The 262,931-nt window shown below is 57.0% G+C and overlaps 9 protein-coding genes and 2 non-coding genes across 33 annotated transcripts; 5 read left to right on the forward strand and 6 right to left on the reverse strand.

Moving 5' to 3' along the window:
* Window positions 1–2,180: 2,180 nt before the first annotated feature.
* Window positions 2,181–4,270, reverse strand: NICOL1 (NELL2 interacting cell ontogeny regulator 1). 4 transcript variants are annotated; one of them, XM_031438861.2, is made up of 4 exons: window positions 4,175–4,270; window positions 3,569–3,727; window positions 3,276–3,364; window positions 2,181–2,294 (listed from the first exon to the last, which is right to left on the reverse strand). In XM_031438861.2, the coding sequence occupies exons 2-4, from the start codon at window positions 3,699–3,701 to the stop codon at window positions 2,229–2,231; spliced, it is 288 nt and encodes a 95-aa protein (XP_031294721.1). In that variant the 5' UTR covers window positions 3,702–3,727; window positions 4,175–4,270; the 3' UTR covers window positions 2,181–2,228. The 4 variants fall into 4 exon arrangements, with proteins under 4 accessions (XP_031294721.1, XP_031294714.1, XP_031294716.1 ...); XM_031438854.2 differs by lacking the exon at window positions 4,175–4,270 and adding an exon at window positions 4,031–4,103; XM_031438856.2 differs by lacking the exon at window positions 4,175–4,270 and adding an exon at window positions 4,014–4,103.
* A 13,822-nt stretch (window positions 4,271–18,092) lies between these two features.
* Window positions 18,093–43,318, forward strand: NELFA (negative elongation factor complex member A). Of its 3 annotated transcripts, none has more exons than XM_064488787.1 (11): window positions 18,093–18,539; window positions 36,693–36,864; window positions 38,062–38,223; window positions 39,410–39,499; window positions 40,314–40,444; window positions 40,536–40,605; window positions 40,849–40,940; window positions 41,571–41,682; window positions 42,119–42,396; window positions 42,483–42,582; window positions 42,688–43,318. In XM_064488787.1, the coding sequence occupies exons 1-11, from the start codon at window positions 18,330–18,332 to the stop codon at window positions 42,870–42,872; spliced, it is 1,602 nt and encodes a 533-aa protein (XP_064344857.1). In that variant the 5' UTR covers window positions 18,093–18,329; the 3' UTR covers window positions 42,873–43,318. The 3 variants fall into 3 exon arrangements, with proteins under 3 accessions (XP_064344857.1, XP_031294745.2, XP_064344860.1); XM_031438885.2 differs by having other exon boundaries at window positions 18,095–18,539; window positions 40,852–40,940; XM_064488790.1 differs by lacking the exon at window positions 18,093–18,539 and adding an exon at window positions 18,758–18,951.
* A 365-nt stretch (window positions 43,319–43,683) lies between these two features.
* NSD2 (nuclear receptor binding SET domain protein 2) lies at window positions 43,684–114,275 on the reverse strand. 3 transcript variants are annotated; one of them, XM_031438872.2, is made up of 22 exons: window positions 114,199–114,275; window positions 92,721–93,346; window positions 91,749–91,911; window positions 83,514–83,680; window positions 82,574–83,059; window positions 75,901–76,045; window positions 73,217–73,335; window positions 71,256–71,337; window positions 70,074–70,198; window positions 60,580–60,711; window positions 60,018–60,141; window positions 59,042–59,242; window positions 58,101–58,280; window positions 57,640–57,796; window positions 57,304–57,509; window positions 56,206–56,309; window positions 54,866–55,135; window positions 53,940–54,056; window positions 48,110–48,251; window positions 47,759–47,865; window positions 47,072–47,273; window positions 43,684–46,641 (listed from the first exon to the last, which is right to left on the reverse strand). In XM_031438872.2, exons 2-22 carry the CDS (start codon window positions 93,255–93,257, stop codon window positions 46,370–46,372), a joined length of 4,038 nt encoding a protein of 1,345 aa, XP_031294732.1. In that variant the 5' UTR covers window positions 93,258–93,346; window positions 114,199–114,275; the 3' UTR covers window positions 43,684–46,369. The 3 variants fall into 3 exon arrangements, with proteins under 3 accessions (XP_031294732.1, XP_064344846.1, XP_064344851.1); XM_064488776.1 differs by lacking the exons at window positions 92,721–93,346; window positions 114,199–114,275 and adding an exon at window positions 85,947–86,163 and having other exon boundaries at window positions 91,749–91,882; XM_064488781.1 differs by lacking the exons at window positions 43,684–46,641; window positions 47,072–47,273; window positions 47,759–47,865; ... (8 more) ...; window positions 60,018–60,141; window positions 60,580–60,711 and adding an exon at window positions 62,476–67,774.
* On the reverse strand, window positions 48,362–48,486 carry LOC116149013 (small Cajal body-specific RNA 23). The gene has a single exon (XR_004132657.1). It is a non-coding gene; the product is annotated as a small Cajal body-specific RNA 23 (non-coding RNA).
* Window positions 111,754–111,859, forward strand: LOC116148985 (U6 spliceosomal RNA). Its single transcript, XR_004132634.1, has one exon. It is a non-coding gene; the product is annotated as a U6 spliceosomal RNA (small nuclear RNA).
* LOC135322063 (basic proline-rich protein-like) lies at window positions 113,705–125,971 on the reverse strand. Its single transcript, XM_064489389.1, has 6 exons — window positions 125,329–125,971; window positions 120,424–120,489; window positions 119,486–119,566; window positions 119,193–119,259; window positions 115,196–115,210; window positions 113,705–114,629 (listed from the first exon to the last, which is right to left on the reverse strand). Exons 1-6 carry the CDS (start codon window positions 125,969–125,971, stop codon window positions 113,705–113,707), a joined length of 1,797 nt encoding a protein of 598 aa, XP_064345459.1.
* Window positions 125,847–159,832, forward strand: LETM1 (leucine zipper and EF-hand containing transmembrane protein 1). 4 transcript variants are annotated; one of them, XM_064488811.1, is made up of 14 exons: window positions 125,847–126,048; window positions 129,443–129,503; window positions 134,980–135,391; window positions 143,318–143,461; window positions 144,184–144,321; window positions 144,892–145,095; window positions 149,386–149,505; window positions 150,336–150,467; window positions 150,728–150,871; window positions 151,333–151,464; window positions 154,301–154,435; window positions 154,717–154,907; window positions 156,217–156,355; window positions 157,227–159,832. In XM_064488811.1, the coding sequence occupies exons 1-14, from the start codon at window positions 125,970–125,972 to the stop codon at window positions 157,386–157,388; spliced, it is 2,193 nt and encodes a 730-aa protein (XP_064344881.1). In that variant the 5' UTR covers window positions 125,847–125,969; the 3' UTR covers window positions 157,389–159,832. The 4 variants fall into 4 exon arrangements, with proteins under 4 accessions (XP_064344881.1, XP_031294753.2, XP_031294757.2 ...); XM_031438893.2 differs by having other exon boundaries at window positions 125,850–126,048; window positions 151,330–151,464; XM_031438897.2 differs by lacking the exon at window positions 151,333–151,464 and having other exon boundaries at window positions 125,850–126,048.
* Window positions 159,833–163,086: 3,254 nt separating this feature from the next.
* On the reverse strand, window positions 163,087–179,031 carry FGFR3 (fibroblast growth factor receptor 3). Of its 8 annotated transcripts, none has more exons than XM_031438913.2 (18): window positions 178,881–179,031; window positions 178,284–178,493; window positions 172,599–172,865; window positions 172,394–172,447; window positions 170,450–170,619; window positions 170,238–170,361; window positions 169,972–170,162; window positions 168,049–168,193; window positions 167,398–167,588; window positions 166,892–167,037; window positions 166,396–166,517; window positions 166,210–166,320; window positions 165,940–166,130; window positions 165,703–165,825; window positions 165,549–165,619; window positions 165,226–165,363; window positions 164,945–165,050; window positions 163,087–164,856 (listed from the first exon to the last, which is right to left on the reverse strand). In XM_031438913.2, exons 2-18 carry the CDS (start codon window positions 178,390–178,392, stop codon window positions 164,710–164,712), a joined length of 2,406 nt encoding a protein of 801 aa, XP_031294773.2. In that variant the 5' UTR covers window positions 178,393–178,493; window positions 178,881–179,031; the 3' UTR covers window positions 163,087–164,709. The 8 variants fall into 8 exon arrangements, with proteins under 8 accessions (XP_031294773.2, XP_031294767.2, XP_031294762.2 ...); XM_031438907.2 differs by having other exon boundaries at window positions 166,892–167,040; XM_031438902.2 differs by lacking the exon at window positions 168,049–168,193 and adding an exon at window positions 168,932–169,082.
* A 46,155-nt stretch (window positions 179,032–225,186) lies between these two features.
* On the reverse strand, window positions 225,187–236,179 carry TACC3 (transforming acidic coiled-coil containing protein 3). Of its 6 annotated transcripts, none has more exons than XM_064488831.1 (18): window positions 236,046–236,179; window positions 234,191–234,353; window positions 233,900–234,042; window positions 231,621–232,517; window positions 230,980–231,055; window positions 230,633–230,786; window positions 230,020–230,142; window positions 229,643–229,825; window positions 228,908–228,960; window positions 228,489–228,592; window positions 228,230–228,317; window positions 227,939–228,043; window positions 227,367–227,443; window positions 227,234–227,277; window positions 226,505–226,665; window positions 225,728–225,834; window positions 225,524–225,644; window positions 225,187–225,393 (listed from the first exon to the last, which is right to left on the reverse strand). In XM_064488831.1, the coding sequence occupies exons 2-18, from the start codon at window positions 234,350–234,352 to the stop codon at window positions 225,328–225,330; spliced, it is 2,664 nt and encodes an 887-aa protein (XP_064344901.1). In that variant the 5' UTR covers window position 234,353; window positions 236,046–236,179; the 3' UTR covers window positions 225,187–225,327. The 6 variants fall into 6 exon arrangements, with proteins under 6 accessions (XP_064344901.1, XP_064344898.1, XP_031294781.1 ...); XM_064488828.1 differs by having other exon boundaries at window positions 228,489–228,595; XM_031438921.2 differs by lacking the exon at window positions 230,020–230,142 and having other exon boundaries at window positions 228,489–228,595.
* A 311-nt stretch (window positions 236,180–236,490) lies between these two features.
* TMEM129 (transmembrane protein 129, E3 ubiquitin ligase) lies at window positions 236,491–241,366 on the forward strand. The gene is made up of 4 exons (XM_031438966.2): window positions 236,491–236,966; window positions 238,483–238,957; window positions 239,618–239,777; window positions 239,870–241,366. Exons 1-4 carry the CDS (start codon window positions 236,762–236,764, stop codon window positions 240,116–240,118), a joined length of 1,089 nt encoding a protein of 362 aa, XP_031294826.1. The 5' UTR covers window positions 236,491–236,761; the 3' UTR covers window positions 240,119–241,366.
* Window positions 241,367–242,655: 1,289 nt separating this feature from the next.
* On the forward strand, window positions 242,656–254,478 carry SLBP (stem-loop histone mRNA binding protein). Its single transcript, XM_064488858.1, has 8 exons — window positions 242,656–242,797; window positions 242,889–243,005; window positions 245,643–245,747; window positions 248,250–248,309; window positions 248,599–248,736; window positions 249,544–249,693; window positions 250,923–251,004; window positions 253,572–254,478. The coding sequence occupies exons 1-8, from the start codon at window positions 242,739–242,741 to the stop codon at window positions 253,686–253,688; spliced, it is 828 nt and encodes a 275-aa protein (XP_064344928.1). The 5' UTR covers window positions 242,656–242,738; the 3' UTR covers window positions 253,689–254,478.
* The last annotated feature ends 8,453 nt before the right edge of the window (window positions 254,479–262,931 follow it).

Raw genomic sequence — 262,931 nt, forward strand, 5'->3', positions numbered from 1 at the left:
TAGCCGCCCTCGATCCATTCAGCCTACAGGTGAGCCAGAAAGCCGTGTCATAGCTCTAGGACAAACCTGAATGCCACTGGCCTTGACCACACGCAGGGCCAAACCCTTCGCAAGAGCTGTCTATGCTGACTCTCCAATCCACTTCTCCAGTGAAACCCCACTTCAGGCCTTCCCCACCCTCAACTGATCCTGCTCTTGTCAAGGCTGATGATGACCAAGGCTGTCAAATCCAGTGGTCCAGCCTCGGGTCTTGCTTGACCTGGGGGCATGTGACACGCTGAGCCCTCCCTTCTGCCCAAAGCCCCCACCCATCTTGTTCTCTTCCTGCCCAACAACTGCCCCGTCTCCCGTGCCTGCCTGCCCTCCCAATGCACACAGCCCTCCTCTGTCCGCAGGGATCTCAGCCAGCACTCAGGTCCCGCCCTTTCCCAGGTGCACCTGTCCAGGAGCCTCTCGGGCCTCCCCGCTGCTTCCATCCCTCTTCCCCCCTCCCCTCCTCCCTTTCTCTCAAAACCCACCCGCAATTCCCGCGGGCTCTACTTTCAAATACACCTGGATTTCAACTCCTCTTCACCCCTGCTGCTGCCACCACCCAGTCCCAGCCCCCCACTTCCGGTTCTGTCCTTGACCCCCAGAGTCCACAAAACACTGCATGCCCAGATAAACTTAAACCCGGGATAAATGACTTTTGGTATAAACGTGTCCCAAACGTTACATGGGACATACTTACACCAAGTACTTACACTAGAAATACCTGTACTTTTCACACTAAAAAGTGCTCACTGGTGTTCTAAGTGTGTTTGTGAACCTGGCCACAAGTCAACAACACAGGTCGGCATCCTGCCTCACTTACAGCCAGGAGTGGTCACTGCCTGAGGCCAAGCAATGGGATGTGAGCCTGTCTGGCAGCGCCCTGAACAGACAGCACCTGCCTCTGTCACCCCCTGCTCCTTGAACAGGTGGATCCTGGTCCCTGCCACTGCACCCCACTCACGCCCAGGTGGGGGGGGGGGCGGCCAGCCCAGATCTGCCCTGGCTGCAGCACTCCTCAGTCTCTCTCTGACCGGCTTCAGAGTTCACAGGTGTCATCACCCCCAGACCTCTAGTCAGCCTCCCACCGTGACCAAGGAAGGACTCTGGTTTGTTCACTGTGGCCCAGACACCTGGATCAGCACCTGCATGCCAGGCGGTTCCAACAAAAGGGAACCTGTCGTGGTCAAGTTCAATGGCTGGGAGGCCAGTGGGGCCAGGGAAGGCTGGGGGCCAGGATCTGAATAGATATGTGCATCGCATCACAAAGACAGGACACGACGGGCCGGGGTGGGGACCAGGAAGGTCTGGCTTTACCCACCTGAGGCAGCAGCACAAGGGCGCCACAGCCAGAGAACTAAAACCCCAGAGAGGCCAAGTGCCCCAGCAGCCACTTCCAATTGCAGCCCTGCCATGCTACTGAGTACTTCTAACAATGTGCATGCAATCCTTTGAAAAAGGGCTCTAATTTTTACTTTAAAAAACATGTACAGAATGCACAGAGGAAGAGAAAGATGGAGGCCGCCCACCTGGTGCTGCGCACACACGTGTGTGGATTGGGGGTTGGGCCTGTCTTCAGGCCCATGTCACTATCCAGGAGTTCCTGATATGCAGGGCCCAGGCTGGGGTCTGCAGAAGGGATGCGGCAGGCAAGATAGAAGGGCGGGGAAGGGTCCCGGCCCTCCCCCGCACCCCGCCCACTCACCACCCCCTCCAGCAGCCTCAGGCTTCTTGGCTACAGCGGGCTTGGCTCTGTGGGCCCACCAGCAGGACCTCCAGGGAGCCCTGGACCGCAGCCGTCTTCTCGGCAGTGCCGGAGAGCCCTCGGAGGCTCGGCACTGGGGCAGCTGCTCCAGAGACCAGGCTGGCCTCTACACTCCCCCAGCCTCCAAACAAGGGCAGGCAGGCAAGGGAGGTGGTCCTTGGAAGGCGGGTTCCCTGAGGACCCGGTGCTTGTGGGTGCAGGTCCACAAGTGTAGCCAGACAGCCCCACTCAATTCAGGCCCTGGAGTGGGACAAGTGCCGAGAGGGCCTCCGCCCACATGGAACTGCTGGGGAAACCAAGGCCCACAGAAAGGCCCAACCAGGGCCTCCAGGGGGCAAGGAAGGGGGGAATCTGGTGGCCAGAGCAGGGAGACAGGACACAGGCATGCCAGGTCAGGTGTTTATTGATGAAGGAAAGTGCTGGCTCCAGGTCCTCAGCGCCCAGCCGGCCAGCAGGCACACAGGGCCCGGCGCTCGGCCTGCAGCAGGAGGGTCTCCGTCTGAAAAGCAACAAGGGGCCGTGAGGGCGCTGCACGGTGGCCCCCACCCACCAGTTCCCGAGGGCCCTCCAGCTCCTGGCTTCCCGAAACCTGCTGACAGTCCGGTCTTCACCAGCTCCCAAGAGTCTCAGAGCCTGAACCTGCACTGTGACACCACCCCCTCCCCCGCTGCCCTCTAGGCATCCTCTCCCCACTCCTCCCCACCTCCCCTCCGCTCTGCTGGAGCCTCTGCAGTTTCTGCCATGGGCCAGCCCTGCCTCCCTGGTCCCTACACCTGGACTACCTTCCCTGCTTCTCCTTCACCTCAACCACCCCTCCCAGGGCCCCCTCCGTCCCCTAACACCTCTCCCAATCCCTGAAGGTGGGTGGGGGCTGCTCCTCTCAGGACCAGGGCACCAGGCTCGGAGCCTCAGGCCCCGTAGCCTCCAAGGGTCGCTACAGAGAGCAGTCTGGATCCTTGGAAATTGGTCAGGAGACCAGAGTAGGGTCTCCCCTTCTTTCTATTTCTAGGAATGCTCTCTGCTTTCCAGAAAGACAACATATTTCTGTTATAAATGAAAACTCCGTTGGCTGGGGCACAGCAACTTCGGGGAGTGGGTGCTCACTGCTCATTCCAGACCTGGGGGGTGACCCCTGGCACCCTGTATGCGTACCAGTCCCTCCCCAAATGAGGCTGGGGGCTGAAGAACCTCCCAGACAGCTGTGCCCAAGCTGACCTTCCACGCCCAACACTGCCCCTGCGCTCCCTTTCAACGACCTCTTCCCGGCCTCAGTCTCCTCTCTGCCCTCACACCTGGGGAGTGCCTCATCGGGACTGCCTGTCCCCCCTCTGGGCCTGGGTAGGGGTCGCCGGGAAAAGTGCCCAGTGCAGTCCTGGAGAGGAGGACTGCCTGCACCCTCTCTCACTGGGGCTATAAACAGAGTGTGGGGCATTGGACCGGGAGATGGCGGGTCCCTCCTCCCCGGCCTCCAGAGGCTCACCCGGGCGTCCAGGCTGTAGGCCGTCTTCCGCAGGTCCTGCAAGGCGCGCTGCATGAACTCGAAAGCGTGGCAGTCCACGCACGGGCGGCCTGCGAGGGGCTCGAGTCAGGGCGGAGGGCGCGCCGCCAGCCCAGTCCCACCCGAGCGGCGGCCTCGGTCCGCTCCCCACCTCCCACCCAAGGGGGTGCGGGGACCGCAGGGGAACAAAGGGGAGCCACGCCCCTCCAGCACGCCCGGGTGGGGTCAGGGCCCGGGCCCGCGGAGACCGCTCCGCATGCGCGCGCGGCACCTACTCTGCGCGGGGACGGCGCTCCCGGCGGCGGGTTCGGCGCGGGCCTGGGCGCCCAGCAGCGCGACGCTCAATAGCAGGAGCAGTATCAGCCGCGGCGGTGACCTCGGGAGCCTGCACAGCGGCGGGGGAGCCATGGCCAAGCGGAGGGAGCCCGGGCGTCCTGCAGCAGAGGAGGCTCAGCACCCCACGCGCCCCATCTCAGGCCAGCGTACCCTCACCCGGCCCCCGGCCCCTCCCTGGCCCCCGGGCTCGCGAACCCCTAGTACCCCCGACCTCTCCGGCCCAGCAAACCACCTCCAGGGCCCCGCCCCCCCGGCCCAGCGAACCCCCACCCCGCCCACCGGGTCTCGCTAGTGCCCACCGCATCCCTTCCTCTCCATCCCCGCCACGCTCCCCGGGCCCAGCTATCCCACTTCCTTCTCCCGCCCCCCCGGGACCCGACGAACCCCCAGCCTGCCGTTACCGCGGTTCAGGAACCCCGCGACAGCAGCGCTGGCGACTCGGGAAGACGTGCTGCGTCCGGCGCGCACCGCGCATGCGCCCCGACCCCCGCCCCGGGTCCCCCCATCCGACGTCGTCGTCATGGAAACCCCGGGAATGAGCGAACCTCTGGTTTAAAGGGACCGAGGTGGCTCCTGGACTCCGTGCGCCCAGCCACGGCCGGCGTCTGCTGTGGAGTGCCGTCAGGCCTACGGTCTATGGAGGGCTGCCTAGAGGCGGCGGCGTCTGGACCGCACCTCCAGAGCCACCGCGGGTGGGAGCAAAGCCGAGGAAGCGGGAAATCTGCCGCTGGAGCTTGGCGGTCCGGGGACTTGGGGTGTCCCTGCGCCGATCCTGAGGGAGGGGCTCGATGCACGCCAGGGCCAGGGTCCAGTGAATGCAAAAGCGCGGCCTCTGCTCCTGGGCCAATGGGGTCCCGTCAGGTCGGATTGCTCGGGCGAGATCCGGGCCAGGAGCGACCTGGGCTCGTGAGCCGTGAAGGATCCACTCTCTCCGCCAGTCACTCCGGCCCGACCCTGCCCCTGCCCCTGCACCTCAGGCGAGAAGGGCAGGGGAGAAGCCGGCCTGCTGGGCTCTCCCTCTCCACCTCACGGTGCCCTGACACCTGTTGGCCACTTCCCCGCACCCCCCAGCTTTGTGACCTCTGAGCCGTCGCTTGGCCCCTTTTCTATCCGTGGACGCACAAGGTTGTTGGAAGAGCCTAGTGTGGCCCTCGCGGGCGCCGCGGTAAGCACGGGGTTCAGGTCGCTGCCAGCCCACGCGTGCGGGAGAGACTCGGTCCCTCTAAGAGGGAAGGTTTCCGTTTGGCGTCTACCTCGTCTCTACAAGGCCCGCGCCGATGCGGAGGCCGCCACCGCCGAGGAATGCGCCTAGGCCCGCGTCCCGGCCGCCGGAGTGCCGGGCGGAGCCCGCCAGCAACCTGCGCTGTGCCGGGCAGCGCCGGGCCCCCTTCCTGCTGGGCAGCGCCAAGCCTAGACGTCCTCTGCCCCGGGCCTGGGGTCGGTTGTCGCCCTGCCACGGAATGGGACGTCGGTGGCCCCGGTCGGAGGCAGGTTTGCTAACCTGGGGAGGGGGCAGTGCTCGTGACCGCCACTTCTCGCGGTCGGGCTCGGAGACAGGCTCGCGCTGCAGTCCGGGCCTGGGCGGGGGGCGTCCGGAAACGTGGGCAGGCCCCGCGTGGGGGCCGGGGGACTGCGGACCAGTTCCCGGACGTGCGCCATTTCCGTGCTCCTTATCCGGAGCCCCGCGCCCGGGTGGCGAGGTCACAGCCACCGAGTGGGACGGAGAGCGGCGGCCGGATGTGCGCAGCGGCCCTGCGGGGCCATTCGGTTGGGACGTGCGCCTGGAGGACGCCACAGGGCACAGGCTTTTTTCAGTCCCACGCTGCCTCCGGCTTGTGGCGGGCTCCTGCCACCTCTCCCCGCGCGCGTACAGCCGCGTCCTCCCGGGGAAGGAGAGCAAGCCTACGCCGGGGCATGGCTTGGGCTAGACCTTGGGCGACCGTGCGGTGGAACCGCGCCTTTCCCTGCTCAGCTGCAGACTCGTGGAACCTCCTGCACACCGGATCCATCTTCTCCCGCTTCCCCGGCACGCCGTGGTACTCTAGTTCGGGCGGGCTCTTTAATCCCAGCTGGGCCATCCCTACTCCGCACACCCTGGAGCCCGTGGCACCATGCGCCACTCCCGAGGGGACCGCGCCCCCGTCCGCAGGGCGGAACCTCGGGGCTGCCTGGATGCTGAGAGCCGGCCCGGGCTGTGAGCTTCTTCTCCGCCTTACCCCGCCGGGCGCCGGTGTCCCCTCACCCACACCTGACTCTTCCTCCCTTTTGCCTCCCCAAGGGCGCCGGATTTTCTTTTTCCATTGGATCTTTACTTCAGCAAACGGGCTGTGATTTCTTCCGCATGCAAATAAGACAAACTCCTTGAGTCCCTCACGGCTACCATCACCTCTCCTCGCTGTCCGGTTTCTCTGCCTTTCTCTGTTAAGCCCACACCTGTTCAGCCCGCGCCTGGCGCTGCACTCACCCACCTACAGAATCCAAGGACCAGTCTTCAGCCCTCCCCCAACTGCCCGAGTCCGGTCCTGTCCAAGCTCCATTTTGCCTACACCCTGGGGGCACTTCGCCCTCCCACCTCTTTATGCCCCCTCCCCAGGGCCACGTCCTTGGGCGTCTTCTCCACCTACACCCTGTACTTTGTGACCTTATCCAATCAGGGCTGTGAAAACCAGCCAAGCAGCTCTAGGTGCCCATGTCCAGCTGCTCTGGGCATCTCCGCTTGGAGAACAGACTTCCCAAGGTCAGTATGTCCAGAACTGATGTCCTGATTTCACCCTCCATCTGCTGTCCCCTTCTCCCCCAGATAAAACTCAACAACTATCCTTAGCCTTTCCCATCTCTGGTGAGGGCAGTCCGTCCCCACCCTGGCAGATGCTCAGACCAAGCGCACAACAGTCCTTTTAGAAATCCTGTGCACTCCACCCTCAGCGTCACCAGGTCCACGCTGCACCTCACCTGGACTCTCACTTCACCTCACATCTCCCTGTTGTCCTCCCACTTGTGGCCCAGTCTCCCAAAGACAGCCAGAGGGACCTTTCTTATTTCCTTTTTTAAATTGTGGTAAAACATAACACAAAATTTACCATCCTAACTGTTTTCAAGTGTGCAGCTCAGTGGCATTAAGTGCATTCGCACTGCTGTGCAGCCGTCACCACCACCCATGCACAGAGCTTCTCCATCTTCCCAAACTGAAACTCCATCCCCATTAAACACTAACGCCTCCCTCCCCCAGACCCTGGTACCCACCATCCTACTTTCTGTCTCTATGGATTTGGCTCCTCTAGGGATTTCATATATGTGGAAATGCACAGTATTTGTCCTTTTGTGACTGGCTTGTTTCACTGTGCAGAATGTCAGGGTTCATCCACGTTGTAGCAGGTGTCCGAATGTCCTTCCTTTTTAAGGCTGAGTCATATTCCATCGTGTGTATAGACCACATGTTGTTTCCATTCATTCATCCACCAGTGAACACTGGGGATGCTTCCACCTTTTAATTTTTTTTGATTTTTAATTTTGTTTGTTTGTTTTGAGAGGAGGTAATTAGGTTTGTTTATTTTAAATGGGTGCTGGGAATTGAATCCAGGACCTCATGCATGCTAAGTACACACTCTCCTACTGAGCCATACCCTTCCCCCTCAAAGGATACTATTGGAAGGTGCGTGCAGGGGTGAATCCAGGGTGTGGCTAGCTCTTGATTCAGATTTTGGAGACACAGGGTGCTTACTTTGTGGAAGTTCCACTGTACATTTGTGATTTGTGCACGTTTCTCTATGTGTTTACTAAAAATAAAGTGATTTATATTTTTAAACAAAGCATCGGACAAAATAAACACATGTTCAGACAGAGACAGAAGGTCCTTAGAAAGGAGAGTCTAGAGGATGTAGTTCTGGCTGAGATGAAGAGCTCCCGGGTGGAAGGTCTGTAACTAAGTGAGGGCCACATAAGAGGAAAAGCTGGGAGTGAATGTAAAGCAGTCACGAATCCACTAAACGACTGCCAAGAGAGTCAAGTGTGTGGCAGCCCACAAGTCCAGAAGCAGCCGATGGAGCTACAGCGCGCCGGGTGAGATACCCAAAGGATCTGTATTTCTGGTCGGAGCGTGAAGGTATTACTGAATTTGTTGTGTCATCTTTTTTTAACAATTTTTTATTGAGTTATAGTCAGTTTACAATGTTGTGTCAATTTCCAGTGTGGAGCACAATTTCTCAGTTATACATGAACATACATACATTCACTGTCACATTTTTTTCCGCTGTGAGCCACCACAAGATCTTGTATACATTTCCCTGTGCTGTACAGTATGATGTTGTTTATCTATTCTACATTTTGAAATCCCAGTCTGTCCCTTCCCACCCCCCGCCCCCTTGGCAACCACACATTTGTATTGTATGTCTATGAGTCTGTTTCTGTTTGGTTTTTTTTTTTTTTAGATTCCACATATGAGCGATCTCATATGGTATTTTTCTTTCTCTTTCTGGCTTACTTCACTTAGAATGACATTCTCCAGGAGCATCCATGTTGCTGCAAATGGTGTCATATTGTTGGGTTTTATGGCTGAATGGTATCCCATTGTATAAATATACCACATCTTCTTTATCCACACATCTGTTGATGGACATTTAGGTTGTCTCCATGTCTTGGCTATTGTAAATAGTGCTGCTGTGAACATTGGGGTGCAGGTGTCATTTTGAAATAGGGTTTCTTCTGGATATATGCTGAGGAGTGGGATTCCTGGGTCATATGGTAAGTCTATTCCTAGTCTTTTGAGGAATCTCCATACTGTTTTCCACAGTGGCTGCACCAAACTGCATTCCCACCAGCAGTGTAGGAGGTTCCCTTTTCTCCACAGCCTCTCCAGCATTTATCATTTGTGGACTTTTGAATGATGGCCATTCTGACCGGTGTGAGGTGATACCTCATTGTAGTTTTGATTTGCATTTCTCTGATAATTACTGATATTGAGCATTTTTTCATGTGCCTATTGATCATTTGTATGTCTTCCTTGGGGAATTGCTTGTTTAGGTCTTTTGCCCATTTTTGGATTGGGTTGTTTGGTTTTTTCTTAGTAAGTCATATGAGCTGCTTATATATTCTGGAGATGAAGCCTTTGTCGGTTTCATTTGCAAAAGTTTTCTCCCGTTCCGTAGGTTGTCGTTTTGTTTTACTTATGGTTTGTTGTGTCATCTTTTTACACGTTCATTCAGGTATGACTGACACGCAGTAAACAATTTGATCGATGTTGATATATTTCCACATGTGAAACTTAACAAAGGGAGACCTCACTAAAGTAGAGTCAGGAGGCCAGAAGAGGGAGCTCTCAGGCAGCACCACTCACAGTCAATGACAGAAGAATCATCAGTTACAGTCCCCAACAGATGCATCATCACAGGAAAGATCACTTACGGGTCCCAACAGGATGTACCCTGTGTCTCCAAAAGAAACCAGCTGCCCCAGCAACTCAGCCAGTGGGAAACCAAACCACCCTGAACTCTCACTTTTCTCCAGTGGACTTGTGTTCCCTCAAAACAACCCCTCCCTACTTCCTCTCTTTTCTCTATAAAATAAGGGTTTTCTCCTTTGTTGGTGGGACTTGCCTGTGACTTTTGCTATAGCTTGCTTGTCCCAAATTGTAATTTTCTGCTATTTCCAAATAAATCCACTTTTGTTGGTAAAAGTAACTGAATGTTTTTCTCTTTAAGGTCCACATACACGTGCAGTACCACCAGCACCCGAAGCTCCCCACGTGTCTTGGCAACCTCTCCCTCCGGCCCCTCGTGGGCACCTGCCCCCAAGACAAGCACCAGTCTCCTTTCTGTTGCTGGTTGATTTTCTACAGTCTTACATAAGTGGACTCATGCGATATATTGTATTTTGTCTGTCTTCTTTGAGTTAGTGAAATTCCTTTGAGATTTGTCTGTGTTGCTGGGCGCGTTCCTTTTTATTGGTAAGTAGTGTTTCATTACTTATTACAGCAGATTTTGCTTTGCCCACATATATTAAGCAAAGCAGGTATAGATCACAAGTATTCAAATTCCAAGTCACTTAAAAGCATTTTGTACGTTAATGACAAGGGTTATCATACAAGTGGTCTTTTTAAAATTTCTTGCACAGAAAAACCAGTTTGTTTACACATTCACTTGTTGGTAGACACTGGGGTCACTTCCAGTATCTGGCTCTTACAAATAAAGCTGTGCTGAATGTTCACATACAAGCCTCTGTGTGGACATGTGCTTTCGTTTGGGCTTTTCCCATCCCTACTTAACATCCCTTAGTCTTTCTCCTGGCTTCCTGAATCTTTGAGGTCATTCGGATGACCTGTAATGCCCTTGTCTACTGACTCGATCATCTGTCTCACTTCTGGTGCAGTTCTGATTGATTGATTCTCCCCACTTCATTATGAGTTGAATTTTCTTGCTCCTTTGAGTTTATGGTACTTTTTATTGGATGCCAGATACTGCAAATTCTATAATGTTGGATCATTGAGGGTTTTTTTTTTTATATGTTTTTGAGCTTTGTTCTGGAATGCAGTTAAGTTACTTGGAAATAATTTGATCCTTTTGGCTCTTCCTTTTAAGTTTTGTTAGGTGGGCTCAGGAGACTCCTTGGTCTAGATAAACTTGACCCTACTACTAAGGCCATGGCTTTCTGAGCATTCTGTTCAGTGCCGGATGGGGGTTGGGGACACAACCTATTTCTGGCCCAGTGGCAACTTCCCAGCCTTGGGGAGTTTCTGCACACGCTAAGAACTGGAGAGGAACACGCTGAAGAACCCCAGAGCTTTGCCTTTTCTCTTTACAAGTCTGTCCTAAAAGTTCTAGTCACCTTGGGCTCTGAACTCTGTCTCTTCACATCAGGGACCCTGCCTGAATGGATTTGGGTTCCTCCTCCCCATCCTGCAGCCTGGGAAAATCTCTCCGGGGATCAACCGACCGTGGAATTCCCCTTGTTTCCCTCCTTTCAAGGGTTGCTGGTCTGCACTGCCCTTGTCCAGCCTGGAAAGCATTGTTTCATGTTTGTCCAGTTTTTTTCAGGTGTTTAAAGTGGTAGGCCATGTGACCATAAGTGGAAATTAGTATTACATATTCTTTTTCATTATAAGTCACTACAAGATAATTGAATATATTTCCCTGTGCTGTACAGTATAAGCTTGTTGCTTATCTATTTTATATATAGTAGTTGGTGTCTGCAAATCTCAAATTCCCACTTTATCCTTTCCCACCACCTTTCCCCCCTGGTAACCATAAGTTTGTCTTCTATGTCTGTGAGTCTGTTTCTGTTTTGTAAGTAAGTGCATTTGTGAGTGTTTTTAAGATTCCACATAAAAGTAATATCATATGGTATTTTTCTTTCTCTTTCTGGCTTACTTCACTTAGAATGATGATCTCCAGGTCCATCCATGTTGCTGCAAATGGCATTATTTTATTCTTTTCTATGGCCAAGTAGTATTCCATTGTATAAATATACCACAGCTTCTTTATCCAGTCCTCTGTCAATGGACAGGTTGTTCCATTGTGATTTCTAGTGAAACTGCTTAAAAAATAGAAAGGGAGTGAATAACTTTTGTTGTTGTTTGGGGGGGAGGGGTAAGTAATTAGGTTTATTTCTTTATTTATTTGTTAGTGGAGGTACTGGGGATTGAACCCAGGACATCATGCATGCTAAGCACGAGCTTTACCCATCTCCCGCAGAGTAAATAACTTTTAAAATAATATGTGTGTGATGAAGTGAATGACAAGGAATAGTCAATCCAAAAGAAGACACAAAAGGAGAGAAGTAACATATCAATGATTTTCAGTCAATGATAATCAACAAACTGTTCCAGGTAACAGAGAGTTTATAAGAGGCACAACTACATGGTAAGGATTCAGAAAGGTTGAAAGTAAAGAGTGATAAAAGGTATACTATGTAAATACTCATAAAAACAAGACTGGCACTGCTGTGTTAATATTAGATGAAACAGATTCTAAGGCAAGAACAGCGGAGACAAGGAGGGATCCACTGTTACAGCTGGATGGAGACTTCACTGCCCCTCTCCGAGGAGCGGCAGGTCCAGCAGGCAGAGGATGCAGATGAATTCAGCAGCACCATCGATCGCCATGCTGTAGTGACATCCGCCAACTGCAGCATCCAACAAAGTGGAACACACATTCTTCCCAAACTCACTGCAAACGCCAAGACAGACCACATTCTGGGCCATAACACATTTTTTTTTTTAATTTTGGGGGGAGGTAACTAGGTTCTTATTTATTTGCTTATTATTTTAATGGAGGTACAGGGGATTGAACCCAGGACCTCCTGCATGCGAAGCAAGCTCTCTACCAACTGAGCTGTGCCCTCCTCCTTTAACACACTTCTTACACATGCAGAGGTACAGAGAGCACAGTGTCTGCTCGCAGACCACAGTGGAATTAACTGGGAATCAGTAACAAATGCAGCTGGACAATCTCCAAGTACCTGGAGGTGACAAAACATACTTCTAAATAACATGTGAATCAAGGGAGAAATCTCAAGAGAAGTTAAAAATAATCTGAACTAAATGAAAATGAGAGATAACTTTTCAAAATGTGGGATTCAGCAAAAGCAGTGCCCAGGGGGAAATTTACAGCATTGATTTCATGTATAAGAAAAGAAGAAAGCTCTATAACCAATAATCCAGGCTTGTGCCACAGGGAACTAGGAAACCCAGAGTAAGCCGAAGAAAAGAAAGGATGAAAATCAGAGCAGAAATGAAAGAAACTGAAAGGAGAAAATAATAGAGAAAATCAATGTGATGAAATAAAACTCGTATTTTATGAGCAAACAAGGAAGATTTAAATGTACCGTCTTCCTCTGCCCATTCGGCCTCCCCACTCTCCCTGCGTGTGTGCTGGACGTCACCAGACGTCCTTAGGCGGTGACGTCCCCCGCGCTCTCCCTCCTCGCTCTGTGCATGGTCAGACTGCATACCCTGGCAGCCTGTCGCGAGACTACAACCCTTTGTCGCAGAAGCTCGTGTAACTGTGCCTCGAACTCCAGTAAGCCCAACAGTCCTGAGAGCTTCCTGGAAGCCTGTCTCGTGGGTCGTGATCCTCCGATCAGCGTCGCTGGCACGATGCCGGAGACACCCCCCCGCCAGAGGACCCAGGAGGCCACCCCGGACCTGGGCTCAGTACCCTCTTCTCAGCGCTCCTTGGGGGTTCCGGCGAGTTCTGATAACTCGATCTCATTGCTTCTAAGTGCTGATCTTCAACGTCTTATTTGAGCTGTTTCTACTTGACTTGGAGCCTTCAGGGGCACACATGCATCTCCTAGGCAGGGACCTGGGCAGTGGGGGTGGAGGGAGCTGGGCGGGAGGCCAGGGAAACAAGTGGCCGGTTTTTGTTATGTGCGGTTTAACTGAGAAGGACAAGTTAATACAGGGTCTGAACAAACCCTTCGGTAGTGAAATGGGAGGCTGAATTCATTCAGCTCCGAAGAACAGGGGACACCTGCTCCTCCTGGTCACAAGGGGTTCTTAGGTGACAGAACCTGGTGGACATGTCTGCGGGTCACTGCTCGGGATGTGCAGCGTTCCCACAGGGGAGCCCACCACAGCACTCAGCGAATGCTGTTCTTCCTGGGACACACAGCCTAGCCTGACACCCGGTGCTCCGAGTGCTCACGGCAGCTCCTGCCGGAGGTGAGAACCCAGACGCGTGGAGAGAGTCAGCCAACCCAAAGAGCTGCCTTTGATGCAGGAAAGTAAATGGGGTGCGAGAGGCTGGCTGTGTCCCAGGTCTCAACTGAGTCCCTAGGACGCAGCTGCCGCCAAGTGAGGGTCCTTGGCTTCTGCAGGAGAGAATGAAAGAGCGAGCCGCAGCTGAGTGAAGGCAGGTTTATTTGGAGAGATGCACTCTATACACGAGTGTGGGCCGTCCCAGGAGGCCGGGGGGTGAGAGGTGGGGGGGCTGGGGGTGGTTAAAGGTAGACACGCCCCACAGAGCGTGGGTGTCTAGGAAGGCGAGGGGCGGGGAGGCTGTGAGGGGTGGTGGTGCTAGTTCGTATATGCTGACAAGTGGGAAGATCATTCCAGCTGCTGTGGGGAAGGGGCGGGGAGCCCCAGGCATCGGGCCACGGCCCTCTCTTTGACCTTCCAGGAGCAGCCTCGGAACTGTCCTGGTGCTTGTGGGTGTGTCGTTCACCAGGCAGGACATTACAGTGTGTACAGTGAAGCTGAAGGTCCACTAGGGGTTGGATCTCCTGCCATCCTGGGCCTCCAGGTCTACTGGGAGTTGACTTTCCCCCATCTTGGTGCTAATTGCTGTGTCATTCCTTTAATGGCTGGGTCCTGCCCCCGTCCCTCCTGTCCCACCTTCGGGAGCTACACTCAGAAGCAGAGTCCATCCCTTCCACCACACTGTCTCAGAAAGCTGTCCAGATCATCTCATCTCTGAATTAGGTGACCAAATTGATATTGGGAAGTTGAGCCTCAAAGTCCAAACAGCTCCTGTTCAGGCAGCCACCTATGGGGGTACCAGCTGGCTTGTGTATGCTTGCGTCCCTAGTTGGGCATTAAAGGAAACTGGGCCCTGAAATGGCCAGGATGGGGTTCTCCTGGCCCTCCAAAATGGGTTTTTGCACGCACAGGTAGAGAAAGCTGGAGGAAGGTAGGTTCTTACCCTGTCGGTCAGTCTCCTGGGCCCCTGTCTGCAGGGTCTACTGAGACAAGGGTGGTAGAGTTCTCCTCTTTTCTAGAATTAGATTAGCAGGAGGAAGTGGAGGGCCGGCTCCATGCAGCCTTTGAATTGTAAAAACTTCTAAGTTGTTAAAGAGCTCACAACTTAAACTACCTTAATTGGTATGCAGAAGCCCCCAAAGGCTTCAAAGTTCCAAAACATCTTCACTGAAGGATTTGTTGTAGAACGCGAGTGAAAGTAGTTGTATGGAAGCTCCTAAGAGGCCAACCAGCCCTTTAAGACAGCTCCTCCGTCCCCGCCTCCAGGTACTGCAGCCTGCCTGAACTGCCTTCTACCGCAAAGACTCCGCGGCTACCTCTAGAAGTGGGACTGGCCGAGGCTGTAGAGGAGCCTCTTCAGGTCAGAGGTGAGCCCAGGGCCATCGTTAAAGACTTTCTTAAGACCAGGGAGGAACCTTAAGTTTCAGTAAGTGGTTTGCCAAGACAGGAGGCCAGCCGGTCTGACCACACTGACCACAGCTGATATGCAGAGCCTGATAGCATTCTTTTTTTCCTTTTCCCCCTGAAGCTAAATGAGGGAAAGTAAAACATCCCAATGTAGGTAGATGGCTATGTCAGTCCTTAGGTCTTGATGCAGGAAAACGGATGTGGGGCGTGAGCAGGGCCAAGTCCCACGTCTCAGCTGAGCCCCTGGGACGTGCCCCGCCAAGTGTGGGTCCTGGGCTTCGCGCAGCATAGAATTCAAGCGCGAGCCACAGCTGAGTAAAGGTAGATTTGTTTAGAGAGAGACACACAGTGTAAGGCCAGAGAAAGGCCAGAAAAGAAGTGTGGGAATCGGGTGCTCAGGTTAGAGTAAAACTAGGCACACACTCCATAGACAGAGTGCGGGCCGTCTCCAAAGGGGAGGCAGAGCGCCAAGGGCCGCTCGGCGTGGTGGTGTCACTTTTTATGGGCTGAGTAGCTTCACACACCTACAGGTGGGATCAATCCAACTACCCTGGGGGAGGGGCTGGGATACCCAGGGACTGGGCCACCGCCCATTCATGGGCCTTCTGTGGTCATCCTTAGGGCCATCATGGTGCCTGCGGGCGTGTTATTCCATCCCACTGTTACAATGAGCACATAATGAAGCTCAAGTTCTACTAGAAGTCAAACCTCTTAATCCTCCAGGCCAACTGGGAGTTGAATCTTCCACCATTTTGGTGTTAAATTGGTGTCATTCCTTGAATGGCTCTGCCCTGCCCTCTTCCATCCTGTCTCAAAACTGCCAACTTAAATGAAGGGAATTCACTGAATATCCAGATCACTTCCAAGTAAGACATTGGAATGTTAATTGCTAAAAAAGCCTCAGTCTTGCTACTTTTGCTTCTTATTAGAGAAAAACTAAATACACGTGGGTTCATTGGACATGAACTGCACCCCACTGAGGAAAGCAATTAGGTTACAGTGTGTGCTCACACAGTGCGTGTGAGCTGCTTACAATGCAATGACCATAGACACAACATATTTTTAAGCTTAATCTTCATTGTTAGCATTTTCTCTACAAGTCTAGACAGTCAAGACAACAGTCGGGCCCTGGCGTATAGCACTGGCCATTGTCCATGACGTAAACGCTCCCACCTCTGCTGAGCCCAAGCTGCCAGTGTGACGCCAATGAGAGCGGAGTGGGGGTGAGAAGGGCAGGAGTACCGAGTTACAGAGCATCTCCACCATCCCATTCAGTTATAGTAGACAGAAATAAAGAAATGGGCAACACTGAAACGTGGCAGAACACCTTGTAAAAAGCGTAGAAAAATAAATACAGTAGAATGAAGTTAAACTTTTCATAATGGCAATATTTAATGACAAGCTTATAAAATTCCTGAAAATTGAACAACTGGCTCTTGCAAGCCTGGTAATTTGGCCCCAGCACACAGCCCTGGGACGGTAACTCGTGCAGTTCCCTAGAGAACCTTCTGGCAGCCCTCTGTAACTCTACCTGGGTGCCCTTTGGCCAACACCCCTCCTCTGGGGCACACACCTCCCAGACCCAGACCCCTCTAGTTCTAGACGGACTGGAATGAGGGTCCTCTTTGTAGATGTCTGTAGGGGGTGGCAACTAGGAGCATGTGAGGGTCTCCTCCCAGGGGAATGGAAAGCTACCATGTGGTGCAAGATCTCTGTCCAGTGAAGACACCCACATACTCGTAACAACACTCTACTCTGTCAAGGACGCACCCATCAGGACACATCCTCAGCACGTTATAGCAGGGGGTGGGGTGCTGGGGGAGAGAAGTGAGCCAAGGGATGGGTGGTGGAAGGAAGAAAAACTGACTCAAGTAAAATAAAACCAGAGCTGGGCCTCGCCCCAGTGAGGAGAGCAGGCCTTGATCTGAAGGGTCTGGGTGGCTGACCTCTGCAAGGACCAGGTGCACAGAGAAGGGTGAGGCAGTGGGTGCTTCCTGACCCTCTCCCCTCAGTGGTCTCAAAGAGGCAGAAAGGATGGAGCCTGTGGTCCTGATGGGCAGGGGGTGAGGTCTGAAGAGGAGCTTTAGACACAGGGACTCTTCCCGGAGATGATGAGGTCCAGGCTGTGACCGTGGCGGGGCAGAGGTAAGGGATACATGGCAGGGAGGTGAGGAACCAGGAGGCTGGGGCTGGCGGCCCCTCCTGAGCCTCTGACTTGCTCCCTGTGCAGTCACCCTTCCTCCTGCTCACTGTATGCAGCCTCTTCAAACAGCTGCAGTGTCCCCTCCCGCAGGGGCCCTGGCCATGCCGTGACGAACAAGTCCGTACTCAGGGGCACCTCTAAGCTTGCTGTCCTGGCCCAGGAGAGGCCCAGCCCTGACTCTGGGCACCAGAACAGACACTGCTAGAGGCAGGCAAGGAAGCTGGCCTGGTGGGGAAAAGGGGGTTGGTTGGCCAGGGCGGGAGGACCCCCTCTAGGCAGAGAGGCTCTCAGCTTCTGTGCCTTCCTTGGTTATGCCCGAGGCTGGCTGGAGCCTGTGGGTGGTAAGAACCCCCTAAAGCAGGGCTCACTTCCTTCCAAGGGGTGCCTGACGGCTCACCTCCGCTTTGGGCCCCGGGAAAGGTAGGTGCGGCTGTCAGGCACAGGCCGCAGGAAGGCCGTCCGCAGCGGACCCCGAGGACGCGGAGCAGCTACAGGCACAGTCAGTCCGTTGGGACAGCGGCCTGGCAAACGGCAAAAGCAGCGGCACTGGGGACCAGAGAGGCTGGCCAACTTTGCGAGGCTCGCCCGAGTGCCTCCACGCATGATGTGCACCGCGAGCCTGCGCTCCCACCTCCGTGCCCCGTCCGGCGCGAGCCGCGCCGCGAGCACCGCGCCGCCCGCCTGCCCACTCCCTCTGACCGCCGACCCCGCGAGGGCGAGGGTGGGGACCCCGCCGTGTCCCCAGCACCTGGAACAGTGCCGGGCGCCTGGACCGCTGAGGGAGAGGACGAAGGCTGGACCCCACCCGGCTCTCCGGCAAAGATTTCCCTGTCTGTCGACTCCGACCACCTCGCTCCTGGCGGCGCGGGCGGGAAGGCCTGCGCCTCTGGGACTCAGCGGAGCGCAAGCCGACCGGACCCTGCCTGCTGCTCAGCCCCGGACGCCGCGAGGAGGGCGCGCAAGAGCCCGGCCACTGCCCCCACCGGGCAGCGGTCCGGCCGCTCCCAGGCGCCCGTCCCGTGGCAGCCGGCGCTGGCGGGCTCCCATCCGCATCGAGCCTGAAGGGGAAAGCACACCCAGGAGACAGTCGACCGAGCGAGCACCGTCTCGCTCCACTGGCGACTTCAAGCGCGAACCCCAAGCCGCCGCGCCCAGCCCTCTGATGACGTCATCTTCCGTGGTCCTCGAGAGCTGGCCATGGGCGCCGCCATTTTACATTACGGCGGCCGGCGGGCCTTCCTCGGCGTCCTGCGAAGCGCCTCTCCGAGGCCCCGCCCCCTCCTGTGACGTCACCGAGGCGCGCCCGGCCGGCGCCGCCATGTTGGAGGTCCTCACCGCAGGCGCGTAGGTGTCTCCATAAGATGCCGGCTCGGCGGCGCCCGGCTTTCCCCCCCCCAAGATGGCGTCCATGCGGGAGAGCGACACGGGCCTGTGGCTGCACAACAAGTTGGGGGCCACGGACGAGCTGTGGGCGCCGCCCAGCATCGCGTCCCTGCTCACGGCCGCCGTCATCGACAACATCCGCCTCTGCTTCCACGGCCTCTCGTCGGCCGTGAAGCTCAAGCTGCTGCTCGGGACGCTGCACCTCCCGCGCCGCACGGTGGACGAGGTGAGGCGGGCGGGCGGGCGGCGGAGCGGGCGCGGGGCCGGCCTGCCACTGGGGGCCGCGCCTCCCTGCGCCCCGAGGCCCCGGCCCCGGCCCTCCCCTCCCCCGCCCCTCCCCCACGCTCGGGCCCCCCGGCCCTCGCCCTCCTCCCGCCGGCGTTCCCGAGGAGGCGCGGAGCCGCGGGCCCCGGCACCCGTGCGGCGGGCGGGCCGTGCGGGGGCGCGGAGGGCGGGCTGGCGGTCCCGGGGCTGCGCGGCCGCTGTGTCCGGCTCGGCGCGGCCTGGGATCGCGGTTTTCCGCGGACTCGTGCCCTCCGGGGTGGCGCCCTGTGTTCTAAGGCTTCTTTCCACGCGCGTTTCTGCATCTTTCTAATCCGTGGGCACGTGAGGTCCGTTTTCTGTTTTTCTCCTGATCGGTAAGTTATATCGCTTTTCACGCAAAATAAACGAAGTGTTTTTTAAATGTTGAGGCACCACGCTTGCTTAAACGGTCCCCGCCTACCATTGCAGTTTACTGTTACATTTTTTCAGTTTGTAGTTGCTTCCCGTCGGTAACGTGTACAAACGTGCACGTTTGTCGGTGTGACGAATAAAATAGCAGAGCCACCGGCGTCTGCGATTCCCTTGCAGATCAAGAAGTGGAACAAAACGCCTCCCCCTCCTCATCGCAGCCCCTCCCTCACTTTGGGAGGTGTTCGTTTCTCTGCCGTTCTGTATAACTTACCGGTTGTGTGTATGCATTTTTCAGTAGAACAGTTTGGCTTTGCGTGATTTGAATTTAATGTTGTGTATCGTGTCGTGTTTCGTGTGAGTGATGTGGGTGTGTCTGTTGTCTTCGGTTGACACCTTCCTTGACAGCGTCATCCAAGTTGCAGCCCCTGAGGTTTTAGTTTTCACTGCTGAAGTCTTCCACTCTGAGTATGCGCGTGGTTGAGCATCTTTCCTGTGTTTATTATTTGATCTTTTTTGTGAATTGTCTGTTCAAATTTTTTCCCCCATTCTCTTTTGTTCCCCCATTGCTTTGCAGAATTTTTTGTTGTTGATTAGCAGTCCCTTCTCAGTTATATATGTTGCAGATGTCTTCCAGGTGTGGCTTGACTTAAGTTTTCTGCACGGACTCTGGATGCACAGAAACTTAGCTGTAACTAGACAGGCGTACACCTCTGGTCTTCCCCTATGGGTGGGGCCGATTTTGTCTGGTTTAGGATGTGTTTCCCTGCTTGAGGGGTGGGGGGACTCCCTGTGTGTGTCACAGGGGCACAGTTTTGCCTCTTACCTGCACAGAGCTCTCTGAGAATCTGGCATGGGGTAGATGGAAGTTTGTCTCTCAAATAACCTGTTTATTAACCGTATTTGTCCCAAGTTCATGGCCAAAACTTTAAATAAGAAAAAGTGATGGAAAAAGACTGGAAAAAGGGACTGAGGCACCCGCCCAGCTGTGGGTGCTCACTTGTCCCAGCCTTGTGAAGAAATTGTTAGGGTTTTTGGTTTTTTTTAATCACATCTCCTGCTGTACCCATTTATATGAGGAAATAAAAGTAAGCTGAAATGAAAAAAAATTTTTATTACTGAGTCTTCAGTCTATGCAAAAGTGATAATTATGTGAAGCTGGGAGTCCAATTTTATTATTTTCTGTATGAATGTCTAATTAGTCCAGAACCACTTATTGAAACAGCTGTCTTTTCCCATTGATCTGCATTGTTATTTCTAGTGTGTGTCTGTTTCTCGGCTCTGCTCTGTGCCTTTCAGCTATTTGTGTATCACTGGTAACTTGCTAACTGCTGCTACTTCACAGGTAGCAAGTTGTAACAGCGAAGAGGGCAGACCCTCCAGCTTTTATTCTTCAGGAGCATCTTCTTGGCCCATTCCTGGCCGTTTGCGCCTCCATACTTTATTTTCACTTTTCAGCTATGTATGTACATAGAACTATTTGGGGCTTTAAGACTGAGTTGAGGGGGAAGGGCATAGCTCAGTGGTAGAGCGCATGCTTAGCTCACATGAGGTCCTGGGTTCAGTCCCCAGTACCTCCTCTAAAAATAAATAAATAAACTTAATTATGTTCCCCTCAAAAAAAAAAAAAAAAGGGCCTGAGTTGAACCCACATACCTATGGTCAGTTGACCTTTGACAAAGGAGGCAAGAACATACAATGGAAAAAGACAATCTCTTCAGCAAGTGGTGCTGGGAAAGCTGGACGGCCGTGTGTAAATCAGTGAAGCTAGGACACTCCCTCACTCCATACACAGAAATCAACTCAAAATGGCTTAGACTTAAACATAAGACAAGGCATCGTAAATCTCCTAGAAGAAAACACAGGCAAAACATTCTCTGACATAAATCTTAGCAGTGTTCTCCTAGGGCAGTCTACCCAGGCAATAAAAATAAAAGCAAAAATAAACAAATGGGACCTAATTAAGCTTACAAGCTTTTGCACAGCAACGGAAACTATAAACAAAACAAAAAGAACCTACAGAATGGGAGAAAATATTTGCAAATGATGTGACAGACAGGGGCTTAATTTCCGGAATATATTATACAACACAGTAACAACAACAACAACAAAACCAAATGAAAAATGGGCGGAAGACCTAAACAGACATTTCTCCAGTGAAGACATACAGGTGGCCAGTAGGCCCATGAAAAGATACTCAGTTTTGCTGACTGTCAGAGAAATGCAAATCAAAAGTACAATGAGGTATCAGCTCACACCAGTCAGAATGGCCGTCATTGAAAAGTCTGCAAACAATAAATGCTAAAGAAGCTGTGGAGAAAAGGGAACCCTCCTACACTGCTGGTGGGACTGTAGTTTGGTGCAGCCACTATGGAAACCCATATGGAAATTCCTGAAAAAACTAAAAATAGACTCTTCGTATGATCCAGCAATCGCACTCCTGGGCAGATATCTAGAGAAAACTAATTCGAAAAGACACATGCACCCCAGTGTTCAAAGCAGCAATGTGTACAATAGTCAAGACATGGAAGCACCTAAATGTCCATCAACAGATGACTGGATAAAGAAGTTGTGGTATATTCATACAGTGGAATACTACTCAGTGATTAAAAAAAAAGAATAATGCCATTTGCAGCAAAATGAATTGACCATAGATCGTCCTACTAAGTAAAGTAAGATCGTCATGCTAAGTGCAGTGAAGTAAGTCAAAGTCACATCACTTATATGTGGAATCTAAGAAGAAAAGATGCAAATGAACTTACAAAACAGAGACATGGAAAACAAACTTACAGTTATCAAAAGGGAAAAGGGATGGGGAGGGATAAATTGGAAGTTTGTGATTAGCAGATAGAAACTACTATATATAATATAGATAAACAACAAGTTCCTACTGTATAGCGCAGGGAACTATATTCAAGATCTTGTAGTAACTTGTGATGGGAAAGAATGTGAAGAGGAATTATATATGTGTATCTATAACTGAATCATCATGCTGTACACCAGAGACAACACTATAAATCAACTATTCTTCAATAACATTTTTTGAAGTTTAAAAAAATAAAAGCAAAATCACATCACCAATTAAAAAAAAGACTGAGTTGAATTTACACTTCATTCTGGGGTGAAATCATCTTAATGTTGAATCTTACAAATTGGGAATATTGGCATATCTCTCTATTTAAATCTTTAATATTTGTTGTAGGGTTTTATGATTTTCTCCATTGAGTCCTTCTGTCTTCTGTTAGATATATTCTTAGATAACTTTTATTTTTTCAATCTGTTGTAAGTGGTGTCTTTTAAAATTTTGTTTTTAGATGAGTTTGTGAATGACATCTGTACTGAAGTCTTACCAATTGCAATAATCTTCCTGTAGACTCCTTAATTTTTCTGTGTAGGTAACTATTTTGTTTTACTTTCCAATTGCTTTTCTTTGTCTTGCCTAACCTTACTCAGCAGGACCCTCCAGAGTATTGTCTGGTTTAATCGTGAATGAAGTTTTTAAACAGCTCTATTGAGGTGTAATTCACATGTCGTACAATCTGCCCATTTAAAATGAAAATTCAGTGGTTCTTACACAGTTGTACAGCCATCTTCCTAGTTGACTTTAGGACATTTTCATCAGCCCCAGAATAAACTCTGGGTTAGCATTCCTGTCCCTATCCCCCCTCCCCCCCAAGGCCTAATCTTTCTGTGTCTGTGAATTTGCCTGTTCTGGACATCTCATGTGAATGGAATCATACACTATGTGGTCTTTTCTGACTGGCTTCTTTCACTTAGCATGATATTTTTAAAGGTCATCCATGTAGTTTGTGTCAATACTTGTACCTTTTTTGTGACTGCTAATTGTTTTATTGATACACCACATTTCATTCATCAGTTATTCATCATTTGGTGGCCATTTGTGTTGATTCCACTTTTTGGCCATTGTAAGTAGCGCTGCTGTGAAGATTCACGGCAGGCTTTTATTAGCGTGCATTTTCAGTTCTCAGGTGTGTACCTAGGAGGGCTACTTGGGTCTGCAGTGGCCGTGCGGCTACCACTTCAGGGGCTCCCGAACTACTTTCCTCAGCGGCCGCAGCGTTTCTGCTCTTTACACCAGTGGCTTCTGAGTGCCCCGGTCCCTCGCGCCCTCGCCGCGGCCCCGGTCCCTCACGTCCTTGCCGACCTTTGCTGTAATGGGGCTCTTTTGGGGGTGTGTGTGTGTGTGTGTGTGTGTGTGTTTGCTTTTGTTCTTGGATATAGCCATTGTGTAAGCAGATAGGGTAGGGGGTCCCTGGAGAAAGAGAGCCAAGCATGGCTTTCTTGACATAAGGGGCACCGTTGTGGTCTAAGCCTGGCCACGGTGCTTGCCCTTGAACGGGGCTCAGTAATTAATGATCTTAAGGGAAGTGAGGGATGCAGAAAAAAAGGAAAAGCAGTGAAGCACCAATAGTTGAGCGATGAAACAGAGTTCTGGTTGCTCCTCAAGGGATACACCTAATCTGATACACGCCTTTGAGTTCTGCAAGAAATGAGCCCCCCCCCCCCCCCCGCCAACACGCACACAGGTGGAGGGTGGGATGATGATGTTGACCCTGGTTACTTTAATCTATTAAAGCTGGGACTCTGGCGACCAGTCAAGCCACTTTCTGAATATGCATGTACCCTTAGCTTAAAAGCTTCCCAGTTTTGCTGTTCCAGGGGACACTGCTTTAGGAAGGATTCCTGGTCTTCTCTTTACTTGTTGCGAGTAATAATAAATTCTTCCTCCTTCTGCTCTTTGGCTGGGTTGTGGTGTTTTTTTTAAAGGCTATACTCCATTTATGCCGACCACGCCCTGTTGGCCGTATTCCCCACGTTGTGCGTACACCCTGGCAGCTTATTTCACACCTGGTAGTTTGTGCCTCTTAGTGCTCCGCCTCCATCTTGCCCCTCCCCCTCCCTCTCCCCACTGGGGACCACTCGCTCCTTCTCTGCATCTGTGAGTCCGTTTCTCTTCTGTTATGTTCACTGGTTTGTTGTATTTTTTTAGACTCCACATGTAAGTGATATCTTACAGTGTTTGTCTTTCTCTGTCTGACTTATTTCACTAAGCATAATGCCCTCCAGGTCCATCCATGCTGTACGTCGTAAGCAAACACAACATTGTAAATCAACTGCACTTCAATTAAAAAGCAAACAAAAAACCAACCCATTTAAAATATGGACAGAAGAACTGAACAGACATTTTTCCAAAAGAAGAAATGCAGATGGCCAACGGGAACATGAAAAGTTGCTCAACATCACTTATATCAGAAATTCAAATCAAAATCACAGTGAGACGTCATCTCAAACCTGTCAGAATGGCCATCATCAAAAAGAACACAAATAACAAATGTCGGCCAGGATGTGGAGAAAAGGGAAGCCTTGTACACTGGTGGTGGGAATGAAAATTGGTGCAGCCACTATGGAAAACAATATGGAGGTTTCTCAAAAAACTAAAAATAGAACCACCATATGGCCCAGCAACTCCACTCCTGGGCATATATCCAAGAAAGACAAAAACATTAACTCGGAAAGATACATACACTCTGCTATTAACAACAGCATTATTTATAATTACCAGGATATGGAAGCATCCTAAGTGCACATCAGTAGATGATTGGGTAAAGAAGATGTAGCACATATACACAATGGAATATAACTCACCCACGAAAAAGGATATTTTGCCATCTGCGGCCTTTATTCACTTTTTTTGCACTTCAAAAACCAGAAATTTATAACTGACATAAACATTTCCATTACATCAAAAACAACAAAATACCTAGAAATAAACTTAACCAAGTAGGTTACCTATACTCTGAAAACTATAAAACACAATTGCAGGAAATTGAAGATGATACAAAGAAATGGAAAGACATCCTGTGCTCTTGGATTGGAAGAATCAGCATTAGCAAAGTGCCCGCACTGCCCAAAGCAGTGCACCCCCTGTGAAACTGCTCACGACATTCGTCCCAGAACTAGAGCAAACAGTTCCAAAAATTCCTGTGGAACCATAAACGACCCAGAACTGCCAAAGCAATCTTTTTTTTTTTTTCCCTTTTTGTTCTCTTTTCATGGTTTGATGACTGGAGAAGTTCCTTTAACATTTGTTGTAAACCTGGTTTGGTGGTGCTGAATTCTTGTAGCTTTGTTTATCTTTCAAACTTTTGATTCCTCCATCAAGTCTGAATGAGAGCCTTGCTGGATAGTGTTCTTGGTTGTAAGTTTTTCCCTTTCATCACTTCAAATATATCGTGCCACTCCCTTCTGACCTGTAGAGTTTCTGCTGAAAAATCAGCTGATAACCTTATGGGCGTTCCCTTGTATGTTTGTTTGTTAGTTTTTTTATTGAAATATAGTCAGACACAGTCTGTCAGTTTCTGGTGTTCAGCACAATGTCCCAGTCATGCATATACATACATACACTTGTTTTCATATTCTTTTTCATTAAAGGTTATTGAAAGATATTGAATATAGTTCCCTGTGTTTTACAGAAATTTTTTTTAATCTATTTTTATATATAATGGCTAACATTTGCAAATCTCAAACTCCCAAATTTATCCCTTCCCACTGCCTTTCCCCTGGTAATCATAAGATTGTTTACTATGTCCATGGGTGTGTTTCTGTTTTGTAGATGAGTTCATTAGTGTCCTCTTTTTTTCTTTTTAGATTCCACATATGAGTGATATCATAGGGTATTTTTCTTTCTCTTTCTGGCTGACTTCACTTAGAAACGATGATCTCTAGTCCATCCACGTTGCTGCAAATGGCATTTTATTTTTTATGGCTGAGTAGTAGTCCATTGTATAAATATACTACGAATTCTTTATTCAGTAATCTGTTGATGGACATATAGTTTGTTTCCATGTCTTGGCTATTGTAAATAGTGCTGCTGTGAACATTAGGGTGCATGTGTCTTTTCGAATTAGAGTTCCCTCTGGATACGTGCCCAGGAGTGGGATCCTTGTATGTTATTTGTTGCTTTTTTCTTGCTGATTTTAATATTTTCTCCTTATCCTTAATTTTTGTAAGTTGATTATTGTGTGCCTCGGTGTGTTTCTCTTTTGGCTGATCCTGTGTGGAACTCTCTGCGTTTCCTGGACTTGGGTGACTGTTTCCTTTCCCAAGTTGGGGGGATTTTCAGTGGTCATCTCCCCCCAGATTTTCTCAGGTCCTTTCTCTCTCTCTCCTCTTTATGAGACCCTTATAATGCAAATATTAGTGTGCTTCATGTTGTTCCAGAGTTCTCTTAAATTGTTTTCATTTCTTTTCATCCTTTTTTCTGTTCTGCAGTAATTTCCACCAATCTGTCTTCTAGCCCAGTGAGCCGATCTTCTGCCTTGTTTAATCTATTCTTGATTCTTTCTAGTGTGTTACTCATTTCAGTGATTTTATTCTTCAACTCTGTTTGGGTATTCTTTACATTTTCCAACTCTCTTGCTAAAGACTTCACTCTGTGCATCTATACTTCTCTTGAGTTCTCTGAACATCTTTGCCATCATTACTCTAAATTGGTTGTGTCTTTTGGCTCGACACCAACAAGAGGCAGACCCAGTTTTCTGGTGGTAATCATGGTAGATGTGAACATGAATGAATACTGTATTTTATTAAATGCTTAAAATATCTATTGACACATTGTTTACCACATTTACAGAATAGCATTCATTGTAAAGCAACCTGGCATTCCTGAAGTAAACCTAACTTGGTCACTTTATATTGTGGGATTATGTTGTCCTGATACTTCTGTGTATGAATTTTATATCTATGGTCATGGATGAGATTAACCTCTAATTTTACTTTCCCAGACTGTCTTTGTTACATATTGGTTATTGAATTTATACGACCCTTATGAAAGGTGTGGTAGTGTATCCTCTGTTTTCCTCTTTGGAAAGCTTGTTTAATAATGGAATTGGAACTTAGTAATGAAGCCGTGTGGGGGACCTGGGTTTTCTCTGTGGGTGTATTTTTGAATATTGATGTTTGGTTTTATGTTCTTAAGTGAAATTTTGGTATTACGTATTTTTTTTAGTGATTTGGCTGTTTCTACTAAAACTTCAAACTTATTAGCAGTGAGTAGATAATAACATCCTCTTACCTTTTTTGGTATTAGAAGTACATGTTATGATGTTCCCTTTTTCATTTTTTTTTTCTCTGTTTTATCTCACCAGATGATTGTCAGTCTTTCAAAGTACCAGCTTTTGAATTTGTTGATATTCTGTTACGTGTTTGTTCTCTTACTGATTTTTGTGCTTTAATTATTTTCTTCCTTCTATTTTTTTGTATTTATTTTGTTTTTGTAATCTCCTATGATGGACGTTCACCTTGTTTTGCAGCCTTTTTTTCCCTAAAATATACGTATTAAGTCCTAGGTATTCTTTTTCAGTCACAACTTTAGTTGCATCCTACACATTTTGATAGTATTATGATTACCAGGTCACAATATTTTGTAATTACTGTGATGATTTCTTCACTGATCCATTTTGTAATCTAGGAATGTTTCTTCCCATACATTGGAGGGGGAGAGGTTTAAGTTATGTTTTTCTAGTGATTTCTAGCTGGATTGAGTGTTTGTCAGAGGATATAGTCTATATTATTTAAGCCATTGGAAATTTAAGATTTGCTTAATGGCAAAATACATGGTCAGATTTTGTAAACATTGCAAGTGAGCTTGAGAAAATGTTTATTCTCTGGTTTTGTGATCCATTGCCTAGTATATGTTCATTAGGTCAAATTTGTTAAATCATGTTGTAGAGATCTACTATGTTCTTGATGATGTAAAAAACAAATTTTATCAACTAGTGAGAAGGTGTATGTTTACCTGTGTTAAGATTATGGGTTTGTCCAGGCCTTACAGTTTAGTCAACTTTGCTTTATACATTCTGAGGCGTGTGCAAGTTTAGAGTTGTTGCTGCTGACTTGGGGACTGAGCCATGGACCTTTATACGGACGGCTCTGTAGCTGGTAACATCTTGTCTGTTCTTGTCCAGCACGGACATAAGTATACCAGCTTTCTTTCATTGATTTTTTTCAAAATGTGTAGTTCTTGGATTTTACCCATATTACAAGAAATTATAATAAAGAACTTACTTAGCTAGAATGCAAAAGGACTAGGTCACTCTGGATACTGCGCTTTTCTGAAAAGAATTTTTATGTGTATTTTTGATAATTAAAAACTCCCCAGGACATCCCGATTTGCCTAGCGGGCTGCCTAGCGGTCTTCGGTATCTTTCATCAGTTGTTTACGGGTCTGGTACCTTAGGGGATATTATTCTGCAGATCAATTTTTTTTACGTAGGAGCACGGGTACAGGGGACTAGATGGCTGGGCTGTACAAGTTCCACACTGTGTGACACAGAGCTTTCCGCACAAACAACCAGTAGGACGTGTGTGTGTACCTGGTATGTACCTAAAAACGCCATGTATGTACAGAGAAAGAGATACTGGTTTCCGTTAAAAGGAATTGGCTCACGTGATGATGGAATCCAAACAGTCTGAGGATCTGCACCAGCAAGTCTGAGCCCCGGGACAGCTGAAGTGCGGTCTGTCCAGTGCGGGACCAGAGGTGGTTTAGAGCCTTGCTCTCTAAGAATGTGTCATTTGGTTATGGAAGGAAGAGTCACATCGGGAGTAACAACTACAGTGTTGTGAGATGCAGATGCTGACTTTGATGTTTCAGCTCTATTTGAAAGGGCTTTGAGAAAATAATAAATGCCGCTACTGAGTAAAACCAGTGACCCCTCTGGTCCAAGGCCTTGACACTGCTGCCAAAGGAGGTGTTAGGGGTGACTGTGAGATAGTTGTGTGGCTTGTAAAATTACCCACCTGTGAGACTGCCATGGGAGAGCTTAGGGACTCCAGTAGTCAGTGACCGGGATAGCTATGTATTTATCACCCTGAGTAACAAACAGGTAATGAGGCCAGCTGCCAAGCGAACAGGAAGGAAAGTGTTTCTCCCAAGGGCACAGCGCGATTGTGGGTCGTCATGTCATAAATGCCTTTTAATCACGTGGCTGTCTTACCCACTGAGAACTCTGTTGTCTAAAATCACAGGCTCTCAGAAACTTTGCTGTTTGAAATCACGTCAGTAGGAATGAAACCTCCCACTTTTGCTTGGAGGCTCTAAGACACTTAGACACAAACAGAGAAGTAGGCTCAATTTCCAGCCCAGGTGCAGAGGATCCAATAAGAGTGTCCACGTGACATCCGGCTCTCTCATTGTTGTTGCTTGCAAGGAAACTGTCCCAGGTCCAGGTGACAGTTCTCACACTGACCTTTTATAATAGACTGGCTGCTTCATTGAAATTTCACCTAAACACCACTGTCCCTCAGCTGTTTCCTTTCTGTGGTCAGGTGCCTGTGGTGTGCGACTGTCGTCACTGAGAGTAACCTGGTGTCACTCCAGAGGATTGCCGCTGGTGGCCCCAGGCCCACTGGCCTGCGACTGGCTTCATTCTAGTTCTGCGGTTTCCTATGACATGTTTTGGTGAAGAAAATTTTTTTTTAACTTATCCTACAAAATTCGTTGGGCTTCCTGAAATTATGATGATCTCTCATCTACTCGTTCTTAACAATTATGTCCTCACACATTGCCTTTGCCCCGGTTTTTGTTCCCTTTCTCTCCGAATCTCCGGTCAGGCGAGTGAGGCTTCCCGCTGCTTTCTGTGCAGCCTCCGGGGTGCTTTCTCGAGACTCCCTTCCTCGCCTTGTGACAGTCTGGGCAGTGTCTGACTCTTTACCTTCCTTCTCCTGTTGTTAAACTTACTCGCTGATGTCTCTGTGGGGTCTCTCTTGTCTCCTGGCCTCTTGCTCTCCTGCATCCCGCTCCGCTTTCCCCGTGGGTGGGATCGTCCCCGTCCTCCGTGTCTCTGGCGTGTCTTTGGTACGTGTCCTTCAAAGATACATATTGTTTTTAGGGGCTCTTTTTCACATTAAGTATAATTGACATAAACTACCCATATTTATTTTAAAAATGTCTTTTTTTTAATTGAAGTATAGTCAGTTTACAGTGTTGCCTTAATTTCTGGTGTACAGCATCATGTTTCAGTCTCATACTCTTTTTCGTTATAGGTTGCTGCAAGATACTGAATATAGTTCCCTGTGCTGTACAGTAGAAACTTGTTATATATTTATTTTGTGTATGGTAGTTTGTATCTGCTAATCTCAAACTCCCAATTTGTCCCTTCCCATCCCACTTTACCCCCTGGTAACAGTAGGTTTGTTGTCTATGTCTGTGAGTCTGTTTTTGTTTTGTAAGTAAGTTCATTTGTGTCTTTTAAAAAATATTCCACATATAAGTGGTATGTGGTATTTGTCTTTCTCTGTCTGACTTACTTCACTGGGATGGGGCTAGAGATTATCATACTTAATGAAGTAAGAATACTGCTGCAAATGGCATTATTTTATTCTTTTTTATGGCTGAGTAGTATTCCGTTGTATTAATATACCACATCTTCTTTATCCAGTCATCTGTCAGTGGACATTTGAGTTGTTTCCAGGTGGTGGCTGTTGTAAATAGTGCTGCTGTGAACACTGGGGTGCATGTATCTTTTCACATTAGAGTTCCCTCCAGATACATACCCAGAAGTGGGATTGGTGGATCATAGGGTAAGTCTGTTTTTAGTTTTTTGAGGAATCTCCATACTGTTTTCCATAACGGCTGCACCAAACTGCATTCCCACCAGCAGTGCAGGAGGGCTCCCTTTTCTCCACAGCCTCTCTAGCATTTATGGCTTGTGGACTTTTTAATAATGGCCATTCTGACCTGTATGAGCTGATGCCTCATTGTAGTTCTGATTTGCATTTCTGTATCAGTGATAGTGAGCATTTTTCATAAGCCTGTTGTCTCAAACTACACACATGTGAAGTGCGCAGTGTGACATGTACACGCCTGTAAAACCGTTACGATGAAGATAGCAAAGGGCTCACAGCCTAAATCTCTGCCTGCCTCTTTGTGGTCCGCCCCTCCTGGCCCTCTCCCTGCCCTAAGGTGATCACTGATGTGCTTTCTGTCACCACACATTAATTGGCATTTTCCAGAATATTAATCGAATCACAGTTTAAAAAACTGAAGAAGGTATCAGGGTTTTTTTTTTTTAGAAAAAGAGTGCTTTTTTGGTCTGGCTTTTTTCGCTCAGCATCCTCATGTTGAGGCTCACCCGTGTGTTCTGTTTATCAGTAGCTCGCAGCTTACTGCTGAGTGACGCTGCTCTGTCTGGACGTGTTCACGGAGTGGACATGTCCTTGTGCGCACCGTTGTTTCTGTTTCTCTGGAGGAGACACCTGGGAGAGGGATGGCCAGGCCCGTGCTAGGCATGTGTTTACCTGTAAGAAACTGCAGGGCTGCTTTCTGTGGGGCCGGCACCACCCTGCTTTCCCACCAGGAGCACGGAGGTCCCAGGTGTTCTTGATAACGTTTGACAATAGTCTTGTTAGTTGAAAACATTCTAGTAGGTCCCAGAGTCGGCACTCGTGGTGGTTGTGGGCGCCGGGCGCTCTAGTAGGTCCCAGAGTCCGTGCCCGTGGTGACTGTCGGCGCCACTTCTGGCCTGTCCTGTCGTCCTGAGTCTTTCTGGTTAGGGTCGCTCAGACTGGGGGGGGGGTGTATATATTATTTGGGGGGCGGGGTAATCTGGTTTGTTTATTTATTTATTTACTTGTTTTTTTAATGGCGGTGCTGGGGACTGAACCCAGGACCTCGTGCACACCAGGCACACGCTCTACTGCTGAGCTGTACCCTCCCCACCGGGGGCATATATTTTTAATTGATACAAGTTTTATCGTCTTGCACCTTGATCAGTTTTAACAAAACATGTTAACCCATGTTGCTGTTGTGGGTGCAATCTTGGGGTTGGAAAACGGAGGTCTATGACTTGTTTTTGTAAGACCTGCTGACTAAGAATGTTTTGAATGTTGGTAAACGGTTGTTGATAAAAAGCGAGACGGAGACCGAGGGGCCCACGGGCACTGTCCCCATCCCCATCACTCTCCCGTGCTGGGTGGCAGGCTGCCTCCCGCTCGGCCCCCACAGTAGCGCTGTGACACAGAGCTGCTTATGCACAAATCACTGTGAACATTTATTTGGAATCTTTGCCCGAGGTGGGATAGTTGGGTCATAGACTATGTGCTTAAGTGGTGGCCACACTCCCACACGCAGGGCCTGAGCACCTGCGCCGTCTCCCCTGCCCCAGCCAGCACTTGGCTTTGCCCACTTTGCTGTTTTTGCATATCAGGTGCTTGGAAGGTGCCAGCTTGTGTTCCTTTGGGTTTTTCTGGCTCCTCTGGGACATCGGTCACTTTGTCCTTGCCTTCTCAAATTCCCCCTATGTACGCTGCCTGTTAATAGCATCTGCTTGTCTCTTATTGGGGTGGCTGTCCTCTTGTTGATTTGTGGGGGCTCTTTGTATATTTTGGTATTAAGCACTGCTGGTTTTGAACATTATGGGTTGTATCTGCCATTTTGTTACCCGCCTGTTAAATTTTCCATTTGCCCTTCGCTGAACAAAAAAATGCATCTTAATACAGAGCAGTACATTTTTCAGTTTATAGTTTGTGCTTTTGAAGTTTTGTCTAAGTAGTCATTAGCTGTGCTTCTCTGGTTTCTCTTCACCTTGGTTCCCTGTGCGCAGGTGGGTCTCTGACACGTCAGGAGGACTCGCTGGTTAGTGCTGTTGGACTGGGAGCTTGTTTTTCTCTGAGTTCTGAGCCCAGGGCCCTCAGCCGTGCACCTGAATGCAAGCTGGCTCTTCTTTCCTCATGGGTGTGCGGTGCTGTGTGTGTGCATGCGTGTGGGGGGTGTGCGTGCATGTGGGGGGGGTGCAGTGCTGTGTGTGTGAGGCGTGGGGGGTGCGTGCGTGCGTGGGGTGTGTGTGCGGTGTCGTGTGTGAGGCATGGGGGGGTGCATGTGTAGGGTGTGTGTGTGTGAGGCGTGGGGGGTGCGTGTGTAGGGTGTGTGTGTGCGGTGCCGTGTGTGTGTGTGCGTGCGGTGTTGGCGAGCACTGGAAACCCCTTCCTTGCTCTGCAGCTGTCTCCCCCAGAGACGTGGTAGAAGCTTAGCACGGGGGCGCGGCTGAGGCACTGTCTTTAACCTGAAGGCGGCTGTCCCGGTCTATGAGCTGCCATCACAAAAACACTGGAGACCTGGTGATTAAACAGCAGACTTTCACTTTCTTGCGGTTGTGGTTGAGGGGACGTCCGGGACGCACCGTTCCTCTGGGCAGGCTGGCTGCGGTCCGGGGAGGCCCTTCCTGGCTGCAGCCTTCCGGCGGAGGGAGCCTTGGGGGCTCTTCTGTAAGGATGCTGGTCTGCGCTGGACGGCCCTGCCCTGTGACCGGTCCCCTTCCAGAGATCAGGGGTTCAGCGGATGAATTTGGCACAGACGTTCAGTTCATAACAGTGGTTTTTTCGTCTTTAACCCCCTTCCCTTCCTTTTCTTTCCCCTTAAATACTTCTGTAAAGGGTCGTCCAGTGGTGGTTGTAGTAGTTTGCTGGGGTCACTGCACTCTAGAGCCTGTGTCTTGGGATGACAGAAGCGTGCTGTCTTCCGGCTCTGGGTGGCTTCTGCTGACCTGTAGCCTGTGGGGCGTCGCCTGGGCCGCGGCCGTCTGCTCCTCGTGTCCGCACAGTGTCTTCCCCCGTATGCGGTGGTCTCTGTCCGGATTTCCCTCTTGACCAGGACATGAGTTGTGCTGGGTTGGCACACGTGGGTGCCCCGTCTGTGCAGAGGAGGGCGCGCCTGAGCCCTGGGCTAGGACGCCAGCATCCTCCGACTGGCACAGTTCAGCCTGTGGCGGCAGGTTTCTGTGAACACAGGTGAATTCTCAGTTTATTTGGTGCTCACCCGTGAGCTTTTCTGAGACCAGGCCCTGTGTCTTGTTTGTCTCTGTGTCCCCCACTCCTCACTTGGCCTGGCCCCTCATGGTGCCCGTAGGATGCATGCCTAGAGGTTGGCGTAGCTGTGAGGCCACCTCGGGATGCTCGTGCGCAGCGCACGTGTGGTCGCCGTGTCTGCCACTGCCTGGCAGGGCCTGCTTTATACCTGGGCTCCCGTTTACACTGGTGGGCATGGAGCTGTTTCCTGCCTTTTGCTTCAGAGAATTCTCTCAGGTGTGCAAGGTAACCAGAGGATAAATTCTTGGAAGTACTAATTGCTCAAGCAGACAGCACATACGTTATAAATTGAGATGAGTGTCACCAAAATAAACTGAGTGGAGGCGATGCCCGTTTTGAGTTCCAGTCGTGCGTGTAGTCGCGTGCTCCCTGGCCGTCTTCACGACTCTGTCCCGGGTGCTGCAGCCCAGGGAGACCCGGCGCCACCGCCATGAACGCACGCCCGTGGCTGGCATTGCGAGCGGTTACTCTGCACTTCTCTTAAGGCAGACGAGGCTGAGTAGCCTTTCTGTTTTAAGAGTTTTAAGACATTTTTTTGTAACGGTAAACGTTTAAACCTGCCCTGTAGGACCAGCCTCTAGGTCTGTATTTGCGTGTCGCGCTAGCCGCCCGTGATAGGGGTTGCAGGTGTGTTTCCCCTCATTTACTGTGTGTGGTTTTCCAGGCAAGAAGTGCCTGAGTAGCAGAAGTCAGATTCTGCTCTCTTATGGCTCCTTGGTTGGAGTCACAACTACAGAGGCCTCCTTAGTCCACGAAGGAAGGCTGTCTGTGGTTTCTCCTAGAGCCGCACGGCCTCACGCCTCAGGTTGACGTCTGGTCCACTTGAAGTCTACCTGGCGATAAAGTGACGGGAGGAACATACTTGATCATGCAGCGTTTATCATTTTAACGTCTGGTAAAACCTATCTTCCTCTTACCTTTTACATTTTTCTTATTATTTTTGTTTATTGATTTTCTCATAGAAAGTGCAGAATCAGGTCCAGTTCTGTGAAGGAAACATTTCTCCGCTTTGAGTGGGGTCACCCCAGACTTGCAGGTGAACTGAGGGCAGTGACCTCTGGATGGTGTGGAAAGCACCACAGCTCGTCGTCCACTCACACCCTGTAACGTGTTCTCAGAGGTTTCGTGACGTCTCAGGTCTGTTTCTAGGTTTGGGCTCTTGTGTCGCTTGGGCCACCTCCTGTTGTCCTGCTGTATCTTGAACTCATCGCTCCCCCTTGCTTTGGAGAGTTTTAAAACCTCACGGCGCTGTGCCTGGTCAGAGGGGTCCTGTGCCCAGCGGAGGCATCTGTCTGCTCGTCCTGTGTGGCCCTTGGGCTGCTCCTCCGCCGGTCCCTCTGGGACCATGGCTCCCCTGGGCTGAGGAGATGCTTCGTGTCAAGGAGGCCAGAGCTGTTCCAGGTGACAGGGACTGCCCCTCGGACAGAGGCCTGTCCTTGTCCTGCCCAGTTCCTGTCTCTGCTGCCAGGCTGCCTCTGGAGACGGCTGGGCTGTGCTTCCTGGGCATCCAGCTTCTGGCACCTGGGGACGTGGCACCCAGCCCGGGCAGGGGCACTCCCGCCTCCAGGATGGGTTCTTTTGGTTCCAGGCGGAGCGTAGGCTGATGCCAACTGTGGAGACATCTGTGGGCTTTGGCTCAGGTGCTCCGGGGACCCCACATTTTTTGGCTTCATAACAATTTTTCAGATTGAAATATTCACAGAGGATTCATTCTTTTAAAGTGTACAGTTCTGTGTTTTTAGTATGTTTACAATACTGTGCGATCATTGCCACCATCTGATACCGGGACATTTTCGCCAGTCACTCCCTGCTCCCCCTGCCTCCAGCTCCGAGACCACCGTCCATCCCCCTTTGTACGTCTGTGGATTTCTCTGTGGTGGACATTGCATGTGTACGGGGACCTCCCCCCACCGGCCGTGCTCTGTGGTGTTCGGCTTCTTTCCGAACTTTGTGCTGGCAGCTCCTCCGCATTGTCACGGGTGCCAGTGCTGCCGCCTGTCCCAGGCGCTGCTCCGCAGGGTAGTGAGCAGCGCTCTGTCTGTCCATCCAGCAGACGATGGAGCTGGCTGCCTCTGCTCTTCGGCTCTGCTGAATGCAGCCCTTCACCCACGAGGCCTGGGGGGCGTGTGTCTCTGTCCCCCAGGTCAGCACCTCGGCCTGGGCTGCTGGGCTGTGTGGTGATCGATCGGTGCTTGTCTCTCTGAGGAGCCGCCAGGCAGTTTTCCTGTTTTCCGCACCCCCTCCCCAGTTTTCCTGGCCTCGGCCACACGGGGCGTCGCCTTCATCTTAAATTCTGGCCGTGGCGTGAGAGATGGTCCCTGCCCTGCACGCCTGCAGCCTCTGCTCTGCTGAGTATGCTGGGGCCACCTGCCTCCTCGGGGCCCCCCATACGACCGGGCCCACCTCTCCACACCCCATTGGCCCCCTCAGCAGGCTTCCTAAGGGGCACTGGTGGCTCTCGGAGGGGCCAGAGCGAGACCAGTTTCCTCCAGTGTCCGCCCACCGGAGGCTGTGTGCTGCTGGGAGCCGGGTGGGGGCAGTGGGGAGAGACAACCGCTCCAGGGGAGGGCGAGCCATGGGCCCAGGTCGGGGCACTGGATGTAGATGGCGCTGCAACCCGGAAGAGACTGTGGCAGCCTGGGGATGTGGGGTGGCCCTGGGGTAGGTTCCTCCGGGGGTGGGGCCGGGTATGGGGGCAGTTGAAAAGCAAAGGTGCTCAGAGGCCCTGCTCAGCCCCGGGCTGGTGCCGCCCAGAGTGCACGTGGGGCTCCGGGTGGCGGTGGGGGCTAGGCGCCCAGGACTGTCACCTCCCTCTCGGCAGATGAAGGGCGCCCTCACGGAGATCATCCAGCTTGCCACCCTGGATTCGGACCCCTGGGTTCTCATGGTAGCTGACATTCTGAAGTCCTTTCCTGACACCGGATCGCTGAACCTTGATCTTGAAGAGCAGAATCCCAACGTTCAGGATATTTTAGGAGAACTTAGAGAAAAGGGTAGGTTGCATGTGCTTGGTTTATGCTGGGACGGGGGAGACACGCCTTCCTTTAGAGCACCTTTTCTCTAACGGATGTGACTTTGAGGGGCTATGTGTGTACTGTGTGGTGCGCTGTGGTTCCTGAAACGCTGACTGTGTGCACACGTCTCCCCTGCCCCCGCTGCTGCCGTCTGGGTTGTTGCCGATCTGCAAAAAGCAGCTGCCCCCAGCTGCCCCCTCACTGCACTTCCTTTGTCTCATGGATCACTGACTTCGTTTCATGTTCACACGCCCCCTCTCCGCACGCAGCCCCACGAGGACACGGGCGCTGGGACACGCCCTGGCGCAGAGTAGACGTGTGTTGGAAGTAGCAGTAGGCCCCTTGTTTAGGACGTGAACTGGAAGCCCACTTAGCAGACGCCTGCAGGTGGTCTGAGAGGACAGAGTTGAGAAGGACTGCTCTTCTCCTGGTTTGGAGACTGGAATTGGCAGCCCTTAAAGATGGAAGCTGCCCTGCGGGGCCACCCCCACCCCCCTGTCGCTTCTGAAGCTTCTTCTCAACCACAAGAACTCACTCTACTCTGTGGATTTTCACTTGCTTTGTAACTGCCCACGAACTACATAGATTCTTCCAGAGCAAACCCAAGATGTCTCTGTGCTGATGATTACCTTGACGAGGGTCCAGACAGGTCCACGCCCACCTGGGTGTCATCTCTTAGGTGGGAGGTTGGTCCTCTTGGGGCAGGAAGGGCAGGGTTGGGGCTGATCTGTGCTTCCCCTCCCCTCCGGGTCAGCCCATTAACCAACCTGGGCAGCAGGGACGACTGCGGGGGAGAAACCGTGCTGGCCGCAGACCTTCCCTTCCTGCCGCTTGCTCTTGGGGTGCCTGAAACGCCCTCCAGAAATAGCTGTACTGATGGGAACCTGTGGCCCCAGCCTTCCCGCCCAGCAAGTCTGGGGTGGGGCCCAGGCACCTCTGCCTTTAAAAGCTCCCTGGGGATTCCGATGGGCCCCTTCCATCCTTGCCCAGGTCAGTGGCCTTGATGGCTGAGTGATGGCAGACAGTTTGTGGACCCCTGTTTTCTGCGTTGCAATCAAAGCAGCAGCTCCAAGACTGTACACAGGAAGCTGCATTTTGGGTCCTCTTAGCATCAGCGGTGAGAGCCGAGGCCCAGGCAGGGACACCCCCCTAACATGTTGGTTCTTGAACGAGCAGTGAGCGAGTGTGAGGCGTCGGCCATGCTCCCGCTGGAGTGCCAGTACCTGAACAAGAACGCCCTGACGACCCTCGCGGGGCCCCTCACCCCCCCAGTGAAGCACTTCCAGCTGAAGAGGAAGCCGAAGAGCGCCACGCTGAGGGCGGAGCTCCTGCAGAAGTGTGAGTGCCTGTCCTGCCGGGCCGCTCCGCCAGGGGCCCGCGGACTGGGGAGCGCTGACTGCCCAGCAAACTGTGCTTTTGTCTTATGTCTGCAGTTGTTTAATTTCCTCTAGGTTTTTGGTACCTAAACTGTCTTTTAAAGACAGAATCCTACGTAGTTGCTGTTTCTTTTATTTGAAATTTATTGACGCCGGGCTGAACTGTGTGTTTAAAAATCTGCTTTAGAAACTTCCCAATTTCCAGGTTACGGTATTTATAATCTTTGATACGAAAGTGACCTCTGTACCGGTTGTGTCACACTGGCGATGAGACTGGCAGCCTGGGAGGGACTTCCCACAGGCTGGGCCTCACTCCGGAGCTCCTCACCCCTTCAGTTGTACACGGTCTCAGTTTGACCCTAAAGATGCTGGGTCATTTCACGTGATGTTTTCTCGGACGGTGCCCTGTAATGTGTCTGTGCAGGGATACTTGCTGGGAAGAAGGCAAGGAAGTTGATTCCTCTGGCCGGTGGCAGCAAAACTTCTTTTGTAAATAGTTATGATACTGATCTTAATGCCCGGTTTTCAAAGAATCCAGATGAAACACAGCAGGCATCATGACCCTTGGCTGCAGATGGACAGTGTCCGGGTCAGCACTGCTGTGTGGCTTTGTGGAGCTGGCAGCATGCAGCCTGGGCCTCAGACCCTTCCACGCACCCTCTGGCAGCAGAACCTGGTGCCGGGCGCGGGGCTCTGGTCCTCCCTGAGCTGTGTCAGGAAAACCCCTTGTCTTTATGCTTCTGTGAAGGGAAATGCTCAGTTAGCGAGGACCACCAGTGAGGACACTTCACCAGGAACCTTCGCCCGCCTCGGGCCCTCGCCCAGGTCCCCACAAGGCCTCCCTGCAGCTGCCTGGGGAGAGGGGAGGCCCCTCCCAGACCCCGGCCTGGCTGTGCCTCCTCCTGTGCCCAGCTCGCCCGCCATCCCCTGGGAGGTGCGGCCTTAGCGGCTGTACTTACAGAAGGTGGAGAACGTAGTTGTACGTACCCTGTTGGGTTTCTCAGCCGACAGATGACGCTTCGTGAGGGGGCAGACCCGTGTTTATGCTCGAACACTCGCACCTCGGCCTTCCTTGTAATCAGACTGAGGCGGGCTCGCTCCGTGGTGCCATGCAGCTGAGCGCTGACCCGCCACCCTTGTCCTTGCAGCCACCGAGACTGCCCAGCAGCTGAAGAGGAGCGCGGGGGTACCCTTCCACGCCAAGGGCCGGGGGCTGCTCCGGAAGATGGACACCACGAGTAAGGCCGCGCCCCCGCCACCCCTGCCTGCCAGCCCCGGCTGCCTCGTGTGTCTGCCCTAAAGACACTCTTCCCTCGTCAGCAGAGTCCTCTAGGGTTGGGATCTGGTGGCGACAGGCCTGAGGGTGCTTTCGGGCCTGTGAGTGTGGAACGAGGGGCGAGCTCGGGGTTAGTTTCAGAAGCTTTTCCATGTAGGATCTGGAAGGTTGCATGTGAACCCACGAGACAAGGAAGGACAGCAGAGGGAGACGCCTGTTTTGGTTTCTCACACGTCTTCAGCAGCCGGCGGGCGCGGGCTGCCATGCAGCTCGGGTCACTGGCCGGGTGCGGTCTCTGCGTCCTCTGTGGGAGATGGGGATCAGGCGTGGGGACGGAGGGTGGGTGGTTCTGGCTGTCCAGCCTGTAACAGGTCCATTCACCAAGAGGCACAGGAAAGGAGTAGCACCCACAGTTGTCAGAGCTGATGGAGTCCATGTATTGGGTTGATGGCTGCAGAGGTGGCCTTTGTTCAGTGTCTTTGAAAATACCACGTTTTGGCTGTGGCATCATTGATTTCCAAGCCTTGCCCTTCTGGGCAGGCCAGCTTGGTGTCCAAGTTCATGGGAGGGGGACAGGACAGGCCCTTGGTCACAGGCGTCCCGGGGTTGCCACCTGCCCCTGCCCTGAGATGCAGTCTGTCCATGGGAGCCCTGGGCGGGGGCTGTGGAGTTGGCAGATGAGCGGTCCCTGTGGTCCTCCCCTAGGGCAGCTCGCCCTGGGCCATCTCTGCTGGTCACAGTGTCTGAAGCCCTGACAGCCACCGTCCTCTTTGCAGCCCCGCTCAAAGGCATCCCGAAGCAGGCGCCCTTCCGGAGCCCCACCGCGCCCAGTGTCTTCAGCCCCACCGGGAACCGGACTCCCATCCCGCCTTCCAGGACGCCCCTGCGGAAGGAGAGGGGCGTGAAGGTGAGCATGCCCCTCTGGCTTCTGTGGCCCCCAGGACCGGTCCAGCACGCCGTCGCTGTGGCTGAGGGTGGCCTTCTGTCTGTGTTGGCAGCTTCTTGACATTTCTGAGCTGGATATGGTTGGTGCCGGCCGGGAGGCGAAGAGGAGGAGGAAGACGCTGGGTGCGTGTGCGGGGCCTCCGGGCAAGGTCTGCGGAGGGGGCGCTGGCTGCCCAGGGGCCCCGCTTCCTCTGCTCGTGGAGGCCTGTGTCTCCCTCATCTCTGGCTGGAGAGAGTCAGCCCCGCGCACGGCCCTTCCCTGGGGGCTCGTTGCCGGCTTCGCCTGGAGACTGCGTGCCCCCGGGTGACCTGCTCTGAGCTGGGGCCAGGATGGTGGCCGGGCCACTGAGGGCTCCGATTTCTCAGCAGACGCAGACGTGGCAGAAAAGCCGGCCAAGGAGGAGACGGTCATCGAGAACGCCACCCCCGACTATGCAGCCGGCCTGGTATCCACTCAGGTAGGACTTCAGCGCCTCCAGCAGCCGGAGCGGGGTCCCTCCTGTTCGCGTTGTGGCTGCTGGAGGGTGCGTGTGCACACGTGTTTGCGCAGATCTTGTGCGGGGGTCTCCTTGGCGGTGTCCCCGCTCAGAGGCCTCTGCTGGTGGGGAGGCCGGGCCGCCGGGCACGGCGAATGTGCGCCTTGTGGAGGCGTGGCTGCAGGTGGCCTGGGAAGGCCCGTCTCTGGGCAGCAGGTGACTCTTCCTCTTGCAGAGCTGTTTTCTCGCATCCTGTATCGTGTGCTTTCCTGGAAGGGAAGACACGGTCGAGCTTTCTCCTTTCCTCAGACAGCTGTTCGAGAGGCTCCTTCACCAAATGGGAACCGTCTGGCCCCTGCCCCTCTGCTGCAGCAGCTCCAGGCCGGGGGCCAGGGTTGGACACTTGGGGTCCCACACTGCCCAGTGTGGGGCCCAGAGAGGTCCCCTCCCCAACCCTGGGGACAGCAGTGTCCTTGTCCTGCTCCAGGGCTGGGGCCCCTCCAGTGGGGTGAGGCACTGAGGCCATGGAAGAGCCACCCGCCCAGTGTCTGGGGGAAGCACGTGCTGAGCCCCCGGCCTCTTCTGGGAGGAACCACAGACTCTTTCTTCCAGAAACTCGGGTCTTTGAACAATGAGCCTGCGCTGCCCTCCACGAGCTACCTACCCGCCACGCCCAGTGTCGTCCCGGCCTCGTCCTATGCCCCCAGCTCCGAGGCCCCGCCAGGTGAGGGGCGCCACACGCGGGCGGTGTTCCGTGGTCTGGGTGACCCCTGCTTGCCAGGAAGGAGCAACATCTCCCCAGGACTTGCCCACGTGGTGCTTCCTTGGGGGTCAGGACATCTCTGTCCCTCGTCCCTCTCCTTCAGTGGAGCCGGCCGGAGACCCAAGACCCTCCTGGCCGGCGTGAACTTGAAGAAACGAACCCAAAGTTCTCCCCTGCTTTTCCCTTCCTGGGGCCAGGGCCCACCCCTACAATCTCCCTACCCTCCGGGAAGTGCAGGGTCACAGAAGCCAGGCAGCATTTGGGTTCTGGGGTGGCACGGGGTCAGCGGGCAGCGGAGCAGACCCCGTCCACATCTCTAGGAGCCGCAGGCTGGGCGCAGAGCCCAGGGCGGGGTCCCTGCCCCCCGGCCCCTCACCAGGCCTCACTCCGCTTGCAGCCCCATCTTCCCGGGAAGCCAGCCTGCAGGCCAGCCGGCCGCCTGAGGAGCCCAGCGCTGCGAGCCCGGCGCTGCCCGCGCAGTTCAAGCAGAGGGCGCCCTTGTACAACAGCGGCCCGAGCCCTGCTGCACCCACACCCACTGCGCCCACCTCGCCCCTGACACCCACCACGCCCCCAGCTGTCACCCCCGCCGCCCAGACACCTCCGGTGGCCATGGTGGCCCCCCAGGCCCAGCCCCCCGCCCAGCAGCAGCCCAAGAAGAACCTGTCACTCACGGTAGGTGTAGGCGGCGGGGGGGCACATGGCCTGGCCCCCCAGCACTGCAGCGGGGCCCGGGCACCCACACCCTCTTCCCACTGCAGAGAGAGCAGATGTTTGCCGCGCAGGAGATGTTCAAGACAGCCAATAAGGTCACGCGGCCCGAGAAGGCCCTCATCTTGGGCTTCATGGCCGGCTCCCGAGGTGGGTCTGGTGGCCAGCCTGGTGGGCTTGGGGCTGCGGGTCCTCCGGGGAGGGGTCGGGGGTTGGCCCCCAACCCCTTCCGCCCAGCAGCCTCTTCCCCTGCAGAGAATCCCTGCCAGGAGCAGGGCGACGTGATCCAGATCAAGCTGAGCGAGCACACAGAGGACCTGCCCAAGTCGGACGGCCAGGGCAGCACCACCATGCTGGTGGACACCGTCTTCGAGATGAACTACGCCACGGGCCAGTGGACGCGCTTCAAGAAGTACAAGCCCATGGCCAACGTGTCCTGAGGCCGCGGCCGCCCGCGCTGCAGGCCCTGTCTCGGGGTTCGGACTTGTTTTCTAAGTTTTAGTATGGGCTCCCTTTTGTGTGATTTAAGACACTTTTTTGGATTCAATATTACATTTTTGAATGTCAAACTTAGCCCAGAAAGCTGTAATTTCCTAATCTTAGGGACAGCTCTGACAGTTCGACTTCTTTTTTTAATTTTCTTCTTAAATTCCACTGGCCTTGAGGGAGGGCTCTTCCTTGCTCGTGCAGCCCCTGCCTCATGAGGCGCCGTGGGTGGCGCCCAGCGTGGCTGAGGACAGGTGGGGGCGGCGCCAGGGACGCCAGGCTGCGCTCCCCGCCCGCAGTCTCGTGCCTCTCGTACAGACGTGCGCATTTAAGACCAGGCCTTGGGTACTTGTTTCCACTGTAAAAACTGAGTAATTAAAGTTCAGCTTTTCTAAAGAAAGCACCAGAGCTGTGTTTCTGGCCAGCTCACCCTCCGCTCTGCTTGGGGGGGTCGGCGCTGGGGGAGGGGCCAGCCCACTGCAGGGTGAGGGGCGTCCGCGATTCCTCTCCTGGCCGCTTCACTCTTACGGGGAGTCTGGGAGCCAAGTTATTTATGATAGGGAAAAAAGCTTTTTTCCAAAATCAGAACAACACTGTTTCTGGTGTTTGTTGCACGTCCAAGGCCATGTCGGCCTCGCCCCGAAAGTCAAAAGCAGGATAACTTCCAAGGACGTCCGAGGACTGTGCCCCCCCGGAATGACAGCCGCCGACCAGGGAAGTGGAAGGAAGCCCCAGACTGAAGAACGCACTCCCACACAAAACAAGTTTAAGAAAAAAGCCTTTAAAATCTTTTAATACAAAAATACTCACACACAGTTTTCCAGATACAACTTCCCATTTTAAATGCTTTCACTGCTATTTTGGCAATTCTCAAATCTACATTTTAGTATATTCTCCCCAGAAGTGAACTTCAAGTTTTTCGGTCGTCTGTCAGAACTGGCGGTAGCACCTGGCACCCTGAGAGGAGGCGCCCGACCTGCTGCCCGGAGCGCAGACCCCGGCGGGCAGTGTTGCGTGTGGTTTCACATCTCGGCAGGGTCCGGGGATGTGACGCCCGTGGACTCGGCGTTCTGCTCAAACCTTCATCAAACGCTACACATCTCATAGGGTCAAGAATTTGGCAACTGACAGTCGTTTGCATGGACTTTCATTAAAACAGGCTTATCTTCAGTTCCTGAAAATAAGGTAGTTCTAGAAGGGCACCGTGCGCTGCGGTCTGGCTGTCGTGGTAAGTAAGTGTGTGGAGGGCGCTGGGAGTGCAGACCTGAGGGTGAGGCAGGGCGTCCGCTCGCGTCTGGGTGGGGGGCCCAGAGGCACCCGGGAGGTGTTCCTCGCTTCCACTGCACATTGGTGACACGGGCCTGACACTGGCCCCCCAGCGCAAGCTGCCCTCACGCAAGCCAAGGCCCCAGTGCAGCCCCGTCGGGAAGGCCCCTCCGGCCCGTAAACTGGTTTTCTAGAGATTCTCAAAGTTAGTGTTATTTGCTCATTAGTTTAGCAGTTTTTGGAAAGCAGGCAGCCATGTCAAAAATAGATTTTCCAGTATTTCCTTGAGAAAGATCATAGAAGAATTTGGAAATAATGTCAGAGTGACTCAAAAGCCACAAAGTTTTATGACTGTCAACACAAAAATAAGTTAATCTGCTCCCCAAAGTGCACTGTAAAACCAGTCCGGTGTTGTGACTTGGGCTGAAGGCGGTCCCTGGAGGGAGGACGGGTGACAGCAGTGCAGGCCGGGGGGGGGGGGGGTGGGTCCTCGACCTGTGAGTCAGTCCAGTACCTCCCCCGACCACCGGGGAGAAGCCGCAGTTCTCAACTGAGATGCTCTGCGGTCCCTGCGTCCCACCGGCGGCATGTGTTCAGACAAAGCTAAGCCTCACGTGCAGAAGCCCCAGCGGAGGACCAAGCCCGTCTCCTGTGACCCTGCGGCCTTGGCCTGGCAGAGCCCACCCCACCCCCAAAAACTCACGTCACAAAACCACGGAGAGGTCGTGAACTTAAGTCCAAGTACGTCCTGCAGTCAGTTCTACGAGGCACAAACAGTGAGAGACAAACCGGAGGCCTCAGGAGTTTCCGAGAACAGTTGTGTGGACTTCTGCAGGACAGACGTTCTCCTTAGGTTATTTTAAGAAGAGGCCAGAGAGAAGCACCTGCCGCCACCATCCCGTCCCTCCCTCGCGACTGTGGGGACGCTCCCAACTTCCTGGGTCAGAAGGAGAGGAGCCTGGTCTCCACCTTGAACGCAGTGCTCGCGGGGTGGCTCGCTTCGTGCGGCAGGGCCTCTCAACAAGGAAGAGCTGGTGGAAACCTCGGGGGTCAGCGGCGGCCCGCGGTCAGGAGACCAGCGCCCGTGCCCAGCGCAGCTCACGTTTCCCAGGAGCAGACCCACGAGTGCGGAAAGTCACTTCAGGTGGCAGTGGTTCTGACCTCTGGGTCCCTCCTCAGCCTGAAAGGAGTACTTTCTGGAACTGCATGTGTCCCACGGGCTCTGGTCCCGGACAGACCGTTTCCCTACATTGTCGCTGCACACGGGAGTCAGCAGGGGGGCCGTGCCCCGCAAACCTCACTCCTTCTGCAGTGAGAACTCAGGACGCATCAGTAAACACGCATATCAGTCGGTGGTGATTTGTGAAACAAGTTTAGCAAAAATATATTGAGAATAAAAGCCAGAAACTGGTAAAAAGCCAACTGAAAAAACATACAAACTCTTCCCCCAAGCACTGGTGAGAACCCCGGGGGGAGGCTGCTCCGCGGGCCTGTGCAGTGAAGGCCAGCACGGTGGCAGCGTCTGGGTCAAATCCGTGGGGAGCAGCCTCCGAGGAGGCCGGACACTAGCGCTGTCACCCATCCTGGGGCCGGCTTCTCAACAGGACGGGAGGAAGCATTTCGAGGAAAAATTTCACATTAGTACAAAAAAAAAATCATACGGCTGTTTCATAAGAGCAAAATAATGATCAAAATCATGGTTTCCAAGGCGTTCAGGGTCTGAGTCCTTGCCCAGGCCCCGCCCTGGTCTCCCCTGAGTGCGGACGACAGGCAGGCAGGCCGAGGGCCGTCGTTAAGATCAGGGAGGAGAGTGATCCTTAGAAAAGACACTAATCTATATATTCCAGGTAAGATAACATTTCATATGCCAATTAACTTCCAATCATAACTTCAACCTAAAAAAACAGAGCGGGAGGGAGGCCTGGCGCTCAGATTCAAGTGTGGCTGGAATGCGGGTCGCTGGCTGGTCTGTCCTCAGACGGCGTCAGTGCGGGCGCAGCGGGCGCTGCAGCGATGGCTCAGTGTAGGGAAGCGCTCCCTCCCTGGGAGGCCTGTCTGTCTGTCTGTCCTGGCGGCTGCGGGCTGCGTCCTCTGGGCCAGGCCCACGCCCGGCCCCCTGCCCACCAGGCGGGCCAGCCGCCCGAGGCCGCCCCTGATCTGACCAAGACCAAGCCCCACGCGGGCGCTATTTGCCTTCTGTGACCCTCCGCCAACACCGCCTCCGCTTCCTCCTCCCCTTCGTCTTGGCGGGCTCCGCGCAGGGCGACTCAGTCTTTGCACCTCTCGCGGGCTCTGCCCTCCAGTCATGCTCGCAGCAGTAGGGCTGCCCATCCTGAGTCGAGCTGAAGGCTGTCCCGTCCTGGTGTTCCTTGCAAAACGAATTGGGGCAAAAGTGGCAAAATGAAGTAGAAGGTTTGCCGCACACGTCACAGTGATGCCACGGACATTCCCACTTCCCTGCAACGAAAGAAAGGATCACCAGACAGAAGTGATGGAACCACAACAACTTTTAACATCTTCGTGCTTGGAAACCAATTTTAAAACTTAGTTTAGTCAGATGACTACAGACCAACCGCAGGCAGCTGCCAAAGCCAGGAGGAGCAGAGGCAGGCGCTCAGGCACCGGCGCCGCCCTTGTCCTGGGGCAGCTGCTCTTCCTGGCTGCCTGTGTCCGGTCTGATCACACTCACGCAAGAGTTTCTACCTTTGTCTGTTAACCCAGTTTTGTCATCTTTTGCCATAAAAAGCATTTTTGTTTCACAGTCAAACGTGTTTGGCCTTTCTTTTTACAGCTCTTGGGTCCCCTGCTTGGTAAGGGCCTCCACTCTCCTGCCGAGATGACAGTTGGCACCGATGCCCGGGGCCCGCCCGCACCCGCCCGCACGCACCGAAGGGCCGCTTGCCCAGGCCCAGGCAGGCCAGGTGGTAGGCCTTGGTGCAGGACTTGCGGTCACACAGCACCAGCTGGCCGCCGTCGCCGCAGCGAAAGCACTCGTCCTCCGACTTCTTCCCTTCGCCTCTCGTGCGCCGCCGCCTGGTTTTCTTCTTGGTCTTTTTGCCCTTTTCCTCTGAAGAAAGGGCTGCTGAGGCCTGCAGTGAAGAGGCAAACGCGTGCACTCAGCCGCACGGACGAAGCAGATGGGAGGGGACGAGGCCAGGGTACGGTCGGGGCTGCAGGAGCCCCGGGGAAAGGCACGAGCTGAGCACAGGACAACCCAACGACACCTCCTCCCGTCCGAGACCGGCTCTGGGCTTGGGTGCCTGTCCAGAGACTTCAGGCCCAAGTCCAGGCAGCACAGAGAGGGAGGGAGTGTCCCCCCATCCAGATCCTTCCAGGAACCTCTGAACGTGGGGACAGGGCTGTTGCAGGCATGACAGTTGGGATCGGGGCGTGCTAGACGGGAGTGAGGCAGCGACATGCCGGAGACCACGCCCCCAGGGGCCGTCAGGGGATGTGTGGCACTGACAGAATTCTGGTCCCCAGGCTGTGGGAGACTCAGGTCCACCTGCCAAGTCCCCAGTCTGGGGCGACCCGCCGAGGCAGCCTCACCCCGGCCCCCCAGGCGAAGACTCGCCTTTGGTCGGTCCCCGAGGAACCCACTGCAGTTGGAGGCTCCGCACCGACAGACCGTCTTCTCATTCCCCAAACAGTCGAGGTTGTAGTTGAAGGTCAGCTCCGTCCCTGGTGAAGGGAGACAAACGCACTGGAAACACTGACCCCCCCCGAGCCTGCCAGGGGAGCCTGTGTGAGCTCACGGAACGTCCTGTCCCCACCGTCCTCACCCCCCTACCCCGGCCACCCCACTGTCCAGTGTGCATTCTGGACAACACGGAACTTCCAGGCCACCTGCCGCCTCCCCCCCCCGGAGCCCCACGGCCAAGGGCTGCGTTGACCACGGCCCTCGCCTGCCCAAGCGGCACCGTACCTGCGGGAATGTCACACACAGCAAACAGGCCCACACGCGTGTCCCCGTTCACTGTCCACTTGAGGGTCTCACAGTTGGGCTGGCAGCTGTGATTCATAAACCGCGAGTAGTTCCCCTTGGGGCCGGCGTCAATTATGCGGTCCTGCAAGGCACAGCTCGGCGGTCAAGGGGCAGCGAGGCTCGGCCACCCCGCGGCCGGCACCTGCTCACTTAAAGGGGCTTTTCACCAGCCGAGACACGCAGGATAGCTAGTGTTGTCCTGGAAACTGTGGTCTCCCACGTTCACTCGAATGGGACACCCCCAAACCAGTGCTGTTTCTCTGGCTCACAGAGAGCAGGTCAGGACCATGTGGAGAAGACCGAGCGCTGGTGAGCGGGGCTGGGGGCAGGGACCCCTGCTCCCACCCAACCCCACCCAGCAGATGGCCAGCGACCAAGGGGGCCGGGGAAAGATGCCGTGGTCAACGCTAACAGCCCACAGAAAACGCCACCCAGAACAAGACGCCTCGGTTATGACACAAACACACGAGCAAGTCCAGGCGGACCAGGCTGGCAGACCGATGGGAGGGGTCAGGGAGGGCCACAGGCAGCCCACAGTGGGGCCTCACCCGGCGGGATGCTCGGCTACTGGGCCAGACCCCGGACGGGCCCCGCCAGGACAGGCTGACCTCACCCTGGAAGCCTCTCCATCCACAGCACGAGCGGGAGGGAACCCCACAGGGAGCACTCCTGGAGGCCAGCTGGTGTCTGTGCGTGGGGACCCCCCCCAGGGCACCCAGGCGCCCCTGCCTGGACAGGCCGCCCCAGTGTCTCCTCCACAGTCCAGTCCGCACCCAGCCACCAGACTGGCGACGCTCTGCTGGAACCTCCCGCTGCTCCCGACTTCACGGTGACGGTGCCGCGCCCGCACCCGCGCCCGCACCCAACGGAACGTGCTGCCTCAGGGCCACTGGCCGCTCTGGTGCCCGGGCGCTGCGCTGCTCCAGCTGGCCCGGCCCACTCGGGTCTTCACCCCGTGTTGTCACCCGGTCTCTCTCTGGTGAGATGTTCTCGCCACTCACTCTGAATACCAGGCCCATGATAACTGCGTGCCCACAACCTTCTTACGGGGTAACACTTAAATTTCAACTTCACGGAAGCTTTTCTCACTCCAAACTTTCAGTTTTATCACTTGCTTTCTGCATTCAGGGTTCGAGCCCAGCACAGCCTTCCCTTCCCTAAGCTGTAAACGGTGTCCCCGTCTTCCCAGCTCGTTAATCCTTCTGGAATGCAGTTCTGTCAGTGGAGCGAGCTTGCTAAGAACGACGGCCACCAAGCCTGCCCGCAGCCCCGTCACCTGCTGCCGCCGTCACGGGACTGCCACGGGGGTGCCCCGGCCCCCACCCCATCTGGGACAGCACAGGCCGGTCTCGCAGACGCATCACTGTGCCCGGGCCTCGGGATGCTGTCCTGGCTGATTTTTACGGCGTTGGTACCTACACTGCGATCACAGTGAATCTACGTCTCGGAACACTCGTCTTCACGGCGTTTTGTCTCGACCAGGAACCCGCTGCTCCCATGCGCCCGCCCAGCCCCCCAGGGCCGGGAGCAGCGGCCCGAGTCTACCCCGGGTTCTGAATCGAGCTGGAGCGCTCACTCCACCCGAAGCGGGAGGTCTGCAGGTTTTGACAGCCTTTATCAAGCTGAGGACGTTTCTGTCTATTCGTAACTCCCGGGGGGTTTTAATCAGGAACAGACTTAAATATTCTTCAACGAGTTTTCCACATTCATTACAATCGTGGATTTGTTTTCCTCCTTCAGGAAACTACTGGGGTGCTCAGCCACCCCTGCACTCCTGGAGCGAGCCCAGCTGGGCTTCCTGTGAGGTGCCCGCCGCCCAGTGCCCCCACGCCCCACCGGCTCGGACGTCCCTGGAACACATGAGAGTCCAGGGAACACAGGCGCCCCCTTGTATGTTTGTAAAAAGTGATTTACCCACGACTTGGACGGTTTCTGCTTTCTAACTTCTAGCTTCTGCTTTGTCTTTAATTCCTCCTTGTTAATTCGTTCTTCTTTTTCAGGCGCTGAACTCGGGCTGTCTGCCCAGGGTCTCCAGCTCCGGCGGGGGAAGGCCCGGCAGACCCCCACATCGCTCCGGGGGCAGCTGCGGGTTCTGTGGGACACCTGGCAGAGTGCACCTCAGTCCCTGGTGGCATCTTCAGCTTTAAAAGGCCTTCCCCTGTGTTACTGATCGCCCTGGTGCCTGAATGCTACCTTGTCTGAACACAGGTTTAAGAAAACCCGACTCCGTCTGGCACTTTGCACACGATTTTGTTTTCAGCCTCTCAGGATCGGTCTTCTTCTCCTATACATCAGAGAATTAGGCTTTGCTTTATGAACCAACCTGGAAATTTTTTCTTTTAATGAGTTAATCCAATTCCTTTCCACAGATGTGGCTGACATGTTGGGCACAATTCTAACACATTAGTCTATTCTGTTTGCTTACGTGGGTCTTAAGCCTTTCACTATGAAGCAGCGGGTTTTTTTAAGCTTTAATTTTCCTGTTAACGTTGGGAACTTCGTTTCAGTTTCCCCACCGGCTGCCCGTTAGAGAAGGGCACGGGCGCCTGCAGGTGAAGTGACACCCCCGACCTCCTCTTGGGCTGGTCACCGCTGGCCCCATCCAGGGCCAGTAATAAACAGCTGGGCTCCGCCGCCACCCAGCCTCCAGCCCTGTCTTCATCAGGAGCATCTCTGTAACACTGCCCTTTATCCTCGGAGATGCGGGCACTGCTGTCCTGGGGCTGACCAGCTCCGACGCCTGGGTGTCTGGGGCGGACGCCTCCACTCCCTGCCCTCCTCCCGTATCCGCAGTGCTAGGAAGGACCCCCTCGTCCTCACCCCTGCACTGCTCTGAACCGTCACCGGGCTGCAGCCGGCCCCTGGGCTCTCTGGGTCCACGATATGCGGCCTCCTCTCACGTCCATCCCGCATCTACACCTGAGGAACTGCGGGCTGAGTACAAAGTCCTCAGTCCACTCTCTTCCTGAAAATCCTGTCCTTGGGCACTGGGTCCCGCTGGGAGAAGCCTCCAGACAGCCTCACTCCCCTCCTGGAACAAGTCTTTCGGCTCTCTGGCCCAGCTGGCCAGAGGACTCTGTATGAGACACTTGACGTCGGCCATCCAGGTGGATCTCCCCTGGAGCCCAAGGTGCTCCTTCAACACCCACACTCCGGCCTCCTCCAACGTCCCTCCAGCTTCAGACCCTTGGCCAGGCGTACCCGGGCCCCCGCCCCCGCGCAGCTCCCGGGCTCGGGGCCGCTCTGCTCGGCCCTGCCACCCCAGCCCCGTCGCAGGAACGTGCTGCCTGCTGGGTGGACGCGCCTCTGCTCTGGGGCCTGCTTCCCACCCGCGGGGACCCTGCTGTTCTTCATCGGGCTTTTCTCTCCTGTAACCTTTCACTATCACTCTCGAGACGCGCTGGAGTTGCCGGAGCTTTACTGGCCAGATCCGGGGCGGCCAAGGGGCCGGAGGTCAGCCTGTGGCCCTTCTGCTTCCCTGTGGCAAACTGCCTTACACGGGGAAGACCGCCATCTCCAGGACCCATCTCCGCCGCTCCCGCCGCTCCCCAGGGCCCTCCTTCCCCTCCTGGGAGCCGGCACGGGAAGGGGCCCCGCCTGCTCTGCTCATGGAGGTCCCGGGGTTCCACCGAAGCTGTACTTTTTCCTTGTTGCTTTGGAATCCAGCACCACCATCTTCTACCAAAATCCTATGTACAGATTTTTACTTTTCGTAGACTAAAGTTTCTGCACTTTTTAAGATCTTTCCGAGCTGCTGGACACACATCCACGAGCTCACGCCCATGTGCCACCGCCACCGGGCAGGCAGCCGGGCTGTGGGGGCCGTGCTTCCTTCAGTCTTCCTTATCTGATGTTAACAGAGCCAACAGCACCCTTGTTTGGAGTAGGATTTGCTAAGTTTTTATTTCTTAAGTAATCTTTCGTAACAGCCTTTCTGGTTCATTTTAATTACGTAAGTCACAGCTTCAGGTTAAATTCCTAAACTTCAGCCAACCTAAACCTTATCTCACAAACTCAGCCACTTACACTGACTGTGGCCACAGACACACCTGCTCTGTCACCTTGTGCTTCTGAACGCCGCCTCTTCCCCCTCCCCCCTCCTCCCCCTCCCTCTCTAGAGACTGACTTTTCCGTACGCCTGCTCCCCTCTTTGATGATGTGGAAGTTACACCTTCCATTTCCACCCACTTACTGATTTCCCAGGCGGACTGAACACACGCTTGACGAAGTATAAAGTGAGCAAAATCTCTCCCCGTCCACACGCGGCACCAGCCGTCCACTCTGGCCAGTCCCTTGGCGACCCCCGAGGCGCTCACGCGGGGCCTCTCAGGTCCCTGAAGAGCCTCCTTCATCAGCCCCTGCAGCAGCGCTACGCAGACGGTCAGCCAGCTCGGGCTTCGGGCTCCGGGCTCCGCTGCACGTGGAGGCGTCTGCCATCCGTCACTCCCGAGAGTGTGCGCCACCTTCCCTGCTTTTAATCTTTGTAGCGTTTTGGATCTTACAGGTGTTTCTAATGCATCTTATCTAGGTATAGACTTATTTTTACGTTATCCTACCCAAAACGTAGTCAGTTTCACCAGTCAATGACCCGTGTCACACAGACGCCAGAAGTCTCTGTCCGCATGGTGTCCCCCCGGGTCTCCGTCTTTCCTCCTGGGACACCCACTGCACGTTTGTCTCCACAGCTTCACTGCTTCACCTTCTGAGCCGCAGTGCAGGTGGCTTCGAGGCACGTCTGCCACCTCGGGAACCTGCTCTGCAGCTGTCTGACTCTTCTCAGCCTGGCCCCTGGGCCAGGTGCAAGGACTGTATGTAAACTCCCAGTTTTAACTGTTTGTTCAAGTCTGCCTGATTTACCCCTCGATGCCTTGTTCTTTTCTTGTGTCTCTGAATTTCCTTTTATGGCTTTAACCATTTCTCACCCGCTCACTCGAGGTTTTCAGATTTGTTCTTATCAAGAACTGAGCTCAGCTTTGGAGGCCTGCTCACGGGGACCCCGTCCCGCTGTGTTTGGACACTTCTGGGTGGGTGGGGCTTCTCGTTTCATTTCGGTTCTGCTCTGACAGGAAGTGGGCGGGGTGTGGCGTGCTCAGTGTCCCACGTGGCACGGACTGTTTTGCTTTGGTGAATCATCATTTCAGGGGTCAATTTCAGTGTTGTGATCAACCCAGCATTTTCCACAACACACGAGCAGTTCAAATCTAGGCTCAAAACACAGTAGGGCACAGGCCGAGAGTTTCCATTTCCAGCAAAACCACCTCCCTTACCAACACCCCCAAAAAGGAGGGGCGGCGGCAGAGGGGAGCATAAATTTGCCACCTCCTGGCGTGGCTGTCACCAAAGGCACCGCCCGAGAGGGCCTGTCAGTTGGCGCCCAGTGTCCCTTCTTTCACCCACCCAACTCGTGACACGTGGTCTCACCCACCTTCTGAGAACGCGGAACCCCCGGCAGACAAATGTTCCAAACTGTGGACAAACCTGGGCTGCAGAGAAGCACCAACCAACCAGAAAAACTGCACTATGTACCTGAAAGGAAGCGTGACTCCCCCAACCGGCGCTTCTCTCCTTGGTAAGGCTGGTCAGTGCGCCCCCAGGACAGCCGTCCTGGCCTCAGGCAATGGCCAGAAGGCACATGCACTCCAGGAGAAGAGTGCAGGTGTTGGAAACAAAGCGACCAGGCAGACGCAGCGCCGGCACGGCCGCGGCCGCGCTGCCCTGTCTGGTGAGCGGCCGCGGCCGCGCTGCCCTGTCTGGTGAGCGGCCGCACTACCTTGTCTATGGTGAGCATGTAGAAGTGCGTGATGTCGTTCTCATGGGCACGCCTGATCCTAGCCATGCACTCCTCCTCGTCAATCAGCTCGCCCACGTACTCGATCACAAACTCGCCCTGCGGACAGAAGAGCGCGGGATGCGAGGCCGGCTCCGGGCACGCCGGGCGGACTGCAACACCTTCGGGGTGGGGGTGGGGGGTGCTGCAAAGCTCTACAGGTTCGTCAAGTCCGTGCCTTGATGTGCGCTTTACAAAGGCCGTCGGTGAAGACTCGACCCGAAAATTCCTGAAGTGACCGCACCCCAAGCCTTCTTCCCGCAGCTCTGTGTCTTAGGACCCTGTGGTGATCGCTGGCTTCTGCATAAGCCACCATCACCAGCCATTTCCCCAGCAGAGCAAGGGGTGGAAAGAATGACACACTCCCTTGCAAGAGCCTGGATGAACCAGGGGTCAAAGTGCACAGGGCAGTGGGGCTGCTGGGGTTTTGCGTGCTTCAAAGCAGCCTTCTCAACGCCACTGGGAGCACAGCCCGGGTCTGAGGCCGCCTGCGACAAGAGGGCAGTTCCACGCTCAGTCTGGGTGCGTTCCCCTCCAGACAATGGGGTCCCACATTGTCCCAGGACAGCAGCCCTCCCAGCTGCCCGGCCAAGCAAACTGGCTCCTTCACAAATCTTTCACTTCTAACAGCAGCCATCAGGGTCTGAGGGGAGGCAGGTTTCGAGGAATTCACGAGTCCTAGTCTGAGAGCAATCTTTCCTTCAACGGTTTGTACTCCAGCGCCAACAACTCAGAGACTGTTTCTGAAATTCTGGACTCACAGGAGGTCGGGTGCACCACCAGCAAAGCCCCCCCAGGGGGCGGCGAGGGGGCTGGGGGCGGGGCCGGGGTGGACGGGCCCACTCACGTGCACAGGCATACACACGCACCTTTCTAATGTCCCTCTTGGCCACCAGGCCCCAGCCCTTGCCGTCTGTCCTGACGATCTTGGTCTCAGGGTACTGGCGCTTGGTGAAGCACTGGTTCTGGCAGGCCTCGCCGGCGGGGCACACCTGCGGGTGGCACTCGAACATGAGCATCCTGTTGAGGCACTGTGAGTCGGAGCCGCAGGGGTTCTCGTCGCTGGGCCGGCAGTTGCACTTGGGGATCTCAGAGATGTCGGCCGTGTGCACCTGCACTTTCCCATACGGCTTATTCACCTGCAGGGAGCACCAGCCACCTCAGCCCCGAGCTGCCCGCCAGCTTCCCGAGTCCCACTCCGCCTCCGGGGACCCTGCCCGGGGCTTCACAAGGGGGCTGCAGTGTGGCCACACACACCCCACCCCTGCCCCATTATCTTCCGGAAGCCGGGCCGCGGTCACACAGAGAACCATGTGGACCGTTCAGCGTGACGCCCACGAGACCCAACCCCAGCTGGCGGGGCTGCCTGACGTGTGGGCACAGGGCAGCCTCTGCCCTCACACACTCAGTTCCTTGTTAAGGAACCAGGCCACGTGGACAAGAAGGCAGCAGAGAGGATGGAAAAGGAACGAGTGAGTCCAGGGAAGACGTGGGAGACGCCGTGCAGCAAGTTGGAAGTTGACCTGGAGCAGGCTCGGGAAGCCCAGGGTCACTCTGACCCAGTAATTCCAGCTCTGGGTTCACCCCAGAGAAGAGACTACAAGTCAGCACAGAGACTGCACCCTTCACACTTGGATCGCAGCAGCCAGGACAAGCCCTCGACCAGCCACCCGGCGCCAGCACAAGCCAGGGTCCCCCCATCGACCCTCCGGGACACAGGCTCCGGCCCGGCCAGGAACACGCCACCCACCCTCTTTGCTCACACACCCTGTGAGGCTGAAGGTGTCTGTGTGTCACGGGCTCCGGCCAACCTCGGGCTGGGCTGACCTCCTCTCATTTGAGCTGATCTCCAGCATCTGGCGACACTGGGAGGCCCAGGTCAGCTGGCCCCTTGGTCTGGCCAGGACTGCAGTCCGGCCCCTGCTGACCATCAGGCTGAGCCTCACACTCCAAGGCAAAGCCGAAACTCTGTGCAGAATTGCTGGCCCGCAGCCATCCCCTTCCTGTCACAGGACACAGGCTGGGTGGTGACAGCGCTGCTACCCACCCAGCATGTCCCTGCTGCTGTCCACCTGGGAGACGCTCGCTCGGGACAAGCCTCCCACCCCCCGCAGCCCCAGCCCCAGAGGAAGGGCCCTTGGACTCGGCCTCACGCAACCCCCTGGCCCAGCACGACCCCTGGCTGCACGTGCCCCCGGCCCTGCGTCACCTTGATGTGCTTGTACGGCGGGGGCTTGCGCGCACTCTCCTGCGTTTCTCGGGCCTCCCTTTGAAGTTTGATTTCACGAAAACGAGCTTCAGCTTCTTGCAGTGCTAAGAAGTCAACAAAGTGTGAGTGAGAGACTCTTGGAAAGCTCTGTGTTTTAATGGTTTACTCTAATTTGTCATCGCTCTGCTAAGCAACGTTTCTGGTTTCTGTAAAACTAGAGGCACACATGGTGGTAGCAGTGTCCTGAACAGAAGGGGCTGGGATGCTCTGGGAAGTGCTGGGCGCAGGCCCTGGGCCTGCCCGACACAGTCAGGTCTCCTGCTGGGTCTCGCACTCAGGACCCCACTCACCGTCCCCAACTCACCCCTCGCCAGCTGACCCTAACCTGAATGCAGTCCACGACCTCTTGCTTGCATCCTCTCTTTCGTAATAATCTTTGAAAATCTTCTGACGGCCCACTCCCACTCAGATCTGAGTGCCCCGCTGCTAAGAACCCCAACGGGAGAAGGCCAGGCAGCGCAGCGCTGCCTGCCTGAACTGCCCTTAGGGAAGAACCACTCCCGGGGCTGCCCTGTGCGTGGGCACCACCTTCCCCGTCCTCCCCCATCCCCAGCTGTCACCTGAACACAACACACACCAGCCTCTGTCCCCCAACTGGGCTGTAGGACCAGGGCGGGGCATCCTAGCTCCCTGCCCACGCCTGCAGCTGGGCCACCTGGCACCCAGCGTCTGCTGACGGGTGGAGGGATCCTGCCAGCCAGAGCACAAGGCCCGACAGCAGCAAGCCTCCTCCACATCTCCAACTGCGCACACGCAACCACAAGAGATGTCTCTCAGTCAGCACTAGAGTAACCTCCTGAAAGCTCTAAAGTGTGTTAGTGAAAGCCGTCACAAACCAGCGTTAGAAAAGTTACTAAACATCATGTCTTGTCTTATGCCTCGATACATTAGTCTGTAAACCTGCTGTTTTCTTACTTAAAATACAGCCAGGATGCAGAATCCAGTGTTTTTCACAGAAATCAAACTTTCGAAAGCACGAATCAGGTTAAGCAAGGGCACCCGAGTTCCCTGCCTCCATCCGCCCGGGAACCTCCGTACCGTTTTTGAAGACTCTTCCGATCCCTCTGACCCCCTGGTGGCGGCTGCCCCGGTCCCCCTCCACGTACGGGAACACTCGCGCCTGATGCGTCCAGTAATAATCTTTAGACCCAAAGAAAAACACAGGGAATTCTCCAATCTCGTGCTTCATTTTCTGAATATTTGGGGGAACATTTTTGGGATGGCAAACTTCTGCCGGCCACCATCTATTATAAATATTAAAAACAGGGTTCACAGAGTCTTCAGAGAGAGTGACAATCATTTCAACACTGTAAGTACTGCAAAGTAAGAACACATTTGACAGGCAGCCCGAGCACAGGCGTCCACGCCCCGCACCTGTAGTTCCCCAGCTTCACCCAGATGATGTCCTGGAAGTGCAGCTTCTTCCCAGCCCTGCAGTCATTGCAGAACCAGCTGCCATCTGGCATCTCGATGTTCAGGCAGTCGGGGTGGAAGGCCGCGGGGCAGGACTCGCAGCACAACAGGCTCCCCCCTGCAAAGGAGGGCAGTGCTCAGCCGGCCGCCACAGCCCTGCCACCCGCAGCTCTCACAGTCTAACCTGGCCTGTACACACAAGAGCGGATCTTACTGCCACCGCTAACGATATCCCCTAAGTCCGGGAAGTGATCACAGGTAACTTAGAGACAACAGGGGACGCGGGCATGACAGGAGGACGGAGACACAAGGCCCCCGAAGCAGGCCCACGAGGGCTTCGTGCGTGGGGAGCCCGGGAGCAGCGCACTCCACCCTCGCTGACGGATCCCACAGATCGGGGCGTGGAGGCGGCAGGCCCTCACCTTTGGAGCACACGAAGCACCAGCTCACGTTGACGTGGGCGTGGTGCCTCTTCCCCTTCCGGGCGGTGAAGTGGCCCGTGCAGACGATGCTGTGGGAAGCGACCACCAAGCAGCCGGCTGCCAGACAAGCGTCCCCGCCGTGGTAGGCGACCGGGCACCGGACGCAGCGCATCATTTTACCTGGAGGCAGAGACACACCTGAAGACCCCACACAGCAAACAGGAGCCAGAAACCACCAAGCCTCCAGAGGCTCCTAACACTGGTGCTGAAATAAAGCTGACATTTGGTGAGAAGGTCAAGAGAAGGGAGCGTGAGAACACAGCCGACGACACGGAGACACATTTCCTCAAGGCAAAGGTGGCTCAAGACGCCGTCAAGAAAACGACCGAGCGCTAAAATGCTGTACTCTGAAACACTGCACACCCGGGTTTCGCCGCCCGGGCGCTGCGGGCCCGTGGGCGGCTGTCCCGGGCACGGGGCCATGCTTAGCGGCCTCCCCCGGGGTGCCAGCAGATGCCTCCAAGTAGCTCCAGACACGGCCAAACATCCCAGGAGGACCAAACCACCCTGGCTGAGAACCGCGGGTGTCAGGATGTAGGGACACCCACCCCGGCTGGTCCCGCAGACCTAACGCGGCCCAGAGCAGATACCGTCTGATTTCAGAACGCTTCCTCCTACACGGCGGACCATGAACGACTCAAAGCCTCCCCTCCTAAAATCAGGACCCTTTAAGATGGCGATTAGGGCAGGAAGAAGGGAGAATGTCAGGGAAAGCTCTGACCCCCACCCCGCCCCCGCACTGAGCCAGCGGCAAGAACACTGTGACTCCAACCACAGAGGGGAGAAAACCCCGGGTGAGGAGCCCGCGTCCCGGCCCGCAGCCCGCGCGCCCCGCCCCCGCCCCTCACCGCGCGCCCCGCCATCCCCCCACGCGCCCGCACCTTTGGACGGCCTCGGGTTGGAGGGGTTGGAGGCATGGCAGCTCAGACAGCTGTGCAGCGGGCAGCGGAAGCCGCGGCTCTCGAACACCGTCAGCGGGTACCTGCGCACGCAGGCCTCGTGGTAGAACTTCCCACACTGCGACACCACGCAGCGCTTGACGTCCGCGTCGCCCTCCTTGCACACGAAGCACGAGTGGATCCCTGACGGCGGGCGGGGGGAGAGGGCACGCACGAGACCTCAGCGGCAGCCCGGAGGCCGCGGGACTGAGCAGCCCCCGCGGCCGAGCACCTGTCCAACCTCGCGACAGGGGCAGCAGCCAGGCCCCGAGCCCCAGCATCATGGGAGGACAAGCCAGGGCAGTCTGGCCGGGCAGCCCGGGCGAGGCCATCCCCACGAATGAGCGAGAAGCTCGAGGGAAGGGGCTCCTGCAAAGAAAGGCCTCTACTCTCGCCCGGGCAGTCGGCCGGCTGCGGGAAAGAACAGCAATGACGGCGGAGGACAGGCGCCCGGGGGAGGTGCTGTGTGGGGTGGCCTGGACCTGGGTGGCTCCCCGGAAGTCTCCAGGTGTCCTCTGCACCTGGGACATGTCTTCACGAGTCAGGAGACCCTTGGCCTGGCCAGCGGACAGGAGGTGGAGTGTGACCACAGCCGTGCCGTGCCACCAAGCGTCCACCTCCCCAGACCATGCTGGGGAGACTCGGAAACAACCTTGAAGCAGCGACAACTCGCCAACAAGCTGGGAGACATTCTGATTCGCGCCGGCCCAGCCGCTCCCCATCACCCCGCCCTCACCTGATCCCGAACTAGCTTCGGAGGGACGAGGGACACTCTTTCTACCCGTGATGGGAGGCACCGAGGGGACACGTCTGGGGGCAGGGCTGCTGGCTCCCGAAGGAGGCCGGCAGGAAGGGACAGGTGGACGCAGAGCCCGGGGGGAGGATCCCACGCTGGAGGGGAAGGGCCGCGCGGACGTACCTGAAGCACACTCGGTGCAGGTGAACCTCCCCTCCGGCCTCCGGGAGAGGCCCAGGCAGGCGAGGTGGAAGGCACCGCAGCACGGCCCTTCGCAGAGCAGGAGACTGCCAGTCTTCTCGCACAGCTGCGGGCGGAAGGGGCATGTGAGGCCCTCACAGCCCGCCACAGGGGGCCCCGCACCCCCCAGAGAGACAGAGTCTGCTCGGAGGGGCCGGCGAGGGAGCCGCAGCACAGCCGGCGTCAGGTTCAAATGGAAAGGGGCGCCCCAGGAACCGCAAAGGAAACAAACGGATCGAAACCCTGGAGGACACGCTCGGGAGGTGCGACGTCACACGTGACAAACAAGGAAGCTCACGCACACTCGCTGACCACGTATCTCAGCTCTAATGGAGGGAGGGCCGCCCCCGTCACACGTGCACACACACCGAAGCACACACACGCAAGCAAGGCACGCTGCACGTGAGCCACAAGAGACACATCCTCGCGGGTCCTGGACCCCAGAACTCTGCTGGCGGCTGGAGGGCCGGGAGGGGGTGCCCGAGGCTAGCCCGCTGCCCCTCACCTGACATACGTGCTCCTTTTTGGCGGTCACTCCTCGTTCAGACTTTTTAGACGAGACGGACACTTCAGTCTGTGTTTCGTCCGCACTTTCGTACGGGGACTCCAAGGGCTCATCTCCCGGGCCGTCCGAGACCTGGGGAAGAAGGGGGCGGACGACAGTCCACGAGTGGCAGCGAGCTGCCCCGCGGCCCCAGTCCTGCTTGGCCTCTCGGCGCCCCACCCACACCAGCTGCTTCCCGGTACACACACCTGTCCGTGAGCTGCGCAGAAACTCAGAAATGGACTTTGATTGACTTAGCTTTAGTTCCTGTGTGTGTGTGTGTGTGTGTGTGTGTGTGTGTGTGTGTGTGTGTGTGTGTAGAGGATGCGAGAACATCCTCTCAATAATCCTTAAGAATGAAGTGACTTATAAAAACCAGTCTGCTCAGACAAGTGACCTAAGGTGGGCTTGGAACCAAGAATCTGGACTTTTCTTACCCAGTCTGCTAGGTTCAACTATCTCAAGGCAAGGGAAACCCACTGACACCAAGTGAGCTTTTACTAGACCCAAGCGCTGTATCAAATGCAGGCCTCCGTGCCGCAGCGGCAGGGCCTCTGCGCTCCGGGCGCAGGCTCACAGCAGGGGCCAGGCTCCGCACACCATCCCGACCCACCCACCGCGGTGACTCCGCGCCTCCCTCGGCCTGTCTCCCCACCGGGGCGGGGGCAGCGGGAGAGGCAGGGAATTGCCCACTCGTCAATCTGAGTGAGAGGCTGGGAGAAAGGCTGAATCTTGGAGCAAACAAGGTGACTCACAGCTCACGTTCGCCTCTCGCCCTGGTTCGTCGGCGGTCAGTAAGACAGCTAACCCCTCCCTTACCACTGGGTTTAGCACTTCCCCTCCCTGACCAGCAGTAATAAATCTTTAAATAGAAGTCTATAAATCTGTAATCAGAAAATTTTCTTATATATCAATTCAGACCTTTTTAAAACCCTAAAAACACATTTGTATTCATCTGCTGTCAGGCAAACAAATGTTGAAAACTGAGTTTTTAAGTAGAGCAAAAGCATGAGCTACGTTTCCTGTGCGCCCCGATAATCACAGCAACGAGGAAAGATGATACAGGCTTGTCGTTTGCCAATGAGCACAAAGCTAGAAATTGAATCGGGCCATATTTAAAACAAAAACCGACAAAACAAAACAACTCCCGCAGGCCATCCAACCCATTCCGCAGCCTTCTGAGTGAGCTTTCCCCAGATTCTGCTCGCTGAAACTACAGGAAGCAGCAGAAAGGAGAAAGCCTGGTAAACAGAGGGATTTTGCTGACTTAGACTGGTCTCAGAGCCGGCTGACTCCTTACAAGGGAGCTGTGGGCCATGCTGGTGTCTGTGGCGGGTGACAGCTGTGTGGGCCACCTTTCCGACCTCAACACTCTTAAGAGGTAGCTGTTTAGACTTGACTCCCTCACCCTCCCCAGGAAGCCGTGGGAACGGGACTGAGTTACAGGTCTGGTCCTCAGGCTCGGCAGCCTGCCCGGATAGAGACCTCTCCACCTGCTCACCTCCCGCTCCTCCACAGGGACCACCCAGAAAGAAGGTGAAGCCCCAGACCTGTGGGTCAGATACGGGGTCACAGGTGGGACTGCGTGTCTCAGCGAGTCGGTGGCCAGCGCCGGGAGAGCTGGGCATGGGGAGAGAGCGACCCCGCCAGCCCGGCCCCACTGGAAGAGGAGCCACTCGGAAGCCCAAAGAAAGAGCTTTGGAAGTGGGCTCCAGGGGAGGGAGCCCGTGCCCGACCCGCCAACCCATGATCTTCCCTCAGCATGGCTGGGACAAAGTTAAAAGCTGGAGGAAAAAAAAAAAAAGGAAAGAAAAAAATGCATGGAGAGAAAGACAGAAAACACAGACCAGTCCTGGGTCAAAGGAAGGAACAGCACCTTTTATTTAAGATTTACAGAAAAAGTTAGCACGTTTCCACTTGGAGATATTTCCTAAATTAACAAAGTCTTTTTTGAGGAAATAAACACTGAATACATATTTTGAATGAAATATAAATGTTAAGGACACACAGGAGGCTCGTTTCCTGGTTGGGGTTGGAGGTACACATACAGAATACAGGACTTAACAACAGTACAGTCCATGACACGGTGCGGGGGGCCCGACTCCCAGCCCACCGCGCCCCTCCCCGCGCCCAGCGCGCAGCCAGCACACAGGCGGGGTCCAGCGCCGCTCGCTCGGAAGCCCCCATGGCCGCCCGCCTGGGGCAGAGCGGGGCCTCGCTCCGGCTGCAGGCTCCACCTCCGCGGGCACCAGCGGCACTGACTGCGAGATGCGGCCGTGAAAGCGACACGCTCACCCGCATGGTCCCAGCACCATCCCAGTCCCAGTCTGGGACATCTACGGTCTACTCCTCGTCCAGCGGGGTGCATTGGAAAGAGAAAGCGGAGCCCGAGGGGCACGGACCGTCAAGCGCTTCCCGTCGCCCCAGCTCCACCAGAGCCACGCCGTGGCCGGCGGCCCCGCAGCTTAGTCCCCGCTTCCAGTTCTCTCCAGTCTGAAAACACTCTCCTCTCTACTCAGTCTGGGACAGCACTGAGTCTCCTGCTTGCCTTAGAGACTCATTCCTCTACGGGCAGAGAATGCAGTCTCCGTGATATTACAGGGGGTTTTCCAGGTGACAGTAAGGAACACAGTGCAACAACTTCTAGAAGCGACTATGTGACTCCCCAGCAGGTCCTCCCTGCTGTGACCGGAAAGCAGTCTCCTACCTCAGCCGGTGTCACACAGTGGATGTCAGGCCTTTTAACAAACATCCCTTCACAAGTTGAATTCTACATCATTTGTGAAATACAATTACAGACCTTGCACAACAAATATTTCTATAAATCAACATTACTTTCATGTTTAAGTTACGCAAAGCAGAGGAGGAAACAGAGAACCAGAAGTACCTTCACACAGAACTGTGGATTGACAGGTGGTAAGAAGCCTGTGTTTAGGAGGTTTAATGAGCTTAAAATCCACAGACTAATCTCAGACAGGTCTTCCAAGTTAATATCACAGTGAAACATTAGGGTGGAATTCAAATAACTTTGAAATTAGTCATTCATCACCTGAAACACTGCATTCATAGCAACTTTTATTAAACCAGCCCTTCCAGATGACGCAAGCTGCCCCTAAATTCTAGAACACTCCCTGTCCTCAAACCCACCTCTAACCTCAGTCGCTCCTGTGTGATCCAACAGCCCTGGAAGCTGCCAGTGAGAACCAAGTGATGGCCAGTCGGGCCGTGTGGCTCTGCTGTTCCAGATTCAAGGCCAGTCCTCGTCACAGGTAAAATGAGTCTAAAATTTCCTATCAACCCAGCTGTGTCCCAGCTGTGGCCGTCTGTGGAGCACAGGCTGGGGAGGGACCCGGCTGGCGGCCGCAGGGACAGCCGTGTCTGCCCGGAGCACTCGAGGCTCAGCGACCCAGGCCCACCCACCCGCTGGGCAGGGCCACCCTCCCAAACCGCGGTCATTTCCGGAAGGTGCAACACGCCCTGAGTGGGTAGCACACGCTTCAGAACAGATGCCAAATAATTATATGCAAAAACCCAACACCTACATGCCGGCCAGAAAAGACAACCACAGAGCTGCAGAGGCACCAGACAAGAGGAGGCCTGTCCGGTTCCTGAACACCCAAGCACCACTGGGGGCCTCCCTCGGGATGCCCGCGCCGGTGGAGGTGCCCGGACCTGGTGGTACAAGCAGTGAGGGAGGTACCAGGTATGTGTTTTCTAGCTGCTAAGCACAGTCAACTTTCTGTCACTGGCATGTAAGTCAGTAGTAATTTCTAATATTCTACGTAAAACAACAAAAACAATACACAAAGGGGTGAAAATCAATTTCACTGACCAAAAATCCTAAAGTATACAGGAGTCAGCATATTTCTTTTAAATAAAAAGTCAATAAGAAGCCAGTAACAGATCTGGGAACATTCTGGGAAATCTTTTAAATAAAAAAAGTGATGTTTCGATTCTTCCAGCAAAGACCCTAGTTCAGACCCACGATCTGAGAGATAAATGGGTCCTCAGTGACGACTCCTTCTGTCTGTAGACTTTGAAGGGCCGAGGTGCTGGCTTACCTCACCACTGATGTGAAAGCACAAAGTCCACAGTTTCACACGATGTAAGGGCAGCTCTCATCCAGCCCACGTAGACGTCCACCCGACCAGAACTACCTTAAAAGTGAATTAATTTACTAAAAGTGCTAGATTTGCTTCAGAAGCGTGTTAAGTTAGAAATCAAATGGAAAAGAAGTCAAGTAAACTTGCCAAAGTGACAGTGGCAGTATTTTCTGTCATCCTTTTCAGATAGGAGCCACTCCTCGCCCACCTGTCTGCGGCCTCACCCAAGTCATCCGAGGATCACCCACCAAGTGCTGCTCTCGCTCCTGGAATGATCCTTTACGTAAAGACGACTACGCTGCACCCAGAACGAGCAAACCCACAGCCCTCGCCTGCCACTCACAGCAGGCCTCAGGGCGAAACCCCTAACTTCACACCCACATGCGAGCACGTTTTTGTTTTTAGAAGTAGACGCTAACTCACAGTCTGACTCTTCTTCCTTAGAACGTTTCTAAGACTCTCAGTAGATGTGAGAGTTGCCCCATCAGGCAGGCACTGGCCCTGCTGTGGCCAGGCTCACACCTCTCTGGTCCGAAGTTGGAGAACAGGCCGGGGCCAGGAGACCGAGGGAGTGACACACCCCGCACCTCTCCATCCTTTCCTCGGGTGTACTCAGCACTGATGTCACGACTACGGGAACCTCTGGAAAGGGTCTCTCCCTGCCCCGCGCCTCTGTCCCTGAGCGCTCCATCTGGAACATTCCTGTGCCTCAGTGTGAATGTCCCACGAAAACCACGGAGTCGGGCACATCTAAAGCTGGGGAGGGGCCCTCAGAGATGCCCCCGAAGCAGTGCACCCCTCCCTGAAGGGCGGGCAGGCAGGCGGCCCCTCGCGCACTGGGAAAGCCACCTTTGCCTTATGCTTCTGAAACTTTGCTTTCTTGTAGTAAAACTTTGGGTTTCTTGTTGGTTTTTAGGAGCATCCTCTTTAATGTACTAGGGTTATTTTCAGTGGGGAGACACAGATCGAACAGATCGCACAGAGTCCTGAGATGCAACCTGACCTGAAGTCATCCGCACTGGACACTGGGGAGCGGCTCACAAGAGGACAAGGGTCTCCAGGCGGCGGGTGGCGGCAGCTCCACGGCCCGCACGTGCCCTCTCATCTGCACAACAGTTGCAAATTCGGGCGAGCTCTCACCTCTGGCCTCATGTTTGGGTCTCGAGTCCCCTCTCACAGCCGCCTCCCTGCCGGGCACAGGCATGGTGGGAAGGAGGGGTCAATCCACGTACGCCGGAAGCAAAATGTGCCTCAACCAAAGGCCACCCAGAGGCCGCAGGATGAGAACGAGCAGCAGTGCCCAGACGCTGGACGGCGGGCATGTGCGTGGCAGGGGGGCGGGATGCAGCCCAGTGAGCTCAGGCGGACGGACGACCGAGCTCATCCAACAGGGGCCCGTGTCCACTCACCTCCTCCAGGAAGCCCCGGGGCCTCAGGAACTCTGCTCCCACACGCTGTTCCTCAGCAAGACCTCTACTGGCGCACCGGGCACGGGACAACCCGCCCCTGCTGGACACCACTGCAGGATGCCAAGACAGCTGCCCACGCCAGCTGGGAGACCCTGCACAGGCCCCTCCCTGCCGCTCCCGCACGAACCCTGCTGCTCCTCCAGCCGCGGTCTCACCCTTGGTGGAGAGGAAAGCGCCTGCTTCCTGGCTGACTTCTAGTGCATCCGCTCAAGATCCACATGCTATGACTGCAGATGCAGTCTTGTAATTCTCGTCAAAGGCCTTTCAGGCTAGAGTCTTTACTTTGGGTGCTGGTTTCCTGAACTAGGGTCAGTTTTACAAGAACTTTTTTTTTTCACATTTTAACATTTAGTGACTAGTGTCTTGAGACTCCTACTTCTCTGCCAAGCTCTTCCTGTTCCCCTGCACTGGAGCAGAGCCACCCGCCAGCCCTCAGCCACAGTCCAGAGCCCCGAAGCGTCTGCCACTAGGGTTACCTCGCCCCGCGTGCACAGTGCCACCCGGGGACCACTTCTCATGCCAGAGCACGATGTATACTCACGGATAAAGTGGAATGATGATGACTTTATTACTTTATTGTTATAACCAATATTGTCACAGTAATGAACCACTAAGTCCTTGCAAGGGGCCAGGCACCTGGCACTTCACGTGCGCCACACTGCTTTCCGGCTTAGGACACAGTGTTCATGAGAAACTCATCAAAAGTAACACACGTCTGAGGGGTCAGCTGGGAGAGCCCCCGCCCCGTGAGCAGAGGGACAGAGGCCCTTCCTGCCTGCAAGCGCCCCGGGTGGTCACCCAGGGCCAACACCTACTACAAGGGCTGGCGCTACAGACGCAGTTCGTGAAGTGGCCAGTGAACAACCTGGTCACTGTGTCCCCCAGAGACCGGCTGCTGAATCAGAGGACTGCAGTTCAGTGTTCACAATGAGACTGGAAGTGACATTTTTTCCTACAAATTTACTGCAGCTAGTGTCATAGTAAAACTGTTTAGTAAAAAAAAGAATCAAAAGTCTTCCTGCCTTTCATGTTGGAAATTCGTTTCTACCTACAGGACTGAATACGTCCCATCAGCAACGAACAGGTGAGGGGACTCCTTTCAACGTGTGCGGTTTGCTCTTTGTTTTTGAAGGTACAGATGCTGACACTGTTTCAATAAAAATCCAGTGAACTATGAACTAGAGGAGGAAAATGACTTCTGACAGGATAAACCCTTCTGTTCGGAGTCCTGATCACGGGCCCGAGACGCCCTGGTGGAAGAGCCTTCCTTCGAGGTGACATCTGCCTTGCTGACCGGAATGTGAATGTGTCTCTGCTATGAGATGAATGTGGTCGGTTCAATGGCCTTGATCAGGAGTCTTACCTTGGTCTTACAATTTGTTATCTGTTTTCTTCATTGTGTGTGTGTCAAGACCAGAAAAAACAGATCACACACATCTTCCATGAGAGAAAGTGCTAGGAATGCCACTGAGTGTGCCCACGGGCGCCGCCGGCAGCAGACATCCTGGAATATTGCACCACTTAAGTGCAGCACAGAGCAGCTGAGTTCAAGTCCAGCTTGGCTGATGTGGGCTCCCATAAAAGCTGTTACCAGTGAAGGCGAAAAAAGTAAGAATTCGCTCTACTAAGGGAATAAGAAATGAAGTTACAGAACACTTAAACCACATTAGCTCCTTCCCAGGCCTGTCATGCAGGTGTGGGGCTGTGACCTGTCCTCCTCAGCGTGACGCAGCTCCTTCTACGTAATAACTGTTTTGATGTAAGTTTTATTTATCACACACACCTTGTTTAAGGGGACTTTAGACATGACTGAAACATCTTGAAAAACCAACCCTATGAAAATTCCTTTTTTTTTTTTTAAATTCCTTAGTCAATGGTGATGAAAAGAGAAAACGTGACCCAAATGAGGGGCCAGGGTGGGCCCCCCACACATCAGCTCCACAGTCGCCCCGTGCCCACCAGACAGGGCCCAAGGCGTCTAGGGCGTTTCTCCCTAACACTGCACTGCCTCTCGGCAGAAAGGAACTAGCGTGGGGGGCGCTGCGCTGTGTTAACACAGACACACTTGTCCTGCTCAGCCACGGTGCTTTCAGCGGGCAGTACAACCCTGCGTAAAGGAACCTAACGTGAGCGGCGTATGCACCGCACAGAAGCGGCCTGATGGAAAAGCCTAGTGCACACTGCGGGATCTAAGTGTCACCGCCACAACGCAGAAGAGCGCGTGACTGTAATGTACTTAATAAACTATACACTGCTGAGGTTCTAAAGAATTAAACATCCATCAAGTCTAATGACTGAGGAACGCTTCACCTAAGTCTTCCCAAGCTCAGAACAAACGTCTGCGCCAGAAACACAAGACGTACCCCGCACCCTGGTTACAATCAACGTCACACCGCCAGGCACACCTGACAGAGCAGGCCGCCGCCTCCCTGCCACCCCCGCCCGGGCGCTGCTCTGTCCCAGCCTCCAGCCCAGGCAGCCAGCTGGGGACAGCAGGCCCGACCTCAGCCCTCAGCGCTTTTCTCCTCGTTGTGTCTGACAACAGGACAAGTGAAGCTCTGCCGGGAAGTGGGCCAAAATAGGATGCAAGAAGAACCCATCAAAAAATCTAAACAAAAAAGTCAACTTAAGCGAAGGAACTGCAACTTTGTTTTCAGTATTCACCACCTTTCAGTTAACTTGCTAGGACACTAATCTGCACTCAGACAAGAAAAAAAAGGAAAAGGACAACTACATTGCACAGAATTAGAACCGGCCTCTCCGTGTGTCAGTAAGCTCCCAGAAGTGTGAAGAATTATCTCTGCGTCTTCTCACGTGTGCCCACACGTGAGACACATCTGGTCGCCTGCACGCACTACAGCTCTCGGGGAGCCGCAGCCCCGCACGCACCACTGCCGGGCGGCCCAGCCCCTGGAGCAGCCCCGTGCAGAGCAGCTCTCTGTGTGCGTGCCTCGTCGGCTGCCTGGGACCCTGGCCTCAGTGCTCAGACACCCCACCGCCTGGAAGCCCCCCTCCAACAGGCGGGGACACCAGAGACGGGGAGAAAGCAGAGCAGCACAGGGCCCCCCAGGGACCACGGTGGACACCATGTCAGAAGTGCCACCTTCTGACCCCACAGGGTGAGGGCTCTCCCACTCTGTCTCACTCCTAAAAAACCCAAGCTCAGCCTCTCCCACAGAAAGCTCTAAACAAGGACTCGTGTCTGCGGTGAGAAGAAGGGCCACAGCGAACAGCACAGCAAGAAACTGAAACTTGAAAGTAAGTTCCTCAGATAGTCTCTAAAGCCAGAATCCCAAACTCCCTCTGGACAAGGTGTCAGACCCACATCCCGAGGCTGCTGTTCGCTGCGTTTTTAGGAATGGCAAAGAGCACGCTGCAAGTTCAGAAAATAGGAGTCACATCACCCAGGGAGCTCTGCCTCTAAGGACCTAAGAACATGGCAGAATTTACAGGCCCAAAGCCGGGTCCCACAGCCCTGGGATGCACAGGGAAGGCCGTCCGTGCACCTGGCCCAGGAGGTCTCGAGCACGTTCACGGCGTGTGGGCCTCTCCGTCCCGCCGGGGTACAGATGGCCCACGGCAGCCCGGCTGTCGCAGAGTTGGGGGGACCGTGTGAGAAATCACAGAACCAAGGTTTTAAAGACAATTTCAAGCATGATCAAATGCACCGCTACTGAAGTACAGCCACGCACGTTTGCAAAGACGCCGTGTGCATCTGTGACTGGAAAAGGCTATGGGAGTGACTCGCTCCCAGGTGGTGACGTCGCCCAGCTTGGAGCACCTCACCCTCCCTAGGCCTGTGGAGAACACCATGTGGTGCTTCACCCCGGGTAACTAAGTGGCCCTCACATGAGTGCCCTGGTCACTATTATTATTATTTTACCTCATTCTCAGTGAAGGAGGCAGAAGGAGACGAACTCTTGCTAAACGCGAGAGACACGGGTGCCGCTGGGGGGGCCCGGTTCCGCTTCTTCAGGGGCTTGCACGCGTCAGACAGATGCTTCGTGGCTGTGAAATAATTTGGTTTGTAAAGTAAAGTTTGAAATCGTGGCTCAATCTCTCTCCTGCTCTAAAAGTACCCATCTAAAAAATGAACTCCTAAAGATGAATTTTCTGGGCTGTCATGCCAAAGGGTTAACTTTTTGTTGTGGAAAAATCAAGGTGAGGAACTGGACGGTGAACTGCAGCGGCCCCCGCCTGACCCAGACCTCAAGCTGGGCCAACACCAGCTCCCCCACACCGGGCTCCACATCCCTTACCGGTTCCTCTGCAGCAAACCCCAGACACAGAATCCCACCCACGAGGGGTTTAGAACGTCTGAACTTCTAAAACGTAAGGTTTCAAATACAACCACATGCCTCTATCACCTTAAAGTAACGACACTTTGTATTGTTAAATGTCCACTCAGTGCTCAAACTCTCACAAATGTCTTTTGTTTTAATAGTCGGTTCAACTGATTTTTAAAAACCAGTATAGCACTTCATGCAAAATAAGGAAAACAGAGCCATTTCCATTCTTCACTTATTTTCTCCCCCGAATTTTATTTTCCTTTCTAATTAAGATGTGGAGATGGTAAGCTTGCTTTAATGACCAACCAGATAGATACGTCAAAAAGACCATGAATGGAAAGGCCGCCTGAGTCCCCCTTTCATTGTTTTGACAGTTCTTTTTCACAAGCACTTTAAAAAGCTAGTTCTTCACCACGTGAAGTAACAATAAACAGTCACTACTTTGACTTTTAGCTGATACACATGGAGGACTGGGTACTAAGGGGGGGGGGGTGGATTTACAGCAACAACTGGTACCGTCAATCAGAAACCTGGACATTTCTGGTTTAAATCACTTCTCCAATATAAACTTAAACTGAAAACAATAAAGCCGAGAAGTCCGCAGAAGGGCGGCGTCAGTGAAGCCAGCCGAGGCACGGCGCGACTTCTACCTGAGTTGTTAGTTAAAGCGGTCTGTTTCCAACCGCCAGAGCCCCTCCCGCCCCCGCCCCGGCCCCGCCCCCGCCCGAGGGCGTCTCCCCAGCGCAGGGCCCGGGCAGGAGTGCTGTCCACATTACCTGCTTGGCTCTTCAGAGAGGAGGCGGCCTCCGTGGCCTTGCAAGAGCTTGCTCGGGCGGTCTTGTCAGCGACAGTCTCTCTCTGTTATTAAAAAAGGGATGGAGAGGAGGGAGGAACAGAGAAAAAGAGAAAGGGAGGAAAGGGAAAGAAATCTCCGAACGTGAACTGACACAGGCGACTGAAGAGCGTGTGTTCTGCACGCGAGCCGTCAGCGCCGCCGGCGCGGACTCTCTGCCTGAGCGGAGCTGACCCCGCTTCCCGCGGACGTCGGCGGGGGGCAGGCGCGGCCACGCAGATGCTGAGCACGCGTGGACGTGGGCCAGAGGCAGCCCCCTTCTCCCCTGGGTGCCCAGTCAACTACACGGGGAGCCACCACAGACAATTCCCAATTCTGAGACAAGCTCCAGGTAAACCTCACAAAGTCATCAAAAAGCACATTTCAAAAGAGAAAAATAGCAGGAAAAAAAAAAGAGGGATCATGAGCATTTATCTAGTGCTCAGAAGGCGAGTAATGTGGTTGAAATAAACCTCCCGGGGGCAGCACTGCCACCTCGGTCAACCTGCAGCCCGGAGGCCGAGTTCCTATGTCTGCACCCCACCCTGACCTGCCGGACCCCAGTGGGGTGGGCACCGCACTTGGGATGCTCCCGGCCCAGCCACGTACTCAGCGCAGGTGGGGAATTGCACGCGACAGGGCTCACCCAGCTTTGTACGAAGCAACAAGACACCTTGATTCTTTTTAAAATCACGTGCTATTTCCTGAGCTGTTTATAAAGTATTTCTATTCAGCTACTTTGTGTGAATTCTGGAGTTTCAAAACTACGCTTTTTTGGTAAACCCTCTACATAGAGACTCCAAAGCGACCAGCCAGTGTGACCGTCGATGAGGCCAGTCCAACAGCAGGCGCCAGAGGAGCAAGCGAGCATGTGTTTCCAGGGAATGAGCACGAGGGTAACTCAAGGTGAACCTCAGCTAACAGGCTGCTGTCTGACACCTGGTCACTGACAGCCCCACCTGCAGGTCCTCAGGGAAAGGGGGCGGCCTGCCTGCTCTCCTGAACTGCAGGCATGGCTTCAAAGAAATCAGACCAACCATGTGGTGGCCAGGTCTTGAGCAATACGTGAGATTTATTTTCCATCCTTCAAAATCAAACAATGAAAGAACTTCTTAATTTAGATCAGTAAAAGACAGATGGAGGTTGTACTCAAAACCATAAATCAGAGTACAACTCCTTTGTCAGAACTATTATCAAATAAACATAAACTCAAAGGCTGGGTACAGAGTCAGTTCAGACGGAGTTATTTAGGTGGGTGTCTGAGAAGGTTTAAACAGACGGAGCCGCGTCACACAGGCACAGGGCAGGCCCCGCGCCCTCCACGGGCACCAGCCCCACACCAGCTCCTCCAACGTGGGAACCTCGGTCAGTCTCTCTCTCCTCCAGGTACCGGGCAGCCTCTGACCCTTGACCCCGTGGGCACTGCCAGAACTGCAGGGCCCTGGGCTGCCTTTATAGAGAACTGGGCCTTTACACCTACGCTTTGTTCAACGCACCAAACAGGCCTACACAGCTTGATCAGCGTTCCCGGAAGTGAACAGTAACGTGAATTACTAATAAACCGAGTGAGTTCATAAAATCTGTGCTCAGTGCCTTTAGTGGCTTTTCCTCAGCTTCTTACTGAAAAGTCAGCTACTCAGTGGGTTCTGGTGTGCTCCTGTCAGCTCGTCATTTGCACCCTGAATGGCACGCCCCCAGGCGGGACTCACTTCACGTGCACCGTTGTTGAATCTAAACTTCAAGCATTATTCAGGGTGTCTGGAGGCACTAAGGCCCCCGCAGAGGAGAACGTGCTCTCCCCCGCGGCCTTCTCCAAGGGTCCCTGAGGGAGGCTGACCAGTGCCGGCTGAGCACCCCTGGGAGGGACCCGGGGCCTCCAGCCATGCCAGTCTGGGACGTGATTACCTTCCGAAGACTGTGCCTGTCAGTCCTGAGTCTTTTCCTGGGTGCGTCCTCCACTTCGACGTTTTCTGTAGGGTCCTGTCTCCTCTTTGTGTGGTTTCTTTTTTTCCCATTTAAGTGACCTTGAAATGGGACGGGGGAAACTGATGTGAGAAACACCCCACAAGCCGCCCCGCAAAGCACGGGCACGACCCTGGGCGGCCAGCGCAGGCCTGGCCCTGCCAGGCCTCCTGAAGCACCTGCCGCTCCAGGGCCTAAGTGTCACCGATCGAATGTCTCCACGTCTTCCCAGTTGCAGGGGCTGCTTCCTGCGACATCGAACAGTAGGAAATCTTTATCTGATCTAGAGATTATCATACTGGTATCTGTTACATTTAATGTCCAATAAATTAGCATTAAATTTAAATATAACCCAGTATTCCTGACAAAATCCTTTACTTAGTAACATAAGTGGAATTTAATATACAAAAATAGATGTTTAAAAATAAGTTTCTTCTGTAGAGCACAGGGAACTATATTCAATATCTTGTAATAACCTTTCATGAAAAAGAATACGAAAACAAGTATGTGTGCGTACGAGCATGACTGGGACACTGGGCTGCGCACCAGAGACTGACACACTGTAACTGACTGCACTTCAATTTTAAAAAAAAAGGAAAGGAGCAAAGGCTAGTGGAATTTATGTTCAACTTCAAAAATTTAAACAACTTGCTACTTTTTTTGCATTTCCTTAAAGAAGCATCTGAAGGAGTAACACCCCATTTACATCTGCAAACTAAGGGCTTTCCACATGTTTGATTAACTGTGCCATGCACCAGGAATATCACTTAATCCCAACAGTAATACCCTCGAACAGCAAGACCTAAGGTAAGACTGCAGATTCCAGAGATACGGTGAATCTGCACACACCGATGTTAATCTAACACCAATCCAGGACCCCCCCGGCAAGACTGCTTTGCAGAGACTCCTGGCTCCCTCCTGGATGCTCACCACACCCCTTGCGGGAGGGCACCACAGGCTGGGGCGCAGCACACCAGCCAGGGCCACTGAGCTCCTTGGCATCCAGCAGCCCAAGGCAGAGGCAAGCACAGGCCCCGTCTCAGGTCCAGGCCTGGTGTCTTGGAGAAGAGTCATAGCTGGGGTGCCGGCCTCACCAGCTACCAGTCCCAGTCTGGCATAAGCAGCCCAAGGGCAGCCCTCAACAAGCTCTGCCCCTGGCCACTGCACCAGGCTGGCCTCGAGGGAGCACCAGGAAGAGGCCTGCAGAGAGGCGGCCAGTGGGACCTGGTGAGCCTGCCCCACAGCACACGTGCACGACAGACAGACACCCCCCAGCGGAGGCGAAGTTGTGGTCCTTATGTAAGGACCTCCTCCTGCACCAGGATAAGGCAGTGCTTGCTTCTCACAGGAAGAAGCAAAATGGGCATCTGTCTGAATCCCCAACACAAGGCCAGCCTGCCGTCCCGTCCTAAGCACCATGCTCCCACGACCGGCACACACCTGACACACACAGGGCAGGGACCACTGTGCCCAGTCTACTGAGCACTCAGGACGGCCCAGAGGACACAACGGGACACGGTCAAGTCACAGTGACTCTTCAGGGGCAAACTGAATCTGGCTTCAAGAAAACCTGACTACTCTGAAGTCAACAGTCACTGACAAGGGACACTTGGCACACTGATGAAGAGTCTGGTGAACTTCCGCCTTTTAAAGAAATCACAAACCCTAGACGCACCCCCATTCTGAATTGTAGTATTTGAAACAAATACTGAACCAGTTAGATGAAACTCTATGTTAATATAATTAGACAGTCAATGTGGAAATCTAGAAAGCCCTGAAGTCAAAATGGAAACATCCGTGAACACGACTGGCAGGCTCTTGGGTGCGCGGCCACAAGAGCCAGGACACACGGCGCTGATTCAGAAGCACGGCCTCATGCACACAAAGCAAACGCAGTTACTTCCGGGCCTCGGCCTCCTGTTAGGTGAGTCTGGAAACACTTTACTTTTGGCCTCTCCAGAACTCTTCAACCTTGAGAGACGCAGAATTTTTCTGTATTTTAAGCTGATACCCAAACATGTCACACTTGTTTTTACATGAAGGGTCCATTTTCCGGAGCACAGTGTCCGAGCATGCACAGATGACGCCCTGACTGTGGGGACGTGTCTCCCTGAAGCTCACAGTGTGGAGCCCCTCCTCTGGCCATGGCCCAAAGCAAAGGAGCAGCAGAGGACAGCCACACTGAAGGTCAGCCCACGGTGCCCTCCTCCGTGCGAGCTCTTGAGCCTACAGGACAGCCCCGGATTCAAGGCCGCTGCCCACGGGGGCGAGGCCCCCGTGAGTGAGGGCAGCCTGGCCACGAGACACTGGCCTGGTCTGGCCCTGGCCCAGCATGTGAGCCCGCAGCCCCGGAGGCCCCCTGGGGTCCCACCTTCCTCCTGCTCCCTCACACCCCCACTGGCTGCAGAGGCTGGAGTGCCCGCCCAGTAGGCACAAGCGAGGGTCCACAGGACACGGGAGGATCGCCCGGAATGGCTCTGGGGAACCACGAATAAGGAAAGGCCGGCAGAAGGGCTTTCCTGTGACCCCCAACTCTGGCGGCTGGTCGGGGCTAGGAAGGGCGGGGCGCCAAGCAGCCACCGCCCACGCCACACCCAGGCAGGGACACGGTGCAGCGCTGCGCTTACCAGACTCTTCTTCCGCCTGGGAAGGGGCCGGCAGGGCGAACTTGGTGTGGTAGCGCGCCTTCTGCTTCTCGGTGAGCAGGTCCCACTGGGACCCCAGCAGCTCCTCGATCTCCTCGGCGGGTGCGTCCGGGTGCTCGGCCACAACCTGCGGGAAGACACAGGAGGGCCTCTAGGGGATGAACACCTCAACTCACAGGACCCAGTGCCCAGCCCTGAGAACTCAGCCCGTGGCATTTTCTCTCCTACCTGTCAAACTACGCCCCATAAAAGCTTCAAAGAAAATAGTGTAAACTGATGTGAAAACTCCTTGAAAACTCACGGTTGGAAGCAGTGCTGGTGAAAACAATCCAACTGCACTTGTGTAAATGCAGGAAACGACAAGTGTAAGAGGAAACACACTTCCCGCCCGACCACTAAGTCCCTTCACTGACACTTCCTAGGCGCCCTGAGAGACCCGCGCGGGGCCGGGCCCTGAGAGCGCCACCTCTAGACCCAGAGGCGAAGCCTCGGCTGGCCTCCTTGTCGGCCTCGCAACAACCCCACCTTCCGGCACTTGCTCCAGAAAGACAGCAAGGCGCTGTGCCAGCGAGCACGCCCTGACTGCTGGCCCGGCCTGGCCCGGCCCGGCCCGGAGACAGCCGCCCTGCGCGGCCGCGACACAGGGAGCCCTGGCCCTGCAGCACAGCAGGGCTGCCAGCACCAGGCCCGGAGCGCTAGAAACGCAGCAAGCCGCTCCCCCGAGGAGCCCGCCGACAACCAGGAGCCACGCCCTCACAAGGGCCCCAAGGGACGTGCGTGTGCGCAGGGCTGAGGGCTGGGCCTCCACTGCCCACCGCAGTGACCTGGGGTCGCGACCACTCCAGCCCAGCGGGCCCGGCAGCACTGCTCTGAAGGCTCCCCAGGGGCTTCCAATGCGCCCCACGATTGAGAACCACCGGTAGCGGGGCTGTGGGTCGACAAGGCACGGCAGCAAAACAGACCTGAGCCGCCTCCCGCATTCGCACAACCCGATGAACTAAGAACTGATCTCCTGTTTTTAAATGCTGAAAAAATCAGAGGAAAACTATTTCACAGCCCATAAAAATCAAAGGGAATTCCAGCACTGGTGTCCACAGTAGAGGTCTCTTGGAACTCGGCCACAGGCGTTCACTCACGCTGCCACAGCAGGGGCCCCAGTGCCCCAGGCCCTTCCAGAAGAGGCCTGCCCACCGGGCAGCGCGCTGGCTGCCGGCATGGGGGCCAGACCCAGGTTTGAATGTGGCTCGTCCACCTGGCAGCTTTGAGAACTCGGGGCAGTGGGGGGGCGTCCACTCCCTCTGTGATGGCGACAGTCAACACTTGCCTGGCGGTGGGAAGGAGTCAGTGGTCACCACGACCACCGAGACCTGCCTCCTGCCTGCGACACAGGTAGCCTCTGCCTCAGCTCACATCTCAGTCACCTGGACAGCTTCGTGCAGCCTCCGGTGCCCCACCTCCACCACGTCCTCCTTGGCCCTGCTGGACGCCAGCATCCCACCAACTCTGCAGTGCGCGGTCCGGCTCCACATCCGACCCTCCACGGGGCATCCTCACCCATGTCCCTTGAGAGTTGCCACGTGAAAACGTGCTCTTTCCCACCCGTGCCCGCCTGGGTGTTTCCAGCCCTGCGCACACCTGCTTTCTCCCCTCAACCCAGGGCTCCCTCCACGCTCAGCCCCGCAGGCTATCCTGCCGCCCTGCCCTGGCCCCTACACTTCCAGCATGGAGGGTCTGAAACCCTGGCAGCAAAGGCTTCTGTGCAAAGCTTCAGACACACAGAGCACGTGCCTCCCGGAACTCCCACCGGAGGCCCCCAAGCACAGCACGTTTGTGGGCCTGCTGCCCTCAGGCAGCCAGCCTGCACGATGACGTTGTGGATCAGAACAAAGTGTAACCATGTCCATGGCTGCTTCCTCGAGCAGGACTGCCAAACGCCCCTGGAGGCACCCTTCCCCTTGCATCTGAGCCCGTGCCAGGCTGGCCAGTTCCACTCCTGCTCATCTGTGTTCACCCACTCTCCCGGCTCTCCAGTCTGTCCACCTGCTGACGTTCCCACACCAAAAGGTATCCCTCGTGTGACCAGGGAACCATGGCCCATCCCCGCCTGGGGTGAGATCCCCCGCTGCTCCCCTTTAGCCGGCACAGACTCTCTCCCCACTCGCATCACCCTGGGCACCTCTGCACTCGAGCCACACACCGGACAGTTCCCCGCAGGCTGCAGACACGGCGGGCTCCACCTCCCGACACCTGCACAGGCTGCACGCTCCCTGAGACACTCTCCTCCGCCAGGCTGACTTCCGGGCACCTGTTAGGTTCCAGCTACAACGCTGCTTGCGTGCCCTTGTTCAAGGAGGGCTCTGCCGTGGGACAGGAGATAGATCTGTAACAGCAGCTGATTTCGCCCCTCACCCACACCGTGCCCCCCACGTGGGGCAGAGGAAGTGGCTTCATCACCATCCCAGGTTAATAAAGCAACGACCATTTGCTCAAGTCTGCAGGTCTCATAACGCCGCCACGCAGCGTGAGGGCGCTGGCCAAGGGGCAGGGCCCAGCACTACCTCCTGCCTGTGCCGCCTCTGTGGCTGTCAGCCTCAAGCTCGGTGCAGCCAGCTGGGAGACAGGGATACGCCAGCCTCAAAAGGCTACTGTGAGAACTGAACGCGATTTTCCACGATAACATACTGGCAACGTCTCTCACGTGTGGTAAGCACTCAACAGTGGCTACCTCTCTATTTTCATCAACCACTTCAGACAAAAATATGGAGAATCAAATACCCACAAGCCCACACAGCTGGCTAAAACGTCACCAGCACAATCTAAGACTCCGTGTGCTCCTCAGAGATCGCTTGGCACCCCCCACAGCGAGCTTTCGGGAAGAGCGCCCTCAGGCGGCCCCCACGGAGCCCGGCCGCCTGGTCCTCGCGCCTCCCTCCTGAACAGCGCTGGCTGGTGCAGCCTCTGGACAGTCCAGGTCTTCCAAGTCGAGGGTGTAAAAGGCCTCGCCCTGCCCTCTCGCAGACCACTTGCTTCGGGGGACGCGGGCCTCCATGCCGTGAGGACGGCCGGGCAGCCCGTGGAGAGGCCCCCTGGAGGAAGACCCTCCAGTCAAGCTTCAGACGTTGCAGCCCCAGGGGACACCTTAACTGCGACCTCGTGAGGCCCTGAGGCAGAACCACCCAATGAAGCTGCTCCAGCGTTCCTGACCCACAGGCACTGAGGCGGTCAATGCAGCTGTTGCTTTAAGCCACTAAGCTGTGCAGTGACTTGTCAGGCAACAGCAGACACCTAGTGCAAACGCGAGTCGTGAAACACTGGTTCAACTCTCATGGAGCCGCAAACGTCAGGATCACAGAAGGTGGGAAAGATTCTTTAAAATTTGGAAACTGAAGCGAGAAACATCCAATAAAACTGCTACGAACACTGGTGCTTTCAGTAAACTCTCCGAGTGGACCACCCCCAGCTGCTCTCACTTCCTCGCACACAAACCAGGACTGCCACCATCCCCACCCCCGGCAGACTCCGGCTCCCAGTGTGCCCCCCACCCCTCTCGTGGTTTTCCAGGAGCATCACAAAATACAGCTGTGAGCTGCCTGTCTAAGGTAAGTCTGCTGGACAAAGACCAACAAGCAAAGAACATTAGTGAAAAACTCAACCATTTCACGAAGCACAATACTCTTCTTCACTTGCAAGACAAAACCTGGAAACTGACCTCAAAAAAAAGTCAGCAAGTGGAAACCAAATGCCCTTGAGAGTCCCGGTCTTCTATCCATGGAGTGTCCCCAAAAAAGGAGGCTCCGTCCACTCCGTCCCTCAAGGGCTGGCCACTGATTCACCAGTTAACACCCAAACAAAAACCATTCCTGCGTGCACCAGCCCAAAAGGAAACCATCTAGAAAGAACGAGCTCATCCTTCAGGGAGGAACTGGGAGCGGGAGCCCACTGGCCGTGACGGTCAGAAGGCGTCCTGGTGCCAACACTCTCGGACAACACATAACTACCAAACGCAACCAGCACCAAACCAGATGAGAGCGAGGGGCTCGAGGGCCTCACCCAACAGAGACTGGGGCGGGCAGGGGCGCTGGTCTCTAACGTGGAACTGGGCTCATCGTGGCCTTCCAGCCAGTTTGCATTCAGCCTAACGCCCACAGCAGAACTGTGCAGGACGGGATCTGGCAGGGACTCGGAGCCAGAGAGAGGCCATGCTGCGAGCTGGGGGCTCTGGGTGCACGGCCCCCACCAGGGCGCCCTTGGCCCACAGTGTTGGCGACCTTGGGGGCGATACGCTTCTGTCTGCTCTGGGCACATTTCTTAGTGCTAGAAGGACTGATGGGGAGCAATTTGGGTCCCCAAAAGCAAAAAGGATGGCCCTGGAAAAAGGTGTGACTTCTCAGGTACCCACTCTCCTTCATAGTTTCAAACAAGTGGAAGGCCACGGAGACAGACGAGGAGGAGGCTGAGTGCGGCTGGCTGTGGTTCTCTGCTGTCACAGCCTTGCCCCACTTCCGAAGTCTGAGCGCAGGTGCTCCTCCCCACACGTGACCGCCATCCTGCTCAGACACACGTAGTGCACGCGCCGAGCTGACCCCTCGTGCCCTTGTGCACAGCAGGCCCAACAGGGTGGCCGCGCCCTGCTCGGTACCCCGGACAGTTCAGTTCCTGGGCGGAGGTACATACCTGGAGCTACACAGGGACCCTTTCTGGATGGACAGGTAGACAGGTAGGTAAAGCCAATAGTAGGTATGTTGCACTTTTCAAACTTTAAGCAATAGGACCTGCACGTCCTTCAGCAACTTGCTCTCCTCCTGAACATGCAGTGAGTCCACCCTGACTGCCGTCTAATCACTCCGTGGGAACATACAAGCCTGTCACTCCTCTAACTTCTTAGTGTTGAACACTGTGTTGTCTTTTTGGGTGCAGGGCTGAAATTTCTCTAGGGTGAACACCTAGGAGTGAAGTTATAACAACGTGCGCCTTCAGTCTCACTGGATATTGCATTTTTCTCTTGAAGCAAAGTGTACGGGATGACCCCCCGCCTGCCCAGGCAGGACGCCCACTGTCGCTCACCCCCGACCCCAAAGGCACTGGGGCTGGCTGCTCGCCTCGCTGGGACGGCGACTCCTGGGCTCTCCTGGGCTGGCTCAGCAGCCTCTCTCTGTGGACTCACTGGCCACCAGGCTCCTCTGGGCCGTCATGTTCACAGACTTCCCCCGCTTCCCTTCAGCTCTGTCTGAGCTGAGCACACAGCTCGTCCTTTTGTGTTAACACAGTCCCCACATGTTCTGTGACCAGCTTAGCTCAAGGAACCCTCCCCTCCCCCAAAGTGACAACACTCTTCTCCCTCAGCGGCTGAGTTCTGAAGTCACCACTGGGGCCCAGGGCCAAAACTCCTGGTGGAGTTTTACTAGGATTTTATTAAGATGATACTGGATTCGCAGTTTAATGCAGGGGGACCTCAGACCACCGGGCCTTCCTATCACATGAACGCACCCGTCTGCACGGGGCGACAGCCAGAGCAGCCATTCTTCTCTGCGGCTGCACCTGTTCCTCAGCGCCTCGTGCTTCGCTGCTGTGACAGGCAGGGCCTTGGTAACACCGCCCGCCCTCCACGTCACTGCTGCTCTCCACCAGTGCTGCGGACTCCTCCTAACTGGGGGGATCTCGTGTGGACCCTCCAGTTCCCACGTGGGCCTCCTGCCCTGCTGCAGCCAGGCCTCTGCGGTTCCCTCCTCGCACGGCGCTGCAGGCGCTTCCCTACCACACGTGTGCGTGGTGACACAGGGCAACCCGCCTTGCTCACAAGTCTAGAAAGGAAGCCTCTACGCTGCATGAGTAAGTGTGATGCTGCTTCAAGTTTCCAACAGACATACTTCGGCAGACTTAAGGAAGCTCCCTTCTAATCCTAGCTTGCTCACTTTGTACCAAAACGCAATGACTTTTATCAAATGCCTTCTCCCTGCCTACTGAGATGATCACTTAACCTGCGACAGCGAATCGCAGTGTCAGATCTTCTGACGTCACACGTCTTGCACTCCTGAGAAAAGTCCCCCAGCCCACTCGCTCCAAGTGACAGCGAACAAGACCGAAAACGGGGCCCTGACCCCTTCAGCTCTTACACCGGAATCAAGCCTTTATGAGTCTGAAGAGATCATTTATTCTATGAAAACGATTAAGAATATTATTCAAATGCTTTAGTCATTTGAGTAATTTTCTTATTATTGTCCTTCAAACATCTTAGAAATAAATGCTCAACATACTCAGTGCTGGTGGCCACGTTAGGTTTGTAAATGAGGGTACCGTCTACGGGCCGCTTCAGAACCGCCCCCTGGAGAAGGCGCTACGCGGGCCCGGTGTTCAGGACCAGGCCGAGCCTCAAGCAAAGAGCGGCCCGCCGACGCCCACCCCGCCGACCTGCACCCCACCCTCTTCCCGGCGCTGGGAGGAACACTTCGGTCACCCAGAGGGTACAGGCAAGCAGCTTTGCCCCCAAGGGTTTAAGGGGCTGCTCCCCAACGCTGATCACACCTCCAGTCTACGAGGCTCCCCACTGTGAGCTGTGCGGGCACCGCCGGGAAACAGGAGGCCCTGCACTGACACTCCTCAAGCACAGAAGCCCCACCCGTGAAAACACCACCCCTCAAGCCCTCGCAACACCAACCTCGTCCCTGTGCTTCTGGCAGAAGACCAGGAACTGCGAGGCTGCGTCGCCCTTCCGGCCCCTGGGCGTGGAGGCCGCTGCCTTCTTCCTCCCCGGTGGCGAGCCCAGCCCTCTCCTGGGGCCGGCCTCCGCCGCCTTCTGCGGGCTGCTCCTCACGGCCCCAGGGTCGCTAGCCCGGCCCTCGGCAGGGCCACACAGTCGGGGCCCCCGCCTCCGCTTGACGGGAACACCCTGGTCCCCTGTGGACGCGGGGACAGCAGTGTCGTTGTCGTCCACGACTCCCGAGGCCTCCAGCGCTGGCCCCACACACTCCGTGGCAAGGCCCGCCTCCCTCGCCACGTGGGGGTTGAGGCGCAGCTGGCCCCCCGCGTAGAGGAAGGTGAACTTGGCCTTGCGCTCCTCGGCAGGCATGCCCGCGGCCGCTCCCGCCTGCGCAAGGCCCCTCTCCCACTGGGCCCTCAGCTTCCCTGGGATGGGCTTCAGCAGCTGGAAAGAGACATAAGACATTCTAAGTTTCATGACAAACATAAACGTTAACCCATGTTAAAGAAGGATCCTTTCAGAATTTCAGATACATTCAGAAATCAAAAACTATAAAAAAGAGTTAACTTGAAGGCTTTAGATGAAGTCCAGCCCAATATAACCCTCCTGTTTCTTTAAAAATCAATTCCAATCACATTTAACTAAGACACATATACATTACACACATTTGTATATGTACAAGGGAAAACAAAATTATAAAACAAATTATCTCTGCAAGTTATCAAAGGATAAAAAGGATAAGCTGCGTCTCCACAGAAGCCCGTCCTGCTGCGCGGCAGGCGCCCTCGGCAGAGAGGCAGCGGCAGGCGGGAGACGCGTCACAGCGCTTCAGACAAGACCCGTGATGAGCAACAGCAAAAGCGCGCCTCTGAAATCGTGCGTAAGGAACATCTATCACCTTGATTTTCTCAGCTTTCGTGGGTGCCTGCTTGGCACTTTCCTGGCGTAATTTTTCGAACTGTCCTTCCCCTTCAAAAGCGACAAGGCTCTTCTCAAACACCCACGCCCTTTCCGGGGCGTCCCCGAAGAACTGGACGTGATATTGGCGCGCACTCTTTCTCTGACCTAGTTTTCAAAATAAAACATTAGAACTTGAAAGTCAGAACCTAGGGCGAGATTAGGCAACTCTACTCATCATCACAGCACAAAGTGGGGAGCGCTCTCAGGCTGTTTTACTTGGTGCGGCAGAATCTGTTAGCCTCGGAACACAGCCTGCACTTTCTCCCCACCACGCTCCACGCCAGAAAGGGACACACGCTCATAAGACTTAGATAAGGTTCAAAACTGACCGGGAGAGGAAGCTGGCCAGATGCAGCCCTCGTCTCCCCCCTTCCAAGGTCCACTGGAGAAGGCGCCCAACAAGTAAGACAAGAGGGCGTCGGCAGGAGGTCCACTGGACAGAGGGGCCCAGCAGTGAGGGGCAGGCTGCTGTCGCCAGTCTGGCTTCAAATCCCAGCCCCCCACCACCAGCTGGGCAGCCTGAGCCAGCCACTCACTCATAGTGCCCAGAAGAGGGGGAAGAGCACCAATGGCCTCCAAGGGCAGCCATGAGGCCACAGAGTAACCCCCAGATGTCCACTGCTGTCACTCTGCCGCATCCGACAAGGGTTGGGGGGGGAATCTGAGTGAGGAAAGTGTCTACTTGGTCCCAAAACCCACAGAAGGGGGAGCCAGACTCGGCCGGTATGGAGTGAGGTTAAAGACAGCTGGTCACAGGCCAGAGCTAGGGGAGAGAAGGGGAGCCCCAGTGGGGAACTGCCAGTCCCTGCTCCCTCACCCAGAGCACCGGCCATGAGGAGTCAAGACACTTCCTAGAGAAGCAAGGCGCCCGGAGGAGAGACCTGTCCACTGAGTCTTGAGGAGACACTCCCAGGTAAGCAGCCAACGGCCAACCAGACCCTCTGAAAGAAGCTAACAGCCCCCCAACACGGGCTGCAGGCAGCTCTGAGGACCCAGCGCCCAGGACCCGCAAGGCCCAGAAAGGCGTCTACGCAGCAATTCCAAAATACAGAGTCGCGTCTCTGCAGGGCCACAGACACGATGCCGGAAGGAATGGCACCCCACAGACGGCGCTCTAGTCTGCTAGGAAGAGAGAACAAAGAAAAAGCAGTGCTGTCAGAAAGTTTAAAATACACCATGAAAATAAAACTCAGTAAGAAAGCAAGGATGAAAAGTTAAGAAATCTTCCAGAAAGAAGAAAAAGATTACAAGGAACAACATCCACTTCCACAAGGGCCACAGGGTCCGTCCAGAATGTACAATTCCCAGGTAAGTAGCCTCCTCGAGGGAGAAGCAGAGACGCTCATCAGAGAATTCACACGAGGACACGCCTCAGAACTGAGCCCCCCAGCGCCTCATCCCACTCCCCCATCAGGGCACACTGGTGATATTCCAGCTGCTGGCGGAGGGGAAGGGGACAGCTTCCACGTCGATGAAACGAGAAACAGGATGCAGGGTGCTCCAGGAGTAACTCTGGCTGCTGGAAGGAAATGGATTCATATCTTCAAAATTCTGAGAAGGGTGATTTTCAACATAAAATTTGATACCCAGCCAAACCATTTATCAAATGTGAGCACAGAGAAGCAGCGTCCTCCAAATCCAGGGACTCAAGTCTGTCTCCCACACGCCTTCTTAGGGTGACAAAAATGCACTCTAGCAAAAAAGGAAGTCTGATGCAGGAAGAGAGCACTGCGCACCCACAGAAAACGTCACATAACTCGGAGAGCACCTTAAAGAAAGGCTGCGGCCGCTGCCACGCAGAAGGTCGAGCGCGCCGGCAGCACAGATTAGGACAAGTAGGAGGAGCGGGGAGGGCCTCCTATGCCGAGAGAAGGTCTAGGCAGCCAGGAAGAAGGGGTGGACAGGGAGACCCAAGAAGCAGAGAAGGGAAACGGGAATCAAGCACAGGTTTTCCTTTTCTTGCCCAACAGGAGAAACAAACTATATAATAGGATGAGTTCAAAGGACAGAGAAATAAAGTCTTGAAAAAACTTCAAGCTGTATGAATAGCAAGGTACACAGTTTCAGAAGAAAGGCAATAATTAACTTGAGGTGAAATGAAAGGGTGAACAGGAAAGAAAACACAGGCACAGAGCACAGCTTAGCTCTCACGGAGCGACGTCCACAGTCAGAACTACGTGAACACGCGTCTGATGCAGCAAAGGCAATGAGTTAGTCACACGGGTCAGACGGGAGGGAAGGAAACAGGAACTGATCGGAGAGCTCAGTCTTCATTTTCTATAACAGAAAGTCAACAGAAAGCATCTAAAGCATAAATCAGAAAATACTAGTGAAAGCTGGAGAAAACGTTGAAAGAGTCAAAAATAATTACCTCCAGGGGGAGGAGGGGCCTCTTCCTTACTGGTAACCTCTCATGCAACTCGATTTGTTTGTGAGTGTGTTCACTTCTTTGATTCGAAAACAGCTAAGATTCAAAACCACGTCCAGAGATTTGTGCCTTCTTTCACTACTTTCACACCCTGAGAGAACTTCCCGTCTTCGTAAAAGTGAATGCAGATATGTCATAACGTTTGGGTAACGAAGAGAATCTGTCACAGTACGTATGATAAAGTAATACAAACTCACATCACTTTTTAAAATAAACAGGTAATAACACAGAAAAATGCTCCTCACATGTCAGCTGGAAAACAGCAGAAGAGAATATGACAGTCTGAACCCAACTTTATAAAATTAATTTAACATTTTTGAAGTTCTTTCCTGCCCAGAAATTTGGTAACAATATAACCCCATTTTCAAAACAAAAAATATACATATAAAACCCAATTTTCTCACATTTTTAAGGCTTTTTCTAATCCATATGAATTTTATCTTGGCCCAAGTTGAGAGGTGAATTACTCATTTTATTTCCCCACCATAAGTAACCAACTGTCCCAGCACCATTTATTAGTAATTCTTCCTTCCTGTGCTGATTTCTGATGTCCATCAATCATGGTTGGCAGGAAACCCTTATCACTGGTGCCCCACCACGCTCCTTTCTAGGAGAACCTGGCCTCCACCAGCAGCCCGGGGCCCTAACTTTGTGCTATGTTCCCTTCCCCCCCATCGTGGCCCACTGGACTCAAGGTGGCTCTGACCCTCTGGGCCAGACTGGGCCAGAGTCTCTCTCCAGATTCTGTGGGGCTTTTCAGTTGACAACAGCCATTCACACATGCAGAATGGGACCCACAGAGAGACAAGGCTACCTCAGAGCTGAAGCTCCAGGAAGGAATAGAAGCCGCGAGGACCTGGCCGAGGCCAGGGGTCTACAGAAGCAAGACTAGATAGAGTAGAGCACAGGGACGAAACCACAAGAAGGTAAGTCCCAGAGCTCCCCAGAACAGAGAACAAGCACCGCCACGCCCGAGTCTCCTGGTTCAGTCCCGGGGGGGGTCAGCAGAGCCCCCAGGCAGGCAAAGCAGAAACTGACAGAACGTCAAGCAGAGGGAAAGGCGCGTCCATGATCACAGGGGAGATGCTAACACATCTCTCTTCGTAGCTGATGTAACAAGCAGAGAAGAAGAACAATCAGATTACATGATCAAACAACCCAGAACATGAGAAAGCCAGATCACCTCTAATATTTTTAGAAAATTCTGGAATTTAAAAATAAAGCAATAAAGGTTCCCTTCCACAACACAGAAAAGGTGAAAACAGAAATCTCCACAACACAAAATGATCTGCTTCCAGACGCCAGTATCTACGGAGAAGACTGGGAGGACCCAGGGCGCCAGGGAGACAGGGACGTTCCCAGCTGTGAGAGAACCCAGTTTTCTTCACAGCCTAACATCCGAAACACACACTGACCTTCTGTTCCCAGCTACAGGGTCAGGCCTCCAAGCCGCTGGCGCACCCACCTCAACGCCTGGTGGACAGCAGCCGGGGCGAGTTCTGCCGCCACTGGTCGCAAAAAACGCCACTAGGAGAGCTGCCCTCTCCAAAGGGCCCTGCCTGAGCCGCAGCGGCTGGGCTGTGCTCCCTTCTGCATGTAGATTATACTTCAATTTTTAAATTTAAGTGCGCTTTTACTGATCCAGATTCAAGCTTGTCTACAATCCCAAGTATGAAAAATAATAAGTAGCCATACACCGCAAGAGAGAGAGAGGAAGGAAAGAAGGGAGGGAGGGAGGAAGTGAGGAAGTGAGGAAGGAAGGAAGGAAGGAAGGAAGGAAGGAAGGAAGGAAGGAAGGAAGGAAGGAAGGAAGGAAGAGGGAGAAAATCTGGGTTGGGGTGAGGAGGAAAAAAGTCCCCGCTTTAAGGGAGCCCACAACGAGCCAGCTCCATGCCAGGGGCACACTGTCCTCAGGTCCCCATTCTTCCCCAGCACGGCCAGCCTCACTCCCACTCCCCAGAGGCGCGGCACACCACGGGCTGGGCAATCAGACCTGGGCTGAGAGCACCCCGGGAGCCGGGCTCAGCGCTGCCGGAGACCTGCCTCACACACCCCTGTGACTGCTCCGTCTCCCGTGGCCGTGGACGCAACCAGAGCCCAGACCTGGGCTTCTACATGCCATTCTCCACTCAGAGGATCCAGGTGTCCTCTGAGAAATGGCCAATTCCAGGACTGAGACAAAGAAAGTGCCACAGAAGCCCAGAACGTCTTCAGCTGGGTCCCACGTAAGGAACTGCTCAAAGAGGGATGGAGATGCACAGAAAGGACACAGGTGAAAGGGGTTTCATGGGCTGCCCCGGCCAAACCTGGGACAATCTGAGCATTAAAAGGAGTGAGAACTGTGATGCATGAGCTACTTTCTAGGGGGAGCTCACCTTCCAAGAGAAATGCTCCTTCAACACAGAACATGATAAAGCAAACAATGGCCACCTGATAAGCCAGCAGGTCGTCACGAAGAGCCACAACCGCAGCAGGGCAGTCAGGGAGCCTGTCTCCCAGCGCGGCCACAGATGGCTCATGGAGGACGAAAGGGGCCGGAGAGCCCTGCTGCCCCCACCTCCTGGGGTGGGGCGGCCCACATGTCCTCTGCCACCGCCCTGTTCTCATAGGCTCCTCGGACCCCTTTTCTTTTCAAAGGTCATCTGAACCTCCTTCGCCTGGAAGGTGCTTACCCTGGCTCTCTTCCTTTCGAATTGCTTTTCAGATGCACATTATCAGTCTTCTGCAGTTGATCTTACTGTGATCACACGGGCGCCCTAGCTGGTGCCCTGACACCATTCCTAGCGAAGCACGCTGTAGAGCCGCACCCCTTCTTCCTGCAAGGGCTTCCATGAGGGGCCAAGTCTGAGCCCTTCCCACAAGGCACCTGCCAGGCCGGGTGGCCTCAAGTCTGCTCAGAAGGCCAGTGTGGCCACAAAGAGCGGGGCTGGGGTGGGAGCGCCGCTCTGGGCCGCAGAGGCTGGAAAAGGCGTGACAGCCAAACGCGATGCAGCCCCGACTCGGTCCTGCAGGGAGGAGCGAGCAGGCCTGAGGACACACTGAAGACTCCTGGGACGCCTAAGCCAGGACCCCACAAGGGACCAAGCTGCCGACGCGACGCTTCCCACGTGTGGTCGGGCTGCTGCCCCTGTTCTTAGCGGACTCTCGCTGACGTGTAGAGGTAAAGCGCTGTGACGTCTGCAGCCTGCGTTCAGACGGGCTGGCAGAGTGGGGGGTGTTCATGTGCGGAAAGACAGCGATGGGGCAGGTCAAGGGTTTAAGGCTGGCAACCCAGCTGAGGCTAGACAGGTGTCCACGCACTGTCCACTTTGAACAGTGGGCTTGAAAAGTTCTTAAGTGAAAAAACAAGCAAACAATAAATAAAATATTTTTTAAAAAGACAGACCCCAGGTGTAACCACTTGGCATTATGAAAACTGGGAGAGCACCCGGTAACTTTACGTTAGCACTAAAAATAGATCCAAAATTATTAAAATTAAATCACCAAAGACCAGGCTCCTGCAGGGGAAACACCTGCTCAAACAGCAGTGTTCACAGGAAAAAGCCTTACAGGTGACCAGGGCAGAGGGGTGGACACAATAAAAATTCAGGCTTTAAAAGTTAAAAAAAAAAAAAAAAAGGACGATAATGACAATGGTTGACTCTCACTGGTCACCGCGCTAAGGTCGTTTCAAAAAAGTAATGTTAGTATCTTCATTCTTCGGACAAAGGGAAACTGAGGTTTAAAAACATTAAGCAGTTCACGACCAGAGCAGCCGGCTGAGCTGGCCCCAAACAAGCTGGCCCAGAGCCCGCGCCTCCACTCAGAGGCCACTGCTGCAAGGCCGTAAGCCGAAGTGTGAAGGCACTTAGCCAGAGTGAGGGCTGGCGGGGAGAAACGGGAAGTGAGAGCTGGGTAAGAGTGGTGGTCGTGTGGACATCACTCGGAGCAGCTGGCGTAGACCACAGGACTCATCTGACCCCAAAGCAGGGGGACACACACAATGCAATCAGCTAGGTAACTAATCTCAGTAGCTGGAGCAAAGAGATGTCAGGGCCTCCTTCAGTCACAGGGGTCTGAGATGCTCAGAGGTCCACATGCACAGAGCAGAAATCCCAGACACTAGAAGAGTCACAAGAGGTTGCTTGCGATGTGCTACGTGAACAAGTGGTGAGAAGCCCGAAACCCACTTAGCTTCCACCTGTGTTGGCTGAGTGCGGCCCACGCCCGGTTCCAAGGGCCCCCCTCGCACAGCCCTGCTGCGCAGGCAGAGGCCCACGCCAACCACACCAGAGCAGCCCCGCTTCAGTCCCAGCGGGTATTTCTGATGCTCCAACCAAGTCTAGACCTTGGGGTGCATCCCGGGGTCCCTGAGGCCCTGGGACAGAACTCCCATGATTCTGGGGTCCTCCATGGAGTGAGAGCTGAAGCCGGCCCACAGGCACATGCCTGGGTCTGCGGGCAGAACCCAACGCCCCCAGGGGCAGGAGGCCAGGCCAGGACTCAGGGAGGGGCCCCTAGGACCCAGGCAAGGTCCTCTTCCTCCTGAATCCATGCCCATCAGGTCTGTTTACAGGAGAGGCACCGCCGTACCTCACTCCCAGCAGCACTGCCCCTGTAAGAGCTCAGGCCTCTAGCCCGAGACCACTCACGGGGACACGCACTCACGGCGAGAGCCAAGCGAGGCTGACCGGCTGGCAGCACTGGGCCGACCAACAGCTCTGCTCACCACGGCTCTGGGGGCACGGGTCCCCTGGGCAGTGACGGGTCGGCTCCAACTGGGTCAGCCCATCTCACCTTCCTCAAACCAAATGCAAACTTTCCTCTAGAAGAACTTTCCACAAGAATCTCACACCACCTCTTGTTTTTCTCCTGCAAACACACGTGAGCTTTTATGTGCTTCATGACCTGTCTAATTACCATTTAAATTGGTGTCTGCTCTAATCTGTGTCAATAACGTATCACATTCTCAATATACTATTCAGCTGTGTCCTGTACTGGTTTACATTCCCAAGTTTCCTTGACACCAAAGATGACTATTTCAAGTTTTTTTCCTTCATCCCACAGACCTAATAAAATAAACTGGGACATCTTTATAACTCAAACTTAGTATAAAATACTATTTCTGAAAGTCATGCTGACATAAGCAATCACAGGCTATCTAAATAATAGTAAACTTGTCATAAAACCTGAGGAGCAACACAAGGCAAAGACTGCTACCCCATCAGTACTCAGTCAGATAAGGTACATACCTGACTTGGACATAAAAAGAAAGGGCAACGTGTCACATCTGAATCACCAACCTTAGGCAAAGTTGCGAGATGAACCACAATAAACTTAACAACAAAAGCCCCAAACAACCTGGTTACCATGATGTATGAATGGCCAGTAAACACATGAAAAGACGTCCAACATCACCAGTCTTAAGGGAAAGGCAGCGGGTGCAAAGCAGAGCAGCTGCCAGGGCTGGGTGGGGGGACTGAGGGCTCCCCACTTCACAGGGCAGGATTTCAGAGTCCCAGGACGAAAAGAAACCTGGTGATGGATGGCGGGAATGGCTGCACAGCAATGGGAACGCATTTCACACCACTCAACTGTGCACTCAAAATGGTTAAGATGGTAAATTTTATGTTTGTGTATTTTAACACCAAAAAAAAAGGAAAGAAAGAACCAAAGCAGGGCTATTTAAGGAAGGGTAGGAGAGAAGTCTAGAGACGCAGACAACTGAGGCCGAGCAGAGCGCTGGAAGGGCAGCCCACGCAGTACCTTTCAGCTTGGTGTAGCTGTGCAGGAGGGGGTCCGCCGAGACCATGCACGGCCACCATGGGTACCCGGACACCTTGGACCACACCAGATCGCCCACGGTGTATTTCAGCTGGTGGTCTTTGTCTCTGCCCGTGTTTGCACAGGATTCTTTCTTAGCTGGAACCTGACAATGAACAACAAAAGACACATCCAGGGGGAAGGGTACAGCTCAGTGGTAGAGTGTGTGCTTAGCGCGCATGAGGTCCTGGGTTCAAGCCCTAGTACCTGTTAAAAAGTAAATAAATAAATAAACCTAATTACCGGCTCCCTTGCCCACCCCTCCCAAAAAACAAACAAACAAAAATAACCTTAAAAAAAGACACATCCAGTGCCCGCCCCTACACCAGCCCTCCGTCCACAGAAGACAGAGGCTCACTCAGGCTGGGGTCCGACACGCACACGCACACACCTCTGACAAAGGGTGCTTTTCCTCACTGGCTCTTAGGTGGCAGCCTCGATACCACTGCATCGAAACTGTCTCCTGCCCTCAGCTATAAGGCATAGGGCAGGTGCCCAACACTACAAAGATCTCTACATAAACCTATTTCCTTTGGCCTGGTGGGTGTCTTCATCCACCGGCCAAAGAATCCGTACTCTGACCCTCTCACCCCTTCTGAGCCCCAGTCTGCTGAAGCTCCTCTGGAGAGAGGACCCGGGTGGCGAGGACGTGGCGGGACCTGGCAGCGAGTCTCGGCTCCACCATCCGAGTCTCGAGGCTCTAGGAGCCTCAGCCTCCACTGACAGCCCAGGCCAACCAGGAGGCTGGAGGCCTGACGAGGGGCCCTCTGCACACCAGGCCCCATTCCTATCCAGGGGCACAAGCACGGTCAGCGTGACCTCGGGCCTCCCGCCAGGAGTGCTCCATACCCAGAGTGTCCCCTCGTGGCCCCCCAGGCTCACCACCCCGCCCCAGGCAGACCTCGTCTCAAATACCTTTTTATCCGAGGGACTCGAAATCCGGGACACCAGGGCTGCCTCCACAAGGCCCTGCTCCAGCAAGGAGTCGTACTTCATGCTTCTCTTCCTGCTCCTCCGCGCCTTACTTTCTGGACCGTGTCTGTTCTCTTCTGATGGGGGCCCAGCAGCAGCACCGTCGCCACAGATGGAAGATTCAAAGAGAGGTTTCCCATTCATGTACGTCTTAGTGATTTTCAGCTTGATTTCCGGAGAGCCATTTTTGACAGGGGTAGTGTTAGGCGGTGTCCCAAGTCCCTTCATTTCCGGGGACTCAAAACGCAACCTGGCATCGTGAGCACCGGGCTCTCCGTTAAAGACGCGGGAAGTGAGATCTTTCAGCTTCTCAGTCGGGATGAAGGGCAGCGCCTCGTGGCCGTTGAACTTGGGCACCACCCCCTCCTGCAGGCCTGCGGAGAGCGGGCCTTTGCCGAGGAACACGGAACACTCACGGCTCACTTCACAGCTCTGCGTCTTCCCATTTGTGCCGCCAACGACCTCCGGGGCCTGCTTCATCTTCACGCCCTTGACCGCCTTCCCAGCAGAAAGACAACTGTTTCTGAGGCTAAATGCCACTCAGCCCAGATGCTCCCGTTCTTAGAACACTGCGGTATCAGAAACACAAAAAGAAAAAGAAACATACTACATTTAAATCCCGAAATGAGTATGCCAACAAAGCTCTCCACCACTTTGTGGGGTTTATTGAGGCAATTTATGGTGCTTTGTATAATGAGTTCGGTCACAGGAGGCAACTCAAATATCACAAAAATGACAAGAATCACAAAACGGTGCAGTGAAAGGAAAGGGACGGACACCAGGCCAGGGGACGGAAGTCAGGCTGCCATCCTGACCAGCAGTGGGCCATGGATGCCCACCCATCTGCTCCCTCACCTGGGAGACCAGATCACCTGTGGCAGGTCACCTGCCACAGGGACAGTGCCTGAGGCAGTGACCACAAAGCCAGGCCCGTGAGAAGGATTAAGGGGAGGCACTGAAGACCAAACACAGTTCCTCATGTCACAGCTGAGGGGGACCAGGATACACCTGAGATAACCAGTCGGCAAAGCTCAAAAACCCATCTCCCACACCTGGCGGGGACGGTGAGACGGCTCAGTCTGGCCAATCCCTCCCAGACCCCCACCACACCAGGCCCAAAGTCAGTGCCCTGACAAGGAGCACCACGTCAACAGTGAAGTCCAGTTACCGTTCCTGTGACGACGAATTGGTCCGGGGCGGCACCACAGGGCCTTACTTTGCACAACTCACCAAGTGATGAGGGAGGCCCGGGGGCATGGGATCTTCCCGGCACAGCTACAGCCCTAGCTGGGGACACCCGGTGGGCAGCCTGGAACAGTAACAGGCAGGCACCGTTCCAGCTGGGATGACACCCACCAAGTGCACGACAGCCACCAACGAAACTCCTCCAAGAAGGCGGCACGCGGGCGCATCAGACCCGGGGAGCAGCCGGGCCGCACGTGGGGACAGCTCTGCCCCCAGAGACGTGTGGCGTTGCCTCGGGGCTGCCAGTGACACCTACTGGGGAGGGTCAAGGGTGCAGCTAAGCATCCTCAGCACACATGGCGGCCTCCCAGCAAAGAGCTATCCGGCAGAGAAGGCGCTGGCGTGCGATGTGCAGCAGTGAGGAGCTGTCCGGGCTGTGACCCCCGGCGCCCACGGAAACAGCCAGGGTGGCAGCCGCGCAGCTGAGGGGGGCCCGGGGAGAGGAGCCCACTTAGCACCCTAAGTCCAGCTTAGCCGCACACACACGAGAGCTCTGACTCCGCAGAACTGTTTCTGCAGGTAAATCGGTGCAGCTTCCTATTCTGGCTCACATCAGCCTAACTGGACAAAAGTAGGAGACGAGCACCTAAAGGCACTAGGGAGAGAGCGAGCCGGGGGAGCTGCTGGGCCGGCCCCTGAGCGGGCGGGAGGCAAGCGCAGTGGGTGTGCCGGGGAAGGGGAGCCCCGCCCAAATAAATCCAGGTCTCCACACGCACAGGGCAGAGTCCAAACAGCCTAGCTTAGGGAATACCAGAAGCAAGACTCAGCTGCTAGACAAAAACAAACCAAAGCAACACTCTCACCCGAGGACGGCCACCGTCAGACAGACAGAAAGCAGGTGCCTGTGACGCTGTGGAGAAACTTGAACCCCTGTGCACTGCTGATAGGATGTAAAATGGCGCGGCTGCTGTGGAAAACACTACGGAAGTTCCTCAAAAAATTAATATGACCCAGCAATTCCACTTCTGGATACCTACCCAGGAGAACTGAAAGCAGGATTTCAAAGATATCTGAACCCCGTGTACAGAACAGCACCGTCCACAACAGGCAAAGGCGGAAGCAGCCCAAGTGTCCATGCACACAAAGGACACGCCTCAGCCCTAAACAGGAAGGACACTCTGGACGCCTGCTACAACCTGGATGAGTTCTGAGGACATTCCGAGTGAAATAAGACAGTCACAACAGGACAAATACTGTGTGACTGCACCTGTGTGAGTGATCAAGTCCATAAAGACAGATGGCAGAACGGCGGCTCCAGGAGCCAGGGGAGGGGAGAATGGGGAGCTGTGGCTTTCGTGGGGACAGCCTTTCAGATTTGCAAGATGTAAAGAGTTCTGGGACGGGTGGTGGTGACGGCTGCACAGTGTGAGTGTACTTAATGCCACTGAGCAGAACAAAGAACGTCTGCAGCGGGTCATCCCGGCACCAGGGTGAGACCCCGGCGGAGAGTCCCCGCACAAGTCACGTCACACCCACTGCCACTCCTGCCCCTCACAGCAGTGGCTCGACGGCCCTGTCCTCGCATCCCCCTCGTCAACACACGGGGCAGCTCGGTCTCTCCAGCTGCTGTGTACCATCCAGCACGCAAACGTACCATTCCTACTGTTTAAGTCTTTCCAGAACACAGACAACGATGGAGTTTCCCAAAATGATGCATGAGGCTGGCACAGCTTTCACACCAAAACCAGGAAAATGAACGCAGAAAAGAGCCACAGACCAGGAGCAGCGTGACTGCCAGCACCAGGCGCTACGTGGTAAGACACTAAGACTAAAGAGGGTTTACCCAGAAATGACGACTCAACGTCAGGAACTCCATTAACGTTCTGTCACCTGTTAACACATCGCAGGAGATTTCTGGTGAAGGCGGCCAAATTATTTTTTTAAACAAAAAAGAGGTTAGCTATATCACCTAATTCAAAACAAGAAAGGGGAAATCTTCAGGTCCAGAAACGAAGAAGGAACAGCACTGAGCCTCACAGGGCACGGGCTGCCCAGGACAGGACCACAGGATTCAAGGCTGTGCTCGGCGGCCAGTGCGGAGCTGAGGGCCCCCGCGCGGCGGCGGCCGGTCGGCAGGGCGGAGCACGGCTGCCGCGGTTCGGAGCACAGCATGAAGGCCACAGCCCGCGCTGGAATCTGGCCCCGCCGCCACTCACGGTGGCATAGGACTGCACCCTCTCACCTGCACTCCGGTTCCTGGGGACCGAGGGCCAGCCCACAGGCACCGCCCAGAGAAGACCAGAGTGTCGGCTGTCACAGCACTGTCACCAGAGCCTCACCACTGGCCAGCCCACGGCTGGCTGGGCCACAGCAACATCCACCCGACGCCCCTGGGGAGACAGAATCACCCTAGAGAACTCTTGCCTCACAAGGCCGTGGTGCCCCAAATCCTGAGCCAAGAAACCCAGATAAAAACGGGCCTAAAATGAGTGGCGCTGGCAGGCCCTGCATGGCAGCTGGGAAGCTGCTCAGGGGGTGTTCTACAGCCCAGAGCCTGGGTGCGCTCCCTGCCGAGGTGAGCCAGGAGACAGAGGTGACATTGCACACAGCCGCCACCACCCGGGAGGGCTGCCCACAGAGCTAGGCATAGAGCGATACGCAAGGTCTTCCACAGAATAACATAGGAAGTTTTTCATTACTCGCAGATTTGAAAAAGAAAACTAGTTACTGAAATAAAAAAAATTCAACAGCTGAGTTGAATATAGCAGACTAAATACAACTAAATGTATAATTAATAGATTAAAAGATAAATCTGAACAAATCACCAAGGCCTATGACTGGTAAAGAGAGGAAAAGTATTTGAGTGATTAAGAGACATAACATTCATACTTCATTCTTTCAAAAATTTATAATGCACCTAAAAAGTGCCAGACACTAAATTTTAGGTGTTAGAGTTACAGCATTGGTCAAAATGAGATAAAACATACTCTGCCATCCTAGCTAATACAATAAGACAAGAAAAGGGAATAAAAGGTATATAAATTGGAAAGGGAGAGCTAAAACTGTCTTTTGTTCACAGATGACATCAGCATCTGTGTGCAAAATCTGAAAGAACAGAACAACTCCTGGAACCTACAAGCAACCGTAGCAAGGCTTCGGGAGACAAGGCTAATGACACACAAGAGGCAACCACTTCCCCACACGACAGTGGTGAACGGGTACAATCTGCACTCAAAAAAGTGGAACACTTGAGAATAAACCCAGCAAAACACGTACAAGACCCCAGTGCGGAAAACTACAAACCCCTGGTGAGGGGGAGCAAAGAAAAGCTAAACAAACGGAAAGACGTTCCACATTCACAGACAGGATGGCTCAGTACCATCATGATGTCCGTTCGTCCTAACTTGATCTGCAGGTCAAGCGCAACCCCGTTCAGAATCCCAACAAGCTGTCCTGTAGATACCAAAACTGCCCCTGAAGTTCAGGTGGGGAAGCAGAAGACCAAGAACAGCCGATGTAGCACTGGAGAAGGACAAGCTGGAGCACTGGCACGCTGGGCCTCCAGGCACCGTGAAGGTGACGGAGCCGGTGTCATGTCGGCAAGATGACAGGCAGAAAAAAAGATCAGCAAAGCAGGCCAGAGAAACCAGAAGCAGACCCTCAAATAGAGGCAACTCATCTTTGACAAAGGAGCAAAGACGACACACTGGAGCAAAGATAAGTCTTTTTTAAAGACAAAATAAATAAACACACCAAACATGTAGATACAGAGAAGAGTAGTGGTTATCAGAGAAAAGGTGAGGTGGGGAGGGTGACACGGGTAAAGGGGCCAGCTGTATGGTGACAGATGGAAACTGACTTTCTGGTGGTGAGCACACTGTGGCAGACAGAAGTAGGATTATAATGATTCACACACGAAACGTACTATAAGCCAACGTTCCCTCAAGAAAAAGACAGTCTTTTCTACAAATGGTGCTGTAACAATGGGACATCTACATGCAAGAAGAAATGAATCTACACAGACTTTACACCCTTCACAAAAATTAACTCAAAATGGATCATAAATCTAAATGTAAAATGCAAAAGCACAAAGCCTCCAGAGAAAACCTGAACCTTGGGTCTAGCAGCAACCTTTTAGACCTTCTAGATAAAACACCAAAGCAAAAATCCATGAAAGAGATCATTAATATGCTGGACTTCAGTAAAAAACGAACAAAAAAAAACACCTTCTGCTTTATGAAAGACAATGTCAAAAGGATGAGGAGACAAGTCACAGATGGGGAGAGAATATCTGCAAAAGGCATTATGTGACAAAGGACTGTTATCCAAAATATACAAAGAACTCTTAAAACACAGTATGAAAATAAACCACCCAAACAAAACCGGCCAAAAATCTTAACAGACACCAAAGAAGATACACAAACAGCAAATGAGCATATAAAAAGACGCTCCACATCATGTCATCAGGAAAATGCAAATTAAAGTGAGACACCACTCCACACCCATCAGAATGGCCAAAATCCAGAAGACCGACAACACCAAGTGCTGGCGAGGATGTGGAGCAACCGAACCCTCACCACTGTGCACAGGAACGCAGACTGGTGCAGGCACTTTGGACGACAGTGTGGCGGCTTCTTACAGAAGTAAACACACTTCCACCGTATGACTCGGCGATCCCACTCCTTGGTGTTTACCCAAATTGAAAACTGCCATCCATACAGAGACCTGCACACAGATGTTTACAGCAGCTTCATTCTAGAGGAAAGAGAAAGATGGGGTGGAGGATGGGAAGTTGGTGGGAAGAATGTCCCTCCTGGCCCGGCTGAGCAAGCGCCAAAGCCCTCCTCCCCAGGCTCCGACCGCAGGCACATGCTGCCCACTGCCCCGCTCTCCAGGCTGCCGAGATGTCCAGCCGCAGGCTGCGGGGCCCGCCCTGTAAACCAAACTGAGGAGAGTCCCTGTGGAGAAGTCTCAATGCCGGGACACTGAAGTAATGACTTCAGGATATCGCCCAGAGCCACACCAGGAGGGAACCAAGCTCCAAGTCGTCCTTCCAGCAGCAGAAGAGAGGCTTACAATGGAAAAGTCAAGTCTGCAAATATGGTTTAAACACACATTCTCTACTGTCCCCTTGCTTTCTAATGTGTCACACTCGTCCACCTCGAATATATTTTGGTCCTGCCTTCCTGGATGATGACTGAATCAAGGAAGTCTGTGAACAACAGTGACAGAGGACAGAGCGTGCTAAGAACAGGGGCTGAGGGCGCTGAGGGCCCCCTTCCTCCACAAGAATTCCCTGAGAAGCTTCATTTTCTAGAATCTGGAATTTACTCACGAAGTTTTGCTTCTCCTGCAGAAATGCACCTGTGACAGTAAGGACTTAATAACTGACCTATCTCTTGTTTCGTTTTCCCTGCAAAGAAGCTTAGAGCCACAGGCACACTCCAGGCCAGCCCCCCACAGCCCCAGCCTTAACCTTACGATGACACAGGAGCTGGTATCGTCCCTGGCCCCATGACCCGTCGCTCCCTGTCTTCTTAGTGTAATGTGTCGAATCTTCCGACGCGTCTCACACGGTGGGGATGGGGGTCTAAAATGATGCAGATGCAGCGGGAAACCACCTAGCAGCTCCTCAGAAAGCCACACGCACACATGCTGCCACACAACCCAGCAGCTCCACTCCTAAGGATCTTCCCAGCACAGATTTGAAAACATTAAGTTCACACAAAAACTTGTACCAGAATTTTCACAGAATTATTCAAAAAAGCAAAACAAACTCAACATCCAACAACTGCTAACTGGACAAAAGAAATGGGATCCATCCATACAGCAGGGCATTCAGCTGCAAAAAGGAACACACTGCAACGTGGGTGGGCCAGGAAAACAGGCCACGAGTGACAGCAGCCAGTCTCAAGGGCTGCGTCCTATGTGACGCTGTTTACACGAAGGGTCCGGGACAGGCGAACCGGAGGCAGAACATAGAACAGGGGCGCCAGGGGCTGAGGGGAGCAGGGGGACTTCTCCCTGGGAGGACGAACACACTCAGGAATTGGGTGGTGGCAATGGCTGCACGAACACCGGGCACGTACCAAAAAGCCACTGAACTACGCACTGTTAAATGGTTTAACTTGCGAATTTGATACTAATTTTATCTCAATTTTAAAAATACCAAATCTTTTGTTGAATGAAAAGGTATTAAACATATTAAATCATATCTTTCCTGTATCTATAGAGTGTTTTCCTATTTTCCCTCTAAGACATGCACAAAAGCACGATAAGTCACCGCATACAGCAAACACTGGGGACGTGAAGCCTACGAGCCGGGACTGCAGTCCACTAACGTGCAGTCCCAGGCCTGGCCCTCCGCACGGCCTGGTGGCCAGCCCGCCCCAGCAACAGCAAGACGGGTCCAGTTCAAGGACAGGGTACACTCCAGGCAGGGCCACTCAAGGCAGTGAACTGCCAGACACGCCGGCCAGAGGACCTCCACCCAGATTCGGGGAAACACCTGCTGACACTGATGGTGGTCCCGAGCCCTGGGCCCTCAGTGGAGACCCCCCCAGACACAGCCATCAGCTCCCAGACCCAAGCTTAACAATGAGGCTGCACTTGAGGGCCATCAGGCATCCAAGGAAAACTTACTGTAAGAGGCAAAAATTTTAAAGCAAAAGAGAACTAGGAGCTTAGAGGAACACACAGCACAGGGAGTGAGAGAAGCTTCCAGGCGTATGCCCACCAGCAGGGAAGCTCCACACGCGCTCCGCACAGGGCTCGGGCTGCCCCTGCCTCACCGCCGCCTCCAGGAGGGGAACCGGCGGCCGGGGCTGAGGTAAGTAGAGAGCTTTTGACACCAAAGGTTTTAATTCTGAAGCATGTGAATATAGTATCTAATTAAAGTTCTTCAAATTTTCAAAGGAATATTGTGAAACTGTAAAAATATTTCCAAAATAATTAAAAATCCCTGCACTCTCTGTAACTCCATTCCACAGCTGCCAAGGGGACAAAAAGAAAACCAGATACCATACGTTACTACAGTCCTGCCAAAAGGAGAAAAGAAAGGAGGGGCAGGGCAGGAAGGAGGGGGGAGACACGGGAGACGGGAAGAGAAGTGAGGAAGGGGAAAGGAAAGGAGAAACACAGGAGAGAAAAAGGAAGAAAATCTGAAAATCATGCCAACAAAATACCCACATAATAGGAGTTCCAGAAACGGAAGATTTAAAAAATTATGGAAAAGACCTGACCATTTTTCCACCGAAGACATGCAGACGGCCGACAGGCACACGCAGAGATGCTCATTGCTGCCTCAAACAGCACAAGTGGAAACCAAGGTGAGCCACCACCTCACACCCGCCAGAAGGACTGTCGTCAAGAAGACGAGAAACAGCAAGCACTGGTGAGGACGCGGCGAAAAGGAGCCCTCCTGCCCTGCCGGGGGGACACAACGGTGCAGTCACTGTGGGAGGCGGTGTGCAGGTTCCTCAAAACATTAAAAACAACGACAGGTGATGCAGTAACCCCACCCATGGGGACACATCAGTGGAAAAGAAACAGGGTATTGAAGAGGTATCTGCACACTTGTGTTCGCCGCAGCACGACTCCCAAGAACCAACACACTGAAACAACCTAGGTGTCCGTCAGTGCACGAACAGATGAAAATGATGTCGTTTATACACACAAAGGACATGATTCAGTCATCAAAAAGGAAGTCCTGGCATCTGAGGCATGGACGAACCCAGAGAACATTATGTTACATGACATTAGCTAGACAGAGAGAGGAATATAAAATAGAAAGTCCACCCCACAGAAGCAGAGGGTACAGCAGGTAGTTGCCAGAGGCTGGGGGGAGGGGAAACGGGGAGATGTTGGCCAAAGGATACAGACTTTCATCTCTAAGACAAAGTAAGTTCTAAAAATACACTGTAGAGTCACTGCAATTAATAACACACTTGAAACAAACCAAGAGGGTGACTCCTGCGCGTGCTCACACTCCCACTGGAAGGCAGCTGGGCAAGAGGACTGACGTGTTAATCAACCCGCCTGTGGAGACTGTTTCACAACACGTCCAATCGTTACACTGCGCACTCCATTCTTCCAGTTTTCCTAATGCCTTTTCCCCTAGTTTTACTGAGACACGACCGACACAGAGCACTGCAGGCTTAAGGTGCACACACCATGATCTGACTTACTTCATGCAGTGATTGTCACAGGAAGTCTAATGAACACCTATCACCTCACACAGACGCAACATTAAAGAAATAGAAACAATATTTTTTCCTCGTGAGGAGAATTCTTAGGATGTACTCTCTTAACTTTCATATGTAACGTACAGCAGTGCTAATTATATTTATCATGTTGTGCATTAGGTCTCTAGACATGGTACACTTTAAATATGTACAATCTTATTTGTCAATTACACCTCAATAAAACTGGGGAGAAATGTAAACAACTGGAGTCAAGATTTTTTAAATTGTGAAAGAAATTACTCAAGACATCCCAGAATCAAAAGGTGGAAGAGACTCAAAGAGTGCTCTGCAGGATGAATGCAAGAGACCCACATGGTTTCTAGTGGGGGTGGAAGTTACTGGAGAAGGTGTGGGAGGCAGCGCTTTTCTGCAAACTTGCACGCCAAAATGGTCTGCTCTGTACCTGCACTGGATTGATAGCTTGGCTGGGTATAATTTAGATTGGAAATGATTTTTCTCAAAAATCTGAAGGCATTGCTTCATTACTTTGGGGTTTTCTGTGTACATTTTGTCTGTTTAAGAGAGCTGATGCTGTCAGGGTTTCTGATTCTTTGCAAGTGACCTGTTATCCACCCTCATTCGAAACCATGTGGTCTCTTGCATTCATCCTGCAGAGCACTCAGTGTTTGGTTTAGCTGAATAATAGAACAATTAATATTCATTTAAACCAAAAATTCTTTTAAAACTGTGGTAGACTAAAGGCAGCCAAAAACACTCTGCCACTCCCCCACCAAGAGATAAAGTCTATGTCTCCACCCTGAGGCTGGCCTGGGCCCGTGACCACGCTCACCAGCAGATACGGCAAACGCAATGACTGGCCGCAGCCAGTCTTGCCCTAAAGAGCGCTGGCATCTTCTCCTCCTCCCTCGGGAAGCCACCACCATGCTGGGAGGGGGCCCAGGCAGCCTCACAGGAGGCCCTGGGCAGGGAACTGGTGGGCTGTGGCCAATACCAGCGGGCAGCACAAATGAAACCACCTGGCTCTCGGCAGCAGAGAGCAGCAACAAGCTAACGCAGGCACACCGTGTCCAAACTTCAAGCTGTAAACAAATGTCAGGTTTTCAACCACTAAGTTCTGGAATAGCTTATTAGGTAGGAAGAGACAACCCAGACGCCACAGTACCTGGAAGTGGGGAGGGGGAAGTGGGAGGCCAGGGGATGAGAAAGCTAAATCCGTATCTCCCGCCAACAGAACTTGACACATAGTATATAAACCTCAAAGTCCTCAACTCAGCAAACTAAGCAAGTTATTTAAAAACACAGACAGACGCCACGAGCAACAGCTGCGAGAGCAGAGCCTGGCCGGCCACCTTCTGCCGCGGCCGTGCAGAGGGGCTGTCTTCAGGGCGCATGGCCCAGTCTGATGACGGAAAGCGTCAACCGGAAATAGACCTAACTGTTAGATTGGCAAGATCAGAGTCGTCAGTTGCCTTCTACTTTTCTGATTCAGACAAATTTTTCACAAAATGTATTTTCTGATTATAAAATTATTAATAATAATCAAGCTTTCTATTTTGCCTTAATGATGTGTCAAAAAAACTACACACCCTTGAAAATAAGATTTCTAACCCCCCCAAACTTTAGACAATACTACATAGCTACAGTAATCAAAACAGCATGGTATTGATACAGAAACAGACATATAGGTCAATGGAACAGCAGAGAGCCCAGAAATAAATCCACAAACATTTGGTTAATTAATTTCTGACAAACGAGGCAAAAACATACAATGGAGTAAAGACAGCCTCTTCAGCAAGTGGTGTTGGGAAAACTAGACAGGTGCATGTAAATCAATGAAGTTAGAACACTCCCTCACACCATACACAAAAATAAACTCAAAATGGCTTAGACTTAAACGTAAGACAAGACACTATAAATCTCTTACAAGGAAACATAGGCAAAACATTATCTGACATACATCTCAGCAATGTTCTCCTAGGGCAGTCTACCCAAGCAATAAAAATAAAAGCAAAAGAAACAAATAGGACCTAATTACACTTATAAGGTTTTGCACAACAAAGGAAACCATAAGCAAAACAAAAAGACAACCTATGGAATGGGAGAAAATATTTGCAAAAGGTGAGACTGACAAGGGCTTAATTTCCAGAACATATAAACAGCTCATACAGCTTAATAAGAAAAAAATAAACCCATCCAAAAATGGGCAGAAGACCTAAACAAGCAATTCTCCAATGAAGACATAAGAATGGCCAATAGGCACATGAAAAAATGCTCAATATCACTAATTATCAGAGAAATGCAAATCAAAACTACATTGAAGTATCACCTCACACCTGTTGGAATGGCCATCATTCAAAACTCCACAAACAATAAATGCTGGAGAGGGTGTGGAGAAAAGGGAACCTTCCTACACTGCTGGTGGGAATGCAGTTTGGTGCAGCCACTATGGAAAACAGTTTGGAGATTCCTCAAAAAACTAAAAATAGACTTACCATATGATCCAGCAATCCCACTTCTGGGCATATATCCAGAGAGAACCTTAATTCAAAAAGACACCTGCACACCAATGTTCATAACAGCACTATTTACAATAGCTAAGACATGGAAACAACCTAAATGTCCATCAATAGATGAATGGATAAAGAAGCTGTGGTATATTTATACGATGGAATACTAGTCAGCCATAAAAATAATAAAATAATACCATTTGCAGCAACATAGATGGACCTGGAGATCATCACTGTCTAAGTGAAGTAAGCCAGAAAGAGAAAGAAAAATACCGTATGATATTACTTTTCTGTGAAATCTTAAAAACACACACAAATGCACTTATTTACAAAACAGAAACAGACCCACAGACAAACTCATGGTTACCAGGGGAGAAGGGGGTGGGAAGGGATAAACTGGGAGTTCGAGATTTGCAGATACTAACTAATATATATAAAACAGACAAACAAGTTTATATTGTATAGCAGAGGGAACTACATTCAAAATCTTATAATAACTTATGGTGAAAAAGTATGAAAATGAATATATGTTCCTATATGACTGTAGTATCGTGCTGTACACCAGAAATTAACACAACATTGTATACTGATTATACTTCAATAAAGTATATACACATATAAAAGTAAGATTTCTACAGCCTCTAGGCTGAAGCTCAGAACTTAGTTTCTGCTACATCATCCTCGTGCTGGGAACTCACAAAGGGAGGGCAGTGGGGATGGTGCCAGAATCCGGTCAGGACAGAGAACCAGCTCTGAAACCGACAGCAAGAACGAGAGGAGCAGTCGGCACCGACCAGGGGAGGCAGCAGTGGCTTCTGGAAGACAGGGACAGACCAGACAGAGTGCAGAGCCTCCCCACAAGCACCCAGGGTGTCCTTCACACACCAGTGCTATGCCCGGCCCCAAGGAGTCACCTTGGAGTCTTCAAGAGACGGAAAAGTGAAGCCAGGGCAAGATCTTGCTGAAACATTTCATTTCTAGTGGGCCAGCAAGACCTAGGTTTCCTCTGTCTCAGAAGTTTATCAGCCTGCAAAAATGAACAGGGCCCTCTGCAAAGGAAGTGGAGACGGTAATCACCTGTGACTTGTCCTGACCCTTGACTGGTGTCACCTGCTCGCTCACAGAGAGCCCTAACACGGTGTCCAAGGAACCGCACAAGCTTGGCCTCCAGAGGTAGGCACCGGACTGACAAGAACTGCTAGTGTTTTCTCTAAGAAGTTGTACGCAGTTGAATTTTAAAGAAATAAATACTTGATACGGATTTCAGAACTCAACAGAAAAGAATCCAATAAACTGTTAATATGACACTTAATCTCAACTCCTCTTCCACAAATAAAGTACACAATCTCAGACACAGAACAACAGGAGAGAACCCTAACAGCAGCGTTCTTGCAGCTCTCATTCCGGGAAGAGCTGCTCCCCCCCAAAACACGCCTTTTCTCTCCAGGAGGAAGAGGAAGCTGTGTGAAGTCAGACAGCTCCTCCACCTCTCCGGCCAGCTCCGGCCTGCACCGCGGAGGACTTCAAACCTGGAGAAGCAGGGTCCTCAGCACCCAGGCCACACCGACGGGCACAGGCCCTGCCCGCCACCCCAGGTCCCAAGCACACCACCAGCTCACCCTCAGAGGCACACCTGCGGCAGGGGCCGGGACAAGGCAAGGGTGCTGCCTGCGTCATGCTTCCACTCACGTGGGAGGGCAGGTGGGGACAGCAAGTGAGGGTCAGAAGCGCAGGGAGGGCACCATCACAAATGGGGGCTCCGCCGAGACCTGATCCTTGAGTGGAGGAGTTAGTGGGAGTTTTAAATCTCCTTGCTCGGCTTTTCCTGGTTTCTGAAACTTGAAAGGGAAGTAAATGCAAACGCTCACAAAAATCTACAGTCTGGACAGCAAACTGTGCTTCCGCCATCTGGTTTCGTCCAACAAAACTCAGGGCCTCGCTGACACCTCCCTCCTATCCCAACAACAGGCTTTATCAGCTTCGTCCAGAATCTCTTCCCGCTGATATGCGGACCACCTCTCCCCTCGGGCCCACCCCCCACAAGGACTGACGCCACAGGCTCCTAACTGGCTGATCAGGGAGCAGCACCACACGGGCTTGTGAGAACACAGGCCGCTGCACCCCACTCCAGAGCCTGACTCAGCAGCTCAAGGGGGGGCCCGGGAGCGGGCATTTCTAAGGAGCTCCTGGTGACCAGTGCTGCCACTCTGGGGACCGGACCTCGAGAACCCCTAGGCAAGCTTGTGCAGCAGTAACGGCTCAACCCAGAGCTTGCTTTCTCGCTCACAGCACGTGTCTGTGTGCTCCCGCAATCAGATGCAAAAGAGGACGTGATAAAGCACACGTCTCTCTCGGAGCTTTCGTCAGAAGCGACATGTCACCTCATTGTCCAAAGCAAGTCACATGGCCACACCAGATTTCAAGGGGGCAGGGCTGGTCAGCCTCCCAGGCACCCAAAGCAGGGACAACCGGGAAGACCCTAACCCAAAGAGACAGCAAGCATAGATTGGCCTCCTGTGCCCACCACTCACTCCCCTAATCCTCCCATCGCCAGTTTACAGAGAAGCGCACTTCCCAGAGCAGAGATTCACCGCACACACACACACCCCACACCCCTGTTTAAAACCCTTCAAGGGCCTCACACTGCTCTTAGGATGACAATTCTCAATACAGCTAAAAGAACTCAACCCGCCCCTGCCCCGCAACCCTGTTTTACACCCATTGCTCCAGCCACTCAGCCTTAGGTCCGCTCCGTCTCAGGCCTCGTCCGGAATCCTCACACGCGCCCTCTGCCAGGCCTCTTCTGCGCCCCGCCCGAGGCGATCCCATCAGGAAGCCTTTCCCGACACCAGACCCCAGTTAGGTCTGACCTCCCTACAGATGCTGCTGGCTGTGCCCAGCCTTGCCTTCACGACTTTCTTTTCGCTTCTTGTCATGAGAATTCTGAATACACGTAAAGGTAGAGCCCGGCGTCCACCTAGGCCAGTCCTGATCCAGTCACACCCTCGCTGCCCCTTCTTCATAGAACTGTGGAGCAAATCCCAGCTGCTGTATCATCTCATTGGCAAATTCTTTTACTTTCATTCTTTTTCTTGGTGGGGGTAATTAGGTTTTAGTTAGCTAGTTAGAATGCCAGCACTGGGGATTGAACCCCGGACCTTGTGCGCTCTGTGTACCACTGAACTTACACCCTCCCCGCTCACTGACAAATTCTGTACGCAGCTCTACACAGTATAAATGCTTTTCTTAAAACCACTATAGCAGTTAAAAAGCATAATAAAGAATTCCTTAATAACAAATCCGGCCAGTGTTCCAATTTCTAACTGTCTCATAGTGGAAGTGATGTTTACTTACATCTCTACCTAGCTGGCCTGCCTTGGATGCAAATAAGCCCTACATAGTGTGGTCAGTCCATGTGCCTCCAACCTCCCATCATCCAGAGACTCCTTGTTTTACTTGCTGAAGAGACCTGGTTACTGCCCAAATCCTAAGTTCTGCCAACGGCCATCCTGCAGGGTAGGTTCATGTGTTCCTTTCCCCCTGCGTTTCCTGTAAACTGGTTATGGGGCATAAAGGCTTGATCAGTTTCAGGTCAACCCTTTGGCAAGACTACTCACGGGCTTTTCAGAGATGCAGTCTTTCATCTGCTGTCTCTCCTGTTTCACCCACTCAGGTCTGTAAAGTCCCTGGGACCAAGGACACAGGTTATGGCCCATCGCTGGCACACAGCTAATTCCCAAGGAACAAAGAAATGTCACCAGAAGCCATACTGATGAACAAAAATATAACGGCACACCATCCTATTCACATGTGGACAGTGTATGTTCAAACGCCCCCCAAGAGGACAAGCAGTCAGTCCCCAGAGCACAGAAGCAGAGGTCAGGCCCTGCAGGAGCCCCAGGGCTTACAGCCTTGTGAGTTGGGTCAGCACTTCGCATCTCAGGGATCAGTTCCCTGCTGTGAGGACTCCATGAGGCGAGGGAAGGAGGATTCTTCCTGAAAGCCACAGAGGGAGCAGCTCTGCACAGACGGCACCCACTCCAAATCTTCTGGGGGAAGCAACACAGAAGGCTCTTATTTCTAAGATATATTTTAACTTTGAAAATCTAGGAATTCAATTTTTACAAACCGAAATTCTTTAGGAATACTGAGGACTCCAAAGTATCTCTTCCATGTGTTAACTCTCAGTGAATACCAGGCACTGCCCAAAGCCCAGAGGCTGCTGCCTTGAAACACCCACAGTCCACAGAGGGGCAGGAGCCTGAGCCCCATGCCCGAGGCAGGGCCTAGCGCCCAGAGACACAACGGCTGGGGAGAGAAAACCAACACGTTGAGCGCCACAGTGCAGGGGCGGTAACGCTGGCAGAGACAGAGACGAAGGCTGGGCTCAAGGGGAGCAGAGCAGGGCCGAGCAGGGCAGCTTGGGAAGAAGCCACGGCTCAGGGAAGACCCGTGGGGCCAGTGCAGCTCCTCACCAGAGCGGCAGCGGCATGACAATGAGATCACAGAGCAGCCGCAAGGGGCTGGCCAGTGAAGATGCTGGAAAAACACAAGGGACCACACGCCATGCTCAGGACCTAGGGCTTCCTCTTCTGGGTGAAGAGGAATGCACCACAGACACATTTTCAGCTGGCAGGTGAGATCAGAGTTTCTTTCTGGAAGGAAGAGAGGTAGACCAGAAACAAGGCCTACCTTCCCTTCCACTGGTTCACAGTGAGATAAAATGGTCCCCTCTCCACCCAGTCTCCTCACATACTATTCACACCCTGTGAACAGCAGGGGCACCTGGGCCACCCTCCCCTCTTATTCTGGGCCCCACGTGGGCCCCAGCCCACCGAAGAGACTTCGGTCCCCACCTCCTGCATCTGTCCACTCTTCCTACCCCATCTCCTGGGCCTTGGGAAGGACACTGTTCTCTAGCACCGGCCCACAGCTCTCCTCGCTGACCTGTCACTGCCCATGGCCCTCCACCTTTCCAACCTCACTCCAGGGAAGCACCCTCATGCCACTCCCTTCATCCACACCACCGCTGAGACACCCTGTGCCATGCCAGACATCACACTAGAGGGCTGAGAGTCTGTTCACTCAAACAGTCTCTGACTGACAGTCACTCGGCTACTGTTCCAGGCACGAGGCATACGACAGTAATCAAAGCCACAGAAGAGCAATCCCTGCTTTACAGACACCTCGATGAAGCCAGGCAGAGAGACAAAAGGAAAATGCCTGGAATGTCAGAGGACAAGTGCTGCGGAATAGAAGCGAAGGCAGATGGGCAGGGCCAGACGCAGCAGGGTGTCTTAAATCAGTGTCAGGGAAGGGGCCGAGAAGGGGAAGTTTGAGTAAAGCCTCACAGGCAGCAAAGAGCAAGCCAGGCAGGTGTCCCGGCAGAAGGCACAGCAGGTGCAGTTGCCTGGGGCCTGGAATGGCCTCGGTGCTCCAGGAGGCCAGAGGCCAGGGTGGCCGGAGCAGAGTGAGAATGGAGCAGGCGAAACACAATGTGCTCAAGACATACCTATGAGGGCTCTCCAGACAGGCAGGGAGTCTGGGGTTGCTTTCTAGCAGGGAGGTCCAAGCCGAGAGCTGAATGAGAAGGAATTAACAGGAAAAGCCAGCTGAGCCCACACATGCACTGGAGGGGAGGAGTGGGAAGCAGGGACAAAATCTGACTACGCAGAGGCCCAGGGGAAGAGCTCAGCAGCAAGACGGGCTGAAGAGGTCAGGGGAGGTCAAAACAAGAAGCCCAATGACAGACTGGTCTTGAACCCCAAAGGACAGCAGAGATCCCTGAAGAGTGGGGCCTCACATGATCACAGCTACATTCTAGAAAGACCAGGCAGGGTGTGGAGTACTGACTGAGGTTAGTAAAGCCGGAGACAGAAACACACTTTCCGACCTGCCAGCCTCCATAACACAACAGCAAACACACGTGAAAAATTAATCAAAATGTGAAAACACTGCTGATATAATACACCCTTAACAGCACAACAAACAATTCATATCATCAACTCTTTCAATGACAACCAGTCAAGTTAAAAGTTGAGCTCCCAACTCCTTCCAGTAAGACCAAACATTGTCTCTCTACAAACCCACTAGGGAAGTCTCACTACTAGGGTTTTTGAGCTGTAGGCCAGCACTCAGCTCAGCCAGCATTTAGCAGTTTCTATCATCATATACCTTGTTGAAACCAATAAGTATTAAAAAAAAATTAAGATGCTTTGAAAATTGAGCTTTGGCCGTTTGCTTTTTGGAAGGCAGACTCAAGAACAAAACTAATTTGAGGTCTGTCTTGAATTATTTAACTAGCAACCAAATCTCATCAAATCAATCAGCTCCTTTGTATACTGAAACCAAGAGACAAATGCAAAATGCTGACAAGTCCCCGGGGTAACCAATTTAAGTCTTTTTCTCCCCAAAGTGCTTACCGTAATAACAGTTCCTGAAAAGGAAATTAACAGATCACATAAAAACACTTTGTAAAATATAAACATAATCCTTTACAACTTCCATGTTGCCTGCTCTTGTATTTTGTATATTTTACACTCTTTTTACTTTGCCCAGTGACGCAGAGAGGTTCAGCAGAAACATCTCAGTGGTAGGTACAGGTCTGTTCAATTATTTGTTGTACTCATATGCTTGCAATTTTTCATCATTAATTTTTATTTAACCTTTGAGTTGACTATGATGGAAAAAGGAAAAGGAAGGAAATAGCCCTGCCTGGCCAACAGGGTCTTGGCTCCCCCAGGTAAAGTGGCCACAGCCAGCCCCTGACTTTTCACACTCAGCTTCTTCCAGGGGGTCCCTTTCCCCTCAAACATGACTTAAGGAAAAGAAACACAAACAGGCCAGATGCTGGTATTAGAATGTGTTGTTTATCCTAAATCATACGCCCATTTATTCAGCATTCACTGGAGGCCTGCCCTGAGGAGGCACCAGTGCAGGCCAGGCTGCCCAAGGTTTTGCGAATCCTACCTCCAAAAGCTCATACAACAGGAGAGAAAGGTCACTTACAGCCATCAAAGGCTGGGTCCTCTGCGCTCAAAAAGGGAGACAGCTGGTCCACACCCAACAAGAGTCCACACAGTGCTCGCTCCGGCAGCACAAATACCAAAACTGGACCGCCACAGAGAAGAGCAGCACGGCCCCTGTACAAGGTGACACGCAAATTTGCAAAGCGGTCCGTACATTTTATTACTTTAGTTAAAAGCAGTGAATTCTTTTTTGAAAGCTTTGAGAGTCAAATCTCCAGGAATAAAACTTTTAGAACTGTTAAAAAAAAAAAAAGTCCACGCAGAGGCTCGGGCCAGGACAGGGCACCACATATTCAGGGACAAGGGCACGTTTATTCAGTCTGGCGGAGAAGAGTGAAGCTCAGAGCACTAAGACGCTTATCCCAAACTGCATACACTCTGCAGCCAGGAAGTTCATCAAAACAAAGCAAACCTGCGTACCAGAATACGTGAGTAGAAAGCCTTGCATCTTCAGTTCCCGCTGATTAATTATAGTACTTACTGAGAAAGGTTATTTGCCAGATTTAAAGACCAGGGCAAAATAAATGTGGATTATGAACTTCAGCATCATCTTCGCACACCCTTTGACGCATGCTCAGTGACAATCCCATGTCTCCTATAGCACACGTTCTATTGGTGTCTTCTACCCTCTCACCAGCACTTCTCAGTGAGTCTAATCCCACCTACTTTTACATGATTTACACTGAAGCAGCAAACCATAAAAAAGGGAGTAACTAATTAGTTTACATTCTGCCATGTGAGTTAACTTTTTTTTGAGTAAACTTTTTAACACTGGACTACTTGTAGGAGAGGTCCCACACAGGTGGAAGGCTCCATTCACTCCTCCGAAACTAAGCCACGGGTCTCTAATTTCTCATTTCTAATTCCTGCAATTCTGACATAATCTTCATCTGATTCCTCACATTTAAGTAAATGCTATTTTAACAGCCCAGTGTAAATCAGCTAAATAAAAACCATGAGCCTTAGTAGCCACATGTGGCAGCCTGTTTACCTTACTGTTTTGTTCTATGTTTCTCCACATAACTTCAAATTATGTTAATTTACAAACCACATTGCATTTATCATACATGTGCACACACAAGAATAATACGCTCATGATTTTCTGAAATTCATAAAGTTATTTATCTGATTTTCCTAAATTGGAATGTTTACCACTGGAATCAGAGGCCAGCCTCAACGGTAGTCATGCAGTCTCGGGGGGAGGACTTTTGTACCACAAAAGTCCTCACTTTACCAACCATCGGCCCAAGACTGAAGGCTGCTGGGCGTCTGAGAAAATGGAAGAAAAGAAAAGGAAATGACTCAAAGTAATCGTGCTTAGGGCATGAGTCCTCTGCACTTCCAGTCGGCAGTTTAGATTTGAACTAAGGGCGGTTGTGGGGTGCAGAAGCGCACAGCAAGCACACCGCCAAGAGCCTGTGCTCTCAGGACTTGTTTCCTTCACGTTGCATATCAGAGCTGTGCTTTTTCATTGTTGCTCTCATATTTAAATATGTAACAGGACCTTTAAAACAGCTGAGAAAATAAAAAAGTTAAAGTCCTGGTTACATAAATGAGATGGGATGGTGTCTAACTTATTTTCCATCTTAATAATCTTATTTTAAAGTACATAAAAGAAGAGTCAGTATACTCAACGCGTGGTACCCACGTGAGGTTTTTAAGTTGTTTAGTGATTAGGGAACACACATCTTGGCGCTTAAGTCATTCAAAAGTCAAGGCCTTGAACGTCTGAGAGCGGTTGTCAGGACTGAAGAACTTCCCTACCCTAGCTCTGCACTCACCCTCACCGACTTGGTCTTCCTTTCACAGGTTCTGTGACACACACGCACACACACGCGCTCTAACCACCAGCCCAGGAGTGATTAACGCCGTGGTGATACTAAGTTTCCACTCGCATGTCAAATCTACTCGCGTCTTGGCACACAAGGAGAAAACACTAACGCTGCACCGGGTCCTGTTCCTTCGGCCGAAACTCGGACTAGCTTTTTTTAAAAGCCGAGATTTTAAACCGCCCTTCTCACGAGTCGGGCAGAGCCGGCCGCTCGGCCCGGGGACGCACCGCTGCGCGCCCGGGGGCCTCGGGCCGCTGTCTGCGCCCAGCGCGGGCGCCGAGGGCCCGCAGCCCCGGGCGGGGTCCCCGCGCCTCCACCTGCCAAGGCCAGGCGGCTCGGGCGCCCGCGCTGACCAACGGCCGGCGTCCGGGTGTCAGCGCGGACCCTCCGCAGACAAAAAGCGCCCCCGGCCCCGGCCGCCCCTCCCACCGCCACCCGGCCCGGCCCGGCCCGGCCCGGCCCCGGCCCCGGCCCCGGCCCGCTCGGCGCCGCCGCGAACAAAGGCCGCCGGCCCGGAGGCCGGCACAGGTGCAGCCGCCGGCCCCGGGCCCAACATGGCCGCGCCCGCCCGCCGCCCGGCCCCGTTAGCCCGCCCGGCCCGGCCCCGGCCCCTCCGCCCCTCCGCCCCTCCAACCCGCGGCGGTTGGGCCGGCGGCGCCAGTGACCTGTTGTGCGGCGCATCCTCTGGCGACGGCGGCGGCGGCGGCGGCTCTCCGGCGCGGCGGCTCCGGCGGCGGCGGCCGGGGAGGGGGCCGGGGCCGGGGCCGCGGGGGAGGGAGGGAGGGAGGGCCGAGGGAGGGGAGGGGGCGGCGGCGGCGGCGGCGGCGGCGGCGGCGGCGGCGGGCGCAGCGCGGCCAGGCCGAGGCTCTCCGCGCGCGGCGCCGACCCCGCCCCCGCGCCTCCCGCCCGCCGCCGCCGCCGCCGGGCCGCCGCCGCCTCGCAGAAGCCGCGGGAAAGTGAGCGCCGCTGATTGGCTGCCGCGCTCGCGGGGCTGCGGCCGGGCTTTTCAAATCCGCGCGGGGCGGGGCGGCTGCGAGCGGGGGCCGGGGACGCGGGCGGGGACCGCTGGCCTGGGGTCGGGGGCGCTGGCCGGGGCCTAGGGTCGAGGGCGCGGGCCGGGGCGGGGAGCGCGGGACCCCGCGAGCCGCCTCAGACCGGCTCCGGGCGCGCGCCCCGCTCCCGCTACTCGGCCAGGCGCGCGACAGGAGGCGGCTCAACCGAAAGCCCGGAGCCAGAGTCCGGAGCGCGCGCGCGCGGGGTGGTGACGTCACTGTCGCGCGCCCAATCGTCGCCAGCGAGGCCGCCCGCGCGATCGCGGCCCCAGCTCGGGGCGCGCGGCCGTGGAGCCGGGATAGGGGGCCAGCGGCGCCGCTCCCGCCCTGGCTCCCCGCGTGGCCTACGCCCGCAAGGCCGCGCGCGGGCTAGGCCTGTGCTAGCCGCAGGCCGACACCCAAGTGGTCACCCACGTGGTCACCCACACGCCCCTGCCTCGGTGCGTGAAGAGGGCTCCCAGGTCAGGAGGCTCTCTGGCGCGGGTCCCCAGTCCGGGAAGGCGGAGGTCAGGTTCCAACCGCCCCTGGACGCGAAACAGCTGGAACTCGCAGGAAAGCAATATTGGGGGAGCTCCCAGGACTGCCGAAAAGGGTGCAGCGGCCCCCATACCTGCCCTCCCGGAACCTGCATCACAAACACCAAGTGGGAGAGGGGAAAGCAGGCCGGAGAGAGGCTGGCCGTCGCGATGGTAGTGAGGTCTTCCTGCAGAATATCTGCAGGGCGTGGATTCAGCCTTCCCCGCACCTCGCAAGCTCGGATCTGGCCTGGGTCTCGGTGCAGTGGGGAGTCCGTGGTCAGAGGCAGAACTTCCAGCCCCTGAAACTGCTAGGGTTCATGCCATTCTTGTGAGGCTGGGGTGGGGAAGAGGCCCAGGGCAGGCCTAGGAGTGTCAACCAGTGGTCAGGGTCTAGCTTTGAGAAGATCACCCTGGCTTATGGTGAGGACAGTGGACTATTACGGTGGACACAGAGATGTGCCCCTCAAGTGCCCATTCAAGGAAGGTCTTCCTGCCCAGCTTCCAGCTGCCAGCTCCTACAGGGTCTACGCCAGCTGCAGAGAGCCACCTCCCTGCTGGTCTCTCTTTCCTGGGGCAGCCACATCTGGTAACTGAAGGGATGGAATACAAAGGCCTGGTCAGCTCTGCCAGTGCAGGACTCTGGTAGGCCACACTCACTTAAGAGAAGTTGGCACTTCAGACTCCCTACCTCCAGCAGGGCAAGCTTCTGCTTCCCCAGAGCATGAGAGGCCCTCCGCAGTGTCCCAGGGGAAAAGGATTACAGACTTGCTCACCCTCCCATCCAAGGCTATATGGTGAGATCCTACTGTGTGTGCTGCACCCTTGCAGGGTACTGGAGCCTGAGCGACCAGAAGAGAAGCCCTTCCCCTATCAGTCACTGCCAGGACTCACCTCCGGCCACCAGGTGCCACTGGAAGGTGTCTAGCTGGGTGGTGGTCCATTCACATTTGCATTTTGCCACATCTCTTGGCTGTAGGGAGAGTAGGTACTCTCTCTGGGCCCTGGATCCCTCTGCAGCACAAGCCTGAAAACTGCCCATCTCCCCAGTATCTTTAAATCCCTGCAGTACAAGACAAGTACCACCAGATCTCATTTGATTTCACAGATTTAGAATTAGGCTCCTCTTCAAAAAAAAAAAAAAAAAAACTCTAGAATAGTGCAATCAACATGTAAATTTATTCAAAACATGCAAGTGTGTGTTTAAATTTTCTTGAAGAAAGTTATTTGGTGCTGGCTGATATTTTCCCGCTGAGTGCAGGCCTCCCTGGGCCCTAAGCCCTTTTCATCCAGTCTGGCCATTTGGGCAGCCTCAGCCCTGCACACACCAGGGTCCTCACCCTGTGGAGACCATATTTCTGATGATCAGGTCTCCCTCCATCAGTGCAAGGAACAGGAGCCCCTCACAGGACTGAAGGAAGCCGTGGACAGGTAGATTCCTGGGTGAGGAGACTCTCATCTGCCCCTTTGCCCCCTTGCAGATGGGGGAGGGCCATGATGGTGGAAGACCCAAGCCTGGTGGGCACAGAGAGGTGCAGGGCACTCAAGGATATCAGCAGCTGGGGCCGAACCTTGTTTGGGTCTCTTTGAGAGTCTTAACATTTCTCAGAATGAAAACTATACTTAGAGAGGAGATTGCAGGAAACCGAGGGACTGGGAATCTACTGATATCAAGTAGCAACCACAGAGGAGAGGCATTCCAGGGGCAATGGCTGCCCTGCTCTGGCCTATTGGGGTTCAGTTGCTCTCCATCTCAGCTCCCCCCTGCTGCCCCGCCCCCATCAGCCTCTCAGGCTGAGGCCGAACTAGGTAAGGCATTTAGAATCAGAGAACCCCAGGCCTGCCTGCTAGCTCTAAGGCCAGCCATGCAGCCACAGAACAAGGGGTCAAGTGGAGCTGGGAGTCCCCTGGTCTCAAAGTCTGCAGCCACTAACCGCTCACTCAGGGCATACAGTTCTAGGGGGCACAGTCCACTCCATGTTCTCTGTGTGGTCCTAGCCAAAGCCCACTCTGCCTCCCTGCTCCTCCTCCACACAGGCCCTGCAGCTCATGGCTGAGACCTCCCTGCAAGAGCTGCTGCCAAAGGCAAAGCCCAGGCCCCTTAACCAAAGGAGCCCCCGAGCCCCGGTTTGGCCTCCCCATCCCCCACCAGGGCCAGGGTCCCCCAGGGGCCAGGCTCATTGCTGTTTCCATGGGGATGCATGCACTCTGACCCCAGCCTTTCTCCATCCCTGGCCAAATAAAGAGAGCTTCCAAGTGGAAACCAGTGGTCTCAAGCCGCCCCTCCTCCCATGCCCCAGGTGGCCCCTGCCTCCAAGGAGGGGAGTGGGGGAGGCCCAGAGCCCAAGCCAAGCAGTGGCCAAGGCCTCACACCCCCAGACCTTCTTGGCAGCCCCTTCCCAGCCCTGACCGCTCTGCTCCCCAGGCTGGAAGTTTGCCTTTCTAAAGGCTCAATTCTTCCTCAGTTCTTGCCTAGCCCAAGGACCACTTCCGTTCACTGGGCCAGCCCACAGGAGTTAGCGGCAGTACTGTGAGGCCTCTCAGGGTCACATGGGCCAACCCTCCATTGAGCAAGGGTCCCTGTCAGGGAGATGACGTGGAGACTGAAGCTTTGCTGAAAAACCACGCACCCCCACCCAAATCCCAGGTGAGAGGCCTGAACAGGAGGCCTCCCCACCTTCTCTGCCCGCCCCTCTCTCCATCAGCCTCAAGATTGACCTACAGGAGCCCCGGAGGCCTGAGGTGCCTGTCATCAGAATCTCAGTGGTCACCTGCAGGAACAAACCACAGCCCCGGACCATAGTCCCCTCCTAAGGGCAACCTCAGAGCCATCTTCCCCACCTCCCCACCCCGCCATGGGCTGCGTCCTGGAGATTCCACCCCAGCCAGCCTGGGGCTTACCCCTCCCCAGGATTCCACTTCCTAAAACCTCCTCTAAGCCAGCCTCTGCTCTCCTGCCACCCTGCCCCGCTCCTACCAGGGTCTTAGTTCGGCTTCCTATCTGGAATTGGGCAGCAGTTTTCTCCTCACTGGTTCCCCACCACTTTCTCCCCCTTTAGTTCATTCTCTGCACCCAGCCAAGGGAAGTTTCCTAAACCACAAAACTGATCATGTCACCCACCTGCTAGAAATCCTGCTATGGCTCCCCAGTGCCCCCTCACAAAGCCCACTTCTTGGCGAGCCTTGCATCAGACTTGCAGGAATGAGGAGGCCATCACACTCTGCCTCTTCCACCAGCCCTCTCCCCAGTGCTCCCGGTCAATAAAGCTCACTCCTCACTGGACTACACCCCTTGGACAGACACGTGCACCTACCCCTGGGCAGGGTACCAGACTGGACTTCTTCCCTTCCTCTCCCCATGCCAGGTCTTAGCTGGGATGTGACTTTCTCCAGAAGCCTTCCTCTACCCCCTCTCAGGCTGGCTGAGTCCCCCTGGGGGCACACGCAGCCCACGTTTATCTCCAGGTGCCCGTGCGACCTCATGATGGACTGAGTGCCAGGCTTCCAGGCTTGGTTTCCCCTTGTTCTAGCAGCTTCAGGCTGCTGATAGAGTACCACAGGACAATGCAAAGTCTTTCACAGTTCCGGAGGCCAGAAGCCTGAAACCAAAATGCATGTAGGGGCTTGTTCCCTCCAAAGGCTCTCCCTAGCTTCTGGTGGTGGCTGGCAGTCCATGGTGGTCTTTGGTTTCTATCAGCATCTCTTCACTCCCAGGCTCTGTCTTCACAGGGCCCTCTCCCTGCGTCTCCACCTGTCTGTTTTCTCTTCCTATAAGGTCACTAGTCATTGGATTAGGGCCCACCTAATGACCCCGTCTTAAGTTAATGACATCTGCAAAGACCCTGTTTCCAGTTAAGGTCGCATTCCCATGCACCGGAGTTGGTACTTAAACACATCTCTTTTTTGGCGGGAGGCGTCACAATTCAACCCACAACACCTCTCTTCCTAGTTGCATGACCTTGGGCAGGTTGTGAGGCCTCTGTATGTGAAAGGGTGACAAGAATAGCTCATTACTTGCTTTGGGAGCGGCTGCGAGGCAGGAATGGCTGTGTCAAGTCAGAGCCCGCCTCCGCTGAGGTAGCGAGCTCGCACCTGTGGGGCCGCCCGCCCTCCAGAAAGCGCAGGGTGGGGACGGTGCGAGCCAGGCGCGGCGGAGCGACTGGGACAGGGAGGCTCACACGATGAGGAGTCCTGGCCTGGCCTGGCCGGGCGGCGGGGCTCCCAAGGTTAGGGACCCGCGGGGAGAGCCGGCCGCAGGTCTCCCTCCGCCCTGACCCCGCCTCCGAGCCCAGCCCCACACAGTCCCGCCGCTCATTGGTCACGCTCCTCAAAGCCCCGCCCCCTAGCGGCCCCGCCCTGTGCCCGCGCTCTGCTCTCGCTCGCACCGGTCATGTCGGCTCTCCGCCCCGCGTCAAGGCTGTTTGGTTTTTGCCGCTCTGGCTCTCTTGGAGGGAGGCAAGCGATGCCTGAGAACGGACAGCAGTGGTGAGAAGACGGGCGACGTCCACCATGCCGCCCGCACCCCTCCTGCAGCCCCTGCACCCCCCACCTCTTCACCGAGACTGCCCAGATCCAGGACCAGCCTGGGCAGGGCCCGCGGCCAGCGCTGCCCACTCACTCAGGCTTCGGCTAAAGAAACATTGTTTTGTGCTACAGTAGCGCTTCTTTTTCTAATTGTGAAAATTTCAGGAAATTAAAACCCAGGACAGCAGAAAGAAGAAAATAAAAGTTCTTCCTAAGCCCTGGGCCTGCAGCGAGATGTAAGCGCTGTTAAGAGCTTGGGGAGTGCTGTGGACCACTGCTGTTCTGGATAGGTGACCAGCTTCACTGACCTAAGTTGGGGACTGACCAGGGACAGGAGGAATGGCCACTAGGAGCCACTTCCTGCTCCCAGCCAGACAGATCCTTTTTATTACTTTTTTCACTGGAATAAACTTAAATTTACAGGGGAAAAAAAGGCAAATATAGCAGAGTTGCCCCCAACTGTTTCCCCTAATGTCAACTGACCTTACATTTCCATAGTAGCTTTGTCAAAACTAAGAAACCAATGTGACTAAACCCCAGACTTGATTCAGAGCTTGCCAGTTTTCCCACAAATGTAGAAGAATCTCTTTTAAAAGGAAACTCTAACCAAGGCTGCTGCTGTGGGCTGTAACAGAGAAGTTGGGACAAGACCAGCCTCCCACCGTAAGCACCATTACATGCACAAAACAGCTGAGATGATGGTTCTCAGGTGGTGAGGAAAGGCAAGCGCAGGACTGCGATCCCGAGGGAAGGGGCCTCCCAGAGGCACTCCTGGACACCGTGCAGCCCGGCTCTCTACCTGTGGGCAGCCTCCTCCCATGGCACAGGGAGATGGAGTCCAACAGGGCAGTGATGCGGCTGGAAGCTGTGGGGAGGGCCCTGGAGAAGAGGCCAGGTGTAGAGGGGAGTCCCACTGTCCTTGGCTGAGGACGTGCTTAGGGTGAGGATCCTGGACTGACCAGAAAACAACTTCTGTGGGACTCTGGCCTGGCCAGAGTGGAGGCCTCATGGAGTCCCATGAACGTCCCTGGACATGCAGCTGAGACCCTAAGGTGCACGCCCTGGGAACTGATGCTGCACCCTGGAGCAGAACACTCTCCGGACATATCGTCTCAGCCACCTATTGCTGAGGTCATAGAGCCCTGAAGCTTAGTGATTCAGAACAGCTGTCAACACTGCTTATCACATGCAATTTCTTTGTCAGGAATTCGGAAGTGGGGGAGCTGGATAGTTCTGGCTCAAGGCTCAAGGTCTCCCATGAGCTTGCAGACAAGATGACACCCAGGGCTGCTGGCATCTAAAGGCTTGCCTGGGGCTGTGGATGGACCGCCAAGGTGGTTTACTCAGGTGGTGCTGCTCATTGGCAGAAGGCCTCAGTTCTTCCCCATTTGGGCCTCTCCAGGGGCTGCTCAAGTGTTCCCCTAACATGGGGGCTGCCTTCCCTCAGAGCAGGAATCCAAAAAGGAGGAAGGCAGAAATAGCAGTCTTTTGTGATCTGGCCTTCAAAAGCACACGTGGTCATTTTCAGAGGATGATAACAGAATCTAGAGGTTGTAACATATCATCTAGAACAACCAATATACAAAAAAAAAAAAAGTCATGAGGCACGCAGAGAAAAGGCAACTGATAAAAAATATTTGCCAAAATGATGGCCAAAATTTGTCCACAGTTGACAAAAACATTAACCTACACATCTAAGAAGCTCAGCAAACCCAAGAAGGCTGAATCCTGCTTGGATGCAAACCACACGTAAGCACCCCATATCATCAAACCAGAGGGGCAGGCAGTAAGGACAGAGACAGTGGTCATAAACAATGGCAATCCAAATATCACTCTTTTACAAACTTACCCTCAAAAGAAAACAGTCCTGTGAATACACTAACTTGCCCAGGTCTCATGCAGGGGTCTCCTTAGCTTCAAAGCAACTATGCCTCTGATTGGGACCCACCATGAGGGGGGTCATGGAACAGGGAACAGCTGACCAATGAAAGAAGAGGATGGATGAAACTTTGACATGTGACAGAGGGACATGGCAGATTGGGGGAAAAGAGAGACAATTCAATAAGGAGGCCTGGGATGCTGGGTTATCCATAAGGTAAAAAACAAAAACAAAGTAAACACAAAAAATGAATCTGGGCTTGTACCTCACACTACATGCAAAAATTCCTGGAACCTCTAGATGGATCGAAGTCTTAAACAGTGAAAGAAAATATTTAACTCCTTTGGTATAAGACATAAATGAATACCTTCCTGACCTTATGTTAGGGAAGACCTTGCTAAAAAGGCCAGGGGAAACCTGTTAGCTGTCAAAGGGAAGATCTGTTTGCACTAAAATGTAAACCTTCTGTTCGTCGAAAGACACTAAGAGCACCCAGAACGAGCCTGAAGGAGAGCAAGCTGCAGGCCTGACGGTGCCGCGTTCCAAGTGCAATTACAAGCTGCAGTCATTAAAACCGCTCACTACTGGCTCAAGTATAAACAAAAAGAACAAGCAACAGAAGAGAGTCCCATGCACACCTGGCCCCCTGACTTCCAACAAAAGCACTGCTGCAGTTAATGGGATATGTTATTTGCTTCTGCAACAAATTCTTGTAAACTCAGTGGCTTAAAACCTCCCAAATTTATCATCTTAAAGTTTTGTAGGTCGGAAATCTGACACAGGTCTCGCTGGTCTAAAATCAAGGTGTTGCCAGGGATGCATTCCCGTCCGGAGGCTCTGGGAGAGAATTAATTTCCTTGTCTTTTCCAGCCTCTAGAGGCTGCTTGCATCCCTTGGCACAAGGCCCCTTCCTCAGTCTTCGAAGACAGCCACAGCTGCCTGAGCCCCTCTCACACGGAATCACTCTGACCACCTCCTCTGTAGTCACATCTCCCTCTGCCTCTCTCTTCTGCCTCCCTCTTCCTCCTCTGTAAGCCTTTTGCTTTGGTTGGAGTGGGGGCTGCATAGGTGTGTGCATAATGGAAAAATGTTTCACACTGTATACTTGGGACTTGGCCACTTCACCTCACATACACTGAAGTAAAAGTGAAAGTTAATTTTAAAATTAAAACTTTTAATTTGAAAGGTTTACAAAAAGGTTTTCCAGCAAACCCAGGGTTCTGTTATGAAGAAGCAATGAGAGAGGTGGGTTGCAACAGGAAGCCAGGAGGCACAACCTCAGTCCCATAGACCCCATCCTTGGGGTCTCAAGAATCAAACGCATGTCCCTCCCATATCACAGCCCACAGCCACCATCTTGGTTGTGCAGGTTGTTCCATGCCTGTGCATACATAAGGCTGCTGGAGGAAGACATACCTTTCCCCATGGTGCTCAAAGGCACCTGGCGCCTCTCCCCAAGGACCTTACCCTCCAGCCCTGCCTCAGGCCCCTCTCCTGGGCTCACACCCTTGCCCTTGCCATGGCCCAGAGCACAAGCCATGCCCACCACCCCCGTTGTAAGCATCCCTCTGTTGCCAGCTTACTTGCTCTGGTACCCAATTCCAAACTCCCTTTAGTCCTAGCAGGCCCCACAGGTCAGTGATCTTGCCACCTTCCACTATCCCAAGCCCCCCCCCCACCTCTTCCCCAGTTCAAACTTCCCAGTCAAGACTTATGTAAAGCCGCTCCCTTGTGCACACCCTGACTCCATGGTCCCTCTCTTCCTTCTTCACACTTCTAACCTGGTAAAACTCTAACCTGGTCCTATCCATTCCTGCCTGTCCTGCACCTGAGCGTGGCCGGAGTATAGCACACAGTTCTGCCCAGTCTTCCTCTGGTACCCTTACCCCTAACCCAACCTCTAACCTGACGCCTTAGCTGATTCCCTAAGCCAATCTCTAATCTGACCCCCCTAATCAGACCCTAATTTCTGATTGACTGATTCTTTAGCATGATCTCTAACCTGACTCCTTAACCTGATTCCTAAGCTGATTCTCTAACCTCCCTAACTGGGGCGTTTCCGCTGCCTGGACATCCCACCCTGTTACTCTAGACTCTGTCATCTGTGTAAATGCACAGTGACTGTGGAAGGTTATGTACAGTATGTGGAAGCACAGGGAAGAGGAAAAGGGAGCCTTGCCAAAGGAGAGAAAAAAGAAAGAGGCAGAAGGAGTCCACGACTTTAAAACAACCTGCTGCACCACGATTGTGTGTTCTCAGACTGCTTCATGAAGAGACAGATGTGCGGGAGGAAGGCGGCCACACATCTGGTATTAGCCTTTCTGAGTTTGTTACTTATTTGCAAAATTGGGGTAGAAATAAAACTTGCCCTGTAAGTTGCCTTGTACCAGATGTCCACTTGTTTCTTTACTTATTTTTATAAACTTGAAATGGCTACAATTAGCACATGTTCTTCAGATAATCAGAAAACCCAATAAAGTTACTGATGGTTGAAAATGAGTTTCTCTAAAACTTGACCCTGCCCAGGCTGCAGAGAGCATCAGAGGTGGTGTCCAGAATCTCCTGACGCAGCATCCCTGTTCCTCTATGAAGACCCTAATTTGGCTTCTCCCTTCCACCGACCTGGCTGGCCCAGGGGTGAGGCATCCCAAGTGCAGGTGAGCAGTGTTGCTACCCAACCCCTGCAGTGTCCTTCAAAGTCCTGTTACAAACAGACATTCATGCCCATTGGTTGGTCACTGCCTCCTGCTCGGCCCTGTCTCTGGCCAGCTGGGACCCTGAAGCATCATCAGGGACCAACTTTGATTCTTTCCCATCTCTAGGGTCTCCCTCTCTGCCCCTCAACAGCTTTGGGACAGGGCCCTGAGGCGCTCAGGGCCAATGTCAGCTACTAGTACTTAGACAAGTGTACTCCTACACTTTGGGTATTAAAAGGCCAGTCCTGTCCAACCCTGAGCACCTGTGGACCCTGCCTCAGGCCTGGCCCAGGGCCAGGGGACAAGGACTATCCTTCCTTGTCCCTCCCCCATTGCCTCCTGGGGGATGGGCAGGGAAGGAACATGGCTTTACAGTTTGTGGGCAGTGGAATCTCGGTTTCAGGCATATGAGAGCTTCAATGAACCCTGCACTTGATGTCTATGGCACTGACTGCCCAGTGCCAATATAAGCGCTTCACATCATCTACAAAGTGCCCTGCACTAACGAATGCCACCCTCCCCACCTGTGATGGGGACTCCAGCCCCATCCCAGTCCAGCACCTGGTGGTTCTGGCTCAGGGAGGTTCAGGAAAACCACCACAGGCAGGCTACTTCTTCCAGATGGAGAAGGCTGCGTGCTGGGGGAGCCTCCTAGGGAGAAGTGCTATTCAACCAGCCCTGAAGACGGGAGCCTGCTGTAATCAGGATTTCCACGCTCCTGCACGTCAGAGGACAGGCACGCACTGAGTGTGCACTGCAGGAAACTGCTGGGGTTACAGCAGTGAACAAGACAGACAAGCAGATGGGCGGGAAGGACTGCAAAGACCGTCCAGGCAGAGGACCTGAGAGGAGCACAGGCTGGCGAGTGGGAAGCAGGGTGGGGAGTCCGGGGACGGGCTGAGGCACAGGCCGGTGGGAGCGAGCTGCTGGGGAAGGCCGTGTTCCCTGGGCCCCAGAGCCGCGGATCCCCAACTCCCCCGGCCTGCTTTCCGGGCACCACCTCAACGATCTCCCCACGACCACCGCCAACACAACCGCGTCTTAGGGAAGGGAAGGTGGAGCTCGAAGGCCACGACTGCCCGGTCTCTCCCTCCCGAGGGCAAGCGCTTGAGGGGTCAGCGGGGCGGACCTGCGCGCTCGGCCCAGCCCCAGCGGGCGCCGCCCTGGACCGGGGGCCCTCGGGGCTGCGGGCGGCGGCCCCGGGCCAGACGAACCCGGCCGCTGGCGTCCCTCAGGCCCCCGCAGGACTCTGCTGCAAAGGTCCCGGAGGCCTCTGCTGCGCGTCGGTGCGGCAGCCTAGATCCCACAGCCGCGGCGCGGGCGCGGGAAGGCCCAGCACGCATGCCCCGCCGGCTCCCAGCCCGCGAGGCCCGCACGCGCGGCGCGGCGCGGCGCGACCCCGGAAGCAGCGCGCCGCAGGGCGGCCGCGCGGAGCACGCCGGGACGGGCGACGGGCCGCGGGGCAGGCCGGGACCGGCAGTCCGCTGCGGCGCGGGCCCGCCCCTCACCTGGCCGGCGCCGGGAGCCCGAGGGGCCCAATGGGAGCGGCGGCCCGGCCGCCCCGCCCCGCGCCGCCGGACGTCGGCGCTGGGACATGGCTGCCGCCGACGCCGGGTCCTTGAGCTGAGCGCCCGCCGCCCGCAGCCAACCGCCGCCCTCAACCGTCCGCGGGCGGGCCGAGCCGCCGCCGGCCGGCGAGAAGCCGCGGCCGCCGCGGCGGAGAAGGAGGAGGCAGCAGCAGGAGGCCGGGCAGCCTCCGCGGCCGGGCACATGGCGTCCATCTTACTGAGGAGCTGCCGCGGCCGGGGGCCCGCCCGCCTCCCGCCGCCCCGCGCCGCCGCCCCGAGGGGTAAGCGGCCAGCGCTCGGTCGACGGCGCGGGGCCGGGGCGGCGGGAGGACCGGGGCTGGGGCCCAGACGGGCGGTCCAGAGAGGGCCTCGGGGCCGGCTGCGCCCCGCCCGCTGGCGCCCCCAGGTCGGGCGGCTCCCGGGTGGGTGGGTCGCGGCCCGGACCTTGCCCCGCCGTGCCCCTCGGCGCCGCCCTGGCCGGCGTGTCTCTGGGTGTGGTGAGCGCCCGGGCCGTGGTGCCGACGCGCGGGGCAGCCTGTGACTCACTCGCGCTGTGACCTTAGTCGCCCGGCCGCTGGCCGCTGCGTCGTGAGCGGGATTAGGAAAGTTTAGAAGGGGGCGCACTGACAGCCAGCCCTAAGACGGTTAAGTCCCGTGGAACTGGGCGCCTACTCACCAGGACAGTGGTGCCTCGGGCCACGTTCAGGGCTCCTGAGATGGGGAGGCATGGCGGGGCCGGCAGACCCCGGCGAACAGAACCTGCGGGCTTGTAGGGACGTCCCTGGGACCGACATCTTTCTGGTGTTATTGGGCATCTGTGGACGGTCTCCAGGCCTTGCTGTGCATGGCCTCAGGAGCCTTAGAGCTCCTTGTACTTGGAGCCTTGGTGACCCTGGCTGTGACGGGGGAACACACCTCACTCCGGGCACTTAGGGGCCCACGTGTAGGGGGCCTGCACTGACCCTCACCATCTCTTTGTACATTGACCTTTCTGAGTTACTTATTCATAAAATCGGGGTAGAAATAAAAATTGCTCTGTAAGAGTGAGATTCTTAAGTAAAATTATATATTTCAAGGGGCTTTACAGTTTATAAAGGCACCCCAAAAAACATGGTTCTTGTCATTTGTAACAGTAATGGCTCATGAGCTGCTAAGACCTTTGGAGCCCAGAGAAGGGCGTGGAGCAGCAGGAACTCACTGTATGAACAGTATAGTACCCATTCCAGCTTTTAGTGCTTGTCTTCCCTCTACTGTTGGAGCTCTTTGTCTCCCTTGCCTCTTAAGGATAGTGATAAAAATACTTCGGCCGCAGACCTTTCTGTAGCACGCTTACAAGGTAGCGGAATTTGTTCTGTGCTTGTGATGTTCCAGAGACACGTATGTTTCACTGTTGCTCTTTGCTCAGACACTGCTCAGCCAGCCGGTTTGCCACGGAGCCTGCAGGCCCCAGGGCTGGGTAGTGGTGAGCCAGTCCCTGAGCCCTCAGACGTGATGTTCTCACCTGGGGGTGGCAGCCCTCTGCTGGAGACGTTCCCCCACTGTTAACGTTCTCCGTCAGTATGGGTCTTTGTCACGACTAGTAAACCAACACTAATGCGTTATTAATTGAGGTCCACGATGTATTCAGGCTTCCCTTATTCTGCACATACTTTGTTCTGATGTCCTTTTTTTTTGGTCCCACGACCCTATCCAGGACACCACGTTACATTTAGTCACCACTTATTTTCAGTGTTCTCTTGGTTGGGACAGTTTCTTAGACTTTCCCTGACGGTTTTGGGGAGGGCTGGTCAGATATATTGTAGGACGCCCATCTTTTGCGATTTGTCTGGTGTTTTGCTCATGGCTAGTCTGGGGCTAAGGGTTTGGGGGAGTAAGGCCGCCGGGCTGTAGTAGTGTCCTCAGCACAGCCTGCCAGAGGTGCCTGCAGCAGTGGGACTTACCCTGGTCCTTGCTGACTGTGGTCATCAGCCTGAGGAGGTGTCCGTCAGTCTCCTCTGGTCTAGGGTTACTCACCCCCTTTGCACACTGTGCTCTCTGGGAGGAAATTGCTCTGTATGGCATGTATTTGGGAGTGGGCTAGGACTTGTAGAGGTGGGAGACCAGATTTATCAGGGACTGGTTATGAGAGGCTAGGGGCCGACCTCCAGCCATTATTGAAACCAGGGAGCGCTGGGCAGGAGTAGGCCTGGGGAAGCCCAGAGTTTTTGTATACACAGGAAGTCAGGTTCCAAGTGCCTGGAGAGGCTCCTGCCAGCGAGGCCGAGTCGGGAGAATCCAGAGTGCAGTTTCCTGGAAGCCAGGTGAAGGAAGGTGTGGGATGGGAAGAGTGAGAAGCCTCTGTCTCCCCATCCTGAGTTCCTGGCAGAGCTAGCGCCCTGGGAGTTTCTAGAGTGATGAGAATATCTCTTGTTTTTCATAGTGAGTCCTTCTCACACACCAGAGTTTATGCTAAGGAGGGACCTGTGATGGCAGGGGAGGGGCTCTGGAGACTGAGTTCGGTTGCCAGTGGCCAAGGATGTGATCATCAGTCCTGCCCAGGCGAGGGTGAAGGGAGCTCTTGGGCTGGCGGCTCATGCCAGTCCCACGGGGCGGAAGGCCCTGTGCGAGGGCTCTTCTGGCCGTTGCCCTGCGCGCCTCTCCCCCAGCTGTTCTGTGTCCTGTATAAAACCCGCAGCAGTAGACAGAGCCCTCTCCCGAGCTCTGTGAGCCACTCCAGCAAGTTATCAAAGCTGAAGAGGCTGTGGAAACCTCCTATTTTGCGGTTGGCAGAAGTGTGGGTAGCCTGGGACCCCACCTGGAACTGGCGTTTGAAGTGAGGGCAGGAGACTTGTGGGACCAAGCCCTTCATCTGTGGATCCGCACTAACTGGGTGGTTAGAGCCCAAACTGAATGGTAAGACCCAGCAGGGGTCAGAGTTGGAGAGAGCCATGGCTGGAAAAGAGACCACAAGAGGGCCTCCGGAAGGAGGGAGTGGCTGTGGCCCACCCCACTGTGTGCAGTGGGTGCAGAGCCTGGGGGCCTTCAGAGTGCGGGGAGTGTGGGAAGGGGCTGGTAGGGTGCGTTGTGGGTGGGCGGGCTCGGGCTCTGGGAGTTGTGGCAGCTGGTCTGGTTGCTGGGGGGGCCATTTCTGAGTTAAGTTCTCCAACTGGGGGAGGCTTCTGTTTGGGGGAGAAGGAAGGCGGACCCACCTCAGCTGGAGTGAGGGGTTGGGAACTAAAGTTAAAGTGTCAGAAGTACATCAAAATCCAACAAATGTGCTGTGCACTCATCAGTATTGTTTCTTCAGGAAGCAGCTTGCTCTTGGTGTTGGCTCTGCTGGTAGTTCTCACAGTCCTCATGTGGGACTCCGTGGGCAGGGAGGGTGTTGGCTCATTTGGACAGGGCCCTCACTTGCTCTGCGGGGCTGTCTGCATTGGGGATCGCGTGCGCCTGGCCTCTGTCCACTAGAGGCAGCTGGAGTGAGGGGCGGGGGCCCCACCTGCGGAGACTGAAGGCCGTGGCTCCCTGGAGAGCCGGGTGCCTCCAAGACGTTGCGTTCCAGCGGGGGCAGGGCCTTCACTCAGCAGCGCTCAGAATAGCTTCCGGAAACTCACTCTGTACAACTGTGAAGGACGGTACCAGTGTGAAGTGCCCCGTGTGAGACTGACTCTCCTGTTCTCCCTTGTTTTGTGGCAGGCAGTCTGGGCGACCGTGCTTGTCTCAGCTGTGCCAGCGCCATGAGGTGGGGAAGCTGCGTGTAAGTACATGAACGTTGTGTTCTGCCTGTTTGAAGGTGGGGGCTTGAAAATGCTCCGGTGATGGGGGAGAGGGTATGTCCCACTTTCCTGTTCGTTGTTCTTGTTCTCTTAAACCTTGATCTTTTCTTCTTGAAATACATAACCAAGTACATTAGTGAATATTTGGAAAATAAGCAAACATCCATAATCCTGGTACCTGACACATTATTAGCGTTTTGGTGTGTGTTTTTCTGGTCTTTTCCTCTTATGTATCTGTTTTTAAGACACACAGTGGTAACTGCAGTCTACATACAATGCTGTCTTTTCCACGCTCACACAGCTGCCATTTTCAGTGGCTTTTCATGTATTGTGCACAAAGATGTTGGACGTGTCCGGTGGCATTGTGGGTGTTGGGCTCCATCAGCAAGCATGCAGACACCCCTCCTCACACTGTACTCGTCCTGCACAGAGTACCACTCGAATCGCTTGCTGGCCACGGGACTGGCCCTGCTTGGTTCTAGGGATGTATCTAGAGTGGGTGGGAGGTCTGTGGTACTGCTGAGAGGCTGGAGGCCTTCCTGGAGGGAGCGCCATCCACATTCCCTGTCCACTGTCACACGAGGACTTGAGCTTCCCTTGGGGCTGCTGCGCTCTCCCTGCGTCCCCCTCCCCTGTGGGGGGGGGCACCCGGACCTCTCTCTTGGCAGCAGGTCCGTGTTCACCTGTCCCGGGTGCCTAGAATGGAGCTCCTCTCTCCCAACGTCCTTCACTCTTCTTGGGTGAGAGGGTGGGACCTCCTTCCCCAGTGCTGTATGTCTGGCCGTCACAACCCCTAGTCCGTGGAGCTCTGGACTCTTTCGGGCTTTCTTACTCATTCAAGATGGTTGACTTGCCACCTCGTCTTGGCCATAAAACTTTTCTGGAGGATGCTTCCTGGGTCAGATGTAATTCTCTAAAACAAATGCTGTATGAGCCATACATGAAAATGTGGTGGTTCTTAAAGCAAAATCGTGTGTGAGTGTATTTTCAGTTTTATGGCTCTTATAAAGCGCTAAAATGAGTAGCTAGGCGCAGGCTTTTCGCCCGTGAGCAGGTGTCTTCATGGAGGGGAACTGGCATGTGTGCAGCGTTTGGCAGGGACAAAGTCTTTTCTTAAGTTCCTCCCAGGAGCAGCCCCTGCAGGCCCCCTCCTGCTGCCAGGTGCTTGCTCCCAGCCCCCTCTGGGCTCTGCCTTTAAGCAGGCTTCTGATCGTCACCAGACTGCTGCCATGAAGCCTCTCTTTCTCTGATGTGGAGGCATTCGCGTGTGAGCGTAGAACAGCACTCCTGCTGAGGTGTGCTTGTCTAGATTTCAGAGTTCTGAGTGAACTCTAATCTGTGCTGGCATTTCAGGGGTCTGAGGCCCGGTGGGTATCTGGAAGCGGGTGGCCGGTGACCTGGGGTTGCAGTCATGGTTGTTGTGAAGGATGTGGTCCCACAGGGTCAGCTCTCAGGGTGATTCAAGAGGGGCTGGAAGTCTGGGTTTTGGTGTGAAGTGTCTGGGTTTGGAGTACTGACTGCTGAGGCAGCTTCTAGGACTGTTGTGTGGACTGGACTTACCTGCATGGACCACCCAGGGCCGCCGTGGGGTGTCTGTCGTGCTGTGCCTCTTCCCCTGTTGTTTACAGGGACCAGGCCTCACGTGCCTCCTTTCTGGACAGCCCTTCTAGAAGAACTTCTGGACTGTTTCAACTCGAAAACGGTCTTTGGGGATTGTAACTGGAATAATGTCATTTGGGAATATTAGCTTTTAAATCTCGTGCAGTCTTTCCACGTGCAGGTTGTTTTCTTATAACAAGGCACGTCGTTTCCTTATGCAGACTGTGTGCGCAGCCTTTGAGACAGTTCCTGGGTGTGTTCTATTTGGTGGTGTGTTCTTCATTGTCTTTTCTACACAGAGATTGAGGGTCCTGGTCTGCGTGTGTTTCCTTGTGCCTGGCCACGTGGCGTGGCTTGGTGGTGGTTTTCTCGCCCGTGTTGTAACACGGCTTTAGTTAGTGGCTCTGCCTTCCCAGTGCGTTTGCTGCTGTTGCCGTCTCAGCTTCTGTCTCAGTGGCCGGACTTGCCATCAGAGCAGCTGTGGTCCCCCCTGCGTTATCAGAGACTCCAGCATTTTATGAGATGATGATTTTTAGGGGGTTAAACACTTCATTTAGGAAGTTAAGGCCATGAGACCTGCAGAGCTGCCATGCTGGTGTTGTGCACTTCATGCTAGGGATCGCGGGGGAGAGCTGAAGTCCGAATCAGTCTCAGCACCCGAGAAGTTTTATTTTTTATTTTGATTGTGCAGTATAAGAAATGTTGAGTCACACAGGTAAGTAGTTGTAAGTGGTAATCATCTGTATCAGTTTTTTTAACAACAGTTATTTTGCAATCTCAGTCTTAGCTGAAATGGCCCAGACCCCTGAAGGGTGAGCAGGCAGAGAGTTTCTGACCTGGACAACATCATGGGCGCTGTCTGGCCACCCTTGACCTCCTTTGTCGCAGAAGTAAAGGCAGAGAGGAAGCACACAACTGTGCATGAGCAGCCAAACCGGGAAACGGCAGCTCTGAAACCCCGCAAGCGTGGAGCCCTGTTCGGTGGGAGAGCCTGAGCTGCCAGGCTGGTTCTGTTTTGTGTCTCCCTCAGTGGCACTGCTCCTGAGGTCTGCTGCCCATATTGATGCATGGTCACGGGTGCTGCCCTCACACGGCTGTCGGGTGGCCTGGAGGCTGCAGGAGGCGTTGAGGTGTGCGGGCGGTGGTCTTCAGCCCCGCCTGCTGAGGGGCACTTTGTCCTGTGGATGATCTGGTTTCCCCTTGTCTCTGGGCAGGAGGCATCCTGCGATTCCAGACACCCGTGGGTCATGGTGCCTGGTGCTCCATCGTCTGTCCTGCCTTCCCTTCCTGTTTCCCCTGCTGGTATCCTGTCCCCAAGGGACTGAGGGTGGTATGCTGAGGGGTGGCGTCCACTCAGGCCACTGTCTTGGCATGCTGTCCCCTGGGAAGGGGGCCTTATCACGAGTTAGAGGGTGTTGTTCACAGAGTGTGGAGAGCTGGTCGGGTTCCTGCACCCACAGTCCGTGGTTGTGCAGCTGACATGGGGCATGGGGAACGCTCTTAACCCGGGAACACTGTTCCTTTGCCAGGCATTGCCTAGGTTTTCTCTTCGTGAAGGTGACGGTGAGATGTCGGGTTAAGGTGGGCATTGGGGTCAGTGGCATGGGCGACTTTGACAGAAGCCCCAAGCTGCTTAATGTGAACCAGCCATGCCATCCCCATGACCACGTGTTTCCTGCGGAGCTGTGCTTTCGCCCTGCGTGTTACACCCCCACCCACTTTGAAGGTGGTTTTTGATAATAAATATGCAGTTTTGTGCTTTTTGAGAACAGCTAAATCTCTGTGGCTAGATCACTGATAACAGTCATCTCTGACTTGCCTGAGGACAGCCAGGTTCCCGGGCCTCGGAGGCCCTTGTGGGATGCGCCCTGCGCAGCTCGGCTCAGTCCGCTTTCTGGGTCTCTGCCCGCCGCTGCCCTGGTAGCTGCTGACATCCCAGCTGCTTGTGGAGGCTGCGTGTTTCCTTGGTGACTGGGGTGGGAAATGGGGTGATTGAGCTTGAGGATGACAGGAGGTGAGGCCCCCTCTGGAGGGCTCTTTCGTCACCTGCTCTGAGCACGAGGCTGAGGCATGGAAGGCATGGCTTGTGGCCAGAGTCTCGCAGCTACAAGTGGCACGTGGCGGTCTGAGCCTGTGGCTCTGCTATGCTCTGGCCGTGGGGACTCAGGACGGGGTGGGTTTGAAGGACCCTCCTTTCCTGACTTGGGTGTTGTCTGCCTTGCTTCGAAGGCAGAAGCAAGGGCTGGGACAGAAGAGAGGTCGGCGGGGTGGTGGTGCCCTCTGCCTGCTGTCCCCACCCATACAGGCCGAGAGCCAGGGTGGGCCATCCTTGCTTGTCCTTCCAGTGCCCCTGTCTGAAAGGAGTGGCTAAATGAGAGAGCCCTGGCTTTCCGCCAGCCAGACCAGCTCTTGTCAACTGCTCTAACAGGGCAGTGCTGTAGTGGGCATTGCTGTGCACCAGGCGTTGTTCTGGGAGCTTCATGTACATTAGCCTGCACGTCCACGAAGGAGGCTCCCCCAGCACAGAGAGGTTGCTTGTCCAAGGTCACACAGCAGTCAGCAGTGAAGTTTGCACTGGGACACTCTGCTCCAGTCAGGTCCTCGCTGTTGGCAGTGGGCCACGTGCAGGGAGGTGGCTGGACAGGTGGGGAGAAGCTGGGGTGTGTTGTTAGAAACAATGCCTGTGAAGGAAGGTGGAGCCTCCGGCCGCCCCGGGGAAGACGTGGGCATGAGCAGGGGGAGACTTCTCAAGCGACAGGTGAGGTGATTAGAAGATTGTGAAATGGAAGGAGAGTGGTGGAGATGGGTTGTTTCAGTGTGGGATTGTACGTGGCCTTCCATCCCTGTGCCACTGCTGGAAGAGAACCCCTTCGTCGCCCAAAGCCTAGGCTGTGCCAGGTGGTTGGGCCCCGAGACCTGGGGAGGTCCAAGCTCTGGAAACGTGGGCTGCAGCAAACGGTGCTCCTCGGGCGGCCGTTCTGGGCACAGACTCAGCTGCTTGAGGCCCGGAGGAGCAGGCTGGCCTTGTCTGGCTGCCGGGGGTTCATGCAGCCCTGTCGGCCTGAGAGCGGTGGACAGAGAGGGCTCTGAGCTTCCTGCTGGTTTGGGGCATGGCCCGCCATTCCCTGCTGAGCCCCCTGGAGCCCGTGGTCCAGGGGGAGGGTTTGAGAGTGGCTTGCGCTGGGTGCCCTTGCAGGTCAGCGGCCCGAGTGAGCCCAGGGCGGAGCCAGCACTGGCAGGGTGTCCAGGCTGCAGGGGCACCGGGCGGGGAGCCTGCAAGGTGCGTGGGCGAGGAGGCCAGTGTGGGAGTGGAGTGGAGGTGGTGGGGATGACTTTAACTTGCTGGGTTTTCATCGTTGCACCTACGCTTTTGGTCAGCTGATGGGTGGGTCTGGATCGGTGTTGATTTGAATACCCTCCTTGATCATCACGACTCGTTCAGGAACCGCAGTCCTTTGTAGAAAGATGCCTGTTACAGGAGAGGACTGCCGCGCTCCGCAACCCACCCCTCAGGTTGCACCCGTTTGTGGGAGCCGGCCTGGGAGACCCGCCCTGGGGTTGGGTCTGTGTTGTCTGCGGGTCAGGCTTTTGCCGGTTGTGGTTGTGTCTGACCTGCTCCTTAGAGGCTGTAGGGACTGGCCAGCTCAGCTGCTTTCAGACGTGGGACCACTTCATCACCTCTGGCTATGGAGACGCCCCCCAGGATGTGTCTCTCCAGCATCAGGGAGGGGCGGGAGTCTGTCTTATGCTGGGGAAGTCGAATGAGTGACTGTGATATGGCTGAGGTCTGTGTTGCTGCTGGGAGGTCATTGCAGGTGGCCAACCCCTCATCACTGTCCTCTTTTGTCCCTTTTCAAGGAATCTTCCATTTGGCAGCTGCATTCCGGCCCATCCCATGCACCTTTCCCTCAGAGGCGACCCCCCTGGCTGCTGGACTCTGAGGCCCAAGCACCTGTGTGCGGTGGTCACGGGCCCGAGGCTCCTTCCCCTGCGCTGCTGGCACTCGTCACCCCCGCTGGGTGATGACTCCATGGTGGAGAAGTCCCTCAGGTCCTTGAAGGACAAGAACAAGAAGCTGGAGGAAGGAGGCCCGGTGTACAGCCCCCCAGTGGAGACGGCCGTGCGCAAGCCCCTGGGGCAGAGGGTCCTGGACGAGCTCAAGCACTACTACCACGGCTTCCGCCTGCTCTGGATCGACACCAAGATCGCTGCGCGCATGCTCTGGCGCGTCCTGCACGGGCACAGCCTGACCCGCCGCGAGCGCAGGCAGGTAATGGGCATGCGCTCCTGGCCGGGTCGCCTGCGTGTCGCTTTAGGTTACTCTCAGGGCTTTTCCTTGCTGCTTGGTGAAAAAAGAAACAAAGTCAGACAAAGCTGTGCAGAAGTGAAGTCCCTTGGAACTCCACCCTGGGAGAATGGGCGCCTGCTGCCGGGGTGTGTCCCAGGCCCCGGTGCCGCTCCCCGGCCTCCGTGGCACCTCTCACGCGGAGGGTCTGTATCTGCTCCGTTTGTTTGTCCCTTTTGCGGGAGTGCTGCTCTTCTGCCTCGCTGCCTCCCAGGCCTCTGCGCTTAGGGCTCTGCTTCTGCTTTGATCTGTTGTTTGGGATCTGCGGTCTCACTACTGTCATCAGCCCAGAAACTGCCTACTCACCACTCCTGGGCTTGGAGCTTCTGGTTCGAAATTTGGTGCCAGTGTGTTCTGTCATCCACAGCTTGTAAAAAAGATTCCCTGTTTCTCCAGGAACTCAGACCTTCTGGGTGTCTTGTCATGAAATGACTGACGGTTACTTGTAGGCCTGTCTGTCCTCTTCCCTTCTTCTTCTGATTATTCTTGGCGAGTCCCCAGGGGTCAGAGGGCAGCTTCAAGTTCTCAGTGCCCTAGGACCCCCACCCCACCCCCAACAAAGGAATGACACAGCAATGTCCCTTCCCTCAGAGTGCATTACCAGAGGACCCCTTATAAAATGGGGACTTTATTTTAACACATCTTGGGAATTAGCTGTTACTTGTGAGTGTAGCTGGCTCCGAGAAGTTGGGTATAAAATACTGTTCTCAAGAACCTCGTGGAGGAATAGGTCATTTTTGTTTAATTGGCTGAAGTTTTCCAAGGGATGCTCTTTGAGAAGGGAGTAGAGTGATAATTTGAAGAAGGAAGTGTTGTAGTAGACTTCCAGAATCATCCTGTGAGGGTTCGTTGCACACTGATCACACGCTGTGGTTTAGATAATTATAAGTTCGTGATTCCCTTCTGCTCCTGCCCCACTCCCCCCCCCCCCCGTCCTGCTGTGAAGTTACGTGTTTTTACTGCTTCATTGAAGATGACGAGACTTTAAGGAAAAACTGTAGGAGCAGATGAGTAAGCCCCGGGCAGGGTCCCCGTGTGGGTGCAGGGTTGGCTGTGCGGCCAGTCCTTGTTGTCAGTGTGAAGAGGGGTGTTCTGGAGCTTGCTGTTTTTCCCTTGGTTTAAGGCCTTGTAGGTAATTTGAATTTGAACAAAATGTTGGCAGTCCTGGTAATCATAGAAACATGACTTTGCAAATGATAGTTGCACAAAGGCAAAGAAGAATCTCATAAGAAATTATAAAATAAGCAAGTAAGATTAACGTAAGTACTGTTTAAGTCGAAGATCCATTTGAAACGTGGAGTTAAGTTTCTCCTGGCGGCTGCCAGGACATCTGGATTGCTGTGGAACAGCAGCGTTGGGGGGTAGTTTTCTGTTTGGACTTGGGACCCCTTGGACCTGCAGGGCTCAGTGGGGACTGTTTCTGTCCCCCTGACGCTCACCCTGGACACAGGAGAGACCCAGCTTACCCACAGGAATGCTTTAAAGAGACAGAGTGCCTGAAGTCCCCAGGAGAGATTGTCCCGTAGTGGCTTTAGATCTTGCCTGAGTTAGCTGAGCTTCATTCAGACCCGCAGGGCTCCTGGTTTTCTGGCTGGGACAATATGTGGCTGACACTGTGACGTGTGGCCATGTTGGTGGGCCCCTGGTGGCCTGGGGGTGTCGAGGTCTGGGGAGCTTGTTCTCTGCGTGAGGTGTGCTTGTGGCTCCTGCTGCGGAGCTGTAGCTGCTGTGTGAAGTGGAGCCCGTTGGAGGGCTGCCACCCTCCCCACGTCAGTGACTCTTAGGATGTGTGAATTGCTAGTCCACCCTCTTACGCTGAGTGCACTGCTGCAAGTGACCCCGTGGTTCCTTTGATTGTCATAGATGGAGCTGCTGTGTTGTGACTTAGTTTGAACCTTCTGCTCCCTTTCAGTTCAGGGACCGGGCCTCGCAGCAGTGACACCCCAGGAGCGATGAGCACCCCTGGCCCCCAGGCCTTGGCTTCTGACCGCCCCCATGAAGAGGAACCAGGGCTCTTAGACATAGCTGATCAAGGGTTGGGACTGCAGTGTCACTAGAATAACCTGTGTCAGAAAATAAACAAGGGGGCACTCCGGGGGAGGGGCAGCGGGGAGGAAAAGGGGGCTTTTCCATTTCTCTCCACAGCAGTGTGTGGTTTCATAGTTTTCACGTTGTTAGCTGTGGTAAAATGCACGATCTAAAATTTGCTCTTTTTAACTCTTCTGAAGTATACAGCTCCGTGGTGTTACGTACACTCACACCACGGTACAGTGAGCACCACCATCCGTCTCCAGAACTCTTCATCTCCTTTCATCTTGCTGAGCTGAAAGTGCACCCCATTGAATAACAACTCCCCGTCCCTTTCCCCAGCCCCTGCACCCACTCTTCTGCTTTCTGTCTCTTCATCTGAAGACTCCAGGGACCGTGTATGAGTGGAATCACAGGGCATTTGACCTTTTGTGACGGGCTTATTTCACTGAGCACCATGTCCTCAAGGTTCATCCATGTAGTAGGTATCAGAATTCCCTTCCTCTTTAGGGCTGAATAATATTCCATTATGTGGATGGACCACGTTTTGTTTATCCATTCATCCGCCAGTGCATACTTGGGTTGCTTCCACCTTTTGTCTGTTGTAGGTAAATGGAATTTTTAAAAATCTCAGTTTCTACTTGTTCATTGCTAGTATACAGAACTACCGTTGATTTTTATATATTGATCATATATTTTGAGACTCACCAAACTCAGTTATTAGTTGTAGTATCTTTTTTTTTTAAATAAATTCATCAGACTTTTTTTTTTATCAGGAACAGGTTTTGGATTTTTTCATATGCTTTTTCTGCATCTATTTATTTTATTTTTTAAAATAGACTTTATTTTTTTAGAACAGTTTCAGGTTTACAGAATTGAGCAGAAAATACAGAGTTCCCACATAGCACTCCCCATCCACACATATGTACCCCCCTACCCTCAACACCCCTTATCAGTGTGGCATATTTGGTACAATTCATGAACCAACATGGGCACATTATTATCAGCCAAAGTCCACAGTTTACATGAGGGTTCACTCTTGATGTTGTACATTCTGTGGGTTTTGACAAATGCATGATGACATGTAGCCACCACTGTAGTATCATACAGAATAACTTCATTGCCCTAAAAATCCCCTGTGCCCTATCTGCTCATCCCTCCCTCCCTCCCCGCCCCAAACCCTTGGAAACCACGATCTTTTTATGGTTTCTGTAGCTGTGCGTTTTCCAGAATGTCCTTTGGTTGGAATTGTACAGTTTGTAGCCTTTTCAGACTGGCTTCTTTCATTTAGTAATGTCTTTTAAGTTTCTTCCATGTCGTTCATGGCTTGATAGATCATTTTTTTAATGCACATATAGTTTTTAATTTACTTGTATGTACTGCTCATTGTTTCTAAGAATGTTTACAGCTTTAGCTTTTAAACTTACATAGTTATCAAAGGAATAAAGCCAACCACAAAATAAGAATTAATTCAAAAAGATACATACACCCTGCTATTAACAGCAACATTATTTATGATTGCCAAGATACGGAAGCGCCCCAAGTGCACATCAATAGTGGAATAGATAATGAAGGTGCAGCATATATACACGTAATGGAACACAACTCACCCATAAGAAGGGAGGGTATTTTGCCATTTGTGGCCCTTCACTTTTTTTTTTCACCTCAAAAACCAGAATTTTGTAACCAGCACAAACATGTCCATTACATCAAAAACAACAAAATATCTAGAAATAAACTTAGCCAAGGAGGTTACCTACACTCTGAAAACCGAAATGACACAAAGAAACGGAAAGATTTCTTGTGCTCTTGGACTGGAGGAATCAACGCTATTAAAATGGCCACACTACCCAAAGCAACCCAAGATCCATTGCAACCCCCGTCAAAATACTCGTGACATTCCTCACAGAACTACAGCAGACAATTCCAAAGTTTATAAGGAACCACAAAAGACCCCGAACAGCTAAAGCAATCTTTTGTGGGTCTTTTTTTTTTTTTTCCCACTTTCTTCTTTTTGTTCTCTTTTCTTATGGTTTGATGACTAGAGAAGGTCCTCTAACATTTGTTGCAAAGCTGGCTTGGTGGTGCTGAAATCTTCTAGCTTTCGTTTATCTGTGAAGCTTTTGATTTCTCCGTCAAGTCTGAACAAGAGCCTTGCTGGATAGAGTGTTCTTGATTGTAGATTTTCCCCTTTCATCACTTTAAATAAATTTTGCCACTCCCTTCTGGCCTCTAGAGTTTCTGCTGAAAAATCAGCTGATAACCTTATGGGAGTTCCCTTGTATGTTATTTGTTGCTTTTGTCTTGCTAATTTTAATATTTTCTCCTTATCCTTAACTTTTGTCCATTTGATGACTGTGTGCCTTCATGTGTTCCTCTTTGGGCTGATCCTGTGTGGAACTCTGTGCTTCCAGGGCTTGGATGACTGTTTCCTTTCCCAAATTGGGAGTTTTCGGTTATTACCTCTTCAAAAATTTCCTCAGGTCCTTTCTCCCTCCTTCTCTTCCTGGGACCCTGTAATGCGAATATTAGTGCACTTCATGTTGTCCCAGAGTGCTCTTAAACGATCCTCATTCCTTTCATTCTTCTTTCTTTTTTCTGTTCTGCAGTAGTGATTCCCACTAATCTGTCTTCTAGCTCACTGATCCCTTCTTCTGCCCCATTTAGTCTGTTCTTGGTTCCTTCTGGTGTATTGTTTATTTCAGCGATTTTATTCTTCAACTCTGTTTGGGTATTCTTTATATTTTCCAACTCTGCTAAAAACTTCACTCTGTGCTTCTGTACTCCTCTTGAGTTCTCTGAACATCTTCACCATCATTACTTTAAACTCTTTCTCAGATAAATTGCCTGTCTCCCCATCACTTATTTCTTCTTCTGGGATTTTATCTTGTGCCTTGGCCTGGGAGATACTCCTTGGCTGCCTCCTATTGTCTGTCTTTCTGTGTGTTTGTGGATTCCTTCCACAGGCTTTGGGCTTGTTGTTTTCTTATTTCTAGTATCTGCTCCCTGGTGGATGAGGCTGGACTAGGGCCTAATGCAGGTTTCCTGGCAGGAGGAGCCGGGGCCTGCCCACTGCTGGGTGGAGCTTGGTCCTGGACCTCTGGTGGGTAGGGCCGTGTCTAGAGGCTCAGGGGGTCTGCTGCTGGGTGGGGCTGTGCTCCCACCCAGTGTGCTGTTTGGTCTGAGGCTTCCCCACAGGCTGTTGGGTGGCGCTTGGTCTTGGTGCTAATGATCCAGTCGAAATGTCAGCCTCCAGGAAAGCTCATGCAGATGAACATCCCTGAATGTCTGCCACCAGCTTCTATGTCCCCTGAGTGAGCTGCAGCCGTCCATCCCTACAACCCCAGGAGACCCTCCAAAACCAGCAAGCAGGCCTGTCCCAGGTTCCTGTGAAATCGCTGCCTCTGCCCTTGGACCTGGCGCACGTGAGGTTCTGTGTATGCTTCCCAAGAGAATGAAGTCACTGTTTCCCCAGTCCCGTGGGGCTCTCGGAGCCAAGCCCCGCTGGCCTTCATAACCACATGTCCTGGGGGCTCCTCCTCCCAGTGCTGTAACCCGGGCTAAGGAGCCTGAGATGGGGCTCAGAGCTCTCACTCCTGTGGGGAGGCCTCTGCGACTTAACTCTTCTTCAGCTATGGGTCGCCCACCCGGGGGTATGGGCCTGATTATATCACGAGCACGCCCCTCCTGCCGTCCTGCTGTGGTCCCCTCTTTGTGTTTCCAGTTGAAGACGATCTTCTTTACTAGGTTCCAGTCTTTTCTCGATGGTTGTCTAGCAGTCAGTTGTGGTTTTGTTGTAGTCACGAGGCAGGGTGAGCTTGTGGTCCTACCACTCTGCCATCTTGACCGGAACTGTATCTGCATCTATTTATTTTAAAAATGCTTTTAATGGAGCATAGTTGATTTACAGTGTTGTGTTAGTGCCAGGTGTACAGCACAGTGATTCAGTTATTTTTTCTCAGATGATTTCCATTATAGGTTAGGTTACGACAAGATGCTGGATAGAGTCTCTGTGCTTTACAGTAAATCCTTGATGCTTATCTTCTCAGAGTCTGTTTAGGTGATCATATGGTTTTCCTTTTTTTTAGTTTTATCAACTAAATGGTTTAATTGTCAAATCAAATGAAAAGCAAGACTCCACTGTATGCATTCTACAGGAGACACACTTAAACGTAAAGACACGTAGATGAAAAGCAGAAGAATGGAGAAAGATGAGTGGTGCCAACGCTGGTCACGGCTGGTGTGGCCACGCTGGTATCAGACAGAGTGAACCTCAGAGCAGAGGTGACTGGGTGAGGAAGGTCGCTGCATGATGACGGAGGGTCAGGTTGTCGAGAGGGCACAACAGCCCTAAAGTCATGCACCGGATGACAGACGCCAGACACCACGGACGTGCTGTGTGGCTCCTTGGGTGGGAAATGTCCAGAAAAAGCAAATCTATGGAAACAAATCAAATTACTCTTGGCCTTGGGCTAAGAGTGGAAATGGAGGCTCACAACAGATGGACACAGTGGGACTTTGTGTCATGACGAAAATGTTCTAAAACTGGATTTTGGGGATGGTTTCACAATCTATAAATTTACCAGAATTATTGAATTACACACTTACAGTGAGTGGATGTTATGGTCTGTAAATTAAACCTTGATAGAACTGCTAAAAAAATTTAATGGAGGAATATCAAAAAACACAGGCACTAAATTGAAGGGCCTTTTCGTGGCCACCTCTGGGACCATTTGAGCATAAAAATATAAAGAGTAATGAATTATAAACAAATGAAAAACATGGGAATCCTTGAGTCCATTTTGATAATAAATAGAAAAATGAATGTGCAAGAAAGTAAGGTTGGTAAATGGGGAGGCGGGCTTGAGTTAGGAAAGCACTGTTTTGTGACCTTTGGAGTAGGGGTGGGTGGGGAGGCAGAGGGACCGCCCTGATGAGCCATCCAGGGAGAGAGTGGGTGTTTCTTTGCATGGCCTCAGGCATCCCCTCGCGACTGCTTCTTTGTGACAAGTGGAGAAACAAGCTGCACTGGAGAGGACACCTGAACAGGTGATCGCAGGGAGCATCGTCGAGGGGCAGGTGACTCCTGACCCCCGGGAGGGCAGCTGTCCTGTTAAGTGGTGCTCCAGCCCTAAGGGGCCCTTAGTGGAGATAATGTCACTCCTCCCAGGAGGGCTGCTGTCCACTGGGCAGCTCTGCATGGAAGGAGTGGTGCGCTGAGCAGGCACCAGTGGAGGACGGGCACCTGTCTGGGGACCCAGCCCTGACCGTCCACTGCTCTCAGGGATTTCGGATGGTTTCAAGTTGCACGTTTCTTTAATGGCATCAGCAGTAGTTTGTTTATATCAAGGAAGCACTTGGACCTTTTCCTGATCATTGCTGTGGAGCATAGTCTTAAGCTAACCGACTGTCTCAGGAACACGAGAATCCCCCGCCAGCACTCAACCCTCCTTTCCACAGAGCAGTTGGAGTGGGTGGCATGGCCTCGGCCTTCCCTGGTGGCCTTTGCTGCCGCCAGCAACAGCCAGTCCTCAACCAGTGTCCTCAGTCAACGCCAGAGGCAGCCAGCTGTTCCCATGAGCGGGACCCCCAGGGGGCATCTGGTCAGTGCCTCATGGGGCGGGGCGCTGGCCTTGTCCAGCCACAGGTGCAGTTCCACACACGAGTTAGTGACCACCCAGCTTTTCTGAAGGCCGTGGGCCTGTGGTCTGAATGCTCAGAAAAGGAAGGGCCGTCGGGGTTACCCACTGAGCTGTGTGTCTCTGCCGAGTGTCGTGTGCAGACGCCCTCCAGTCACCCTCTGGTCCCTTCTGCCCCTTCCAGTTCCTGCGGATCTGTGCCGACCTCTTCCGCCTGGTGCCCTTCCTGGTCTTCGTGGTGGTGCCCTTCATGGAGTTCCTGCTGCCTGTCGCCGTGAAGCTCTTCCCCAACATGTTACCGTCCACCTTCGAGACCCAGTCGAGTAAGGTGAGTGGTGCGGTGTTGTGATTGACACCTTAGATGTTAGATGTTTTTGAATTTTATGTTTGCTTCATAGTTCAGTCTGCTGTGCTATGCTTATTTAATAGGTGCTGGTTTCAGATTTCTCTTTAGTTATTTTTAGGTTTTTTTTCTTTTGAGAGGGAGGTAGTTAGGTTTATTTATTTAATGGAGGTTCTGGAGATTGAACCCAGGACCTCATGCGTGCTAGGCACACACTCTACCACTGAGCTATACCCTCCCCCCGTTTCTCTTTAAATTTATTTAAATGAAGTTTTTTTAGATCAGTGTTCTTCGGGCCACCGGTTCAGACCCACTCGTGGGGGAGGAGATGGGTCGAGGGCTGGGGTGGCCCTGCCCATTTTGGTCAGTGAGGTCTTTGGGGATGTGCGTGCCCAGTCATGCATCTATTGCTGGTGGCCTTTGCATTTCACACCAGATGCCCACGGGGCCTAAAAGCTTTACTGGCTGGCTCTTTATGGAGTTCGCTGGCCCCTCTCTAGGGGGTTGTACAATTTCCATAAATCATGAAATAGTTGAGAGTTTCAGAACACACAGCACGTGGGTGGAGTAAGGGCGTTCAGGAGAGGTCTGTGTGGGTAGCGCTGGGCGGAGACGTAAAATGCACTCCGTCCTGGAGTTCCATCCCAGCGGGGATGCAGCGGGGTGCCGGGCGCTAGGGGAATGCAGCGCCCTCTCTGACCCTGCAGGAGGAGCGGCTGAAGAAGGAGCTGCGGGTCAAGCTGGAGCTGGCCAAGTTTCTTCAGGACACCATCGAGGAGATGGCCTTGAAGAACAAGGCAGCCAAGGGGAGTGCCACCAAAGACTTCTCTGCATTTTTCCAGAAGGTGCTGTGATGCTTCGTCCCTGGGGTGCCAGCCCACTGGCCCCAAGTGCTGGTTGGAACCTCGGGGTGGGCCACTCTGCCTTGTCTGGGGAACGCCCCGGCTTCCCTCTTTTTTACTGTACATGACCACGAGGGTGGCGCTCCTGGCAGGTGTTGGCTGGTGCTGCAGGGCTGTCACCTGGCCCTGCCTCCACCCTGTGCAGAGGAGGTCAAGCCTACTGTCCTGAGAACATGAACCTCGTTGACATTCACAACTACTTGCCTGTGTCTCCAGACTTTGCAGCCCTGTGGGGGGCGTAGAGTTTGGCAAGAACCTAAGACCCCACAGTGGTGACAAGTCAGGGGGTTGGGTTGAGGGGAGGGGACAGACTGCTTGGGGTGGGGGGCAGAGGGCGCCCAGCTGGTTGGCGCTCTGGGGTTTGGGTCCCTGAGGGCCTCCCCCTGTAGGAGCTCGTGAGGGCAGAGCTGAGGGAGGCAAGCGCTGTCCCGGGCCGTGGGGGCTGCCAGGCCCTCCTCCTCACTCGAGGTGTGTGGCCCGAGGCTGTGGGTGACCCTGACGACGCTCCCACAGATCCGAGAGACAGGGGAGAGACCCAGCAACGAGGAGATCATGCGTTTTTCCAAACTGTTTGAGGACGAGCTGACCCTGGACAACCTCACACGGCCGCAGCTGGTGGCGCTGTGCAAGCTGCTGGAGCTGCAGTCCATCGGCACCAACAACTTCCTGCGCTTCCAGCTCACCATGCGGCTGCGCTCCATCAAGGCCGACGACAAGGTGAGCCGGCGGCGGGGCTCAGGCCAGCCCCCCGCGCTGCACCAGCATGTGCGCGTCTCCCCGGAGCAAGCACTGGGGCCACACGGTTTTAGCCGGCTTGACGGTGGGAAACATTCTGTGAAAAGTGGATTTTAATGACGGTCTGACTTTTCCTCATGTGGACGCGTCATAATTTATCAACCGTTACTTTAGCTCATCGTTGAGCTTCCCTGAACAACACTCTGATAATCCTTTAAACGTGGGTTTTTGCCCCGGATCTTTGATGAGTCCTATAAAAATGGTGACCTAGACTTGGGGTCCTGAGTCTAGGACAAGCCCTGGCCCGGAGCCAGGCTGCTCCGGAGCCGCACTGACTGCACGCCCGCCTGCCACGCGCCCGGCTGTGCTTGGCCCACGGGGCGCTCGGGCGACGGCGTTCGTTCTCTCTGTCTGTGGTGTCTGGTAGGACCCCGGTGGCTGGCCCGCTCTCTCCTGGGCCCCTCTCCGTCCCTCTTCTCACTCCCAGGCTCCCTGAGGCCTTGCACTTGCCGCGCGTGTTGCTGTCGGAACCCGCTCTGGCGGCCCTGCCCCTGAGCTGGAGGATTTAGTCCACGCGCTTTCCTGTTTGTCTCACCGAATCTCCTTTCTTCCCTTGTTTTGGATTAATCAAGTGTTCATTATTCCATTTGCCCTCCGCTAACTTGTTATTTATCTACTTTTTTAGCACTTTCTCTGGAGTTTACAACCAGAGTCTAACGTGAGGGTGAGGGAGCCGGTGCTGGCGCCTCGGGGCGTCTCAGCCGCTCTCGGCCTCTGCCCCTCTGCGCTGTCGTGCGTTTTTGCCCGCGTCACCACACATTCCGACCCCGCTCCTCCTGCCTGCGTTTCCCCAGCCACTTCCTCTCTGTGAGAAGTCCCCCGGGCCCCATTTGTGTGGCCGTCTCTCTGCCTTCCCTCTGCAGGCACTGCTAGGGGCGCAGCTCCAGGCCTGCAGGTCTTGTCTTCCTGCCCGTGAAAGATGCCGTTGAGTGGACATCGCTGGTGGGCCTGTTCTCATTCCTTCGGCGATGTCCACCTTTTCTTGTTGGGATTTCAGCGTTTTTACAATAACGTGTCTGCGCATTATGTTTACTGGTTGTGGGGCTCCCGCCGCCTCATTGAAGGCTGCTCCCCGCCGCCCACGCAGTCGGCGTCCCCCTCCCTGCTCACGGCCCCGCCACAGGGGCCCTGTCTGTGCTTTGCACCCTTCCTTTTGCTTTTCTAACCCTCTCTTCTCTTGATCTGATTCCCTTAGACTCATCTTCTGAGGCCTTAGTTTCAGTCCTAGGAATTCTGATTTGGGGTCTCTCTTTTTAAGATTTCCATTTGCAGGTAGAACTGCCCATCTTGTCCTCCAGAAGCCAGTCATTGCTGCGTTCTGTAAGGACGGAGAAGCGCTGTGTCCCTCCAGCGGAGTGGAGGCTGGGGGGCTGACACAACGTGGGCAGCGCTTGCCGGGCGTCTCTCTCAGGAGAGGCAGCCTGAGGGCAGGGCAGGCTGCCTGGGCTGAGTCCCAGCCGCTCACTCACTTTGTGACCTTTAACAGGTCATCTGACCACTCAGTGCTACAGATTCCCGTGAGGTAGGGTGGCAGCCAGACCTCTGCTGTTGAGACGGTGGAGGGGGCGTACTTCCCCTTGGACGTTAGGTAGAAACTATACATAAGAGAACTCCAAAAAGTGAAGAGAAGACCCCAGGAATGACACTGGAGGCCTTCATGCCTCACAGATCCATCCCTGGGGCCTGCATGTCAGAATTGCCGACGAGGGCAGACTTGAAAAGCCCACCGTGTGGCCAGAGGACTGGAAAGGCACTGCCTAGCAGGACAGAAGACCAGGCAGTAACTGCCCTGCTCCAGCCAGACACCACAGGGAGCACAATCTCCCCAACCCCAGCACACACACACGCACACAGATACGTAGACACACACAGTGGTGGGTGGGGGCCGAGACCTCCACTCTTGTCAGGATATGACCACGGAGATGGTATCAGGGAGGGCCGAGGGGCGCTGGGTCATTCACCCCAGCACCCCCTGCCTCTGGGGTGTTCAGTAGAGACCAGCAGGGAGCCTGGACCGCCACCCCCACCTGCCAGTCGCAGCACTCTCTGCATTTCCTGCTGGAGTGGTGCCAGGAGGGGCCAGTGGCAAGTTTTCCCGGTTCTCCCAGCCAGGGAGGCATGCAGAGCCTAGCGAGGGGCCCAAACTCCACCCACCCCTCCCACCAGAGACGCAAGTACCCTCCCCGTCCCGGCCCCCGGGCTGGGGCTCAGTGGAGGCTGCATGGGAAACCTGGCAGAACAGGGCAGAGTCCCACCTGTTCCCAAACCGCCTGGGGTGTAATTTATGGGTGTAACTGAGTGATGTGACCCAGAGCTCAGTGCCATCAGAAGGAACTGAGCTCACAGCACCCCTAAGAACGAGGCATGGCATCCATGCAGGGCCCTCCAAGACCTCAGCACCCTTGGGGACCAGGAAGTGGGAGGGAGGGAGGAAGTAGGACTCAGCGTTATCACCGGTGTTCAGTGCTGAGTGCACCTGCGGAGCGGACTGGAGTGGGCGGGGGGAGCTGACTCAGATAGGAGGTGGAAGCGAGATCCAGGCTCCCGTGATGGGACACCCAGACGGCCAGTTTCCTGTTGAATACCCTCCTCACACTAAGAACGAGCAGGGCCCCAGAGTCGGTCAGCGGGGCCAGCGCCGAGACCGCAGAGAAGGTGTGTCATTTCAACCCTTGGCTGCCTCCCAAATTCAGTAAAAGATGTAAATCCACAGATTCAAGACCCTGAGTGAACCTTGGGCAGGACACACCCAGAGAGATCCACACCAAGACAGACTGACAGACTCCAAGGACAGGAGCCATTTGAAAGCAGTGGGCGAGAACAGCGTCTCACCTGCAGGAGAGGCAGTTCAGTGATGGTGCGTTTTCTCATCAGAAACCTTGGAGGCCGAAATGAAGTGGAAAGTACTTTTCACGTGCTGAGGAAAAGAGAGCTGTCGGCTTAATCCTGTATCCAGCAAAAATAGAACAGTTTTTAAAAATTTAAAAACAGGAATAGGGGGACGTCAAGGTGTCCTGAGATGAAGGGAAGCTGAGACAATGTGTCGCATGAGGGCCTCTGCACAAAAGGAGGAAGGTGACCCGCAGCAGACCTTCCATCCCCTCGCTGGTCTCCTGAGCAAGTGTAACGGTGGCCCTGAACCACATAGCTTGGGCGGGGAGGGGGCGTTCAGATGGGACGCCAGTTGGGGGCGGGGGCTCCTCCGCTTCTCTCCGAGACGCTGTACGAGTGCCTGGGGCGCCTGGAGCAGCCACGGAAGTGCGTGTTGGGAGACGCGCTCAGGAGAGCGCGAGACGAGTCCCAGCGGGGCCCCCCACGCCACCGGGAGTGGGGAGGAGAAGATGGGCAAGAAGCGGCTTTTCCATTGCAGCCTGAACTGCCCAGGTGTCCTGCAGTGGGCAGGCGGTTATGCCCCACACAGTGCGCTCCTGCTGAAAAGGGATGGCTGCTTGATACACACAGCTCGCGTGCATCTTCAAGGAGCCCCTGAAGTTGTGTGCTCTGCGGTCCCATCCATGTAACACTCTTCAGAGCTAGACGTGAAGAGTAGATGGTGGTCCCCAGGGCTCAGAAGGGGTGACTGCGAGGGTGTCTGAGGTCCTCGTAGGGGTGGAGGTGTCACGTCCTGGTTGTGGTTTGACTGCGTAGCATGTGAGATGTCACTGCTGTGCGGCTGCATGTCTGTCAGAACTGGAAGATGGCTGAGGGGGTCCCAGCGGCCGGAGGAGGGGGCACCATTGCTCTCTGCTCCTCTCTCCTCGTCAGTCCCTCACGGCCTCCCTGCAGCGCTGAGCTCCATGTCCTCTGTCTCTGGGACTCCTGTTTGCCTTCCCACTTGGGTCCCCGTGACCTCAGGCTGAGGAGGAGGGGAGGGTTGAGAGACGTCCTCGGAGTGACGGGACCACCCTGGTCCCCGTCCTCCTTGCCTGTCCTGCGAACATGGAGGATGAAGGGCCCTTCCCTGTCTGTGGCATAGAGAGTGGTGCCTGGGCAGGGATGGTCCTGGCCATTGACCCCAGGGTCCCCACCCTCTGCAGAGGGGTCTGGTCACCACTGCACCGGACCTGGGGCCGTGGTGTCGTGGTTGATCTTGTGCTTGCGAAGCATGTTGGGAAAGTGGCACAGTTAGACACTTAGCTCCCAAGTGTGTTAACGTAAGGGCGCAGACCTACAATGACCCTTCAGGCGGTGATCAGCAACTTTCTTTGACAGCTGATCGCTGAGGAGGGAGTGGACAGCCTCAACGTCAAGGAGCTGCAGGCAGCATGTCGGGCACGAGGCATGCGGGCCCTGGGTGTCACGGAGGACCGTCTGCAGGAGCAGCTGAAGCAGGTGCGTTGGAGGAGGGGCTTCGGCTGCCCCCTGGGGGTGAGGCCTGTGCACACTTGCCCCGGGTTCTCATTGCCTCACCTGCTCTTGGCGGTGTCCCTTCACCTTGCCGTCCCCTCCTCCCGATCTTCTGTGGACAGATGAAGACTGGGTCACCCTCCTTTGAGATATCTGACGCTCTCAGAGCGTTTGGGGAACCGGGACCCAGGCCAGCCTGACCGCCTAAGCTCCTGCCGTCGGCAGCTCAGGTGGGAGCCGCAGGCCCTTCTCTGGTTACATTACCCTCTTAAGAGTTCCTTCTCATCTTTTGTCCTGCATCACAGTCTCCAAACATTGTCATGGTCTTTGTCAGTTTGAACAGAGTCTCCATGTCACTGAAATATCCTAAAACAGTGCCTGGCCCCTGGTAGTTGTGCATCTGAGTGAATTCACAAGTTCCTCCTTTGACGTCTCTGTGCCATTTTTAAGTGATGAACTTTGGGAACAGAACCTGGTCGTCTTGCTCAGTGTTTTCTGAGCCCTTGGCCTCACTGCTGGGGCATCTCCTGCCGGCTCAAGGGAGGGGGGCAGCAGGTCATTAAGTGCAGCCGTAAATAGGCCTTTCAGAGGCAGGGTGCCTTTTTCTTGGGAGAACTCGCTCCGATGACTCAGTAGATCTGTCTTCTCGGGTGCTGATGTGGTTGTTGCTGCCAGTCTCCTCCTCCCCGCCCCCACACAAGGCAGAGCAGAGAGGAGAGTTCTGGGCCAACCCCACACTTCCACCCTGGGTCCTGGGAGGTGTGGGCGAGCCAAGGCCGGCGGGTGAGTCTGGGGCCTGAACTCCCCAATTCCAGTGGCTGGAGCTGCACCTGCACCAGGAGATTCCGACATCCCTGCTCATCCTGTCCCGGGCCATGTACCTTCCCGACACCCTCTCACCTGCCGACCAACTCAAGTCCACGCTGCAGACCCTCCCAGAGATTGTGGTGCGTATCGCCAGAGGCCCCTTCTGCTGCCGACTCTGAGGGGCCTCCCGCCTCCTCGGCCCAGGGGGCCTGGGACCCACCGCTCACTCTCCTGCCCCTTCTCGCCAGTCCTTCCTCTGCACGTCAGGGGCTCCCGGGCCCTTGGGTTCTAGCAGGGCCCTCTCCTGTGGAGCAAACCCGGGGCAGACGTGGGTAGGGGCGGGGGCCGAGGGGCTGCTCTGGCGGGGTCGTGCTCGCTCACAGGTGCCCCCTCCCCTCAGGCAAAGGAAGCCCAGGTGAAAGTGGCCGCGGTGGAGGGCGAGCAGGTGGACAACAAGGCAAAGCTGGAGGCCACGCTGCGGGAGGAGGAGGCCCTCCGGCAGGAGCACCAGGAGAGGGAGCTGCAGAGGCTCTCCCAGGCCGCGGTGAGCAGGGCGCGGGGCTCGGGAGGCTGGGGGCGGCGGGTTCCCTGGCGGCCAGGCTGTGAGTCCCATGCTGGCTATCGGTTCTGGCGCCAGTCAGGGCCGGCGGCCAGCCCAGCCCATGGGCAGAGGGTGTCTGCAGTGCCCACACCCACGCAGCAGTGACTCCACCAGCCTGGCAGCCAGGGACATTCCTCCAGGAGCGGCCTGAAGCCGACATGAGATGCTCGGGCACTTCACAACGGGGCTGCCTGCAGGAGCGCAGGTGGAGGGTCTGGCGGTGGAACCTGGTGGAGGCAGGCGCCCGCCACCCACTGGTGGGGTGCCGCAGACCTGGACCCTCGAGTAGCGGGCAGGTGGCCCAAGCGTGCCCTCCGGCAGCGGCTCGTCTGTGCGGGCATGGAGGCCCCGGAAGGTGGCTGGCCCCGAGGTGCTGAGCCGGCAGCAGCCTTGCGTTTCAGAAGGAAGCGGAGCCCGAAGTGATGGCAGAAGCTGCCTCGGGGAGGCCCGGGGCTGAGCTGCAGCCAGAAGTGCCTGATGTGATCTTGCCATCAGAGGCCCTGAAGGACACCGCCCCCATCCTGGAAGGCCTGAAGGTAACGGTGCACACACGCCAGAGGGAGCAGTGTTGGAGCCTTGCTGGAGGACCAGAAGGGCCCGGCTTGGAGGGCGGGGGCTCCTGAGGAAAAGGGTCCAGAAGGCCACAGCCTGGCTGCCCAGGGCGACAGTGGACAGCCTTGGGGCCAGGGGAGTCCGCAGGTCGGAGCCATTCCTGGGAGGCCGGATGTGAGAAGGGTGAGCTGGCCGTGGGCCCAAGGGCCTGAAGGTGAGGGGCCTGCTCCGGCCCCAGACCCTCTGGACTCCGCATGGCTGGGCACCCAGGGAGGAGAGGCTGGTGCGGTCCCTCCCAGAGGCCCGCTTTGCCGTCACCTCCCTGACACCCTGCACTTGGGAGCCTGATGTGCTGTGTGCCCAGGGTTGCTGGCCCAGGGTGTGCGATGGGTGGAGGAGGTCTTTACCGGACAGATGGCTTCGTCAGTTTGGCGGCTGGAGTAGGAGGGAGGAACCAGCATGGCAGATTCATGTATGGGGCGTCTCAGTGAGGTCGCGAGGGGCGGGGCCTCCGCATTCAGAGGTCAGAGGAGTCGAGGCCTTGAAACGGCAGCCTATGAGGTGGAGTCGTGGGCTCTGTCAGGTGTGCAGAGGGCCGGGCGGTGCGGCCTGAGGACAAGCCTGCTGGGCAGTGTGGGGTCGTCAGCAGTGCAGGGGAGGTAGAGGGAAGAGTCCCATGTGGAGTCCCAGGGAGGAGCCAGGAGGGAGGGCCCTGGGAGAGGGTGGTGGGGAGGGCTAGGCCTCGGGGAGGAGCCAGACCGTTCCTGTGAGGAGAAGGCACGAAGTGTCAGCACCAGGGCCCTTGCAGAAGCAGGCTGTGGACTGCAGGGGCAGCATCCGGGGTCGGGCACCACTTGGGATAAGCCCGTGTGCCTCTGCTTCCCCTGATGAGGGCCCCGGGGAGGGTCATTTTGAAGGCGGTGCAGGGCTCGGGCTGGGAAGCCGTTCAGAGGTACAGCCTGGTGGAGCCCATGGAGTGTGGCTCTGGGAGAAGGGACCATCTGGAGGCCATGGGGCTGGGATGGCTGGCTGTCTTCGTGGAAATGAATACATCCCATTTCCAGTGGATTAAAGACTTAGATGTGAATGGACGTTTAAACTCTCTTATGAACTAAGGATTGCCGAGGATCTCTTAGCAAGAAGCACAAACTTTTAAAAACTTACAACGAAGAACCTTGGTTCGTTGGAAAGGTGCTGCAGAGAGTGGGGCACCACCGTGTCCTGCCAGCAGTGCAGGCTTGGGTCGTGTCGGTATTTACCATCTGCTTGGACAGAGACCCTGAATAGCTCTAGGAAACTGAGCTTGTAGCAGGAAACCTCTGCACGGGGACGCCCCAGATCCATATGGCTTCACTGGTGAAGCTACTGGGGAGTCCAGACACGTGAGGAATAAATCCTCCCTGTGCTGCTCAGACTCCTGGCAGAAAGCTGAGGGAGAGCCCATTCTGAAATGAGCATCACCTGAGGCCAAAACCAGGTAGAGACGAGAAGCCGCAGACCAGTGTCTTTCAGAAACACAGATGTAAAAATCCTTATCAGACTGCTCCTAAGTGAAATGCAGCTCTCTTGTGGAAAGGACAATACGTCATGGCCTCGTGGGGTTTGTCCACGGAATACAAAAAGATCAGTCAGTGTAACGACCACAGTACGGACTGAAGAGAAGGCGCGTGTGAGCACCTGAGTAGACGCACAGAGCATGATGGAGCCCTGTGTCTGTCTCGCCAAGGGGGCTTCCCAGCGGGTCGGTGGGAGGGACAGCAAGCCTCTGGAGGAGCGCCTGCGGACGACGACCCCTGGCGGAGCAGCGCGGGCAGGGCAGCGCTCTCACCGCCTCTGCTCAGCACGGGGCGGGGTTCTGGCCACAGCGACTGGATGAGGAGGAAGTAAGATGGCGCAGGTCAGAAGGGAAGGAGGAGACCTAATCGGCCCTCCCCCGACCACGGAGGACAAGGAGAGAGGAGGGAGTGCAGCTGTCTGTTCACAGGTGACCTGAGCGTCTGCAAGTTAGTTGTGCTCCTCTGTGCTCGGGGAACAATCAGAAATTGGAGATTTTAAGAGTACATCATACAGAAGCACCCCCAAAATGAACTGCTTCGGGGTAAACTTGAATGTAGACACGCAAGGCTGCGTGCACTGAAGTGCCACGAGGGGCGCTGAGATGAAGAAGCAGACCCGCGGAGAGGTTCCCTGCGCTCACGGATGCGAAGACTCGGCGTCGGTGAGGCGTGCGTTCTCTCCTGCGGGTCTCTGGGCTGAGATCCTCCGCATCCCAGCAGGCTTTGTTGCTGAAACTGACAAACTTACTCTAAAATTCAGATGGAAATTTGAAGGACCCAGAAGAGCTGAGACAGTGGACAAGCAGGTCTGGTAGATGCCCTGGGTGCAGCCGTACTTGGCAGTGGGAGGGACACGCTGTCACGTGGGTGAACCTGAGGGAGGGAGGGTGGGGTAGGGCCCCTACCCTGTGACGCCTTTTGTCAAAAGTTCTAGCAGACTGACAGACCTGTCGTGACGGGAGACAAGTCAGCGGCGGGGGTGGGGTTTGGGGCCTGAGGAAACGTTTGGGGTGACCGATGTTCTCTGTCGGGTGGTGATGGCTTAGGGGAGTACACATCTGTCAGACACACCACGCTGGGGCAGTCTGGTGCCAGAGGGCACCTCAAAGAGTGGAGACGGCGCCCGCTGGCCTCGCCGGGGCCTGAGCCTCTGTCGTGTGCGACGTGAACCTGCAGGACGCATAGGAAGGTGCCAGCCCTCAGGGCCCAGCCTGTTACTTCCGTTCATCTGGATTTTTGGGTTGCTTGTTTGTTTTCTTTCCAGGAAGAGGAAATAACTCAGGAGGAAATTGACATACTCAGTGACGCCTGCTCAAAACTGAAGGAGCAGAAGAAATCCCTGACAAAGGAGAAGGAAGAGCTGGAGCTGCTGAAGGAGGACGTCCAGGACTACAGTGAGGTGGGCGGGAGCGGTGGCGGGACGGGGCTGGGGCTGCAGCAGAGTAAAACCAGGCTTCGTCAGGCCCCGATAATTCAGTAATACCACCATCCAGTGTTGGATAAACTGGCCAGACAGCCTCTGGGGAGAAAACTGAATTTAAGTGAATCTTATTTAATAGGTTTTCCACTCATTCCAGGGAGTCACTGTTCTCCTGGAATGCTGGCCATTAGCCATTGTAGATGACAAGCATTTCTTTGTTGCTTTAAGGCAGTCTTTTTACAACTGAATAATTTCATTAGGACTTGCAGGAGATCAAGAAGGAACTTTCAAAGACTGGCAAAGAGATATACGTGGAAGAGTCTAAGGCCAGCAAGAGGCTGACAAGGAGGGTGCAGCAGATGATCGGCCAGATCGACAGCCTGCTCTTGCGGCTGGAGGCCGACCAGAGGGCTGGCAAGCTGAGCCCAGCCTCCGAGGGCGCAGCTGCGGGGTGAGCGTGGGCCTGGGGCCTGGGAGGCCAGGGCCTTTCTAACCCCCGAGCACACTTTTCAGCCTTGCTGACCACCGCCCCTCACCTCCGACCCGTCAGTTCCAGCCAGAAGCCCAGCAGGCCTCGTCAGCCCCCACGGCCCCACAGAGGTTTCACCAAAGTGGCCCCGAGGCCCGTGTCCGGGCTCTCGCACGCCGAGCGCCGTCAGCTCTCATCTGCAGGACCACACTTACGGCCTGCCTGGTCTCTGTGTGCACCCTAGCCCACACCTCTGTCCAGGCTGCTGGCAGGCTGGTCCCCCCCAGAATGTACTAGGATCTTGGCTCCCCATGGCCTCTCCCTGCCCCTTCTTCCCATGGCCCTCCCCTTTCCTCCAGCCTCAGCCACACTGGGTTCCTGTTTCCTCATCATCAGGGCCTCTCCTGCCTCCTCCCTCTTGCTGAACCCCCATATACGCAGGCACTCAATGATGACCCCCGTGCGGGGGCTGGCTCTGCATTGGGTGTCCCATGGCCGGCAAGGGCCAGCACCGCGTGAGTGGCCGCCGGGTGAGTGAGATGTCCCCCAGGGGCAGCAGCGAAGCCCAGCACTCCTGTGGCCCCTGTCTGCTGCGGGGTAGGCGGGCAGGCTGCAGCCCCCCCCCCCCCAGCTGAGGTCCCTCCCAAGGGACTGCATTTCTCATGCTGGATTTCAAAAAACAAAAAGTCAAAACAAACAAAAAAACTAAAGGGTGCTCTTTTATTAGATTTGTGGCAGGTTGAGTAATAAGGAATTAAGTCGTCATTTCGTTAAAATTGAGAGATGATGTAATGCATATGTAAGAGCTTTCTGAAGGGTTTTTTGGGCTTTTAAACAGCTTGTTTTTTTCAGTTTTTTATTTTATTTGTTTAGTTATTAACTTTATTTTATTTTATTTTGGAAAGGTATGATTGTATTATGTGCTCAGTGTCTGCTCTTGGGTTGACCTGCTGTGCTGTGTGGGCCTCCTCCTCCGCTGGCCAGAGGGCAGCATGGTCAGACCCGGCCCCTCCCACCCTGACCGCTGCACAGACAGGTCTGGAACCCACCCAGTAGTGGTGGGCTCCGTCCTCGTCACTGCCAGAGAGGCAGGGCCCGCTCAGGGGCCACGCCCACACACACAGGAGACCCTGGACAGAGTGATGGCTTCTCTTTTTGTGTTCAAGTTGGCTGGGTGCCCCCAAGGGAAGAGGCGAGGTGGCTCTGGAGGGAGGGGCTGCCGGGGTCCGGGCTGACCCGGGGAGGCTCTGGGTGTCGCCCGCTGTGCCATGTGCCGGCCCTGTCCCCCTAGGGAGACGGTCATCAGCATCGCTGAGCTCATTAGTGCCATGAAGCAGATCAAGCACATTCCAGAAGGCAAGCTCATGAGCTTGGCCTCAGCGCTGGATGAGAACAAGGATGGCAAGGTCAACATCGACGACCTGGTCAAGGTGCGCAGGGCTCTCTGGGGGCATCTTCCCCACCGGGCCACCCCCGGGGCCTGGTCTGTGCAGGGACTGCAGTGGGAGGGCCCTGGCTGGGTCTGGGAGGCACGGGGGGCGGGGGGGGACGCCCCCGGAAAGGAGACGGGCTTCAGGACCCCTGGTGGTGAGTGGTCGGCGTGGGGGCCACCTGAGGCCTCAGAGGGTCCCTGGTCGAGAGCTTGGGCAGCCCTGGAGACCTGGAAAGGGGGGTTCCACCCTTGTAAGGAAGGCTGTGGGTTCCGGCGTTTCTGAGACGAGAGCACCTTCTCAGGCTCCTGAACACCTGGCTAGTTGGTGACTTTTCATACATTTAAAGGAGCACCAGCCAACTTTGGCTCCGTTGAAAGCAAAAGCGTCACCAGCCCATGTGCCATCATCACCTTCCCAGCAGCAGACGCTGAGAGGGCCAAGCACGCATCCCTGACCCTGCTCTGGGCCCCTCCCTGACCCTGCTCTGGGCCCCTCCCTGGTGTTCACAGCACTCTGCCCTGAGCAGGGGCCTGAGCTGGCAGCCTCGCTGTGCTGAATAGCCCACCTTCCCCTATCCTGCAGCCCCGGGCCCCGTGGGAGACATACCTGGTGCCCTCACCTAGGGGGGGCCGACCGCAGGCCACCTGTTCTCCAAGCACCTCCCCTAGTGGTTTGATCTGGTCTGGGGCTCTGGAGTCTGTGGGCTCCCTGGGAGTGGGTGGGGGTCTGGTACTCTGATGACTAGGGCAGATGGAGGACCTCAGGGACCCCTAGGTGGGACAGTGCCACATGCTAGTGTCAGAGGCCATCCCAGCCTGGTGGCTGTTGCCCGCCTCCCCTGAGTCCCTTGTCCCTTCTGTGTATGTAGGTGATTGAGCTGGTGGATAAAGAGGACATTCACATCTCCACCAGCCAGGTGGCCGAGATTGTGGCCATGCTGGAGAAGGAGGAGAAGGTAGAGGAGAAGGAGAAGGCCAAGGAGAAGGCTGAGAAGGAGGCCGAGAAGGAGGCCGCAGAGGTGAAGAATTAGGGCCAGCCCTGCTCTGGCTCCGTAGTGGCCCCTCGCATGTCTGGCTCCATCTGCACTGGCCACTGCAGCCCTCTCGTGATAGTGATTGCTTTGAAGTGATTCTTAGTGACAAATCTAATATTTTGTCTGGAATAAATCAGAAACTTCCATATCAAGTAATTTTAAATTTTCATCATTCCACGAAGATTCAGTCAGTCTGGAATCCCTGAACCACTCCAGGGAGACTCCTCTGGATTCATGCCATAGCAGGGGCTGCAGCGGTCCGGGCTGCAGCAGCCCAGTGTGCAGCCTGCCAGCAGTGGGGGGCTGTGGCCCTGCAGAGGCTCACTTGGCCTCCCCACGCACCCCCTGGCGGCGTCTGTCCCAGGAGGAGAGAGGACAGACACCTGGACCGCGTGCCTGTGGAGCCAGAGGCATGCGACTGGGAGTCAGATGCGGGCACAGCCTCCTCAGCCTGGAGAAGATGCTTCGTGAGTCCGTGGACTTGGGTTCCTGAATATCTGTGTAAAATAGGACTGACTTGTGCACACTTCCCAAGTCACATCTGTAACGACTGAGAAAGTATGTCCATCCGTCTCTCTGTGGCTGCTGGAGAATCTCAGTTCTGACGGGAGTGTCGGGGTCTCCTGCAAGTTTCCTCTTATGTGTGTATTTGAGCTCTTTCCTGATGTGCTTTTGATTTTCACCTAAAACCTTTAATTAATTAATGAGTACAGAATTTCCTCGCGTGACAGTCTGCCTGGGTAAATCAAGTGGGAGCTCTGCCGTGAGACACCAGTGAAGCCCTTGAAAAGTCAGCATCTCATGGTTGAATGACTTATGGAGCTCTTGTAGCTTTTAGGAAGTTTTCTGACTTGGGGTGTTAGCGCCTCATTGGCCTCATGGGAGTTAGGAGCAGGTTTTGCTGTGCATCCAGGGACAGGCCGGCCCTGGGCTGCTCTGCGTCACAAGGGCCTCCGCGGGCCAGCAGCGCGGCTCCTCCCAGACGGCTGGGCAGGAGGCCTTGGGAGCCTCTCCGGGGGGCCCGTGCGGCCCGCAGGCCTCCAAGAGCCGTAGGGCCAGCCCATGCACCTCTGGGCGGAGCGTGGCAGCCTCCTGGCCTGGTGGCCAGTGTCCACACCTGGCAGCTTGGGAGCACGGTGCTCTGTGGGGCAGGTGGGGCCGGGTGGCCGGTGGCCTCAGCTGTGACTCCTTGTACTCGGGGTGAGTTCCCACAAGACCGTTCTTTGTGGGGAATCATAGGAATTGGAGACACAGGAATAGAGTGGCCAGGTTAGCCGAGAGAGGATGATGACGAAATGATAGCTTCTGAATTACTTGAAACTTTCTACTCAGCCATTAAGGAAGAAACGTGACAAAACGGGTGAGATTATATATTCTCAAATGTAAAACTTGATAAAGGGACAGTTGGGTCTAAGGGTTTTTATTTCAGTTATTTAAGAAGTGCGCTCCAGACACTTAGTTGGGATCTATGAGCTACCTGGCAGTCCTCCGGCAGCCTGGGTCTTGGCCTCAGCACGCCGCCCCCGCGCTCTGCAGCTGCTCCCCCCGGAGCAGAGTGCCTGCATCTCCCAGGTGGAGCCACGCCCCTGGGGGCGGCGGGACCCTCCTTCAGTTTTTGTGACGTTGGTGATGGCTGGCTGCAGGCGTCCCCACCCCGATTGTTTTTACTGTCCTGAACTGGGTCCGGCCCAGCTGCAGGTGTGATGAACGGTGGCTTTGGAAATGCGGAGTGCGGGGTGCGGGGTGCCGTGTGCCGAGGTGCCCGTGCCTGCGCCTGCGGAAGCTGTGCCAGCCACGCCTGCCTGAAGACCAGGCAGGGGTTCTTAGCCTGCGTTTCCTCTTCCACTCCACCTGAACACCCACTTTTTCATTAGGGATTCTGGAAATTGGCACTTGGGTTCCAGTCATTTTGGAATGTCAAAATCCAGACTTTTTAAGAATGAAGGGCACTGTGTAGTTTGTGAAGAGTCATCTCCAGGCAGTGTTTCTCCACACAGGGTGAGGGGCCAGCAGCTGGCTCCGTCTCCACGTCCTCCAGGGGCCCGGGGCCAGCTTCGCCTGAGGGCCTCCTTGGGCTGTGTGCAAACACTTTTTTCAGAAATAGTGTTTTTATTAAAATAAGAAATTCATGTTCCTGTAACGGCTCAAAGTAAGATTTCTGAACCATGACACATCAGAGGTCAAGGTGGAAAATGTCTCCATGTCCACCTGTGTCTGGCTCTGGCTTCCCAGCAGGAGAAGTGGCAAGTGGGCTTTTGGGTCTGGGCCTGCTGTCCTGAGGCCAGATTCCAGAATGAGCCTTGCCTGACAGGGCTCAAGCCCTGGCCTCAGGTGTCCACTGGTTCTGTGACAGCGTGCCTTGCCAATGCTGTCAGACTGCCAGTGACCAGACTACTTGATTTAATGTAAGGAGAAGGTTTAATAAAGTGCTTTCTTGCTGACCTGTCTGCCATGTGATGGTTTGTCCAGCTCGGTGAGGCAGCCACTGCCTGACCAGGCTCTCCACTCCCCACAACCTTCAGTGGGCACCTTGGGCCTGAGAAGGGTCCTGGCTGAGGAACAGCCCAGGAGGGGGAAGTTCTGAAAGACTCAGGGCCCTTGGGAGCAGGCATCGACGGCTCTGCCCGGTGCATGGAGGGTCTCCCTCCCAACACTGGGGCGGGGCCAGCCTGCAGCCCCCACTTTACCCACAACCACCACAGGGCTGCTCTGCCCTGCCCAGCTCGCGCCGCCGGCTCCAGTGGGGGTGCCCTGCTCCAGGTGGAGAGCTGAGGCCTGGCCAGGAGGGTGGCAGGGAAGCCCCGGAGGGTTTCTAGGTCCTATCTCAACACCACGCACAGGCACAAGCTCCCATCCTCCCAGGCACTGGGGGCTTCTTCCACCCTAGGGACCTACATACATCCCCTCTCCCTGAGCCTGGCTTTAGCCGCTGTCTCTGCCTGCCCCGCAGTTCTGAGCACTTGCATGTTATTCCTGACCCGTGTCGGGGAGAGGTGTTTTCTGTGCGTGCAGGTGTGGGCGATGGGTGCTGGTCTCAGCCTTTGCTCTCCCCCTACCCGTGCCCCCAAACAGTGGCTCCTGTTCTGTTTCCTCCCAGAAAGCTCTTGAGGGAGAATTACAGCTGATGGACTGGACCGGAGAAATGCTGGAATCCACCTGTCCTGCACTGCAGCCGCCCTGGTGAATGGCTACCCTGGGGTCACGGGGGCATGGAACTGGAGTGACAGGCAGGGAGCTTGGTGTGAGGGCTGCTGGCCGTGTGCCCCAGACAGTGCCCCAGATGCCCAGTCGGGAAAGACATGACCCCACGGGAGCCACCAGCACATCCACGGCTGTCCCCGTCCAAAAACTACACACGGGGAGGGCGGGCAGGGCTGTTCCAGACTAGTTACTGAGAAGGGACACCGGGATCCTGACTTTAAATCTCCATCAGCCGTAGTGGGGGCGATTGGGGATGGTCCATTCCAAGTGGGGGCACATGTTTTTACACGTGATGCGACCCCCTGAAGACCACGGGCGAAACCAAGACGTGAGCAGCTGCGACTGAGTATGTTCATGCACCGCCCTGGGGAACAGGACCGCGGGGGGTCGGTGTCCAGCCTGGCGGGGCCAGCGGGCGGCCTCCACAGGTTGGGCACGAAGGCCGACCTGGCTAGGGGGCCAGGGAGGAGGTGGAGACGCACAGACCGGTGAGGAGCCCCAGGCCACCGAGCGGAAGGCCGAAGACGAGGGCGTGCCTGGGGGTCCAAGAACAGGGGCTTGGGACCCTCCGAGGGCGGGCGGGGTGTCAGCGCCTTGCTCTAAGCCACACGGCCGCCCGTCCCCGTCCTGGCTCCGGAGCTCAGAGAAGCCGGTCCGCGGAGGCCACGTGAGGAGGCGGAGCCGGGCGGGTGAGGTGGGGCTGTGGGTGGGGGGCGGGTCCGGGCAGACGAGGGGCGGCGGGGGGACCCTGGGCAGGAGAAGAGGGGGCGGGGCCGCGTGAGGAGGCGGGGCGGGGCGTGGCGAGGCGGGTGAGGGCGGGGAGGTTCCCGGGGCGAGGAGGCTGAGTCTCACCTGGCCGGCGCCCCAGCCTGCCCTCCCGGGTCCGGGCCTCTCCGGTCAGCGCCCCTCCCCGCTCCCCGTCCGGCATCCTGGAAGGCAGCCCCTCCGCCCGCGGCCAGGCCCCTCGAGGTCCAGATCGCGCACCGGGAGCCCCTCCGGGTCCAAGTTCAGAGAAGGGGCGAGCGGGGACTCAGCCCGGCCGGCGCTAGAGGGCGCCCCCGCCCCGCGCTGCTCCCGGCCAGGCCTGGACCCGCCGCCCTGCCTCCCGCGCCCCTCCCTGGCACCTCGCCGGCGCCCTCCAGGCCCAGGCCCTCGCTGGCCTCCTTCCCGTCCCCGCCACCGTCGCCGCGTGGCCCCCGAGCGCTGGACACAAACACTCCGGCAGCCCTGGAGGGGTTTGGGGGCAGAGAGCGCTTCCCTGAGCGGGGCCAGGTATTGGGCTGCACTGGTATCCAGGACCAAGCCCCTAGCAGCCTCCTCGGCTCTACAGAAAGTAGCCCCAGAAACCCCCTCACCTGTAAGGTGAGTTGAGCGCAGCAAGAAGGGGGGCGAGGTCCTTAGAAGCCAGAGTAAAAGTTAACACTGCCCAGAGGCTGATTAGTCTCTCAGGACAGACACGAGGAGGGACAAAGGAGGGAGGGGCACCAGGTCGCAAAGCAGGGGCAAGTCTCAGAGGAAAAGTCAGCCCTAGGCAACGCTGGGTTCCAGGGAGGACATGTGAAAGTCTGCATGATGGCCTGTCCCTGAATCCACCCTAGTCCCCCCGCATGGCCTGGTCCCTGCTGCCTCCTCCAGGAAGCTTTCCCAGACTCACTCCCCACCACTGCTGCATGGGTACCCTGCTCTGTCTTCCTTCTCCCTCAGGCGGTGAACTCTGGAGCAGATGGGGCCAGACCCTGTCCCTGTGTCCTCGGTGCCCTAGCTAGCCTGGAACTGGCATGCAGAACCTGCCCAAAGTTGCAGGAGAGTCAGAATGCAGGTGGCACTGGTTGGGCCCACAGTGGTCAGGGGGTCAGGCCTGGGATGGGGAGGAGAGCCAACCAGGAGCCAGACAGCTGAATCAGGGGGCCAGCTGAGGGCTTTGCTTACACAGGGGCTTCATGGGGGGGGCCCCACTTAGAACCCTCCCCCTCCCCAGCTGACTGGGTAGGCAGATGCCACAGGGTGGGGTGATGGGAGATACCTGGACATGAGCCTCAGGGCCCTCAACTTCCATAAGGTGGGGGGGGGGCGGGGGCAAACAGGAGGTTGGAGGCCCAGAGCCTTTCTTCCTTGCACCACCCACCCCCAGTGTCTCACTGCCCCTTCCACAGACACGTCACATGCATTCCCTGCCTTTGGGGACCCCAGACCAAGGCAATGAATACCACCAGGGACCCCGAGGTTCTGCCCTGCCAGCGTGGGGCCCTGTGCAGCTGGACACAGAGGACCACTCTCACCCTGGCTCTGCCCAGGACTTGTCCTATCTGAGCCAGACCTGGGCTGGAAACCCTTGGAGAGAGTGAGACCCAGGCAGCCAGTTCACTCTGGAGACCCTGCCCCAAACAACTAGTGACCCCTCCCTCCTCCGGGGACAGACGATGGAACCCGCCCCAGGTGGGCAGTGAGGACACGGGAGCTGCCTGGGATCCCAAGACAAGAGACAAAGCACACATCTGAACCAGATGTCTTTATTTTTTGGAAAGCACTTCTGCCGGTTTGGGCTGACACCTTTGGCCCCCACAAGGCTGGGGGCCCTGAGAACACAGACCCTGGCCCGAGCCCGCTGACAAGCAGAGAACAGCGCCCAAACGCAGGGCCATTAATGGCACCCAGAGTAACAAGACTGAATCTGTGGCTTTCTCTCCCAAGCTTTGAAAAGTAGCAGTCTGGGCTATAAAAGTCTAGAAGCATTGCGTAAGAAGTGTTAAATCTACAGCAAATACATCTTGTAAAAACTCAATAAATTATATATATAGATATATATAAACTTGTAACATCTAATAACTTCTGAACCTGCGTGCAGGGCTGGCCCCCACTGGAAACTGCCTCCCCGCCTGGAACACGTGGCAATTAGAGGAACTTGTATGAAAATACCAGCTTGCTTTGAAGTCCCCCCAAAAAAATCTAAAGAAAAATCCTATAGAAATCTAACTCTCCTGCAAAAGAAGGCCAAAGGAAACAAAGCATCCTCGGAACCATCCCAAGCTCTTCGCGGCCCCTGGGGGAGTGCGGGGCTGGCTCGCACCTTGGGGCGTGGGCTGCACGCACCCTCAGCAAACCCTCAACGAGGCATCAACCTTCCCTCTGTTAGTAAGGTAAACCTGAAACCTCTGCCACGTGGCTGGCTACACACCAGGAGTGATGGGAGGGACAGGGACACGGGCTCTGGGGTCGATAAAGAGCTTTACAAACATACAGATCCAGGTACAATTTTTAAAACAAAACTGCGATGCCAGAAAAGCCCCTCCAGCCTTTGCCGGTTTTTGCATTTGTCGGAACAGCGAGTTCCCCAGAGCCTCCCCCAGCTAGGGACCCCCGCCCCCTGCACCCTCAGGTCTTGTGCGCACCTCAGGTGTCCCAGCCTTCCTTCTTCCACATAGAGATATATATATATATATATATATATATATATATATATATATATATATATATATATATGTAGGTGTAGATCATATACACAGCATCTATTTATAGAAATGTACACTTGTGTCTGGAATAACCCTTTCAGATAGAAGTTAAAGGCTCCCGCCTTCAGGTACCCGTAATTTCAGTTTCTGAGGAGCAGGGTGGGAAGTGGGGAGGCCTGGAAGTGGGGGGCTGCTAACACCCCAGGCGCAAGGTGCCCCTTAGGTGGGAGGCGTGCCACGTGGGGGCTTCCCTACAGGCTCAGCTTGGGCACTTGGAGGGGCCACAGCCCACTCTGGACACAGGAGCCTGGCCCGCCCCAAAGCTCCCTGTGGGGTGGCAGTGGGGGGAGGGGCGGGCCGGGAGCCTGGGGAGGGGCCCAGCTCCCCACCCTGAAGGGCTCCACAGGCAGGGCCCCTTACATTCCAAATTCGGTCCCTTGGTGCTGCCAGCACAGGTGGCCAGGTCACTGTACAGCAGAGAAGGAACCCTGGGGACCCCTGCACACACACGCGCACACACACGAAGCTGTCTGTCCCATCTGTCCACCTAGACCAGGTCTCAGGCCTGGGCCAGTGGGACCCAGCGGTCTCAGCACACGAGCAGCAGCACGGTGGGCTGGGGTCCATTCTCACATTGATGGAGGCTCGGCCCGCAGGCCGACAGCCCTTCACGTCCGCGAGGCCCCGCTGCCGGGTGGGGCCGGGGGCAGCAGGTCGTGGGCAAACACGGAGTCATCCCCCGAGGAGCTGGAGCTGGGCGTGTCCTGGCCACCCGGCGAGTACTGCTCAAAGGGCACCGACAGGTCCAGGTACTCCTATGGGTGGGTGGCGGGCTGTGGTCAGTGCTGCAGCCCCTGACCCAAGCCGTCCGTCCCTGGTAGGTGGAGCGGGGCTAGCACTCACGTCAGTGGACGTCACTGTGAGGACGCGGTCCAGGTCCTCCACCAGCTGCTTGAAGGTGGGCCTCTGGGAGGGCGCGGCGTGCCAGCACTCTCTCATGATCATGTACCTGGGGGGGCGCTCAGGTAGGATCTGCCAGGGGCCCGCCCCACCACCCCACCTCTCCTCAGAAATGGCCTTCCGGCCTTGGCCTCTGCCGTACCTAGGGCTGGGCTCCATGGGGGCCCAGGGATGCCGGCGGGAACCCCGAGGACAGGCGCCGAGGGGTGGGGTGGGGCACTCACAGGTCATGTGTGCAGTTGGCTGGCTTGTCCATGCGGTGGCCTTCTTTCAGCAGCTTGAAGAGCTCCTCCACGGGGATGCCAGGGTAGGGCGAGCCCCCCAGTGTGAAGATCTCCCAGAGCAGGACCCCAAAGGACCAGCTGTGAGGGGTGGGGGTGTGGCACCGTCAGCCTGCCCTACCCTGGAACAGGCCCCGCTGGAAGGCAGGGGCGGGCTGCGGGGGCTCCCAGTGGGGCCCGGGCTCTGCTCCCGCAGCTTTCCTGACTCCTGCCTGCCCTGAAGTGGCCTGAGCCCTACCCCCGCCCAGGGCCTGGGGGCCACATACACGTCACTCTGGTGGGTGTAGACTCGGTCAAACAAGGCCTCAGGCGCCATCCACTTCACGGGGAGCCGGCCCTTGGGGGGAGGAAGGGGGCATGTTGGCTGCCAGGTTCCCTCCGGGCTGGGGCCCTGACCCTCCCTCCGCCAGCCGCGCTCACATTGGTGGTTTTTTTGTAGTAGTCGAGGTTGTGCACGTCGCGGGCCAGGCCAAAGTCCGCGATCTTCATCACGTTGTCCTCGGTCACCAGCACATTGCGGGCCGCCAGGTCCCTGTGGATACACTGGGGGCGGGGTAGGGCAGGGGTGGGGCTGAGGCCATCGGCCAGCCGCTCCCTCTGCCCCCCGCTGGGCCCTCCTGGGCCCCTGCTCTGCACCCGCCTGCCCAGCCTGTTCACCTTCTGCGAGGCCAGGTACTCCATGCCGCGTGCCACCTGGTAGGCGCAGGACACCAGGTCCTTGAAGGTGAGCTGCTCCGCGGGCAGCCTGCAGGTGTCGAAGGGGTAGTCCGTGCCCGGGGGCCGCCGCGCCCGCAGGTACTCCCTCAGGTTGCCCTTGGCCGCGTACTCCACCAGCACGTACAGGGGCCCTGAGAGCACAGGCACCTCAGAGGAGCCCCGCCCCGGGACCGCCCTGGCCCCCGCCCCCACCCCGGGGTCCACACCTACCGCCCTGGGTGCAGGCGCCCAGCAGGTTGATGATGTTCTTGTGTCTGCCAATCATCTTCATCATCTCCATCTCGGACACCAGGTCCGACAGGTCCTTATCTGTGGCGTCATCTGTGAGAGGAAGGTAGGCACATGAGACAGCGCTGCCCCACGGGTCCAGGCCCCCTCGCCCCCTCCCTCCCTCACCTTTCAGCATCTTCACCGCCACGGTGACGGGTTTCGCAGCTCGGTCTTTGTCAATGCCAATGGCCTCCGCCATGACTACCTGGCCGAAGCAGCCCTCCCCGAGAGGCTTGCCCAGGGTCAGCCTGGCGGCAGAAGCAGAGCTATAATGAGCACTCCCACGCACTCAAGGCCCTGTCCCAGGCCACCACCTCCAGGAAGCCCTCCACACTTGCCCCTGTGACCTAGCTCATGACAACAAAGGACACTGCCCCTGGCCTCTTGGCCTGTGAGAGCACTTTCTCAGGGGTGGGTCCTCCCCAACTACTGGCGCCCAGCCTCCTCAACCAGAACCCAGCCCCGCATCCAAGAGTGGCCACAATGGCCTTCATTCCCACGTGACTCCAGATCTGCATCCAGTCAGGTCTCAGCGGTGGCCCCGCCCCCACCCTGGGACCCCCCCGTGCTGTGCTCCCAGCCCCCACCTGGTGAGAACCCAGGGCCCTCACACGCCACTGACCGGGCCCGGGACAGCTCCCACTTGGGGTCGGCAGGCAGCTCGAGCTCAGAGACGTTGGCCAGCGCGGGGCCCTCCCCGGAGGACAGCCGGGCGATCCGCACCAGCGGCGTGTTGGAGCTCATGGAAGAGCTGGACTCCAGGGACACCTGCTTGGGTCAGCAAGGGCAAGTTGGTGTCTCGGGGCCGTACAGCCAGGGTGAGGGTGAGGGTGCAGCCCCAGGGATGGCAGGAGGAGGCTGGGCCTGGGAGGGGTGTCTGACATCCACGTGGCACTAAGAGAAAAACTTTTTAATACATTTTTGTGCTCAGAGCAACCCAGCTCCGTGTGGTGACCACAAAGACAAGGAAGGGTCTGGCCTACCCACAGCACAGATGCTGTCCCTGGGCCAGCCGCAGGCCCCAGACACTACAGGGGCCCTAAGCGCAGGAGCCCGGGAGAGTGGGCTGTGAGGGCTCCGCGAGGCTGGGGGCAGGAGGCTCGGAACGTGGTATCTACTTTCTGTTACCTGTCGCTTGAGCGGGAAGCGAGAGACCTTGTGCACGGCGGGCGAGCCCAGGCCCTTCTTGGGGGGGCTGCGCAGGCGGCAGAGCGTCACGGTGGCCACTACCAGGATGAAGAGGAGGAAGCCCACCCCGTAGCTGAGGATGCCTGCGTACACACTGCCAGCCTCACCAGCCTCCACCAGCTCCTCCTCCGCTGCAAAGACACGGGCGTTGGGGGCCTGGCCCAGCCTCTCAGGAGCCCCCATGGGCTGCCCCGGGCCAGAGCCCAGTGGGGGCAGGGGAGGGGGCTCAGACTGCTGCTGGGGGTGCCAAGGCCTCAAGGCCCTACTCATAGAGGCTCTGCAGCCACAAATACCTAGGTCACCAGGGGCAGACCCAAGAAAGAAGGAGCCCAGCAAGCTAGCAGCACCCACACCCGCCACCCAGGAGATGCCACAGCCACCGCACCAGTGGCGGGGGACCCAGCTAGGACAGGGCTCTGGAGGGCAGCCCCTCTGGGCCAATACAGGATCGCATGGACTTGTCCCCATGCCAGGCACAGGGCCTGGCTTGAGGGCTCCATGGTCCCCAGGCTGTCCCCGGTGGCTTTGGCATGTCCTGAGCTGCAGACCCAAGAGGACAGGTGCAGAGCGAGCAGCAGCAGGAGCCGGTACCTGGCAGCACCACCAGCCACGCAGAGTGATGGGAAAACCCGATAGAATTGCCCGCCAGACACGTGTACTCCCCCGCGTCCTCAAAGGTGACATTGTGCAAGGACAGAACCTCTAGCTCCTTGTCGGTGGTGTTAGCGCCCGCCGTCTACAAAGAGAGAACAGAACGCGATAGGAGAGCGCCAGCACCTCCCACGGGCACCACAGCCAGCGTCCACACGACGACGATCCAGCCAGGCTGCAAGGAAAACGCCGCCACCGCCACCACGGCCACGGCCACGGCCACGGCGGCCGAGGGTCCTCTGCCTCGTGCGTCCACACTGAGCCCGAAGCCAGTCCCTCCACCGGCGAGTCCTCTGTCCCAAGTGAGCGCCAGGCGTGCAGCCAGCAGCAGAGCATGCAGGGTTAGTGTGAACACCAGCAAGGGGGCAGAAGGGCGGGTGGGCCGACAGACAGACAGACAGTCAGGAAGTGAGCAAGCATCAGGAGCAGGGCCAGAGAGAAAGAGAGAAAGGGAGAGACAGGAGGGAGAGAAAGACAGAGACGAGGGGAGGGAGGGAGGGAGAGAGAGAGAGAGAGAGAGAGAGAGAGAGAGAGAGAGAGAGAGGGAGAGAAGGAGTGAGAGGCAAAAGGCAGGTGCCCAGACAGGCACAGCCCAGGGGGGAGGACTGCAGGGGAGCTGGCAGGGGTGCAGGAGGGTCAGCACAGGCCACAGGGGCTTGGAGCAGCGGCCACAGTGGAGGCCAGAGGTGCAGAGGTGACCTCATCGGGAGCAGAGTGTGAGCTGGGGGACAGGGAGCGAGCGGCGAACGTGCAGGTGGGCGCATGGCCAGGGCGTCGGAGCTGGAGCTCGGCGTGCCAGGCAGGCATGGGACAGAGTTGTTACCTGCTTGGGGCCCGTGAACACGCAGCCAAAAGGCCTTCTCAGCCACGCCTACGAAATTGGAGGCTCGACAGAGGTACTCGCCCCCATCGCGCGCGGACACATTGGCCAGGCGGAGGCGTGCGTCAGCCTCCGCACTCTCACTGATCCACGACTGCGGGGACAAGAGACCCAGCTCAGGCCGCGGGAGCCCTGCCAGGCACGGGAGTGGCTGCGCAGGAGTGGGGCCCAGTCTAGACCCCGAGGCTCTGAGGCAAGAAGTGGGAGACCCCCAAGTAGCAGATGAGCGGGCTAGGCTGTGCCAACCAGGAGGGCTGCCTGGAGGAGGCGAGGAGGCACCTCACAGCAGAGGTTGTGGTTTCACTGGATGTGCCTTCTCCTCATCCACCCAACAGCCCAGAGTGTACCCCTGGCAGGTGGCCTTCAGACAGGCCCTCCCCAGAGCACTTGACCTGCCCACTGCTGGGGTCCCAGCATTGATGCCCCTGGCCTGAGACCACAGCGCACCCCTGACGGCTGGTCTGGACTCCCGCTCCCGCCCTTCAGGACCATCCTGTCTTTAAACAGATGTTTCTTTTTGGGCTGCAAGTGTCGTAACCACCCCAGCTCAGGTGGCCCCCACCCCTGGGGCCGTGGGAGCACAGCTGAGGCTGTCCTGCCCCAAGGGCCGAGGGAGGCAGGGGTGGAGGGAGGTGGGTGGGGGTGAGAGCCCCGCTCTGCACACCCTGACAATGCCCATCAGGCCAGTTCGAGGGGCAGCTGCCCGGCCTGAGGCCCAGAGGGAGCCACCTGCCTGCCCTGGGCCCTTGGGCTTCACCTCCCCCAGGGCCATCTGCAGGCCCACCTCCAAGGCTGAGACCAGCCCTGGAGCAGATAGGAGACAGAACTCACTGCAGGGCCTGTTGTGCTGGGACCCCAGTGTGCACAGGGCCCTACCCGACCCCCACTTCTTCTCCCCACAGATCCAAGGCCCATGCCCCAACTGCTATCCCTGAAACCCTGAAACAGGCCCCCCCGCCCGTGCCCAGTCCGTGGGCGCCCACCTTAAGCACAGTGACGTAGGGCGTGCCATCTGGCCCCACTTTGCTGCCGTTCACCTCCACGTGCTTCAGCCACTGGATGTGGGGCTGCGCATCGCTGTACACCTTGCAGTGGAACTCGACATCACTGCCCAGCACCGCTGTCTGGTTGGCGGGCAGCCCCGCCTGCAGGATGGGCCGGTGTGGAGAGCGCTCTGTGGGGTGAGGGCGCTCAGAGGCTGCCCGGCCCGTGCCGGCCCGCTGCCCACCCCCACCAGCCCGGGCCTCACCCAGCACGTCCAGTGTGTACGTCTGCCGGATGCTGCCGAACTTGTTCTCCACCACACACGTGTAGTTGCCGCGGTCCGAGGGCACCACGCTCTCCATGACCAGGCTCCACTGCTGGTGCCGCAGCTGGAGGGGGCCGCGAGGGTGAGTGGCCGGCGGGCTAAGCCCCGCTGGCCGTGCCCAGAGGCCCCCGCCAGCCCACTGCCAGGCCCACCTTGATGCCCCCAATGCGGTGCTCGCCTCGGAACTCCTTGCCGTTCTTCAGCCAGGAGATGGACGGAGTGGGGTTGCCGGCGGCTGGGCAGCGGAATCGAACAGTGTTGGCAGCCGGCACGGCCAGCAGCTTCTTGTCCATCCGCTCAGGCCGTGTCCAGTAAGGGGCCCCTGCTGGCAGAGGGGCACGTGAAGGCCACAACTGGGGTGGGGAGGAGAGGCCCGCCTGACCCTCCACTCCTGTGTAGGGAATGTTGGCCTTCAAGGACCCCTGTCTGGGCTGGACGAGGTACCGGCAGCCTCAGCACCATCTCCCAGCATTCCGAGAGCCAGGCCACACGTCCCCTCACCTCTCTGTCCACTTCCCTCAAGCACAGCCTCCAGCCAAGAGTCCAGGGTGCCTCGGGTACACAAAGGTGTCTCGCAAGGACACACCCACTCACCCAGGGCAGCACCTTCATGGCAGGCCCACCAAAGGGCAGACCCAGACCAGGCCACACTGGGTTAGGAAGCCCAGCCAGATGGATGAGCAGAGCCAGGCCTTGGGAGCTGATCAGAAGGCAAGGCCCTGCCACCCACAGAAGCCAGAGCCTTGAAACTGGCCAGGAGCCCACTGGAATCTGCAAGACCCCGGACAACCCCCTGCAGTGCTCCAGAGTTTGACGAGCAGCAGGTGGGGACACTGTGACATGAAGTCCAGGAGGCCTGCCCCGCCATCCTGCTCTCCAGGACTGTCCCTACTCCCAGCCTCACAGCCCAAGTGGCTTTCCTCCTCCATTGGGGCTCAGCTGGGAAGCTGGGCAGGGGAAGCAGCCCCTCCCTGTGGCCTTCCTGCCATCCATGCATCCGTCGCAAAGAGGGTGCAGGGGCCCAGGTGGCAAGCAGTGTGGACAGGTGCAGGGAAGAGACGCCGGCAGAGCTCCAGGCTGCGTGTGTGTCCGAGACCCCAGCAGGCTGGGCATGGGAGACCGCAGGACTCAATGCAGTGGGGAAGTGCCTTCTGGAAGGCACCCCTGCCAGCAACCCTTGATGTCCCTGAGCCCACAGGGGAAGAGGAAGAAACACCGAATGCCCGCCTGAGACGGCCAGGGTGAGCAGGCAAACAGGAGCTGAGGGAGGAGGGTGGTGGGGGCAACCGGGACGGGAGTTTGACTCTGAATTTCCTGGCAGCCAAGGGGAGAAGGAAAAGAGGGGACACTCAGCAGCTCCTGGGGCCGGAGCTGCTCCTGCCCGTCCTAGAGCCCACCCCACCTCCAGGACAGAGCCCAAGTTCCCTCTTCTCCCGGGGAACCCCCCCTCTGGTTTCCACTGGCTGGTTCTTCCTTACCTCCTAGTCTGCTAGACCTGAGCTCCATCCATGCGGGCCCCCCATTCCCCATCTCCTGCCATGTCAGACTCAGCTCCTCCAAAACCAAAACCAAATGCCCCACCTTCCCTAACCGGCCCCTTCACTGCTGGGCAAAGCCCACCTGCTGCCCGCTGTTCCAGGTGGAAGCACCTTCACGGTAAATACGCCCAAACCTTGTGTCCCCAGTGCCCAGGGCCACGCTCCTGTCCTCCTGGGACTGCCTCAGTCGCCTCCCACTGCCCCTAACACCCCTCAGTCTGCTGGCCCCACAGCAGCCACCTGGGCTCCCTGCCCTGGTGTACACCCACGTAGGATGGGCCACCTCACCTGCAGCCCCCTCACTGCTCCTGGAGCGCGGTCTCCTCACCCACTTCTTGGTGTCCCCGTCCCACTCCCCACCTGCTGCCCAGAGCCGAGGGCTAGGCATCCATCCCCACCCCATATTAAGGGGACCTCACACTCGGAAGTTTCCAGACCTTGGTCTCTCGCCTGCCTGATAAGTAGGGGCCCCACACCTGGGGAGGGGAGGGCTGGGCCCCAGGAGGAGAGGTAGGTCCCCAACCCCAGTAGTTCCGTGTGCCCGCAACCTGGTCTCACCTGTGTCTTCAGCCTCGTCCTCCCCATCTTCATCATCTCCCGAGGATGGAGCATCTGCAATGCAGGCAAGAGGGAGCACGTGGGAGCTGGCCCCGCACTCTCAGGTGGTCCGCACTCAGAGGGCGCCTCTCAGGGGTGCCCCCTCTACCCTTGGGGCCCAGGAGCAGCTGGGGGAGCTCAGTGGGTGGGGCCTGCGGGCGCTCACCTGTCACACGCACGCTGAAGCGGCACAGCACGTGCTGGCTGAGTGGCCGCCGGCAGCTGTAGGCCCCAGCGTCCTCGTGGGAGGCGTTTAGCACCTGCAGCCGCTGAGGCCCCACCAGGACGCGGTCCGAAGGCACCAACCCTGCCCCATCCTTCACCCAGACGGTGGGCTCGGTGGGCCCCACTGCGGGCAGGTGACAGCTCAGCTCCACAGTATCCCCACTGCCAAAGACCAGCTCCCGTTGGCTGGGCTCAGGGCCTGGGACCTCTGTGGGCAAGACATTGGTTGTGAGGCAGGTGCCCCCAAACCAGGAGCACTGGGGTCTCAACACCCCAGGAAGCACCAGGGCTCCCCTACCATGGCAGCAGCAGGAGGGCGGCTGGGGCCCGGAGGGCTGGGCAGGGGCTAAGGTGGCCCTGAGAGGAGGAGGAGCCTGTGGTCCCGCAGACGGTCCCCGGGGCAGGGAGGGAGCGCGATGGACACTGTCAGTCGTGCCAGCAGGTCCCAAAGGCGACCCTACCCTCGTGGCGCTCACGCAGAAAACACGCAATGAACGGGTGGGGCCACGATCAGATAAGACACTGTGCATGGACACTGAAAACTCAGATTTCTAAGTGTCACGAAGTATTAGCCTTCCTTTGATTTCTTCAACCATTTAGAAATGCAGGCTCCACTCTGGCCTCACACCCAGTCCCAGAGCTGGAGGTGTGTTCAGCCAGCCGCAGCTGAAACAGGTGGGGACGACATGGGGTAGGGGACAAGGCAGTTTATCCCGGGGGGGTCCCTCTGGTGCCCCCAGCTTTGATTCAAAAGCAATTCGGGACCTGAGAACAGACGCTACCCAACAGTGGAAGGGAGCACTGCCATCAGCAGCACAGCCGAACCTCCCAGAGCAGCACGCAGGCACAGCCAGCCCAGGGTCGGGGCTCTCCGGGGTAAGGGACAGACTGCACCCCGACTTAGGAAGCACCTCGTACATAAACCACACATCAGCAGTAAATCAGAGAAAACATACACTAAGACAAAACCCAAAAATACAAGAAGATAGGGTACCAGGTCTGGCCAGTGGGGTCTCAATACACCCGTGGGTGAGGGGTCCAGGACCCCCATTTTACAGATGAGGACACAGGCTGGGGGAGGATGTCCAGACTCAGCCAGCGAGTGAGGTGGAGGAGAACCCTCAGAGCCATGCCCAGGAGCCCTGGCCCATCTCGCCCTGCAGGTGCTGAGAAGCTGGGGTGGAGGGTCCTGGCCAAAAGCAGATGTCCACCATGCCCAGACCCCAAGGGGCCGACGAGGCCTGAGACCCAGGGGCACAGCGCTGGTGGGGCTGGCCATCACCCGCAGGTCTCCCTGCCAGGGCCGGACAATGCTCAGCGCAGCAGGCAGCCTGGGCCTTGGGCCCGGAACGGGGGTGGGTGGTCCCACTGTGCAGACCCAGCTGGGTCGGTTGCGCTGTTACTTGTCATTCTGCTGACGAGTGGCCTAGATTCGAGGGCCCGGCTGCCCATTCTGGCCATACCAGCCCCTGGCTCCTCAGACAGGTCCAGTTCTGCCCGTTCACCTCAGGAGGCCCCACAAGCCCAGTACCCACCAGAAGGGTCCCCGAAGTGTCCATGGAGTCTGCATCCCTGGGGCCCCATCAGGGGGTTCCTGGCCTGACTTCCAGCCCCCTAGTTCTGGCCAGTGTTCTGTGGGGACCACCCAGTGCCAGGAGCCAGCTGAGGCCCCCCAGAAGGCCGAGAACAGGCTGCTTGTGGCAGCCTCAGCCCCAGGCCCCGGACCAAGGGCAACAGTGGTTTGTTCTGGTTTGGTCTGGGTGGTGATGGCAGGTCAAGCCATCCGCACAAAGTATTTGCTTCAGCCTGGTCCAGCAGGAGACTGGGAGGACCCAGAACAGCCCCCAGGTCAGCCATGCCTGGCAGTCATCTGCTGTTGGTGGTGGTGGGTGGCGACCCCTGACCTGCAGACTACCCTGCCCACTAGGTGGCCATAGAGGCCAGATGCCTCCAAACCAGGGCAGACAAGCCTAGCATTTCCACTTCCAACAGATCCAATCCAACAGGCCACCCTGAGCCACAGGCAACCCAGGGGGAGACCAGACAACGGTCAAGGGGGGTGGCATCAGGCAGAGGCACTGTGAGTGACAGATGGGGCCAAAAGGGATGGACATGGGGGGTGCTCTACCTAGGGAACGGGGTATATGCTGTACAAGCCCCAGAACAGCCTCCGGAAGGAGACTTTCTCCAACAAAAGGGGGCCCGCCCACACCCACAGGCACTGTGGCCACACACGTCAGGAAAAGGCCTGTGTGCCACGGTGGGTGCTCGCGTGCCACGTCGGGGTGGGCACAGTCAGAATGTCTGGCCCTGTGGTTCCCACAGCAGCAGCTCCCACCTGCACTTCCCCTCCGGGGTCTGAGCTCAGTGTGGGGTGTCCTGAGGGGTACTGCATCCTACAGGGGCCAAGCTGAGCCTGAGGGCGTATCTCCCAGGCACAGAGTCCTCCTGACTCTGCCACTAGCTTGCCGCAGGACTCAGTTGACCCCACCGGCGGGCCAGGGAGGCCACCACAGCCTGGAAGGCACTGGGTATGTACGTGAGGTAGGGGGCCGAGAGCCTCCCTGCCTGGTCTACGCCTCAGGACTGATGTCCACCAGGCCTCAGCCAGAACCTGTCTTCTCCGGAGGGTCGCGACCCTTGCTGGGGGAAACTTGCTCCAGGTTTGGGGTCACTACAGTTGAGGCAGTCTCAAAGCATGGGGGGTGCACAGGGGCTGGGCATGGCCCATTAGGGCAGCCTTGGGAGAGACCTCAGAGAACAAGCATCAAATTCAGACAAACTCAAAGAAACCTCTGGAGCCGCCAGGAGGAGCACAGTCCTCTAGGCTGGGAAGTGCAGGGAGCTCTTCGCTGCAGGTGTTGTGCTCTAAGTAGCCGAGAGGGCGTCCCAAAAGGACCCTGAAATCCTGGCCTTTCCGCTTCCCCACCAGGAAACAATCTGAAAGTTTCTTGACAAAGTTAGGAAAAGAAAGGGGCGGGACCAGGAGGCGGGGTGCGCTGGTGAGGGTTTACAGGATTATCTGGCCTAATCCTCCCAACCTTTCCATTACCAACCCTCCCGAGCAGGAAAGGGAACTGAGGCTGGAGGAAAGCGCCCAGAGCCAGAGTGGGCAGCTGCAGCCTGGAGCCCCAGCAGGGCTTGGGTCGGAGGGCCGCCTGGCCTCCCAGCTGTTCATTCACTTGTAAATCACTCAGGCCTGGCTACCCCCTCCCCCAAACCCATGTCTGGGCAGACTCTGGTCCCACCTCAAGGAGACCCCTCGCTCTGCTCTAGGTTCACTTGTAAAATGAGGCACACCAGGCCCCAGACAGGCCCCCAAGTGGGACCTGAGGCCCTGAGGGCGGGGACACCCCTTGGTTCAGTGCAGAGGCTCAAAGGCCAGAAGTCCAGCCTCAGGATCAACCTGGGTTAATGAACCACCTAGAGGCCCATGGGGCTCAAAGTCCAGCCCTGACAAGGAGCAGGTGGGGGAGGCTGCAGGCAGCGCCTTCCGAGGAAGCGCCCTGCACCCTCCAGGGACCCCTCCTGGCTGGCTGGCTGGATCCCCATCAGCCTTCCTGCGTGGTAGGGGCCCTTGCTCAGGCCTTCACCAAGAGCCCACTGCACAGGAAGATGGAGGCTGCCCTGGTTGGGCCTGGGGTGGCCAGGGCAGTCCAGCAGTGGACACCTTCCCCACTGTCCTTGGCCCCTGCCAGCTCCAGCTTCCTAATTTATGTTCCCCAGGGAAGCGCCAGGCTGGGATCTTTGTAAATTTCTCGAAGCCTCTGTATTTTTACTGCTGGCTCTGTGGCCCGGATCCTTCAGGAACCGGATTACGTTTATTGACCTATCAACTCACTACCTGTTCACTAGCTTTATTGCCGGGGCAGGGGCAGCGGCTCTGTGGCCGAGGGAGAAGGCTCTGACCCCCTAAACTAGTGCCTAGAGGTCCTCCCGCGGGTCCTCCTCTGGACCGCAACTGGTGGTGGCGCTGCCAGTTCCCGGACCCGGGATGGAGGGGGCCACTTACCCCCCCTACACCCCGTCCCCCAGCGTGCCGCAGGGGGTCCAGGAGGTCTGAAGCCCCGCCCACGGCCCCCTCCCCCGGGGCTAGTTGACATTCCCCGGCCGTAGGGAGTAATATCTTTATCTGAATGCGAATGCTAATTTGGGGCTCCCCCCGCGGCCGCCTATTTGGCGCCCCTGGAAGCGGGGGCCGCCCTAGCAGGCGCTAAAAGCGCGCGCTGACCTCTCGGCGGCCTCTGTCACGCCGCTGAATGACACGCACATTCAAGCGCCGGGCCCACTTTCATTCATAAAAAAATGACATTGTTCCCGGAGGCCGCCGCCGCCGCCAGAGGAAGGGGCGCGGGGAGCGCAGGGAGGGGCGGACCGCCATCTGCCTCCGTCCAGCCCGCGGCCACCGCCTCCCTGGCACGGCGCGCCCGCAGCCGCTCGACTCACACCTCCCCGCGAGGCCCGGCCGCCATCAATGCGCGGTCTGTGGCCGCGCTGAGGTACAAAGAAGCGGCTGTTCGGGTCTCGCCCGGGTGGGGCGTGAGCTCACCGGGCGAAGGCCTCCCTCTGCGCGGCCGCCGGGCTGGGGACAGGGGTGCGCATAGCTCCCTCGCCCGCACCGGTCCTCGCCAGCGCCCCGAAGTTGGCTGTCTCCAGGGGGCAGGCTCCTTACGGCCGCCCACCAGGCCTCTCCTCTCCGCCCGGCCGTCCGGAGCCTGGCAGCGCGAGTCCTGGGCGGCGGCGCCCGGAGCGCTCCGCCGGGCTTGCCGGGGGGCAACGCGCTCTGCATCTCGAGGGCAGGGCCGGGCGCACGTGAGGGGCGGGGCCTGGTGCCAAGACACGCTTTCGCTCCTCCCCTGTCCTCGCCCCCAAGGGCCCTCCTCGCGGGCCCTCCTCGCAGACCCTCGACGTCCCGCCGGACCTTGACCACCAGCTGGGGTCCCTGGCTCCACATCCCTCGGACATCGCCCTCTCACCTCCGGGCACCCTCCTGGCGTTGGGCGCGCACCCCTGGGGGGTAGACAACTTCACTCACAGGACACAAGAGCTGGGTAGGGGTAACGAAAGCACTAGAAAGTGTCACTTGGTCATGCCGGCCTCTGAGGGCTGCGGGCTGACGTACTCTCACACCCTCCCTCCAACGTTCAGCCTCCCGCTTTGGCCGGAACCGGCCATGAACTGGGGCCCGAAAGGGGCCTGGGAGAGCCACACCGACAACAGGAACTTTCCATCGGTGCAGAACAATGGGAACTGTGGAAACGCAGCACCCGGCAGTCCTCCCACTAGTGCATGGGGGCAGGCTGCGCCCCACTGGGGAACGGCGGGGGACGAGGAGTGCGGACGCCACCATGATGCCCAGGTCCCCGCCTCAGCCTCCCACTTGGGTGGCAGCCCTGCGGCCCCAGGCGCCCCACAAACTACCGCGCCAGCTCTGGCCTCGATCCCCGGCGAGGGAGGGTGGCAGAAACCCGAACGCTGGCCCCGAGGTGCCAGTCCAGAGAGCGCCCTAGGGCCCACTCAGATCGCCCGCGCCCCGCACCCACCTAGGCGCCGGTACCCGGGCCCCGACGCCTCTGCCTGCCGGGGCCCCATGCCGCTCCCCTGTACCCGTCGGGTCCTTCTGTACCTGCCGCCCTCCGCACGACGTGTCGCTCCATGCCTGGGGACCCGGAGGCAGCGCTGGTCACAACTGCCACGGCCACACAGAACGCGAGGGCGCAAGCCGGGGCGCCCATCACGGGGGCGGGTGTTACGGCGTCTTCAGGCGGCGCGCGCCGGCATGCTGTCCCCCATGGCCCGGCTCTGGCACCGGCGGGAGGAGGCGCCGCTAGAGAGTCTGCTGGAGGAGGCGGGCAACTTGTTACTCCAGTGGGCCGGGGAGTGCAGGAGCGGAGACGACAGTGGCCCGGCTCCTGCGCCCGGGCTCCTCGGATCCCCGGCCGGCCCGCCCGCCGCCGCCGCCGCCGCCGCCCAGGGCTCCCGGGCCGCCTGGCGCCGGCCACCGCCTCCCCGCCGCGGTCCCTCCCTCCCCCTTCTCTCCCTGGCTGCTGCAGAGCCCTCCCAGGGCGGCGGCGGCGGCGGCGGCAAACTTTCCAGAGCGGGAAGCACGCGCCCCGGCCGGCCCTGCCGCAGAGACCGCTCGGGACCCGAGCTCGCCGCGCGCTCTGGACCCGCCGCGCGCCTGCCTCGAACCCTCGCGCCCGCCGGGTCCCGTCGCACCGACCTGGCGGCCGCCTGCGCCAGACTCACTGAGCGCAGCTCTTGCTCGCGCTCGCTGCCCGCCAGTCCAGAGCCTGCGCCCGGTCCCTCCAGCCGTCGGCTCTGCGGTGCGTCCGTGCGCCTGGCCGAGCAGGACCGCTCGGCACCAGCTGCCCGCGCCGCCGCCGCCGCCGCCGCCGCCGCCGCCGCCGCCGCCGCCGCCGCCGCCGCCGCCGCCGCCGCCGCCGCCGCCGCCGCCGCCGCCGCGCACTGAGCCCCGGCGGCCCAGCCCGCCGCAGCCAGTGGGGGCCGGCCTGCGCCCGCCCCGCCCCGGCCACGCCCGCCTCGGCTTGCTCGGGCGCGGGGACACGCCCCTCCCCTGGGGCGGTCCGGAGGCGGGGCGGCGGCCCGCCTGGCCCTTGCCCCCGGAGGGGATTAGAGGGGGCGGGGGTGCCCGGCGGTCTCGGAGGGCGTGGGATCGCACCCCTGGACCTGGCGCGGAGGGCGGCTCCGCGTGGGGCGGGCGCACAGAGGGGCCGAGCGTTAGTCTCTATTTACACAGCGCACGGTCCCTGTTACCACCCGGCTGCCAACCGGGGGCTCAGGCCGGGGAAGGCGGGGGCATACAGAGGGGCGGTCTCAGTGAGCGAAGCCTGTCACAGGGGCTTCGCCGAGAAGGAGCTGCGCAGGCTGAGCTCTGAGGTGTGAGCAGCACAAAAAGCCTGAGGGCGAAGGACAGCCCGGCCGGCTCGCCTGGGGTTGAAAACAAGGGGACTGCACCGCAGAATCTATGGGCTCACCGCTGCATTTATTAAGCGCCTGTGGCACACGTGTAGCTAAGCGACCTGTGTTCCCTGCCAGAGGGGCTCACTTACCCCCACTGCCCTAGGACGAAATAAGTTTGGAGACTGGGTGCTTGCCAGACATGGGAATGGAGAGAAGGGGCTAGGGGGTCCTGGTAGGGGGTGCCAGCCCTAGGGCTCTAAGGAAGGCCCATGGGGAGCTGGCCAGAGGGTGCCGGGTCCTGGGCCACCGCAGGGTGGGGAGACCCAATGTGACTATGGTTTCTGTGTCCACCTTCACATGGAGGACAGCGCCTCTCTCACTTTCAGGCAAGCCCGGGGGGGCTGGCGGCCTGCAGGAGCTGGACAGGGGAGAAGCTGACCCTGGCTCTGGGCTGGCCCAGCCAAGTGCCTCTGGCCCACCTGGCTTGAGGCTTCTGGGACTCAGTTTACTCATCAGTGAAGTCGACAATGAAAGCCCCTCCCTGACCCGCTGCTTATTCCCTCCCCAAGCTTCAGGTGCAGCCTGGAGACACCCCAGCCTCTGAGGCTAGACCTCAGGACCTTGGCAGTGCCCACTCCTCTGTGTGCACTTGATGGGTCAGCACCTCTGCTGTATGCTGCCCTCGTTGCCTACTCTGGTCAAGCCGAGGTCCCCCAGACTGACCAGGGGTCCACTGAACCCTAAGAGGGCTGACCACATCCCCCCCCAGTGCACAGCCTCAGGCCACCCCCAGTAGGTCCTCTCAAGGGGTACCATCCCAGGGCCACAACGGCTCACTGCTCTTAAGAAGTTTCTTAACAGTTAACTAATCAGTGACTTGATAGGCCACGATGGGTGTGGGCTGCTGGCCCCCTTGGCCCCCTTCCTCAGGGCAGCTGGGGGGGGGTCAGGGACTGGATGGGCTCTGACCTCCAGATTCCTTTGTGGAAGGAGCTGGCAGGCAGGGCAGGAATCATCCTGGGGTGGGCAGGGAGGAGAGACTGGCTTCTGGCACCTGAAGGATGGCCTCTCCCAGGACACTTTTGAGGCCCAGGAAGGGCTCTGCATGTCCCTCTGGTCCTCTCCCGGGACAGTGCCCACAGCCCCTCCCTGGACCCCTGAGAAGGGTGTTCTGCTTCCTCCATCAGTCTTCGTGCGGGTTTGCTTTGTGTCCCATTGGGACTATCTCCTGGGCAGAAGTGCCCATGGTGGGGTCACGGGCTGCTGCCGGATTTTGTCTGTGTCGTTCCTACCCCTGTCTCTTCTCTCATCCATCCCCACGAGTCCCACCCCCACCTGGCATCGCAGCTTCTGTGTGGGTCTGGCTGGAGGGCAGGCGCCCTGCTCCCCCCCCCACAGGGTGGGCGCCGAGCCCCCCTTCCCCCAGCAACAGGCCTGGGCTGCCCCCTGGGCACTTTGCGCACTCTGTGCCTTCCCAGGGCTGCTGTCGCACATTTCCACAAACTGGCCTGCAGAAACGTGGTCTCTCCCCTCCCCAGAGGCCTGAAGCCAAGGCATCATCAGGGCCATGCCTCCCCACCCCTCTCCCCCTGCCAGGCTCTAGAGGGGGCTTCTTCTGGCCTCTTCCTGCTTCTGGTGCGTCCGGGACCCCCCCAGCTAGTGCCTGCATCGCCCCAGTTTCTGCCTCCACAGTCCTGTGGCCTTCTTTCTGTCTCTTCCTGGGACACTCGTCACTGGATGTAGGGTCAACCCAAGATGGTCTCCCTACCTCAAGAGTTCAACTGAAGGACACCTGCAAAGCCTCTTTGCCCCAGTAAGGTCACATCTCCAGGTTGCTATCCCCAGACAAGACTTGGACCTATCTTTGGAGACCCCCATGCTGCCCCCATACACCCTTGGTGGCTGGTTTCTTTGGTGCCACCCAGAGTTTGTCATGGCCCCTTTAGTGCGGCCGGTGGTACTGTCTGGTGGCATTTAGGTCAAAGATCTGGAGCATTTTCATGGCTCCTGGTGGCTGATTCTGCTAAATTGTTTCCAGAGAGTCCGAGCACTGCCCACTTGCAGTGCTGGAGGAGTTGGGCCTGCTCTCAACACCAGGGGAGGGGGTTGCTTGAAGGCGGTTTATTATTCTTGACAAAATAATTTTATCGTCCTCAATTATTGTTTCCAATCAGTGTGTTTGGCCGGAGCAAGCGGATTCCCGGGGCCGTCCCCAGACAGCAGCAAGCCTGCTGTTACCAGCGCCGTCCATGTCGTGCTTCCCAGGGCTGGGCTGTGCAGCCTGTAAATGGGCCCTATCGCGTCCTTGCCCTCTGGACAAAGCATTTCCCCCAAGACCCTCTGCAGAATTGCCTGCCTCAGTCCCCCTGGTGCCCTGGTGAGATTCAGGCACTCCTCAGGCCCATCGGACAGGTGGCCAAGGTGTGGGGGGCCAGGGGGACTGTGTGGATAGGCTGCTGAGAGGGTCAGGGTGCTGGTGCTGGGGTCCCGGGGCAGCCAGCCTGCCTGCAGGGGCCTCCATGTTGCTAGACACCCCTCCGATGTTGACACCACCCTGCCCACTCCCCCCGAATGCCCACCCATCTCCACAGGACCACATCGCAGGCCTGAGTGCAGGTGGGTGTGGGCGGCTGAGGGTGAGGCAGAGTAGGGGGGCGCTGACAGCAGCTGGCCCCGCCCAGCTTTGTCGGTGACTCAGGGTTGGGCGGCCCGGCTTGCCGGGGCTTGTGCGGCGAGCAGGCTGTAGAGTGCCCTGGGTGCAGGAATGGCAGCAGGCTGTCAGCAGCAGGCCCTGTGTCCACCCCTCCTACCTCCCTGCCAGCCCTGGGCTGATGCTGGGGCACCGCACTGAGGTGCACTCAGGAGTGGGGATGCTCCTGGTGTGGACTGGAATCCACGCCCGGCCTGCCATTCTCAGCACTCCCGGCAGGCCTCAGCCACATGGTCCCCAGTAGGTGCCCACCAAGGCCAGAGCCAGGCCTGGAGCCCAGGGCAGGTGGTGCCCCAGCCAGAGCCCCCGAATCAGCCCCCTCCTCCTCTGGGAGCGCCTGGCCTGGAGAGGGGCTGCTGGTGGGAGCACCCCTCTGCCCTGACACAAGGCAAAGTGCAGGGATGTGGGAGACCAAGGCCCCAGGTCTCTGGTGCCCAGGCCATCTCCTCCAGGAGGCTCTTGGGACTCCCAGTGGGGGCTGTTTGGTCTCCTCCTGGGACCTCCCCATCTGCCAGCACACATTCCAGCTTCTCTGGAAACCATTGCTGCCCCCTCCCGCTGTCAGGGCACAGGGTTTGGTCCCAGAGACCAGAGAAGGTCACCAAAGGGTGAAGGAGGAGGGGATCCTCAATAGCCCCTCTGGGCTGGGCTAAGCTAGGGACCCCCTCCCCCCAAAAGAAGACCCAGCAGATTTGAGAGAGGCCATGGCTGTTGTGGATTGTGGGTAATTTCTGCCTTTTAAATTCATTCTCAGAAAACCTGAGGATAAAAAATAAAAAACATAATTGATTTGCTCATTATAACAGAAATGGAATTTTAAAGAACATACAGAAGAGAAAATAGTCCAACTTTCGGTGGCCAACAATAACTGCTGTACAAGAGCCTTAATTTTAGCTTTGAGCTTCCTGGCAGGCTGAGCAAAAAGGGCAACACCATGAATCATATGCTGTTGGGAGGCTGTCTTCTCAGATGTGCTGTGACAGCCCTAGTCCAAAGATTCTGGCCTTTTCGCCCCTTGGTTCACTTAGACCGCTAAACCTCAGATCCTGACTTTAGGTTTGGAAAATGTGGTTGCTCCCAGATGAGCAAAAAAAGGAGACCAGTGCTGTCTGTAGACAGGAGAGTGGGGTAGAGGGCGGGGGGATGAAAGCTCAGGCTTCTCCTGGGCTCCATCCCAGGTTGGGGGGAGGGGCCCCAGCTCCCTGCCTGGAGCCTGGCACAGAGGGCTGCCCCGAAGTGCAGAAAAGCACGAGGTGCTGGTGTGGGGGGAAGTCTGGCTGGGGAGGGCCAGCCAGGGTGTGGGGAAGGCCCCCAAGGGCCCAAGGGGGTGGGCCTGGGAATGAGGGCCCTGGAGAGGCAGCCAGCTCTGGCCAGGGAGGGGTGAAGGCCCCTGTAGCTCCCGGGGCTGACGGGGGCCAGGCCAGTGGCCACTGAGCAGCTCTGAAATCTGTTTTCCTAAGCACTTGGCATTTGACTGAAACCTCAAGTGTATTTTCCCTAAGTTTTATTTTTTCTTTGACCCCAAACTCTGGTAAATTTAAGGGAAATTTAATTATGGTGTTTTGGGTCCATTTACACTTAAACCTTCTCAGCATTTTTTCCAGGACTCTTTTGGAGTTCAGCACGTCTTGGGAGCCTTCTAAATGAGCGTTTTTATTATTATTATTTTTTGAAAAGGCTTTACTCCCCCCACCCCCACCCCCAGCACCAGCCTTCCTGCCAAGAATAAACAAGCCCAACTCGGCAGGCTCCGGATGAATTAGGAACCTGGGCCTAGGCCGCTGGGCCAGCCCCACGCCACGCCCTCCTCCCTCCCGCCAGGCAGCCCTCACCCGCCTTGGAATGCCCTTTCTTCTGGGTCCTGCTGGCCCTTCTGGGTGGGTGTCACCTGCTCCAGGAATCCCTGCGAGCTCTGCCCTGAGCCTCAGCCAAAGGCCCTCCCCCGGGCCTTGATCCCCTGCCCTTTGCCCCCACTGGTCCCTGTACAGGTCACCCATGGACACACCTCAGCCATGCTTCTGGCCAGAGCCTGCACGTCCAGTGTGGCCAGCTGGGCCCAGCGGGCAGAGGGGCCCTCATCTGCTGGCTGGAGGCTGTAAACACTGTCCGACCTGGGCTGGGGCCAGGGCGTCCCCCGCAGACTCAGACTGGGGCAACCCACAGCCTGTGGGACTGGGAACGGAAGGACCGAATTTGTGGGTGACAGTGGCTCTGACAGAGAACCTCCAGGGGCCAGATGCTCACACCAGCCCCATCATCAGCCCTGCTTGATAGATGGGGACACCGAGGCACAGAGCCTCAAGGGGCATGGCCTGCCCAGGTATGTGGTGACCAGGTGCAGCTGCCTGGCCCCAGGGAGGTTTCCGCTGAGTTTGGAATGGGTGAGGTGTTCTCTGCAGTATTTAGGGAGCCCAGAGTGCAGACTAGACCCTCTGGCCTCAGGCAGGCGCCCAGGAGCCGGAGGGAGGGCCAGCCCCGCCCCCACCAGGGCCCAGCCGCCAGATGCTGGCTCAGGTTGCACAGAGCTGCATGGAGGAGGCAGCTATTTGCCGAGTAAATTTACAGACACTGGGCAGAGATCGCGGATTCACCAAGCAACCCCTATCAGGAGCCCCCTTCTTTGTGTGCACCCCCAGCCAGGTCCATCAAGAGGCACATTCCACTCCCACCGCGGGCCAGGCCTGCTGCTGCCCAGGGGAATGCAGCCTGGGGGACATTCCAGGCAGCCCTGAGGGCTGGCTCAACCCTGGGGCCCAGCTGACACCACTGGCAGTGGGCTAGCAGCACTTGGCCTGGGGGTGGGCTTGGGGTGGAAGGCTAAGGCCCGCTCTCTGAGGTAGAAGCCAGGATAAAGCCCAGGACCACTGCGACCCAGTTCCGGGATCTCGGGCAGCTGGCCGTTCCCAGGGCCTTGGCCTCCTGTGTGTACAGGGACTCCACCAGCACTTGCTCAGAGGGTGGCTGGAGGAAGGAGGCCTGTTGGGAAAGTGCTCAGAGTGGGCACTGGGTGGGAGGTGAGCCCATGGAGGTCCTAGCTTCCCAGGAAGGGGGACTGGGCTCTGGGGATTCCAGGAGAGAAAGCCTTGGCTGGGCTCTGCTGATCCAAAAGCCCCATGGCACCTCCTCTCCTGCCCCCTCCACCCCACAGGAAGGAGAGATGGGGAGTGGTCAGCTGTTGGGCCTTTAAGGAGAGGGACTGTGTTTCCTGTGGGGTCTTGCCAGCCCCTGACTCAGGGAGGGTGGGCAGAGTGATCGCTCGAGACCTTGCTCCTGCTGGAAGCCTGCTCCAGCCCCAGCCAGCCTGCGCACACGCGGGCACCGGGACAGGCGGGTCTGTTTCAGCCATGGAGCTGCCCAGAGCGCTCTGCGTGGCACCACTTCACAGATGGGGAGACAAAGGCTCAGCGGTGTGAAGCACCTCAAGGGCTCTAGCCCTCAGGGCCTGGGGCCGGGTGGTCCCTCAGGACACTCCCACCCAGAGGGAGATGGGGGCTGCGGGTGCCTTTGAAGGTCTTTCAGGACCCTGGGAGCAGGCGACCTGACACCTAGTCACCACCCAGCTCCCAGCCTCAGTTTGCTCCTCTGCCTAATGGGCCTGCCCTCCTGGGGGCTGAGTCCAGGGGCCGGTGGGAGGCCCTGGTGGACAGTGAGTCCCCACCAGCCGTGAGCCTGAGGGCCTCCCCTGCCCCTGCTGGCCCCTTCTGCCAGCTCTCGGAGACCTTGCGCTCAGGCCAGATCTGCAGCCCCCTAATAGAGATGTCTCTGAGGGGCTTCCTGAAGCCACCTTCCCATGCCATGCCTGCCTGCCTTCCCCAGGGCCCAAGGCCTCTGACAGCTCTATTGTCTGGCTGGCCTGCCCTGCAGGGGCTGAGGGCGTGGTTGGGGCAGCCTCCCCCAGATGGGAAGCTGACCGCCACCCATGCAGAGAGTGGCTCTCCTGGTGTCCACACTTGTGCCCACACTGGTCTCTAGCCCTGTCAGACAGGGCCACCCAACAGGCCACAGCCAGGGAGGGGCCTCACAGGGACCCCCAGGCTCAGGGTGAAGATGAGTGGGAGCTGGGCAGGGAGGCGGGGCCAGAGAGGGCTGGGTGCAGCAAGGCTGGGGCTGGGGGTGGCCTGGTGGGCCTGGGGAGGACCAGGAATCTCGGGGTTGGGGGACACACCAGGCTCCCCTTCTGGCTGCCAAGCCCACTCCGTGTGGTCCCTGCTGGGTCTTGTCTTAAGCCAACCCTGCCCCAGCTTCCAGCCAAGCCTGCCCTGAGGAACTACTGGGCCAGGGTCTGCCCAGGGCTGGATGGGTGGGGGTGGGGTGTGTTCCCAGGCCCAGGTTGTCTCAGGATGAGTCCGCATTACCTCAGTGTGGATCAAAGGGGCTTTTCAGGCCAGGGCTCCCCTCCTGAACCACCCTTCTGTCCTCCCCCCCCCCCCGCCCTCCTGCCACCTTCCCGCCCATCTGGACCCTCCCTACCCCGCCCCTCCTCTGGGACATCTTCTGCCTTCCAAGCCCCTGTGGCTCTGTGGCTTATCCCCAGACCCACGACCCCCAGGACCCTGATCTCCAGGAGGTGGTGGCCGGGTCAGCAGTGCAGGGCCACAGGGCTTGGTCTTCGGGCCACGTGCTGTTGGTTCATCCCCAGGTAGAAAGCCAGGTGGGCAGCACAGCTCGTGACCACAGTGGAAGGTAGAGGCCCAAGGGCAGGGTACTGGGGTACCCTCCCTGTGCCTGGAGCCCTAGGGCCTTGAGCACATGCTCACGGACTTTCACACAAGCCTGCTCGTGTGCGTGCGTGTGTGTGCTGGCCTCACGGTTCCCCCAGGAGCAGCCTGTGCCCAAGCCCCCAGCATGTCGAGCCAACAGGTGCCCCCCACAACCTGCCATGGGTCCAGGGCTCCCACGCCGCAGACCAGCTCTGCAAGCTCCCGCTGCCATTGCCGCCTGCCCGCCCGAGCAGAGGGCCAGGCCAGGCCTGGGAAACTGGGTCAGAGCAAGGCTGGGCAGGCTCCCCGCGCCCGCCCGAGCACGCACCCAGCGAGGGCAGGGGCTTCAGATCCCAGCACACCCTGGGCCCAGGCCCAGCCTGGTACACGTGTGTCCACACGCATGTGTGTGAACTGGTCGGAGGCTTCATCTGACTGCTCAGTGCTCTGGGCGGCCCCGGACCCACCGGCCCCTGACCTGGCTGAGGGCAACCTTTGGCCAATGCAGGCTCCAGGCTAGCCCACCAAAGCTGGCCGACTCTGGGCGACTCAGAAAAGGCCTCCCTCCCCTGGCCCCTTGGCTTTTCGAGGCTGAGGAGATGAATGGTCTCAGGTAGACAGACAAGGAATGTGCTCAGCTTCAGAGAGGGCAGTGGCCTACCCTGGGGCACACAACAAATCCAGAAGGGCTGTCCTCCCATGCTTGTGGCTATGACCTCCTGGTGCCTGGAGTGCCTCCGTTAGCTGCCCTCCCAGGCCCCCACCCTGACTTGCACCAGCCAAGACCCCTCTTCTGACAATTGCCCTTGGCAACGTTCCCAGGGGTTCAGCGAGGCCTGCACTCCATGGCCTTGGGGCTCAAAGCTCATCCTTCTGGGGGAGGGGGTGCTGCAGGGGCAGAACACAGGGCCCAGCCTCAGGTGGGTGAAGGGTCCTGGGTCTCAGCCCACAGAGGGAGAAGCTGTAGCTGCCCCTTGCTGGGTGATGCCTCTGCTCCCTGACTCCTCTGCAGGCCACTTTTTGCCCCTACAGGTCGAGTAGCCAAGTGTGGCTGGTGAACAGACTTCACCGTGACTCCTAGGAGAGTGGCTCATAACCCACGGGGTTGGGCCCAGCCCTGTACCTGGTCTGGCCCTCCCATTTCATTCCCCCTTGCTACATCTCCCCGCTGAGAGTGGAGAATGCATCACACCTTCAAAACCAGGAGCTGGTACAGCCTGGAGGATCCCCTCATTCCCACGCCCCTATCCCTGCACCAACCCTGTCCAGCCCTGGGCATCCATGCTCACTGCCAGCAGGGCTCACAGGTGGGTGGCAGGTCCACCACCCAGCCCAGCTCACAGGCTGACCTGTCCAGGCTCCCTGTGACTCTGCAGGACCCCACACTCTCAGGAGGCCCCTGATCCTAGCATCGAAGGACGGGAAGGGCTCAGTGTGGCACCCCACTCCTTCCCCTCAGATGTGCTCACACGCGTACACACATGGGCATAGGTGCTCACACACACGCACCTGGCCCAGACACTGTGTGCTCCTTGTAAATTGCTTAAAGGATTCCAGGCTGCTTGCTGTTGTGAGCTCACAGAACTGGTAGTGCCAGAAATCCAGCTTGCTGGGCAGGTGGAGACTCGACGGGGCCAGCCCGCTCCCCAGGGCCTCCCTGCTCAGTGCTGCCCCCCCCCCGGAAGATGACCCTCAGGTGCGAGGAGTAGACACAGGACCACCTGACCCCCTGCAGACCTCTGAGTGTTGTGGTGCCCTGGCCCTACCCTGGCCCTCAGCATCGCCACCCCTGATCACTCACAGCCCACACACAGCCCTGCCCTCCCCATCTCAGAGCTAATCCCAGCAATGCTGGCACTTGGTGAGTGGTCTCAGGCATGTTTATGAAGTGGGGACAGCAAAGGTGCCACCGTGGAGCCAGGTGACTCGACCTGCAGGGGACGGGCTGGTGTCAGACCCTTTCTGCACCTCCTGTAGTTCAGCCTTGGGAGATGGCCCCCATTAGGTCCAGCCCCACACACTTCTGCTGGAGGCGGGCTCACCCAGAATGGAGTGTGCCTCCGCCAGCCGCTAGCTGACACAGAGGCCCGGCCGACAAGAATCAGGGAAGGCGCCTTGGGATGGAGACTGTGGTCTCAGGGGTGTGCTTTTGTGACCCTAGGGGTGGCAGTTATATGCCACACGTGCCACCATGTGCCAGCCTGTGCCCTGGCAGACATTATCAGTCGACTGCAGCACCATCTGTCCCGCTGTGGCTGGGGTCCTGGCCTCTATCCTTCTCCACACAGCAGCCCCCACCCTTGGACTGGAACCTGGAGGCCGGGTCTGGATCCGTGTCTCAGCCCTGAAGAGGGTCTGTTCTGTGACAGGGATCTCATCCAGTCCCTCCTCTGCCTGCCCCACCCTACTTCTTTAGTCTTTAGTGCTGCTCCCAGGCATGCTGTCCTCAATCCCAAACTACTGGGACCCCGTTACCCAAGGAGGGCCCCAAGGTGCCGGGGGCCGGAGGCTGGCTGTGTGTCCTGAGCCCCTGCTCAGCCCGGCATTCGTGGAGGTGCTCAGGGGCTGTCGAAAGGGGTTTCAAGTCAAGATAGAGGACTCAGGCCCCTATAGTCAGGACCTGCACCCCCAGGAAGGGGCAAGGACTGCTCTGGCTGTGAGCAGCTGCGAGGCTGTAGTCAGCCGCCTGCCGCAGCAGTGAGCGTGGCCTTGATGACAGCTGGTCGGGTGGGGGGGGGGAGCAGGGTGCAAGGCTCACTCTCTGCTTGGGTGGGGCTCCCAGAGCCCCCAGGATGCACATGAGTCCCTGGCCGTGTGTGGCTGCCAGCTGCTGCCGGCAGGAGCTAGGGTCTGCCAGCAAGGACACATCTGTCCCGCCAGGTGGGCAGGATTAGCAGAGCACAACGGCTCATTGACCGTGGCCTGAGCAAGGCGGTATTCTCTGGGATGCTGCCAGGCCCAGGGCCCACCGAGCACCCAGCCAGCTCCCTCAAAGCCAGGGCCAGCCCTCGGGGAGCACCCAGGCAGGGAGGACCTCAGCTAGTCCCGGGGGACGCCAGGCTTTGGGACCTCGTTCTTGCCACCCTCTTGGGATGCAACACTTCACCAAGCCCAGCACTTGTCATGGACCCTGGTGGCCTTGGCTTGACCCCTCAACCCTGCTCAGGATGCCCCCTCCACCTGGGAGGCAGCTGAGGGCTTAGGTGAGTCCCCAGGTCCGGGATGAGGGAGGCCACCTGTTCAGGCCCCCAGCCTAGCTTGATGGCCAGTCCTGACGAAGACGGGACTGCAAGTCCAGGTGGGGGCTCTGCCGGGGCTGGGGGAGGTTGGGTGCCAGGCATGTCTGGGCCTTGGGGCTGAGAGAGAAGGAAAGTACATCCCGGGGACACAGGCACCAGGCATGGTCTGCTATGCAGGTTTGAGCTTTAAGCTGCTGAGAAAATGTACCTTTTTCACACTGAATTTAATTAGGCCAAGAAAAGAAAAATACTCCTGAACCTGTGGAGGGAGAGTTACTGCCTTGGAGCCCTTGGCTTTGATCCTGAGCTCCCTGGCAGCCAGAGCAAAGGGAGAAAGAAGATGCAGCTGTGGGTTTCCATGCCCACGAAAGAGCAGTCCCGGGGAGTCTGGCTGGCAAGATGGAGGGCCCTCGGCATTCTGTAGCCATGTTTCCCCTCCCAGGCCTGAGACCACGTTCCCACCTGCAGGCAGCCCTGCAGGGGACAGCAGTGACCCGACATCAGAAGGGCAGAGCCACTGTATGGTCACAACCGGCCCAGGCCTGGACCCCAATGCAGGTGAGGGGGAGCTGAGGGACACTGAGCCGGGTCATCTGGGGCTCAGGGAGCTGCCTCAGGGCTGGGCATGAGGTCGGGCTGGACCTCCCGGATGGGTCCAGCCCTGCTGGCTACTGTCTCTTCCCAGAGCCACCTGCCTTGGACATCTGTACGCCTCCTCACCCCTCACCTCGGGTGCTGCCCCCTCAGTCTCTCCTTCCCAGCCGGCCAGGGCTCTGCTGAGTGGCTCCTGGGCTCCAGGCTGAACCGCAGCTCAGCTTGGGGCTCACAGACAACCTCTCCAACCATCCTCTGCTGGCTGCTCCTCAGACACTCTGAGTCCACCTCTGCCCCAGCCGGGACATTCCTTCCCCTGAAGCCTGTACCCCCGCCTCCCCGCCTCCCCGCCCCCCAACTCAGGGCTCTTTCAGAGCCACCCACTCAACAAAACCCTTCCTGCTCACCCTCCACCCCGGGCAAGGGCCCCTGACATCTGGCACAGCCTGGACACAGGACCTGAGGGGTGGTCCAGCCTTGCGGGTGTGGCAGGAGGGGAGAGGCTGGCAGTGAGGACCCTGACGCAGCCGAGCTGAGGACGGGCCTCGGGCTCCCAGGACCTCCAGGGGAGGGCTGGCAGCCTGTCCCCCACCCCTGCTGCCGCCTGCCCACTGAAGTGTAAAGACGGGGGTCCGCAGGGGCTTGTTGGGCTCCACAGCCCAGTCTGCTGCCCTGGCTGGCCCTGGGATTCCCCTCAACAATGAAGCAGGTGAGGGGTCCCCACCCCTGTGAAGCCCGACGGACATCTGGGCTGCCGGGGCAGGAGGAGGGCAGAGGCACCTGCTGCAGGCCTCGGTGCTCTCTGGGCCAGGGAGGGCGCCGGGGACGGGCCAGGCCACCCGGTCCCTTCCACTCCCTGGCACGTCTTGCTCGGAGCCTCAGCTCGGGATTTGGGAATGAGGAGTCACTCATTCATTCTGCACTGTCCCCCAGCACCTGCTGTGTGCCTGGCACTGCTTGTGGCACTGGGGGCCTGCCCTCCAGGGCTGGACAACCACACAGTGGTCAATTGGAGGGCCAGCCCCTCAGTCGTGCGGGCAGGGTGGGGCTCCGGCTGCATCACGTGAGGAAGGTGGCCACATGGGGCTGATGGCTGACGCCCTGAGCTGAGGGAGGGGAGCGCCAGGCAGAGGGACTGACGCAGGGCCAGGGACCCCGGGACCAAGAGGCCCAGCGGTGTAAGGGAGGGGCAGGGCAGGCCTGGGCAGCCAGGGAACTGGCTTTTTCCCAGCAAGGTGGCAGCCACGGGAGGGTCTGGAGCACAGGAAGGGCCGATCTGACCGATGGGCTCAGGGCAGGCCAGAGGCTGGAGGCCAAAGGGGCTTCCTGGGGCGTGGGCTTCACTCTGGATGCACTGTGCAGGGGCGAGGCCTCAGCGGCAAGGCTCCTTTCCTGTCTTCAGCTGTGCGGCCCTGGATCAGCCACTGAGGGTGAGAATGGCTGGACAGGCTGCTCTGGGGAGCCCCGAGGTGGCAGTCTCTGTGGTCAGTGCGGCCAGGGCCTGAGGGGGTGCCTGCCTGAAGCCCTCCCTGCCACCCTCCCTGAGGGCTCCCTGGAGGAAAAGCCCAGCCCCAGAGCCGACGCATCTTACTTGCCTGGGGTTCCTGGACAGCTGTCTGGGGGAGGTGGGCCCCTGTGCCCCCCGGGGATACATGCCCTATCTGGCAGGCTGCCCTTCCTGACCAAGGATGCCCCACTCTCTCTGGCCCCTCCAGCAGCCCCCCCATGCCCGGGAGACAGGCTGCTGAGCTCATCTTCCCAAGCAGGGCGGAAGGAGGTGTCTGCACAGGGATGCTGTGCTGCCCTGGGCACCACGCCAGACTCTCCAGTCCCTGGGCTCTCTTCAGGCAGGGCCCCCGGCAGCCAGAGCTTTGGGCCTCCTGGTCACCCTCGTTTCCTGGGCTCAGGCTCACCGGCGTCCTGCCTGACATCCTCCCACCCTGGCCGGAGACAAGGTCCTTGGCACGGCCTGGAGGGAGGAGGGGCTGTGCCCAGCCGCGAGGCCCGTCTGGTGACCCTGTCTGGGTGGAGATGAATGCTGGTGGGCACTGCTTAGCCAGCACCTAGCCTTTGGTGGCTCCAGGAGCAGAGGCCAACTCCAAGGAGGGGACAGGATGAAGCCCCTGGGGGCCTTGGATTGCTGCATGGGATGGGCCTCAGCTCCCAGGGCCCCAGTGAGGCCAGGACGTGGGCTGCCCGCACGCCCCCTTCACTCTCCCCTCTGGCAGGGCTGTTGTGAGGGCATTGTGCCCCGTCCAGGGTCCTGGGGATATGGTCAACAGCTCATTTGCGCTGACACCTCGATTCCTCAGACATGTGTAGACACCGAGTGCCAGGCTCAGGATGGCTGCTGGACGCAGAGCACGGGTGGGGTCCCACCTCTGTGGGGTGATAGCATTGGGGGTGATGGACAGGGCAGGAGGCTGGGCAGGAGGAGAGCAGGTGGCGGGGCGGGTGGCCAGGGAAGGCCTGCCGGGTGCCACAGGGCAGGGTGACAGGGTGGAGACAAGGGCGGGCCAGAGGAGGCAGCAGTCAGCTGGCCTGGGGAGGGAGGAGCCGGCCTTCAGTCCCTGAGGCATGGGGCAGCCCTGAGGCTCGAGGCAGGGCCCTGACATGATCTGATTAAGACACAGCCTCTCTGGCTGTGGTGGGGAGGGGCTGAGAAGAAGGCCTCATGGTCAGTGGGTCAGTCGAGGAGACCCAGGCCCGTGTCTTCTCTGGGCCCAGGAGGGTGTGAGCAGGGTCCCCTCCAGCAGCTGACGTTGGTAACGCTGGGAGGGGGCCGGGACAGAGGAGGGGGATCCCAAGTGGAGGGCGCTGACGGCTCAATCCCGGCCCGTCACCGCTCAATGGCCCCTTGTCCCTGGCCATTGAGCGCTGCGTTCCGGCCCCCTGGCGACTCCCGGCCATGGCCATCTCCGGGGAGGCAGGAATGTGGCGGGTGGGGCTCAGGCTGGGGGGTTGGGGCTCCTGTTCTCACGCCCGAGGCCACTCAGGCGATTCAATTGGAATTTAAATGCTGGCCATTGTTGTCCGCAGAATGGCCAGGAGTCAGCAAGGCCCTGGGGCCTGGAGCGGGCCTGGACTGGAGCAGCAGCCAATTGAGCAGGCCCGTCCCTTCTCTCCTGTAGGCCTGTCTTTTACTCTCTCCTCCAGGCAGCCCTCCTGGACCCCTCTAGCTCTGTCTATCAGCCACGCAGCTCTAGTTCTGTCTGCCAGGGCTGGGAACTGACTGTGCCGTCAACTTTCTTTGAGGAGCCTCGCCCACAGCCTGCTTTCCCTCAGACAGGCTGAGTCAAGCCCCTCTGTGGGATGCAGGCCTTACCCTTCCTGGGCCCCACTCCAGCGGCATTGTGGGGCCAGGCAGGAGGACCGAGGTGCTCAGGGCCACCCTCTCAGAGTTTGGTGCAGCTTTCTGTGCATAAATCTACTGGCCAGCCCAGCCCCATGTCCCCTGAGTTCTGGATTTATGGGGGTGGGGGGACCCAGGATCAGGGATACAGCTCCGGCCTCCCACCCTGGAAGGCAGCTTGTGGGGGCCTCCAAATCATGAAGCTCAGACCTGCCAAGAAAAGAACAGTCATTCCTCTGGGCTAAGGGTCATCTCCAGGTCCAAGCTGGGACCCCAGGAAGGTACAGTCAAGGGTGGTACCTGGCTTGCAGGGACACATGGGGGACCATATGCAGGCCTGCCACTCACATCACCCAGAACTGGGGCCTCCATTCCTGTCCTCCCCACAGGACATACCATATCCAGACCGAGACAGCCCCCAGCCTTTGTGGGAGCCCTCTGTGTGAGACACCCCCGTTCCTGGCCCTCATACCCCTAAAGCTTCCCAAATGCTGCTCAAGCCCCCAGCCCATCCTCTGTCCCCAGCCTGGGCTCCCTCGGAGGGCGGGGCAGCTGATGGGGGATGCTGGCTGCCCCCCAGCCCCTTCCCACCACCTCTTCCTCCGCTGAGACTTCATTCATTTATTTATTTGCTGAACCTCTGACGTCCCTGAAAGGGGCCTTTGTCTGTGCAGACAATCAATGGCACAAATGGAAATGAAGTTGTGTTTGAGGAAAGTCTAGTGTGTGTTTGCGGGAGGAGTGGTCCACGCCAGGGATGTGGGGGGGTGGGGCTCACGGCCAGAGCCGAGCCTGCTTGGGGGACGACTGTTCGCACCCCAGGCCTGGCCATGAGCCCTCAGGGAGCAGCAGACGCCCAAGAGCAGGGGACACAGACCCAGGGGAGAACAATGGATACCCAAATCCCAGCGCCCATGGCCGCCGAGCTCACTGCAGCCAGCTGGCCTCACTGCAGCTGAGCTGAGAGTGGGGAAAGGGGACACTGAGGAAACGGCCTAAGGCCTGGCCTCGACCGACCGCTAGGTGCACAACCCTGGTGTGCAGAGAAGCCGCAAGGACCCTGAGGCTGGGCCGCTGGCCCATCAGGAACAGGGAGGGGATGGAGGCCAGCTTGTGGGTTACTAGAAAGACTTTTACTGGGGGGAGACAGGAGAACTGGCAGGCTGGCTAAGGTGGGATACAACCTGATTAAGGTTTCTGAGCTGTTGTATTGGGAGGAGGGGGCTTCAGAGCCGGTGAGGAGGTGAATGCAGGGTCCCAGCAGGAGGGGAAGGAGGCCTGGATCAGGTGGTAGGTCCGGAGGGTGAGACGTGCTCCATTCTGGTGCTTCTTGAAGGCAGAGCCATGTGGACTTGCTGAGAGCATAACTGTGGGTGTGAGAGAGACGGAGCACATTTGGGAGAAAGTGAGGGGTTGGGTCAATCCCCCCATGGGGTGGAGTCTCTCAAGGTCAAGACCCACGCCCCACACTGTGCCTGCTCACATTCGGGCTGATGTTGGGTGAGGACCTTGGAGGCCACTGGACAAAGCTGGGGCACTGAGGCCATGTTCTTCTTGGAGGACTTCCTGGTGGAGGCATCTGTGGCTGGATGGAGAAACACAATGGCCAGGCCAGGGTGGGCAGTGTGTTCCCTCCTGGGCATGGCCTGGGTCCTTGGCCTGGGGCAGGGGTGTGAAAGGGGTGGGAGGGGCTCCCTGCCTGCCTGCCTCGGGGTGGCCAGCAACGCTGACCCAGCACTGGCCACCTCGCCCCAGGCGCTGCTCCCTCCTGCTCCTGCCCCAGACACAAACACAGTCCATTTGCGGGCAGAGGCTGGGAGTCAGGAGGCATCAGCGTCAGCCGGCTGGCCTGGGCTGTCTGTCCAGTGTCCACCTGTCAATCTTGTCCACGTCAGCTTGGCTGTGCCCAGCTGGTTCAGGATGGCTGGATTCCAGCGGCGACCTCACCCACTGTGACTGTGTCCTCTAGACCCGGGATGGACAGGCTGGCCAAGAAGCCATGGGAAGAGGAGGGTTAAGGGTAGGGAAAGAGCCCGGTCGCCCAGGGCCAGGCGCAGGGCACAGGGGATCCCGGGTCCTCAGCTAGACCTGCCCTGTAGAGGGGCCATCTCACAAGGGGTCTGACTGCCCAGGGCATGGGAGCTGCTGGAGGCCAGAGGCCTCAGTTAAGTCCCGAAGGTCAGCTCCCTCGGCGGACAGCCCCCAGTGCTGAGGCTGATGGACTTACCCAAGGACCTGAGGGAGTGAGACAGTGCCCTGGGACCAGGGTGTCCGGCAGTCTGTTCCCTCTCGGAGGCATTTGCTCTCATCTGATACTGCGATGTGCAGTAGCTGTCCCCACCCCGATCATCAGCCCTGCGTTGGCCCCAGAGCGTGGCTGCTGGCTGTGGCACAGCCAAGCAGCCCCCGCCTCAGACCCCAGGCTGCGTGGGCCAGGGGGAAAGATGGGCACTGTCCCTTGGGTGACCTGCGTAGGGTCCCAGGCAGCCCCATCCCGCCAAGACCTCTACCCTCCGCAGCCCCCAAGGTCCCACCCCTGGTTGCAGTCTCAGCCCAGCCACTGGCTTGGACCCAGAGATGCCTTCATAAAACCAAAGCCAGGTGGTTTTGATACACTTAGGCTGGTATCTGGGGACAGAGCCCAAGTAGGATGGGGTTCCCCAGGATGCTGGAGCTGAACCGTGGGCCAACGGGTGGGCCCCGCACTGCCCTTCTTCTGGCCTCGGTCTGGGCCTAGAAATGGCTGGCAGCAGCCAGTGGACCCGCAGCTCAAACTCAGTGGCCGTGTTGTGGCTGCCCTGGGCCCAAGGGGGAAGGTCTGGGAAAACCAGCTGAGCCCAGGGGAGACCTCTGGTCACCTGGGGGGGCAGCAACCCCAAAGTCCCACTGGCTGTGTGGCCCCAGTTGGGGAGATGTTTGGGGGTGGAAAGGAGGCAGGGGAGAGGCTCCACAAGCAGAAGACGCAGCTAGGGTGAGACCAGCAGTGAGAGGCCCAGCCTGACCCCAGCGAGGGCTTTCCCCTCAGCAGCTGGGGGTGCAGGGAAGCTGGGAAGACTCTGACGCACTGCTCAGGTAGCTGGCAAGGTGGCTGGACCCAGCAGCGAGCAGCAGGGCTGTGGATCTGGGCTGAGCTGAGAGCCACTCTAGAGGAAGGGCAGGGGCCTGGGGCTGCCCGCCCAGGGAGGCTGCACCCGGGGCTGGAGAACGGGCCCAACCCAGGCAGGTCACAAGGCTCCGGGAAAGTGAGCCCCCAGGCCTGGTCCCTCCTCATGCCTGCCTCACTCTGTCCCTGGGCCACCGCCCCATCTCCCTCACTCAGTCACGGAGGGTCAGAACAGACACATTCCCCACACACAGGACTCTGAGGTGGGGCTGCCTTCCCTGGGAGCCCCCATCATGGGCAGTGAGGGCCTGGAGGGGTAGGGTCTGGAGTTGGGGGGCTCTATAGGGGCTTCCCAGGGCAGCCACAGCTGGGCTGGGGTCTGAGAGAAGAGAACGTGTGTGGCCAGTGAAGGGGCAGTGCCTGGCTGGGCGGCAAGGTCATACAAACGAAGCCTGGGGTGGAGGCCACACCTGGGCAGAGGCCCAGCAGGCAGTGTGAAAGCTGGCCCATCATGGTCACCCCCTGGGGACAGTCTGGGCCTGGGGTGTCCGAGAGAGGCGGGTGTGAAAGCTGTAAGCCCACACCAGCATGCCCCACTGTCCCAGGCCCCAAGCCTGACCCAGATCTTGCGGCCATCTGAGCAGGAAAGGAGCTGGGATCTGAGATCGCCCCCTCCAACTCAGTACTGAGAGTGTGGGCCCCTCCATGCAAATGGGAGACCAAGACCTGAGAGCCTCCTCCCCTCCCGCTGCCTCCCACCTCATCCCCCTACTTCCGGTGGGGGGGGGGGTTCAGGCCCCCTGGACCCAGTCCCTGCCTATATCTGGGACCGATCGACTTGAGAGGGGCCGGGACAAGGGTCCTGCTAGTCTAGTCTCGGGGGACAGCCTGCCAGGTTTGCAGCGGGTGGGGGGTGGGGGTGGGGTTGGGTTTCCAATTGGCCCCTTCCCAGGCGCCGACACCTGCCCTGGGTGCCACGGCCTCATTCTGCTGCTGTCACAGATAGCACCTCCGGCGCTCCCCGGCTGTGCAGGGGACAAGGGCTGGCACCGGACTCCAGTCGGGCACGGTGGGCCACGGCCCCAGGGGAGAAGCGGCTGGAAACGGGAAGCCCGCTCCCTTCCCATCAGGACCTCTCAGGGGCTCGTCCGCTTCTGGCTCATGAGTGCCCGCCTCCCCCAGCACCGAAACCCAGTGCCCTGTGGGGACCATAGGGAGGGGGCTTCCCAGAGGAGCATGGGGTGGGGGTGGAGCAGACTTGGGGGTCCAAAGACATTTCCTCCTCTCCAGAACACAAACCTCCCCTGCACCAGACTGGCCCCAGACCCCAGGTCAAATGAAGTGGTCAGAGAGACAAGGAGATGGTAGGCGAACCGGCTACAGCCTGCCCGGCTCCCCACTCTGGGTCTTATGACTCCTGGGCTGGCCCTGCAAGCAGGAGACCATGGGAACCCTTTAGTGACTGTGGCACCCTCCCACAGCCTCAGTTTCCCACCCTGGGAGATGGGCTGCCTGTCCCCAGGTGACCCAGCATTGCTGGGCCTTCGGGCACATGTGTCTGGGTGTCCAGGCCTCTGTGTGGCCTCGAACTGGCTCTGACAACCGGCTGGCGCCCTTGCCCAGCATACTGGGTCATCCCATGGCCTCCTGTGCACACACTGTCAGCTGCTGCACCCCACAAGTACTCACTAGCCCTGAGCCTGCGGTAGGCCATTCCCAGGACCCCTCCCAGGGCCTGGGGCCTATGCCTGCCCAGAGGCCACGTGCTCACGCATGCGCCCCATGCCCCATGCACATGCACACCCCCCTGTGCCTGCATCCTTGTTCACACAGAGGGACCAGGCCAGAGCCCTCAGCAGGACTTGCTGGTCAGGCTCTGGGCGCCAGGCCACACTTAGAGGTTGGGTCAGCAGAGTGGGGAAGGGCAAGGGAAGCCAAGGACTATGCTTCCAACAACCCCCACACTGCCTGTCCCTCCTTGCCGGGCCTCTGCAGGCTGAGATGGGGCCTCCACCTGCCAAGGCCCCAGTTCCCCACTTCAAAGCCGCAGTGGTCCATAACTGGTCGGGGTGGGAGTGGGATTAGGGGCTGCACCCGGAGCCAGACCTGGAGGCCCCAGCAAAATCGAGAGGCCCCAGCACCGAGTTCCCTATCTGGCGGGCTGGGACTGGGGAGAAGAGCTTCTGGCCTGCAGTCCCAGCCCCTCCAGGTTCCTACACACCCAGCCGGGCCTCTGGACAGAGGCAGCCCCTCTAAGGTCGCTCAGCAGGCCAGGGTGGGGGCAAACAGAGTGGTGACATCCCACCCCCCACCCCTACCCAGCCATCCTTCACAGCCCACTGGCACTCAGTCTGGCCGTGGACCCTCCCACCCCCCAACCACGTGCTGTACCAGGCCCCCCCATCACCATGGGGAGGGCCTCAACTCTGAGCCGCAGCTCCCCAGGGTCCTGGAGCTCTGGGTTGGAGAGGTTTACAAAACCCACAGAGCTTCCCCCAGGGACCTCCCAGGGCCATCCCGCCCAGACTGGGCTGGGCACCCCAGCCTGTATTGCTGAATCCCCTCGGCCCTGCTATCCTGCCCCCTCCAGCTGCAGAGCCTGCAGTGCCAGGGCCTTGGACCCTTGGTTCCTCGCCCCCAGACCCCATGCCGCTCCTCTGAGTGAAATGCTGGGGGATGGCTAAGCCCCACAAGGTGTTAGACCCCAGCCAGATGCCAAGACCTGCACCTCCCATCACCTCTGTCCCAGGCCGCTGTCCAGGTGAGAGGTGGCACAGGCAGGGAGACATGACCTGGCCAGGCCACCAGCCCCACCACTAACCAGCATGGGCCCCTGCCACTGGCCCTCTGGACCCCAGCCCTCCCCAGCTCCTGCCCTGTACTTGGGCATCCCCACTCCTGAGTGCTCTCCTGCAGGCTGTCGGCTTTGAGCTGGGAGGGGGTCTTCCTGCGGTGAGGTGTTTCTCCTTCGTTGGGGGGTGTGGTCACTGAGCTCCACTCTCGGCAGGTGGGCACAGAGAGGGAGTCCCTCAGGCCTCCCCTCAGAAATGGTCCCAAGTCACCCCACCCAAGCCAGCTCCACCCCCCACCCCGCCCCTGTGCCCCCCTGGCGTGAAGCCCAGCGGCTGCAGAGCAGCTCATTAGCACAGAGGCCGCCCCGCCGAGCTCGCTTTAATTGGGGCCGGCAGGACGTGAGAACCTGGGGACCCCGTGCCCGGGCTGCGGGGGAGGGGGCACCCGCCTGAGCCGCCCGCAGCGGCGGCCCGGATTAGCGCGGCTCAGTGGGCCCAGCCAGTGGTAATTAAAGCTGCCTGCCCGGCCGCAGCGGTGAGGGAGGCCCTGGTGCCCGCCCAGGCAGGGCTGCCCTGCACGCCCCGTGCCCGTGGTCCCCGGAGTTGCTGTACGCTGGGGCCTGCCTCCGTTTCCCCTTCTGAAAGTTGGGCTGACACGGTCTGTCACAGTGAGGCTCATAAGCGGATCCGGCTTCTGAGTGGGGTGTGAGCTGACCAGCCCGCTTGCTCCAGCCAGGACCCTCCGGGGACCCCTGCAGGCATCTGCTTCCTTGGAGCCTCCCAGGAGCTGCCCAAAGGCCTGGCTAGGTGGCCGGACAGCAGAGCCTAAGAGAGGGGGTCTCCCCGGGCTGAGCTCACATGCGGGCGTGCAGGTCTCTGTGCCTGTGCGCCAGGAGGGGCGGCAGGGGTGCGTCCCAGTGGGGCTGGCGGCTGCCAGACACCGCGACCATTGATTTCTCTTGATCTCACCTGAGCTCCCTGCTGTCCCAGGCCCTCACTCGAAGCCCTGGGGCCTGGAGGCAGCTCAGGCTGGAACAGAGGGGCCACATTGGTCCAAGGAGAGGTGCAGGTGACAACGCAGGGGCTCAGCTTCCCCTTTCCGCCTGACAACCCCCTGGGGGTTGACTCCAGAAGAGCAGTCCCAGAAGCTCTAGAAGGTTCCTGGAGGGACCCTGGTATGGGCTAGCCAAGCGGGGTTGGCGGCCAGGCTGAGTGAGCGGCTGAGGGGCACAGGAAGGCAAAGGCAAAGGGGGTGCTGGCGCAGGAGGCCTTGGGGCCTGGCTTCTGGCATCTGCTGTCCTTGGGAGGAGGAGGGCATGGGGCCCTTCCTGCTGATAGGCCCAGGGTGGGATGGCTCCCTCAGACGGTCACCCCCACACCAACCCTGTCATTACTTGATCGGGTTTCCCGCTGCAAACCCCAGGCTCCATGTGGTTTCTCCAGAGTCATAGGATCTGGCCAGGCCTGTCCTTGTCCTGGTCGGGGGGATGGGGGACCCTGGGTAGGGGGGTGGGCCTGCCTCTCTCCTGCCTTCCCAGAGGCAAAAGGGTCAGAGTCAGTCAAAACCTCTTGCAGCCAGCAAAGGAAGGACTCCTGGACTCCGCATCACCTCAGTGGCCTCCCACAGCCGCGGGTGCCCCCTCGAGCCCCACTGGCCCCACGTCCGCTTGAAGCGGGTCCTGAGCCATCTGGGGCCCAGGGAACAGGGTGAGGGCCCGAGGATACACGGCAGCAGAGCTGTGGGCTCATGGCGGGACGGCTGCGCTTTCTCTCAGGCACCATCCCAGGGGCAGCCCCCGGGCCCTGCAGGCCGTGAGAGTCAGCCCTCAGGGAGGGGGCTGGGAAGGGACTCACAGTGGCCCACCTGCATGGGCACGTTGGACACCAGCACTTGCTGGGCCACGTCAGTGCCCACCTACCCGGTCCCACAGGCCTGCCCAGCTCCGTGCTCCCCCACAACACCCGCCCAGTGGGGGCGGGGGGGTGCTGTCAATGTTTTACAACCAAACTTGAGAGGCCATCCTGACTCTGGGGTGGGAGCAAGAGTGGGGCCCACAGGCAGCCTGGGTCTGGTTTGGCCACATTTTTTCTCTTGGGAGACAGGCCTGTTGCTTCCTCTGATGAAGATGTTTACTATTCCCAGGGCAGGAGTGCTTGCCCTGGTGTGTGTGCATGTGTGTGCTCACGTGTGCATGCACCTGTGTGCAAGTCCCTGTGCTTGGGTCCCAGGAAGCAGGTCAAGTTTGAGCTGGTCCCCAGCAATGAGCAGGAACAGAGGCTCAGAGAGGGGAGGCCCAGTCCAGGCCACACCCTACATGGTCCAGGCTGAGGCCCCCACTCCAGGCCCGTCAATGCTGTATAGATGTTGAATCCTCTGGGCCAACAGTTGCCCCAAACAGGCAGGTGGGTGGGTAAGAGTGAGGAGGAGACCCTGGGTGTGCAAGTTGAGGGTCAGGTGTCTGCTCCGCACCAGCTGGCAGTGTGACCTGGAGCTGCTTCCTGGCCCTGCACCTCCGTTTCCTCATCTGTAAAGTGAGGGTAACAGTTAACACCTCCTTGTCATCTAAGCTGAGCCAAGTGTCTGAGATCGGGTCCGGCAGGCAGACAGCACTCAGCTATTAAATTCTTAATTAAATCCTTAAGTGTCCTCCCTGAGTTTCGTCTGTGGACAGTGTCCTCCCCATTCTGCAGCCTTCCTTCTGGCCCCCTCTGAAGTCACTGACCCCAGGGCCTAAAAATTATTTTCAGAGAAAAGGCTGAGACCCCAGCTGGGTGTTGGGGGACGGATGCTAACCCACCCATGTGATCTTGGAGCCAGGGTTCCAGTAGAAGATGATTTCAGGGACCCAGGGGTCCGGAGCTCAGCTTGGGAAAATCCTGGCAGGCTGCTGGGAGAAGGCAGTACAGGGGTTGACGGCAGAAGGTGGGAAGCAAGGGCCTGGAGGTGGGCGTGGGCCCGGCTGCAGTAGTTCTACGGAGCTGCGTGGGGACTGAGGGACTTTCTGCCATTCAGACTTCGCCTTGGACCGGAAGGTGGCAGGGGGTCTCCCCACGTCAACCCCTGGAAGCTGTGGAGGATAAGGGGGCCTCTCGCTCAGCGACGCCTGCCCCAGCTCTGAGCAGGAGAAGCGGCTCCGCGGGGCGGGCACCCAAGTCCACCGAGCTGCGGGCCGCTGGCCTCCTGCCCCGGCCGCCCCTGGGAGCGCGGAATTCCGGCCGCAGCCGGGCGAGCGGGACGCCAGCGGTCTCCGGCGGGGCCGCCCCGCCCCCGGCGGGGCCGCCCCGCCCCCGCCCCCCGCCCCGTGCCCCGCCCCCGTTTCTGCCCCTCCCCCGCCCTCCCCGCTCGGCCCGCGGTCCGGCCTGCGCGGGGGCGGGGCCGGCGGAAGGGGCGCCGCGGGCGCCGCTCAAAGGGCCGCTAATGTTCGCTAATCCCGGCCTTTCAAGCGGCCGCGGCCCCGGCTGTTGGCCCAACAACAGGCGTCTGAAAGCGGGGCGCGGGGGCCGCTGCCCCGGCCGCCCCGCCCCCGACCCCGGCGGCCGCGGGACCCCGAGCGTGCAGGACGGGGCGCAGGTGCGTCCGCGCCCCCGGAACCCTCGCCGCCCCGCCGGGAGAAGCGCTGTCCCCGTCCCACCGCGTCCCCGCTGGGGAGACCCGGGCCCAGGGCGGGCGGTGGGGAAGGGGCTGGCCGGGTGGGGTGAGGGCCGGACGGTCCGCCCCCTCCGGCGGCGCTGCGGTTCCCAGGCCCAGGAGGGGCGCGGGGGCCTCACGTCGCAGACGGGCCGGGCCCCTCCGGAGCGTGACCCCGGCTTTCAGCGACGCCCCTGGCCCGGCCCCAGCGCCTCGTTAGGGATTTAATTAAGGAGCCGCCGGGGATTTGCATAATCTCTGAGCGGGGCTGGGAAGCCTGGGGCGGGAGAGCTGGGCGCGGGGAGGAGCCAGCTGAGCAACTATTTGGGTTGGGGTCTCCCAGTCCACGGGACAGAAGGGTCCTGAAGGATGTGAGGGCCCAAGCCCGAGGCAAGAGGATTCTTTTGTATCAGAGCGGGTCCTGGAATTCCCCATTTGAGCCAGAGGGTCCCTCCTCCTCCCCGTCTGGCCAGAGCTGTAGACTCAGCTGGACCTGGGCCCCAAGGCGAGGGGAGGGGCGCCCCTGGAGGCGAGGTGGACACCCCCTCAAGCAAACAGTGAGTGCAAACATTCCAGCCCCAGCCCAGCCCTGGGGAGCAACAGGCCCCGCCTCTGCCCACAGGTCCTTGGAGTTTGCCCCCCCTCCCCTGGCCGCAGCAGCCAGGTCAGGCCGTCAAGGGGTCAGAGCAGAGTGATGGTGGAGGCTGCACACCCTCCCAGGGCAGGACATCCCCTCCCCATCAGTGCCTGCCCCGAAGTTCTAACTAGAGCTTCTGTGCTGACCACTGAGTGGTGATGGTGGCCCCAAGACACGTCCTTGGACCCTGGACACGAGAGCGGAGGTTAGAGAGGCCTCCGGACCTGCCTCTCCTGGGTCCTAGGGGTCAGTGAGGCTGACACTGCAGGGGTGTGTGGGGAGTCGTCTTGCTCCTCTCATATTTCCAGAATCTGTCTCTACCTTCAGTCCAGATGGGGAGACTGAGGCACTGATAGGGCTTGCTCTTTGCCGCTGGGTCAAGGAGGGTGGTATGCCCTGACCTCCACTGCCCACCAGCATCTCAGACAGGACAAGGGCATGATAGCGTGGCCTCTGGAGGGTGGCCAGGGCTCAGCCAGGAGGCCTTTTGGGTCACAGCCACAGGACCAGCAGACCCCCTCTCCCAGTGCCTGGCACCTGACTGCCCTGCGGGCACTCCCACAGCCTTCAAAGGGCACTGTGGGGCCTGCATGGGCAGGGCCTTTCATCTCCTGGGTGGCAGGCTGGGGGCTGGAGGATCCCTGAGGGTAAGGCCACCTCCCAGGCCCTTTCCCTGGCACCCCGGTAGGACTTGGCACCCCACCCCACCCTGCCCTCTGTATCTGCAGTGACTCCTGGGGCTTCTGAGTCAAACCCAAGTCCCCACAGTGCCCTTGAGGCCGGAGTACCTAGTGCCTTATGCCTTGTGGCTTCAGTTCCTGCCTCCCCCAGCTCCCTCTGCATCTCAGACCACTCAGGCCTCCACCCAGGAGTGCCCCCCTGGGGTGCCCTTACTGACCGCTCACTGGCCTCCTCCTCTGCACTCAATGAAACCTGGGATGGGGTCTTTTTCACACGCTGTGGTCTGTCTCCATTGGGAGGCCAGCCCCATCCCCAGCCAGTCTCATTCACAGGGCCCCACCCTGCGTTGGAGGGCAGATGTGAGTCACTGGTGCCCCATGGGGTGGGCACCTGCAAAGGGCTGCGTGACCCCTGGGGAGCACCCCCTCGCCAGTTTTCAGATCGCCGCAGAGACTAGGTGGAGGATGAGTGAGCTTGGCACACAGGTGTTCGTCTGCACCCGGGCCTGCCCCCGGTCAGCCTCGGTCCGGACACAGTTGGGTGGGCTGCCGCATGGGGACCACACCCAGGCCCACCGTGGGGTTTGCCTGTTAGGCATCTCCCCTCTGCCATCTCCCAGAAGCACGAGGGCAAGGCCCAGAGTGGTGTCATGGTCAGCTTGAGCCTCCGGGCCCCATTTTGGCCTGGTCAGCTCAGCGGGCTTCCTCTGGGCTGGGTGAGAGAGGAGGAGGAGGCAGTGTGAACTGAGCCCAGCAGGTGGGCTCGGGGACCCTGAGTTGTAGCTGTACCTGTGCCTGGCCTGGGGCCTGGGCAATGTTTTGGTCTTTCCTGCCCCTCTGTCTTTGTCCAGCTGTTTGTGCCCCTGAGAATCTCCACTCACCTGAGAGCTGGGGTGAGGTGACAGGAGGGCATGGCTGCAAGGACTAGAGGGGGCAGGGAAGCTGAGGAGACCAGGAGTCGGGTGGCCGTAGGCTAGGCCTCAGCCCGAGGGTGGGCATCTGGCTAAAGCATGAGGGCATCCCCGCAGCCTAGCGGGAACTCTGGAGAGAGGTGGGCTTCAGCTCACCAAGCCCGCCAAGCCCTGTTTTCAGCCGGGGTGCCTGGAAAGCCCAGAGAACACCTGTCAAAGCCAGAGGAGCCTTCACCAGAGAAGCCCCTGGACCTCCCCCCAGACCAGCCAGGCACCGTCTGTGTGCTGGACTCGGGTGCAGGAGACGCAGCTCAGTCCTGCTGTCCAGCAGCGGTGCAGGAGGTGCAGGGAGGAGGGTGTGCCTCTGGCTACAGTTCCCACTGTGGCTTGTGGGGCCAGGGGTGCTCTAAAGAGGGGCTCTGGAGGAGCCTGGAGCACAAGGGGTGGTGGGCAGAGGGCTCCACTCAGGGGGAGCCCCTGCAGGGGCAAGTACCTTGGGTGCCAGGGCCATAGGCCACCAGAGGCCTCCATTAAGGGGTGACTTATGGTAGCAGAAGCCCAGCTCAGAGCCCCCTGGCTCACCCGCCATGCTGGGGTCTGCAGGACCCAGGGCCCTCCCAGCCAGGCAAGGAACAGAGATGAGCCCCTACTTCCCATTCATTTCCACTTAAATTGTCTAACTATTATCCCAGCCACCTCCCATAGCCCCCTGGCCCCTCCCACCCTGGAGCTGGAGCAGCCAGGAGTGGGTGGAGGCCTCGGCGGGGGTGGGGGGCACACCTGAGGGCTGGCCTGTGGTTGTGGCCCCCACAGCCGAGCGCCTCTCTGCTGAGCGGGGTATGACCCCACTGTGGGCCGAGCACCGGGCGGGGATCTCCCCTCCACTCCTTGCTCAGCCCGGACTCTAAAGGAAGAAGTGCTCTCTGGGGTAGAGGTGACCAGGGGTCCAGGACCCCTGCTCTGGGTGCAGATCCCTCGGGGGAAACTCAGGAGCCCCGGGACAATGTCTTGGAGTCTGGGGGTTGAGGGGGAGGCTGCCGGGCAGGGTGTAGGAGTGAGCCCCCGGCCCACCCCCCCACCGGAGCCAGTGCCTCCTGAAGGGGCCTTTCTCCAAGGCCCCGGGGTGTGGCAGAGCGCCCCCCCTCCTCGCCCAGTGCCCAGCCCTGCTGTCGGCGCCTCCCGGCCGGGCGGCCACAACCCTGATGTTGCTTTAATAAAACAAAGTTTTTCTTTCGTGCACGGCCTCCAGTGGTGAAAGGGCCGATTTAGTGAGTGCCGCGCCCCCTCCCGCCCCGCCCGCGCTGCGGTGGCGCTGGCCAGGCCGGGTAATTTATAGCTTCAACTTAGCGCACCCGCGCTGGGCCAGCCCGCGGCATGACTGGGGCCATTTATCCCGGCCCCCCCGCCGCCCAGGGGCCGGCCTTCCTCGGCGTGCACAGGCGCCACTCGCGCCCGGCCGCCGCGCGCCCGCCCAGGCCACGTTCCCTATTAAGCCATTTGGAAACCCTGCGGAACCCCGCGGGTGAAAACAAGCTGGCTGGCTGTGCCTTGGCAGGCCCCCGGTCCCCGCCGCCACAGCGAGACCCCCTCGGCCGGCCGGTTCCACGGGGGCGCAAGCCTGAGCCGCCACCGTGAGGGCCCTGTGGCTTCTCTTCTGTGCAGCCTGATTCAAGCTTCCTCCCGGGAATTCAGACTGCCCGGAGAGGGATTCAATCACGTCCCAAGAACACCGTCCTGTTTGGAAGCTCCCAGGTTCAGGGCCCTCTTGGCTGAGGCCAAGAAATAGCTTCATTCATGAGGTGTTCACTGAATGGCCAGTGTGTGCGTGGAGCCCACCACCCAGCCCAGGACCCCCGCCCCAAGGAGGGAAGGGTGCAGGTTCCTGTACAGGGCTAGACTTCCTCCCAGAGGGACTGGGAGGCCCTCGAGACAGGCTGAACCTCAGGACCCCAAGGATGCAGCATGCTGTAGTGGGCAGAACTCAGGGGGCTCCCTTGGAGGACTGGAACCGTGACCAGTTCTCTTGGAGGGGCTGCTGCCCATGACCCGTGGACACATCCAACAGGCAAACCCACCCTGGTGGCATTTGGGGGCCTAGGCCCTGCTCTAGGTCAGAGCACACGGCACAAGCACAGAGGGACACACAGACACACACATAGGTCACAGAGTGACCCCTACTCATTGTCTACACCTGAACACAGCTAATGGGCATCTTGATTGGGCACCCTGAACTTGACAGGGTCACACCCAGCTCCTGACCCCAGCACCTACTGGCAGCTCTGAAACCGACCCAGATCTCAGGCCCAACCTTGGGGTCCTCTTTGAATTGGCTCACCCTCTAACCACTAGGGTACCCTGCCAGACTTTGGCATCCCCTCCGGCTGGCCTCGTCCACACTTCCCTGGGCCATCATGGGTGCCCTTCACCAGTCTCCCTGTGTCTACCTGGCCCCCAGTGTCTGTTCAGTGGAGGAGTCAGTCCTAGGGAGATGTAGGTGGGCCATACTCCTCTGCTGAGTGCCTGGCTGTCCACCGGGCTGGGAATTCAACAGCAGAGGTGGCCCTGCAGAGAAGCCTGACTTCTACCTGCTGCCCAGGCTGCTCTGGCTGGGCCACCAACCCTGACCCCACCTCGAGGAGTCAGGCCAACAGCAGGAGCTGGAATCACATCAACCCCACTTTCTGGAGTCCGATTTCAGGACCCCAGCCCAGCCCAGTGCAGGATGTGGAGGGCCACAGCGGGGGTGGTCTCAGGCTGAGGACACAGGTCCTCCTCCGCAGGGACCTAGCACCTGGGGGTAGCGACGTGCCCTGTCTGGGCTGCATCTCCTTGTCTGGTCCCCCTGCAGCAGGCTGCTGGGAGCAGTGCTGGGGGGCTCAGTGCTCCCAAGGGTGCCCCCTCCCACTGTTCCTCTGCCCTAGGAAGGGTCCTGACCTGCCCACCTCCTGGGGAAGCTGCTTGCTCCCAGCTCCCACCGTTGGTGCTCTCTGGACTATCCTGTGCGGCTCAGATTAGAAACTTCTATTTGCTGCCCCATTACTGCCCTAGACTCCGGCTGTCCAGAAAAATAAGGCTCAGGGCATCCAGGGGCTTGTCAAGGTCACACGGTAAGTCCAAGGTCACAGCAGGTGATAGGCCCAGGCCCAATTATGCACCTCGAGGCAGGAGGTGAGAAGCAGGGAGTGGGGGCAACAGGATGGATGGGGGAAAGGGTGGTACCTCTGAGAACCTGGGGGGCCTGGGAGGGAAACAGGACTTAGCAGGAGTTGGGTTATCAAGGTGCCTCCAGGACCCTTTCCACTCCGGACGTCCCACCTCCTCGCCCACCAAGGAGCCTCGGAGATAGCCACTTACACTGGCCTCCTCCTCGCCCATGCACGCATCTTAGAGGTGGCGAGACTGAGGCAGGAGGGGCAGCGAGGCCTTTGAATGGTGTGGAATGAGCAGGGAGCTGGCATCTCGACACGCCACAGCTCTGGCCCCCAAGGGGCCCGTGTGAGGAGGAGCTTTGTGAGGGCGTTGTGGAGGGATGGCAGGGGCCCGGCCAGCTGGCACGGTGGGGGCTTCCTGCGGGGAGGATGGTAGCTCCTACGCTGCAGGTGACACCCCTGTGGGAGGTCAGGCAGCAGGAAAGCTGAAAGCACGGGATGAGCGGGTGTTGCCAGCTTGTGTCCGATGATGTCCGGAGGGCCTCCATCTCACCCAGGGCCTCTGGCAGGAGCCTGGGGCACAGGCTGCCTAGGGCAGGGGGCATCAGGGACCTGGGTCTCTTGGAGACTTTCATTTGTTCCCAGTCTCACAGGGTCGGTGATGGGGGCCTGGCTGGCGTGGGCAGTCCCAGGCCAGGGCCCGACAGGGTTAAGGAGAGGCCTCCACTCCCACTGTTGTAGTTGGGTCATTAAAACCCCATCTCCTGCCTGTGTCCCAGCCCTCCTGGGGCCTCCCAGGCCTTTGTCTCACTTTCTAAGGCTCTGACAGGATCGGCCGGGTGGGGGCCCAGGAAGAGAGGGGGCCACGGTACACAAAGCCCCCGGCCCTGGTGCCTCCTCTGCCAAGATGCCAGGCTGGAGCCACTCCCAGGATGCCCTCCTTGGGAGGCTGGCACGGGCCAGGCTGGGCAGACGTCCTCCCAAGCCTGGCCTGGGACGGATCCACCCGGCCGCACCCCGGCCACCCCTGAGCTGTTCCCAGGCCCATGGCAGAGCCCCCAGCCCTCACATTTGCCCACGCTCCGCTGCAGGTTGCTAGGAGCTGGGTGGGGGTGGGGGTTGGGGTTGGGGCGTGCGGCCGGTGGAGGATCTGGGCGTGGGACAGGCGCCCCGGGACAAAGCCAGCCTGTGATTAAGTCATCTACCCGTTGGCTCCACGCATGCCCCCCGTCAACTGACGGCCACCCCAACCACACCCTGTGGCCACTGCAACCTGACCAGCCCCCTGCCTCCTGATCAGGCTCGAAGCACCCTACCCAACCCTGCTGCATGGCCTCTACTGCCCAGGTGCTCGTGACATCTTCCCAGCTCTGCTGCTGACCTGCCGGTGACCACAGTCAAGGCCCCTTGGCCTCAGTGTCCCCATTTGTTCCATGGGCTCCTGAAGGCCCCAGCTCCAGGGCTGTGCTGTCCCCACGTATCCTGGGACCCAACTATCTCCCAGGCCCACACCCTGATGCCCCCCAGATTTTTTCCACCCTGAGCTCTGATCTGGGCTGGGGGTGCTATGCTGGCCAGGGTGGGTGGTAGGGTCACCTTGCTCAAGGGAAGGAAGTGGAGAGGTCCCCATGGCCCCCAACCACCTTTCCTGCTGTTCCCATTGACTCTCTCAACCCTCACTCCCCAGGGGCCTCCCCTTCCTCCTGGGGGCCTCCTGGGTGGGCTGGTCTCTGCCTCCCCCACCCACCAGGAGCTGGGGGCTCTCCAGTGTCTCCCTACAGGGCCACATGGGACCTCCCTGCATAATCCCCCTCCCACTGAGAAGGAAGAGTCCAGCCGGGTGGGGACTCTGGGTGGGTACAAGTGCTGAGAAGGAAGTGTCTGGGGACACAAGAAACCACCCACTCCTCACCAGGGGACCCTGCTAGTGCCACTGGGCATTTGTGGGGGGCCCTGGACCAGCCATAGCAGGGCCTGGAACTCCTCTTTGGTCTGCAAAGAGCAAGTGCCCCTGAGGGGCTTTCACTTGTTTTAGAGCAAAGCCTGAGCGGGGAGGCCCATGGAGGCAGGGTCAGCTCCTGGGCCCCTCACTTATCTCTCCCCTGAAGTGGACATGACACCCCCTGGGCAGGGAGGGCTGGGGCCTCTGGGAGGGGCAGCTGGGACATGCCAGTGATGGTGGCCTCCCGGGCCAGGCCTGCCCGGATGGGTGGGACCACTGCCCAGGCTGAGCCAGGCTTCAGATGGGGTTTCAGGATGGGGCGGGAACTTCCTGGGATTTGCCCTTAATCAGGGCCTTGGGCGGGGGAGGTTTACCTGTGCCTCAGTCAAGTCACACGTTATCTCTGTCTGGGGAAGGGGGCGGAGTGGCTTCCCATCTGGGTAGGGCCCCGGGGCCAAACCCAGCTGAGGCGTCGATGTAGGGGCGCACCGGGAGCCCCCGTACTGGCCTGGATGGGCCCTTCTTTCTCAGGCCTCAGCACTGCAGCCGCCTCCCACTGCCCACGGACCCCCAGCGGGGGAGGGCCCGGGCTGGCCCAGACGCTGATTGCGCCCAGTGGGCGGCAGACTGTCCTGGCCAGCGTGGCCTCTCCTAGCCCTTGGAGCCTCCCTTAGCTGGTCCCACTACCCTGTGCCAGAGCCTGGGAGGCCCCAGACCGCAGGGGCTGACACTCAAGGGGAGGGAACTTTCCTGAACCAGTGCCCTTGAAATCCACTTTGGGGGGATGCCTTCAAACTGAATTTCTCCCTCACTGCCCGGCATGAATGGGCTCTGGCTCCGGGCTGAAGGGGACCTGCCTCCAGCCAGGCAGTGATGGCCGAGCAGGAGGAAGGCCTGAGGCCAGCAGGTCAGGGGCAGGGGGAGAGGGGGTGGGGGGAGGGTGTGGAGATGTCAGTCCTCCCCCCTTGGTTGGGGCGGGTGGGTGGAGCGGGATGGGAGGGGCTCGGAGGCTCTGGGGCGGTTAGCCCGGCCTGCCTCCATCTCTCCTGCTCAGGCCTGTCCCGGCTGGGCCTTCCCGGAACCCAGCTGCCGTGCTGGGTGGGGCGGGGGTCTGTGCCATCCACCCCCGTTCCAGCGGGGGCCCTCTTCGCAGTCCCTCAGCCCATGGGCTGGAGGCAGGCCCAGGCTGCAGGGGTCCTCTCAGAGCTGCCTCAGCGCCCCTCAACAGAGGGGGACACTGTCCCCTTCTCTCAGCCCAGGCCCAGATGTCCCAAGGTGAGCCCTTGGAGTCTTCCTCTGGGTCTTGGACTCTCCCAGTATACAGCAGGACTCACCAGGTCTGTCCTGGGCTGTCTCTCACCGCTTCCCCCTCATGCCTTCTGACCTAGGCTCCCTGCCACTGGCCCCCACTCTCACCTGGCACCTGCCTTCGTCCTGCAGAAGCCCCTGCCCTCCTCCCCGCCAGGGCAGCCTGGCCCCAGCCAAGCCTGGTCCCACATGCACAGTCAGCCAGGGTTTATCAAGGGGACAGAGGGAACAGGGAATCCTTGAGTGACCGGTCCAGTGGAGGGGTGGGAGGGTGCAGAGTGATGGAGTGGTGACCAGAGGAGTGGACATAGGTGCTCAGTGAGTCGCGAGGTCTCTGGGTGGCCAAGTTGGGTAGAGATGGCTGGGCGCACGCTGCGGGGTGAGTAAGTGGGTGTAGTGGGTGGGCTCGCAGGGAGGGGTGGTGGGCGGGCGGAGGGTGGAGGCGTGAGTCTGTGGAGGACAGGAATGGAAACGGAAGCCTGTCCCCCAGATCCTGGAGTCGCACCTGGCGGTTTTCTGAGCTGTCAGGGAGGTGGTGAGAGTCCCAAGAGAGGGCAGGCTTGGCCTGTTTGGAGAGTGTGGCCTGCGGCACCTGCCTGGGCCAGGCGGGCCTTGGCTGGGAGACGGCTGTTGGCACAAGCAGTGTGGGGGCCCCGGGGGAATTGGCAGGAGGCCAGAGTCCACCAGGGTCGGCTGGAGGGTCTGGCCCAGGTTAGTCCTGGCCCCAGTGGGGCATCCCTCTGCCTCCCCAGCCTGGAGGAGAGCTGGGCCATCGGCGGGTGGGAGGGGTGAGCCATCAGCCTGGGGGGCCCAGCGGGGACGAGAGCCCACGCTTGCCTCAGTGGGCCCCCATCACTCCCGCTCACAGCAGGCGTGAGGCCGAAGGATGATGTCACGTCTGCTGCGGGTGCCCCAGCGCCTGGCGGCAGGCTCACAGCCCAGGGGCATTGCCAGCCGGGGTGCCTTGCCCAGGGCTGGGCCAGGTCCCCACCTCAACCCTGCCAGCCTCAGGCCACCCCTGGGTCGCCGAGCAGGCGGGCCACCATCGCCTTGGGCAGCCTCACCTGACCTTCCTGTGTCCCCGGCCTCGTCCCTGGGCTGTGGCAGCCTGGCCGGGGCCAAGTGTGTGTTCCGCTCCTTTGAGGGGGCTGGTGCGGAGTCAGGCCAGGCCGGGTCACCTCTAGGGGCACTGGCTGCAGCAGAAGGTAGGGGTAATGGTGGAGCCTCCCCCAGGGGCAGGGCCAGGAGAGGCACGGGCACCTGCCCAGGACAGAGCAAGACCTCCACGTCCGCCTGGACGCCCAGGGGTGGGCCCTCTGCCCTGTGCCTGTTTTACAGGCCGGTCATTGAGGCGTGGTGGTGGCAGGGCCAGGGGTTGCCTGAGGCACTGACTCCACTGATTGGATGAGCTGGTTGCCCTCTAGCCCAGGCCAGCATCAGCAGGGCCAGGTGAGGGCCAGCCTGGCCTGGGTCCTGTCTACCCTCTCCCACTGCTGCCGACCCATCTGCCCACCCTCCTCACTGCCATCACTCCCCCAGAGTCCACCCGCCTGCTCCGCTGGATGCAGGGGAGGGTGAGGGTCTCCAGGCTGACAAAGAGGCAGAAATGAAATCTTGGCCTCTCAAGGCCCCTCACCACTCACCCATCCCCTGGCTGTCTTGCCCACGCAGGCAGTGCTGAACTGGGTGGTGGTGCAGCCAGACAGGAGAAGAGGAGGGGTCTCAGGCGGACAAGGGCTGCCATCTCCACGGAAGAGCCAGGAAGGCTGAGCGGGCAAATCTTATTAGGTGGCAGACTTCCGAAGCCCAGCTGCTGACCGCCCAGCGACCTTCCTCATCCGCCGCTCACCCAGTGTGTGCACTGCCCTCAGGGGCTGGATCTTCCTGAGCAGGTAGAACCAGGGCCCCCAGCTGCCTCCTGCTGCCATCACTGTCTTTGGCCTGGTGCGGCCATCCCGGGCCCCACGCAGCCCCTGGTCCTCACTCCTGGCTGAGAAGTCTGCTGGGCGCTTCCTTGCCTGGCAGGAGCTGAAGGTGTGTGGCCTGTTCAGCACTGGGACCGAGGAGATGGACTTTCCCAGACAGCATGGTCCAGGCCATCTCCTAACCCAGGGCCCAAGTGAGTGACCCGAATCCCTGGCACACTGGGCTCCTGCTGGCCCCTGCTCTGGAGTCTGGGCCAGCCCAGCCCCACAGCTCCCAGCTTGGAAGGGCCCCCAGGTCAGGGTACCGACCCCTCAGGGTCAGACTGTGTGGCCCAGCAGGTCCAAGCCTCAGTTTCCCCACCTGTAAAATGGAAATCATGACCAATAACAGCCACTCCCATCCTGGCGGTGAACTGGGCAGTGAACCCTGTGCCACAGGGGCCACTGTCACCCTAGAGGGGGCCTGGCCTGTCCTCTCTTCCTCCTGCCAGCCTGGGGCCCAGCACGGAGCGGCTGTCAATGGGGTCCCCATCTGGAAACGATTGTGCTCGTGGCCCTCAAAGATATAATTAAAACATATTGGGTTTTTATGCTCCTTCCTTGGCTGGGGAGGAATCCAGGCTGGTTATGAAACCGGATCGCTCTGACGCTGGGCCCGGGAGTGTCACTGTCCCATGTGGGCTGCCTCCACGGGCTGCCTCAAAGCACCCGTTGAGCCACTGAGGCCGCGGGCCACGGCTTCTCTGCCCCCAACCCTGCCTCCTGCCCTGGTCCTGAGCAGTCCTGTCCACGTTGGGGCAGCTTCTGTGCTGGTTGTTCCCAGGCCACAGGCAATGATCCAGCTGCCAGTGGGAGCCTCGCTCCTCCCCTCAGGGTCTCCTGCTGAGTGGTGGGCAGTGAGACCCCAGCTTGGTCCTGCCTCTCCTCCCCCGGGAGCACCTTCTCCGTCCTCCTTCCTCATCCTCCAGACCTCGCCTCCGCCGGGAAGCTTCCCTGGCTGGTGACCCATTGCAGGACGGGGGTCCCCCTCTCCCGAACAGCCCCTTGGTGAAATTAAAGGGTCATTCTGGCCCCCAAGGAGGGTGTGGCCCAGGGAGATTTGGGGTGAGAGGCACCTCAGAGGCTCGCTTGCCCACCAAGGCCAGCCCCTCCCCCCGCCGTGGGACCTCTGTCAAACCACGGGCTCAAGGGTCCAGGAGCTGATAAGAGCTGTCCAATGAAGCCCCAGGAACAGGTGGCTCCTGCTGGTGGAGCCCAAGGGAGCAAGTGTCGGGTGGGTGCTGGCTGGGCTCCTCCTCCTCCGGGGAGCCCTCCTTACCTCCCCCTCAGACTGCAGAAAGCTCAGCTTCCCCTGAGGGGCTCAAGGTAACCACAGGCCCTGGTTCTGCCTTCCTCCTCTCCCCGGCCTGAGCTGACACTGGATAGGGGTGACCCTGAGAATGTCAGGAGAGTCCTGCTCACAGCAGCTGCTGCTCCTGTCACCGCAGGGCTCAAAGCAGCACAGCCTCCCAGGGAGGGGAATGGAGCGGCAAGGATCTGGGCCCCCCAGAAACCTGGGCCAGGGATCACGGTGCGGGCCCCAGGTTGGGTAGCTCAGCCCCTCTCCAGCTGCCCGTTCAGCTTGGAATAGGTGACAAGCTCAGCCTGGCTGTGCCCCCTGCCCGCCCCTGGCAGCAGGACCTGAGGCTCTAACTGTCGGGAGGGGCCCTGGGGCAAGCGGCGTGTTGCTCATTGCCAGGGAGAGCAGGCTGGACGCGGCTGGGACCAGTGGCCTCTCCAGGCTTGGGCTGGGGTGGCACAGCAGCCCTGGTGTGGGCTTAGCACCAGCCCTTTGTCTGAACGTATGGAGGCGCAGAGACCCTCAGCCAACTGCATCAGTCTTGCTCCCACCATGCCTCGCGCAGCCCGACACCAGAGCCCACGGCCTTGACCCCGGTGTCCCCACCGCCCTCCCAGCACCTCCCACGGGCTGGGCCCAGAGGTCACTATCCCTGCCATTGCCCCTCTGAGAACTTCCTCACCCCACACTGGGCCTCCCTGAGGCTGGCTGCATCTCTGGACTGGGATCCCCAGGCTGGGTGCCTGCCCTGGGGCCAGCCCGCAGGTGACCTCCCCTTCCTGCCCTCTTTTCCACGTCCCCTGTTGTGGGAGCTTCCCTGAGCCTCGCTCTCTCAGAATCTCAGAGTGGAAAGTGGGGAAGGTGACTTCTCAGGCTGCGGGGCAGGGGGCACCGGGGGGACAGGGGGGCAGTGTGAACTTTTCTGGGAGGGGCTCCTCTGAGAACCCCAGTTCCCAGCAGGTGGGGCTCTGACCAGGCTTGGAGCAGGGCTCAGCGAAGGGGCAGGCACAGATTCTGGGTGGGTGGACTGGAGGCAGGAGCAGGGGACACAGCTGGCCTGGGGCCTTTTTCCTTTAACCATTGCTGGTCTAGAGAGACCTTATGACCACCTGTGGGAGGTCAGAGGCCTGGGGACTTTGATGTGAGGATGGGGCCCAGAGCCTGGCCACCAGAGTGGGGACAGACAGAGAGACAAGCCTTGGCTTGCCACGTCCCTGGCTCCTGTCACCTCTGCCTCCTGCTCTGTTCAGGCTAAGCTCCTGCCTGGGTCCTGGCTCACCAGCCTCCCCCTGGCCTGGCATCTGGCGAGGCCCAAGGCACCTCTTCTAGGAAGCCAGCCTCAGCTGTCCCTGGCCGGGAAAGGGGCGTGTCACACTGGGCCCGATGGGGCACTCGGGGCCAGACAAGCCTGGGCTCGGGGCAAGGACACATTCCTGCTTTCTGAGCCCGTGGGGAGGGGGTTCCCAGAAGTGCTGAGGAGGCCTGGCCGGCAGCCCGGGGGAAGAGCCCCTGGCGCTTCCTGCTTGGTGAGAGAGAAACACGGCAACAACACGGCCTCTACTGCCAGCCCTCGCCGGCCTCCCTCTGCCCAGGCCGGGGGCTGGCCTCGGATCCGACCAGACAAGGCCCAGCCCCTGGCCGACCCTGCCCCTGGGGCGGCTGGCATCCCGTCACTGTGTCCTCTGGTGCCACTGAGCCCGTGCTGTGCCCCCGCCCACTGTGCCCACCAGCTGCCCTGCTGTCCTCAGCATCTCCGTCAGGGCCGTGCTCTGGTTGTCACCATCCGCAGGAGGACACAGGTTCAGGACCCTCTCCAGGAAGCAGAGGAGGGTGGATGATCAGGGCAGGGTGGGGAGAGGGCTGTGGGACCTCGGGCGGGCAAGTCTTGTTGCCTGTAGGGTGGGGTCCCGCCGTGGCCTGCCCTGCTGAGGGGGTGAGGTGAGATCATGCTCCAGGCGGGTGAGCCAGCACCTGGTGTGGGGAGCGCGCCCGGAGGAAGCAGCACAGTGGGCACGTTGGGGCGGGCGCGGAGCTGGCACACCCACCTGGCCCTGAGCCTGGGTGCGGCCTCCCCAGGGGACACAGCGACCTCGGTGGCCGAGAGGCGGGACTTCAGACACCAACCACGTCTGAAGTCTCCTTTAGAAGAGAGGCCCCTGCCTGGCAATGCCCACTCCTCCAGAAAGCCCCTGGCTGCCAGGCTGGCCCACATGGGGCCCCCTACGGGGATGAGGGGTGAGCCTGATCCCAAGGCCTGGGCCTTTTGGCGTGGGGTGGCCACAGCCTGGCACTGAGCCCACTGCTCTATAGGCAGCTGACCTGTTTCTCTCCCTTTGCTTCTCAGGGGCTTGGCGGCCTCCGTGGTGAACAGAACCCCGCAGCGTGCCTTTGGGGGCGTGCAGTAAAGTTGGTGACTGCCGCTGCTCCGGAGGAGCTGGACTCATGGTGGCTGAGGGGATGGGGCGGTCTTTGTCTCTTTTTTTGAAACCTGGAGATCCAGGTTCTCCAGATGCCAGGCTCTGGGGGCGGGAGGGGCGCCTTGTGGGTGAGTAGCCCTGACACCCAGCTCTGAGGGCCCAGTGACTGGGCAATGAGGCGTGAGCCTCCAGGTGGATGTAGAGAGCGAGCAGGGCTGTGTGACTGAGGGACTGAGAGCAAACAGCGGGCCCCTGGTGCGACAGGAAGGCTCAGAGGAGCCCTGCCATCTAGGTCCCCCCCCGGCTCAGCTCCGTGTGTGAGCCGCCCGAGGGCTGGACGCAGGGCATGGGGACATGATGCTGGGCCGGCCTGGCCATGTGTTTCTGATTCCCTGCTGCCTCCCCAGCATGGTGCTTGTGCAAGATGTGCCCCTTCCCTTGGTGCGAGAGGACTCACCCTGCAGCCTCAGCCCATGGGGGTGGGGGGCAGCTGGACCCTGGTGGGAGGCTGCCTTCCAGGCCCAAAGGAGCCTGAGGGTCGCTGGCTCCTGACAGCTGGGCGGCAGAGAGGGTGAGGGTCCTGCGTGTGTTTCCAGAGCACAGACAGAGCCGGGCCAGTCCAACCGCCGGCCTCCCAGGGCTGACCCTCCCCACCACCTGCCCACTGGGGAGCGGCTGGGTCAGCTGGGGCTAGGGGGGCCTGCACCCTGTTTTCAGGCCTTGCTGGGGCTTGGGGCCAGCTGCCTCCCTGGGTCAGTGTCCCCCGACCCTGTCCCCTCCCCTATGCTGCCTGCTGCTCTGGCCTCCAATGCGCCAGGGACCCTGGAGCTCTTGCCCAGCCAGCTCCCGTGGTGTGAGTGCCCCGCCTAAGAAGTGTGACAGCCGCGGGCGCGCCTCCATGGCCTGCAGGGCCTGGGGCAGGGGGCACAGTGGAGAAGCACTGTACCTTCCTGGTTGGAGCCCCACAGGAGGCACCGCACCCTTTCCTCCCTGCTCTCCGCCCCTCCCCTGTGGCACCGTCACCTCTCGAGATGCTCTGTGTTGGCTTGTTTATCCCTTCACTCTCCGCTTCCCCCCACCCCACCCTAGCCAGAAAGTTGGCTCCAGCAGGGCAGGGACTGGACGGGTCTGTCCCCGGCTGACCCCAGGGCCTAGAACAAAGCTTGGAACAGAGGGGGTGCTCAGCATACGTCTGTCGTGTGAATGAATGAATGACCCAGCGTGTGGCGCTGTCTTCGAGTCTCAGGGTCCCGCTCCTCAGGACTGACGGGATGCCGGGCTCGGTGCTGGTGGGGGTCTGCTGCCTCCTGGAGCTGTCTCCTGGCGTGGGCCCTGGGAGATGAGAGCAGACAGCTCTGGGCAGGGCAGAGGGCAGGGCAGGACTGAGGTCACCCCGATGGAAGCCCTGGGGCCCCTTCACTGCTGTGTCCCCACAGGCCGTGCGACTAGACAGTGTGGTTCCGCCGAGGCACTGCCTGTGGCTCGTGGCCCTGCTGCCTGGTTGGTGGGGGGTCACCCACCAGGCTGGGCACACCTGGGAAAGGGTGCCCCCTGGTGGGACCCTTCCAGCTCGCTTTAACCCCAGCACTGCCCTAGCCCTCTGGCTCTCTGACACTCTGCAGGACCCCCACCTTCCCTCCCAAGACCCCTCCCAGATTTTGCCCACTGAGTGGCGCCTGCCAGAACAGGCTCTCAGGCAGGTCCGGTCCGGCCCCTACGAGTGGACAGACGAAGACCCAGTGGGCAGACAGCAGCCGAGGCCAGTGTCGCGCCCGCCCGTCCACCTGCCAGCACCCAAGGCAGCCACCCTGCCCCACTCAGGAGCCCTTTCTTTTCATAAGTGGGGAGGTAGTTAGGTTTATTTATTTATTTTCTTCTGTGTTTATTTTTAGAGGAGGCCCCAGGGACTGAACCGGGGCCTCATGCATGCTGAGCACGCGCTCCGCCGCAGAGCTGCATCCTTCCCCCAGAGCACCTTCTGTCCAGACTCAGAGGCCAATACTCAGTGTCTCACGTTCTCTGTTGTCCACCCCTGTCTCAGCTCCACAGCCAGGCCTGGTCAGCACCTGCTTGACTCAGGAGTGGGCACCGAGGGGTGGATGGACAGGCAGCCAGTGTACGAGGAAGGGGGACAGGAGAGGGACAGTCCTCTAGCAGGGTGGGGCCTTAGAGGACACCATCTGTGGGGACCTGGCCATTGCCCCACCGGGCACAGCCCCGCTCCCTCCCTCCCTCCCTCATTCACGCACTCATTCACTCATTCACTCACTCGCTCGCTCACTGCCTTTCATCCCACCCACTGTCTGCAAGGGGCGTGACTCCTCACCTTACTTCCTACCCTAAAGCCAGGGGGTCTGAGGGAGGTCTTTGGTGCCCGCAATCCCATTCATCCATTCACTCTACGAACACCTGTGTACTGTCCAGATTGCTTGGTGCCCAGCACCAGGTTTGGAACAAGGGATGTTTCTCCGAGGAGTCCGGCCACTCTGGAAGCCTTATGGAAGTGAGGGCCACTGTGTGCCTCGGCGGCCTAGCTGGTGGTTCAGAGGCCAGAGTGCAGTGTCCGCCTCACCACAGGGCAGCCCAGAAAATCACTGGGCTGGACAAAGCCTGGACTGGGGAGGGAGGGCCTGGGCTCTGCTGTAGACCCATCTCGCAGCCCCACGCAGGCTTGTTCAGACCCTCAGTGGTGATGGTGCCAGCCCCCTACACTCCCTGGGCCCGGGCTCTGCCATTCACAAGCTGGAGAGGGCCTGGGCCATGCACAAGGGTTTAAAGGATGGAGGGACACTGTGAAAGGGGAAGATCAGCACCCCCCAAGAGTTGGCAGGGCACAAAAGGGGGTGGGCCCTCCACTCCCACAGTGGTGTGGAGGGGAGGGGCCGGTCTGGATCGCTCTGAGGACACGGTCACTGCTCAGCCAGCCTCAGACTGGCTCAACAATGCCCCCTGCGGGCCGCTGGACTCAATGGCTTCTGCGCAGCCCCAGCAGTCTGGGTCAGGGCGCGTGGGGGTCCGAGTACCTGGGTGGGGTCAGGAGAGCTGGGGCTGGGCCAGGGCTGGGGGTAGTACAGGCCGCCTGGGGTCTGGGGTCTGGGGAGTGGAGGCTGCTCGGGGCCAGGGCCGGGATGTGCATGCCTGTCCCCACACACACAGACCCTGCAGGCGCAGGCGTGCGCCCCCTCACGGACACACACCACACAGCCCCGGAGGATGGCTTCAGCTGAGTGAGGACGCTCCTCCTCTGGCCCGGTCCTGCCCAGAGGGGCCAGCTGTTCCCCAGTGTGCCCCCACTTCCTGAGTGTGTGGTGGTCTGCTGGGCCCCCTGTCTAGGACCCCTGGGAGGACACAGGAACATGAACCGAGGCACTGGGGCAGCCCAAGGGGTCAGTGAGGGAGCGCAGAGTCTGGGCCTGCATGCTGGGTCACCGAGGCACGCACAGCACAGATGCCCCCGGGGAAGGACCCACGGATGGGATGGCAGTGCCAGAAAAGACTTCCAGGCACCTGCTTGGCCTGGCAGCAACTCCCGTTGGCTTGGACCATGAGGGACTGAGGTGGGTCTGGGGCCCAGCCTGGGCTGGGGCAGTTGTGAGGGGAGGCAGCTCTGGGTTCCAGGGAAGCTGGGGGTGACCTGCAGGTGGGAGGGCAGGTATCAGATGGGGGCCTGGAGAGTGGGCTCGGCAAGGGGTCCCATTTTGGCCAGTCTCCCTGCATTCCCGTCCCTGTCAGGGGCTTGGCCACGTGGCTGGCAGCGGCTGGCCACAGAGAGCCATAACCGAGACATGAGGCAGCTACTGGCACCCCTCAGCCCACTGAGAGGGCCAAAAGCAGCCCAGGGTGGCCCGAGATGGACCCTCTGAGAAGGGTGGTGGGCAGTGAGGCCCCATTGGCCCTGCCTTCTCCGGGTGGGATGCCAGCTCAGGGTGGGGGTGGTCACAGCTGCAGGGGGACAGTGGGCAGTGGGTGGCCTTGGGCCAGGCAGCCCCAGTCATGTTGACGCAGGCTGCTGTGACAAAGTACCACAGCCTGGGCCTTAAACAACAGACATTTATTTTCTCACAGTCCTGGAGGAAGTCTGAGCTCAGAGTGGAGGCCAGCTTGCTTCAGGGTGAGGGCCCGCTCCTGGCCTGCAGACGGCCGCCTTCTTGCTGGCCCCTCACAGTGGAGGCAGAGGAGGTCTGTTCTCTTCCTTTTCCTGTAAGGACATTAACTCCATCATGGGGACCCCACACTCACGACCCCATCCAACCCTAATCACCTCCCAAAGGCCCCACCTCCTGATACCATCACCCTGGGGCTAGGGTTTCAGCACATGAATTTTGGGGGGACATACATCTGTTCTGTAACAGTAAGAAGCCAGGTTCCCGCCATGCCATGGGGAGGGTTCAGTGTCTGGGAGGCTCGGTCCACGAGGCCTCTGCTGCCGCCATTCCCATAATTCTCCCTGCTCAGCTAAGAGAACGAGGAGGTGGCCCCAGGACAGCTCTGTTTCCCCACGTCCCCATCCTGGTAGGAGGTCCCCTGGCTTGGTGGTGACGATGTGCAGGGAGCCCAGGGGTGCGGAAGACCAGGCCTGCGGCTGCATGCCCAGCTCAGGTCGTGTTTACCCTTGGAAGGCCAGTGCCAGGGCCCCCACCCGGCCTCGTGGCCCCAAGTTAACTCGGGCTCCAGGATAAACACCCATTCAGCCGCACAAGGCCCCTTTGTCCAGAGAGAGGCTCCCGGCCCAGGATGCTGCCCGGCGGCCTGTGTCCTTAGTATGGCCAGCCGCCCCTCGTGGCCTCTGGGCAGACTCTTGGCCTGGCTCAGAGAGGCCCCGGCTGGGGACAGGGCCCCAGGCAGCTCTTGGAGTGGCCAGAGAGGCCAGGCTGAGCCAGGTGAGGAGGATGCCCCTCCAAGCCCCTCCAGAGCAGCCCGGAGCCTGCAAGGAGAAGCGGGGGCACACCTGCAGGGAGCTGAGGACACCACTGCTCCTAGCCGCAGAGCAGCTAGTCAGCTTGGAGGCGGCAGCCCTCCCCCGTCTGCCCAGGCAGGAGAGGGGTGCCCACACCCTGTACCCTGCAGGGCCTCCCCAGCCATTAGTTACTGGTCCCTGTGGCCTAGTTTCCTCACCTGTGAAATGGGCCTCAGCAGGATTTTGAGGTCCCTCAGCTTCTGAGCTCCTCCTGGGTGGGAGTGAGGTGTGGGGTACCCATCCAGGGGCTGAAAGGGGGTTGGTCACTGTGCAGGGGAGGGGGGTGAGAGAGATTCTTGTCCAGGGACAGGGGTGGGGCTGACATTGGGGTGGGAGCCGGGAACGGGGCACCAGGTTTGGGGCAGGCTTGGGGTCTGCACAGTGAGGGCAGGAGCCTGCATCACTCCAGGTAGGGGGTCCAGCGTGATGAGGAATCCCAGACCCCTGGCCAGTGGCCAGCCTGCCTGCCAGGAGGAGGCTGAGGGTGGCCTCTGCGTAGGCCTTGAGGGCCACCAGCCTCTTTTCTAAAGAGGGCCCATGGCCTGGGGCTGGCCTGGTGGGAGGGTCTGGCCCAGCCCAGGGGCTTGGCCCTTACACTGGGAGCTGGTAGCCATGGCAGGTTCTTGAGCACAGGAGGGACATGCTTGATTTTGGTTGTTGTAAAATGACTGTGGCGGCTGTACCGATGGGGGCTGGAGCCTGGGCAGAGTGGCCCCCTGGGCCCCCTCCTGGCCTTTAGTCCCTCTGAACGCACTGAGGACAAACGCGCTGTGTGCCCGTCGGGGCCCATGGTGTGGGGGTTGCTCCCCAGTGAGGCTGCCACCAGGTTCCAGTCCATGCTGTGGCCCGTGGCCAGCAGCGACCCCTGGTGGCGGCCGGCCTGTGGCTGCGGCCCACCTGGGAGTCCATCCTGGGGAGAAGATGGGTCCTGGGGAGGTCTGGGCTGGGGCCTTTGCCTGAGGCATGCTCAGAGGTCTTCTAACCAGGCAGGCCTCGGCCTGGGTCCCTGTGTGGGGACCCCCCCCGTGGTTGATGAGAGAGTGTCCTTTGCTGGTGGTTCCTCGGTAGGTCTGGTGCTTTCTCGCCCGTGTCCTTTGTCCGCTTGACGACAGTGAGGTCTGGGCCGGCAGCACCAGCACCATCGGGAATGGGCTGGGAACGCAGAACCTCAGGCTGCCCTCCTCCTGGTTCTGGGGGCCACGGTGTGAGGACATGGCTCTAGGTCTCAGTTTCAGAGACGAGTGTCCGACCAGCTCTCTGCCGGCCCGTGCCCAGGGTCCCCTGATGCCCTGCGGGCCAGGACCCTGCCCAGTTCAGAAGGACTTCTGGGGGCTGCCATACACTCCGCGTGCCTGTCCCTGGAGTTCACCTCAAAGTGCCTCCCCAGCCCCGTCCCCTGTATCACAGGGTCAGTGAGCAAGGGACCAAGACAAGGGCAGCGCTCTGGCCCGTGTCCAAGGGTCCAGCAAGTGTGACGCGCCCCTCCTCTGGAGTGGGCCCTGGGGGACCAGAGATGCAGCCACTGGGGCCGGGGGTGTGGACTTGGAAACCCTACTCAGGCCTTATTTCTTACTTGAGTTTTTAGAGGCAGAGCATTTTTCAGGAGCTACAAAAGTCTGTCCTAGACCGAGAAGCAGCCCGTAGGTTGCTTGACGCCACCTTCTCAGATTCCCTCACAGAACTGGCTCAGGAGACTGTGGGTCTGCAGCCTGGAAACCCAGCAGGAGCTGCTGGTCAGGAGATGGAGTCCCTTCTTCCTTGGGAACGGTCTCTGGGGACAGGAGGAGGCCCTCCCTGCTGTCAAGACAGCTTGGAACTATCGACCATAGGTATGATCTCGGCACGGCTACGAGACGCACCAGCGACACCTCAGTGACTGTTCGATTAATGGGGCCGAGGCCTAGCCAGGTGACACAAAGCCAACCCTCTCCGTGGCTGGTTTAGGTTTGCTTCCTCACATTAAAACTTTGGTCTGTTTGGATTTTGATCTGTGGTCATGAGGCAGAGACACCACGCCCCAGGACAGACTTGGGCCCACTTCGTCGTCCCTAGGGCGGGCTGCCCGCCCACATGCCCGCCCGCGCCCACCGAGCGGCTCCGGAGGAGGTACGGGGCAGGGGCAGGCTGACGGTGCAGAGTGGACGGCAGCCTGGGTGGCTCAGCCTCGGTCGGGCCAGAGCCAGAAACTTTCACTTCAGTCAAGACCAGGACAACCTCAGTGCTTAGACTTAAGGAAAACTTTATTTGGTCTTCTTCCTAAAGCAACCTAGTTTAAAAACGAGTTAAGGTTAATAGAGAAGAAAAAAGAGTCAGACAGACACACACACACACAGGAGAGCCGGGCACAGGTCAGGACCTCCCCATCAGATTTTCTCCATCTTGGAAATGAGGTCGTCACAGATCCTGGTCAGTTCATCGTTTTCCTTAGTCTGGAGGAGGGAAGTCGAATCCTGAGAATTCTCACAGTGCTCCGAGGAGTCGGGAGCAGCTCCAGGGCTTCTAGAACCAGGGGTCTGCTCCTCCCCGGCTCTGCCCGGACCCCTGGGACCCCACACCCACCTTCTGCTCCACGACCTTCTCCAGGGAGTGGACCCGCATCTGCTCCTTCCTCAGGACTGCCTGCAGCGCCAGAGCCTCCGCCTGGGCCTTGCTGCGGACCTGCGCGATCTCCTCGTTGGCCCTGGAGCAGTGGAGGGCAGGGCTGAGCCCCGACTTGGGGCCTCTTCCCATCCCCGCTCCCCAGCCCCAGGCTGCAACACTCACAGCTGGAGCTTCTCCTCTGCGTGGGCCTTCAGCGCCTGGTACCTCTGGCCCTCCTTCTCGATCCTCCCTATGTAGCCCTCCACACATTGCTTCAGGGACTCTTCGTTCTTTAAGGAAGAGTGATGTGAACTCTGACTGATGGCATGTTGCTGTCTGACCGCATTCAGGAGCGGTCTGGGGGACCCCCAGGTCAGGCGGGGGCGGTTCCCCAGCGCCGGCTCTCTGGTCGTTCGTGAAATAGCAGTGGACGAGGCCACGTGGGAGCAGCACTCCCCATTTCCTTCTAAGGACGGCCTACCACACACACAGCCCTAGGCCTCCCCATCCTGGGGTTCAGGAGGGTCCTCGGACACTGGGCCTCACCCTCTGACACCCACGGGCCTCCTGCCCGTCCCTCAGCCTGCCTGGCACACAGAGCCCACCTGTACGGCCCCTACTCTCCTGCCTCCCCTCCCAGCCCCGGGCTTTGGGGGCCGGGTCTCCAAACTGGCCCAGGATGGGTGAAGACAGCAGTGGGGACTGGACATGGCGATCTCTGCAAGGGGACAACCTTGCAGGCATGCACGTGAGGTTGTAGATGACAAAACCGACAGCCAGGGCTGGAACCTGGGGCCCCCACACCCCAGGGGCCCACATCAACCTGCTTCCCAGATGCAACCCGAAGGCTCAGCTCCCCCCCGCAGCCTCCAGGCCCCGCCAGCACTTGTCACCTTGCCTCACTGGAGACAAGGCCAATGCCTGCTGGCCCCACAGCCTTGCGCTGGCCCTGGTACCTACCGCACGGTAGCCTTCGATCACCTCTTTCTGTTTCTCAAACCGCTTGAAAAGATCAGAAAAAGACTTCTCCATGGAGTGCAAGTCTGCAGTAAGCTGGTCCTTTTCCTTCAGAACCTTCTGGATCTCAACTCTGGCAAGTTCCTTCTGTTTCTGAGCCTCCTCTTCAGGAAAGAAAACCAGCACTTGGGATTGGGGGACACCCATGGCAAGAGACCAGGGCGGGCGGCCGGAGGACCCACTGGGGCGAGGTGACGGTCGCTCTCCTGTGATCTTCCCAGGCAGGACCTAGGGGCCACAAGTGCCCAAGAAACAGCCATTTCCTCCCCCCAGCTCCACCCAGACCCAGAGGCAGTGGATAGTGAACCCAGGGCCCAACTGCAGAGGTCCTGGGAAGAGGTGGGGCCAAGACGCTCAGAGCCCACAGCCACACCCACCCCAGCCTGGACGTGCCCAGTGCCCGGCACCCAGTGGCTGAAGCTGGACAAGCAGCCACCTGGGGGAGGGGGAGACCGCAGTGCAGCACCTACGGGAGGGACCCTATCTTTCCTGGCCTTGGCCCCAGATGCCAGCTCAGGGGCTGGCCAATTTTGGGGTTGATAAGTGCCAGTGGCCCAGAGCCACCTAGCCTCCCTGACCGCCAGCTGCTCCACTGCAGGGAGTGTGGGCATGTGGGCTTAGCTCGCAGGAGGGAGCTGCTGGGAAGAAAGGCTGCGGGCGCCCGGCACTCACCCATCGCTTGATACACGGTCCCCTCAAACCCATCCATGATCTTCCTGTGGGAGGAGAGCAAATGTGCCATGAGCGCTGTGGCAGGCGGGTGGGCAGGTGGGCACCCAGGTCCCAGTGGCCACTCAGGCCTCACCCCATCTCCAGGATCCTGGTGTGGAGCTCGGCGCACTGGCTCCTCAGTGCCTCGTTCTCCTTCTGTGTTGCTTCCACCTGTGCGGACCATAGCTCTGAATTGGTGCTGGGCACCCTCCCATGCCAGTACCTCCTGTCCTACTCAGCGATCACCGGGCTAGGGGGCCTGCATGCGCTGGGTATGTGGTAGGAACACCATGTGGTACAGACGTGGTGGGAGAGCAGCCTGCAGAGGGCAGGCCCAGTGGCGGGGAGGATCCAGCTGCCGGCTGGGGCCTGGCATGCAGGCCTCCCTGAGAGGGGACCACCCAGGGCATCACCTAGGCAGCAAGGAGACTTGGGGGCTGAGGCCCAGCCCTGCCAGCTGTCCTGCTTTGCCACCCCTAGGGCAGCTCAGAGTGGTGTCCAATGAGGACATCCAGACCCTCAGCTAACTGGGTGAATGGTAGGGGTACGTAAGTGGACACCAGGATTCCATGAGTAGCAGCACGAGGAAGACCAGAGCTCAGAGCCATCCACGGGGCCCTCCTACGGGGCCGTGCCTGGGAGCCCGTCCTCCCGACTCATCCTCACCGCTGTGTCCAGGTCCCTCTGGCTGTACTGCAGCACGTCCACAATGGGCCCCACGGGCAACAGCGGGCCCCCGGGCCCGAGGTCACATGGAATCGGGCCAAGTGCCTGCGGGGTGACGGAGACAGGCTGGGCAGGTTCCACTGGTGCTCGTCTCCGCCGGTTTCCCAGACGGCACAGCTCGGCGCCCAGGCCCAGCCGACCTCCTGACGCCTTCCCCCAGGTCCCAGAACATAGATCCCACGCCCTTAGAACACGTGTCTCTTCACACCGCGGGGGGAACCAAGCACTTACGGGAACACCCGGGGTGCCGAGGAAGTCCAGTTCCACCAGCTTCGCCTCGGGGGGGCTTCCCGAGGAAGGCGTGTCCACACCCCGTGCGCTGAGATCAAAACAGAACACACGTGTCGTTTACCTGCGGGGCGGGGTCAGCCCAGGTTCTCCCCGAAGGGCTGAGTGAGCGCCTCGGGATTTGTGGGCTGCTCGGCCGGTGTCCAATTCAGGTTCGCACCTGCCAGCCCACCTTTCGCCCGCGGACAGAGGGGAGGCGCACCTGCTGGTCTCAGGGGCTGCGGGCACCGGTCTCCGAGGGCTGTCCTGCAGGAGCGGGTCGAACTTGAGGTACAAGGACTGCTTCCTCAGGGCTGACTCCTTAAACTGCTGCGGTAGGGGGAGCAGGTTCAGCGGCATCCCCGACACGACAGCCCGCAGAGCCTGGGACAGGCCCAGGCAGATCATGGCCTGCGTGGCGCAGGAGGGGGACACGACTCTGCTGGGAGCAGCTGCAGGACAGGGGCCTGGAGACACCATCCCCACCGGCCAGCCCTGTGCCCTGGGCAGACACAGACACTGCCCGAATTGAGAAAGCCTGGTGACTGCCAAGCAGGGCAGGGACTCAGGGCTGTTCCAGAAACAGCCCCTTTTTGAGACTCACACTTGAGGAAAGGCTGCCACGAGGTGCAGGATACTCACCGAGGAAGCCCCAAACTGCTCCAGGTAGTCGACTTCAGCCCCCGTGCCTAGAACTGAGAGTAGCGGGTGGGTGCGTCACGGCCCGCGGGACTCGGGCTAGAGCTCTCCGGCACAGGACGCTGGCTTGGCAGCTCCCAAGCACCCCCCCGCCCCCTTCCACGGCCCGGTCTGCCCTGGACAGACGGCCCTTTGCTATAAGGCGGGGCTGCCGTCCTGCTCATGACGCTGGGGGCTGGGTCGTTTTGTTGGGCCACACACAAGGGCTGACAGACCCCCCAGGAGTAACGGCCAAGGGCATCCCTGGCTGAGCAGCAGTGTGCAGCCAGCCTGGAAGAGCCCTTTGTGTTCTGGTGCGACCTTTGTTTACAGATTCTAAAGGTGACTCGTGCCATAGACAGAAACTGACCCAAAATGGATCAAAGCCCCAAGTGTATGAGTTAAAACCACAGAATTCTTAGAAGAAAACACAAGGGCACACCCTCGTGACACCGGGTGTGACAGTGACTCATCAGGACTGACGCCAGACACACAAGCAGCAAGGTGACAGCTTGGGCCTCCAAGGACACAGAGTGCAAAGGCAAGTTTTGCAGATCAGGTGCCTGACGAGGGGTTCCTACCCAGATTACACTAGAAATCTCTGCAACTTGGTCATATGGCAAATAACTCAGCGAAGAAATGGGAAAGGATCTGAGCAGACGCTCCTCCAAAGGGGAGACTCAAAAGGTCAACACGCACGTGGACAAATGTGGCTCGTTGGTGGGGGACCGTGACATGCAGCCAGCACCGTGTGCAGGCGGGACGCTGTGCAGCTGGCCCTTGGGTGCTGCCCATGGAGGGGTAAGAGGTGTGGGCCTGCGGAGAACGGCTGGGCGGCTCCTCCCACAGTCAGCACAATGTGACCAGGTCCTCTAGGTACACCTGCCCCAGAGAAGTGGGTCACGCACGGCCACACGTAAACGTGTACGCGAGTGTTCCCAGCAGTCTTAGTCATAACAGCGCAAAAGTGGAAACCATCCCAAAGTCCATCAATTAGTAAAAGAAGAAACGAGATGTAATTTCCACATGGTGGAATGTTGCTTAGCCATAAAAGGAGGTCCTGACCTGAAACGGACCTTGTTGTTCAGTGAAAGACACCAGACACAAAACCGCACATTGTGTGCCTCCAGGTCGCTGGCCTAGTGGAGCGCGTCCATGGCTTCTGGTCCCACCTATGTGCGGAGGGCCCCACGGCTGTCCTGCCAGAGAAGCCCTACGTCCACATCCTGTCTCCACTGCACCTGTGGGCTCTTACGTAACGCAAACCAAGAGTGTCTCCAGTTGCCTTCTGTCTTGCGAAGCAGCTCAGTCACAAGCCCTCACTGAGCTCGGCTTAGACCCAGGGCTCTTCCAGCCCTCCTGTCCAGGGACCTGCCTTTCATCTCTGTGGGGTCCTGTTTCAAACAGCACGTCCCCCAGAACAGCGAGGCCCCGGCTGCCTCCGGACTGCACTCGAGCTGTCTAAGCCAGGGCTTCTGCCCAGTTTTCTGAGCCTAAGATTTTTTTATGTCACAGGCATCAGCCCTGTTCTCCTGAAAATGCCTATCTTTTGATAAACCAGAAGTTTCTGCCTGAATCACTGAAGTCAGGGAACAGAGCTGCCCGCAGGACAATGGCAGCAGGTGCCACTGAACACGTGCTCGTGGAATGTTCCGAGCAACCTGGCTGTGAGGACAGACAGAGACGTACCCTCAGTGGGGTCTCGGAAGTGCTCCCCAGTCAGGTCCAAGGCGGGCTCCAGGCCCTGAGGGGCAGGGGGCGCGGGGTCGGCAGGCGCGGTCACTGACTCAGTGCTCGGGCTGCTAGTGGGAGCTGGTGCACCCGAAGAGCCTGAGGATCCCTCCTGGAAGGGAGGTCGGGGTCACCTTGGGGGCTTGGTTTGGGCACCTCATGTAGTCTCGTCAGGACGAGGGACATGGGGGTGGGGGTAGGGGCAGCAGCCTGTGCCCCCAGGCCCCCTCTGCCCTGTTACGATACCCAGACATGGTGACAGTGCAAGGATGTGTCACACTGGGGTGCCCACCCACACTCCGTACCTCACTTGCAGCTCCTGTGGTCCCTGCCGGGCTCTGTACCCCAGGTGTGTCATCTGCTGAGGCTGAAAGCACCTGCCTAAAGAGACGGGGTCTGCAGGGCCTGTGTCCCCACTGCCGCTTCGGCACCCACCTGCCGCCTGCCCTGCAAACCCCGCCCAGCAAGCCAGGCATGGGGCCAGCCGAGCAGCCCGGCAAAGCTGGCCCCCAACCTCACCTGCACGAGAACCACTCCTCAGAAGGAGCTCTGAGGTCACTCAACTCAAGGAAAAGCAAACCACGAGGATCCACGTATCCCCCCACCAGGAAACTGCGGCAGGAGCTAGGCGGGCTCCTCTGTGACCACACGCCCGCGGCAGCCACGAAGCCGCGTCCTGGGAGCTCGCGCCAGGAAACTCGGGCTCCCCTGGAGCCGCGCTGCCTCGGGAACCCTAGGGACTCTCTGCTAGGAGCTTTCTCGACCTCCCGGGTGGGTCACAGCACAGGACGCCCCCTGTGAGGGGCCGACGTCGCTCCTCTGCTTCTTATTCCCAAGAGCTGCGCCTGCCCTGGGCCTCTCAGGGTGCAGGTGGCACATCTGGTCTGGGGCCCATGGGTGCCCACACCCTGGAGCTGCTGCCCTGCCACCACCCCCCAACACTCACTGGCTTGGTGATGAGTCCTCTGCGGCTGCAGGCCCGGCTGGCCTGCTCTGGGGGTGCTCCGGGGGCCAGGCCTCTCTGTCACCTCCACATGGGTTAAAGTCTGGGTCATCCAGCTTGTCCCCATCCAGGCTGCCAGACCCTCGTGGAGGGGGATCAGGACCCTCACCCGCAGCCATAGTGGCCTTTTCCTGCCTCATCTCTGGTCTCCTTGAGGGCGGTTTGAGACCTGGGGCCGTCCCTCGTTTCCTCAGTGGAGGTGGCTTTTTGCTGGTGGCATCATCAGGGAAGTCAAATTCTAGCCTCACAGGCCCGCTTCTCAAAGAGCTGGCCTCCTGGCCCCTGCCCTCCTCACTCTGAGCACTGGGGGCTGGGGCCCCTCCAGCCTCCACAGGGCCGGCAGGGGCAGTGGCCTCGGGGCCCACGGGGCCCTCGCCAGGCAGGTCTGTGTGGGGCTCCCCTGCGTGGGCTCCTCCGGGGGGAGTACCGGGAGCTGGAGCAGCCCCCACGCGGGAAGCAGGAACCGCGTCCGGGTTTTCTCCTGGGAGGCTACACGGGTCCTCTGCTCTGTCTGTGTCTTGGGACGCCATCCCGGGAGGGTGTTCTAGAATCTTGGGGGTGGATGCAACACTTTCCTCTGAGGAATGAGAATGGACGTGCTCCTCCCAAGCTTGTTCAGGGCTGCTCGACACTTGTCCTGAAGATGCCACTTGGTTTTCAACACTTTCTGGCATTTGAGGGAAGCTTGAGGGACCCAGACCGGCACAGGCAGGCCCACTGGGAAGCCTGTCTTCAGATGCTGGTCTCACGAACCCTGGAGGAAGGTTGGCCCCCTCCACTGCTGGCTTCTGCAGAATTCCATTAGTTGTTCTGGTCTCTGTTTCCTGGGTAAACTGTTGGCTTTTAGAAACAGACAGTTAACACAAATGAACCAGTTAGGTTTTCATTTAGATTTTAGTCCGCGTGAAAACATTAGCTAAAGAAAGAAAAAAAAAACATACAATCATACAATCAACCTTCCCAGGTTAACTTTTTCCAAGCGCAGTCTGCTGGCGGCCACCTGGAGACCCAGGGTCCCAAGGCAGACAGCGTGGAAACGCCACTGGCAAAGGATCAAAGGCCAGGCTCCCCTGTCAGCTGGGGCCCAGCAGCTACGTGGTCAAGGACAGTCTGGGCACAGGAGGGTCAGGCTCCTCACTGGAGAGCAAGAAAGATGAGGTCCAGGACACTGCCTTCAGGCCTGCCCACCCTGGGTCCTCCACGGCCTCCCGCGCCTCCCCTCTGTGGCCCTGGAGCAGCCCAGAGGCAGAGTCCCAACAGCTGGGTTTCCCTTCCCTTGTGGGGCTGTTACAGAAGAATGGTATTTGATCACTCTAATCTCATTAGATGATTTTCAAAATGAAAAGTAAAAAATCTAAAGTTGGAAAGTAGCAAGTTAAGGGGAGGGGGGATTCAGGAGGAGTCTCCACCCTTGGGAGGATGGGAACGTGGCCCGAGCACATTTCACTCGAGTTAGGTGATGGGTACATTAGCGATGTTTTGCTTTTACACCTTTCTCTGAAACCTGTTTAAAAGAAAAAGCAAGGTCTTAAACAGTTTAAGTCAGCAAAAGTCAGAACAAAATGTGCCAGTGAGGGCCCTTCTCACCCGGACGCAGAGGGTCCCTGGGGCCCTGCCCACTTGTTCCATCCTAATCTGGGGGTGACGAGCTCATCTCCAGACTGAGGCTGGAGAAGCCTTGGCTTTGCCTAGTCGACCAGCACATCCAGTAAAACGCCTAGGCCGGGGCAGGCTGCGAAGAAGCTTCTCTCGATTAAAGTCAAGTGCTTAAAACCTGGTCCGTCAGACACCACTGGCACTCTGACTAGATTAACAGTTTCTCTGCCTTCAAAGGTAAGATCTGTCTGTGAGCTTTCTCCAGGGCTGGATGTGGAGAACATGAGGCTGACTTGTGAGGAGGGAGATCCCAGTGGAATGCTATAAAAGCAGCAAAACCACAGAGCAGCCCCGGGAGAGGAGGCCAGGACATTTCATGAAGCCAGGGAAGCAGAAACTACGGCCAGTTTGTTGGCAAGGATGCAGCAAAGGTGCGGAATGCGCATTTAAACTCACGCTGCTTCGGGACTCACTCTTCAGGAACAAACGACTTCTGAGTACTTTGGCCATGCATGACACAAACCCAGAGCAGAGACCAGCTGGATATGACAAACAAGACAGACTCTTCCTGCCACATCCGTCAGAGAGGTCACAACTGCAATACATCAGACGGCACCGACACTTACTTCTCCTTCTGGGTCCAGACTTGGTGGGAGTTTTCTAATCCAGGGGTGTCGCCCAGAGCTAAAAAAACTTCAAGTTTGCTGCTCATGCTGGGACTTAAAATCCTGTGTGTCTGTGGATCCCGCAGAGGTGTCTGAAAAGTCACCTGTTGGGGAGGGAGGGGGGCTCCTAGTCAGTAACTCACGTCTCCAAGCACCATGCCCTGGCAGCGCAGTAAGTCCCCGGGAAAGCAGGCCCCAGGATGACTGCACCTGTGACACTTGGTAGATCTACACAGGGGGAGACATGCTCACCTTCACTGCTTTGGCTGTGCTCTTGGGTGGCACATTTTCTTTCTGTGACAGACGGAGTACAGGCAACCTTCCGGTAACTTCCAGTGGTGAAAACAGGAAGTCACAGTTCTCTGTGCTTTTGTCATCAGTGACATTCTCGTCACTAAAGATGTGCAGACTCATTCTGGAAAAGCAAACAGTTTTCTGTCAGCAGCAGGGCATGTTGTCTGGACGCACGTATGTGGAAAAGGACAGGGCTGACCTCATGGTGCTGAGTGAGGACATCCCCCTGCCTGCACAGGTGGGTCACACCTTAGGCAGCATGTCCTCTGCCAGGCAGTCCCCTCCCTGCTTTGGGGGGAGCTGCCACCTCCCAGGAGCAAGAGCTAAAGGGGTCCCCAGCCCTCAGGGCAAGGAAGGAAAACCATGTCCACGAAATAACTTGAACTTTGTGGGTAAAGGCTGGGAGACAGGTAAGGGCTGATCTGTGATGACACTGGATGAGGCATAGGAAGCCTCGTCTCCCTGCAGGCCTCGGTGTCAGAGTTGGAGCAGGCTACCAAACTGGTGGAGGATGGGAGAGCAGACAGCACGGCAGCCTGTACTCTGCCTACGGGGCTAGGAAATGGGGACCAGACAAGGGTGTTGGGAGGGTGGGGGCCTAGAGGAGGAGCCACAGAAGGTAACAAGCAGCAGGGTGCAGAATCATTTGTGGGGAGTCAAGTGGCTTCTACATCAGAGTCTGCAGAGTAGAAACACACCAGGGGCCTCCAGCTGGGCCCAGAAGTTTCTAGAGCAGTCCCACTTCTTCCCAAAGTCTTTGTCATGGTGACTGACACGGCCTTCCGAGTCCAGGAGTCACCAGAGAACTGGGCGTCGACCTGCCCAAGGGGCCACCACAGGTACTTGCTAGTAGTGGGGGCCCTGGGGACTGCGGTTTAAAGAGGCTGGGTGGCTGGGGCAGAGGGAGTAGGTAGGGGTGGCCTTGGAAGAGGTGAGGTTGGGGTGGGAGGTCAGGGTGACCAGCCCCCTTGAAGGGTGAGGCCAGGGGTCGGGGGTGCTGGTGTGGAGGACCGGGAGGGGCAGGAAGGAAGTGGGGAGTCAGAGGCTCTTGCATCTGGCCAGGGGTTGGGTGGTCAGCCGTGCTTTGCCAACAGGCCCACACACTGTGTGTGGGGGCAAGAAAGAGAAGTGTAAGTCAAGAGTAACTACTACTTTTGGCCTAACAACTGGGTAAAACGAGGGGGACATAAGAGGGAGACAGGCTTGGAGGCAAACTCCCTCTGCCGGAGAAGGTGGGAGAACAATGATGGCAGCCTCTATGGGTCTGGCTTCTACTGAGGAGGGGGCCACGAAGGCGGCTCCAGAGCAAGGAGGGGCCGGGTCAGGAGGGCAGGAAGACTGGCGGCCCCGGAGAGCGGGTCTTGCGGGATCAGCGGTGCGGGAGCGCCAGAGCCCAGGTTTCTGCGGCAGGTGCGGCAGGAATCGGCGATGGCTCACAGGTGGGGCTACGCCCAGAGGGGCCGGGCAGCAAGCTGGCGGGTATGCGGGGGCGGAGACGTGTCTTTGCAGGTCACAGCCACCGGTGGTTTGCGGCTGGACGAGGTCACCGGGGTGAGGGGGAGGGCGGCGCAGCGGGCCCGGGCTGTTCTGTCTTTGACGGCGGCAGAGGGACCACCAGGCGTCTCGGAGACAAGGGCGGGAGGCCGCCGGCTCCGCTCGCGACTGTGGGAAGAGGCGTCGCGGGGGGAGTGCATCCCGGGGGGAGGGGACCCACGACCACGGTGGTCGCCACCACGGCAGACAGGCAGACAGAGGCCCGGGGCCAGAGGAGGCGAGGCCGGAACCCCGAGCCCGGACCCCGCTGCCGCCTTACCTGTCGGCCGCCGCGCGGAAGCAGGAAAGCGGGAGGCGCCGAGTCCGGGAGCCCCTCTCCCCGCCGCCGATTCAAATACCGACGGTTGGCGTGCGCGGCCAATCGGCGTGCGGCTGGGGCGAGACGCACGGAATCGGCGGCCAATGGGAGGCCATGGCTGAGGCCGCGCCCACAAGGGGTTCCGCTTCCGGGGCTAGCGGTACGCTGGGCGTGGCGGACGCTGGAATTCTCGGTAACTGCGGCTCCCGCAGCAGGCGATGGGGAAAGGTTGCTCGTGGGCGGACTGTGCGCGGACCGCCGTCGCCCAGGAATCTCGAGCTCAGCTGCGGGCGCCCCTAGGCTGCGCGGAAAGGCCAGGGCCTGAGAACCATTCGCCCGTGTCTCAGTTTCCCCAGCTGTGAAATGGGACCAGGTGCAGTGCCGCCCCCAAGGCAGGTCGTGAGAACCCAAACCCTCGCGAGGACTATCGCGGCGCTCACGACTTCTGCCGGGTGTGGGGCACGGGAACTCCATTTCCCAAAGTGCCCCGCGGGACCCTAGCTCCCAGAGCGCCGCGCGAGTGGTCTGAGAGTGGGGACTCCACTTCCCAGAGTGCCCCGCGCTGCCCGGCGCTTACCGGACCCGGACGCTGGGGCCTGCTCCGGGCGTCCGGGCAGCGGGTTTCGCCCGGAAGGCGGGCTTCTCCCGGACGGCTTCCCGGTGGGGACGGCGGCGCGATGGACAGCCCTGAGGTTACGTTCACGCTGGCCTACCTGGTATTTGCCGTGTGCTTCGTGTTCACTCCCACCGAGTTCCACTCGGCCGGGCTCACGGTGCAGAACCTGCTGTCGGGCTGGCTGGGCAGCGAGGACGCTGCCTTCGTGCCCTACCACCTGCGCCGCACGGCCGCCACGCTGCTGTGCCACTCGCTGCTGCCGCTTGGTGAGCTCGGTGGGCGGGGCGGCGCTCGAGGCCCAGCTCCGGGACCTCAGAGCGAGAAGAGACCGGGGAGGGCGCCCGGGTCAGAGCCTAGGCTGTGGGCTCGTGTGCTCCCAGGAGTGCGCTGGAGGGAAGTGGCGGCAGCTGGCCTCTTGCAGGCGGCAGAAAGGCAGGCTCAGAACCCTGCGGGAGGGGATGCTTCACTCACTGGGGCAAGTTGTGAGCTATCGCATGGGGGGCAGCTCCCTGTAGAAGAACGTGAGTTAACTGATGCCAGCATTGGTGGCCTGCCCCAGTCCTTGGAAGGTGGATGCAGGAAGGACAGGCAAAGAGCATGATGGCAGTAGGAAGTGTCACGGGTGCAGAGACCCGGAAAGGTGTGTATGTGGCCAGGATGCTCAGATGTTGCCAGGGGCTGTGCTGGGTAGTGACTCAGGTGTAGCTGGTCTCTGAGAGGCTGGCTTGAGGCCAGGTTGTGCCTGGGGGCTGCCTGCCTCATAGGGATGGAGGGCAGAGGAGAGCCCATGCCAGGACAGAGACTGCCTGCGTGGTGAGGTCGCTCCACCTAGCTCCCCTGTGAGGCAGGGAAACTCCGCAGGAGGAAAGTGTGGTTCAGAGTTTGGGTTCTCCTGAGGGTTGTGGATTGAGTTTCTGCTCTGGGAACTAAGGATTTCCGAAGTTTCTGGAACCTCTTAACTGCATGCCTCCCACCAGCCTGAGGGGGGCTGGGCCACCACCGTCCCACAGAAGGACAGGGAAACTGGGAAGTGAGCCAAGTGACTTCCCTGGGCCACACGAGGACGAAATGGTGGAGCCTGGCCTTAGAGTCAGACAAGGAGTTTTTCTTTTTTTAATTTGTTTTGCAATAGCTTTGAAACTTTATAGACCTGTTATCTATTGCTATGGGGTGAGAGAAAGTGTATTGGCTTAATCAATAGCGCTTGCTTTTGTTTTTGCAACTTCAAGCCTGTGCTGTGGGTCATTGTCTACCTCGTTATTGACATGCAAATTGGCCCCCATCTGGCCAGCAGGGTCCTGGAGCTGGCTCCCCTGATGTCCTTGTGACATGCCTGTGTCATACCTTGCTCACTGGCACACGATGTTCCAGTTCTGGGATGGCCATGCCCTTTTCTGCCTCCTCAGAGTGGGTGGGATCCAGAGGCCTGGATCTGGCCCCAGGAGGGCCAGTGGGCAGCTCTGCACTGGGTGACACGAGAGCCTTGTATTTTTGCTTTTGTAGGTTTTCCCCCTACTCATGTGTTATTTGTATGGAACTGAAGTAGTAAGATAAAAATGTTTTCTGCTGACAGGGTAAGGGCTGAGTTGGACCAGTTGTGGAGGCGGGTGAGGCTCACCTGCCCTAGGGTACCACGGCCTTGCCCTGGCCCAAGGATGGGGACTAAAGGAAGCCCCCCTGCCCCCAACAGGGATAGCCCTGTGGACCTCAGTGGGAACCTCCTGGAGAGGATGACAGCCTAGCAGCCCCCACCCCTGCTGAGGCTTGCTCTGTCCCTTGTAGGCTACTACGTGGGCATGTGCTTCGCAGCCTCAGAAAAGCGGCTCTACTTTCCCAGCCAGGCCCCGGAGACCTGGCGGGTCTTCCTCCTGCTGGCGGTGCTGCTGCCCACCATTGCCTGCACCCTTATCTACTACTGGTCCCGGGACCAGTGGGCCCACCACCCCCTGGCCCGCACCCTGGCCCTCTATGCCCTGCCGCAGTCAGGCTGGCGAGCTGTCGCTTCCTCCGTGAACACTGAGTTCCGGAGGATTGACAAATTTGCTACGGGGGCGCCGGGTGCCCGGGTGATTGTGACGGACACATGGGTGATGAAGGTGACCACGTACTGTGTGCACGTGGCCCAGCAGCAGGATGTGCACCTGACTGTGACGGAATCCCAGCAGCATGACCTCTCGCCAGACTCGAATCTACCTGTGCAGCTGCTTACCATCCGCGTAGCCAGCACCAGCCCTGCTGTGCAGGCCTTCGACATCCGGTAGGCTTGCCCACGCCTGGCCAGCACCCAAGATCTGGTGTTTGTCTTACTCAAAGGTGATGGTGGGTGGGAGCTGGTCCCTCCAGTGTGCCCCTCCCTCAGGGCGGCACTGCCCACCCTAGGCCGCCTTGCTGGCCCCGTCTTCTCAGGTACTCTCAGCTTCCTCCTTCTTCACTTCTCATCTGAGCTGCCTTCTGCAGCTTCTCAGGGGGAGCCCCACAGGGATGTTTGGGGGTCACTGTACCGGACACAGGCTTGGGCTGGAGCCGAGGTCCTCCTGTCTAGTTCAGGCTGTGGCCGGCCTGCTGTGCTCCTCCTGGGACATGCCTTGGGCCTGAATCTACTGAGGGCCAGGCACTCGGTGTCTTAGCTACCATCCTTCAACCTCGCTGTGTCCTGGGAGGGCGGTGGTCAGCTGGGCAGCGCTGGGTCTGTGGGCTCGGCGCTCTGGCCATTTTTGCTAGCTGGTCTTCATCTGGCAGCCAGGCTGTGCCTGAGTCCCCATGTTCCGTGTGGTCATGGGTGCCTCGCTCACTGCGGCACAGACTCGGCCTCCCTGCCACTGCCCCAGGGTCCTTGCCAGCCTGCCTGGGAAGGATGGCCCTGCCCTGCAGAGGCCTCAGTCCAGTGGTCCAGCCCAGCAGCAACCACCTCATGCAGGCTGAACTCCACGGAGTACGGTGAGCTGTGTGAGAAACTCCGGGCACCCATCCGCAGCGCGGCCAACGTTGTCATCCACCAGAGCCTGGGCGACCTGTTCCTGGAGACATTTGCCTCCCTGGTGGAGGTCAACCCGGCCTACTCAGTCCCCAGCAGCCAGGTGGGGGCCTGGGTGGGTGATGGATTCCCACATCTCCTGGGGTGGGGGGCTCTATAGGCCGGGGCCCCTGTGACCACCTTGGCCTGCTGCAGGACCTGGAGGCGTGCATCGGCTGCATGCAGACACGTGCCAGCGTGAAGCTGGTGAAGACCTGCCAGGAGGCGGCGGAGGGCGAATGCCAGCAGTGCTACTGCCGCCCCATGTGGTGTCTCACCTGCATGGGCAAGTGGTTCGCCAGCCGCCAGGATCCGCAGCGCCCGGACACCTGGCTGGCCAGCCGAGTGCCCTGCCCCACCTGCCGTGCGCGCTTCTGCATCTTGGATGTGTGCGCTGTGCGCTAAGCCTGTCGGCCCTTCTGGGGATACCACAGGCTCTCTTTTCCCAGCGTAGCATCTCACCTGTTCCCCGAAGCTGCAGAGGGACCAGGGCTTTTGTTTTAAAAAGAAGTTTCCTGCTGAAGTTCTGTCTGCGGCGGTGGGACTGGTCTTCACTGCCTCTGCCTCCTCTCCGTTCCTCTGGGTAGGGGAAGGTGCTGGACACAGGACGTGCTATCGGCTCCATCTCCAGAGCCTTCTGGGGCCCCTAGCTGGGTTTTGGGAGACCCTGTGGTCTGCCCCAGATGGCCCTAACCTGAGCCACTTGCCTTAAACTTATGGGGCACATAAATTTTAACTGCTCTTTGGTGACATGACAGACCCAAATTTTTCCAGCAGATTTTACTTTAGTCTATTCTGCTCCTGTCCCCAAGCTGGCTGTGGCCCTGTTGTTTTGGCACCCTCTACTCCCCATGGAGGACCTGGCACAGAGCCTGCTGATGGAGGGGGAAACCTGGGGTTCTGTTCCAGGGTCTCCTGGTGGTTGCAACCAGCCAAGGGCCTGCTCCTAGGTGGGTGGCCCCTACCTGCTCCCTTTCCAGGGATACCCTGGGCTTCCTATCAGGGGCCGGGTGAGGGGCTCGCTGCTTACAGCTGCCATTCCCTTAGTTGTGTGCTTATGGGGGTTGCCTACCCCTTGAAGGGGCATGTACCCACCCACGTGCCTTCTGTTGCTGCTGCAAGTCCGGGGAACAGGCCAAGTCTCAGGCTTCTGGTAGGGAAAACATTGAATTGAAGACCAAGCACCACAGCAGCATTCTCTATCCGGACAAGCCTACTGGGACTCAGCACAAGGCTGGCCATAGCCCTGCAGGGTCCACCTGTTTCAGAAGGGGATGTGCCCAGTGGTCAAGGCAGTGACAGCTGCCTTCCCACTTCCCAGTGGTGCAGGTGGGGAGCAGGGAGGGAACTGCCAGGCGCCAAAGTACAGCTCTCACAGATGTGGCTATTGGAGCAGCTCTGAGCCCCCTAAAAAAACGCTGGGATTTGGGAGCGAGATGGCCCAGCTTTGTGGTCCTCAGGGACGCTCACAGATGGAGGCCGTCAGAGGGGCAGCCAGGAGCCATGCCCAGCCTCAGCCCGGAGTTTCAAACCCTGGCAAGGGAGAGCCAGGCCTGCAGTTTTTTCTACAGAAGGAAGTTACTTAGTTTTATAAAGGTAAATCTATTGTAGGGAAGTGATACGCTATTTAATAAAATGTTAGTATGACCATTATATGTATTTTCTTAATTGCAATGCTTTTTCTTTGGTAACAGTTGGGGGAAGGCCCTCCTAGAAGTGGCAGCTTTGATGTGCACATTTTGTTCAGAATAAGACGAAAAAGGAGGTCGACTGTAGGAGTCTTCCCCTCTGATTTCCTAGCTGGGGGGCAAGGGTCTCAAAAAGCCCAAGTCCTGGGCACCTTTGTTGAAGGGTCCTGGGGGGTTGGGGGGGGTCAGCATGCAAGGGCCCATGTGGGGGGACCCGGTGGCCCAAGGTGGTGGGCCCTGCTGGCTGAGGATCCCTGTGCTCTCTGCTGTGTTTGGTGGGGTGCCTGGGTGGCTCAGGACGGCAGCTTGCGTTGGGGAGCTCCTCGACAGCACGTGCTTCCTGCTCCCTTATATCGCGGCTAGACCGCGAATGTATTTAGAAAGCACTACGTGCAACCCATGAAAAAAAACACAGGTGGACTAGAATTTTCTACATCCCAAATGTCTTTGACTTTTCTTTCTTTGACTTGGGCCGTTCCCTTTACCTTGGTTTTGTTGTTGTGTTTGGCACACAGCATCAGCACTTAACGCAAGGAGGCTGGGCCGAGGCCCCGCCGGGTTGGGTACCGGGTGGGGGTCCCGGAGGGCCGGCGGAGGCAGGGAGTTAGCGCGGGAGGTGGCGCTGAAAGCGGCAGAAGTGAGCCGTGCTCAGGGCTGAGAAGTGACGGGGGATCGCGGGGCCGGGCATCAGACGCCGGCAGCGAGTTCCTGTGCAGACTTAGGTGGCTGAAGACTGCAGCCCGACTCCGCCCTGCGGCCACCCTTTCCGGGTTTCCGGTTCCCGCCAGCGCCGACACTGCCCCTCCCTGGGCCGGCCAATCAGAGGCCGCCCTTGCCGAACCGACCAATCGGAGACCACCCCAAGCCGGGACGGGCCAGTTGGAGACGCGTCGCTTGCTCCCGGGCGCGCCCGCCTCGCCCTCACCCGAATCTCCCGCCATTACCCACCCCCGCCCGCGAAGGCGTGGCCAATCAGCGTCCGAGGGTTGCGGCGGCCCGGCCGCGTCCATGCCGGAGGGGCCAAGCTTTTTCTGGAACCTCGCCTCGGTCAACCCGGCGGCTCCCCTCCGCCTGCCGGACGGCAGCGTGCGGGGCCGCGATCTCGCGGCTCCCGCCCGGGCCTAGGCAGCCTGCGGGGCGCGCGCGGCCGAGCGGCTCCCCCGGGCGCGAGCTGGATGGTCTCGCCCGGCCCGGCGCGCGCGGGAGCCCGGGGGGCGGGGCGGCGGCGATAAAGGCGGTTGGGGGCGGGGCGCGCGCCGTCAGTCAGCGCCGCCCGGAGAAGACGCCGCCGCCGCCGCCGCTGCCCGGACCCCGAGGAGCCCGCCCGCCTCGTCGCCATGGCCTGCAGGCCGCGAAGCCCCCCCGGGTGCGGGAGCCGCCGCGACGGCGACGCCAGGTGAGGCGGGGCGCGCGGCGGGCGGGGGCCGGGCGGGGGGCCGGGCGGGGGTCCCGGGCCGCCCCGCCCTGACGCGGCTTGTTGTCGCCAGCCCGCCGCCCCCCGCGAGATGGAGCCTCGGACGCAAGCGCACAGCCGACGGGAGGCGCCGGAAGCCCGAGGACGCCGAGGACCCCGCGAGGCCGGCGGGCGGCCGCAGACCCGACAGGTGGGCCCGGCGCGCCGCGCGGGGGCCGGGCCCCCGGGGGTCCCCTCGCCTGCCTCGTCCGCCGCCACCGTGGACTGCTCACAGCTTCCCGACGTAGCCAGTCAGATTGGCCCTTGGAAGAATCCCCTCAGGAAAGTTAGGCGTCAGCCCTGAGTCACAAGCGGTGGGCGCAGGTTGCGCACCGAGCCCGAAGCCGCAGGACCCTCCTTCCGCCCGGCTGCTCCTGGGGGGCCCGCCCTCTGACGAGCCTCTGGCCGCACTGGTGGTTCTCCGTGTCTCGGGCGAGCGCTCTCCAGGCTGGGCAGCGTGCTGGGGAGGTCAGGACGGCGTGCCAGACGAGGTTCCTTTTTGGTTGCGCTGGTCCCTTGACGCGGGGGTAGGCAGGTCAGGCGGGGTGTTTCAGGGGACGAGGAGGGGCTGCAGAAAATGAGCAGGCCAGCCGGTGGTGAAGGCCAGGGTGTTGGGCAGCCCCGCGGGTGCTCAGGGAAGGGCTCTGTTGAGGAACCTTTGTGTGATGGCTGGGATGAAATGGGAGGTGGTTCCTTGAAGAATCCACCTGCCTGGGCCCTGGGGGGCGCATCCAGCCTGTTGAAGGACTGACTAGAGGAACTCAACGGGAAGGGGCGCCTGCTAAGTTGGCGTGAAAGGGGGCACGAGAGATGGCACAGTGGAGGTGGTGAGAAATATGTGGTTCAGGGTAGACTTCGGAAGGCCGGACTCAGTACCTGCTGACGGGGTAGGGCAGGTGCAGAGAAAGGTTAAGGGTGACTGGTTTTTAGGCCTGAAGACTTTTGTTGCTTCTGGAACCATTTGCCAAGATGAAGAGGGTGGGAGTGGAGCCGACCTCTTGGGGAAGGAGTCAGTGGTTCTGCTTAGGAAGCTTAGGTGATTAAGAGAAGGTGCTGAGAAGGTGGTGGGTCCTCAGCCTGGACGTGGAGGCGCAGACTTGAGTCATCATCACATGTGACGACTTAAAGACGTGGGACAGAGATTACCTGGGGAAAAGATGCGAGTGTGGGAGAGACCCCAGGAGCCTGGAAGTGAAGGGCAGGTTATCCAGTGTTACCTTTGGATCAAGCTCTGACTCCTGTGGTGGTTTCTCTTCTAGCTGGCGATGCAACATTAAATCCTCACGTTACTTGAAAACTCCTTTGTATCCCTCGGGTACTCTTCGGGCTCAAGTCAGCCATGCGGCCTCCTTATCTTGACTGGGCAGGAGTGTTCCCGTCCTAGCCCTCTGCACAGCATTGTGTCTTATCCCCTCGGTCCCCTGTGGTGATGAGTGGGAAGAGCCAGCTGTGTCTCCACAGGGGCAGAGGTGATCCCTTTGGAGGGAAGTTAGCAGGATGTGTCGAGGCTTTGTTTTCCATTTGAGCACTTTTCCCATCATCACTCTTGTCCTAGGATGGGGTGAGTTGGTGAGTATGATTTGCCTAACTTAAAAAATGGATTTTAGTTCCACTAAGGTAGTTTCTGTCATACTACTAAAACATGAGATATAGAGGAAGGTCATTTGTAAGCACTTTTTAAAAGTTCACGAATCTCGTGGCTGGAACCTGGATCTGGATGTCTTCATACACTCCTGAGGTAGTTGATGTCGAACTCTGGACGAGCCTCCACTTGGTTCTCGCTATATGACACAGTCATTGAGTCATTTTACCGTTTGGTTCATTCATTTGATTTCAGACCCTGCTAACCGTATTTAGACTGTGGAAATTTATTTTAGAAATCCAAATTGAGTTTCTCTGGGTGGGGTAACTATATGGGAAGAAAAGATCATTACGTAAAGGAATTGTTTGTTATTGCTGTTGCATTTTCAAATATGCCATTGGGTTTTCAACTGGAAGTATTAGGTTGTTTATTGTTGCAGCTGAAGTTAGTTTCTGCTTTGGATACACCAGTGGTGGGTAATAGACAATTGACGAGGAAAAGTAAAAATGCAAGTTGATATCTAATCTATAAGTAACAGATATACTGACAGGTCTGACTGCCAGAATTCTTGGCATGGAGCCCTGTTTTCAAATTGCCTGAACCTGACTAAAGATTTCCTTGAGCTCTAGATAAAGTGAGCTCCTAAACTAAAATTAACCCAACTTTGGGGGCACCTTTACTAGTAGACTAAGTCCCAGTGCCGTAAGGACTCTGAAGTATGTTCTTACTCCTCTTTTAATTATGTGATGTGCGTGTGCTCCTGGAAGTAGATGGTAGCCACGTTTATTCAGTACCTCTTCTGTGCTGGTCACTTGGCTTAGCATGAAGAATGTATTATCTGAAACTTCTTTAATGTCCTGGAAAAGAACTCGTGTTTTGCAAGAAAAAGAAGTTGTGCTGGGTAGAGATACTTCTCAGGCTGGTGGTCCAGCTGCCTGTCACCTTTCCCCACGGTGGGCTGTGTCCTCATGCCTTAGCCAACACGGGCATGTGGTGAGTGCGCAGAAGCTGCTTAATGAACAGAGCCCAGAGTGGCGTTAAGTGAACTAACCAGAGTCAGCGAGCAGGTAAGTTACGAAGCAGAGGCTACCCTGGAGCCCGTTTTCTTGGCACTCTCCACAGTCTTGGAACACTTCCTCATGTACACTTGGAAAGGAAACTGAAGGTTGCGTCATGGTTCAAACGTGTATTTTCATTTTGTTGCAGTTTTACCACTCCTGAAGGCCCTAAGCCCCGTTCTAGATGTTCAGACTGGGCAAGTGCCGTTGAAGAAGATGAAATGAGGACCAGAGTTAACAAAGAAATTGCAAGGTATCTGTTTCAGACCACTGTGAAATGTTACCTGTGGTGTTTTTAATTATATGTTAAATTCGAGGTATGTCTTTGAATGGTGGTTCTTAGAAGCCTGGTGGGCGCCAGACCAGTAACATCCGCAGCTCCTGGGAACTTGTTAGAAATGCAGATTTTCAGGTTGCACCCCAGGCCTGCTGGATAGACACTGGATTGGGCCCAGTCATGTCTTAAGCCCTTCAGATGAATCTGCTCACTGAAGGTGGAGGACCGCTGTCTTAGTGGCAGTCCTTCTGGGATCACAGCGGGTGCGATGTGGTAGATACTGCTGGCTCCCAGAGGACTGCCGTGTTCCCTGCCACACTGGGTGCTCCCTTCCCAGCAGCATGCCTGGATGTGCTCTCCTCAGATACGGAGTGCACTCTTTTGACTGACACTTGGCTCAGGTAACAACTCAGAAATGCCAGAGTGCAGGGAGGGGTCTCTAACTTGGGACCTGCAAACCCTTTGCAATCGTACTCAGAATTGTTGTGTGTATGCAAGTTCAGCGCCAAGCCACCTCCTCTTCCGCAGCGCTTTCCAGCCCAGCTCCCTAACAGCTGCTTGCCTCCCTGGGTTGTGCCCTCACTAGTGTTGTGAGGCTTTTCTGCCTTTGGACACATGCCGTCCAACCCAGTGAGTGAACCTTGAGTTAAAATGCTGTCGCTCGGGGTGAGTTGAAGTTAATGCTGATGAGAAGATGTGTCCTCACTGTCAGGAGGGAAATGGGCCAGGCCTTCCTCCACATGCAGTGCTCAGTAGTGTTCTAGGTGTCTCCTTTGGGAGCGCCCAGGGGCTGGTTGTGACCGCTTCAGGGCCACTTAATTCCTTCCAGACATGGAAGTGTGTGACGGGGGCCAGGTCGGCGGTGTGACTGGGTGGGAAGTGAGGTGGGCGTCGACGGTGGTGGGCTCCCGTGTTTTGAAGGCGTTGTTGTGTTCATGTAGATCTCGACTTTCCCAGCTGGAAAGTTAGACTAACTTGGTCTCTGCTGCTTCTGTGCTCTGCTCACAAGGCTTAGAACAAGTCACGTAATGTACTCGTGTGTCTGGACCCTCACTGTCACCCCTGCTGGGGACTGTCTGCAGCTTCTGTGCTCTGCAGGGAGACCTCTCTCTGTCCTGACCCTCCTTTGTTCCTCAGTTGTCTCATAGGCCTGTCTCTGAAAATTGTCATACTTTGCAGAATGGGTCTGTTCTTGTCCAGAGCACTGTTGGGGACCACTCTGTGGATCACATCCTTTCTGGTGGAAAGCTGCCACTTTTTGTAAGACCCTGGTGATGTGAGCTTTTGATGATGGTGGTCTGCATTACTTCCTACCAGGAAGGGGCTGGGGGAATGAGAATTCAGCTCACTGTACTTCAAGGAGGCTGACACACACCACACACTAGCTGTCTGAAAATTTGAAACTGGGTTTTGGCATACCTGAAGGCAGTCTTTTCAACTCGGGTTCCAGAACGAGTGGAGCCCTACGAAAAATGACCCGAGGGACTAGTTTCCCTGTTTTCGGAGGGCGGTCTACGATCGTGCCATTCTAGATACACAGAAGGTGTCCAGACTCCACTGGGAAACCTCACTTGTATTCTGGTTTCTAAACTCCACTGGGAAACCTCAGTTGTATTCTGGTGTCTAAACTCCACTGGGAAACCTCAGTTATATCCTGGTGTCTAAACTCCACTGGGAAACCTCAGTTATAGCCTGGTGTCCAAACTCCACTGGGAAATCTCAGTTATATCCTGGTGTCCAAACTCCACTGGGATGCCAAAGGAAACTTGGGAGGGGTGGAGAGTTATACATTTGGAAGGAAGCAGAGTGTTGTGTGACATCTTTGAGACACCAGCATGAACCTCCAGCTAGAGGTGGGTCATGATTTCAGTGTTACATTGCGCTGCACTTTTTTTGGTGACATACCTTTGCAGAGCTGGGTTTTGATAGTTGCTATGATAGAAAGCAGATGCCTTGAATTCACAAGGAATGGGTGGGCGGTTCAATCTCTGCAGGATCAGAGAAGGTGAGCAGTGCCCAGCAGGCGCACATGTCTCAGCAGTAAGTAATTGTAGTATAAAAATAAAAACTTTATTTCGGCTAACCTTCATTTTTTTCCTAAAGGCTTCAGGGTTAGGGGGATGTAAACATCTATGTTATTTGGGTCTTGGTACTTAAACTGAAGCCATTAGGGGTTTCTTTGGCCTAGAGACTCTCTCCTTGTGTCCAGCGGTGCCAGGGAGGGCATGGAGCGCTGTAGTTTTCTTTCAGAACCTGGACGCTTAAGCACTTTATGTGTTCTTAGCAAATAGTCTTTATCTCCTCATCAGAGAAGGTGATTGAAGGAGGTTGAAAATAAGAGACCATATACTGTTACTTTCATCCACTTACCACACACCTCAAGGGAGGCTTTGTTCCGGGTGGCTGTCTTTCAGCTCTGAAAGCACTGTGTGAATTTTTATACCTTTTTAAAAACAGAAACGTTTACTTTGCTTTCAGATATAAAAGGAAACTCCTTATAAATGACTTTGGAAGAGAGAGAAAATCATCATCAGGAAGGTAAATGCTGTGAATTATTTACTGACTTGCTAGACCTGTGATTTATTAATGAAAGAAGTTGTGAACGTGAGATGTCGAGTGTCTCAGTAGCATTTGTTGATTTTCTATTTTTCCCTGATTTGAAATATGTATATATTGTGTACGAAATTCCCATATATGTAACGATTCTGGGCTGTTCTGGGGTTAATATGGTTTGGAATCCAGGGACAAATACTTCATTACTGTGTTTCAGCGTTTTCTGACATAGTGATCTTAACTGTGAGGCTTCTGCTCACTTCATTTTCTTCAGCTCTGATTCGAAGGAGTCTGTATCTGCATTGCCAGCTGACTTAGAGACGGATGAAAGCGTCCTGATGAGGAGACAGAAACAGATCAACTATGGAAAGAACACCATTGCCTACGATCGCTATATCAAAGAGGTCCCGAGGTAGGCTCCTTCCAGCGGCACGTCCCGGTCAGGTCGAGTGGCACTGCCACCCAGAGTTGCTTGGGAGGTAAATCTGATTCTGGGTGTAGTTGACATCTGCCAAGAACTATACTGTTGATGACTTTCAGGCACTTACATAAATAAAGAATAGATTGGTGGCTAAAAAACCAAGGACATGCAGATGAAAGAAAGAGCATTTTCATGATTTAGAATATTAAATGGTATTTTGTTTCTTAGGACTCATAGCTGTCTTACAAATGTAAAGCTTAAAATACACGACAGGAAAAAGGTTCAAGTTACAGATTGTAAAGATCTTGCTGGAGCAAAACAGGAGCATTGCCCCTTTTGTGTAAGCAGCACGCTCTGCCACTCTCGAGGATGCAGAGAGCTTTGGAGAGCGCGTCAGCTCCTTGGCAGGGTTGAGGTTCAGATACACTTTTCTGGGGAATTGCAGAGGAGTAGCAGAGTCAGAGGTAGTGCTTTTTTATACATTTCTTTGCTCACTTTGTAGACTCTTAAGTTGATCTGTAGTTTTTTGTTTGTTTGTTTCCTGCAAAAAGCTTTATTGTTTGCATTTGGTCCAAAGCTTGGGAGAAGGCTTCAGAATGGTTAAAAAGCTGCCTGGTGACTGCAGAGAGAGGCTTCAGGCAGAAGCCCTGACACCAGGGGGGCTGCACAGAGTCTGCTGGGTTGCAGAGGCTCCTGATGTATGTTTTTTTTTAACAGCCATAATCTCAGTTTGGTTAATCTTTAAGCTGAGGTGCCGATGTGAGTGGCGCGTGCTAGGGTAATCTTCTCTCCTGGCAGACACCTTCGACAGCCCGGCATTCATCCCAAGACCCCCAACAAGTTCAAGAAGTACAGTCGGCGGTCGTGGGACCAGCAGATCAAACTCTGGAAGGTGGCTCTGCATTTTTGGGATCCTCCAGCTGAAGAAGGATGTGATTTGCAAGAAATGTATGTCTTTACTGTATTCTTGTCCTCTGTTTCTGCGATCCGTCCAGTGACTGCAGTAGCTCTGTCCCTTGTGTGGCGGATTATATTACATCTGCCTGGAGGTCCTGAGGGAGCGGAGCAGCCAGTGGTCCCCTTCATGTGTGTTTTCTGTGCACCAGTGTGTAAAGCCACATGGGTGGGCTCTGAGGGCTGGAAGGGAATGTACCTCCTGGGTTGAATTCACTTTTTGTGGCTAGGAAAAATAGATGTCAGTAAACCTAGACATGTGGGTTTTTGTTTGTTTCTAAGATAACAATTTTGAAAAGCATATAGGTAATTTATGGTGAGCTATTGAAATGAAAGGTCTTTTTTTAATTCTTATTTTTTATTGACGTGTAGTTGACTGACAATGTTTCAGGTGTACAGCAAAGTGAGTCAGTTATACATATACATACATGTTTTTTCAGATTTGTTTCCATTACAGCAAGTAAAGTGTTTTTTTGTTTTTGTTTTTGTTTTTTTAGCTAAAGAAGGCTTTTATCTTTTTAAGCTGTGTCTAGTTGGAAAGGAGTCAGGCCTGGATTTGTGCCAGGTTGTCAGGGTGCCAGTTGAGCAGGAGGTGGAGAGACTGGTCTGTGTGGCCTCTCTTCTCGGCTCCCTTCTGACCGAAGCCTCTGTCTCTCTCGGAGACACATTTATTCATTCAAATGTTTGAGTTTCTGAAATGCTGGGGGAAATTTATTAGAAACTAGCATGTTTGAAGCGATGGGTTTGCATGACAGTTGGCCTCACAGACATCACACTGACTTTTTACTGAAGTTACACTATTGTCCCTTCCTCTTTTTGAGTAGGAAATTGGAAAAATTAGTGATGTGTAATATGGTTTGCTGTAGTGTCCATTTCTTCCCCAAATTGATGCTTCTCCTTGCAAGGATGCTTGTGGGTGCGTGTGAACAGCTGGCCGTGGTTAGGGCTGGCAGATAGCTGTGTGCTCTGAGCCTGGTGGCTGTTTCTGCAGTTACTGCCACCAGCTCTGCCTCTGCGAGCTGCTTGGCAGGGGCAGGCCTGGCACACGGGGAGTCAGTGAGAGCTGTTGGGTCCCTTGGGAAGCAGAGGCGACACTGTCAGTGTCCTCATGGGGCAGCCTGGTGGGGTGGGCTCGTCTTCAGTGAGTAGGCCAGGAGAGCCTCCTGCGCCGTGTCCCCTGGCTCTGCTAAGGGGTGACTGATGTGCCTGTTTTCGCATCACAGACACCCTGTGGACCTCGGGGAGATGGAGACCGAATCTGCAGAAAGCAGCTCTGAGTCCCAGACGAGCTCTCAGGATAACTTTGTAAGTGCCTTTTTTTTGTCTTACGTCTCAGTGTAGGTGCTTCAGGTTAATTGTTGACGGCATGTGCCCCTTTATAAAGTGAAGTTTAAGCTGAAGTTTGATTCTGATGCTTATGAAAGAGGGGCTCCTTACCCCTTTCCTTGACTCATCGAAATACCAGATTTGATGGAGGCATCGGTAGCGGCCGTATTTTAGATTTGGGGTTCAGTCCGGCCAATCAGGAGTACTGTTTTGATTTAAAAGTGAAAGTTCTTTTCTTTTGGCTCTGGGGCTCACACAGGCGTTATCACTAGTGTTAATTTAGGCCTTTTAGTTTGTGCCGGTGCGCTCAGTGTAGGGATCGTCTGCTGGTGGTTAAGTGAAGGGATTCTTCGGGCCTAGGAGTTTCCCCACATTTGCCAATTTTTTAAAAATTACGTTTTGCGGGGGAAGAACTTCAAAGATGAAAAGCAGTGTACAGAATTGTCTCATCTCTAATTCTGTAGTCGTCGGCTGGGGGCACGTTCTTGACTGCTGCGTGTGCACAAGCCAAGTGCACATCAGCAGTTTACAGTAAAAGGGCCCCTTTTTTGTTATAAAGGAAACTGCCCCAGTATTTACATATGGAAATATCCAGCATATTAAGTGGGAAAATAGATTAAAAGTTAGAAAACATAAATATGTGTTTGAAAAAGTCATGCTTTCTGTAAGATGAGCCTGTACTGTATTTGCACAGCTCAGAGGCACCTAAAATAAAGTCTCAGGGCTGCCCTCCTGCCTGCCTTCTGTCTGTGTCGCCCGGGGAGGCCTGGTCTGCGTCCTTCCAGTCTTGTGGGCCGTCTGCACACCTCGTACTCCGTGTGACTGCGTGAGATGTTAGAAGTAACACAGACTTCCAGGTTGGAGGGACGACCGAGTTATGTTCATAAGGAATACAGCCACTACAGATTGTTTTTGATGACTAATGTGGAAAGTTGTCAAGATAAATAAAAACAGGATATTTAACAAGATGATCCCAGTTTTGTGGATATTTATACACAGGCAGGACTAAAAAGAAACCCAGGAAGGCCTCAGTAGGTGATGTCCTTAGTTTGGATTGAGTGACCCTTGTCCTAGCTCAGGGAACATTCTGAACGTGCCACTTGTGATGGAAGGTCCAGGGAGATGCGCAGGCTGGGGGCCAGGAGAGGCAAGGTGACCATGCGGGTGTCAGAGGGGGCAGACCGTGAAGATTGGGGGGGGGTCCTGGTGGGAGATCCTGGGGGTGTCTTAGGAGAGGTGGCTGGATATGCAGGCAGCTGCGCTAAAGGAGATATTTAGTGCTGTCACCACCCAGGTGGCTGGCTGGCTGTGTGTGTTCGTTGACCACTTGAAAGCAAACTGTAGGGTGGTGCTCACCACCTGGCACTGGACACGCTCCAGTGTGCTGACTGCGCTGGGGAAGTGGAACATTGCTGAAGCCCTGCCATCTAGTGAACAGGCCAGCTTCCGGGCTCCTGATTGTTCCAGTGTCCTTTTTACAGGTCTTTTTTGATCCAGAATTTAATCAAGGGTTGCATGTTAAATTGCCACCTCTCTTAAGTTTTCTTTAACTTAGAATAGTTTCACTGCTTAACTCTGACATTTCTTTTGTAGAGCTCAGGCCAGTTTTCATAAAGCAGGATGTTTGTCACTTGGGAGTTGTCACATTGTTTCCTTAAGGATGAGATTCAGGTTGAGCATTTTGGGCAAGACTGTGACAGTGGGTGGGGAGGTATCAGTTTATCCTGTTAATCAGTGATGTTCAGTTTACAGCATGATTCAAGTGGTATCAACCAGATTTCCCCATTGTAAAAATAGGAACCTTTTTTTTAACATTCATTTAAAACTTTGGTTTTAGTTGGTATAAACATTGGGCTTCGGTTGGTTAAAATTGTAAACTCTGACATAACATTTGAGTGTATGATCTTTCAGTTAAACTTCTTAAGTGAAAAAAGCAATCCAGAAGTGTGTTAAACTAAGCACTGTCACCTGTCCTCAGCCACTACTCAGTTCTGTCCAGCCATTTGCAGAGGGCGGGCACTGACGTGCTCACCCCAGCCTTGGGCTCTGGGCAGCGGCCAGCGCAGAGGATGTCGGGCCCCTGTGGCGTGGTTACAGGTGCCTCCTGGTCATCTGTGTGTTCTCTCACCTGGTTCCCAGAGGCTGTGCTGTGTAGGAAGTGGCCCATTTTGGGGGTGATGGGCTCGGGAGGGGCAGACCTTCCTCGGCAGTGTGGTAAGTCCACGTAGCAGGTCCTGTTGGAGTTGAGTGGCTGTGGCTCAGAGGCCTCAAAGGATCAGTTGGTTTCTAGTTGGGCGGGGTTGATGGGTAGGATTTTACATACCAGAGAAAGTGAGGCTGGATGCTGTTGATGAATTTGAAGTAGCTGAGCGCCTTGGACTCCCAGGTGAGGCTCCTGGTCAGAGACCCTCGCCGAGTCTTAGATTGGAGCGCCGGGGGCCGGCTGGCCTCCACTCCACGCAGGGCAAGCAGCCTGTGTTCAGCAGCGCTAGCAGCAAGCCCAGCGTGTCTGCAGAGCGAGCCCTGACCATGCTTCTGTTTTGCAGGACACGTTCTGTGGCACACCCACGAAAGTGAGACACGTGGACTGCCCGGCAGAGGATGAGTTTGATTTGGAGGCGTGTTTAACTGAACCCTTGAGAGACTTCTCCGCCATGAGCTAACTGGTACGGCCGCACCATCCAGGCACCGGCTGAGCCCTGCCCTGTGTTCTTAGCTGGCTGGTTTCTGTTAACAGCTTCTTGTCTCATGGTGGATTGTTGTTCTTGCCATATATCCTTAAGAAACATTAATTTTATGAATAGGGGGTGCATTTTGCATGTTTTAAACTGTAAATGGAACTAAATCCAAGGGAAGTGGAACTTGAAGCAATCTTGCCACGACCTTAATTGCTTTTAATCTCTACCATCTTTGGGTTAACGTGACAAGCATATTTTAACTGGTTTTCCACAAGTATGTTGAACGTTAAGTTGCTGCCTGTCAGGTGGCCGCTTGGGTTTACAGCCGTTCACAGGACCACGCCGGCGCCGGCTTTCTCTGCTGGTGTCTGACCAGGTGGTCTCCGCGGGTCCCTTTCACACTTTTATGGAAACTGGATATTTGGCTGCTTGTCAGTAAGTCAAGGTGGCTTTTTCCTCATCCAGAGCACTGAATAGTCAGATTTTAAATTGAGCTGGTAAGTTAATGGGTTTTACGTAAGTTATACAGTCTTAGTTTGGTACTTGTAAATAGCACTAGGTAGGCCATCTACCCTCCAAGAGCTGAGGCAGCAGAGGGATTTAGAAAGCATGTTTTTTTTACAATCAGTTAATTTACCATGTAAAATTGCTGTAAATGATAATGTGTATAGATTTTCTGTCTAAATATTCACTTGTAAACTTCTTGTTCAGACTGCTTTGTTTTTATTGCTTTTGTATGGAATGACATTGCAAAAATAAAAAGGAAAGAACCTTCTTTAACTGACTTACTATGTTGCCAGGTAGGCCAGCTGCTGTGGTAGATCCTGCGGTTGGAGGGGCCGAGGGGGTGTCTGTCCTGTCAGTGCCCGGGGAGGGTGGCTCACAGTGGGGGAGAATCATGGCCCAGGCTTTAGCCCCCCACCCCCGCTGTGCACGACCTCCTTTTGACAGGCTCGGGGCTCCAGCCTGAGCTCTCAGTCGGGCTGCAGCCAGGCCCAGACCTGGTCAGCGCAAGGCTCGCCACACTGGGTGTGTGCTCTCCTTAGACCCAGGTTTCCTGGCTGGAGGGTGTGTGTGCCCGTCAGCCTTGCCTACAAAGCCAGGGGCCTAGGCTTGATGCCTGTTCGGTAGCTGGGTGACGGCCTTTCCCTGTGTCCAGAGACAACCGGGGCCATGCAGTCCACCCTGGAGCGGAGTGAGCGTGGGACCCGGTCCTGAGGGGTTGCCCTGCCCTCCGAGTCTTCTTGGTTGTATACGTGGCCCCTGGCAGCCGTGTGCAGACGTTGCCCCCAGCCTGCGGCCATGGCCGTGTTCCCTGTGGGTGCCCCCCGGGAGCTGAGCTGGCTTCAGGCAAGGGCTGGGCTTGGGCAGCTTGGTTTAAGGTGCCGTGAAGGGCAGAAGCCCTTCCTGTTCATGTTCCTTGGGCTCGTACCACAGGTTAGGCCATCTGATAGACACTGGGGTGTGCTGGAGATGATGCCCCTTAGAGCACTCAAGCTCTGATGGGGACTGAGGTTGGCAGTGGGATGTCAAGGTTAAGGGGTAAGGGCAGAGAGAAGGGTGGGGGAGCGGGGTCACTGAGTGTTCTTGCGGGGTGGTTGGGAGATGCCTGATAAGGTGGCGTGTGAGCAAAGATGTGCTGCCTGGCAGAGCGTTCACTCCAGGGGCAGCAAATGCAAAGGCCCTGCAGTGGGAGTGTGGTGTAGGGACCGTGGAAAGAGCCCTCAAAGGTGGGAGGGACCTGGTGGCTGGCAGTGGGCGGGCGCTGGAAGGACCTACAGGAGCCAGCTTGTGAGAGGAGCTGTGAGGAAGGTGCAGGGGCACCTCGGGGGCCTTGGGGAGATGGCTAGTGAGGCCGGTGGAGAGGCGCAGGAACACTGGAAGCCAGGGCAGAGTGGGTCCTGGCCCCAGGTGACAACACTGAGCAGCCCTGTTGTGAGCAGGGGGCAGGGTAGTGGTGGAGGACAACTGTGTGCCTAACAAGCTGGATGCTCCAGCGAAATGGCCATGCCAAGCCCTGAAGGAGCCTGTGGCTTCCTGCTGCTTGGACAGAACGAACGAGAAGCTCCGGGAAGGGCTCTTGGTGTGAAGGTGTGCCCTTCCTGGTCCGCGTGCCCAGCCTTCCCGGGTGGCGGGCGGGGCGAACCCTGAGGGACGTCAGAGCAAAGGTCAGATGTAGAGGGCGGTCAGGAAGACCCGCGTGTTGTGCCGCTGGGGCTGGGGCTGTGAAAAGCTTGTTGGGACCTTGAGAACTGGGGGGTCTTTCCAGCAAGTAACAGGGCTTGTAAGAAGCTTGAGAGCTTGTCCCTCAGGAGCCCGAGACGGAGGAGAGCTTATTAGTATTTTTAATTCTTATCTTTTATTGACGTGTAGTTGATTTGCAGTGTTAGTTCCAGGTGTACAGCAAAGTGATCAGTTGTACATACACATACGTACTTTCTTTTCAGATTCTCTTCCGTTACACGTCATTATAAGAAATTGAATCTAGTTCCCCGTGCTGTACAGTAGGACCTTGTCTGTCTTTTTCATGTATAGTAATGTGGGTCTGTTAATCCCCAACCCCTAATTTATCCCTTCCTGCCCTTTCCCCTCTGGTACCCATAGTTTGTTTTCTATGCCCGTGAGTCTGTTTTTGGTTTGCAAATAGAATTCGTATCATTTTTTTCTTAGATTCCACAAATAAGTGATACATACTTGTCTTTCTCTGATTTACTTGACTCAATATGATAATCTCTAGGTCTATCCATGTTGATGCAAAGGGCATTATTTATTTTTTTTATGGTTGGGTAGTAGTCCACTGTATAAATGTACCACAGTTTCTTTATCCAGTCATCTGTCAGTGGACATTTAGGCTGCTTCCATGTCTCGGCTGTTGTAAGTAGTGCTGCTGTGAACACTGGGGTGCATGTGTTGTTTTGAATTATAATTTTCTCTGGATACATGCCCAGGAGGGGGGTAGCTGGATCACATGGCAAGTCTATTTTTAGCTTTTAAGGAACCTTGATACTGTCCTCCATAGTAGCTGCACCAAACTGCATTCCCACCAGCACTGTAGGAGGGTTCCCTTTTCTCCACAGCCTCTCCAACATTTGTCATTTGTGGGCTTTTGAATGATGGCCATTCTGGCTGGTGTGAGGTGACACCTCATTGTAGTTTTGATTTGCATTTCTCTGATAATTAGTGAAATTGAGCATCTTTTCATGTGCCTGCTGGCCACCTGTATGCCTTCTTTACAGAGATGTCTATTTAGGTCTCCTGCCCATTTTTCGATTGGGTTGCTTTATATATATATATATATATATATATAAAGCTGTATGAGCTCTGTTTGTTTATTTTGGAAATTAGTCTCTTGTCAGTCGGATAGTTTGCAAGTATTTTCTCCCATTTTGTAGGTTATCTTTTCATTTCGTTGAAGGTAGCCTTAGCTGCGCAAAAGCTTTAAAGTTTAATTAGGTCCCATTTGTCTATTTTTGCTTTTATTTCCATTACTCTAGGAGATAGACCCAAAAAAGTACTGCTGCGATTTATGTCAGCGTGTTCTGCCTCTGTTCCCATTTAGGAGTTTCCTAGTGTCTGGTCTTGTTTTAGGTCTTCAGTCCCTTTTGAGTTGACGTGTGTATATGGCGTTAGGGGAGGTTCTAATTTCATTCTTTCACAGGTAGCCGTCCAGTTTTCCCAGCACCACTTATTGAAGAGACTGTCTTTTCTCCATTGTGTGTTCTTGCCTCCTTTGTCACAGATTAATTGACCAAGAGTGTGTGGGTTTATTTTTGGACTTTCTATCCTGTTCCATTGATACATGTGTCTGTTTTGTGCCAGGACCAGACTATTTTGATCTGTAGCTTTGTAGTATAGTCTGAAGTCAGGGAGCGTGATTCCCCCATCTCTGTTCTCCTTTCTCAAGATTATTTTGGCTATTCGTGGTCTTCTGTGTTTCCATGCAAATTTTAACATGTTTTGTTGCAGTTCTGTGAAAAATGTCATTGGTAATTTGACAGGAATTGCATTGAATCTGCAGATTGCCTTGGGTAATATGGCCATTTTGGCAACATTGGTTCTTCCAATGCAGGAACATGGTACATCTTTCCTCTGGGTCGTGAGAAGGGCTTATTTTGAGGAGACCTCTGTGTGTGGCTTTTGTCTAATTGAACCCCAATAAGATTCATAGGAGACCCGAAAAGCTTTTGAAAGAAGTACAGTGGCAAAACACTGCTGGTTTGGACTGAAAAGGACCATGAAACTAAAAGAGGCCTCTGGGCCCTTAAGAGTCTGCTGGCAGGAAGCAGGCTGACAAGACTACCCCGTTGTGAACACATGCTACCTTCCATGCAAAAGGAAGGGAAGTTCAGAGGTGGAGCCATGGGGCCCAGAGGCAGGGTCAGGGGGTGTAGAGAGTCACTGGTGGAGCAAGGAACAGCCGTGGCCGGTGGTCCTGTGCACCCCCTCCCCGCCCACCCCTCTGAACAGCAGTGTCGGCAGCAGGTACCCCGGGTTTGGCCCATGAATGCTGGGGGGGTGTGTTTGGTGGGGCCTGAGGACAGGGTGCAGGGAAGCTGTCTCTCTGGTTCAGAAGTCTTCAGACTGAGAGGAAGTTCACACCAGGAGGTGTGCTCAGGCAACTCCATCCACAGAGCTGGTCTCGGTGATGAGATTCTGGGCTTTGGGCTGGTGCTCTTGTGGGATGAGACTTGGGGGCTTTGGGAAGATGGTAAGTAATTTGTGGCCAGAGAGTGGCCTGTGGTGGCCCTGAGGGACAGGTAGGGAGGCTGGGCTGGCGGGAGCAGGGGTGGCGATGGATGAGGTCTGGGGGCGGGGCGGGCAGCTGGGGGGTCATGCACAGGGGGCACCTGACTCAGGTTCTGGATTTTTTTTTCAGGGGGAGGTAATTAGGTTTATTTATTTTAACGGAGGTACTAGGGCTTGAACCCAGGACCTCGGCCTCATGCATGCTGAGCATGTGCTCTACCTCAGATTCTGCAAGAATCACCCTGGCTACTGGCTTTTGCATCACATTATTTGGATGGAACGCGCTCACGCATCGGGGAACTCGATCTTTCGACTAAAAGTGCTGTAAGCTAATATGTGTGTGTGAGAGCTACCAAACCCTTGGCTGGGCCGGAGTGGTCTTTATTCTTGACTCTTGTATGTGGAACCAAGACGTGTCAGAACTAAATTGAATTTGTCCAGCATGATTAATTCTTCATAGTTCCAGGCTGATTGCTATCTTGTTTCCGTTGGACATTCATTTTCCTATCTTCCCGTCTAGAGATGTGCTCAGCTTATCAGGCTGTCATCCTATGTCCCCAACTTACTTCTTTTTGTGTGTGTGGAGCCGGTCTTGTTTCCGGCTAGTCCGTCAGGATCCTGCCCCTCCCCTCACCCCCAACCCCCAGGACTCTTTTTCAGCGATTCTCCCATCAAGTTGCTGATTCCTCTGTCCTTCTGCAGGAAGACGCCGATGGAGCATCCCAGGTGAGTCAGCAGCTTCCACTTGAACCAAAAGGGTGCACTTCGACCCAGGGGAGCGCTCTTCTCTCTCTCCTTTTTTTTGTTTAATTGAGGTATAGTTGATTCACAATGTTGTATTAGCTTCCGGTGTACAACATAGTGATTCAGTTATGTATATGTATATTCTTTTTCATGTTCTTTCTCATGACAGGTCACTACAAGTTACTGAATGTAGTTCCCTGTGCTGTACAGTAGAACATTGTTGTTTATCTATTCTGTACATAGTAGTTTGTATCACCCAATCCCAAACTCCCAATTTATCCCTCTCTCCTCTCTAACCCCCTGGTGACTGTAAGTTTTTCTATCTCTGTGAGTCTCTGTTTTGTAAATAAGTTCATGTCATTTTTTAAGATTCCACATATAAGTGATATCATACGATATTTGTCTTTTTCTGACTGACTTCACATTTTTTGTATTTTCTATTTTTTTATTGAATTGTGGTTAATTTACAATGTTAGTTTCAGGTGTACAGCAAAGCAATTCAGTTATTCACATACATATATGTATATATATTTTTCAGATTATTTTCCATTACAGCTCATTACAAGAAATTGAATATAGCTCCCTGTGCTCTACAGTAGGTCCTTGTCGTCTGTGAGTGGCTCTTCTGATTAACTGGGGGTTACCGGGTTGTTTTTTCCCCATATATGCAAATTTAAAAGGTCCACCAGCTGGAGTCATGTGACGGTGCCTGGCAGACTGCAAGTCCTTTGCAGTGACTTAGCTGTCAGTGTGGAACCTGGCTGCAGGGAGGGAGCAAGTGTGACTTTTTGATCATTAGTCTGTATTTTATGTGTAAGAATCATGACGGTTTTTTGTTTTTTGTTTTCTTGCTTTGTTTTGTTTGCTTTGTCAACATGCAGGTTTTAATGGGATCTCAGCCACTTTATAAAACTCACACTTTGAAGATGTAAAGTATTCTGGAAAACACCCCTCGGTACGGGGGTGGCAGCAGATCCTGGTGCTGAGGGCTCTGTGGTTGACCTTCCAGCAAAGGGGCAACTGGTCCGCATCCCCAGAGCTCAGTGCCTGGCCCGTCATGAGCACTTGAACTGTGCAGCGTGTGGCAGGCAGCCCTGCATCCAGTGCTGGCTCTGCCTCTCCTGTGGTCCCATTGCTAAGATGGGCTGATGGCGCCTACCTGCTGGGCTGGCTCTGAGGATGAAGGGAGAGAGTGAATGTCACCTGCTTAACAGTGCTTGGCAACGGCAGTGGTTGTGGTTGCTGGGGTGGGGGGGGTGAAATAGTGGCAGGGGCTCGGGGAATGGATGTGTTCTGTAGCTTGACTGTGGTGGTCATTACAGAACTGGACACGGTCCTCAAAGCTCATGGAACTGGGTGCGTGTTCAGGTGTAGACAAAGGTGTCCCCTGCCGCTGCCCCCTTCTCTCCCGATGGCTCCTCTCCGGCCTTGGCCCGTGTCCCTCTGGCCCCAGAGCCCTGGATGACCACATGCCCACTTCTCAGGTGCTCGGCCCACCCTGTCTGCGCCCCAGGCTGCAGGCTTCCTGCTGGGGTGTGGCAGGGGTCCCTGAGCTGGTCCTCCCTGCACAGAGGCCAGGCTGTACCTCACCCATCAGTATTGGGCAGAGCCTGGGCCCAGGAGGGAGAGGGCATGCTGGCCCTGGAGTTCCCGGCGCCTGGTGTGGAGTGGTCAGTGTTGTAGAGTGAGGGGTGAACGTGAGGGGTTGGGCAGGTGACTGGCTCCCCTCCACCTGGCACAGTGACCCTGGGCTGAGCCTCAGTGTCCCCACCTGTAGAATGGATCTGCTGTTGCCATGTGGATGAGTGGTTCACCCATGAGATGGGTGAGGTGGGGGTCTCTCTAGCAGCTCTTGGGCTTTGGGGGCCCAGCCACAGACACTGGGGGTGGCCCCAGACCACAGTGCCCGCTGGCCTAGGGAGCCCACGCAGCACATACCCCAGGTGCTCACCCTGGAGACCTGCTGGGGGTGGGGTGGGGGCCCCTTCCCTCTCCCTTCCTCCCCCATCCTTCCCCCCGAGCAAGGGCCGCACCCTCTCCTGCTCTGTTCTGGTCCCAGGTGCCTGTCTTTCAGTGGATGCAGGGCTGCACCTTCCTTCTAGAAGCCTGGGGACCCTAGAGGGGTTGGGCAGGGACAAAACCCTGGCAGGCCCAGCTGAAGGGCACCGGCCACAAGGCTTGGCCTGACTGTGGGTGGGGTCTCCACCCTCCATGCCCCAGGCTTCCTCCCTCTTCACCACCACAAGAGGGGTTCCTGAGGGGAGGCCAGAACCATCCTCAGAGCTGGAAGTCCAGGGCCGGGTCTGGGCTCAGCTGCCAAACAAGGAGGCACTGCAGCCCCTACCCTGGCAGCCAGGGTACCTCTAGTGGACCTGGCATGGCACTGGCCTGGGTAGTGACTGGTCACTAGGTGCCGCCCAGAGGGGCAGGGTGGGAGCCCTTCTGGGGCTCTGGGTAGAGGGTGCAGACGTCCCCTCAGGGTTGGTGGGGGGAGAGGAGCCTCCAGGTGACTCTCCTTCTGGGGCCCCCTCCTGCCCCTCCTCTCAGCTCCACTGGGCTTTACACCCCAAAGGCACATCCCTTCTCCAGGCACCTTCCCATCTCACGCTCTTTTATTCATTCGTTCACTCCACCTTGTGTCCCTGCTGTGCCCCAGGTACTGCCATACTGGTGCATTGGTCTGTCTCCTGCTGGCGGCAGGTCCCTGGCCTCAGGCCCCGCCCAGGACACAGCACAGTGAACACCCACCCGTGTGCTGCCCCATCTCTCCCAGGAAAGCACTGCTGTTTCAAGGCCAACAGAGACAGCTCCAGCTCCTCCACCCAGAAGGTGCCTCCAGCCCCAGTAGCGGTCACAGAGCCACCGTGCCTGCCACCTGCCTCTTCTGCTGGCTCCTGGTCACTCTGGTTCAGGTTATGGGGGCATCTGTCTCTCTCCTAACAAGGCTCTGGGGCAGGGGGCCCTGGGAATCCTGGTACAGGGAGGATGGAGCTCAATGAAGTGCTCCGATGAGAGCAGCTCTGGGGTGGGACAAGAACAAGGCCCCGTGCTCTGCACCTCAGACTTCTCTTCTGTAGAAAGGGTAGGTTCTGACTCCTTCCCTCGGGGTAATCCATGGCAGCGTCTGGCAAGTGGCACTGCGGGTCCGTGCGCCCAGCCGGAGGGCCTAGCCCTCTTGACATGACACGGACAGTGGGCTGGAGCGCTGGTCCAGCGTGCTTGGTGTGCACGCGGCCCTGGTCTGACCCTCCATGTGAGAGCCAACAGTGACCTCTGGTCTGCAGCTTCTTCACCACAACTCCCTCCTCGGCTGCAGGAGGGTTTTGAGTTGCTTTTCAGTTTTACATGAGATCGTCAAACCCAAGGAGAGCTGTTAGTTTAATGGGGAACAGACTGTATCCCCTGATCCACTGGAAACCTTCAGTGGTTATCCACGTAAGTGCTGAGGAGCAGGTGGATAGAACTTACTCGGTCATAAGACTTCTGACAAACACAAAGGTGACCTTGGTGCCCTGAGGTGGTTGTCATGGGTCCAGATGGGGTAGAAGACCCAGCTCCCTTCCCCAGCATGGGTGCCCCCAGGTGCCTGTTCTGGCCTGGCTCACAAGGAACCTGGCCAGCACCGCTTGACTCATGGAAGGGATGAAAGGATGGCCGTGTGGACCCCTGTGGCTTCGCTGGTCTGCAGAGCAAACCTCCATCCCCTACCCCACCCCAGCCCATGTGTTGCTGGCCCCG

The sequence above is a fragment of the Camelus dromedarius genome, chromosome 1, assembly GCF_036321535.1.
Source record: "Camelus dromedarius isolate mCamDro1 chromosome 1, mCamDro1.pat, whole genome shotgun sequence".
NCBI lineage: Eukaryota > Metazoa > Chordata > Mammalia > Artiodactyla > Camelidae > Camelus > Camelus dromedarius.

Excerpts from the sequence above, each read along its gene's own strand:
- NICOL1 (XM_064488757.1), bottom strand. Across the intron at positions 3,365-3,568 it reads GAGCGCCGTCCCCGCGCAGA|GCCGCCCGTGCGTGGACTGC; the intron begins GTAGGTGCCGCG and ends AGCCCCTCGCAG. Across the intron at positions 2,295-3,275 it reads CCTACAGCCTGGACGCCCGG|ACGGAGACCCTCCTGCTGCA; the intron begins GTGAGCCTCTGG and ends GTTGCTTTTCAG.
- NELFA (XM_064488787.1), top strand. The coding sequence starts at position 18,330 with ATGGCGTCCATGCGGGAGAGCGACACGGGCCTGTGGCTGCACAACAAG. Across the intron at positions 38,224-39,409 it reads GGCGGAGCTCCTGCAGAAGT|CCACCGAGACTGCCCAGCAG; the intron begins GTGAGTGCCTGT and ends TTGTCCTTGCAG. Across the intron at positions 39,500-40,313 it reads CCGGAAGATGGACACCACGA|CCCCGCTCAAAGGCATCCCG; the intron begins GTAAGGCCGCGC and ends TCCTCTTTGCAG.
- NSD2 (XM_031438872.2), bottom strand. The coding sequence starts at position 93,257 with ATGAAGCAGGCCCCGGAGGTCGTTGGCGGCACAAATGGGAAGACGCAG. Across the intron at positions 59,243-60,017 it reads CTGCACCGAGTGTGCTTCAG|GGATCCACTCGTGCTTCGTG; the intron begins GTACGTCCGCGC and ends GCCCGCCGTCAG. Across the intron at positions 47,274-47,758 it reads TCCTCGGGGACCGACCAAAG|GCCTCAGCAGCCCTTTCTTC; the intron begins GCGAGTCTTCGC and ends TCTTCACTGCAG.
- LETM1 (XM_031438893.2), top strand. The coding sequence starts at position 125,970 with ATGGCGTCCATCTTACTGAGGAGCTGCCGCGGCCGGGGGCCCGCCCGC. Across the intron at positions 144,322-144,891 it reads TCTCTGCATTTTTCCAGAAG|ATCCGAGAGACAGGGGAGAG; the intron begins GTGCTGTGATGC and ends ACGCTCCCACAG. Across the intron at positions 154,908-156,216 it reads TCCGAGGGCGCAGCTGCGGG|GGAGACGGTCATCAGCATCG; the intron begins GTGAGCGTGGGC and ends CTGTCCCCCTAG.
- LOC135322063 (XM_064489389.1), bottom strand. The coding sequence starts at position 125,971 with ATGTGCCCGGCCGCGGAGGCTGCCCGGCCTCCTGCTGCTGCCTCCTCC. Across the intron at positions 120,490-125,328 it reads GGGCTGGGCCGAGCGCGCAG|CTTCCAGCCGCATCACTGCC; the intron begins GTCCGCCCCGCT and ends CCCTCCCCACAG. Across the intron at positions 119,567-120,423 it reads TGGGAGGAGGCTGCCCACAG|GCATCGCTTGCCTCCCTCCA; the intron begins GTAGAGAGCCGG and ends GTCCGTTCTCAG.
- FGFR3 (XM_031438900.2), bottom strand. The coding sequence starts at position 178,392 with ATGGGCGCCCCGGCTTGCGCCCTCGCGTTCTGTGTGGCCGTGGCAGTT. Across the intron at positions 166,321-166,395 it reads GGCGGTGAAGATGCTGAAAG|ATGACGCCACAGATAAGGAC; the intron begins GTGAGGGAGGGA and ends TTCCTCTCACAG. Across the intron at positions 164,857-164,944 it reads TCACAGTGACGTCCACTGAC|GAGTACCTGGACCTGTCGGT; the intron begins GTGAGTGCTAGC and ends ACCCACCCATAG.
- TACC3 (XM_064488828.1), bottom strand. The coding sequence starts at position 234,352 with ATGAGTCTGCACATCTTTAGTGACGAGAATGTCACTGATGACAAAAGC. Across the intron at positions 230,787-230,979 it reads CCACAGGAGCTGCAAGTGAG|GAGGGATCCTCAGGCTCTTC; the intron begins GTACGGAGTGTG and ends CCTCCCTTCCAG. Across the intron at positions 228,044-228,229 it reads TCGGCACCCCGGGTGTTCCC|GCACTTGGCCCGATTCCATG; the intron begins GTAAGTGCTTGG and ends GTCACCCCGCAG.
- TMEM129 (XM_031438966.2), top strand. The coding sequence starts at position 236,762 with ATGGACAGCCCTGAGGTTACGTTCACGCTGGCCTACCTGGTATTTGCC. Across the intron at positions 236,967-238,482 it reads CCACTCGCTGCTGCCGCTTG|GCTACTACGTGGGCATGTGC; the intron begins GTGAGCTCGGTG and ends TGTCCCTTGTAG. Across the intron at positions 239,778-239,869 it reads ACTCAGTCCCCAGCAGCCAG|GACCTGGAGGCGTGCATCGG; the intron begins GTGGGGGCCTGG and ends GGCCTGCTGCAG.
- SLBP (XM_064488858.1), top strand. The coding sequence starts at position 242,739 with ATGGCCTGCAGGCCGCGAAGCCCCCCCGGGTGCGGGAGCCGCCGCGAC. Across the intron at positions 245,748-248,249 it reads GTTAACAAAGAAATTGCAAG|ATATAAAAGGAAACTCCTTA; the intron begins GTATCTGTTTCA and ends CTTTGCTTTCAG. Across the intron at positions 249,694-250,922 it reads GGATGTGATTTGCAAGAAAT|ACACCCTGTGGACCTCGGGG; the intron begins GTATGTCTTTAC and ends TTCGCATCACAG.